The sequence below is a fragment of the Bradysia coprophila genome, assembly GCF_014529535.1.
Source record: "Bradysia coprophila strain Holo2 chromosome IV unlocalized genomic scaffold, BU_Bcop_v1 contig_106, whole genome shotgun sequence".
NCBI lineage: Eukaryota > Metazoa > Arthropoda > Insecta > Diptera > Sciaridae > Bradysia > Bradysia coprophila.
Genome location: NW_023503372.1, coordinates 4,697,115 through 4,937,458, shown reverse-complemented (window position 1 = coordinate 4,937,458; position 240,344 = coordinate 4,697,115). Strand labels below are relative to the sequence as shown.

At 36.6% G+C, this 240,344-nt stretch overlaps 30 protein-coding genes and 2 long non-coding RNA genes across 41 annotated transcripts; 19 read left to right on the top strand and 13 right to left on the bottom strand.

Moving 5' to 3' along the window:
- Nucleotides 1-14,642: 14,642 nt before the first annotated feature.
- On the bottom strand, nucleotides 14,643-30,453 carry LOC119071057 (spindle pole body component 110). Its single transcript, XM_037175677.1, has 5 exons — nucleotides 30,090-30,453; nucleotides 24,607-24,797; nucleotides 19,739-22,003; nucleotides 18,182-18,313; nucleotides 14,643-18,115 (listed from the first exon to the last, which is right to left on the bottom strand). Exons 1-5 carry the CDS (start codon nucleotides 30,133-30,135, stop codon nucleotides 17,873-17,875), a joined length of 2,877 nt encoding a protein of 958 aa, XP_037031572.1. The 5' UTR covers nucleotides 30,136-30,453; the 3' UTR covers nucleotides 14,643-17,872.
- Nucleotides 30,454-34,368: 3,915 nt separating this feature from the next.
- On the top strand, nucleotides 34,369-63,755 carry LOC119071054. Of its 3 annotated transcripts, none has more exons than XM_037175672.1 (10): nucleotides 34,370-35,635; nucleotides 35,697-35,998; nucleotides 57,743-58,099; nucleotides 58,170-58,421; nucleotides 58,483-58,643; nucleotides 58,709-58,855; nucleotides 59,490-59,577; nucleotides 59,639-59,748; nucleotides 59,828-59,950; nucleotides 60,010-63,755. In XM_037175672.1, exons 2-10 carry the CDS (start codon nucleotides 35,896-35,898, stop codon nucleotides 63,475-63,477), a joined length of 4,809 nt encoding a protein of 1,602 aa, XP_037031567.1. In that variant the 5' UTR covers nucleotides 34,370-35,635; nucleotides 35,697-35,895; the 3' UTR covers nucleotides 63,478-63,755. The 3 variants fall into 3 exon arrangements, with proteins under 3 accessions (XP_037031569.1, XP_037031567.1, XP_037031568.1); XM_037175673.1 differs by having other exon boundaries at nucleotides 34,371-34,490; XM_037175674.1 differs by having other exon boundaries at nucleotides 34,369-35,998; nucleotides 57,746-58,099.
- A 2,759-nt stretch (nucleotides 63,756-66,514) lies between these two features.
- On the top strand, nucleotides 66,515-67,890 carry LOC119071078. The gene is made up of 5 exons (XM_037175716.1): nucleotides 66,515-66,801; nucleotides 66,878-67,084; nucleotides 67,140-67,373; nucleotides 67,442-67,630; nucleotides 67,704-67,890. The coding sequence occupies exons 1-5, from the start codon at nucleotides 66,633-66,635 to the stop codon at nucleotides 67,823-67,825; spliced, it is 921 nt and encodes a 306-aa protein (XP_037031611.1). The 5' UTR covers nucleotides 66,515-66,632; the 3' UTR covers nucleotides 67,826-67,890.
- Nucleotides 67,891-68,667: 777 nt separating this feature from the next.
- On the top strand, nucleotides 68,668-69,609 carry LOC119070717. The gene is made up of 4 exons (XM_037175169.1): nucleotides 68,668-68,896; nucleotides 68,955-69,140; nucleotides 69,195-69,431; nucleotides 69,494-69,609. The coding sequence occupies exons 1-4, from the start codon at nucleotides 68,734-68,736 to the stop codon at nucleotides 69,607-69,609; spliced, it is 702 nt and encodes a 233-aa protein (XP_037031064.1). The 5' UTR covers nucleotides 68,668-68,733.
- A 3,980-nt stretch (nucleotides 69,610-73,589) lies between these two features.
- On the top strand, nucleotides 73,590-75,187 carry LOC119071096 (trafficking protein particle complex subunit 1). Of its 2 annotated transcripts, none has more exons than XM_037175739.1 (3): nucleotides 73,590-73,785; nucleotides 74,602-74,884; nucleotides 75,004-75,187. In XM_037175739.1, exons 2-3 carry the CDS (start codon nucleotides 74,643-74,645, stop codon nucleotides 75,182-75,184), a joined length of 423 nt encoding a protein of 140 aa, XP_037031634.1. In that variant the 5' UTR covers nucleotides 73,590-73,785; nucleotides 74,602-74,642; the 3' UTR covers nucleotides 75,185-75,187. The 2 variants fall into 2 exon arrangements, with proteins under 2 accessions (XP_037031634.1, XP_037031635.1); XM_037175740.1 differs by having other exon boundaries at nucleotides 73,590-73,793; nucleotides 74,604-74,884.
- An 844-nt stretch (nucleotides 75,188-76,031) lies between these two features.
- On the bottom strand, nucleotides 76,032-77,491 carry LOC119071070 (peroxisomal (S)-2-hydroxy-acid oxidase GLO3-like). 2 transcript variants are annotated; one of them, XM_037175706.1, is made up of 4 exons: nucleotides 77,109-77,491; nucleotides 76,544-77,049; nucleotides 76,294-76,473; nucleotides 76,032-76,235 (listed from the first exon to the last, which is right to left on the bottom strand). In XM_037175706.1, the coding sequence occupies exons 1-4, from the start codon at nucleotides 77,449-77,451 to the stop codon at nucleotides 76,107-76,109; spliced, it is 1,158 nt and encodes a 385-aa protein (XP_037031601.1). In that variant the 5' UTR covers nucleotides 77,452-77,491; the 3' UTR covers nucleotides 76,032-76,106. The 2 variants fall into 2 exon arrangements, with proteins under 2 accessions (XP_037031601.1, XP_037031602.1); XM_037175707.1 differs by having other exon boundaries at nucleotides 76,571-77,049.
- A 2,684-nt stretch (nucleotides 77,492-80,175) lies between these two features.
- Nucleotides 80,176-81,597, top strand: LOC119070716 (E3 ubiquitin-protein ligase ariadne-1-like). Its single transcript, XM_037175168.1, has one exon. The coding sequence runs from the start codon at nucleotides 80,176-80,178 to the stop codon at nucleotides 81,595-81,597; it is 1,422 nt and encodes a 473-aa protein (XP_037031063.1).
- A 1,438-nt stretch (nucleotides 81,598-83,035) lies between these two features.
- On the top strand, nucleotides 83,036-83,795 carry LOC119071094 (ORM1-like protein). Its single transcript, XM_037175737.1, has 3 exons — nucleotides 83,036-83,314; nucleotides 83,378-83,529; nucleotides 83,595-83,795. The coding sequence occupies exons 1-3, from the start codon at nucleotides 83,144-83,146 to the stop codon at nucleotides 83,728-83,730; spliced, it is 459 nt and encodes a 152-aa protein (XP_037031632.1). The 5' UTR covers nucleotides 83,036-83,143; the 3' UTR covers nucleotides 83,731-83,795.
- Nucleotides 83,796-84,500: 705 nt separating this feature from the next.
- Nucleotides 84,501-86,179, bottom strand: LOC119071067. The gene is made up of 2 exons (XM_037175702.1): nucleotides 85,866-86,179; nucleotides 84,501-85,800 (listed from the first exon to the last, which is right to left on the bottom strand). Exons 1-2 carry the CDS (start codon nucleotides 86,119-86,121, stop codon nucleotides 84,572-84,574), a joined length of 1,485 nt encoding a protein of 494 aa, XP_037031597.1. The 5' UTR covers nucleotides 86,122-86,179; the 3' UTR covers nucleotides 84,501-84,571.
- A 91-nt stretch (nucleotides 86,180-86,270) lies between these two features.
- On the top strand, nucleotides 86,271-88,609 carry LOC119071069. The gene is made up of 2 exons (XM_037175704.1): nucleotides 86,271-86,452; nucleotides 87,007-88,609. Exon 2 carries the CDS (start codon nucleotides 87,019-87,021, stop codon nucleotides 88,378-88,380), a length of 1,362 nt encoding a protein of 453 aa, XP_037031599.1. The 5' UTR covers nucleotides 86,271-86,452; nucleotides 87,007-87,018; the 3' UTR covers nucleotides 88,381-88,609.
- A 5,583-nt stretch (nucleotides 88,610-94,192) lies between these two features.
- On the bottom strand, nucleotides 94,193-96,131 carry LOC119071085. Its single transcript, XM_037175727.1, has 4 exons — nucleotides 95,824-96,131; nucleotides 95,334-95,750; nucleotides 95,173-95,265; nucleotides 94,193-94,486 (listed from the first exon to the last, which is right to left on the bottom strand). Exons 1-4 carry the CDS (start codon nucleotides 95,943-95,945, stop codon nucleotides 94,420-94,422), a joined length of 699 nt encoding a protein of 232 aa, XP_037031622.1. The 5' UTR covers nucleotides 95,946-96,131; the 3' UTR covers nucleotides 94,193-94,419.
- A 2,052-nt stretch (nucleotides 96,132-98,183) lies between these two features.
- LOC119071079 lies at nucleotides 98,184-99,699 on the bottom strand. Its single transcript, XM_037175717.1, has 4 exons — nucleotides 99,540-99,699; nucleotides 99,194-99,470; nucleotides 98,477-98,773; nucleotides 98,184-98,404 (listed from the first exon to the last, which is right to left on the bottom strand). Exons 1-4 carry the CDS (start codon nucleotides 99,628-99,630, stop codon nucleotides 98,242-98,244), a joined length of 828 nt encoding a protein of 275 aa, XP_037031612.1. The 5' UTR covers nucleotides 99,631-99,699; the 3' UTR covers nucleotides 98,184-98,241.
- A 1,879-nt stretch (nucleotides 99,700-101,578) lies between these two features.
- On the top strand, nucleotides 101,579-103,382 carry LOC119071089 (gonadal protein gdl). Its single transcript, XM_037175731.1, has 3 exons — nucleotides 101,579-101,803; nucleotides 102,806-102,966; nucleotides 103,084-103,382. The coding sequence occupies exons 1-3, from the start codon at nucleotides 101,670-101,672 to the stop codon at nucleotides 103,359-103,361; spliced, it is 573 nt and encodes a 190-aa protein (XP_037031626.1). The 5' UTR covers nucleotides 101,579-101,669; the 3' UTR covers nucleotides 103,362-103,382.
- LOC119071084 (peptide methionine sulfoxide reductase) lies at nucleotides 103,370-116,100 on the bottom strand. Of its 3 annotated transcripts, none has more exons than XM_037175724.1 (6): nucleotides 115,736-116,100; nucleotides 115,315-115,493; nucleotides 113,226-113,346; nucleotides 113,010-113,149; nucleotides 103,646-103,918; nucleotides 103,370-103,609 (listed from the first exon to the last, which is right to left on the bottom strand). In XM_037175724.1, the coding sequence occupies exons 1-5, from the start codon at nucleotides 115,790-115,792 to the stop codon at nucleotides 103,684-103,686; spliced, it is 732 nt and encodes a 243-aa protein (XP_037031619.1). In that variant the 5' UTR covers nucleotides 115,793-116,100; the 3' UTR covers nucleotides 103,370-103,609; nucleotides 103,646-103,683. The 3 variants fall into 3 exon arrangements, with proteins under 3 accessions (XP_037031619.1, XP_037031618.1, XP_037031620.1); XM_037175723.1 differs by having other exon boundaries at nucleotides 103,370-103,918; nucleotides 115,736-115,876; nucleotides 116,020-116,076; XM_037175725.1 differs by having other exon boundaries at nucleotides 103,370-103,918.
- LOC119071071 (choline kinase alpha-like) lies at nucleotides 106,497-107,891 on the top strand. Its single transcript, XM_037175708.1, has 3 exons — nucleotides 106,497-106,668; nucleotides 106,738-107,683; nucleotides 107,759-107,891. Exons 1-3 carry the CDS (start codon nucleotides 106,568-106,570, stop codon nucleotides 107,834-107,836), a joined length of 1,125 nt encoding a protein of 374 aa, XP_037031603.1. The 5' UTR covers nucleotides 106,497-106,567; the 3' UTR covers nucleotides 107,837-107,891.
- Nucleotides 116,101-118,990: 2,890 nt separating the features above from the next.
- Nucleotides 118,991-120,378, bottom strand: LOC119071090 (gastrula zinc finger protein XlCGF49.1-like). Its single transcript, XM_037175732.1, has 3 exons — nucleotides 120,172-120,378; nucleotides 119,895-120,092; nucleotides 118,991-119,508 (listed from the first exon to the last, which is right to left on the bottom strand). Exons 1-3 carry the CDS (start codon nucleotides 120,250-120,252, stop codon nucleotides 119,233-119,235), a joined length of 555 nt encoding a protein of 184 aa, XP_037031627.1. The 5' UTR covers nucleotides 120,253-120,378; the 3' UTR covers nucleotides 118,991-119,232.
- A 1,218-nt stretch (nucleotides 120,379-121,596) lies between these two features.
- Nucleotides 121,597-124,021, bottom strand: LOC119071063. Its single transcript, XM_037175695.1, has 3 exons — nucleotides 123,912-124,021; nucleotides 123,116-123,849; nucleotides 121,597-122,867 (listed from the first exon to the last, which is right to left on the bottom strand). The coding sequence occupies exons 1-3, from the start codon at nucleotides 123,921-123,923 to the stop codon at nucleotides 121,697-121,699; spliced, it is 1,917 nt and encodes a 638-aa protein (XP_037031590.1). The 5' UTR covers nucleotides 123,924-124,021; the 3' UTR covers nucleotides 121,597-121,696.
- A 2,083-nt stretch (nucleotides 124,022-126,104) lies between these two features.
- LOC119071064 (glycosyltransferase 25 family member) lies at nucleotides 126,105-131,261 on the top strand. Of its 2 annotated transcripts, none has more exons than XM_037175698.1 (7): nucleotides 126,105-126,450; nucleotides 128,939-129,167; nucleotides 129,231-129,346; nucleotides 129,410-130,240; nucleotides 130,295-130,428; nucleotides 130,490-130,645; nucleotides 130,760-131,261. In XM_037175698.1, exons 1-7 carry the CDS (start codon nucleotides 126,251-126,253, stop codon nucleotides 130,933-130,935), a joined length of 1,842 nt encoding a protein of 613 aa, XP_037031593.1. In that variant the 5' UTR covers nucleotides 126,105-126,250; the 3' UTR covers nucleotides 130,936-131,261. The 2 variants fall into 2 exon arrangements, with proteins under 2 accessions (XP_037031593.1, XP_037031591.1); XM_037175696.1 differs by having other exon boundaries at nucleotides 126,106-126,450; nucleotides 130,490-130,702.
- A 2,275-nt stretch (nucleotides 131,262-133,536) lies between these two features.
- Nucleotides 133,537-134,232, bottom strand: LOC119071095 (H/ACA ribonucleoprotein complex subunit 2-like protein). Its single transcript, XM_037175738.1, has 2 exons — nucleotides 133,978-134,232; nucleotides 133,537-133,914 (listed from the first exon to the last, which is right to left on the bottom strand). The coding sequence occupies exons 1-2, from the start codon at nucleotides 134,129-134,131 to the stop codon at nucleotides 133,610-133,612; spliced, it is 459 nt and encodes a 152-aa protein (XP_037031633.1). The 5' UTR covers nucleotides 134,132-134,232; the 3' UTR covers nucleotides 133,537-133,609.
- Nucleotides 134,233-138,478: 4,246 nt separating this feature from the next.
- Nucleotides 138,479-139,723, top strand: LOC119071092. Its single transcript, XM_037175735.1, has 5 exons — nucleotides 138,479-138,630; nucleotides 138,792-138,902; nucleotides 138,967-139,055; nucleotides 139,121-139,451; nucleotides 139,619-139,723. The coding sequence occupies exons 1-4, from the start codon at nucleotides 138,627-138,629 to the stop codon at nucleotides 139,424-139,426; spliced, it is 510 nt and encodes a 169-aa protein (XP_037031630.1). The 5' UTR covers nucleotides 138,479-138,626; the 3' UTR covers nucleotides 139,427-139,451; nucleotides 139,619-139,723.
- A 1,204-nt stretch (nucleotides 139,724-140,927) lies between these two features.
- Nucleotides 140,928-145,986, bottom strand: LOC119071102. The gene is made up of 3 exons (XR_005086594.1): nucleotides 145,972-145,986; nucleotides 143,794-143,796; nucleotides 140,928-141,072 (listed from the first exon to the last, which is right to left on the bottom strand). It is a non-coding gene; the product is annotated as an uncharacterized LOC119071102 (long non-coding RNA).
- On the top strand, nucleotides 144,611-163,063 carry LOC119071080 (methyltransferase-like protein 7A). Its single transcript, XM_037175719.1, has 5 exons — nucleotides 144,611-144,634; nucleotides 162,016-162,260; nucleotides 162,326-162,420; nucleotides 162,480-162,638; nucleotides 162,696-163,063. The coding sequence occupies exons 2-5, from the start codon at nucleotides 162,020-162,022 to the stop codon at nucleotides 162,975-162,977; spliced, it is 777 nt and encodes a 258-aa protein (XP_037031614.1). The 5' UTR covers nucleotides 144,611-144,634; nucleotides 162,016-162,019; the 3' UTR covers nucleotides 162,978-163,063.
- On the top strand, nucleotides 146,907-155,923 carry LOC119071053 (fatty acid synthase-like). Its single transcript, XM_037175671.1, has 7 exons — nucleotides 146,907-147,473; nucleotides 147,661-147,791; nucleotides 148,967-149,039; nucleotides 149,113-150,939; nucleotides 151,014-153,633; nucleotides 153,691-154,040; nucleotides 154,148-155,923. Exons 1-7 carry the CDS (start codon nucleotides 147,061-147,063, stop codon nucleotides 155,859-155,861), a joined length of 7,128 nt encoding a protein of 2,375 aa, XP_037031566.1. The 5' UTR covers nucleotides 146,907-147,060; the 3' UTR covers nucleotides 155,862-155,923.
- Nucleotides 163,064-166,483: 3,420 nt separating the features above from the next.
- LOC119071100 lies at nucleotides 166,484-184,183 on the top strand. The gene is made up of 3 exons (XR_005086592.1): nucleotides 166,484-166,621; nucleotides 167,409-167,410; nucleotides 184,169-184,183. It is a non-coding gene; the product is annotated as an uncharacterized LOC119071100 (long non-coding RNA).
- On the top strand, nucleotides 167,411-169,115 carry LOC119071082 (methyltransferase-like protein 7A). The gene is made up of 4 exons (XM_037175721.1): nucleotides 167,411-167,717; nucleotides 167,769-167,863; nucleotides 168,360-168,518; nucleotides 168,576-169,115. The coding sequence occupies exons 1-4, from the start codon at nucleotides 167,486-167,488 to the stop codon at nucleotides 168,837-168,839; spliced, it is 750 nt and encodes a 249-aa protein (XP_037031616.1). The 5' UTR covers nucleotides 167,411-167,485; the 3' UTR covers nucleotides 168,840-169,115.
- Nucleotides 169,195-170,330, top strand: LOC119071081 (methyltransferase-like protein 7A). The gene is made up of 5 exons (XM_037175720.1): nucleotides 169,195-169,536; nucleotides 169,602-169,696; nucleotides 169,756-169,914; nucleotides 169,972-170,245; nucleotides 170,289-170,330. Exons 1-4 carry the CDS (start codon nucleotides 169,305-169,307, stop codon nucleotides 170,233-170,235), a joined length of 750 nt encoding a protein of 249 aa, XP_037031615.1. The 5' UTR covers nucleotides 169,195-169,304; the 3' UTR covers nucleotides 170,236-170,245; nucleotides 170,289-170,330.
- LOC119071088 lies at nucleotides 177,373-178,135 on the top strand. Its single transcript, XM_037175730.1, has 3 exons — nucleotides 177,373-177,434; nucleotides 177,497-177,754; nucleotides 177,815-178,135. Exons 1-3 carry the CDS (start codon nucleotides 177,383-177,385, stop codon nucleotides 178,111-178,113), a joined length of 609 nt encoding a protein of 202 aa, XP_037031625.1. The 5' UTR covers nucleotides 177,373-177,382; the 3' UTR covers nucleotides 178,114-178,135.
- LOC119071058 (nardilysin-like) lies at nucleotides 178,962-183,006 on the bottom strand. The gene is made up of 3 exons (XM_037175678.1): nucleotides 181,499-183,006; nucleotides 179,966-180,509; nucleotides 178,962-179,897 (listed from the first exon to the last, which is right to left on the bottom strand). The coding sequence occupies exons 1-3, from the start codon at nucleotides 182,910-182,912 to the stop codon at nucleotides 179,015-179,017; spliced, it is 2,841 nt and encodes a 946-aa protein (XP_037031573.1). The 5' UTR covers nucleotides 182,913-183,006; the 3' UTR covers nucleotides 178,962-179,014.
- An 871-nt stretch (nucleotides 184,184-185,054) lies between the features above and the next one.
- On the bottom strand, nucleotides 185,055-186,057 carry LOC119071093 (uncharacterized protein C16orf52 homolog A). Its single transcript, XM_037175736.1, has 3 exons — nucleotides 185,846-186,057; nucleotides 185,555-185,767; nucleotides 185,055-185,414 (listed from the first exon to the last, which is right to left on the bottom strand). Exons 1-3 carry the CDS (start codon nucleotides 185,946-185,948, stop codon nucleotides 185,227-185,229), a joined length of 504 nt encoding a protein of 167 aa, XP_037031631.1. The 5' UTR covers nucleotides 185,949-186,057; the 3' UTR covers nucleotides 185,055-185,226.
- Nucleotides 186,058-186,303: 246 nt separating this feature from the next.
- On the top strand, nucleotides 186,304-187,051 carry LOC119071091 (uncharacterized protein DDB_G0280315). Its single transcript, XM_037175734.1, has 2 exons — nucleotides 186,304-186,718; nucleotides 186,778-187,051. Exons 1-2 carry the CDS (start codon nucleotides 186,410-186,412, stop codon nucleotides 186,988-186,990), a joined length of 522 nt encoding a protein of 173 aa, XP_037031629.1. The 5' UTR covers nucleotides 186,304-186,409; the 3' UTR covers nucleotides 186,991-187,051.
- A 4,830-nt stretch (nucleotides 187,052-191,881) lies between these two features.
- LOC119071087 (protein spaetzle-like) lies at nucleotides 191,882-200,853 on the top strand. Of its 2 annotated transcripts, XR_005086590.1 has the most exons (4): nucleotides 191,882-192,095; nucleotides 192,301-192,725; nucleotides 192,792-193,279; nucleotides 200,842-200,853. XR_005086590.1 is itself a non-coding variant. In XM_037175729.1 (3 exons), the coding sequence occupies exons 1-3, from the start codon at nucleotides 192,039-192,041 to the stop codon at nucleotides 192,970-192,972; spliced, it is 663 nt and encodes a 220-aa protein (XP_037031624.1). In that variant the 5' UTR covers nucleotides 191,882-192,038; the 3' UTR covers nucleotides 192,973-193,312. The 2 variants fall into 2 exon arrangements, 1 of the variants encoding a protein (XP_037031624.1); XM_037175729.1 differs by lacking the exon at nucleotides 200,842-200,853 and having other exon boundaries at nucleotides 192,792-193,312.
- On the bottom strand, nucleotides 197,535-235,932 carry LOC119071056 (formin-like protein). 2 transcript variants are annotated; one of them, XR_005086588.1, is made up of 11 exons: nucleotides 235,108-235,932; nucleotides 215,406-215,489; nucleotides 206,938-207,024; nucleotides 203,716-204,588; nucleotides 203,054-203,656; nucleotides 202,790-202,994; nucleotides 202,436-202,728; nucleotides 201,816-202,370; nucleotides 201,613-201,735; nucleotides 201,203-201,348; nucleotides 198,042-198,176 (listed from the first exon to the last, which is right to left on the bottom strand). XR_005086588.1 is itself a non-coding variant. In XM_037175676.1 (10 exons), exons 1-10 carry the CDS (start codon nucleotides 235,303-235,305, stop codon nucleotides 197,964-197,966), a joined length of 3,234 nt encoding a protein of 1,077 aa, XP_037031571.1. In that variant the 5' UTR covers nucleotides 235,306-235,932; the 3' UTR covers nucleotides 197,535-197,963. The 2 variants fall into 2 exon arrangements, 1 of the variants encoding a protein (XP_037031571.1); XM_037175676.1 differs by lacking the exon at nucleotides 201,203-201,348 and having other exon boundaries at nucleotides 197,535-198,176.
- Between the last annotated feature and the right edge of the window lie 4,412 nt (nucleotides 235,933-240,344).

Below are 240,344 nucleotides of genomic sequence, written 5' to 3'. Positions count from 1 at the left end.
AAATCACATCATTCCGACTCCTCTGATTATTTGATCGATGTAGAAGTGACTAACGAACCACTACCGACACCAATTGCATCGCGTTATGTGATTTGTTGGCGTAGTGGTCAGCATGTTTGGTTGATATGCTGCTGGTCCTGTGTTCGCTTCCGCCGTTCGGCGATTTTTTTTTTCAAATATTTAGATGGAAAGTAAATTTACCCTAGGTGGGTTATGTGTGAATTATCCAATCGTATAGGCTGTGGTTATGTATGGGTTTGTGTTTAAATGCAGAAACGCGTAATGTATGAAATATCAGCTTGCAGGAGATAAATAACATTACGGTCGGTGATGTTTCAACCAAAATTTGGTTGATTTAAAATTGGTCAATTCTTCAAAGTGATTTCTGTTAACAGCTTTGATAACGATTTACATCAAATGCCCTAGAGAGTACGAAAATATGTTAACGAAACAATTAACATTTGAATTCGCACAAACATCAAAAGAATAATGCTGTGTTTTGTGTAGTACGAATATATGCGTGCGCATACGATCTGCTTGCTCACAAAACCTGATAAAATCGTACGAATGTTATATAAACGTTCGAATGAACCTGATTAAAGCTTATAATTTCTTAAGTCAACCAATCTTCTTCTAAGTTAATTTTATTAAATTGAAACAAGACTAAGACTCTCATGTCATAGTTCAGGCCCGTGTTTCAGAAAAAATGGCTCAGTTCGTAAAAAATGTACTGAAAAAGTCGATTTTCAAAAAAGAAAATTTGTTCCTTTACTTTTCATAATAACGTTGAGCGAGCAGGTTGACACTAGGGATCCGACTATAATAGAATATGCTTAGAATATTTTTATATCACTTTTCTTATTCTCTTGAAATCAACGTTATAATTCTAATTTTTGTTGATTCAAAAAATTCTAAAAAAGGTAATCCAAAAATATTTTGACCTCAACCTAAAATATCAAACTCCTGGAATAGGGGCGAGTCTTTCATCAGGTAATACTTGATCATTTCTAAAGTGGCGACATCTGTTTGACGATGCGAAAGTTCTGCCAAGTTTAAAAATGAGTTTTCACAGCTCAGGCAAAAAATAGTTATTTTCTCCCCTCACTTGAAACTGCGGAAGCGTTTGTTGTGAAAAACGTTGTGTTTAACTCGAGAAAAAGTCGGAAATTGCATTTTCTCGGGTGAATTAGTCAGGAAACCATTTTAATGATCTTGCATCACTTTCTATTAAATATTCAAAAAGGCTGTCAAGAGACTGTCAGTTTCTTAGAACAGTTTAGAACTTTCATTTACTAACTCATATAAACAATAACAAAGACACATCGGAGCCATGTCATAACATAGCCAATCGGCTGTTGTTGCTACGTTAAATTTGATTTAAATTACGGGTGAGAGTACCTAATGTAAAGATCTGAGTTTTGTGGATTTTCATTTCAATTTAAAAAAAATATAAAATTGCGTTTTTTCCATATGTTGTTGAAGTATAATCTTCCTAAAATAGCTTTATTCATCAAAATAAATTATAAAAATTGGCTGTTTCCTGACTAATCGTGGCCTTCCTACGCTCTGGTCAGAAACAACACCTTAGAAATGCAATTTACAACTTTTCTTCCCTCGTTGAACCAATAAATATCTAATTTTGCGATATATACATAAATAATGATCTTTCCGAAACTCACAGAATTTTAAGAACCGACAGATTTTCTGTGTACTTTACTTTTGATTTCTCCTTATTAAAAATTCAGAGTCAACGTTTTGGCTTCATTTTTTGTCTTTTTTATTTAACACGGAAATACGTAGAATCAGACTGGTTGACTTTAGAAATTATAAGTTTTAATCAGGTCTATTCGAACGTTTATATAACATTCGTAGAATGTAAATTATTCTTTACACATTTGAACATTTGCAAGGGTTTATCGGGTTTATCGTACGCAAACAACGCAAATGACTCGATTGTTCTACGAATATACCACATTTAATCGAAAATCGATCAAAATTAAATGCGTCGAGACTTTAATAGTTTTGCGGTAATTGATACCAAGCTGTAATCATTTTGGACCTACTTTACTTTCCTCGAACTAAATTAGAAGCTCATAATGATAAAAAATTGTAACGTAATGGACGGTGAACTTGCATATAGTAGAGAGGCATTCCGTCAAAAAGAAGTGATTTGCGTTCCTGTTGAGCTCATCAAAAAAAGGGTGTTAGGAAATCTCGTGCCGCGTCATTCACAATAACTCACAAAGTGACATCTTCCTTATACAAAATGTGTCAAAATGTGAATTATTGTGAATGGCGTGGCGCGAGATTCCTAGCAACCCCCATAAATTTTTTTGACGAACTCAAAGGATCGCTAGAAACGAAATGTCCCCTACTAGTATATGAAGAAGTGTTATATGCTATGATGCTGATGCACACTGTATATCTGTTATGATAACAATTTAAAATTTGGCTGAGAAACGAAGGTCAACGGGTAATCAAAAGAAAAACAATTTATTTAAAAAAAAATTGCAAAATTGCAACATTCCGTGAGAGTTGTGGGAAATGTACCATTTGTCTTTGATTTGACAAATTCAAATCAATTTCTTGTGTAGCAATCGGCAATCGGCGTTTACACTTGCCCCGAATATATCAACTTCAAACAAGATTTCAAGCAGATTCAATAGTCTTGCGTGGGAGATGGGTAGGTCAAAACGTTTTGAGAAATATACCGTCTTTCCCGTTGCATACTTAATTCACGTTCCCTCTGTTGTAGCCTTTCACTGGCGTTTGACCATCCCAGCAGTATACAACATTGAAGAAATGAAAGTCGAAAGTCGTATCACGAGGAATAAAAGTACCTCGGATTGACGCCCTCTCAAATTGGCTATAACAGATTGTTTATTCATTTTGTACTGTAATATGAATATGTATTCTGAAGCTGTGTAAAGCTCACTGAAATTTCACATTTCCTGCAACTTCCCTGCTGTTTTTTGTTAGTATTACGTATACGAAAATTAGAACTTGATTTCTTTATCAACTTATATTCAAGTCTGCGCTGTTTAGCAGTTTCACGGTTCACGTTGCAACAAGATTACATCAGGCAATCAAATGCGTAGTGAAGTTCTATAAATTGTTGTTGCCGTTCCATTTCCAGCCAGTATACAAGTAAAACTTAAAGCAAAATGAAGTTGCATTTCTTGTTATTATTGTTCAGTGTTTTAATTTACTGCCTAATTTCCTGTCCAAATGTTGCTGCATCGGACGAGTCTAGTAGTAGTGAGGAGGTCGATCAATTTCAAGAATGTGCAGCCCACTATCTAAAAGACAAAGGAAAATTGAATGGCGAAATAACTGCCATACACGATGAACAGTGGTGCTATTTCGGTATAGGAATCGCTATTTCGAATTTGCGGGACACTTACGGAAGAAAAGTGAGAAGGGACCATCCCTATGGGGAGACGTGTATTATTAATCAATTCGAAAGAGATTTATTCGATTGGGTGATAAAATTGAGATACATTAAAGGAAACGAAAAAATATCTAAAAATGAACAGACAACTGCGTTAGAGGACACAAAAAAAATTATCTACGAGATTATGAAAAAAGCTGCAGATTTATGCGGAGGTGACGAGGACGAGCTTCACAAACTTATTGAAAATGAATTTGAGTCTTCAGAGGAATAAACTGATTCTGGAATAAGTGCCTAATGTACTGTAGTAATATAGTATACTGGATTCGTGTAATACTTGATTAAGGTAGAATATTTTGTTTGACTAGTGTTATCCTTCATTAGTACATTACTGTATCGCTGTAACATTTTTTTTTTGTTGAGGCGTGTGAAATGGAATATATCCCACACTCCTCAACAAAAAATGTCCCAGCGAGACAGTAGACACTACGGTTCTTTGTTGTCTTGCGGCCAGAAAAAGCTAAAAATTGATTTTTGTTCACACGGTAATAACGCATTTTCCGGACGCAAGACAACAAATTACTTTCCTCCAAGGTATTGTACAAAACATCACATTCTAAAATCTGAGAAAAATTGGTTTTGCGTTTGAATTTGAAGGCATGTAAAATAAAAAGAAAGTTCTCAACTCATTATTAATGTTGTTTTCTTACTTATTTGTGTAACATCGTCCACTTCACTGAAAAATTCAAGGTGCTTTTGCCGAAATGTTTTGTTTTCCTTTTCTGAAAGCGAATTTTCGAAACTTGTACATGTTCAAGGGGATCAATGCATTTGTTGTCGACCGATTTTCCACTGAATTTCCTCTAATAATTTCCCTATCCTCCAATTCTATATTGTCGACGAATTCCTTGAAATGATCTAATGATATTTCGACTTTGTTATTGCCTATTCGAATTGAACTGTGTTCACCAGGCAATAAGAGATAAAGCGTATCATCATCATTTTTTCTGTATGTCAGGAATTAATAAATCGACCGTCGTGATCACTTGAATTTTAATTAATAAGGAACATGTTTGTATTAAGCTTTGAGATTAGGAATCCAGTTTTTAAGAGTCAATTTGCGGAAACTTCAAACAAGATGTATGAAACATCAAAATGATTCAGGGGACGTTTCTGAGTAAGTAACAGGACACATTTTTTATTGAAATAATTTCGGTTTTATGCTGGAACTGGTCAAAAATTTGTCTACACTAGTCAAAATCGTTTTTGATTGATATATCTCACAAAAAGAAACGTTTTTTTTTTTAAAAATCGCCGATGGCTTGTTTTGATGTTTCATACAACTTGTTCGAAGTTTTCACAAATTGACTCTTAAATTTTCACAAATACATTTCATTACCGAAGTTGAGAAAATTAGGCGTCATTTATATAGCACGTAACCAACTTTAAGTAAAAATGCTTCGAGTGATAGCTGTCAAATAGAGTACTATTTTGTATGAAACATTTTTACAGTGCCAAAATTGGTTTGATCCAGTTTCAGTACTCTACTTAGATTACCACTCATGCCTGAAGAGTAGGGGTGTGCGGTGGATAAAAGATCGAGACTGGCGTTGTCCACAAAAAATTGTTATCGTCCCTAGATGTCAAAAGTCGATTTTAAAAATTTTGAAAAAATTCGATTTTCACAGTTTTGAAGCATTTTGCCCCAATTTTAGGCCAAACAAACACTCACGTCACAAACGCTTCTCAGAAGATTTTTAAAAACGGAATTTAAGCCACTTGAGCAAAAATTGAATCATTTTCCAGATGAATTTAAGAATTTTCAACTCAATTTTTCATAGTCGGCGAACTTTGACGACTCACGAAGAAGACTTTTCCGACAAACTTCTTCCGGATTTTATTTGTTTCTGTTGCATTGGACTCCAATTAGTAGAATAAGACTGATATAGCCAGCAAAAGTCTCAAAGAAGTTTTTTGGTAGAGGTCGAAATATGTGGGAAGCCGAAAACTCGAAATTTTAGCTTCTATGATTTGTCGCAAGTTGTAAATGATTTTTTCAAAATTTTTAAAATCGATTTTTGACATCTAGGGACGATCACAATTTTTTGTGGACTACGCCAGTCCCGATCCTTTATCCACCGCATACCCCTACTGAAGAGTGTTGATGTAAAGGAAAAAACATATTTTCAATGGATCCAGGTCCGTACTGGCCATATTTGGCGGTCAGGCAGGTCCAATTGGATTTTTGGCTTGATTTTTGGCTCTTTTTGTATAGCTAGGACCGGTAAAAATGTTTTGACCGCCCGATGAAACGCCAGTATTCCCATTTTCCTGATTATTCGACGACATGAGTATTGACGACTTTCTTAAGACACAGCTAGTTTTTGAAGAATAGTCCTGCCGCTTCTTAAAGAACTCACCGCTTCTTGATAAAGTCGTCAGTTCCTCTCCTCGTTTCTTTATCTTTTTAACGCTTCGTAAAAGGAAGGAATATGCCTTTTACAAAATGTTAAACGATGGCTTACTGAAGAAGCTGTTTCTTCTGAAAGTCGTACATACTCATGTGTTCGATGGTGGACCACACGCGTATGTTCTTGTCAAGATAATATATTTCATCGTTGAATATACTTGTAAGTATGGTATACTATTGACTTCTTCAATCGTTTTTTCGAATAGTTGCCATACGTTCATACCACCAATAGCAGAAATTGGTTGATCACCAGCACCACCAGCTGCAGTGTCACACCGGATTTGTGGGCGACGTAAAAATTAAAAAAAGACAATGATATGTCGCATACGGCTATTCATCTGTTGTCGATAACGACGACAAAAATAATGACAAACTCTGGATAATATAGTCATTTTTGTAGTAAAATGCATGTTAAGAAAATTGAAGTACAAGATTTGAAATCAACATATTAAAAATACTTTGATCGATGGAAGTAATAGACCTGATAATAATACTGGTCATGTAAGCTTGCCGTCTGTAACGGATTAAAAAATCCTAGTACTTGACCTCCACTCCAACCACACCATAAGCTAAACCAAACATAATCAATTGATCATTCTCATCAATTTTTTAACTCTGAGTAAAAAATTTATTCTACTGCACCGCTTAATATAAAAATGTGCTACTGATTTTACACGATTTCTTGAGAATGTAAAACCAAACATCATTTATAAAACAACGAACCATTTTCGAGGCATGTCGTAGAGAGGGAATTTTAAAACCACCTACTGAAATCGGACCCATTTCGTCTGGGCCTGAGTCATCACTACCTGTCGTAGATTTTGGCTCCTCTCACCGTCCTTTCATTTTATCATTTTTTCTGGCATATATTAGTAGATGTTTATCAAACTAGGCATGTCCTGGAAGTACCAGCTTTCCACTCATTTTACGACCTTTGAAGACCTGCTTCCAGCAATCAGTGGTGGGTAGAGACTCTCTGAGGCATGTTTTGAATTCGTCTGGCCAAAAACCTTTTAAACGCTATATAATATCCATCCCAGACGAAATGGGTCCGATTTCGGTAGATTGTTTTTCAAAAGAATCTCTCAGAACAATTTTTTACTCAGAATTATATTCTGCATCGATAAAAAAACGTGAAAAAGTTTTTGAGAATGATCAATTGTCTATAAATAATTGGAAATGATAAGGAAAAGGTCAGATTTTCGATGTTATTATGCAATCTCGGCAGGCACTCACTTTGGACCTTCGGCAGTTTTATAGAGTTTTCAATGTTGTACATTTTCTTTGAACAACTTTTTCAAAAATACTCTCAACTTTCCGAGATCACCATCGGTAACACAAAGTCATCTTCCTCGACACCTTCGGAATACTTTAACTCATGCCTGGACACAGTTTTCGATGATCCACATCTTCCGCACACAGGCTATCGCTGACCTAACAAGTCTTTTGCCCCTACAATTTTTTTTCGGAGTGACTAATTGCATCCGAGTGCGAATAGCCACACAACGCAGAGCTTGCTATTTGTACCCGGTACAAATAGCCAAACAACACGGCAGTTGCTATTTGTACCCAAATCAGGAAAACCTGCGCTAGAAAAAGGTGAAAAGAAAGGAATTTCTTAGAAATGAATTAAAATCGCTTCAGCAAAAATAAATGAAATTGATTTTGGGAGGCATCGATGCCTAACTAAAATTGTAGCCTACAATTGCGTGTCTCGTATTTCATTTTTGATGATAACTTTTCGTCAAAATTCTTTTTAAAATCTACGACCGGTGTTACTTTAATTAAAAATTAATTTTAGTTGTAGTCGTTTGACCAGCTCCGAGAACAGTCAGCAGTTTAACGAAATTTTCATTAACTGCTCAGTTTTTTCAGAGCTGGTCAAACTGTTGCAAGCGAATCTAGTTTTTGTTGAAAACTAAGACATTCGTGGTCGTGGTCATTATTGTGGTCTATATTCTTGAAGAAATTACTATTCAAAACGTATTGCACACGACACTTTCTGTCAACCGGCAGGGCATATTATTGGGAATTTTTAAAGAATTTTTAAGAATTTTTGAGAATTTTAGGAATTTTTAAGAATTTTTAGGAATTTTTCAGAATTTTTAGGAATTTTTCAGAATTTTTAAAGAATTTTGTAAGAATTTTTTTGTTTTTGCTGTAAACAAAATTCATTTGCTAATTACGGTTATAAAATCGAACAATTCAAAATTTAATTTTATCGGATGAAGTTGTGTCTGATACGACCATTAATTTATGTGAAGACTCTTAGGTGGGTAAGGTCGCTTGACTGAAGACTGAATAAGTTTTCCAATAATTGCAGTCCCAGTTTTCTTACCATTTTTAAATAAGCTGGAACACAAAATTAAAGACAGATGAAAAAGCGATACAAGAATGGTATTTTTGCTACATCATTAATTGTGTATCTCTTTTATTTCCACTGGCCGTTTAGAAAACTCAAAATTAATTTAATTTTCTGAAGAAACAAAGAGAGCTGTGAGTTGAAGGTTCAGAATGATATCAGAATGTATCACCTTACATGTGAACTTCATTAAATGAGTCCATAACCACCTTATTTGATATTGGATATTGGACTGGATAAACTTTATTTCCGTTAAAATTGGAAACAAAAAAACTGCCTCAAAAATCTTTCGAGTAAGTCGACTTACTCACATATTTGACTCGTAAAGAATACAAGCCAGATAGCGAATAGGGCAAGTATGGTATTTTTTGGAAAGGTGCGGTCTCAGACTATGAGATGTAGTAGCAACTGAAGCTTTTCCCATCAGTGGATGAGCTAGACATGACCAGAAAGCTTCCCGATTGTGAAAAAATTAGTGAAAGTTGTCCACATTCACAACTTTCCATACATTTCCATTAAAAAATCTGAGAAATGTGGGCACCTAGAGGAAAGTTTTTTAAGATTTTTTGAAAAAATTGAAAAACCCACTCTCAGTTTTTTGATATGTTAAATGGGATGTGCTAGCCTTCATTTTAAGCCAATAAAATGAAAAATCGGTTGGGGTGCTCATTGACCATAAAATTGGACTTTGATGCCTCACACTTACTCACAGCTACAACCTTTCGACCCGACGATACTTTTATTAGAATCGTCTGTCAATTCTCTACAAACTACCATTAGATAAGCCATCGGGGTAAAATTTTCTGAAATAGTCATGATTTTGAAATTTTGAAATTTTCTTAGAGTCGCCCCGAGCCGGAGAGGTTGTTTAAAAAAAAACATCTTCAACGAAATGATCACTTTGAAATTCCCTATCGATAGCACCATAAACGTCCGGAAACAAAAATGGTGTGTTTGATTCCAAAAAATTTTCACCATATACCAACCTAACCTCATGATTTCATTCTCCATCGATTAAAACCAAAATTTTGAAAATCAGTAGGTAAAGAATTACTTGAGTTATCGCGGTAACAAGTGTACGGATGTTTTCTGTATTTAACGTTTTAAGCCAATGTAGAACATTTTCAAAATACCATATTGAACTTGTCGTTACGGACATTTAAGGTTATTTTGCATAAACACTGACTTTCAGTCAAGGGAGTAAACGAAAAATTTAATCATATTACAGTCGAAGAAATATAAGAAACTGGCAATACAATCCAATCAATGCTATTTATCCCACATTCATTACCAATGTTACGATATTTATGTATGTATATGTATTATAACTTGTAAATCGCATGTGGATTAAATAATATCGTTGAAAAAACCGAAATCTATTTTTCTTCGACTATAAATGCAAAATATTTTTTAAGAATTTGTAAGAACTTTTTAAGAATTTTTAAGAATTTTTAAGAATTTTTAGAATTTTTGAGAATTTTTGAGAAATTTTAGAATTTTTTAAGAATTTTTAGAATTTTGAGAACTGAAATTCCCAATAATAAGCCCTGCAACCGAGAGACCAAGAGTTTAAATAGACAAAAGCCAAGATTCTCATAATTTCCCTTGAAAACAATTACTCTTTAAATTTGATCGAGCACAGCTTTATGGTAATTGCTTGTGTTGTTTGGATATTTGTACCCGTGTACCAATAGCATTGGTCATTTTTTTACATTTTTGTAGTAGAGGACTTGCGTCACGTCCGCTTTCTAACGTGTGGACATTATTACAATAAAGAAAAACGTGAAAATTCGTCGAATAATTTATTTAATTTTACTGAATCTATTCAGTCCAGTTAATTAGAAATTTAAATTAAATAATTTAAGTTAGCAAGCTTATAGGAATCTACTTTGTCTTTAAACAAAATTAATCACAGCTTCAGTCAAGTATACGTATAACGTACACGTATTCACTATTCAGTTCCTATTAATTACAATATTGCACTGTCCAATTTTAACAACATTTCCTAAGTCCATCTTTGGTATTGCTATGTTCAGATTATTCAAGCTAAAACTATTAGCAAATTTATTAAATTTCCTATCGAATAAATTACTACAATCGTCTCCATCTGCATGGTTCGTCTGAAGTGGCAGCGATGATGACAGTGTTGATGATGCCATCAGTTTACTCTGTTTTTGCACTGCCAATAATTTCTCACCGGAAACAACTTTTACCGTTCCATTGCAGCCAACATATTTTATCGATTTTACCATCGAATCGTTGCCTAAGATAATCGTTCCATCGTTTCCGGTGAACACTACTGATCCATTGTTATATATAATCCGCAGGTTTGTTGAATTTCCAATAATTTCCACTGTTCCTGTATTGGTCGTTAGGTAGATTTTATTGCCATTTCCAATGATTCGGATGTGGTTACTGTTTTCGGTTATCGAATATTTTTTATTGTTTCCGATATATTCTTCCGTTCGACGACTGGTCTTTGTCTTAACACTTGTACAATCACTCAAAATCATTTTGCTTTGTAAAAATTAACTTAATTCACAGTGCTATCAACTTTATAAGTTTGTCTCTATATGGCGAGTGTAGTTTTTTAGCTGTAATCACTATACAGTGCGCACATTCGATTTAAGCTTCGCAATCGTTGATTTTGTACTGACTGACTGGTGTTTCTGATCGACGTTGATATATACTCTCGTAGCATACCTCAGACTGTAATATACTGTAGGCTATCTCATTTCAGCACGTATATGCTCGCATATGGAGAGCATTTTTTGGGGGCTTCCCTGTGGTAATATACATTTTTTGAGACACTGAAAATTTGCTTTATGATTTCAATCGTATTCTAGCGTTTTTATTAATGTGATTAGTGTGTCATTTAAGCGACGGTTATTATTGTTCAATAATTTCAGAAGGGGGAATTTTCCATATGTGTTAGTTGAGGTAGGTCCGTATTGTTTGTTGTGGACAAGTTTTCGATTCGTTCGATAACTTGTAACTTAGAAAATAGACATACGATTGTAAGATAGACACTTGAGCTTCCTTCTCAAAACCAAGGTTTTTTTTGTGATTTTTTTTCTGAAAATTCGGAAAAAGTCCTAATTACTCCGAAAAAGTTCCGAAATTTTTTAGGGGTATCTCCGAACTTTTACTGAATTTTTCGGAATTTTCATTCCCAAAAATAGTCCCTGCTTAAAACTCACCCACTTAAGAACTCGATGTTGAGTCACATGGAATACGATAATTTTCGAAAAGTTAACTCATTTCGACTGGATTGAAAAAAAACAATGACCGATCAACTTTACGTCGCATTTTGTTATGTCTACAAATTGGTATAGGTCTTATTGTAATTGTAGTTATTAAGCTACGTTGTTTATCCAAATATATCTGAAGAATTCAATAAGTATTCAACTCACATTAAAAATTGAAATTGCCGCCTAATGTTCAAGGTATGACTGGAGATATAATTTGTAGGTAGATGCAATCGGGTGAACATTTTGTTTTTTATTGAAATTTCATGTTGAATAATGAACTGAAGCATCTTAGGGTTCATTCACAAAGTGCGTATGATCATCAGGTGGAAGGAGAAGAGCATGAGAGGAGAAGAGAGAAGAAGGGCATGCACTTCATAAATTTTCAAAAAAGTTGACAAATTGTCCACACATTTTTACGTGCAACAGAAGATGGTCTAAAATTCGTCTTTTTTGGCGTGTGTACTTTGTGAACTGCCCCTTACATGGAACAGCGGATGCCCTTTTACACTTCATTCAGTTTTAGTCCATTCTTATTTGCTCGTATTTTTTCAATGGGATTTTTTTCGTTCTGATAAAACAATCGCCGACATTTTTAATCGCACCGGTCTTCAGATTAGGTGCAAAATGGTGATAAGCTTTCAAGGGGAAAAACAATTTCGACAACACGTTACCATCGTGCTGAACCTCGACGTAGAAAGAAGTGTAACCATCAGTAATCATTGCAACATGCTGTGCCATTTAGGAAAAAGATTCTGGTTTATAATTAGTGATGGTTGCACGATTGTATTGGGCAAGTGATGCAAGCATTATTTCGTAAAGATTTTAAAGAAAATTGTCCAAGATGTTGCCTGCAGTGTAATTGTTTATGATCTTTAAATCCAATGAATCCGATCTGCTACTTCTTTTGTTTAAAATTTGCAACCGAAATATTCCTCCTATTTGAAACTTAAAAATGGAAAGAACAATTCAAAGGTGAAATCCGTGATGCTTGTTTTTGATGAAATGTTTTGCAGACAAAATCTACAAATTTTACCTTCAACGTTATCAATTGTTTTGAATGAATGATAAAGACTTGCGACACATCGGCACTTTGAATGAGGCTTTGTTGGCATATTAACTATAATTATCAAAGAATGATCAGCGAAAATTTGATGTTTATTTTAATGGGAACATTTTTGAAAACTCTTTAATTGTTGAGCTCTTAGCATGAGAATAAAGTATGACAGACAGTCGAAAAACGAGTTTTGCAAGTTCAATGCTAACACACCCAATAATGATTGAATCTAATTCTTTGTGGACTCTAAATAGCTTTCAAGTTTTCAATTTTACGATAAAAAACCATTGGTCTGCGTTCGTTTTTCTTCTTCCTCTTTATTTAGCATTCATAACACGAACCCATCATTCACGTTCATTCTACGCAAAATACTGTTTCGAACAAAACTCAAATTCTCAGAATTTGTTTCATATTTTCAAGAATTTATTCACAAATTCACGTTAAATACAATAGAGTTGTGTAGCGTACAATTCATATCTATACACAAACACGATAGGTAAATGATAATGTGGTTATTAAATAATGATAAAATATTTTTGGTTGATAAATGTTTTTGTTTTCCTTATTCTTAATTGAGTGAAATGTTCAACTTAAATAAATTAATTGGTTCACGCCAGATGTCGGAGCTCAACAAACTTATAATATTATTGTAATGAACATTAATATTTGGTCATAATTTATTCAACTTTGGTATAGCGTATGAAGAGACCGTACGAACATAGCTGGATATAAAAAGAACGAATCGAATAATAAAAACAAGGCATCAGAACAGTCGGAGCGTTTGCTGCGACTTAGCCCCGTACGACCCGTAATCCTATTTCGTCCGTAACCTTAATACGTCCGTAGCCGTAATACGCCCGGAACCCTAATACGTCTACAACCCTCTAATGCGTCTGTTACCAAAATGCAAGTCAAGTTGGGCACGGTCAAATTTACTGAAAGTGTTCATTTTTAAAATTGCGCATAGCGCAATTACTAAAGCCCGTACGAAGTACCTCTCAAACAAAACCAACAATTTACGACATTATTTTAGAAACCCAATATTTTTTGCCAACTTTCCATTGGGTATTCAATTACCTCTCAAATGAAACAAAAACTAGCAAAATCGGTTGAGATTTACTCGATTTATGTGCAAAAAGCACTAGGGCCGAGTAGCGGCCCTAGTCCAAGGACCCAAATTTGAAACTTTTTTGCCATCATTCTATTCGGCATTCAATTGTCTCTCAAATGAAACAAAAACTAGCAAAATCGGATGAGATTTACTCGATTTATGTGCAAAAAACACTTAGGGCCGAGTAGCGGCCTTGGTCCAGGGGCCCAAATTTGAAACTTTTTTTGCCATCATTCTATTCGGCATTCAATTATCTCTCAAATGAAACAAAAACTAGCAAAATCGGATGAGATTTACTCGATTTATGTGCAAAAAACACTTAGGGCCGAGTAGCGGCCTTAGTCCAAGGGCCCAAATTTGAAACTTTTTTCGACACGTTCTTTTCGGTATTCAGTTACCTTCCATAAAAAACTAAATCTAGCAAAATCGGATGAGATTTACTCGATTTATGTGCAAAAAACACTTAGGGCCGAGTAGCGGCCTTAGTCCAAGAGCCCAAATTTGAAACTTTTTTTGCCATCATTCTATTCGGCATTCAATTATCTCTCAAATGAAACAAAAACTAGCAAAATCGGATGAGATTTACTCGATTTATGTGCAAAAAACACTTAGGGCCGAGTAACGACCTTTGAGCCCTCCCAACAAGCCCACGTTGCATCTTACCCAAAAACAATGTTCAGCAACTTTGTTCTACTCGTCAATACCTTTCATTTGATATATCACAAGCAGCCCTTGCGTGCGTATTTCGGTAGATATCGTCGAAAGACTGAAAAACACCTATAGGGCCCTAGCTCTGGAAGGGCCGACCCTACCATGCCCATTTTCGAACTTGACCTTACTTTTGTCGATACCAATCGGGGAAAAAAAGAATTTTGAAAAAAGGTTGTGATTTACTCTAGCTAGAGGGGTCACGGACGGACGGACGGACGGACATTTTTTTTATTGCGGATTCGTCATCTATTAACATAACCAAATGCTTTGCCCTTACTGTCTGCTTCCAATTCGACGTGTTACAAACGGCATATTAATCTTATAAGCCCCCAGTACTTCGTACGGGGCTAAAAACAGTCATAGCATGTACAAAAAGCAAATCCAATGGGTACTTTCCATGATCTACGATCAATAACATTCAAAAGATTATATGTTCATTGCATATGTTCAAAATGTATAATCGTAAATAAGCGTATAAGCGTAAATATCCCACCGGAAATATTCCAATGGAAATATTCCAATGGAAATATTCCAATGGAAATATTCCAATGGAAATATTCCAATGGAAATATTCCAATGGAAATATTCCAATGGAAATATTCCAATGGAAATATTCCAATGGAAATATTCCAATGGAAATATTCCAATGGAAATATTCCAATGGAAATATTCCAATGGAAATATTCCAATGGAAATATTCCAATGGAAATATTCCAATGGAAATATTGCAATGGAAATAATCCACACGGAAACATTTCATCGGCGCCTTGTATATGAATTTTAATAAATGAAAAAGTGAGACTGTGAAATTGTCTGCTAGCGAAATGCGACTAATTTGAAAGAATTTGCAGTCATCAGTTCGTACGAGTCTGTCTTATTGTTCTATCTGGTGATACCATTAACGAATGCTACAAGTTCTAACCTGATATCTGCTTTCCGTTTGCTGGGTATCATTTTCAATATAATAATTATCTCTAATGTATGATAAACATTCCTTTAAATTGATCTGTGCGAATACTCTCTTATAATCATCCTGCACCTAAATGAAGGTGCATTAATTTCATTGAGAAATTTCAAATATATTTTAATTGTTAATTTTGTTAACTCATTTTTAAATTTTTAATTAAACTCAGGAAGTAACCTAAACCGAGAAATATAAATAAATTATCTGCTTTGATCGTATATAACTTAAAATAATTGTCATTTTAGTCAATAAATATTTTTTCACAATTTAAAAATATAAAATTTTATTTGAACATTATAGAGAAAGAAAATGAAATCTGTCAAACATTTGCTGGTAGAAAATATGTGTTATCCATTGACACAGAACGAAAAGACTTCGAAATCGATTTGGCTGGAAAAAGAAGAAGAAACTTTTGGGCATATAAATGAATATGTAGTATAGGACTTGCGACATGCCCACTTACTAACGTATGACGTTCTAAAACTTTAAATTAATTCAATTGTCGATTTAATGGCTTGTCTATAATTTGTCTGGTGTAACATTTCAGAAATGGAACTCGTATCGTAAATTCGTATTCGTTAAATCTATTACTTCTTTTATCTAAAGTGCCGTGTATTTGACATAAAATCTTTTACTTCATTTGTTACAACAATTTTACTGTAAAAGATACGACAAAATAGAACTCATCGTTTATATTATTGTCATCGTTATCGGCTTATCATCGTTTCTTATAGGTTCACAAACACTTAAACTGAAAGGCTCAACCAAAAAAAAACGGTAACTACGCCACTGAAACTACCCATCCATACCACTTTTCTAAGCATTTGACCAAAAAAACCTGCTAAATCTGCTTAAATTAAGGATTATTTTTGCATGTGTTATCCAGATACACCAGCTTGTCGTGGAAAAAGGCAACTGATCCCAACCCTAAAAGGTACACCACCTACACCACAAACGATGGAAAATCTATTACTTCATTTGTTTAAATGTAAATTTTTCTATAAAATATTGTTTTTTGTCGTCACTGCCGATAATAGATGATAACGCCGTCCGTAAGAGGTTAAAAAAAATGAAGAAAAAAAATTGTTGACAATGCAGTTCCATAAAAGCAAAAGATTTAATCAAACGAGCCTTCAATATAGTAGTTTTAACTAAAAATAACTAAAAACGCAAGCCCGGTCTCACCATATGACCAATCTAGCCCTGATTACTTTATGTGGCAGGAATTATTTCTGAGAATTTTAAGATTATTTTTAGAAACCGATTTTTCAATTTTTTTGTCAGTTTACAGGCTTTTCTCAACTTCAACACGATTTCAAAAATCGATTTTCTCAATTGAACCATTTTGCCGCAATTTTAGACCAAACAAACACTCACGACACAAACATTTTTCAGAGGATTTCCTGGTCTGAATAGCCCACAACATCCCCAGGAATTTAAGTCCATTTGAGCAAAAATCGAATCATTTTCTAGATGAATTTCCGAATTTTCAAGTTTAAGATCCGCTAAATTTTTCCTAGCCGGCGAATTTTGACAACTCACGAAGAAGATTTTTCCGACAAACTTCTTCCGGATTTAATTTTTTCTGTTGCATTGGACTCCAATTTGTAGAATAGGACTGATACAGCTAGCGAAAATCTAAAAAAAAAAAAATTGGTGGAGGTCGAAATAGTTGGGAGGCTGAAAACTCAAAAATTTAGCTTCCATGATCGCAAGTTGTAAATGAATTTTTCAAAATTTTTAAAATCAATTTTTGACATCTAGGAATGATAACAATTTCTTGTGGACTACGTCAGTCTCGATCCTTTATCCATCGCACACCCCTAAAGTGTATGCATGACAATGCAAGCATTCAAATTTCAAATACCTATACGTGACCGGAGACGGAAAGATGAATGAATATAATCGGAAATCTGATAAAAGTATGAGGAAAGAACACTAATTCGAATGTAAAATTGCATAGAAACATTAATTAATTAAGTAATTTTGAAAGATAAGCGCCCCATATACACTCATGTGTGATAAAATGTTCCACTCAAAAAAGTATCTCGTGTAAACCACTCAAATCAAGTTTTCTGTTTGCTTTTCGGATTTTGTTAGGTGCTTCACCCAGTGAGTAACAATTACGACGAATTTTCGTAATTGTTTTTTCTGTTTTAACACAAACAACATATTTTATGTCTTCTTCATACGGTGACTTGTTCGATGTGCATAATACTCTACACTACATTATAACAGTGTCGAATCTACAGATTGACCTTTCGGGCAAAGCATATTTGTTAACCGATAATGCGGTAATCTATTACATCAATTGTTTTAACATAGATTAGACTAGATGTGAGTGCCAATTTTGCTGTCGATCAGGACTAGTCTTGAGAAACCTTTTCGGAAATTTAAAAAAAAACTTTCAGAAATTTAAGAAATAAACAGATAAACAGATGTACATATACTAGCCCTCTGTGGCCGGATAACACATGGAGTCTAATATTTAGATTCGAAACGCTTTACGCTTTATAACTAATGCTACGTACAAGACACAAAAAACCGACTTATAAAACTTAATTATTTCGTGTTCGAAAAGCACTGGGATTCGGACTGCTATGTCCAACGGAAACAACGACCGGCGATTGATTTTCTTTTCCGCAGAACGATTTCGGCGTTTTAGGTGTTTTCGGCGTACCCAAATTGGCCGCACTGAGCGAAATATTCATTTTTCGCGGTGTCACATTGACCACTTGCTCCTTCAATTCATTGATCTTGCTCTCCTGTTCCTTGTTCACGATTTGGAGTTGGGTGATTTTCTGGAAATGAAATGACAAATTGAAATCAGGCAGCTGAATGAGGTTGATTGAGTGTAAAAGTGTTACATCTTTCAGTTGAGTATTCGATTCCTTCAATTGATCGATTTGTTTGGATCGTTTAGATGCGCTGCGTTTGTTGGAAATTTCAGCATATTTTCCGGGTGTTTCCTTGCTCATTTTTTCGGTAACCTCGCAAAGCTGAAATGGAGATCAAATTTTTAGTTTAATTTCAAATAAACTACAAGCGAATAAGTCGTGACGAATAGGGTTTTACGACATGTATTAAATTATGGGAAAATATTTTTAATTTCTTATCAGCATCCTGTTAAAGAGTGCTAACAATGAGACTTTTCTGCACAAATTTTGGTTTTTCATCAATGTAAGTATGAATTGTGCCTCTTACAGCACGCTAAATCTGGTTTTTCATTACACTGGATGTGAAACTGCCAATACAACTCTGAAGTGATTTTCGCGAGAAATCTCCCCGGAGGGTTTCTTTTGAAGAAAAACCTATTTGGTATGTACTTGAAGGCCCTGATGTTTGGACTTCAAAACCAGCGTCAAAACCATATATCCAAATATTTAAAGAGAACAAAGCCACTGAAAAATGGAAACGCTGTCTGCCCTTGTCCCAGCTTTCCAATGATACCAATTATTCATGACTAATGAGATGGGTGAAGTACTTCGCAAGTGAAAATATGCCACTGTATTACTCTACTCGAAGAATCTGGTATGGAGGGCAAATTTGATTCAAAAATTCTATTTTGTATGCCATGCCGTAAACAAATTCTTGTTCCTAAGTTGTACGATGTGCTGTCAACCTCTCGGCTCCGCCTCGGTTTGGCAATTTTCACATCTTTTGCTCAAATTTTCATTGGACCATGTTTGTGATACAGATTATAAGTGTATTCAACAAGAGTGGCAAAACGATGGGGTACTGTAGGTACTTCATAAGAGAAAAGGTTCTGGTATCAAAATATCAAATCTTCATAGGAACTACGACTTCACAGCACCCTTGACACACACAAAGCGCAAATGAATTATTCATTCGAGGAATTAATTCCAAATGTTTGCTTGTTGCTAAATTCGTATCAACCTACAAACATTGGGGACTTTCCCTCGGCAAGGCAAAACGATAAATTAATTCGAAAAATAAGAAATACATTTTTCAGAGAAAAACAACATTTTTTGTGTTGGTTACACACAGTGCCGTGTTCAGCTTCTTGCCGCCAAGAGTAATTTTTAAATGGGTGTCAAATGTATGTATATGTTAAGGCGAATCAAAAAACCTATTTTGTGGACTCGGAAGCCAGATTTTTAGACTGAGACGTTGAATGTCTCTGGGCGCCAAGTGCAATTGCCCTTTTTGCCCATATGGAAAGAGAGGCACTGGTTATATATGACTATGTAAATTGCTTACTACAGCGGCAACTGGTGTTGAATTAACAAGAAAACATTTGTGGATAACAGTAACAGAAATTTCACTTTAAGGTCAATTAATCTTTCGCAGAATAATTTATTGAATCTTTCAAGCTGGTCTCATAGTTGCACATAACGAATTTTTCAAAAAATTGACTCAAAAATTGCAAGCAGTCAAGGCTGTTAAATAAAGCGAAAAATTACCTTCTGTTTCAGCTCCAAATTTTCCAGTGCTTGCTCGTTCTCCATTTTCACCATATCCTGCAAAATTTCGATCTGTCTGGTCTTCTCCATCAGTTTCTCCTTCAATAAACTATTCTCTGCGCTGATTTTTTCCTCGTCCGAAAACATGAGACTTTTCTTCTCACTCTTCTCGTTCGCCTCCAATTCCAGTTGACTGATAATGTTCGCAATTAACGCATTGGACACCATCGAATCTTCTTCGGTCAGCAGCTTTTCCTCGGGCGTCGGATTCGGAGGTTTGATCAATTCGGAATCGTATTTTTCGAACTGTTCGCATCGGAACTTGTAGGTCATATTCTCCAGTTTGATGGTCTTGTTCTCCTGTTGCAGATCTAACAGTTGCTTGTCTTTCAAGTCAAGTTCCATGCGGGCCAATTCAATGCCATTCGCGAACTCTTCCAGCAAAGATTTCATGTCGCAAATGTACGTCTCACGTGCTTCGTACCTGCGCTTGATGTCGCTGTACATTTCGAAGTATTTTCCGATATTCTCTTCCAGTTTGTCGTTGAACAATTTGTTGACCGTTTCGAGAGTTTCCTCTTCCGTTGCCATAAACTTCTCGAAAACGGAATCCCGTTCCTTTACTTCTCGTTCCAAAGCCAACGACGAATTTCGTAGAGCAGTCAGCACGGTTTTGTATTCCTCTATGTCATCTTTCAGCAACGATACTTCGGCAGACAATTCCAGATTTTGCGCTTCAAGAATAGATTTTGACTCGCTCAACACTTTCAGTTCGTCTTTCAATAATTCAACGTCGGTATCGGATTTCTTAAGTCTTTCCATTAAAATGTTGACGGTCGACCGAGTGTTGTTCAACGTTATTTGGTAGTGGTATTTTTCGGTCATCACTCTGGAACAATCTTTCCTTGCGTCATTGACCTCGGTCTCAAAGTCTTCACGAATTTTGTTGATATTTTCGATTTCTTGTTTGAGTTTATTGTTCAGCTCCTGGATGACGTCGTCTTTCTCCTTCATCATTTCGTTGGCTGACGATAGTAGCGTCTTCAGATCCTGTTTCTCGAATTCGCACTGCATTATCTCAGTTTCAGCGATCTTTTGGCACTTATCCAGTTCGGATTTCCACAATTGTCTCTCTTGTTCGACGGACTGTTCGGCGGATGTTTCTATGCTCCTCAGTTTCTGCTCGAACTGGACCTCTGAGATGCGAATTTTCTCTTCAATGATCTCATTATTCCGTTCCACTCTGCTGTCGTACTCTTTCTTCAAATTGATAACATTTTCAGTGTGATCCTTGACCAGCTGAGACTTTTCCAACGTTGCCACTGATTCGATTTCCTTTATTTTCATTGAATGCATTTCTTTGAGTGTAGCGATCTGTTGCTCATATTTCTTGGACAAAGACTTCAAGTCATCGTTGAAAGAAACTCGTACTTCGTCTCGAAGTGAATCCATTTCGATGTCCTTTCCAGCGAGTTCTTCCTGTAGTCCTTTGTTGGAATCTTTCAGAAATGTTAGTTCGCTCATTATGCGCGACATTTCTTTCTTGGTGGCTTCGAAGTCACTTATCAGCTTTCGATTCTCTTCAGCATACGCGACCATATCGTCCTCAGCGTGTTTCTTTATTTCAGCTATTTCAGCCAACAAGTTCATATTTTCCACCAAATGACCTTGATATTCATTCTCCAGTTCCAAAAGCTTTGAACTCTTATCCTGCACCTTCATCCTCAGCTTCTGCGTTTCGTCATCCAAAGTTTTTCGTTCGGTTTTCAACTCCTGTATCTCCTCCATCAATAACAGATTGTTGTTTCGGAAATTCTCACATTTCCTTTCCAGGTCACTGTTCGTCGCAATCAAAAAATCGATTTCATTGTCATGGGTTCGAAATATGGTCTTTATTTCCTCTTCTAGACCTTCCACCTTTTCAACCGACTTTTCTGTTATATTTTTAAGTAATTCGTTTGCCTGCACCTCCTCGGCAATTTCTTTTTCCAGTTCACCGATTCGTACATCTTTTGTCTTTAACAGTTCCAAATTCAGACTGTTCAAAATGCCAAGCTCATGGGACTTTTGCTTCAGTTCTTCAATCAGCTGCTCGTATTCGATCAGCACTTCGGTTTTGTTTTTGATTTCCACATTGGCTGCGTCCAGAGCTTCCTTGTCTCGTTTCTCCTGGTCGTTGAATAGACTTTTAGCTGCCGAAGATTTCTCCTTTGGTGTTAAATCTGAGTGTTGTCGGTTGAAGCGTAGACGACGGGGTAATGATGGCTGTAAAGTGAGAGAAAATGACGACATTAGAAATGTAGCTAGACGTGGAGTAGAAGATCTACAAAATTAATCTTTATTAGTCTGTCCAAGGAAAATGTTCTTCAAAATTGTGAATAATATGGTTTCCCATTTTTAATCAATGCAACTCCTCAAAGTCTAGTCCTTCAACATAAAAATATTCTCTAATTTTCAATTTTAAATTTTCATCGATGTAAAACGTTGCTGTCTTACTTTACATCTGACAAAAACGACAAATGCCTGCAACATTGCATGCAGCTGTGTAGGAGGGTTAATTCACTTTAAAAAAAAAATTTCGACCAATATCGCAGAATAATTCTTTGCTCAAAATTACTTTTACATGACTAGGGATAAAAAGATTAAAAGTAGAGTTTTCGTGTGAATTTTGTCGATCCGAGGCGAAGCCGAGGTCAATAAACACACGAAAACGAGACTTTTAACTTTTATCCCGAGTTATGTAAAGCACCCGTTTGATGTGATATTACAACACTCAAAGCAGTGTTGATTGGTTATTTGTGTACCTGTTTTGGACGATTGATTTTAGGCAATTTCGCGGATTGTAGGCCGAACGAAGTGGTTACAAACAGGTGCACATGTAAGTTTTCATGCAGAGGGCCGGAAACCCGAGAAAATTCGAAAAATTGCCCTCATTTTCGGCCCGAAGCATGAAAATGGAATTTGTATGAGTTGTTACAGCTTTCGTTTGAGAAAATGTAAGCAATGTGATCGATCAAATTTGAAGAGTGATTGTTTACAATGAAAATTATGATTTTTTGTGCTCTTGTCTATTTCAATTCTCGGTTGGCACAAAGCATGATGTGTTACACGTATTGTAATGAGATTTTTTCAGCACACGACCCAAGTTTTCCTTACGAGCGGAGCGAAAAAAAAGTGCTAAAAAAATCGACTTGTAACACAACATACATGCTGAGGGCGTCGAAAGACGTGCTTTAAATATGAAAAGTACGGTTTTCGACGCATGTAGCACTGTTACGTCGAATATTTAAATATATTTTTAAAAAAATGTTTTACAAGCCATTCGACAGCAAAGATTAAAATCTGAAAAATTTCGTGGAAAAATATTTTTAGTGAAAAATTCAGTGAATCCAAAACTTAAAATAATATATTTCGTACCTAGGACTAAAAGCCTTTTTTAGCGTGTGAGAGGTTTCCAGACAGAGCCGAAGGCGAGGTCATGAATCGAATACGCTAAAAAAGGCTTTTAGTCCTAGGTACGAATAGTATTTTTCATATTAGACGGGTCCTAGGTATGAAAAATTCTTTAATCGATGCAGCAAAGCAATCGATTGGTGCTAGAATGTGCTGAAATTTTAAGAGTGGTTGTGTCACTCGAAAAAAGAAAAGTGTTTGAAAAATAGTAAAAAAAAACCCAGGACTATTTTTGGGTAAACGTTTTCCCGAGGAGGGCAACCACTTAGATGATTAGCATGAGTAACCAAATGTTAATCAAGTGATTAACAACTGATGAACGATGTGATTCATCGGAAGTTAGTTGCTAATCATAATAAGTTAATGTTAAAATAGCGATTAACCAATGTTAATAATCACCGAAGAATTCACTGATTTATCGAGATCAATTCTTTGGTTAATTAAAGTGGTTTCCTACTCGTATTTTTTGATATTTTCTTGAAATTTACAATATTTTCCTTAATTCTCCTAAAATTTACTAAAATATCGGGAAATGTTTCCCCAAAAATAAAACCTTGAGAAAACCCAACGAGTTAAATGTTTAGTGTTCAAAGTAGCTTAATCCAATTTATGCAAACATAATCGCAAATAAGGAATAGCGCTCCAACGAACGTACGTACGAGTAGAATTTCAATTAATCTTGCAATTAATTGCAATATCGAATCTACGAGTGCTACGAACTAAATACGTACTGACTGGGGTGAAACTTTGCATTAGGTTATCATCACGAGGTTGAGGTCAAGACGTACTGATACGCATTCAAGATTTCAATAACGAATTTTAATTAAAATTGAACCTCATGAAAACGGAAAACAGATTAGAAATTTTCTTCATCATCGACAAGTAAACGTATTTATCTCATTACACAGTGTGGGTCAAAACGACAAACAGTTGGAACTTAAGTCGCTTGAAATGCATCGAAAAATTATTTTTTTAGAGGTAAGGTGGAGCCTCTTTCCTTATGTTATAGTATGTGACCGTAGCTAGCATAGAATCGGTTTTTTATAGTGCGTTTCATTCAACTTATAGGTCGTTTGCTACTTACACTATTAGCCAAGACCTTCCTTCGGAATAGCGAATATTCGAAGGAGTGATAAATGAAAATTTTCATTCGAGATTCGAACTGATTGCAGTGGAAACAAATTCATGCCTAAATTTCACTGACGTCCCCCACTGACGTTGAAGCACGGCAGAGTTCATTTTCATACTATGCCTAGGTGCCTTATTTTGACATTCGGAAAATGAGGAGCTACTGCCTGGGTTAGAGCTTCTCCGTGGTCGAAGAAAATGGCTTTGTTTTTTTAGTAATGATATGCCTTGTGTCTTTAACGCATTTCTTGAAAGACTAAACATGTAAAATTGTTCCTAATTCTTACCGTTCGAAATAACCGCAACGCGCTGTGCTTTGTTTTCTCCGCAGTCGTTTTGTGCTTTTCACTCTCCGTTGAAGCAACTGATTCCTTCGACGGCTGCGTCCGCTTAATTTCAGCATCTTTAGACAATTCTTTCATCAATTTTTTGATGGACTCCTTGCGGTCGACTCGATCAGAGTATGGTGAATCTGTGACTGAAAATGAAGAAAGATTATGGTTAATTGAATTGCAAGGTGATTTATGACGTGTTAGAAGAGTTAGATATGCAGTTGCAGCTCGCACGTAGTGCACACTTTTCTGGAACAATGACTTCTTCAAGTTTTTGTTCTCAGATATACAAAAACATTTTGTGTAGGATCGTGCCCAACATAAATTACATTTTAGTGAGAGGCACATGCCTCTACGTGTAATAAACAGTATTCCATTATTCACGTTACCCCCTGGAGCAAGAGATCTTTTTTTGCAAATGAAAACAGTTCTAACAAAATGTTCAAAGGTATTCGATGACCAAGAACTTCAATTACAATGGACAGTGAGCACATTGTTTACACAAGATGCGTAAATCATGCTGAGACATTGGTCATAATTTTCGAATAATAATCTTTTGCGGATGCACATGTATAACAATCGGGCTACTAACTAAGCTGCAACAACAATAAATTATAATTAATGATTATCGTATGAACAATATACGTTTCAAGAAAACCATTCTTATAGACTTTACGAGCAGATGGTGTGAACAGACGTCAACTGTACTTTTAAATGAAGTGAAAAAGAAGAAAAAAAAATTAATAAGAAAGAAGGTTCGTGCTCGGATCGTATGTGATATACAAGTCAACTCTTTTGATCCAAATGGTAATTGGAAGAACTTATTGTTTACGGATAATCATCGTCAGTTGTTTTCAAAAAAATTTTTTCTTAGAACCTGGAACTAGTATTACCGATGAGTTAATACACGGAAAAAACACAAAATGTCGATGTACGTTTGAGTCGATCACGTTTTACGTGTGGGTCGCAAATGCTACGTCTCGTACGTAGTATGTATATCGAAGTCGTAAAATTCTACGTCTACATCGTACAATAAACGGCTGAGTGAACCATTGGTTTCGTCCTCACTCAACTACAATGTACAAAACCAATGGTTCACTCAGTCGTTTATTGTACGATTTAGACGTAAAATTTCACGACTTCGATGTACATACTGCGTAGGAGATGTAGTATTTGCGACTCACACGTAAATCGTGATCGAATCAGACGTACATTGACATTTTCCGTTTTTTCCGTGTAGGAGCGATTTTCTTTAGACATTGAATTTACGTGTGATAGTTCGGGTTCTTATGCAATACCGTTGATAGAGTGGTCAAAGTTGTGGAACTAATTGTTTTTTTCGTGAAACGGTTTTATCGGTAAGAAAGCCGGTAAATGAATATGGACTTTTTCGTTCTGACTCATTGACGACATTCTGTGGAAAAGTTTTTTTCCGAGACTGGTAAAATGCCCTAGGTATCTGGGTTTCCCAAAAAAGTGAAACTAGAAAACTCAATTTTGTGGCTAAATCGGAAAATACATCAATAATGGGGCTTCCAGATCTAGCCGTCCGGAAAAAATACTTTTTGGAGGAACCTTAGACCTGACCCTAGAAACTAAAAGTAGCCATAACTGCATTTCTTGCGTCAGAGTTTCAATGTTTTGGTAAACTTTTATAGGGTTCCTTCGGATGTTTTACTTAGAGAATGTGGTAAAAGTGCAAATATAAGCTTTTCTAACTAGAAACTACAATTTTATTTAATGGGAAGGGCCCAATCTAACTAGAAATACTTCTTGTGGATTTACAACTCCTTCCCGATTCAAGAAATCGAAGATTCCAATCACTTCATCATGTTTTTTTTTTATTATTTACTGAATTTACAGCATTTTCCTTTGTTCCAAAGACTCCAAGTCGCTCCAAATTCTAGAACTCATGGATTCCGTGCACTTCCACTGTAACATTTTAAGGTGAATAAGGGTCAGTTCCTAAAATTTTATTATTCTTCAGTACTCTTCCTCACTCCTTAACTCGATGTTATCTCTTCTATCAAGATTTTCTACTTATTTAATTAAATTGTACAGTTCCACTTGGTGGACGAGTAATCTGAGCAGCTCCTACGTAACGATATCACTACTTACGAAACTATTGTAATGGCATAAGATTGATTACAGATACGAGTGGCCTAAATCTCTTCACCATCAATAATGTTAAGGAGAATTTGTTACTCTAGAAGCTAGACAGGTATCAACCGTCAAGGATGTTTCTGATTCTCGATTTGCCATTGTGGAATTGGTGGCTATGGAAAAGTGTTGCTATGGAACGCAGACTGATGAAAGAAAACTCTATTGGTTCCTTAAACTACTGCGGCTTCTTCAAAAAAGGTTAGCAATTGTTGTGGTTCAACGCTAAATCGGTGCGAAACCGGATTTATCTTTGGAATAGAGTGTTCGAGATAGGTGGAATAACCGAATTACTTGTTCAAACGAATTAAGTAAATCTTGTGTGGTAAATAAGTTTTTTTTTGTATTTCCTCTTTTTTCTGTTTAAAATTCTAAGAAGCATTCACATAACACGTTCGGTCAGATTTATCTATCGGTGCGACGAAATGTAATTATTTCGTTTCCATTCTTCTCTTTAAAATCTCACCCCTTTAGCTGGGAGAATAATGTTTGTGCATAAATTTAAAAGATTTTTCTTTAATACAAACTGGTTATTACATGTCTGACAAAAGAGGGTCTTAAATCTTAAAGCAATTTACATGTTAGAGGTGGAGTTTTAGCAAATTCAATTGAAAAAAACAGTTCAAATTTCTATGCAGCTGGGTAGGAAAATAATAGTAATTTCTGTGATTTTAAAACCCTAAAATTGATCGACAGTGAGAGAGAGAAAAAGAAAACATCTTACTACGTTCTTCAAGCATAAATAAATTGCGCAATGTTTGTACACAATACAAAACTGCCACGAGCAATGCGTATACCAAATCGTAGGACGAAACAATTTTTTGTCCACCGATTTTTATCGCGTTTCATGAACAATTTCAATACACAGAATTCTACAATCAAAATCGAACATCTGCCACGTCTTAGATAAAATTTATTGAACAATTTTTTTTATAGCAATAAGTACACAAAAGTTTTAAGTCTGAATGGCATCGCAATTTCATATGTATACCTATGCGATGACGCACGTGTGTATATTATCCTTGTTTTGTTAGTTTTCTTGGTTTGAGAAAGCGAATGCCTTTGAACACATTTACTACGGTCGTAAGTCTGCAACAGAAAAAAATTACCTCAATGCAGAGTTGTTTCCCTTTCAATGTTCTTACGGCGTGTATTTCCCATTTATTTTTTTCTCTCGACATTTTCGTTTTTATTGTTTGATAAAAATGGGGTCTTTTCATTCTGGGTCTCTGAACTCAGCGAAGGGTAACGAAAATTGGAAGGACGACTTCTTCATTTTTCGAATTGGTAGTTTGGTTGTCGTTTTATACAACAGTGAGAATAGGTAAATTCTGTATGATGTGATGGAATGGTGAAGAAGCATGAATGTTACGCTATGTTATACATACAAATTCAATCTTAATTAAAATTTCCTGTTGCATATAATACAACACACACATGGTTATGTGCCACATCATAATCGCGCCATCGCTGAACATTATTATTAGGCGTAAAGTATTTGAAGCATAACCGAATTATGAAACTAGAATTTGGTGTAGAAATAGAAAAATTTTCAGTTGGATATTTCTCATTCATTTAAAACCGGAAAGACCATATTCTGAGGTCGTATTTGACCATATCATTTGGTCATAAAGAGGTATTATCGACAACGACGGCACGAGTGAGCAATATACAACTAAACGAAACTTTAAACAAAAGAAGTAGTAGACTGAAGTCTCACTTTATTGAAAGGTAGGTTGAAAGGATAGAAATCTGAAACAATCACGCAAGAAGTAGTCCCTATTCCAAAGTGTGTGAATTTTAGGAAGGTTCCTCGATCCTGCCCGGAACAAGACTCATTTTTGGGAATCTTATTTCGGAATAATCTGAAAATTCTAAAATATTCTAATTTCTAAAAGTGTTCCAGTCCACTTACGGATTTTCAATTGTAGGCTTGCATAGTTTACGTTGTTGGCAGTGAAAACAAAATTTTATGTTTCTTTTCTAAATTTGTAATTTCTGGACCGATCTGACTATCACCCAACGGATATATCATCTGTTATCGACAACGATGACAAAAATAAGCAATGATCTCGAGTCAACGTCTCCTCATATAGGAAAATGTATGGCAAAACAAATGAGGTAAAAGATTTTCATTTATTCAAAAATATTTCGATCAAATCAAGTAATAGATTCAGTAGCCAACTTAATGATATGCTTACAATTACAACAGTCAGTCAAACATTCACATGTGTGGTAATCAGGGTCTTCTTTAGGGAGTTAAATTCACGAACGTTCCAACAATTCCTTAACCTGTCACATACGGCTATTCATCTGTTATTGATAACGACGACAAAAATAATGACAAGCTCTGCGTAATATGGTCATTTATATAGTAAAATCCATGTTAACGAAATTGAAGTGCAAGATTTGAATTCAACCAATTAAAAATACTTTGATACAAAATACAAAATAATAATACTTGTCATATGCTTGCCGAAATAAAAACCAACTCAAAATGAAGACTGTAAATTTGATGAATTTGTTTGTATGGAAAAGGTGTGTTCACGTGTATCGAATGAAATGGTAATCTACGTGACCTCTCCAAAGTTTCGGCCTTGCTGAAAAGGCCATAAAGACAACGGAGACACTTCGATATATTATTTTAGAGCAACAGATAAAAGAAGATGAAAGAAAGTGATAAGGTTGATCTGAAATTTAAACTACATGACTATCGACGCCTTTCTGAAGAAACAGCGAATTCCAGATGAAAGGGTAAGTAGTCGACATTTCTTCATGAACTCATTTCTTCAACCAGTCGTTGTTTTTTCACCTCTTCAACATTTTGTAAAAAGAAGGACGACTTTGTACAGAAACGATGATCACGTCATTTCTTTAGAATGTTGTCGACACTCGAATTTTAGCTTCAATATATTTAAGAATGTACACAGCAGCGTAACGTCTACTATAGCTGTTGATCTGAAGGTTTTAAAAAATATTTTATGTTTCTGACAAAAATGGTGAACAACTTAACCTGGATGTGCTCACCATTTTGTGAAACAGACCTCTCAAAAAATTCAAATTTTAACGAACTAAAAAAATTGAATGGCGAAAAACATATACGTAGATGGAGTTGCAATGTGAAAATTTAAGTTTTTCTTAGCACCCTAATATTATGTCACATTTAAATCGAACGATATGATGCGGGCTAAATTAACCTATTCCCTTTAAAGCTGTTATCGTGGTAAAAACCGGGTCACCCCATTAAAACATTGGGACGGAAAACGAACATTTCTTACCTCCAATTTCGTTAAATCTCTTTAGTTTAGCCTTAGAAAACGACATTTTAAACACTTTGTATGGTGCAACAGTTTATCAATTTAAATAAAAAGTATTTTAAAAAAACATTTAACGTCAACCAATTTAAAGTTTTTCTCTTCTTTCACTCCAATCAAACAATTTCTAATATTTGTCTTATTCCATAATTGAATAACGATTAGAAATAGGAAACAATTAGAAAACTTAAGCAAACAAAAAAAAACGAAATACAAAAACGACAAAAAACAATAAAAAAAAATTACAAAAAAAAACTATTTAATCAACGCGCGCGCGGAATATACGATTTAAATTCTACGGACCCGTAGTGGTCGACCATCTAACTTACGAGGGATACAAAACTATAATGTTGAACGAAATTGGAGGGATGCTTTAAAGACCCTCCGATTTGAGTTGAAAAGACCGTTACACAAATGTAAATTTTAACTATATCGTAACCATACATATACAAACACACATTGTAGCTCTCTATGTTTAAATTACACAACCCGTATATTGATACGATGTATGCCATATACCTTAACCATGTAACCATAAATCCAGCTGCAATTTTTTTTTACTTTAAAAACTCAGTTATACATAAATGAAGGGGAAATGTATGGGGAAATGTCTTACCGGTGGTTTCAGACGTTATTTTACATAACATTTCTATATATTGATTGTCTAGTCCATATACAGCTATGTATTTTGAAGGGTTGCCTTACCGTATACATGACAATGTAGTAAACAGTTCATTTCCCCTTATCGACCCTTTAAAAGTAATCAGCTGTTTACTTCTGTTATATAAGAGGAATTTTGTTATTTGTTTGGTGTAACCGGCAGTGGTCATACTACAACCAACTGTCTGAGCGTTCTTTGAACTGTTTTAGCGTTAATTTTTGGAAATTTTGTTACTGTTTTCATTTTCAGATTATTCGTGTTGTAAAGCGGACAGAAATTCAAAAATTATCGAATACTAATCTGAAATCTTGACGAATAGTTGCGTTCTGCGACAACACTTTGAAAAAGTATTTCGAATCGAGGAGGAGACCTATATGAAAGGCAATGATCTAGTTTACCACTACATGGTATACACAGATAGAAGTATGGACTTAGATTTAAATCTTTTAGAGATTTAGGCGACCGAATATTTTTTGGAATTAAAATTTAATCCCCCAGGACTTAGTTTCATTACATTGCAAACTGGTAAATTATTTTTATAGATGTGTCGACAACTAGTTGTACACCAGGTGTAAAAAGGCATTTATTTATCTGAAATGAGACACGTTAGAACGTTTCGTGCACTGACGAGATTTGAACCCGGAACATACAGCACAACAGCCGATAACCTTTGAACTGAGTCTTAATGTTTCTATTCCCGCCGGAGTTTATTTCGACGAGAAAAAATCACCGTGCGATTAAAATACGTTCTTCAATGGTCTGTCCATACAAGCCGGAGGAAACAGCGATTTCATACGTATAAACAAACTCACCTTTCAATGAAAATCATTGAGAGGTGAGTTTCGTTATATGAAATCACTATTTCCTCCGCTACATAAACAGTTTGACATTAGACCAAAAGCCCCCAACAAATCAAAAGTAATCCCACACGGACCTAAAATTTTAATCGCAAATTTTTATCTGTGTAAACGCTCGGTATCTTTTGAAAATTTCTCTGGAGTTTTTAAATAAATCCAAGCCATGCCACACTCGTATGAGTCTAAAATAAATGATTTTCATCGTCGAAAAATTTAAAGATTTTTATCGAATTAACAAAAGAATAATTGCAAAGAATAAAGTAAGGAAGGGCAATAGAAAATGTTCGCAGGTTGGTTAACCTGTGCAAATTTCAATGCTTAAATGGAACTCGATTATTAATCCATCCGAGCTTTTATTTTAGTTTCAATTAAATACTGTTACATTTACTTAAATAACAACAACATTTGTATTATACCAATACCCTTCCGCTCGTGTACTCCCTCAACTACTTCCGACATATAAACAGTTCGGAATGTGACGCTGACATGATTAATGGTATTACAACTCTCATCCAAAAGATTCACATATCATGATGACTATCGTTGCTACGATTTTGTTGTGTATTTTGTGTGTAAAATCATCAATGTAGTGTTTCACCGCGCATCTAATAAAAAAGGTTGGTCTTTTCCAACATCAACAACCATGCTTCACATAACATTCGAGTGCTTTAAAATTGTCAATCCTGCGAAAACATTATCTATCGAAATAGTTATTTGCATAAATTGGATTGAAACCACGAAATTACAGGATACGAGTGAATTCGTATACCGAGAGAATAATTTTTGCATGAGTATGTCACACATTCGTATGCAAAAATTATTCTCTCGGTATACGAATTCACACATATACTGTGATTGAGTGGTTTTAATCTTGTGATGCACAAAATTTTACACTTGCCACCAATGAAAGTAAATAGATTGGTATGGCCAAACGTTCAAATTTGTTCTAGACGGAGCACATACGGATTTGCATGGCGCCACCTCAAACGAACTCGTACACGCAAGTTTATTGCTGCAAATGCTTTTTAGCCATGTCATCGGCTTAATGACTCCTTTTACAAAATTTTGGTATCGAAAAATCGTGTGCGAGTTCACCTTTTACGTAGTTGAAAAATACGTTGTTTTAACATCGTGTGCCAAATTACCCCACGCCCATGAAATACACAAACAACAAAAACAAATACAAAGAATTTCTATCGCATTTGTATACATCGTGCAAGGTTAAACTTAAATGTATAGAAGAAGAATAAGAATAAAAACGAAACCGAAATTACGCGATACAAAGCCGAACGCGTCGATCGTTCGATGTTCATCATAATACGGAGAGTAAGCTCCACCTTCGTTTTTATTTAAAATCAAATTTGAATCTTTGGCGAATAACGTAAATAACCACAGGAAATGCCATTATTAAGTAAAACATTGCTCACATCCCTAGACCTGTTTACAAGGTCTGCTGGGAGAGAACTAAAAAAGTGTGGTTTCCGATAACTTTTGGCGCGTGATATTCAGTGTTTTCATGGTGAGGCGAGTGTAAAAGCTATTTTCATACCTAGGACCCGAAAAGTGCGACTTCGTCGCTCTTTTTCTCCGTCCAATATGAGAAAAGTCTTTTTTTGCGAACTCGATTCGATACCTCGCCTTCGGCTCTGTCTGGAAACCTCTCACACGCTAAAAAAGACTTTTAGTCCTAGATACGAAATGTACTATTTCATGACATGTGCCTAGATGGAAATTTTGCGCAATAGATGTGAAAATGTTAACCCGAGGCGATGCCGAGGTTGACAACACACCCACTTGATTGGACATGTGAAAAACATTTATCTTTTTCAGTTTCATTCATTATTAACAAGGCTTTAAACTTTGAACCCTAAAGTTTATAGCCTTGATTGTGGGCGGATTGATTTATGACAATCAATTATTTTACTTGTCAAAAGTTTTTTTGATTGGTGCACGGTTCATTGCAAATCCTTATCCGACCCTGTGGTAACAAAACTTTAGCTCCAGTTTTTTAGTGAAATACCTAGCTTGGTGGTTATTTATTCAAAAGCTTTCCGTGTGCTTAATGACCTCGGCTCCGCCTCATTTCCAAAAATTAATCGTTTCCTATTGTTACATCACACACAGTTCATTTTCGTTTATCACTCAAATGTAGCAACTACAACAACTCGTGTCCTAAAATTTATTCCTCCAATTGTAGCTTGTACGTAGGGAAGTCAAGAGAGTGTCACGTGAATAAAATTGTACTTTTCTGTGTGAGTATTTCCCAACCATTTGTCAACGACTTTTAATCTTTTTCCAAATCGAATTATCGCATGTTCAAAATAGTCGTTTGGTCTGCCAAACCTTCATGCGAACTTATTCCATTTCACACTTGAACAATCTCTTTTCGTCGCCACTCAACATATTGTTGTATAACGTAAAATAGCTGCACACAGAGTCTATTTCACAATTTATGGTACAGTTAAATCATATGGCAACAGTATTGCATCAAAAAAAACAAACATGAGAAAGAAGCATATAATGTGGCGCATGTGAGAGATGTGAGACCGGTACAATAGGAACAAAAACATTGAACAAAATGAGAGAGTTCCCTTCTTTTAAAACAGATGACTCTGCGCACTTCCCCACACACATTATCATTCTCATACCGAAAATATTCTCCTGAATGTATTTCTTTTCCAATTTGATATTTTTGTATTCGTATCGTTACACGATAAAGAGTCGCTCTTTTTTCCGGTCAATTGCTATTCTTCACGTTGCTACTAGTTTAGTTCTCATCTAGTCGGTAATATAAATAGTTAACATTAAAAGTAGTGAAGAAATTTAACCGTTTTTTTTAAAAGGAAGGTATAGTTGTTCGATGAAGATAAATACCGTCGAATGAAATACTCCTTTTTCTCTCTCAACAAAATTAAATATAACACAAAAAAGTGGCGAACGTTTTTCAATTGTTTCCTTTTGATTTGATTAAATAATCGACTTGCGTATGTGTGTAAATTTCAGTTGAAAATCGTAAAAGTTTGCACCTTGAAATTGATTGTTTAGTGACATTTATGTAATAACATTGAATGGTGCAACGGTTTGAAATCGCTGCTGTACGAGGATATATTTGACCAAAAATATATCCACCCGCACGAAGAACCTTTCATACACGGTGCACACATATACAAAACGGAAACACCACCCCGGCTTAATCGATACCTTCGTTGAATTTTTCCTTTGCTTCCTTATATCAAGAGAATTCTTTTTACGCGAAATTAATTTACGAACTTTTATGTCATTTATGTGAATTGTGTGCAGTTTTTTTGGAGAACAATAACAACAACAAGAAACATTGAAAATAATTTTGATTTCTAGAAAATTTTGCTGGTGTTCAAAAGCCGAAAAGTGTGTGACCCTTCCCAACAAAAAAATTTGAAAAAAAAAATCGAATTAATATCGACCCAAACGACCAAAAGAACAGTCAATCAATCCTGAACCACTAAAATCGATTATATCACAAAATAATTATAAATCTCAGGACCGACCAGAAAGTACGGTTTATAAGTGAGCTTTTTGAATGAAAAGGTTAAACTCATGATTATATAAGAATTTGTCGAAAGAGAAGAACACTGCAAAATCGACTGTGGTAATAAGCAATTCAGCTCTATGATGCAATACAATTGAATGACATTGTAATCGGTTAATGATACCAACGAACTCTGGTGGTTTCATTTCAGCTGGATGTCACAGTCAATTCAATGTGCAAAGCAAAAAGTTTTCATAAAAATATTTTTTTTACGTAAGTTTTCCGCCGACATTCTGTTCAATATAAAAAAGCACGTGAATTGTGTTATGCAATAGTTTTAATACTATGAACTGAAACATTTAGCTCTGTCGGAAAAGCGATTTTTTTTGTGTTGTTTTGGTGTGTATATGTGCATTTGGCGGTGTTTCATCGAACCAACAACATATAATACAATATTGTTGTGTATATGCGTGCGTGCTAAGAGGTAAAGTTACGCGAAAAAAAAAATCAAATCAAACCAGCAGTTCAATTTATTTCGAATTTAGTTTCGAATCAATCAATTTGGCGAGTTAAATGCGATTTGTGTTAAATCTACGATCAACATACCTGCTGGGCACGTCTATGTAAATTTCAGTTTTTCACCATTTGCTGTCATTGGCGGTGACACAAAAAATAAAACGGTTCAAAGACTGGTGCATTCTCGGTTGTTTGGTGTTGAAAAATCTATAAGTCAATTGTCTACACATGGTTAAGAAAGCGACTAAGAGAAAAACGAGATGGCGTACACTTTCCATTGGCGATGGAGGAGCGGACACTTCGGACACCGGCACAACAGAAATCAAACAAGGTAATGGAGAGATATATTTTGTTCGTTAAACTTTATCGTTTTGTCTATTTACATCCGTTATCAGTACACCGTTAACGGTGGAATGGGACTTCGTCGGTGTTGAATCTCAGATAGAATTCGCTCTGAAATTCTCTTTTTAAAAAAACTCACTGCAAAATCTCAAACGTTATCAATTCACGCGGATTCTTTATTATCAAAATTCAGTGACATTTTATCAAATATTGGGCGCTATGTCATAGCAGTGTTCATTCGTTTTATATACTCTCAGATGTATACATCAAGCATGGCAAATTAGGTGAAATTTTTATAAATTAATCGTTCGATGTCTTGTGATAGCACCTCACAAGACTAATTTGTTTAACACGAGGAAACTAGATATTTTTAGACAATTTCAGCAATATTTATGTAAAATATCAGCCTACACCTTCGAAACGTCTCTCTGGTTGTACTCTTTTTTTTAGTTTCGCTAAGTAGTCCATTTTCGGCATATCGGTGGGGAGAGTTGAAATTGCATACTGCTGTGGGATCATTCATAGATAATGTCACTCTCAGACTCCCCGATTAAGGGGGACGAAGTCTCGTGGGACATTTCATACAATATTAATTTGTAAGTTTTACCATATTTTTATGTGACAAGGAAAACGTGCGAAAAAATGTCGATTATAAAGAGACATACGTTGTCAACGGCCTCTTCTGGGTACTACAATTCAATGCGAAAAGACCTTCATTCAAATAAGAATTTTATGACCAATTCGAGGTTTTAAATTTCACTTGCAGTGCTTTCGCTGCACGCATGTCATGTATCATCAATCGACCGGTATTATTGGAAAAATTACAATTAAATTATGCAAAATTCACCCATAATTTAGTCATCATAATTCTCGTCCCATAAATAGACGTTAAGGCAAACAATGTAGGTACTGTTTGCTTGACGTTCAAATGGTTAAACCAATTTTTCAACCATTAGATTGATGTTCTGTTGACTTTTCGTGTTAAAAAAGAAGCAAGAAAATTTCGTGATCATGGCATTATCCCAGCAGTGGAATAAAGCAATTTTCAACCAAACTATTAAATGAATGAATTGAATTGTTTGCTGAGAAATATTTATTTTTTTCCTCTAATTTATGTGTGACAAATGTTCGGATGGGATACCATTTATCATAGGTACCTACAGCTAACTTCTTTTCATTTCTTTTATTTTTCAACAATAAAATAGAAATGAAAAATTGAGTACATCGGTATCGGTATGCTACTGAATTTTGAACTAGAATAAGTGTATGTTTAAGCAGTTAGCTATGCGTGCTGGGTGCGTGTATTGTATATATACCTACATAGCCCGTAATGTTGAAGAGGAGTTCACTCACATTGAACTTTTAAGTTTACTTTTAAATTTAGATCAAATTAGATGCATTGAGTGCAATGGTAACGCTTTGCTTTTATTTTAGTTTCAAGATGTCTATAACTAGACGGAACAAAGTTTTATTTTCAATTCTCTCTTTTGTTTCTCACTTCGGTCAGAGATGTACAATGTACAGGGTCCATCTTTAGACTGATGGCTATTCGGGAAATAGCGAGTAATGATGGAGGATATGTACCGATGGAGGTATGGATATCAAAGGATTTCTTGCGTTCATCTGGCCCTCGAGGCCATGAAGGACAAAAGGCGTCCACCCAATGCAGACTCAATTTTCACAATAAGTCTGCATACATCGACGGATGTCCAAAAATTGTAATTTGTAGCCTAATTAATGGATGGTCTCTTCGAGTTCGCAAAACTTTTGGAGCTTTGAAGCTAAAAATCTTTTTAAAAATTTTGGAATCAATTTCGAATATTATAGAGCCTATGTAGCCTGACCTCATCCATTTGTCTTCCGCTATCATGTACATTGTACATCGTAAGTACGTAATACTCATCCCTTATCTATCTTAAAATGTGGTATTCGTTTTACTTGTATTTGCGGAAGTTGCTTCTACACAGGGCAAACTGTTAAAATAAAATTTTGTTCCACAAACTAGGAGTGGAAAAGGTTTCTAACGATTTTGTATCATCAAGTTCATATCTAGGAATGGGCTCGTTTTAATTCACTATCGCTTGGATACGCTGTGAATCAGGTTCGCGATATAAACGTTATATTGCTTTGTTTGCTTAATGTTCAGAGCCTCATCTCAAGTTCTTGAACCAAAATCTTTTACTTCACTCGTTTTAACATCCATCACTTTTTTTCCGTTGAAGTCGATAAAAAATGCAACTGGTTCTAATATCCGATCTGCAATTAATTTATTGGTGCTCGCTGCGCTCCTGTCTTATTAAATAAATGCATACTTTTCTAACTGTAACGACAGCAACGCGAACAAGATCTAATTCAAATTTTTCTTTTGTTATAGTGTCAAACGTGACAAAAGATCAAAAGAAAAATTTGAATTAGGTCTCCTTCGCGAGGTCAGAACCTAAGTAAACTCAGCTCAAAATAAGGTTTAGATTATTGTGGATTCTGTTTCTTTTCATCGTTGTATTCGTTTCTCATGGATTCACACACGAAAAGCGTCTCTCTTTTCATAAGTTTGTTCTAAGAAACTGTAAACAAGAAATTTGACTGGCCGAACGATCACGATTTCATCCACAGAAATCTGGGTGTCATAAATCATTTTCATTATACGGTACTCGTCAACGTAACCCCACTTAATTTTTTGTCAAGTAGTCCTTAACTTCAATCAATTGACGGTAACTGTGTTCAATTTACTGGTTTTTACATGAAAATCGTTCGTTCAATTCATTCGATATTTTTCGACATGTCTGACAGTTGGGATCGTGTCTGACGTTTACAAGGTCACGAAAATGATCTATACAAATATTGATGAGGTTATGTCTCTATGGATGAAATTTGACAGTAATTTTGACAATTCGAACATACCTATATCTTTCAGTACAAATGGGTGAATGAGAGCAACGACTCTCTTTACGATTCTCCTGTTGAAAGAAAATAAACGGCTACTCAGTTCCACATGCTATTCGTGAACTATTTTCTCTTTGCATCTAAATTTGAGACTTCCCATTTTCAAGCATGGTTCTTTCAGAAACCGCCAGACATTAAATGTTATCAAGAACTGCGATAAAAATCAGCTTCGAGTGTTGTAAATTATTACATCGAGATACGCTCTCCGCACCGTTTGTTAAAGACCTATGTTACCAAATCAATTTAATCGCTAATTCAAAATGAATTGGTAACGATTCATATTTATGTCATTACCCCTCCATCTGAAGCATTACAGTGGCATAGGTGAAAATACGTGAGCAAAGTGTTATGCAGATACCAAAAGAAAGAAAGAAAATATTTTTATTTCTCGTCGTACCAATGGTACTTAATGCTTAATTATCGTAAATCGTAACGACAAAATTTACGGTCGCAGACTAAAAATAGTTTCTCGAAATCTATTTGTGACTCGAATGAGTGTGTAACCAAGAAAAAAAAACCCGAAGAGTCGTTGTTCTACCGCACACACAAATCTAAAACAAACGAACCATCTCCCTCGTTTTAATTTTTTTTAATTTCACTGGTTAATTTAAAACCAAATTTATGGCACACCAAAAACTCATCCGTTTCCAGCATTTTCTTATCACAATGATGATGACAACCCAAAAAATGTTTAACGCATTTTTCTTATCGACCTGAGTAAATACGAGCAACGATGACTACCTGTGTGAATTACATACACCATTCATATCAACGAGAAATCATACACGAAAAAGTATAAAATAACATGGCCCAACGATAAGAACTAATATCACTTTCGGTTGAAATGTAAATGGTACGTAATCTTGTCTTACGAGTCGAAAAGAAGACCTCAGGTTGTGTGTCTGACAAGTTGGAATTATAAATTTACACCTTGTAAGCAACAATTTCCGTTAAATATGTTTGTAAACCTAACATTTTTTTTTATCAAACAATTTAACCATCAACGCTTGTAAATTCTCAAAGATATACGGCACCAATTGGGATTATTCGATAGACCATCTATTTGTAAAGGATTTTGTACGATAAAAGTGTGGTGTGGAACTATATCTACGTGAATGCCCGTTCCATTTCTATGAATTTCGAAGATTAAAAAAAGTAAATTTAAAGTTTACAGGTAGCTACAAATGGGGATTTAGCACATACGTGCGAAATAAATAAAAAAAAACTTTTTAGATTTTTATACCAGAAAAAGAGAGCGTTCATATATGATGCCCACATTTTCGTACCCGTTTCTAGACTCTTCCTCCGTCCTTGTCTGCATTTCTTTTTAAATATAAACGAAGTTTTTTTTGTATTGAGAGTCTGTTTTCTCCTCCGAAACGTGTTCGTCATTTATGAACGCTCACTAGGACAGTGTTCTTCCTTCAATTTATTCCGGTTTTTTGTTTTGGTTTTTTCCTTCTAGGATACAATTTTGTTTAACAAACCCCGCAGGAATGAATAATGAAGAGGAACGACATTAGGTCATTTCTCCATATTACTTTTGTTCCTCCTAGAGTCTGTTTCTATTTCTCATTGCTTTCCAAGTTGAAACCTTACCAATTTTAGGCATCATCAGTTTCGAACTTGTGGAAAAGGCATCACGACCTCAATCACTACATACAGTTTTACGTGTTAAAGAAGGATTGAATAGTTCTGTATCTCGTACATAGTTTTCACATTCTGGTGAAGAGTATTACAAATCTTGAATATCTAAAACATCAAAGGATTGTTACGCTGAGGCAACGTGTGAACCATAGTATCGAAAGAAATACATTTCGGGAGAGAATAGGACTAATGATTGGTGAAAAATCTTTCACTTCATTACTTCGGTCGAAAGTAATCTACCGATGGAAGATTGTTGTTTATGATTTAAAATCAGTTTAGGGAAGAATATAATAAGTTTCTTCACTGTCCATTAAATTCCTTGGATGTTTAAGGCAAGTGACAAATAGGTAATATTCAAATGGAAGTATAGAATTACCGTAAGGAAAAGCATCAGAAATAGTAATCTCAGAGACCATTCATAAGTTACACACACTTAAGAGGGTGAGGGGTCAAAAGTAACTATTTCATGTATGTGGTGTGATTAACCTCATTTTCTTCCTTCAATAGGCCATGAGAAAATTGCGTTTTGTTGACGTTTGGTCTAATGACATTTAAAATGAGAAAAGTGCAACACTTTCTGTCACTCCCACGTGAGGAGTGACAGTTCAAATGAGCAACGTTCTATTTAATAGAACGTTGCTCATTTGAACTGTCACTTTGTTTATGTTTTAAAAATTGGTGTGGTGAATTGATGTTTTCGTTTCGGGGTACACGCCTTATGATCATCTCTGGGAGAAATAGGAAATTGCAATATTAGCGAAACAACCTCGGAAACAACAACCTTTGTTGGAATTTTCTATTTTCTACCCTCAGTAAACTATTTTATAATAACTATTTTTTATGGAAAAACGCGTGCAAAGGAGGGGAGGGAGTCAAAATCGACTATACTATGCGAGTTTGTGGTTTGAGGTGTGGTTTAGACACAAAAGATTTTTGAAAGATACTTTCACTTCACTCTTAGGTTACGACCTACAACCTTTCAGAATTGCTGCATCGCATCTGAAAGTGTTGTTCCAGTTTTTTTTAACAACTAAAGTTATACCCAAAATCATTTCGTTTGAAAAATATCAAAATCATCCGAAACTATTTTAATATATTTAGAAATGGATATACAATAGCAATTTAGTCAGCAGTCTTTCAAACTTGTTATACATTTTTTATGTACGTGCTAATTGAAAAATTTCATTATCACACATGAAGATTTTATTTTTTATTTGTTAGAGACCGCGTTTTCCGTGTCTTGTTAACTCGAACATAATTGTTCGGTTTTTAAGCCTCTAATATTGCATGTGGTCTTTGCCTGCGTTGTTATAGTATACGTTGTGTATTTTCACTTTGAACTCATTTATCATCTTCTACACTTTTATCTTGACACAATATGCGTTATAATATGGCTAACGGAAAGTTACAATTAGTATGGAGAGAAGAAAAATGTTGGTTTTTTACATGTCTATAAGAAATATTTTCGGTTTTCTTCTTCTTCTTTTTCTCCGTTGCACTAATTGTTTTTGTTTGAAATGAAAAAAGGATCCTCAAGATCTTCTTCAGTTCACATACCAATTTTTGTTTGTTCGTTCTTTTTTCGACTTTTTTTTTTCGTTCAACTCTCACTCGATGCGTCCAGATGTTAATTGCGGCTATTTTTTTGTGTTTCTACAAAAATAAATTTTAATTTTATTTTTGCATGTGTGATACCGTGCACTCATAGGGAGGTTCGACTTTTAATTTTGATATTTATTTTAAACATTTGACCCCTGGTTGAACGCAGACTGGCCCATAGATTTTATTAACATTAAAAACATTATTTTAAACCCATTTTTTCCATGCGCTAATCGCACATAACGCTGAATCATTTCTCTGGGAGCCGCGGGATAACATCATTTAGACCATTATTCTAATATTTTCGTAATTTCTTATAATTCCTTAGACTTGAAGTCTGCTGGAGAATCTCCAGTGGATATGTACGTGTAAGTTATTTCATTTGTATGTGGTGCTCCTCTTTCATCTAAAAGAATGTTTAACATTCAAAGACTATTCTTATACCAGAGCTATTTTTGAATGTCTTATGTAGACTTTCACTGACTTAACTGACTTAAAATAATACAAATTTCATCTATTGTCGATTTAGCTGCGCTTCAATGAAATGTAGATTTAAGGAAATTTTCCTTCCCAACTTCCTACACCCAACTTCCATTTCCTCGAAGAACGAGTGGTCAAGGTGGCACCGAATTTAGATTAGATACTCGATTTAAACCAGGAAATAGAAAGAAATTTGACACATGTAGGCTGCCTGATGGCATCGAAAATTTTCCATTTCCCTCACAATGTGTGAGGTCTGGAAAGTAAGCAGAGGTAACCCTGCTAGAGTGGAGATCTCGATCTCCAGCTACATTGTTAGGCTATTAACTTTGGGACAATTTTTCTACTATACTCAATAGTAACGGTTACACATGCCAGAGAAATGGTTCAGCGCTATATGCAATCGTGATAGTACAGTCACAAAAATCAATAAGCACTTGAGGCAGGGAAAGAACGATTTTTTTAAGAAACATTTCTACTCTAATAAAGTCTCTGGGCCATTTTGGGTTCAACCAGAGATCAGGCGCTCAAAAAAAATTCAAAGTTAAAAATTGATCCACCCTAGATTCAGCTAATAATAGGAGCGACTTTTAAATGATTTTATGCCGGAGACAGCATGGATCAGACATCATTTAGACATAGTAAATTTAACGCCAACATTGAATGGAAATGTTAAAAATTATTTTCATATTTACCACCTCATTTAACACATCAAATCAAGCGTCAAAGAATTTTTCGAATATCTTACAGATGGATTATGTCTCGTTTCGCAGCGACACAAATTATTTTTAACCAAAGCTGTGACCGCACTGCCGATGTAATTTTGAGTCACATGATTGTTAAATGCAATCGGCATATTAAATAATATTTTATCGCCTCACATCGCAACACACATTTTCGACGATTTATTGGAATGGGTAGAAAGTCTCTTCGAAAATATAATTTATTTTGTTCCCAGCCATTTTACGAATGTCCTTTACAGCAACAAATGTATTCTATAATTATATTTATACATTTCGTTACATGTGTACACAAAAACAGTTTGTGACAACCATCATATGTATCATCTCATGTGATCTTTTCCGAGTGAAACACACGTGTTTTCTCCAACCAAGTTTTTTTTTCTTGAACCTGTGCCCATTATTCAAATTCATGGCAAAAAAAAAAGAAAACGAAGTGTCGGTAATGGAGGGGGACGACAAAATTAACAAAATTTTTGTTTGATTTTTCTTTTCTTTTTTTGTTATTTTCTGATAATGTGATGTCTGGAATCGCTGTCTGACTATTACAGAAATAGAACTAAAGTTTTGATCTCAAGAAACACATTAATCTGCCAATATTATCCGCATGCCGCATTCATTCGGCGGGCAGCATGATTAAATCCATCAAATTTTATTATGAGGTCATTAACAGTGTAGTAGTCGTCTGCGGAAATGGTTAGGTTGACTCATCTGTTCCGCATACTTTAGACATTTTTTTTCTGGTCGTTAATTAATGTCAAAAACTAGACCTCAAGAACCGAGTATGATAAACGATTTTTTTACGCATTTTAAACGCTAGGCGTTCTATATTTCACTCTTTGTCCGAATACCAATCAATATGCCTGTTAGATTTGATTGAACTGACACTAATCAATCATTCCGTTTCAAATATAAACGAATGTGAGAAGAATTTATGACGATAAGAGTTATCAAAATGCTGGCCATTCCATAATTATAGCCATCGAATAGTGAAAATAGAGTATTGGGTTGCTGCTAATCTACACATCTATGTTCCAATTTGATGGAAGTGGACGTTTCGTTTAAAAAACATGATACAGTAAACATTTAAGTCAAGTCAGAGTCGGATTAAGATTTTCCATTTTTCTAAACTAGGTAAATGTTCTGTTGAAATTCCGACATTAGACAATTGGCGAAAACTTCGAGCAACTTCAAAGCCAATTTTTAAAAGCTATGATTCGAAGAACTTTTTTGAGTCATTTAAGGCTAGGTTAAAGCGGCTACCATCTCAATGTTTACATGCGATGTAAGGCGCTTATATCTGACCTTAAAGGAAAAGTTTTATCTCATCCTGGTCTCTCTCAAAAATTGATCTGGACTGGGGAGGTCAACATTGTTTTTGATTCATATCTATAACAATAAGAAATGGGTTTTTCTGAAATTATAGTCGTTTGTAGGCAGGGCTTACTTTAGAGAATTTTAACTATGAAAATTCTGAAAAAATTCCGAAAAAGTTTTTTTCGGAATTTTTCAGAACTTTTTCGGAATTTTTTCTGAATTTTCGGAATTATCAGAATTAAAATTCTCTAAAGTAAGCCCTGTTTGTAGGTATTATAGAGACGCACACGTTGGTCTTTTAAAAAATTTGAAAATCTTCATGTGAGGTATAGGAGGCATTCTAAGAAGAAAAAATTACAAACTTCTCGAAGTGTTTACAGTTCTTGGACTCGGAAGATATTGATGCTGTTGAACAAGTAATTACCTCTACTACTACTCTAAATATCGAAATGTTACGAAACAAAAATCCCAACCCCAAGCCTGCTCCAAAGCATAAAACGAATATCAACATCGAATCGACTCTATTACTTCGTTTAGTTTAAGAAGTAATCAAACAAATCCATATGAAATCTTTTACTTCAATTTAAATTGTAGTAAATAAATTGTTCTATATAATGTCAGGTTAAGGCGACTTAAACGCTTATTTTTGCCATTGCTGTCGATAACAGATGATCTAGCGGTAGGCTTTCGTCGAACCTAGCGTTCCCATCAGAGAATTCGTTTATTTAAATTTTGCCTATTGTCTCGAAAAGAATTTGGTAAGAAGGTTGGGAAAAAAAACGGGATGTCGTTTTTCTAAAAATAATTCCTGATTCCTTGTTCTGACTATGGGGTAAATCTAGTATTAACAGAACTAAATGTATGCTATACCTTACCTTTTCGACTTTTATATCACGTTGGTATACGACGAGCTTCTGTAGACATGCTGGCTCTGTAAACATCTTTCAACAAATCCACTGTCCATTAATCTCCAAGACGGTTGTTGTTATTTTCCATAACAATGCATTCCCTCGCATAATGTTGAGACGGTCATTATTCTCATTTTGTCGTTGACAAAGCGTAAGAAACGATCTACAGCGTCGCATGTGTTATTATTACAAACATTAACTAGTAGGAAGTAAATAATGGCTAAGCATATAAACATAGCATATAAACGTATAACTATGGTTAGTTTGTACGAATGATTGATGTATGTCTAATCTTTTCATTCATTTTTTTTTCGTTCATTGAGTAAATTTCTGTAATTTAATTTTTACTTTTCCATTCTCTACACCGAAAAATCCGAATTCTTATGAAACCAACCGAAATAGTAGTTACAGTTCATTCAATTTTAATTCATAAATATATCTAACGAAATACATAAATTTAACGAAAAACACCAACAGCCAAATGAAACTAATTGCTGCATACAACTCAGCATATACATAACCTATCTACGTACATATTGTGTAATGATTTTGAACCTTATATCATTATGTATGAACAAGAGTTCATTCATTTAAAATTTCGCAAAAATGTTTTTATTTTGCAAATGTCTCTCAAAACATATGCCACCTTTAAATTCGTTTCAAGCCGAATTGCATTATTTTTGTTCAAAATTCAACAGTGAAGGAATGATGAGAGCATGTGCAATGTTATTCTACGCTGAGGATAAGTAAATTCGACGTTGTTCTCGTCTAATTAATGAAACCGCATTTGCGTACGATACACTTGTCTTCTAATTTTTTACAAATTTTTTTCTTGCATTGTGGTTGGGTTTGTCGACGGTTGTTCGCAACTGATCAATGTTTTTTTTTGTACAATGCAAAGTACGATGCTTTAACGCGATATAAATAAAATAGAAAAGATCTGTTGCGAAATACGATTTTGGCAGACGATCAGAAATGTACACATACACACACGGTACATGATGCACAAATAATAATGTACTTATGCAATTGTTAGTGGATGGTTGCATTTTTATTGCAATACAAAATGTAAAAATGTTTGCACATAAATTTATCATGTGATGAATCGAGAGAAGTAGAAAAAAATCCAAGAAATTTTTATCCGATTGAAAAACGACAAAATGTATTTTTACTTCGAAATAGTAATAAATTTGACTGGAAGTTGTGTTGTTGTTGAGTTGTTTTTTCATCGTTCAATTTTTATTGTAATTATTACCTCGGATGTTACGGCATCTACGAATGAGTTTAAATGCAGAGGACTGAATGAGAAATTGTGAAATTCTAATAAACAATTTTTCTTTTATTTACAAAGATGTACACAAAGAATCAGAAGCTATTAATTAGTAAATATGTTCGACGAAAGAGTGTATGCACCAGCACCACATTGTTTGATTTTCATGTGAATGTCGTTTACCAGTAAAAGTTTTCTTAGATTAAGAGTAAAGAGCAGCTGCTGGCATAGGGAACAGCTGGTGAAGTGGAAATAAAAACATGTAGAGGATATGAGAAAAAGCTATGAGAAACATATGACTTTGCAGGAGACATTCCATCCCTATAATTTAAGCCTACAGACTAGAATGGATCGATACTTGTCAAATTTAAAGTTTTGGACTTTGAAGCAGCCGCGACTATTTTTCTGCATCGTCACTTTATAATGTCAGTTTACCTTTGAGCACAGCACCAGGACCTATTATCTGGGTTTTTTTTATCTAAACTATTGGAAATGGTCGAAATTTATCGAAAATTCGCTAAAATTTACCGAAAAACTGAAATTTACATAAAATTCGCTGAAATTTACCGAAAATTTACTGAAATCTACAGAAAAACTGAACTTTACATGAAACATTTACTGAATTTGACCGAAAATTTGCAGTAACTTATTGACAATTTATCGAAAACTTACTGACATTTACCGAAAAACTTAATTTTACCGCAAAATTACTGATTTTTACCGAAAAACTGACATTTACCGAAATTTCGGCAAATCTACTTCGTACATACCAATTTTGCTTAACCTGAGACGAAAAGCTCAGGGGCGCAAATTGCAAGAACCGAACTTCCGTACACAGAAAACCAAAACAAGACTTCTTTTCACATTTATTGAACTTCAAGGAAACATCCTTTGGAACGACAAACAGAGCTATAGCTTTTCCATTTCCTGCACATAACGTAAAGAGGCAAAAAAGAAAAAAGAAAAGCTGTTTCGACCTCGAGAACTAGAAGCGGTCACAGGTCAGAGTGGACTGACCAGTTGCTTCAGTTGCTTCCGCTAGTCTCTTACACAAAAAAGAAAAGCTGTTTCGACCTCGAGAACTAGCAGCGGTCACAGGTCAGAGTGGACTGACCATCTTCAGTTGCTTCCGCTAGTCTCTTACACAAGACAGCAGCAAGACTTTCTATGAACAAGTGTAGGATAGTTTGCATTGAGACATTGCCATCTGCTGATGGAAAATTTGGGGAAATCGTGAAAAGCTGCTGAGAAATCACCAAAAATATGCAGTAATAAATGAAATTCCCAACAATATGCTCTACACCGCACAGATGTTTGAATAACTCTTCGGTGTATGCCGGACTACAATGACATTGGATGTGGTTTTCCAAGTTTTCAAAATCAAACCACCCTACTACATATACCTTAGGTTCTCTTCAAGAATGCCAAAAATGCCTTAGGAAACTATTTTTTTTCTTTTCAAAGAAGTTTCGTTATCAATTTCTTCGTTAAAACCAACTTTAATAGTACCTATGCTACAACTGTAGCTTTAGTTCACTGTCTTTTACAATGTAAGAAAGTGAGACAAGCAAACAGAACATATACAACACATGAAGCAGTAGGAACACTTTTAAGAATCTTTATCAAAGTACTTAACTCTTAACCTACCAACACTGCATGAAGCACTGAAGCAACTCTAATTTAATTGATAAGATCGTCCAACAGTAATATGAACTGAATCTTTCGTCGCTCGAAAATGTAAGAGAATATTGTCGGCATGAAGGATACATATGCCTAATTATTTTTTTAATATTTAAGATAAATTTTGTTAACCAGAATAACTCATCGCATCTCAGTCTTTTGGAACGATTTACTTTTATATTTAGTGTGATAATCAGAGACGGCACTGTAAACACAATATTTTGTAAATTGATGTGTTTTAAGTGCCTTTGCGCTTTGCCAACATAAACCTGGGAAAGACAACCGTTTTCAATTTTTACAAATCAATTGGTGGTAGCAGAGGATCAAAGTTTTGTGGTACTGAGATGACATTTGCATTACTTTTACCATTGTACAAATAACAGCCAAAAAATTGATGAGGTATCAAGCGATGCTGTGTGGATGCTTACTGCAGTGTGAACTTAATTTTCTGACGAATTGTCTGGTAATTTTCCATTAACATTGAAATGCATCAGTGAAGTGAAATTTTCTCTAATTAATCCGTGGCGACGTTTTTCGTTCACTTAAAATAAAATTCGAATTTCTTTTCCCTTCAATAAAAAGATATTACCGTTCACTGTCCATATTCTACATACGTAGATTGGTGTGTGTATTGTACATGTTTAAATTGTCGTAAATTATTTTTCAACTCAGTCACAATAAAAACAGTTTAAATATCTTCGATGTTTAAGATCTTCGTTTATATACATACATATTGAACATCGAAATTCGTAGATATTGTATGCGCAATGCGTGCACATAAATAGCTGTGGAAATAGTTTTTTTTCTGTCTTTCCTTTGTAAATAGAAAATGTACCCGTGGTATAGCTTAGACGATTTAAATTTTTTAAATAATACTTGAATGACACTGATATACCAAAATAAACGTATAATGCTTTCGAAAATAATGGATTGCGAGTGAGTCTTCTTATGTTTTGTGGATTTTTATTTTCCGATTTTCGATCTCATGTTTTTCTTTTACATATTTTCCATTGCTAAAATAGTTTTTCTCGATTAATGTTCGGAAATTTCAATAGAAATTTAGTTCAGTGGCTAGAAGAGATAGGAATGGATAAAACTTGGGAAATGTTTATCTCATTCCCGCCTGAACTTCTTTTAACTTTCCCCATTCGTCCTATTTAAGCATTTGCGAGTAGGTATTTAATATCTACTAAAAAAGGCAGATTACTTTAGGGAGGTTTCTCGCTCCGCTGGTCTTGTGGTGAGAAATAAATTGAAGACATTCTTTCTCTGAATTATTTTGTGAACTTCAAAAAAAAGTGTAAGCAATGACTGCCGACTGCTGTTCGTACATATGATTTCTCACTCATAGTCTACAAACTATCTGCCTCGTAACATATTACTTCCATTCGTATCTCTTCTGCTAACTTTACTGGCAATAATTTGGTTACTTGTGGGGCTAGAATTTGAGCTTTAAAACTAATATGCAATTCAGTGATGATATGTACAACTTACGCAGCCTGTGTGCAATGTTATATGAACGTATTTTATCGCACTAGAACGATAAAGGATTTGCAAGGGACTTTATCGCACTAGTGCGAAAAAATCCACGTGTTGCTGATGTCAAACTATGAATATCTCCAATATTTATTCGATTATTTCTTCATTGCATAAAACGTTGTATGCAACACGAATCGTGTGCTGGTATATTATCGCACACGATGTCTTGCCAACCTCGGCATCGCCTCGGATTAGTAATCTGACATCTAGTGCGATAATATACCTTCATACGATTCTTGTTACGTAAATAACTATTATTGATCTTCACAATCAACTATCGCCTTGAAAATTTATAAATGTGTTGTTCTCTCCAAGCAACGCACGTCATATTATTTGTATCATTTTTATAACGAAGAATAAATCACAGTGGGCGTCAGTGGAATTTAGGCATGAATTTACTTCAGCTATTTTTAACAAATTCGTGCCTAAATTTCACTGACGTTCACTATAAGCCATGAATGTTCTGTATCTTCTGTTACTAGAAGTTGCGGGAAATGACAATTTTTTTTAAACAAAAGTATAAGCTTCACATAGTGTAAAAAACACCTTCAACCCAAACCTCTACACCCTGACACACTGTGGAATGCAAAAAATATCAATATCTCGAGTGAATTCTGTCGGGTTTCGATTTTTTTTGCTTGGGTTGGAAGGTAGATGGAAAACTTAGGATTCAGCTGTGAAAAGTTTTTGAAATAGGAATCATTAGACAATAAAGTCTATTAAAAGTTTCGGGTTTTGTTGAGTTTAGCATGCTGAAATTTGGTATGTAGAGTAGAATATATTAAGCTGCCAAAGATTTCATGTGAAATAGGTATTGTGTAACTGTAACAAAATTGGACATTTGATTAGCTTAGCGCTTTAAGCTATTCGAATCTTTTCAACATTGAAATCATAGTTGGAGATCACTTTGAATGTATTAATATTTGTGGTTTTGAGTACTATGAAGCAACTATTGACATTTCCCGCAACTACTTGTCTTACACATGCTGTCTTTCGCATCGTCTGCGATCATAATAATGGGCAAATGTCTTTTCCCGGTGTCGGACGTTTAAATGCTTAATAATCCATTCCACACAATATTCGACTTTATAATGGCCTTAATGAAAATTGTTTACATAATCTGTACAACTTTACGTACGCTAACTCGCACAAATAAACTGCCAACAAATTAATTGTAGAACATAAATCTTATTGGATCATGTGGTCGGAAGCTATAAACCGAAATCTAATAAACTTCTAAGTATACCTGAACAAGCGTATGTTAATTAGTCGTACATACACGCTTGATGCTGTTTTAAAAATACGATACGAGCAATCAAAATTTCATCTCCGAACATTGATTTGTGTACTGAAAGATAATAATAAGACTGAAAAACCAAACAATTTTTTTTCACCTTTGTCATCTCGGCAAACGACAAAAATAGCTCGTTGAAACCGCGCAGTACTAAACAGATATCAATTATGCACGAGGTCCGATTTTTTTCTTGCGTACGCGGAGATTACATTTTTGTATTGATAAGCAAAAGAAAATTGTCTCATTCATCACATTTGTGACGGATAGATGTTCGTGTTAGAACAGGTGAGACTCCATTATATTTGTTGATTAAAAAATCTGTTATCCATCTCCCATTATTACTGAATCCGCAAACAATGATTAATGAATGAAATGGAATCGAAAATATAGTAGCAAACACTCCACAATCTACGGATGAATTTGAATTATTTAATGAGAAGCGTGCCAAAAATTTAGTTGAATTGCTGTTGTTAGATCAAAGAAACAACATAAATGAACACATATCTTCTCTCTCTCTTTCATGTACACTCAGTGACAACTCACATCTCTAGCATTAGAATTGTGTTATTGAGTCGTTCGAAACACATGATTTTTGTTTTATTTTTATTTTGCTTTTCCCTTAACATTCAAATAAATTTCTATAAACGTTTTTCATGTGATCCAGTGATCTTACGGTAAATGTGTTAGGTGACAAGATATAAATCTTTCAGTAATTATTTACCAAACTAATTTTATAAACTTCGAGTTAAGCTTTTGTTGAATTCGTGACAAAAAAAAAAGAAGAAGAAATAGAACACAGAAATAGCTAAATCACATAGAAAATGAATGTATAGCTCGAGATGTATACGATGTATATAAATTTAAAGTTAAACATTGTTTGATAAAATAATTAAAAGAAAAAACTGAGAGAAATTTCTTTTATATATAAGTGCTACGCACACGTCCCAATTGAATGGGGAACATCCAGGGGCTATTTTCGACACCGATGAAGTAGTTGCAAAAAAAAACGGAGTCTGACAACACTGCAGTCAAGGATTTGAGAGACGTATATTTACTACTACTTCAGGATTTGGGCTAAAGGCTGAAGTAGTGGTTAAAAGATTGTTTTTCCACTAATTTTGCTACTTTAGCTGGAGTAGTAGCAATTGGCAAAAGCAGTTCTCAAAGTCTTACCACTACTTTTGCAGAAGTAGAGGCAAAAGCAGTTCTTAAAGTATGCACCTACTTTTGCTGAAGTTGGGGAAAATCAGTTCACAAAGTTTTACTATTACTTTTGCCACTACTTTAACTTAAACAGTCTTTTGACCATTACTTCAGCTTTTTCTGCCGAGTCACAAAGTAGTGGCAACGAACGTATCTACCCTACAATCTAGCTTTGACTACAAAGTTGTCGGATTCTGTTTTATCCGTGCAACTACGTCAAACTACGTCAACTCTGTTTCTGAAAAGTTCTGAAATTTCACCAATTTTCCCACAATTTTTTTTTTTGCGAAAATGTTTTCCTGAAAATAGTCCCTGGGAACATCCATACATTTTGCAAGAAACATTTTTTGGTGAAATTTATATTTTTGTGAGAAAATTTAAAAGATTTATTTTAAAGTTGGTTGTATTTTTAGGAATCGAGTCGACCAATCTACCGTTTTATTATTGTATGAGTCATTTAGTTTCGGAAGCTATGCATTTTTTACGTAAAATACGTCTCACGTGAAAAAAAAAGTATCCGGTCTCTCCACCACACTACACTAATTTCAACTAATTTGTCCAAAAGACTATAAATACTACCTTTCTATTTTGGTCGTCCTTAGCAACGAACTCTGTATATAATTCTTGGATGAAGAATAAACTATAGAAACAAAGCATTACAAATTCTCACTTCTATTAGCTGATTACTTCGGTTATCTCCACGTCTATCTAATACAAAAATTGGAATTACTTGACGACATATGAATTGTCATCGTAACCGTTGCGAGTGCAGCTGATGAATATTTTATTTCTTTTGAATTGATTTAATACGATCTAATGAGATGTGCATGTTTGTTATTGTGGTGCAATGGGTATATTGTAACATTGAAGCGATTTTACAATAAGAAGACAACAATTTTGCTTCTATAATAAGAAGACAACAATTTTCCTACGATAAAAAATTGCGTGTAAATACAAAAGATTCTCCGGTTCAAGAGTTCATTGTGATTATACGAGTTGTTTATATCAAATAGAGTTACGAGAAGAGAATTTTTGTTGTTGTTTTCATTCTCGTTAAAATATAATTATAGTGTTTCAGGTTGCAGGGTGACGCGGTTATAGTATGTTACAAACATGTTGTTATGTAGACCTATTGTAGTGTCATACTAATTAGGAATCGTATATAAAAAAATTTATGTCGAACGGAGGTTCGAATGGATTTGCAAGAGGGTGTCAGTCAATGTTTTTTTTAAGAAAGTAGACGAGGAAACATGGGTACGGGCGTTCAAGGGCGCAACTATGAAATTAAAGAAGTTGTCGCTGAGGTCTCTTGAGGACCTAAAGTAATCCGTTAAAGATTATACCGAAAGCCAAGTGTGATAATACACATTGCGCACCTAATATAGCATTTCGCACCGAGTGTCATAAAACATTTTACGCAACAGTGGCATCTAAAGTGGGACAATTTTGCACATTATGATGCTGATTTGTATCCACTTCGCGCTATTCTGATAGTTTGATGTCCTTTTTAAGCATACGAAAGCTCAAAACGTTCAGTGGGGATCAACTCTTGATTGCAAGTTCAAATACTAAGGGACCGTTCATAAATTGCGCAACACAAAAGGAAGAAGGGGTGTAAGGATTGAATCCATACAATTATTTGAAAAGTTGCATACATTTGCGTGACAGGTGGAATAGAAGAGGTCTTGGAAAATGAAGATTTTAGCGTTATGCAATTTATGAACAGCCCCTAAGAACAACGGCACCAATTTGTCTTCACCTTAGACGAACTATTCGTTAATATATAATTCGTCTAAGTTTTCTACTGCATCTTTCTTCCAGCCGTTAAGCATTTACTGCAAGTGGCAGGGCCAGAATGGCTACACAATTCGGTTCAGCCATGAGAGCGCTGACTGACCGAAATCTAAAAAAATAATTCAAAAGCCCATAGGGCCAGTTCGGGCCTGGCAAGAACAAAGTATCAACTCGAGTATCACGGAACTGTAATAATAATTTTATTCGTTTAGAACAATGCCGGTTGAGGCATTAACGTGTGAGTGTACTTAAAAGAAACACCGAGAAAGAAACGCATCTTAGATTACTTTATGAGATGTGCATTGTGCAATCACTCATGATTAAAAATAATCATAAAAAAATGACATGAATGCCGATAACATAGAGATTTTTTACAGCCAAACTACAAACAACATAATCTGCTCAACTGAAGGCAACATAAAATTTTTTCATTTGATTTATTTTTATTGACCTCTTGGCGCTTAGTTAAAGTTGTTTGAATAACAAACAACAATAAAAATTAAGTTTCATTCTGATTAAATTAAAAATTAAACCGTTTGTCAGATGCTACAGCCTCCAGGCGAAGTTGTATTGGTCGATGCGACTCCGATTTGCATTGAAAAAATCTTGACAACTTTAAAAATTCCGATCGGAGGAACTTCGGTGACTTTCTTTTCGTTGGAATATTGAGTAGGTTTCCGTAAAACTTTAAAAAGAAAATTGTGAAAATTGTACTCGACGAAACGCCATAGCATGAAATACTTTTGGAGACTGTCTAGTCTAACCAGATGTTTGTATTTATTGTGTACATGCCTTGAATATTAGTTTTACGATGGAGGTGATGAACGATGATAAACACACAATTTAATTATTATTATACAATCGTGTCGAATAAATGTTTATGTTACACTTGCGCAGTTTCATAAAAAAAAGAATCTGGGAATAATAACTTTATGTGGGTTATCAATGTCTTACATGGAAATTTTTCTACTCTCATTTCATAATTAAGATTGTTGTACAAGTTGTAACTAGGGAAATATGTATGTCACCTTGCGCCGAGAAACGTCAAGGTGAAAAAAAATTAAATTAAACTGCCCTTAACGTACCAGGTTGAAGCCTTAAGTCATGCAGTTAGTTTTTTTTTGCCTGGAGGTACGCGTAAGACCATTGAATAGTCTTACCTTAGGCAGTACAAAATTAGTCAATTGAATCTCCATGACCACTAAGTCACTGAAAACATTTGCCATTTTTTCTGATTAGTTTCACCAATTCTAGTTTTATGACTAGACCCGTGCGAAAGTTGTCCATTACATACCAGTGTTACCTTGCGAAAATGATCCATTACATGAAGAATATTTTCGGTTGATTTTACGTGATATCGTTGGTTATAGACAACTTTCGCATGGGGAAAGCAATAAACCAGAATGTAGTTCACGACAGAGTAAAGTTAAACAGGCAGGAGCGCTGATTTGACTAGGTACCTGAAAAATCTAGTAGCCCTATATTTTTTGCGAATAAAATTTTTCAATTTATGTCAACGTTCATTTGAGTTCATTTTCATAGAGTGAATTAGGTCACTTATTTGACGTTTCGAAAATGAACCACTACTGCCTGGTTTATTTTACTCTGCCGTGATGTAGCTACGTAATTCATTAAATCGAAAACAACTTTGTGATACTCGCAAAGTCACTCGTGTGTTTTTGAGCAACCTACTTCGGTAACTATGTTTCGCTAAATGTAGTCGTCTACCTAATGCAATGAATTACTTTAGCATCCAACGAAATAAACTGTTCCCTTTATTCTGGCATTCGAATACGCAATGTTATCCATATCCATCACAGACCTAACAGTCTGACACTGTACTTCGTACGGAGCCAACAATTTTTATTTTATTTTTTTTTCCCTGTGTCCGATAATAATTTTTTGGCATAACAAAGATCTCCCTAATAAGTAGAATATGATTTCAGGTTGATGGTAGTGTCCGAAATAAACGTTGGTACCTGGCCAACTACAATTTCTTAGCCATCTTTCATCGGATAGCGTTAAGTTAGTGGCTCCTAATTGTTTTAAAAATAATTATTTTTTTGAATTTTCTGCTTAATATAACTATCGGTGAATCGGTGTATTGTATTCTGGTCCAAGCTGAATGACTGCTTCCTCGCATGTTTCAGTTATTTAATGTTATTCTTTCGTAACATTTTACACAAAAAAATTAAGATTTTTAAGGTTACTGCCCGAAATTTCATTTTCTGGATTATCTAACGCTCACACAGTGAATTTTAGGTGTGAATTTGTTGGCTCACTAATTCGGTAATTATCTCTAAATTTTAATTGGTTTAGCAATCAGCTATAACTCAAACAGATTTTCCGTGAAGTGTGGCAAAGCAATTTCCTATCGATTAGAGAGTAGCAATGTACTCAAGACCAGGTGTTCATTTTTTGGTGAACTTTGCTTCAGAAACATGTTCAGCACACATTGAAGAATGGAATTGAAAAAAAAAATTCTGGTTGGTGGGTTGAGTGTGCCTAACGAGTTGAAAATTCGAAAATTTGACTTCACAGTCGCACCCGATTCGCCGACAATTTTTTCTTCTTCTATTCCATTCTTCATTTGTCCAATACCTTTCTTCATTTTGACACCAAATTGGATTTTCTTCGATGTATTAATGTTGAGATATACACTAGGGCTACCCTCGTTTTACCCCGTCTAGCGCTAGATCATAACAGTCGGAGAACAAATGTTTTCGTATCGGGTAATAAAACAATTTGACATAGGTCGCTTTATGACTTATGAGGAACTGAATCAGGGCCGTGGGGCACTGGACTATGTATAATATACCACATTACCACATTAAGCGATGACTGGTGAAAATGGTTCCATAAAATGAATGTTGAAAGCCATAATCTATACTGGTATCGCAATCATATGACTGTTTAACATAATAACGCACCCGCAATGATTAAGCGACTGAAACCAAATTAATTCAAGCGAAAAAAATTGCAATACTTGTGCCAGACATTGCGTCATTACTACTGACGAAATATAATCGATTTACCAAATGCGAAAAGGTCAACATACAAGTACGCTAAATAATTACAAGTCATGTGTTTACACAAATACTTTATTTTCGAGCCTCTAAGTCTGTTATCTGTTTACTAAATTTGTCCATTATCTACGTGACTTACGCTCAATTTTTTATTTTTACGATTTTATTATCTCTCTCGCGTAAAATTAGGTCGACTCCTGCTTAGTAACTACATTCGCAAATTGCGAAAAAAAGCACGAAAATATTACCAACCACAAACTCATGACATAATTTCCTTTCCATCTTCATTACAGCAGAGCAAAGCGAGTGTTTGACATCCACATCAAATACAAGCCTCAGCACGTACAACAGAAAGTCTTCGTTACACACGACCCCATTTCATCAGCGTAATGGTGATCGAAACCACTACTATAGGAATAGCGATAAGTATCCATCTCAGTCACATACTCGTACGCAATCCCATGAAGAAAATTTGCACCGAAACACATCCTATCCGTACAGACGACGACCATTTTACCAATCGTCGGCGTCTCGGTATTATGGCAACATCAACAATCGAATTAATCCCAGTACCAATAATCGAACATACCGATCACCTGATACGCTCGAAAACAAGGAGAACAACACCACAAAGCCTTTATTTAACGAAGGTAACGGTCGATGAACTTTAATTGTTATTGTAGGTGGGAATTACATTTCAATTCTTTAAAAATCCATCAGACGATTACACACGAATATCAACACCACGACAGGATGTTTTATTTAAGAAGGGATACCTATCGCGTCCAAAGAAGACAATCACACCGACTGAAACGACCGTGTCGACAACAGTCAGTGTCGTATCGACGGAAGACTCAGGCACCCAATCACTTAGCCCCGAACATTGCTCATCGACGCCGGAAATATTCGATCCCGATCAACCGTTGATGTATCCCGGATTTTATGACGAGAATGGAGTATTCTTCTTTAGCCGTGAGTGGCAGCAACAGAATTTTTCTAACTTTCCAGAGTTTACATTCTGTCCATTTTCCAGCGTTCATGCCGAACGGATTTGACCCATATGATGATCAATTTATTATGATGCCTTACGATGGTTCGCCTTTTAGTATTAATCCATCAGAGTATTGTAACGGTGATTCAACGGCGGCCAAACCCCAAAAACTTTATCAAAAGCGAAATTCAGTTGACTCCGAGGTAATAAACCGACCGAATTCCGTGCAACGTTAAACAGTTGCAATCAAAAACCGTTCAAATTACAGAATTCTCCGGAATCGCCAAGCTCTCAGAATGAAAGTGCTAGCAGTACCCCAGCAATTGATGATACGAGCAATGAACCATCGCAAAATGATGAAACACCAACTGAATCCCAAAGTGAAAGTGATGGTCCGAAGGTGATGGAAGGAGAGGTAAGGAAATTTTACAATAATGAGTGTGTTTCATGAACGAAAATAGATTAGTATGAAATGTGTGACCTCGGTAAATGTGACTACATTCGGTAAAAGTCGATTACACTGCATGCTGCGAAAGTAATTCATTATATGAGGTAACAGTTCTGTGATAAAGGCAAACTCACAAGTGAGTTTTTTAAGCAACAAAGGGATCAGTAGCTGTCTCTTCGACAAGTGTAGAGTTTGGGTATGCGAGCCTAGGGCGAAGTGCACAACTACACATGTCGGAAACAGTTGTCAAAGTTAGTTGTTAAAAAATGCAACGAGTCAATATCCAAGTTTCTGAATTAATGAATTACGTAGCAACTGCAGCTGCCAGTGTGTTCTAGTTTATTGCTTACCACATGCGAAAGTTGATCACAAAGGAATTTGCTTTAAGTAATGGATCATTTTCACATGAAGCAAACTGGTATATAATGCTCAACTTTCGCGTGGGGCATGCAATAAAATATTTTCATGAATTTTCGCAAAAATCGTAAAATTGACAAAAATATTTGCACCCACACTATCTTGATTGCCAGACTTTTTCAGGGAACTTTACTCCATTAAAAGAGTTGAATAAGAGTAAAGAAGTTGACAATCCAATTTACAGATAACACCGAACGAGTGCAATCACAACATGCCCATGCAATTCTACTATCCATTTATGTACGGACCTCCACCCTTTTCGCCCATTGACGGTAACATTTTGTAAATATCAACGATGTGTTCCACAGTAATTCACTTCGTAAAACCATTTAGAATACAATGGCAACATGGCACAATATGGCAATTCTTATGGCGTCAAGTACAACCGATTCAAGAAGCGCAAGAGGAGACCATTCAAGTATGGAAACTCGACAGGTGTCAGTGTAAGTTTAGTTAGCCTTGCAAAATATGCACCGAGTGTCTTCATTGGCTTTGAATTTTATGAGAAAAATCGATTCTTAGGCCACAACAACCGACTACTCTGAAGATGAGGATTCAATCGAAGAAAATAATCACTTAGCTGGCTTAGCTGTCCAATCGAACAACGTTGAGGGAAATCCTGGTCTGACGATTGCTCAGTGTGATGTAAGCGAAACTTTGTCTCTTTCTTTGATTAGTCGATTCTGAGTCCCGTTCGTCCACAGGAAATTATTTCTCGCACCAACTTGAACACAAACGTATCCGAATTTGTTCCACGGCATTTGCAATCGTCACCTCAAACAACACTGAACGTTGAAGTGGAAGAATTTCATCCTCGTAACTACACACCGATTGATCAACCGAAGCCCGCTGTTGACGCTCTCGATGCTTCACCCAATGACACAATGACGAAGAAAATGTCTTCTGAGTCAAGAAAGGTGACAATCTTGCCACGAAACACCACTGAGACAACCACCCATCAGCCGACGGCCAGCAAGACAAGCAAAGACGATGCGAAGCAGTTAGAAGTCCAAGTTTCTCCAGCAATTGATAAAAGCAGCACGCTTATTAGTAGTATTAGTTCACGTGATAAAACTGACGATAATGTCAACGGAGTTGATAATAATAAGAAAATTGAAACGCAAGTTGATCCAGTAAATATTAAGGCTGATTTAGATGTTAAGGCTGTTATGCATCCAAAGCAACAAGAAAATATTTTAGAAAATGTTAAAAAGACTAAGTTCAAATCTACGAAATCTAACAAATCGAGTCCACGCAAACAAACAAACGGCGGACCGAAAAAGGACGGTAAAATTGGTAAAAGCGCCATCACAAACGGCAAACGTGAAAATGTTCCAGTAGCGACGAACGAGCCACCGCTACCAGTGGAACCGAAGGCGAATGAAGTCGAAGATCGGAAAATGATCATTGAGAAATCGAACCAACCACCAACGTACGCACAAATGCTGGGTCCGGTGCCTAAGCCGAAAACGAATATTGCAAAGAAGGAAGTGTTGGTGGGTCCCATCCAGGAGAATGTGAAGCCAGTTTCTGTTGGTGGAGAATCAAAAATGGTCGAAGTGGTCGATGAAACGAAACCAGTTCCAAAAGTTGAAACGATTTGGCAAACAGTTCGACCGAAAGGAAAGAAGAAACTGTTCTCGGCTTTGTGTGAAGAACCGAACGATGAGTGGAACGACGTGGAAGAAGAGCAGCCGGTTCAAGTGAAGGAAATTAATAAAATAACTGAAACGCCAGTTGACGAGCCGATACCGATCGTCGATGAAACGATGACGGAATCATCATCCGTACCAGCCAAAGTCAAGCCACCGAAGACTGAAAAAGTTAAACTTAAAGTGAAACCGAAGAAAAGCCAAAAGAAAATCAAAGAAAAATCGATTAAATCGAATGCAATCGAAGCCACTCCACAACCGCAGAATGGAACGTCGACTCCGAAGAGCGATAAAATGAGATCGGAATCTGTCAACCAGATAATGGACGATCTGTTCGCTGACGGTGGACATGAATTCTTGGACGACATAGACATATCAAATTTCAGCTTCGAAACGAGTCCGACAATGTTTTTGAACGCCATTACCAACAGCGGCATTTATACGGACAATTCACTGACCGGTAAATCAGGTGCCGGATTTTCGTTAAACAATAGCCTGAAATTGTTGAACTCGTTCGACTTTTGCAAGACAAAAGAGAACGTACTGTTGAAAGAGGAAGAGGAAATGGTGATCCGCGTGTTGCAGAGTTTAAACCAAACGGATAGCCAAGTTGTTGAAGACGATGTTAAGCGTCACGTTAATGTTGTTGACGATGTTAAGTCGAATAATAGTTGCGACGATGTTGAAACTATTTTCGATGTTGTTAATGGTCACAGTGGTGACGACGACGACGATGATAATAGCGTTAAGAAGATGGAAACTATTGGTGCTGAAACATTAGATGTTGAATGTGAAATGAATGGAAACGAAGACGCATTGAACGAGGATGCGAAAGAAATGAATGGACATCGAATTGAAGAAACTTCTGGTAACCAGGAGGATGAAGTCGACGGTGAACATCCAAGCGACACAAATCCGGAAATCGAACCAGTTACGAACGGAAATCACTTAAATGGTGATGAGAACAGTGGGGACGAAATGGATGTCAACGAATCTAAAGAAACGAACGGATATCAAATTGAAGATATTGGCGAGGTCGACCTCATGCTGGACATAGGTCTAATTGAGACAAAACCGACAGTTGAACCAATTACCAACGGACATCACTTGAATGGCGACTTGGAAAACGGAGAGGAAATCGATGTCAGTGCTCAACCGATACCCACTGAAATTGGGATGCCAATTGACGAAATAAATGATCTCGATGTCACGAACGTTGCTGATAAAATTGAGACTGAACAGATGGAGATGGTCAAGCAAATATTGGTTGACGAAAACGAAGATGGTGTCCGTGAGGACTGCAATACGAATATTAAATCCGATGATGAAACACATAGCGATTTGTCGGAACTGTCCGATGAAAATGATGAAACGGTTGTGTCGCAAAGCAATGACTTCGAATACGATGAAATTGAGACCATACGGGAAATCGACGTAGCCGAATTCGTTGATGATCTTCAATTTGATGAGGATGCAGATGGCTTTGCCGTTGGCAATGATGACGAAATGAATATACGTAACGAAGAAAAAGGACTGAAACCACTAGAGGATATCAAGATACAGGAATCATCCGGCGATAATGAGCCGTTACCGCCGCCATCCTCACAGAATATTTTTATCGAAAACGAAGCAGCTCTTTCGAACACAGAGATTACATTGAATGACATTGAGGACACTAAAAACCAGGATCGCATTCAATCGCCCCGCAACAGCGAAGATTCCGGTATTTTAGAGTACCAAGACGACGGAAAATATTTCTCCGAATCGGACAACGACAAAACGGAGCAAATTTCCGTCCAAAATTTCCCCCTAACCGAAGCCGTTTCTCGTTGGCTGGAAGAAAAGCAAAAGGAAAAGAGTCCAGAACCGGTCATCCGTCTTCCCGACGATCCACGGCTATCGGAACGCATCGAAAAATCCATAATGAGTCGCCAGCATATAACCCAATTCTACGACGATTATGAGGACGAAACGTCCGAGGAATCGGATACGGAATTCGAACTACCGACGGCTTCAAAAAACTTGCTAAGCAACCCCTTACGTGTGCTATTTCGTAAACGAAACGATACCGCCAACCATTCATCGAATGGGATACGTAAGAGGGTTGCCAAATTTAATCCAGAGTCGGATAAGTCAGCGCTAACGGTCGACGAGCCGGATATTTTAGAATACTGGGAAAATGATCCCATGCTACAATCGCAAAATGCAAATGTACTTAATAATGCGCAATGTGGCAGCAACAGCACCGATACGGATTTGGATGCCTACGAGAGCGTTTACGGTAAAACCATTGATTATGCAAAATTATCGGCCAATATTCACAATGATGATCATGTATTCCTAAGCAATAATATTCTTAATAACGATAAATTAAGTAAATTACCCATTAATCCGATCAACAGCGATAGCGATAGTTCATTGCCTCATGCGAGTTCAATTAGTGGTAAGAATGATACAAATTCTATTGATAAAAATCTAAATTGTTTTAAGCCACCTGAAATCTGTTGCATGTTAATGTAAGACTAGAGGTTGTTGCAAAAGATTCTTCTTCTTTTTTTGTTTCATCATTTTCTTTCGTTCGTTTCATAATTTTTCTTTTCTTTTTTTTATAAATATAGAAAATCTAACTTTAAACAAAAACTTGCAATAAAGTTTTATTGTTATGCTTTGCGAGAACTTAAAGGAAAAACTGAAAATTTATAACAACAACAAAACAGAAGATAAAATTTGAATTAAAATATCTTAATATCGATATTATTGTTAAAATATTTCGTAAAATAAATTGCAAAAAATTATAAAAAAAATTGTCGGCCTGTCTTTTGCACTTTCGTGTCTACTCAACTGTGTTTGTGAGGAAACGGTGATTTTTACTGCGATCTGGAGATCAGGAAAGTGAGGAAATGAGGACAGAAGTGTATTGGGTGACCTCTGGACAATACTGTCTTTTATATGGCAAAACAAATCAGAGGCTAACATTTAAGAATGTTTGGGAATTTAGAGAATTAATTCCCAAATATTTTGCTCTGGATGACATCAACAGTAGGGGTGTGCGATGGATAAAGGATCGAGACTGGTGTAGTCCACAAAAAATTGTTATCGTCCCTAGATGTCAAAAATCGATTTTAAAAATTTTTAAAAATTGATTTTCAACTTGCGACAAAGCATAGAAGCTTAAATTTCGAGTTTTCGGCCTCCCACATATTTCGACATCTACCAAAAAACTTCTTTGAGATTTTTCCTGGCTATATCAGTCTTATTCTACTAATTGGAGTCCAATGCGACAGAAAAAAATAAAATCCGGATTGAAATGTCCAAAATTACAACACCCGTTTTCATGGCTTATTACAACACTCAAACCAGTGTTGAAATGAAATTCGTATGAGTTATTACAGCATTCGTTTTAAAAAATGCAAAGCAACGTGATCGATCAAATTCGAAGAGTGATTGTTTACAATGAAAATTCTGAATTTTTGTGCATTTGTCTATTTCAATTCTCGGTTGGCACAAAGCATGATGTGTTACACGTATTGTAATGAGATTTTTTCAGCACACGACCCAATTTTCCTTACTCGCTCCGCTCGTAAGGAAAACTTGGGTCTAGTGCTGAAAAAATCAACATTACAATACTTGTAACACAACATACTATTACAATGTAGTCTGTACTCTGGGTCCTGTAGTCAGGGTGGTTTTACAAGACGGGCTGTGTGCAATATTATGAAACTACATGAGTTTTCAAAAGCAAAGACATTTTCGTTTCAACTTACACAAATGTTAAGTCTAACATTGCTAATTATTAGATTTTCTTTGATTAGTAACTTATGCAAGATAAATGAAAAGTTAGAAATATGCCAGTGAGGAAAGTAAAGAATTTTTTGAATTTAAAAATTTTTTTGGCCTATTAGTATAAAATTTTTATTTTCTTTCTAAATCCCAAAAGGATCACAGCAAATTTCCTCCTAACTACGGACTTGACAAATTCTTAAATTTAACGTACAAACCTTAATATACTCATTTCTAATGACATTAGCAACGTCAATTTTCTCTCTGAAAAACGCTCAAAGAAAGCACAAGTGTTGCAGCGTCTCACCGTTAAATCTTGAACGACACAAATAACCGCAATCAGAAAAAGCCATCTCTACTCTACTTTACTCAACTCTATGCTAGTCGGTTTGATGAGTAGTTTACACTCATGAATATGTATGAACATTAAATCATGTACATTAAGACCATTTCATGATGCGACTTTTTTAAAAAGTGATCCAGTATCTCTGGACTTTATTCCGATGTTTGTATAAGATTCTCAGGACAGAAGGCGTGAATCAATCCTTGTGTAGGCAAATACCTGGAACCTTATCTATTGATATGTACAACATCTGCTCGCTTAAATGTATGTAGCCATGTCAAATCAAAGCTCAGGCACCTTATGATGCGTTGTAAACGCGTAGTTAACACGTTGTCATTTTGTCATATGCTTTTGATCACTAGATTCTCACCATTTTCGATAAAATTCAACTCCTGTCTAATCATCAAAAGCTGTTGCCATACGAAATCGCTTTGTAAATGCTAAAAATCCGACTAAAAATTTTCAATTTATTTAATTTTAATCTTTCGGGATAAATCCCGGTATTTTTTGGTGAAAACCGGTTTTCGGTACTGGAGTTTTCCGGGATTAGTACCGGGATTAATCCCGAGATTGCATTGGTGTCGGGGAATCTCGCACACGCGATCATAGTATGCGTCCTTTTACGACATGTAACGAAAAGTCATGACTGTGCGAGATTCACCACTTAGAGGTGAATCTCGCACACCATGAATTTGTGTGGTGTGCGAGATTACCCTACCCCATGTCCCCTATATATAGTTAGGGAAAAACTGACATTTCTTAATGAAAAATCATGGCAAAATAGGTCGTATTTCAGTTGTGGGATGCACAAACGTTATTTTTGATTCATTTAAATGAATTTAATATCTGTGGTCACTTTTCGATCAGAAAATTTAAAATCGAAGATTTTTTTACAATTTTTGCCCCAATTTTAGGCCAAACAAACACTCACGACGCAAACTTTTCTCAGAAGATTTTCAAAAACGGTTCTGTTCTGGATAGCCTACAACATTCCCAAGAATTTAATCCCACTTGAGCAAAAATTGAATCATTTTCCTGATGAATTAACGAATTTTCAAGTTCAAGATCCACTCAATTTTTCATAGTCGGCGAACTTTGACGACTCACGAAGAAGACTTTTCCGACAAACTTCTTCGGGATTTTATTTTTTTCTGTTGCACTGGACTCCAATTAGTATAATAAGACTGATATAGCCAGCAAAAATCTCAAAGAAGTTTTTTGATAGAGGTCGAAATATGTGGGAGGCCGAAAACTCGAAATTTTAGCTTCTATGATTTGTCGGGCCTAAGACAGGCAGGAGCTATTATCTCCATACCTGTGGCTAAACGCAATGAAAGTATACTTTCATTGGCTAAACGGACGGCAAAATGAATTCTATACATGTTTTTGGAGTGACCGCTGAGATCTAGTGGTCTAAGTTATTTTTGTGAAGTTAATCGATTCACAAAATAATAGTAATCATAATCAAGCAAGCCAGCCCAGTTCAGCTTTTATCTACATTTTTAAAACCTTTAGATTACTCTCTGCTAACAAATTTTAAAGTTACTTAAACATGTTGGATAGCTACGCAATAAGAGGCAGCCAATCGAACAGAATCAAATCTATTCAAGCAATAGCTGCAGTGGAAAAGGCAATGAAAAAATACGGCATTCCGAAGCCTCCCAAAGGACAACGTAGCAGATTACATCATGATCTGCCTAAGGATCCCGAAGAGAAAGAGGGTAACGACCGTGAAATTTATGGAATCTGTGGATTGTTAAGTGATTTCCTCCTCGATTTTGCTTTTCACAAAAACAGCCGAAGTATTGAAGAGGTTCAAATACTCGAATCTGCATTCCAAGGCTGGTAATGAAATAGCTCAAAAATTGAACGACCTGCTTGTGTACGCTGAAACCGGAAAATCTTTGAAGTCAGATTTAATTGCACTAGCGGTATTGTCACGACTAGAATCGTTCGAGAAGGAAGTCAAAGAGTCCCAACGGACTGTACTTGCGACACAGAAAGGTTGTCCCATTGAATTGAAGAGTTTCGCTAAGTTTGACAATTTCACTTCTCTCAGATCTATTGTCAAGGAGAAATTTCTCGTCCGAATTTGGGAAGCAGCTCCTCAAGAAACGTAAATCGGTCACGAAAAGAGATCGCAGACTCGTTGAAGATTTGAAAATCCACGAAGAAAGGGGATTTCTTCGTCGTATGGCCGTGCCGTTAGAACATGGAAATTTGTACTCAAATTCACCTCTGCCCATAAAGCGACCACGCCAAACGATAAAGTCATCGTTATGGAGAAACATAAGTAGCTTTTGTTTCACACCACGCCCGATCATTGATTTAATCTTAACCGGAAATCGGTTCTCCGTTTAGATTTATATTCCGCAAAAGTCAACGCTAAGGTTCGTGAAGACATCGACAAGTACAAGCAATTCGGATCGGCCAAAAAGCAACTGTATTCGATGCCGCAGTATTTTGCATACCGAGAACAGAAGGGTATAAAATTGCCGGCAAACCAAATCAACGGACAACCGAAGAACAAAGACGGAATCAAAGTTCGAGGTGAGGTGTGACTGCCTTGCGGTATGTCTGTTTGTTGAAAGAAATCGTTTGACCTGGTCTCCATTTGCTGTAGATAACGAAACGAGAATGGGACGTGTCGTTGCACGAGAAATGGCGGAAATAAAAAAGATGGAAAAATTAAACCAGAGACTGATTCAACTGAATCCACTGCGTTATAGACCCAATTCCGTATAAAAAACGAAACACAAAAAATTTATGTCTGTGGTTACGTAAAAATTCGTCTTAAAAGTAAAAATTGCGCAAAAATTTTTCGTTTTTCTTTATTACCTACTGCACTGGGATAGTTGCCTCTAATTCGTTCAAGACCACGGATATTCACCGAATTTATTAGTCTAATCGACTGGTAAGAAATTGGATGTCACCATCTAAAATGAAGCCTTTTGATGATGTGTAACCTCTCAACCACTACGTGCTACTATTCAAGATTTTAAGTCTGATCATTCGCTGAATTCGTGTCAATCGGCGGTATAAACCAAAACTACTTAAATATAAAATTGTTAGTTGGTCTTCCAACAGCGTCTATCACGGTTGACTTAGTTCGAATAGGGGTTTGTCATGACGTGACTTTAAGTTTGGTGCGAGGGGAAACTACTTCGAAAAATGCTGTAAAATGACTTTGTGACTTTTAATGAACCTGAGAGTCAAGCTGAGCCAATGACCTTTACGTGTTACGGCATGTTTCATTTTCATTTTCATTGCCTAATCACGTAAAGCATTGTACTTATGAGGTTCCAAGTTGTTATTTGACACGTGGGGAATACAGCCCTCCCCTTCGGGTCAGGCACCCCACTTATCAAATACATAACTTGGAACCTCGGAAGTAATATACTATGACTTTAAGTATATTTTTAAAGTGTCTTTTCTATGCCCTGTACATGACTTTCGGCAGCAGATTTCCACTCTAACTTCATATCATCCATCCACTAAGTAATAAGATATTTTCAGAGTGGTATAAACCATCAACACATACGAGCCACACGATTATAGAGTAAATCAGAGTGCGTTACGACTTTGGTCGTCATTGTTTCATTCAAATTTTGAGTACAAACAACATTCACCTAAACAGCAAAAATATTGTTACAATGAATGATATTGTGGACGATGATCGACTGCGAAACAGTACACTCAATCGAACTGTTCGTGCCGTTGAAAAGAGCATGGGCCAATATGGCGTTACAAGACCGTTGACTATTGAATACAAGACTTATTTGAACAATCTTCCAAGGACACCCGAAAGGCGGAAAGGTGTGATCAAACATGCTGTTAACATTAAACCATTTGACTATTTGTTATTGCATGTTAGACGAAATTCTCCGAATAAATTGTTCAAAATTCCCGAAGAGTGTCCACGAAATACCACATAAATTGAACGACTTGTATGTTTTTTCACATATGGGAAGGTCATTGGAATCTGTCCCGATTGCACTTGCAGTTACGAAATCTTTGAAAGCGTTAGAGAATGAATTCCCTCCTCCTGGCATACGGAAAGGTATGCAATAGAGGATAAGATTGTTAAGAAAACTGACTGACTGAATCTTTCCAGCTACCATTACTACCACGACAAATGATTCTTCACGAAGAAAACCATCAAAAACATTGGAAATCGATGAACGAATTCGTAAAGATTTACAGAAATACAGCCAAATTGGAGAAATCAGAAAAAAATTGTTTTCCATGCCAGACTATGTACAGAATCGGGATCGAAGTGGCGTTAAGCTACCCGAAAGTAAGCTTAAATCTCCGCCACACCATTTCAATTTAAACATAAGTAAAGTAAAGGGTAAGTGTTCCTGTATAAATTAAGAGAAGGCGTCGCCGACCTAATTATTTTACTTAACAAAGCGTTGAAAACGAAGGTGGGAAAAGGCGTTGTGAAGCAGGAGGTAAAACGGAAAAAAATTGACGATCTGAAGCGCATGTTGAATCCATCTGGGAAAAAATTAAAGAAAATTTTATGAGAAAACACGATTTTCAATTAGTTACGGAGAATGATACGAGCAAAAGTTTGAATTTCATAACTTAGGTTTTCAAATTAAGCAGCCCCCATCACCTACAATGTAGGTCCTACATTCACGATTTAGTTCAAATTGTTTAGTTCAAATAAGAAACTGTCCGCTAATGAACCCCGTTTAAAATAGTGTCAATTTTTGTGTTGACAATTTTTGTGCTATCACAAAATTTTTTAAATTCGTTCAGTTTTTCGGTGTAACAAAAATATTTGTGCCATCACGAATATTTAGGCTGACACAATTTTTTTAGTTCGGTTCAGTTTCATCCAAGATCTCAACTCAACAGGACCAAATTATAGACGGCAACTGAATTCGCCCTTCAAAAAATTTAATTGGGTAGGTGTTTGGTTTGCCATAGAATATATATAGATATAAAACAAGTAAAACAGTTGAGATCGTTTAACTTTGATGGATGTTCATCCTGCTTTGTGTGTTTTTAGGATGTCTCTCGGTAGTTGTAGGTTTAATTATTTGTTGCGTTCCTCGAAGGCGTTTTTGTTAGGTGATCGCTTGAGAGCTGTTGCCGAGATTTTCCGTTCAACTCTCGAAGCCATTGCGAATGTGAAGATGTCTGATTTTTCTTGGGACCAGGCTTCTCTTCCTTTAAGCTTTGGAGGTATAGGTGTTAGGAAAGTTGAGGATATTGCGATGCCAGCTTATCTGTCGTCTGTTTATTCTACTTTAGAACTGTCGAGTGAGATATTGAGAAAGTTTAGTTTTCAGGTGATCGAAACTAGTGTTTTGGAATTAATTGAGGAAATACCTCGAGATTTTGTTCCAGAAGGTGACGAGAAGAAGAAGAAGCGATGATTAAGAGTAAATTCGATGAGATGTTTGACTCCAGCGAACCTGTTGCTCGTGCAAGACTACTTGCATCATCAACCAAAGAATCTTCAAAGTGGTTGCAAGTAGTTCCATCGAGCCAATTGGGTTTGCTATTGGATAACAACTCTGCTAGAATTGCTGTTGGTCTTCGTTTAGGTTCTGGTTTATGCGAGGAACATAAGTGTGTTTGTGGTGGAATGGTTCAAAAGGATGGCTTACACGGCTTATCATGCAAAATGAAAATTAAAAAAATTGCTGCGCATGATGAAGTCAACAAAGTTTTTTCTCATGCATTTTCTTCAGCAGGATTTCCAACCATGTTACAACCGCCAGGTATGTCTAGAGATGATGGTAAAAGACCTGATGGAATGACCCTGATTCCATGGAGTCATGGAAAATCTCTTATTTGGGATGTAACCATAAGAGATACATTGGCGCCTTCATACATTTATGAATCTAGCAAGAAACAGCGGTCGATTGCGGATAACGCAGAAAGATTTAAACACAATCATTATAAGCGTTTAAAAGAAAATTATTTGTTTACTCCTCTAGCTTTCGAGACTTTAGGCTGTATGGGACCTGAAACAAAGAAATTCATTGAGAAATTAGGAAAAATTATGAAGGCCACTTCAGGGGAACCGCGATCAATGGATTATTTATTGCAGAAAATTTCAATTGCGATACAAAGAGGCAACGCTGCGTGTATTTTGGGGACTTTGGGACCGGATAGAGTAGATGATTTTTATGTTTTGTAACCTTTGATTTTTGAAAAGATCGTTTTTTTACGGGCTGCATCATTGTGAGCAGCCTTTTTTTCGCATATTTAAATAAAAAGAACGTAATGTTTTTTAGATACTCAAAAAAAAAAAGTTGAGATAATAATTTCAGGAAATGAGATAACATAAGAGATTATCATGATTCTTTATGGTTCGAGTGCAGATTTAGCTGCTTTAAGTGACTTTCCTGTAAGTGACATGAAAGTCGTCGAATTATTCGCAAATCAACTTTCAAATTGAGTGAACACAGATTTTTCCGACCCCCCTGAAATAAGAAATTTACAGCACTCGAAATACATGCACAAGTCGAAAATTTTGTAATAAAATGTTGGTCGACTTTCATGTGACAAAAAAAAAGTTTATGGAAATCGGATCACCGACTCGTGAGTTAGAACCCTTGGTGTGAGCCAGGTACTTCGACTACGTTCGCTTTATTAGATAGGTATTGATCGTACCAATCAGGGAAAAAAAAGTTCATGAAATTCGGTTTACCATAGCGCAAGCTAGGTATCTGGAGTGAGCTCATATCCGGCTACACTCGTCAGTACAGTGAACGTGGAGTGTTTTTTGTCAATATATCGAGTAAACTTTGACCGAATTTCATGATTTTTTTTTTGTTTGAAAGGTATTAATAAATGTGAATCGTCAGTACTATTTCCGACCTCCTAACAAAATGGCTGCCGGCGGCCATATTGGATTGTAGTAAAAGTAGAAAAATGGTACTTAGACAGTTTCTGTTAACAGAGAAGTAAATTTTAGTTGGTAGCTAAGATGAGGTAGGATCGGGTTGGCTCATTGGGAACAAACTGCCTTTCCATCTAGAAAACCCAGAATCCTGCTGAAGGAAAGTAACGTTCCTAAGCGTACCCAAGTTTCTTCATAATTGAGTAGTTATCTGCAACAGAGGCATACTTATGTATTTTCGAGTTTCGACACCGTTTTTGTTATCAGCTTAGTAGTTTATACCTTGGGAAAATGATTTTAAACACTTACATAACGTAAATTTGAGAGTGGTCTAACGAGGAAATATTTTTTGAAACCGAAAAATTTGATTTCTTTTCATGAAACATTTATCAAATTACTTCAGGTATAACAATCATCAAAGATTTTTAAGATTTTCATTTTCATACCGAACCGATTTCAGGTTATCAGGTCAACCTGAAAATTATCAGGTTTGGTTATCAGGTCATTTCAGGTTGTCAGGTCAGTTTTGACCTGACCTGAAATTTTCAGGTTGACCTGACCCGATAGTAAGCCTTAAATGTAAGTGATTTTAGGGCTCATGGCTTTTCAGCAGAGAAAAGAATGAAGTGAGAGAGATGATGAGTTTCACATTAAAGGGTTTTGATACGAATAGGTGTTTCGTACGGGTCGGCGTTAGCTATGTTGTATTATAATTTTCTTCCTAAAATTTTTCTGGTAAGATTTTTGTTGATAAAACTTTCGCGTACTTTCCTCATCAGCTGCCATTTGTAACGCATATCTTTTTGCGTGTCGAATCTGTAAGCGTCACCTACACCGATATCAGTTCTTTTGTAAGTGGATAACAGGACTTGCGTCACACCTCCACTGTAAGTGGTTTTGGGCGATGCATGCATATGTTGTTTGCACTTTGCACGTTTTCAGATAAACTGAAACCAGATTCTTCCGGATCTCATATCATATCAATACAGTAGACAGTAAAAAAACAGAGTGCAATTAAAATGTTAACGATGTACGCCTCACGTCCGGCTGCGTCCATGCCGCATCAAACGCTATCGAATCAATTTCGATAAACCACAGCCATTCGATAAACACATTTTCGATCATCGGCTACAAATTGCACGAACAGATGAGAACATTGATCATTGCTCGTCCGGGTCTGTTTGAAAGTCTGTAGAAGTCTACTTCTTCGTGTAACATTCTTGGGAACATGTAGATTACCTGTCACATACGGCTATTCATCTTATATCGATAATGACGACAAAAATAATGACAAGCTCTGGGTAATGTGGTCTTTTATATAGCAAAAAGCATGTTAAAAAATTGAAGTACAAGATTTGAAATCAATAAATTAAAAATACTTTGATCGATGGAAGTAATAGACCCGATAATAACACTTGTCATAGGCTTGCCGTCTGTAACAGGTTAAAGAAGACCGAGTTAATATTAAACCTATGAACAGTATCAGCAATCCATTCATCAATGTTTAGTATTCCAAAGGAACTAAAACCGATTTATCGTCAAAACACTAACAATTTGTGGCAACGTTTCATCGAAACTGATGATACAACGGAAATTCACCACATCTGACAACACTGATATGGTGTGTGGTAGCAGCGGTAGCAGAGCTGCGTGGTAGCCGATATGTCAAATGAAACTATTATAATAACAAGAGGTGTAATAGCAACACAAAACATTGATAGAATAAAAACAAGAACGAAAGGAGGCCAGTGAAGAACCATTTGCATCATATTAGTTTACGGCCGAGTAATATTTTTGAAGAAAAACTGAACAGCATTACGATAGAGTCAACACACTTGGAGGAAAAAGGTACGGTTTTTTCATTTATTACAATTTGAGTCTGTAAACTTGAGTGCTAGACGTGTAAGCTCTACGGCATTTTATTTCTTTTCTTCGATAGTGAGATTAAATCATGTTATCGCTTTCCTGTAGCATCTAATATTTCACTCGAAACTGTCGATTGAACCAAACATTGCCACGAATGTTTCAGCTCCACAGGCGTAAATGTTTGTTCAGTTTAGCTGTTTAGCACTGAATAGTTGTCACACATACTATTAAACCAATTTCACTTTATTAAACTAGGGTGGTAGTTACAGAGACCATTGCTTTTTTTCTCTTCCTTTCGTTGCAATCGTTTTTCCACAATCGCTCGCAGTCATGTGTCTCAGAGTCAGGTCGCAAGCCTCGGCTCAAACCCCCTCTTCATCGGAGGACCAATTTGTTTTTGATGGTAATCCAACTGACTAGGATTGTGTATGCTGCCGTTGTCTCTTGCTGTTGAGATCATCCGCCACCATACTAGGCCGCTATCCCATCTTGATAGTGCCCAGCTGTCTCCGGCCCTCTCTATACGTAGCGTTAAGATACTACCCGAAGACAGCCCCCCTCATCCTTATGCTAAGTGACCCACACTACTACATCAGGGTTGGTTACCTGATCGTTCATGGGGTTGCTCACTATAACAGGTGTCACCACGAGTAGGATAGGATGTAGGAGTTGGTGAACAGAGGCTATGGTACATAAGGAGTACTACGATGCGCGTGAAACACCCTTTGACACCCAAAACACAGAGACCATTGACCAGACTCTAATTTTCACGACCACTCACTGTTTTTCCAGTTAATCAACGTATTCAAGGAAACATTGTTACGCCCCAAAATGACCATTCACAACTTGTACATTTTCGATAAATACGGAACGTTACTTCACTACGGCGAATGGAATCGAATCAAACAGTCCGGAATAACCAAAGAAGAGGAAGCCAAACTGATGTACGGAATGTTGTTCTCGATAAAGTCGTTTGTCAACAAAATCTCACCGACCGATTCGAAAGAGGGCTTCTTGTACTACAAAACGAACAAATACGCGCTGCATTACTACGAAACACCGTCTGGACTCAGGTAAGGCGTTCAAAGAAACAAATGCTCTAAAATGCATCCTCTGAAAGTGATTAGCTTCCTTCCTAATCCTTCGGAGGGGACTGATGATATGCCTGGTGCTGATTTTTTGTAATTTTTAGATTCGTTATTAATACCGACACAGCATCAACATCAGTCAAAGAATTCCTTCAGCAGTACTACTCTAAGGTGTGGGTGGAATACGTAGTGAAAAATCCACTGTGGAACGGCGCACCCGTTACATCCGATTTATTTAAGCAAAAATCTGATGAATTTATTAAACAATCGGTTATGTTTGCGTAAAAATTACAACTAGTATTCAATTGCATCAACGTTAGCCCTTTACTGTGTACTGTGGACCGAAATGGGGTTCCGGACTTGATTCAATAAGTAATTCAAACATGGAAAGGAGCCAGAGACAGAACAAGAACTGCACACATACTGTGTATTGGTTATTTTGCGCGAGGTAAGACTATTTAATTGTAAACACTTCTGGCTTTTGTGAATAAGTCAAGTGCAGAAAGCCGTTGTCATTGTATTTCCATTGTTTCATCGATACCACAAACCAAACATGCTCTACAAATGAAAATTTCCTCTTTCAAGAGCGTTTCCTTAAGACACAGATCGAAATTAAATCGCTGCATCGTCGCTGGTTTTTCTGGTACGTATTTTTTGCACTTTTGCAAGGCTAATGTGTCTCCATCAGCAAAACTTAATAAACTAAATTTATGTTTAGCGGGCCATCAGGCACTGATGATGCCCGAAACTTACCATTTAAAAAAGATCAACTTTGTCTTCTCACAAGCAATTAGTTTCAGAACCACTCATTTCAAGCTCAAAGTTTTTGATAAATTATAAGAACCGGTATGTTGACCTTGGGTTCGCCTCGGTCCAACTTTCACACTAAAATTGAATCTTTCGAGTTCTAATCCCAAGTTATGCAAACAATCAAAAGAAAAGACATTTTACGTCATCAGTTACGTTCTCGCATGAAGTCCGAGGCGAGCCCGAGGTCAATAACCACTCGGAAACGTGACTCTTTATTTTTCATCCGAGTTACGTGCAAAATTGAATAATTTTATTCGCAAAAAATTGGGCTACTTCGTAATTCAGGTCCCTTGTCAAATCAAGTGCTCCTACCTGGTTTACTTTACTCTGTCGTGGAAATATCTATTTTTTACCGCTTTTTATTAGTTTAAAGAGCACAGCTGACATGACCATTTAACTAAAACGGAAACTGGTATCTCACATGTCTCGTTCCAATATCTTCAATCGAATTACAACCGGTCTGTCCGAGTAAGGTGTCTAGTTCTCTTCGAAATATTTCTAAAACATTCTCTACTCCTTGTTGTCCCTTTAATGATATATTACGTGCTCAACATACCAAAGCAAAGTATTTATTGCATGCTTACCGAGTGTACGAGGCCATATAGCGGCGCTCTACCAACAAATACGAATTTCGCTCCAATAGCCAAGGCACGAAACACATCTATGCCGGAGCGTATGCCACCATCTAAATAAATTTCAAATTCATTTCGGGAAGCCGGAAATTGAGCTCGGAAATTGGAGATAATGTCTGATAGTGCCTCAATCTGTAAGACATAGTGAAGGAGAGTAAGCTCAGCTGGGTATGTCAGATCAGAAATGATAATTTAACCTGACCAGTGAAAGTAGAACCTTCAAACTTACACTGGATATTGTACCGTCAATTTGACGACCGCCATGATTTGAGACAATTATTCCTTTAGCACCGTACTGATAGCATAGTATGGCATCTTCTAAAGTAACAACTCCCTTAACAATTACCGGTAAGTTTGTTGAATTGATCAATTTTTGCAGTTGTATCCATGTAGCTTGATGAAACTTGAACTGTAACGGCCTACCATCTTCATCGATATATCTGGCAAAATTTGCCATTGCGTGTACGTCTTTCCACATATTCCTTTTGTTAAAATATCTTAAGGGTGGCACCGACATATCAATAGTTACGACGATGGCTCCAAAACGCATATGTTCAGCTTGTTTCACAAAGTCTTGGGTAATCGAGTCATTTTCGAACAGAAACATCTGCATCCATTTTTCGGCATCAGGAGCTTCCTTGACTACATCTTCAAAGCTGACGGACGATGCGCTTGATACGATCATTATTGTGTTGGCGGCATTCGATGCTTATATAAATTGAATACAGACATCAACAGCTTCGACAAAAGAATATATTTAATGTTACCTCGAATTGTCGCAAGCTCTCCATCTGGATGCCATCTTTTCTGTAATCCCGACGGTGCAATACCCACTGGAAGCTTAAAAGATTTCCCTAATGCTTCTGCTTTTGTGCTTCGGTTGGAAACATCTAGCAAATACCGTGGAATTACTTTGATCCTAGAAAAGGCTTCACAGTTTCTCTTCAGCGTATAGTCCTTGTCCGCACCGCGTTGTAAATATTCAAGTGATGCCAATGGAAGTCTTTGCTTTGCGTAGTCTTCGTAGTCTTCAACGGTGATTGGTTCACAGGCTAGTATTAATTGGAAAAGCCCGCCCACACAGCACGAGTAAAAGATGAAATGATACATCTCGGATCGAGAGTCTGGGTATGACAAACAAACCTCCGAAAGTACGTTTTGGATAGTTCATAATGTGATTATGTCTCGTAATGGTGTTTTAACCAATCAAACCGGCAATTGAAAAGGTCAATTAATAATTTCGAAAAGAAATCAAATAAAAACGTGCAGTGCTGTAGTTTTTAGAACATATTCTTTGCGCCCATTAGAAACGCGCAGACCCGTAGCTAGGACATAATCTCAGAAAAGTGCGGTTTTCGACAGATGTAAATGATTGCAGTGCAAGGAATATTAATTTCAAAATCATTGAATCTTGTACCAAATGATATCTTCATCGCGTCCTCCTAAGTATGACAAGTAAGCGAGTTGTTCCACGTGTTATACGATCATTGTTCGTTATTTTACCGCTAAAGATGAGAGTGGACGGACATGTACGTACATGAGGAATTTTCCCTTTCATTCCTTCCCAAACCAACACACTCTCATTGTATACAGTAATGTCAGATTACGCCCTGGTTTGCTTTTTTTTTTAATTTGGCAAGGGCAGCAATCATACACGACAAAATACAAAGTTCCAAACAAGCACGTAACTGGTTTGAATTAATGAGAGCAGTGAGCACTGAGCAGGAACTATTTTTGGAAACTTGACTCACTAAATTGGTTACAATTTGTATAGGTTCTAATGAGAACGTTACTTGTGTGATAACAGCCCTTTGCTTCGGCTTGGGCCTCACACTTGGAAAAACAAAAAGTTCTAGTTCTAAACTAGTAAATACGTAATCAACAATTTATGTTCTTGAGATATATGAACGTGTAATTACTGTTGTGAAAATTGGAAATCGGGTCGCGTTACAAACCCTCTGACTTCACTATACCCAGCCAGCAATATATTTCATTCGCTGTGCCTTCTCCTAGATTACGCAAGGCTAACCAGGAAAGCGGTTAAGCATAAACTCGCAGACCCACAGTTCGTACACTATGGCATTTATCTATCTTCTTTATTTCATATCAAGCTTCTGATCTCTCTGAGAGATTCTCCTTCTGCCATGATGGGTATCGCACGCATGTAAACGGCTCGTATCTTATGACATTTTCAAAAGATTTCGTTGTGAGATTCATCTTTCTTGAACTGACTGGCTTAGCTGTTGATACATTACTGTTATGTCAAGTCCTATAAGAACTTGAAATAACATTAGTCCTCCTCATCTTATCGTTTTTCGAGGAAAAAAATTGCGTTACAGTACCGACAGAAAAGCAATTGTCATCACTGCAAGCATGCGTATCATTACTGTACTCTATTTAACTTTTATTTCTCTTATTTTCTTAACTTTTTTCAAATTTTTCAGGCAAGGGTCACGCACACGCACTGTCATTTGAGACAGTATTGACACCTGCCAAATAGAGTATTTCTTTTGTATGAAAAATTCTTTCACATTTTTTACAGTGCAAAAATTTGTATGATACACTGTCCACTTTCAGTACTCTATTTAGAGTACCACTTACGCTTGAAGTGCGTTGGTCAAGTGCAATATCAGTAGAGATTTTTTCGGTCATGTGGATGTAACTGTGAATAAGTAATTTATTTTTAGAATATTCAATTCTAGGATGATGCATAACATCAATAGTTAATTGTGTGATATGATTCTCCGAAAGTGATACGATGTGTTATTTATGTTCTTTGATAGTATAGACAAAATGCAGAAATACTAGTGAAATGTGGATAAACAAAGAACAAGAGATTATATAGTTAAATTGCCCTATTAAATATTTCTAAGGAAAAACAAGGAGTTTCACGAAATCAATGAAATAAATGGAACGGCGCACTGATAAACTGATGAAGCAATGTTGAATGTTATCAGTTGAGTGATTAAATTCAAGATTTCAAGCAAATATTACAGCTGTGTACATGCCTTGGTTCAATCACGTATTTCAGTCACTAAAATCTCGTCAAAGATATTGGCATAGCCAGACCTATCGTAATATTACAACATCGTATTAGTGTAATAAATAAGCTTAGAGTGTATTTATGTGCCTGAGTGGTGTTGTAAACTGTAGTGGTAGCCATCTATGCATTCAGATATCAAAAGTAAAATTACTACTGGAGCCAGAACATCTTTTCCACATCAACCTCAACCACCTATCACATTTTGTAAAGTTAAAATCAAACAGAGAAAATGACTTTATATCTTATCTTATATCTTAATGCCTCATTTATTATACGAACAGTTAAATATAGAGATGGGACATGCTACATTAGCGACTTATAACAAAAATGAAATTTCGCTGATTTAGCTTCGAGGCCGCTTTAAATTGACTATGTCAATAGAAGTTTTTTTCGATAATTTATTACAAAAAATTTGTAAGCCAAGCGGATTTAAACGAATGAATTTCATTTTTCTTATAATTCGCTAATGTCACGTGTCCCGTTTCATCATTTAATATTAATATGACTCACAAGAAGGTGGAACGCTGAGTGGTTGGTGTCATTTATTGTGCTGTTACTTTAAACGAGTTATTTAAATTCAAAATCGAAAAGTATCGGAAGGGCAGCAATACGCATGTGAACACAGCTTAAAAGCGACAAATGAGACATCTTGTGTTGTATATTGAAACTCTCGTGACACATGCGCAAACAGTGTCCTAATCGTTCTAATCGGGCCGAAGAAGCACATCAACACAAATCTAACTGTAGAGGCGAAAAAAGTAGAGCGCGCCATTGTTTCCACCAATCTTAAAATGTCCACAAACTCAAGCGATATTGACGACGATTTTGGACAGATACCCAACGATTATAGCGAAGAATCTGATGAGGCAACGAGTGAAGGTGTCAACAGCAACCTGGAATATGAGTTTCTCACAAAGAGCGACCTAATTTGTGAGATGAGAACCGACGTTGCCAAGGTAGCGGCTGTTCTGAATTTAAGTGAAGCGATTGCGAAATCTTTGCTAAATGAATTTGAATGGAACGTTGAGCAGTTAATTACCAGATATTACGATGCTGTCAGTTTAGATATGTTGACCATTGACGATCTGAGTTCAGACATTTCTGATTCGGGTGAACAACAGCCAGACACCGAATGTGAGATATGCCTCACACCTTTTGCAGACGTAACTGTTGTAGACTTCCAGTGTGGTCATCGGTTTTGCGAAGATTGTTGTGGTGAATATTTTAAGGCAAAAGTACTGAACGATGGCGTAGGCGACAACATTAAATGTCCACATACTCACTGCGAAATGGTGATCGACGATGCAACCATACTCAGATTGATTCCTGCCAATGTTTTACATGTACTTCACACATTGATAACACGCGCTTTCGTTGAAGCTAATCCGCTGCTTCGGTACTGTCGATCAGAAGTCTGTGAATATACAATGAAAGCCAACACACTGGAACCAGTCCGAGCTCGAGTGATCTGCAAATGCGGCGCCGAATCTTGCCTTCAGTGTGGCGAGATATGGCATGATGCAATCCCATGTGCATTGCTCCAGAAATGGAAACGGATTTGTGTCGACGACTTCGAAAACGCCGAATGGCTGTATGAGAACACGCAAAAATGTCCAAAGTGTACGTTTAACATTGAAAAGGACGGAGGGTGTAATCATATGCAATGCAAATCGTGTGCTTACCAATTTTGTTGGATATGCAGAAGTGAGTGGCATCATCATAAAACTTGTAATAAGTTTGTACAGCATGGTGACGATATCACAGCTAGGTTGATTCACTACAGCACGCGATACACAAATCACATAGAATCGCTGAAGCTCGAACGTGGAATTTACGATTCCGTTGTAAAGAAAATGCCCTTTTTAACGGTGGAAGAGGTAGCCGAGGCAACAAGCACAGACATGATCGTCTTAAAACGAGCCGTTCAGAGCCTCCAACGATCCAGACAAATCTTAATATCCACCTATGTCTTTGCCTACTACACGATGCGCTGCAATCAACTGACCATTTTCGAAGATAATCAAAGCGATTTGGAACGGGCAACAGAGAATTTATCGTGGCTTTTGGAGCGAGGCATCAGCAGTGAACGTTGGGTCGATGTGAAACAGAAGCTGGAAACGCGGTACGAATATTGCAATAAACGGCGATGTGTTTTGTTGGAGCACATCAGGGAAGGGTATCAAAACGACTATTGGAAACTGAATGACGATTAACTGGAAAAGTTCTTGTCTTGTCTTGTTTGTGTTCAAAAGTGTTAAATGTCAATTGGAAAATAAAAATTTAGAAAAGTAACCGGAACGACGAAAGTTTATAATTCACTCGATGAGATCCTGGCAAGTTGTAAGGGAAACTTACATTCAGTAGCATATTCACCACCGAAAGTTGTCTCCCATTTTCCGCTCAGTTGATTGTTCACAATTTTTGGTATAAGCCAGCTTGAAAATCCACACCAGCCCTATTTTCTATTTTTAGCTTTTCGAGACCAATCATTCCCTTTTTGAACCCGAATCCTTTCGAGTATCACACAGGTGTTTCAACAGAATCTCAGTCTATTGGTCTACTGTCTCTTTACCTTCATCTATCCAATTTTATACCTGAGGTGTGATACCCGTCCTTACTATTTGTAGATGTTCCCCTGTCTTGAATGGATCTTTTGTCCTCAAATATTGGTCACGTGGTTTGAGGTTTTGACTTTGATCTGATTATCTTCTTGTGACGGTGTACTGGTGTCGGGGAATCTCCCACACGCGATCATAGTATGCGTCCTTTTACGACATGTAACGAAAAGTCATGACTGTGCGAGATTCACCACTTAGAGGTGAATCTCGCACACCATGAATTTGTGTGGTGTGCGAGATTACCCTACCCCGGTATACTCCAGAATTTTTTTTGAATAGAACGAGGACGAGGGTGGTTTTTTCTGTGGTTTTGTTTGGCGAAGGTTTGTTTTCCCAGTAGTTAACTAAATTTCCAAATTTTTATCGAGGTCCGACACAAAAGAAGGAATTTCCATCTGTTGTCCTAAATGTATTTTAGTACCATAGCACTACTTCTAGCATTAACACTCATTTGTCAGATGTCAAAAAACATCCAAACTCTGATACAAGTATGCGTCTTCACTTGTATGTGTTGTGTGCTTTTACTCACACCTAGAAAGCATAATGCTGTCTGAAAGTATAGTTTCCACTTAAAAAGAGCACTCCGTTCAGCCTCCGTCTACATGACAGTTGTAAAATAGAACAAAAGAACTGTCACGCAAACGGAGTGGAAATTGGATTTATTTCAATTTTTTACTCCGTTTACGTGACAGTTCCTTTGTTCTATTTTACAACTGTCATGTAGACGGAGGCTAAACGGAGTGCTCTTTTTAAGTGGAACTATACTTAAAGAAAGAAATGCAAAGCTTATACTGATACCATCAGCAGTCTCCAAATATTTTCTGTGTTAATGCTAGGAGTAGTGATACGACGTTACCCATCAATGGATAATTTAAGGACGAATGATAGAAACGGTGCTTGGTATGTGAAATTTTTTGATGCGAGCCGAAGGCGAGATCCATAAACACATTTGAAGCAATTTTCCTCATTTGTCTGGACGAGTTTGCAGACTATGTGATTTCGTACAGTGAGAGTTAATCAAACGGGAAAAGTAATAAGAACCAAAACGGTTGGAATTGTCATTAACCTTGATAGTGTTTTTGTTGTGACGAAGAACGAATCAAAAGTTTACCCTGTGAATGAAAAAACAAAATATTCAATAATGATAGCCGGTGGTCATGGTGAAGCAAACCCAAACACGTCTTGGCTAGATTCTCGTGGATTCTGGCTGGCCTACATTTTGGGAATGGTGTTCATTCACTTAGTCATTCTATCGATACCCTTCGTCGACATTCCCTTTGCCTGGACCATAACAAATGTCGCACATAACTTGGTACTGTGAACGAATTTGAATCAAAGCTCCATTTTGATGGTTACAGGGAAACTTATCTTTCAGGCTCATCTGTATTTTCTGCATGGAATCAAAGGTGCACCCTGGCTCAGTACAAATACGTCATCGGAAAGACGTTACACTCATTGGGAGCAGATAAATTACGGACAACAGTTCACTGAAACTCGGAAATTTTTGACTATTGCACCGATTGTAATGTGAGGAATTTTTGTCTTTCACCCAATACGAACTTGTTCTTATCGCAACTATTGACTTATCGCAGATTTCTTCTTGCCTGTATCTATACTAAGAATGATGTGAGTCATTTTACTGTAAATTTTCTGTCGCTGATGGTCGTACTGATTCCAAAACTACCGCAATTTCATGGAGTGCGTCTGTTTGGCATTAACAAATATTGATTGAAATCGGTTCGGTAGCACTTGGGTAAATGATGGCTGTTAAATAAATCGGTTTCGTATTTTGACAAATTGAGTTTTTCGAATGAGATTGTCTCGTCAGCTGGGTGTACGAAGCATATCTACTAGTAAATGGGTCAAGGTAACGTTTCCTTCAAAAGTTACAGTATTTTTGGCCAGGGATTTTCGATTGTCGAATGAGAGTTGTGATCAGATCAAGAGTGCTTGGATATAATTTCCAAGGAAAGTACGGTTAGTGAAGTTGATAGTAGAGATATTATGCGACGGAAAACTAGATCTCGGTGAGATGAATCACATTCAAAAATCAGCAAAGCTGATTACTCCAATTACTTTCTAAATTTTTTTTGGTGAAACGGCTGCAGCAGAACCACAGACATCATTTGAACCATTGGATGCGAATTTCATATTCAAGGGCATCGATATCCAACGCATTGGCCATTGTGGTACATAAATGGTGTACAAAGTAGGGTAAGACCGATCGTGGTTGTTGTTAGAGTTTTTAGTTACACTGCATATCGAGTGTTCATCGTTCATGGTAACACATCGAACTAGGGAGTAAAAAAATGTAATCCAAGTGGTCAATCCACTGTTAGAGGTACATCGATCAAAGCACTTCAATCAATATTAATCATAGTCAACAGCTGCCAAATAGAGTACTAGTTGTACGATCCACTGTCAAGTTTCAGAATGAGAGTTTCAGTTGAGAATGAGAGTGGCACTCACGTTTGAAATGCATTTCAAAAATCCAACACTTTTCGTTTCGATTCAAAGTTTAATGTTGACATTGCGCTACCGTATAATAATACAAATTACAAATAAAAAATCAGAATTCAAAATTAGCGAAATTGTAACATACAAATTGGAGGATATGCGGAGGAAGGTTGAGTGAATACAAAGCCTTTAGGGCATCGTAGTGTGAGAATTGTGTGAAAAAGTAATATCGAACTTGCAAACGACATAGCTTCTTCAACGTAGTCAATCCGTTAACTGGCTGATCCAGAATACCTGGAAAATGGCACCTATTACGAACATAGCCCTCCGGCAATATAGTGTTAACCAAAGCCACGAATGCAGCTAACATTTCTAGTGACATCACTGCAACTTGCCTGTCGCTCATAAACATTTTCAAATTGAAGCCGTGCGGAATGAGTGTCTTCAAAAATGTGAAAAATTTTTGTGGGTCGAATGATTTTGGTGATTTCTTTATGTATTGACAAAGAGGCTCAAACTGCGTGTAATGCTGGCATTGTTCCTCGAAATTCCATCCGGCGCTCATAAACTCCGAGACGTACTCCAGGTAGAATGACTCGTCGGCCAGAAACAATGTGTACAACTCCACAAGGAAATTCGACCAAATACTTTCCCTTTCGCCGTCTGATTCTACTGTCAAGGAAGCCAATCGCTCGAAATGCTCTATTTTGTTGACATCTTTTAGCAAGCCCAAGATTAAGCAATGATAACCGTAAGTACCCGATGCCAATATCTTATCGACGAAATACTGTTTCGATGGTGGCACGTAGAATGTCCTTGCAAGTGTCGTATACAATTTGCAATTCGGTTCGTTGTGATGATAACAGAAAAATACCATTTCGTGAATGCCGTCCATTTCCTCTTTCTCCTCCGCATATGTATTGAACGTAAGGTTTGCCAATTCCTCAATACAATCTAACTGGTCCTGTTGTAAAGGACCCCGACGTATTCGATTGAGCAACTTGACAAATAATAGATCGCAAGCGAATTGACCCATGTCATTCCGTAGTGTTGGATCACATTCCGTCTCGTACAGCAGAAATCGTATGATGTCTAATTGTGTTTCCATCGCAGCAATATGAAGCGCGGTATCACCATCCAAATCTCTATTGTTCACCGGACACCCATGAGCAACAAGGACCTTGACGATGTCAAGCCGTTTTTGATTGATTGCGCATTTTAGTGGGTCGACCTCTTCTTTGTTCACGAAGTTGACCAGATCTGGATTTGCTTCGAGCAGAGCGGTTACAATTTCTAACGATGTATCCGGAAATGAGCATGCGATCTGTAGAGCCGTTTCACCTTTAAATTAACGACTAGTTTGAATAGAAGCAAAAAAAAAATGCGGGCGAAAAATGCGGTGTCACCTTCAAACGTTTCGGCGATTGTCGATAACCCTTTCAATGTGAGCAGGTATTTGACACAATCGACATTGTCTGTTCTAACCGCATGATGTAAGCCAGTCCAGTAGTGATTATCCCGTGACTGCAGAATTTGCTGCCTTTCACGGCTGGTTTTAGCATTTTTCAGTACCGCCTTAATGCCATCGATATTTCCTTCGTAACAATAATTCAAGAAAGACATCGTGTAGCAGCAATCACTTCTGTAGAGTCTTTTATCCATATGATTATACAAAGCTCTGTTGTCCAAACCAAAGCATTATGCACACTGAGTGCTTATACTTTGGTCCAAACAATTATGCGAGGCTGGTTCACATGTTTTCAGATATGAGGAAACCGAAATCAGCTGGACATGAAAACATTGAACGGACTTTGACGTGCGATGCGGATTGTTTGTTTACATTTTATTTGCTCAACAAGTGAAATCGGTTTCTGAATACAATTAGCTACGCACAACATTTTCTTTGTTTCTCAAATTGATGTACATCGTGGACCATAACTAGGACTTTTCTGAAAATTCGATAATTCACCTGGTAGATCCAGGTCACATGAAGGTAATTTCAACTCGAACTAGGCAACACGATTTTTTTGCACGGATGGTGGAATAGTGTGTTGATGCCCTGAATGTGAAAGACGCATCCGTAGGTCCCAATGATGTCTGTGGTTCCGCTGCAGCCGCTTCACACAAAAAAAAAAATTAAAGTAAATGGGAATGGGACAGGTTTTTGGTCATTGGTGCAGCAGCAGTTTGATCAGTTTGCCGTGAGTTCAAATAACCACTACTCATTTTTAGTACTACATCGACGGTACATATTTACGAGTAATTTTCGTCTTGCTTCGCTATTGTACTAACTTGAAAAAGTGAAGTCTTTCGAGTAGTTATTTGAACTCAGTGCACCCTACATACCTGCTGCACCATGACCTGTCCTGTGCTTATTATTTTTTTTAATGTTTTTGCTGCGGAACCACAGGCGTCATTTTAACCAACGGATGCGTGTTCCGTATTCAGAGTACTCAGACATATCCTAAACAACTAAGCCGCCACCATCCGTGGACATTGTTGTGATATTGACATTCCGACTCATCGCACTTTCTCGATATGATTCAGATATAACCGGAAATGGGTAAATATGCACTGCGTAGCAAAAAACGTCAAACAGGCAATGAGGACGAAGAAAGCCGTCATCCCAAGAAATCAAAGGTTAACCGACCAACGGAACCATCCACCAAAATTCAAGATTTGAATGATGACTGCATTGACCATATATTTGGCTATTTACGCTACAACGATGTATTGTCAGTGTCGCAAGTGTGCCAGCGATTTGAGAGTCGGGCACGAGATGTATTCAGACGTAAACGGCACAATGTCCAAGTATTCACCGTGAAGGCAAACGAATCGAAATATTTGCTGCGTCGTATCGGTCCCGCATTATCGAAATTGGAAATATTTTTCGGCGAGGATGTGGTCAGAAATGCCCAGACCATCGACATTGCGACAAAATGTTGTGTGGATAGTTTGACGGAAATGACGCTGCATTGCCTTAGTAAGCGGAATAAACTGCGCAAGCCGTTTAACTGTGTCAGCAAGCTGACACTCAGTTTCTGTGATATGATCGGGCACTTCAAATTAATCAAATGGTTCCCCAATCTCACGTGTCTGACATATCACTACACAAAGAATTTGCGAAAATTTATGAACCAAAACATCCCAACGATGGACACGCTGAATATAAACTACGTTACGACGCACAAGGAAACGATAACCATGTTAACGTCGAATCCTCAAATCCGAAATTTGTCACTGACCTTCGTCTCGGAAGGTGGCTTAGGAATACAGCACAGTTTACTAGCGGCCATCGACAAGGCTCTGCCACACCTTGAAACACTGAATTTGGTCATCGATCGTGTACGGAATTTCCAGACTGAAAATTTACCGCCGTACTTTCAACAGTTGAAAACATTGAAAATCGAAAACTACTCAGACCATTCAAACACCAGCTTGGTCAACAATCTGTCGATAACGCCCACAAATTTGGAACAATTACAGTTACGGCTTAGCGATACAGCGATCGATTCGCATTCATACCATTGCATCACAAAGTTCAAAAATCTGCGTTTGCTACAAATGATGCCCGCCCAACGTTCGTTGAGCATGGCCGACACACTGATGTTAACTAATCAACTTCCTTTACTGGCAAAGATCGAACAAACTGTCGATTTTGCCGTAATTACACCATGGACAAGTGATGAAGTGGCCGACTTTCTTCGCAGTAGCAACCAATTGACGGAACTGGCTTTCGTTTTTGTCTATGAGGCGCAGGCAAAATTTAATCGAACCCTGTATTTCATCCAAATGAAATTCAGCGGAAGCAATTGGATGGTGAAGAGCGAAGAGAGACATGCACCGAAAATATTCGATTCGTACGGCGTAAGTAGTGTCATACAAAAGCAATTCGTTATCACTGTCGTTAAAAAATTGTGAAAAATCCAAATTCATTTAGTTCTTTGGACCATCAGGTATTTGTAGGCATTAAAGAACCATCAGGTATTTACCACACGAGTGTACATAAGCATAGTTCTGCTCCTAGCATTAGCATTGAAAATATTGGTATACAGTAGGCACTTTATTAACTTTATTTAACTTATCAATCGTGCATGCTAGAAGAAATGCTGTGGCATGACATAAGGTTTAAACAGGAAATAAATTGTTATCAAAGTTACGAAGTGTCTTTCTTCTTGTAAGTCGTGGGTAACTGTCGAACAGTCATCAATCATCATGGAATCAAGCTTAGTAACACATCCTCTCTTCTTCAACTAGCGAAACTCACACCTTTTCCGATTTATCCATTATCCTAAGGGAACTTTCCACAATTCTCACATGAAACTACTGGCGTTAATCCACACGGACTACTCATTGAAAATACTACTTATTCGGCTTACATAAATAGTAATTTGTTAACCGAGGGTAGAAAATAGAAAATTTCACCAAGAGCTTAAAGTGGAAGTTCCTATTTCTCCCCAAGGTGAACACAACGTTTTTAATGCTTGCGCATTTTTGTCCACTTTGAAGAAAATAAAATGAAAATCGAGTTTTTGTATTTAGCCATTTTAGGCTAGAAAATAATCATTTTCTCACCCGCCATTTTGGGGGAGAATGACAAAGTCAATTTCTTTCTAGACAGCAGGCTAAGCATATTGACTCTAGAAGTTGTCAAGAACAGGCTGCAGATTGTAGACCGTTTTATCAGCTTACATTTTTTCATGCATCTGGCATGTTTGGAACGGATATTAAGTTCATGCAAAAATGTGCCTAAATGGAAATTTCGCGAATTAGATGAGACAGTTGAAAATCGAGGCGAAGCCGAGGTTGGCAACGTTCCGTGAGCGCCTAATTCGATAATACGATTTTTTGTTTACAGGTTTGTGAACCTCATTTTTAGAAACTTTAGAAGCTTTAAAGCACTAGCGGGTAAATATTAAAACGTAAATCCATTAACGAACTACTTTGATCGCACTACCGTTTATTTACGTATCTGTTGTGCAGTACTCTATTAAGAGTACCACTTGGCTTCCACTCATGCTTCAACTGCGTCGGGATGTTCTATGATTTTCCGTTTTTTCTTGAAGATTTTCGATGGATTTTTGATTCTTTTATTTTGAGGAAATTTTCATATTTTGAAGGATCACAAAGGATTCTCTATGAATATTTCTCCCTCGATCTACGTTCCACAATAGATTTGTATGTAAAACTTTTTACGCAAAGAGACCAACAAATAGGCTACCTGCACGGAGTTGTCAAAACTATTTTATTCGGATTATTCAGGTCCTAAAACCCATGAATACAAATTTTGTTCGATCAATTACGTTAATTAGTATTTTAAATCAGCAGTTCAGATTTTCTGTCGACGTCATAATTTTCATTTTCTAGTAGTTGTTTACATCAGAAGGCATACGAAGAATAATTGCTGAAAAGGGGCACTCAATATTTCGGCGGCGACAGGCCAAACAATTTAAACTATGGAATCTGGCCATGGTTCGAGCGTTTCGGTGTACTTACTGTTGTGGTCGGAGATAAGTTCAAAATCGATGAGTCGACGTTTCCTAGTTTGGTAAGACGACGATATTATTTTCACCCTTGAAATGGCACTCATCGATAGAAAAAACGTCAGACAGCGATCCAACAAAAACAAGCAATTTATAGCTCCGAATCGCAAAGTTCCCTCTCCTCATCAGAGTCATCTCCATTTTTAGCACGCTTAGCGCGCGGACCATCCATGTCAGGAACTTCAAGTGTTGTGGAAGCTGACGTTTCTGGGTTGACATCGGAGAAGCCGTCTCCCTCCCATATATTGGATCGTAGCAATTCTTCAAATGCTTTGGTCACCTGCCGGGTCCTTAAAATAAATTAAAAAATATTTTAGCACACGTCGTAGTCTAATGATTTACGACTCCGTATCCGTACATGCTACGTTTGGCCCCTTTCTCGAGAATTGATGTTATAGTTTCAGCTATAAAATCATGGGTTGAGGCACCCATCTCATACCGGCAATATGACACTCCGCGAAGCTCTTCTGGAATTAGATTTTCGATGGTAGCAACCGCCGCGATAAATTGACTGAAATGCAATTGTGTCGAAATAAGTTAAGTTAATCAATTATCGTCCAATTATTGACCAACAAATCTGACAATTCATACCGTAAGTGTGCCTAAAATTTGAATTTTAAGTGAACGATTCGATGAAAAAGTGAACCGAAAAATACATTTCAAAGCTTCATTGGCTTCATTGTATGAAAATGACGCACCGTTACAAAGACGTCCGTACATTCCATTTTGAATTTCGACCGCACTTACGACGTGAATTGATGTGCTGCTCACACTTACGGTGGAATTAAATTTTCGAATTTTAATCTATTGAACTGCTTAATTAACGCAAGCAAATGCTTGAGACGTTGAATCTCCTTGGGAAACATTTTTTTCGTTATGGCAAGTCTTCTCAGGGAAATGTGTTTTTTACCCATTATTTATAAACGGAAAACAAAAGATTTACACCTTACACCCCTTACACCAAATTTTGACAGTCTCTGCTGTCATCGTAATATTATACCGCGTCTCTACTTTATCCGCAATAGAGAGCGTACTTTTCAAAATAATTGGTTTTAGACCTGTACGAAGGACGTTTACTACTCGGTTCCTAACAAGCCGAGTCGGTAGGATCAAAGTGATCCGTCTGTGGTAGAATAAGAAGGAAACCAATCTAATTCTGTAAGAGTCTGACACGGTGCGATAATTCGATGCATTCATTCAACGCACCATACTGAACATCCAAAAACATTTTTCTTAAATTGGTAATTTCCCAGAGCGGCATGTGATTTTTCTTCGGAAAATAGTGAAAAAGTGATCAAATTTTCCGAAAATAGTTGGCATTCTCACTATCAATTGATTTATAAAAAAGTGACCGAATATAGTGAATAAATCCAACTCTAAATCGTGAATTTGAAGCACACCCTTTCGGTTTCTACTAAGAAAAAGTAAAGTACACTTAAAGTTCACTTTATTATTGTCCCTTTTTCTAAGTGTGGAACACAATCACTGACTTGTTTTTGTCCCTTAATCTGAAACACCAAAATGAAATATTATTTTTACAGACTTTTTTAGAGCAAATATCTCTGCGATCAAAAGAACTCCATATGAAATATTTAAAACTCAACGGCGCATGTTTAAACTGACCTAGTAAAAAATCGCATCGCAGACACTGTAGTCGAGGATATCTGAATGTACTTTATAAAGGACAGTAAAGGAAGGTGTTCAAATATTTAGAATTGTTTATAGAGGTGGCAGCCCTTTAAGGGAAACAAAATACCGGAGTTACCTCATTGATTAAGGAAAAAATTGCTAAAAACAAGAGTGATTAATCCTCTAAGATTCTTTACCTTCGCTTGATTCAAATAGTATATTACTTACTAATGTAATAAATGCTGGAAATGCCACTTCTTGTGCGAAATTTTGCGATCGAGTCGTAACCGAGGTTCGGAAACACACAAGAATTGCCATTTCCACCATTTGTTCCATTGCCAAGTAAGGTATTGTACACAAAAACTTGAGGTAAAGTTTCGCCGTAGTGAAATAAAGTTATTTTAAAGATTTTTTTCTTCTTTCTTTTTTGAACATGATCGATTAGGTTTTTAAATTATGTTCATCGGTGTTCCACTTTTAGTTAGAATTTTTTTTAGTCAAAGCTTGCGCGGGCAAATATTTTGAAAATTTGCGAGTAGCCTCAGGTGGGTGGTTGTATTCTGGGACCAGTCTGGGAATCTTGTTGTATGTTTTTTGTACTTCACACGTACCCCCACAAAGAAGTGATAATAAATTGGGTTTAAAAAAAAAAAAAAACCAGTAGATAATAGCTGATTTGAAATTAAAATTATTTTAAGGTTTTGCATTGGCAAGGTCCAAAAATAAGGCGAACTTTCAAGAACTTTTGAAGCTCATTTTTGCTGTTCTTCGATTTTAGATGTGTTTTCGTTAACAATTGAAAAAATCGAAAATCGAAAAATCGTATCAACTGGAGGTTTTCCAGTAGATGATTTTTTCCATTCCAGAACAATCGTCCTATTTTTGGACCTTGAGAAAAGTAGAAAAAACCAATAAAAAGTTGGTCACTTTCGCTTCTTTAAAAAACAGTTGGAATAAGAGAAAAGTAAGTCACATGCCGCCCTGAATTTCCGCATATCCAACGGTAAGTACGGTAAGTATATTCACAGACATATCCGTGTAAGAAGGAGAAACGCAGACTTTCCATTTTCGATTTGTCGAATGTGCACATCACTCTGAAATCGTCTATGCCCACTTCGACGCTCTTCAGCCTGCAAACGAGCAAACCTTCGGAGTTTTATAGACCGAACTTTCTGTTGTAACAAATGAAGTAAAAGATGTCGAATCGAACGAAACGGAATACTTACAACGAAAGAAGTAACAGATTTGCCGAATATGATCACGATACGTCTGCTGTTTCTGAAAGGTTAACATTCCCCTTGAATTGAACCTTTGTGAATTATAGTGAGGGTATGGAAATCGACGAAAGACTTACTGAACCACTCGGGATGACGAGAATTGTGAATGAAAAGAAAACAAATCTGTCTTATGATTAGAATTGCTTCCTTTAAGCTTATTATTTAGATAACACGTTCAAAGCAAAAAGAAAATTTCGCTTTTCCAGCTGACAATACACAAAAACAGTTTTCATATTTTTATTTTTGTGTTTCTCAAATTTATTATTTTTGTTTTATTTTTCTTAAATTACTTTCTTGCACATAATTTTCTTTATAAATTTCCTTTTTTTTGCAGTTGATTTACTTTCCTTTTTCTTTTGCAATTATTTCATTTTTTTTATAAGCATCACGTCTGTCTTTCCGTCCACAAATTCTATTTTAATGAATTTTTTTAATTATATATTCCATTTTGTTGGTCTAAAAAATTGTTTCCTTATCACCGGTTGTAAGTTTCCACAAATATCAACACATTGATTATAGTTATTATAGCACACATGAGTGTAAAACAATATGAAAATTCGTAAAGAGACACTTTTCTATGTGACCTCACACTCTATTTACTGTCCGTTCTCTTTTAGTTATTTATTTGACTAATGGAATTCAAAATACGGAAACGGTTGGATATCTTCTATCTTTAGCAACTACAATAACAGGGAGCTCTAAATGTATTCCTTTGCTAAGCCAAAGGTGTTTTAAATCAATTGAAGGAGTAGATTTTGTACATCTGGAGCAATTGATTGGGTATTGGGTATTACAACAAAGGTAAAGTGGTAAGCGTGTCAGCCCTGCTGATGCCCAATGTCTTTTATGTCATGACGTTTATTTATGTCGGACTCGGCTGTGTCACAAAAACACACTGAATAAAAAAAAAACCGACTGAGCAGAACCAGTTCGCACTCAAAAGTGTTGAGTTGCCCACAAAATCGATCGCACTAGTCTGACGTCAGACTTTCCTCTTAAAATAATTTTCTTAATTAATTTAAAAAAAAACCGAAGGGATATTTTGATAATGGTAAATATTGTTTAGTTTTACATCAAATTTCATTCAAAAATGGTTTAAAGTGATTTCATGATTTTTCAGGTAGCCTATTACGAGACAGAATTCTGTAATTTCGTCCCAAGGCATGGAGACGAATTTTACATGAGATGGCATCGCTTTCCATTAAAGTTTCTACGACAGAATCTTTCGATGTTCGTCGATCTTGCAGGTTTATTCTCTTTAGAAAGTTTTTATTTTTTGTTTAGTTTAAATTTTATTTCTGCTTCAATTGGGTAGTATGGACCCGTCCATCTACTGACCAACTTTCACCAAAAAATAATACATCAATAATAATAGTCGTTCGGAAAATAAATTCAATTAAATAAAAATGACAACTCAAAGAATCGAAAAATTAATTTAAAAAAAAAACCACGAAAAAGAAAGAAAAATACAAAACATGATAAACTTCTCTTGCAATAATTATTGTGCGCAGCTAATTCTGACCACCTTTGTTTTTAATGCTCCTGGCTATAGCTATTTCGAGCTTGTCACGGGTATTTCTGAAAAGAGAAAATTTTTTCAGCTCAATGAAAATGTCTGAACGAAAGATTCCCAGCAATACGTTGAAGCGCTGATTTTCTGAGATCCCTATATCCGAAGGCAGTTTCATCGGTTTATCAACAACGACAGCTAAAAATGCACAATGTCCTCTGACGGTCGCGGTCTTTTGTAGTAAATTATAAATTGTTAAAACAAATGAAGTAAAAGATTTGGCAAAATTGATACAAAAGAAGACTCAATACAGGATCGGAAATCAGAGTGTAGTAGTTAGTCGTCGGATTTAGCTTGAGTCATAGAGAAAATTACAGAATCTTATAAACATAGTCAAGCCAATTCAGTTAGGCCGAGAACAAACGAGCAATTTGCAGTTTCTGATTTGGTCAATTATGCGGTTCGTTTTCTATCGTTTAGTCTGTGGTAAAAATCAGAATACAATGGAAAGCACAGCATAATTTTGTACGGATAAACTAACGAAATTCAATGAAGTCATTTCCCTTCAGTTGCTATCCATAAAAGACATCCGTATTTTTTGGGTAATTTTAGACGCCACTGCCCCACGTCCATGTTTTTCCTATACTTTTAAAATAGTTTATGCGGCTTTGACGACCTCGCCTTGAATCTGAACGTCTTTTATGGATAGCTCGGTTATTTCAAATCAATAGACTTTGTTGACGGTACCACGTACCTGTACTTGGCGGTAAGAATTTTATTATCCTTCTGCTCTTCACGCATCTTTAATCGCATTTCTGTTTTTTCGGCCTCAGTACGTTTTCTTTCCCTGCAATCGAAGAGGAAGTCGTTGAAAATAGTGCCTAAAGAAAGCGTTTTTCCACTGAAAACATTTACCTCTTCAACACAGCTACCATGGTCGCAAGTGTATCAGCTGGAAGTTTTTCGTTGATGACTTTCTCCACATCCTTTTGAGTGCCAATCATTGCTTTTTGTACGGAATGTGTTTTCTCCAATTTTTTGATTTTCTTCTGCAACTTCTCTTTCTCCTTGTTTAACGCTTTCAGTTTAGCCACTTTCTCGCCCTTTGATCTCAGAGCCTGGGTGTTCCGTACAACCAAACCATCGAGCTCAGATTGCACTTGTTGCTCGTATGCGTATTCCTTTTGAGCCTCTCTCAGTTCATGCTTCACCATTTTGTAGTTGCTAACCACACTTTCTGGCGTTGATGCATCCTGCTGAAATGGTAGAAAAATGCGCAGCAACTGGGATGGAAGGCATGGGATCTGACATTCTGGGCATTTTTTGGTGGTCCTGTGCAGATTACATTTGGTTCAATATGTCGCATTTTTCGGAGTTTTTGTTTTCTTCTATTCGTTTATCTTACCCGGAAATGATTCGATTCACACAAATCTCATGAAACAAGTGTCCACAAATTGTGGCTAATACGCTGTCTGATGCTATAAAAGATATTTTACATGATTCACAGGCCGGTATCGCGTCTTCCATGTTTGTTTTGTTTAATTTGGATGGCAAAATCACAAAAAAAAATCACGAAAAAAATTACAAAGTTTGTTCAAAGGGACACATACGAGATACTTGTTATGGCGCGACTCACTCAAAGCAGTTTACCCATCAGAGCAAATCTAAATGTTCGTATAGCGCCATCTCTTTAGTAGTTTTGTGTTTAAATCACTTGTTAAACCAGTCCGAATAGAAGCGGGTCATCACACTCAATTAAAAAAAAAATATTTTGACTGTAGATTCACGAATCGATTGTTCCTTAATTACTGAAACACTCCTTGTGTCGCTTAATTTTGCAAAAGTTCAGTGTTCAATGTCCATCGTAGTCCATAGTTCAATTTTTTGATTCGACGACAATAAACAATCAGCCCTAGGCGACGAGAAGGACCTATTCTGTGGAAGCAATTTTGAGTCGATGGGATCGATGATTATGCTGAGTTTTCCCTTATAGGTTTGCCCATGGTATCATTGGAAAACAGACCACTCAAACATGAGTCTGCCGTCGTTGCTACTTTACATGATACGTGTTAAATTCAGTGAAGAATCCAAAATCCTTCATGGGATTTATTAGGATCCTAGAGATATAGGGTCAGGTCAGGAGTGAGTCAGAGTACTCAGTAATCATAATATTTGAGGAACTTACCCTTGAAAATGTTGCATCCATAAAAATGTTATAAATTCAATAAATATTGAAAAAATCTTGATGAAAAAGATTGGAATCCTCAAGTTCTAGGATCGGGAATAACATTGAGTCAAGCACTAGAACAGATTTTTTAACGGAAAATCGGTCTTTCAATGGCAACGCAGCAGCATTATACAAACCTAACAAACTTATATAAGAAATTTTGACTGTTGCGTCAAGGAGACCCCTCTTGAAAATTCTGTTATCGTGCTTGGTTTAGTCAACGCCCTTCTAGAACAGGAGGCACGAGAACAGAATTAAATAAGCGGCCTCGACGGTACAGTTGTCTAAAATTCTCATATAAATTCAGGTTTTTTATGTTGGTAGAGCAGGGACTAACGTAAGGATTTTCCTGTGGGTGAGAATTCGACGAAAAGGCGCAGAAATGACTTACTAACTTTGCCTACGAGGCACCAAAAACAATTATTGAAAAAGTCGAATTTTTCCGGTGGAAATTTTAAACTCCTTTTTTTCCACTTCTGAGCCCTTCTTCTGGTGAAAAAGCTCGCCTTTGTTTTGTTGACATTTAACTTGATTTTCCATTTGTCAGAATAATTTGAGAACTGCTTATTAGCGGCATTCATTTTCTTGATAATTTTGCCGGGAGATTTGGCAAAAACATATATGCAGGAATCATCTGCGATCTTTTACGATGACTTACAATCAAGTCTGAAGTGGATATTTTATAATTGTAGGACTCAGCACACTTCCTTGTGGGACTACTGCAAGGATATGAGCTAGATATCCTAGATTCCTGTCGATTAATTGAAACGTGCAAAGAATGTTTTTGTGGAAATGATTAAACAATTTTATTAAGATAGAAAGGAAACTTTCGAAGGAACATTTTGTGTATTGGACCCTTATGCCATACCATAGCACTGAACGCTATGGCTATGGCCATACACTATCAAAGGCCTTCTCTATGTCAAATCCTGTGACTAATCCTGTAGAGTGTTTCTTGTTAAGACCTTGTTGGATATGATTAGCTACCCTGAGAAGTTGATGATTCGTCGAATGACCGGCTCGAAAACCGAATTGTTCATCAACAAAGATGTTGTTGGTTTTAATAAGCAGCCGTAATCGATTCAATATAATTTTTTCAAAGATTTTGCTAATGGAGCTTGGCAGGCTAATTGGTCTGTAGTTGCTAGCACCTGATGTATCCTTAAAGGAATGAAGATTGCTGTTGCGATTACTAAACAGCCTAGTAGCCTTCCACAGTTGATTAGAGTGCTTTTTCAACTGTGAAAGTCTGTCGTTCCAACGTTCATTATTGAAGGATTTAATTTGAGTTTTGATGAATTTGTTCAGGTGGTTAATTTTCATCTTAATGCTGGGGACATGGTTACGCTGTAACTTTTGTAATTTCTAACTAATATTAACTTTAATATCGTGTTGTCTAGAGTCGGCGAGTGGTCGACAGTCTTGTCCACGGGGACTAATATGACTGAAGGAACGTTAATGAAAGAAAAGAGCTAGCGCTATTTTCTTCTGAACGACAGTGCTACGCTTGCCTTCCGACGCCAATCAAAAACAGTAACTTTTTACAAATCGGCGAATTTATTTCTTTACGACCTACACCATAGACCTTACAATATTCTACACCAACGACAATTTCAAATTCATCGTGTCACCAACAGTGGAGCATACACCATTCTTTTTAATGTACGAACGCAACGAGTCCATGAGTTTTCCCGGAGATTGTGACAACGCACATTGCTGAAGAATGGTTGTGGTGCAGGTGAAAAAGTCATCGATGGATCTTAAAAATTGAAATGTGGTTTCCCAATTTAAGTATTGACATTGTAAAGAGCCCAACTAGTTGTATACTTACTTGCAATATGCATTTGTCGTCATTGAAACATTGTCAAGTACCATTTTCGGCGTTGCGAATAATGTTTTCAAACAGAAACGCATTTCCATTTGGCGAGGCATTACACATTCGATAAACTTTCCGGTGATCAAAGTAATCAACTCATCAGCATTATTTTCGCAGAAGTAGTTTATCAATTGATTGGTGGTGTCTCTCCTTATTGTCTTAGCCTGCACTTCGGCTGGTAGTAGACAATCCTTGTAAATTGATGAATATGTTTCTTCGCATTTCATTAGAGTGTTCAATTTCGGACAGTAACTGCAACACAAAAGCGGTTGTGACGTAACAGATGACGTAGTTAGCGTATAAAAGTTATCGCAAAGTTAAATACAGAGGGAATCCCAATACCAAATACAATTAAATTGGTATCAGTCGGATCTGTTATCGACAGTAACGAGCAACTGTAGTATATGTGAACTCTAGCTAACGAGGTCTTATATAGCCGTTAGTAAAAATGAATGTTGAAACAAATGAAGTAAAAGATTTTGGAAACTCCGCTTTTGAATTCTTATGAAAATTGAAACGTTTTCATTACGACGCTCAAAGCTCGCAAAAGCTCTAAGAAGACTCCATTCTTGTTTGGTATGGGAGACCAGGTGAATTGTGAGATTTATGATACGATGCGGTGTAATGAAATAAGGGAAAAATAATAAAAGTCTCAAACAACGCTATACAAACCTCTGCGAGTAGACACGTATTGACGATACGACCGTATCCGACAGCGTTGTTGTGAATTTCATCGATGTAATTATACTCCTCAGCATAAATCGAAGGTCTTGATTCATCATCTTAATATCAACCGTATTCTTAACACAATCGACGAATTCCTGATAGAGAGTTTCTTGTCTGGCTAGAACATCTGTCGAAGCATTTTTACAGTCCAATTTATCGACCATCTCGAAGAAACCAAATCTATCATTTTGTTCGGAACTATCTTGCGACACAATAGGAATGGCTGTTTGGAGAAGTTAGGAAATTATTTTTATTCGTTTTTGGTTCACAAAACTTTTATTTTTTTATTTACCGAATATAGCCACAATCACCAATAATTTCGACATGATTGCACAAGCCATTGTGGTGTGTTCGAGATACTTTGCGAAAATAACAACAGGCATGATTAGAAGTCTCGTTTTATATTTTTTCCATGTGGAGAGAAAGGTTAAAGATCATCGCCGGACGGTAAATATTTATTATTTACGAAATGTTCTGATGCACAAATTTTGCAATAAAAAATAATTGCTCCTAGTACCTCACATCGGAACGGAAATTTATTGCATTTGAAGTCGATAAGCGACCGTTTTGATGCTTTCCATAAACAATACGACGAATTATGAGTGATTAAACAAAAAAATTGGATGATACTTAGACATCTAATTAACCTTTTAGAAAAGTGGTCATTAGTCATCTGTTATCGACCACGGCACTATATAGCGCACTATCAAATTAATTATTTAATTAGAATCACGTGGAGCTTCGGCACCAAGCTCGAATCGTTTCTTTTGATCGTTTAGGGCTTTACGATATTCCTCCATTATGAGTCTTGCATTTGCTTGCATGCCGAACGAAGGCCCAAATTCACATTCGCGGTCCTCCCGCAGCATATTCTTTGAATAAAGTTAGATTTTTTTTTATTTGCTTGCATGTTCACAATACAAGTGCTACGAATTGTGGCTTTCACCAGATCATATTAGTGGAATTGTGGCTTTCTACAGATCAGATGAGTCTCTGAAATAGTACATTTTTAGATGTTGGTTTGGTCCTTCTTCGTGATTCTTTAACACTTCAGTGACTTCATTATGTTTATTTATTTCGTTTCATCACATTGAGAATTTAACGGCGGCTATGTATGTTCTGTGTTTAATGTAATTGAATTAAATTAAAGCTTATACTCAGCTGTGAATTAACGGACCAGTATTATTATCAGGTCTATTTGCCTAGTCGGTTGGCCTGTAGAGGCGCCACATTTTTTTCATAGTACTTCATTCGCACTGAATTATTTTCTTGTGTAACAACTACATATTGGTTCATTCCTATGAAATACCACAGCAGTGAAGTTTGTTCATGAAAAAATAATTCAGTGACACATGACAAAACGTTCTAAAATGTAATAGTTTAGGAGAAAATTCTACTACATTATAGTATAGGTTTCCAAACAACATTTTCCTATTACTTCCATCGATCAAAGCATTTTTAATCGGTTGATTTCAAATCTTGTACTTCAATTTTTTTAACATGCATTTTACTTTATAAAGGACCATATTACCCAGAGCTTATCATTATTTTTGTCGTCGTTATCGATAACAGATAACAGATAACTTTAATGTGGCTATTCCCTCACTAGTAAAAACCTTTTCCCCCGCTCGAAAAGTAAAACGTTATACTTTACACGTGAAATAATTTGATATCTCGTATCACGATGAATAAAAGTACCTCGGGCTGAAGCCCTCGGATACTTTTACTCATCTGGATACGAGGTATCAAAGTATTATTTCGACGTGTGGCTATTACATGTTGAGATGAATCATTGTTGTGTAAAATCCTAGTCAAAATTTATGAGGAAAACAAGTAAACTTTCGAAAATATTGAATTCGAGTAACATTTGGAAAAAAGAAAAAATTGCGTAGGAAGTATGTACGTTGCCAACGCACTTTAAGCATGAATAGCATGAATAGCATGAATAGCTCCTTTTTATGGCCAGCCTACTCACCTACTCCTAGATAATCAAAGATCCTTTAATCACTGATTACTAAACTGATTGGAATAATCTTGAATTTTCTGAACCATGAACTATCCACACCAAACCTTTCATTAAAAGGGTACTCAAAAATGTTTACTGAGTCTGTTCTCATGAATTTTAATTTATTTCTTTGATGTACCAGCGAAGCTAAGCATATCAATTTTATTGGATGAGCCGGATCTCCAAGAAACAGACATAAAATTTGTGTGGAATTTTCAAACAAAAATGCGCCTTCCCACAATTATTTGAAAAAGTGACCGTGCTCCCTTCTCTTCACACCGCAGCTGATGGAAGGCCGAAAGTATCTATTCGAAAGCAAGAGAATTTCAAGAAGAAGAAGAAATAATTTCGAACACAAATAAAAACAAAAACATTTTCTTTCGGCTTTTAATTTGCATCGTACTTGTACACGCAAAAATGAGTGAAGAAGATCAAGAAACAGAGTCCACGGATAATATGTTGAGTGAGGAGTATCAAAGTCCGGAATATTTACAAAGGAAACTCTATTTCTTATTGGAACAACTTAAAACAATGCACAACGAATTGCCAGAGTAAGTTTCTCTGTGATTTAACTTCATTTTCACTTCCACCAGTTTGTAAAATTCGATGGGACTACAACAATCTCTTAAATGTGTTGAAGATCCATTTCTAGACAATCTGTGCACTCATTTCTGATTGACTTGTTGTCGTTGTTGAATGTACTATCTCTACAAATGGTTGTCACATGAATAGCTTATTGCAACGTAGCGAAAGAAATTCGTTTTCGACCTTTTTTGCGCTGTAGTCTTAGGCCCTTATCGTGATTTTGACTTTCAGGCAAACCTCGACTCTAGATGTTCACGATTCGTTTTTGCTTGGAGGTTCGACTTGAATAAAGATTGAGTCTGTGGTATACTGTCTAGCCCTACTCTAATAGGACTGTGTTTCCTGTCCTTCTTTCTCTTTTCATAGGGTGGGGTTGCCAGTCCCAGTACATGTAACAGTAATCGTGTCACAAAATTGATCTCTGTAAAGTGGATCCAGTACCTAACAACGTATCTCTCACTTATTCTCAACTTGACAACAGGTTGTCACTGATGCCCAGACTATTTTCAAAGATAGCTCATTAAATCAGGCTAGCGTAGTTCGGAGGTGGTCACCCTGTTCCTGAATTCTAATGATTCGATCTTTAACCCGAGGATATCTCTGAATTGTCCGTTCTGTAATTAAAAGGCAGCAGCCCAGTTCCAAGTTGGAAAAATATGGGAATAGGTACTACTTGACACTTGGAGTAGCTGACTAAAATACAGATCTTCCCTAATTACAGTAATCCTGGAGCCGGATGTCAAGGTTTGATTCACTAGATTTAGGATCACTCTAATGCATGAAACACAGTTACAATTGGTGCCATGGCACCATTGAGTAGCAGCATTTCTGTTTTTGATTTAACAAAAATTGATTAGTTTGACCCACCGCAACCCAATGGCCTCAATCTTTTTTTTAATGCACTGCCTGATGAATCTGATGAGCCAGCCTAATTAAATCGTTTTTATGTATCCCATGATTTGTTTCAGAAAATATCAAATGCGAATACCATACGAACTGTTAACGGGACTGGCTAATTCACTGGCCAACGACACAATATTCGAAATTGTTAAACGATTAATGGAAATTCAACATGTGACCGAAAATCACCTCGAACAATTGCGCAAACAGGTGGAAAACGAACATCAAAGTAAGTTCTCATTAACATGTAAATTGGTGCCCAACTATGAAATGGCAAATTGAAAATTGGGCGATGAAGCATTGAAGTGTGAAAACTGTTTTAACATTTCCCAACCCTGTCCATCAGTTGAAATACAAGAATGGATTGCGAAAATAGCCGATGCCGAGGAATTGGAACACATTTTGGCGCTGATGAAAATAAAGCATGCGAAAAGGTTGAAAGAGACGGACATGAAATTGGTGTTGCATCTGGATCAGAAGGTGAAAGATCAACAGTCCACACTGGAGAAGGCTGGAGTGCCGGGATTTTATGTCACAGACAATCCGAAAGAGATAACCATTCAGATGCATCTGTTGGATTTCATTTTAAGACTGAGTCGGATCAAGTATGAGCCGACGAAATAAAAGCGTTGGGAGTTTTAAGCAGAATTTTTATTTCGTTTTTGGACAATCAATTTTGTTGATTCTGACTTCTCTTAGCCTAAATAGTTCTGTTTCTTTGGGCTCCCTCACAAGCCTTTGTAACTGATAGACAAAAAAAAATTTAACACCTAAAACAGAACGACGTAACAACAGTAAATCGACAAAGATTGTGCGCCATTAAATATACATTAGAAGAACATGTGGAATAGAGTTACAATTTTATAGCCATTCGGACTCGCCTGCCTTTTATTCAACCGGTGTACTTCTTCATTTTCATGTTAATACATTTCCTATTCGAAATCGGTCAGCAATACAGGCCACCGCCTTCATTCTCGGCAACATGGTGTCGAACATACTCCTTTTGCGATTCGTTTAGCCCGAGGCTATCGGCTTCAGCCAAAAATTGTTTTACACCACCGACACCGGCTACGTAACCGTTTAGCTTAGCTGCAACGTAAGATGTCTGCAGAAGTTCGGCTGTTAATCCCAAGGTTTGACATAGGGCCTTGTGCTGTTGCAAGCGATATTTTTGATGGTAACTGAAATGAACGGAAACAGGTTTTAGTATCACCAGTACTTGTTCAATGTAAGTTATCGGTCGAATATAATATCTCTTAATAAATAGGACACAGTAAAGGTTTGCAATATGCACACAATGTTTACCCAAAGAGAACATAAACTATTGCATTCAAATGCTCTCTAAACTGGAAATAGGGAGAAAGAGAGAGAGAGAGGTCGTTCAAAACGTACGTGAAAATCATGGAATCAAATCTCATCAATGGCACAGAATCGAGTGCGTTGGAGACCATTCCAAAGCAAAAGCTTATACCACCAACGAAAAGCTACTGCTTAGGATCCTCAATTCCTCCATATCAGTCCTAATTTTGTAACTCAAAAATGTTTGTTCTATATGACGCAGTCTATAGTCATACTGTGATGTACATAGCACAAAGAAAATTTCTCTCAATAGAGTGTTATGATCAGAGCGAGAAAACCGAAGACCATTTAATTATAACTTGCCTTGGGGTACTTGGCAAAGTATTTGCTTCTCTTTCAGCATGTTATGATGTGAGTGAGAAGACCGAAGACCAGTTTATTATAACTTGCCTTGTGGTACTTGTCAAAATATCTCTTTCTCTTTCATCATAACACTCTATACAGTACTTCCGTATACTTTTTCGTCGAATTTTGTTTTCTCTACATTACATGGATTTAATGTAATCAAATTAGACCCACGCTCAATGCACCAGCATTTGTACAGCACACCACTTGCCAATGACATTTATATGAAAATTTCAAACTTTTTCTTCACATGTGTAACTACAGTTAATCCTGTTTTAGCTATTTTACAGCTGGTCCACTCACACAACCCTAACTTATACGTGTTTATACACGCATTAAAGAGTGCGGTTGTATGAGTGGACTAACTGAAAAACAGCTGAAGATAATTGTGCCACAAATTTGGTAGGGATTAACTGTAACTGGAATGTATCATACACTGTCTAGTCTATATATGAAATCTAGATACGCTGATGTATGGTGCGTTGATTAGACACCAAGAACAGGTTTTTTTTTCAAATTGAGTGGGTAACATGAGAACTTGTCATTGAGAAGTCATATATGTCAACAGTCAACATAGCACTGCTCCTAACATGAAAACTCGTATGTCTGACGTCAAAAATTCTCCAAATTTTCATACATCTATGAATGTGCATGTGTGTTCAAACCAATAAAACATAACTACTGCAAAACTTTTCAATGTTAATGCTAGAAGCAGTTCTATGGCTACACGCATTTCTTGTAAAAAACAAAAAGCTCATACGCATCATCGCACATGATCTTTATCGAATTACTCGATGCCGTAATCAACGTGTTCTTTGCACATAATATAGGGTGTAGCGTTTTTCAAAAAGTACTTCATTTTTCAATCAATTATCAGGTTGATTCTGGATCGAATATATATCCTCTATTCGATCCAGAATTAACCTGATAATTACAGGTCGGACTTCCCGTGCGCACTCATAAGAAAGCGGCATAATTTTAGGTAATTTCTCTTAGACGTAAAATATTATTACATCTTTTAGGGAACAATTAGGAGTCGTTTTTCATCATTCTTATCAACCTTGAAAAATCGGTCGAGAAAGTTCGGAATTATATTGAAAAATGTGCCAAAATGTACCGAAAAAGAGATCTTGAAAATCAGTTTAAAGGACTATGGTTTATGGTTATGGTATGGTTTTTGCATGTAACTGAAGAAAAAATCGATTTTTATAAAACAAATTCAGGTTTCGTGATTATTGAGGTGGTACGCTGCTTTCCAAAGTTCCACCGCTTCTCATGGTCCACCCTCTCTGTTCTAAAGCTTGGAATTTTGATGGATTTCTGAGGTTTTTTGATGTTGAATCTCAAAATTCCAGAACTGCGGGTAGTCCATCATCATTTTGTCAGCTCTAGAATCCAAGAAATTTGAAGGATTTGTGAGGGTTTTTTTTGGTTCCCTTCTGGAATTTTGACATTATGAAGGTCATAATGAGCTTGTTTCCCAAATTCCAGCAGGCGTGGGGTAATTTGGCACACGGTCCTAAAACAACGAACTTTTCAACTACGTAAAACGTGAAATCGCACGCAATTTCTCGTTACAAACATTTTGTAAAAGGAAAAATTACTTTGATGACAAGGCTAACAAATATTTGTAGCATAAATGCGTCTGCGAGATTGTCAAAGATTCATTTTAAAAATGTCAATTTTTTGCTTCGTGTGCCAAATTACCCAATACCTTCCAGCACCCACAAGGTGCCATCTTCCCATTCTAGAATTCGGAAGGGTAATTTCTGGATGGAACATACCGCTAGGCCTTGAAAAATTACATTTTTTTGAAAGACGCTGCACCCTAATAATAAGCTTAAATTATTATGCGGATTTGGGCCAGGTATTCACATATAAAAAAGGTTGTAGCTTTCAGGATCTATCTGTTATGTAAAAATATTTCATTGTGAATCATCGTACTTGCTGCGGCCACATCCAATTTTTCCATCAGAGTTTTGTCGTCAATACATTAGCCAACACCAGATTGTATTTTCAATTCAATATTTTTGCTGATTAAAAGAATTTCAAAATTGTATTAGATTGCAGTGCAGTTGTAGCTTCTTTTGACGTTTTTTTGGAGTACCTTTAGTGAATTAATTGAAATGGACGTAGATAAAGTTCGCGCTTTGGAGTTGGCAGTTTCGTTTGTTTCCGATCAGTGGAAGACATTGAGTGAAGACGACATTACAGTCAATACTTTTGGGTAACTTACGAATTTGTAGCATAAAATTCAAGACGAAACATATCTGAAATTTAATACATTATTCACCAGCGGTGGTTACAGTGATCGACTGTTCATTGTTGAGGATGTATCGAAAGCATCCAACGGTAATCCAATCAAAAAATTCCTAATCAGACTCTATGGCGGTAAGTTGATTGAAAAAGATGACATCATTAAAGCCGGCAAATGCGAAGCAAGTGAAGGCATTGTGTTCTTCGTCAATGGTGTTAAAGGGCTCGGACCAAAACTGTTAGGAGTTTTCGATGGCGGACGAATTGAAGAATTTGTGCCATCACATCAACTTGTCGAGGCTGATTTAACCGACAAGAATATTTCATTGGAATTGGTGCGGAAACTTGCCCGTTTTCATGCTCTCGAAGTGCCAGTACCGAAACAAAATCGCGATCTACTCTCTATATCGGCGATCCATCAAGGCGAATACAACAAGACCATTACACTGAAATTGGCGAAACGTGTCGGTATCGATCAAGATGAATTAATGTATTTCGATGAGGACTATGTAGCTGAACATGCGTTCCTTCGTAGCTTTGAGACAAAGGTCGGTGGTCGACAGGTTCTTTGTCACGGGGATCCCAACAAGAACAATATTTTAGTTCGAGACACACCGGACACATTCAATGAGCGTGTCATGTTGATCGACTATGAAATGGCTGCTACAGATTACCGTGGCATCGATCTGGCCGCACTTTTCCTATGCAAAATGTTTGAAATGACAGACGATGGAGTTTTTCATTTAGTTTGCGAATGTCCCGATGAAGAGTACCGTCACATGATTTTGACGGAATATTTGAAGGAAACGAAGAAATTGAATTACTTTGAATTCGATGCGAATGGGCTGGACTCGGTTGATCATTTGATGATGGAAGTGGACTTCTTTGTAATGTACGTTCTAGAATTTTACAAGGGATTCTTCATGAAGATGCCGAATAGTGAATTCTTTCAGCAACTACCAGATGACGTGATTAGCAGCTGGCTTGTAAGTTGTACATTGCCTGTATGCAGGTCATTTTGATTGTAATCTAATTTCGAAAAATAATTTATTTTCGTTTAGAGATTTATTCCGATAATGGCAACCACATATGAAAGTCAAAAGAAATGCTTTATTGAGAGATACAGCAAAGTCATTTAGATCTGTAACGAAAGACTCTCGCAGGAAAATAAATTTTCCGGTCCGGGAACACGAAGAAACCAGTAGAGTGTAGCTTTAATGTTTGCAAATAAAGTTCTACCATTATAGTACTAGGGTGGTCCAAAATTTACTTTGTTTGATTTCCGAGGCTTTCCGAAGCCCGACAAAACACTACACGCGCTTATTGGGTCAGCGCAGCCTCAGAAAAGAGAAATGGTCCAGAAATTAGGTTGCACAAAATCAGTGCTAAATGGTGCTAATGGCTTTATCAATTCTAAAACGGTGCAATTCATGACTTGGTTTTTTCACTCTAACAAAACATTGGCAATTTTGGGCTTCGTGAACAGCGCTGCTGCAAGTTTTTAGCCCCGTACGAAGTACGAAGGGGCTTATAGGATTACGGTGCCGTGTGTAATTGATGGAATTCGAAGCAGACGGTAAGGGCAAACTGTTTGCCTATGTTCATAGATAACGAATCCGCAATAAAAATTTTGTCCGTCCGTCCGTCCGTCCGTCCGTCTGTCACGTCGATATCTTGAGTAAATCAAATCCGATTTCAAAAAATTTTTTTTCCCTGAAAGATAGTCAAAATAGTGAGGCTAAGTTCGAAGATGGGCGATTTTGGGTCGACCCTTCCGGAGCTGGGGCCCAATAAGTGCCTAACTGTTTTTCGACGATATCTCCAGACATTTAAGCACTACACTTGTAAGTGATACGTTAAATGAAAGGTATTTACAATACCGATCGACAAAAAAAAAGTTTATGAAAATTGGATGACCGACTCGTGAGTTAGACCCCTTGGTGTGAACTAGGTACAGGGCGGCAAGCCGTTTTTGCTTGTAGGTTGGCCAAATTTGAACGTATTTAGATGGATTTTGCTTTTACATTTGAAAGGAACGTCGTACGGGGCTTCGTAATTGCGCTATGCGCAATTTTTAAGACGTACACATTTCATAAGAATTTTACTTTACCGACGTTTACGGGCGCAGTAGGCTTACGGTAAGAGTAGGGCGACGGACGAACTAGGGTCACGTACGCAATAGATGTACGGGTTTGTACGGGGCTCAGTCGCAGCAAACGCTCCGACTGTTCTGACGGCTCGTTTAACTCGTTATCAAAAAACTTTTCCGCATTGGACTCTCTATGACATTACCTTGTTCGAACAAGACATTTTATGCCATTTTATGTCAATTTTATCTAGTAAATAAAGTTAAATTTTTTGGTCGAAAAGCCTTTGTCGAGAACACTGACAGAGTTACTGTAACCGAGTGAAAACGTAGATTATCAACGCTCTTAAGGTATTTTATAGCTGGGCTCCTCACTTATTAAATACAGTTCTGTTCCCAAATGCCCCGAGATATAAGTCAGCAATGTGTGCAACCTTAAGCTACGACCTCGATAATCATAAATCAGCCGAGGGAAAAATCAATTTTTGATTTTTTTTTTTGCTGTTACGGATTTCTTTTTTAATTCTAAGTACAGCTTAGAGTAAGGCTTCATAAAATAAAAACAAAGTGAAAATACGGCCCACCATTTGACAAGACCAGTTTAAACGTAATTGAACCGAAATATCTCTTCGATAACACTCTATTGAATTCATAAGTCAAGTCAAGTGCGGCTACTACAAAAACCTTTGCTGATTTCATTGCGTATAATGAACTATAAAAGGGATCCAATCTGACCAGTACGGTCTACAGAAATGTCTCTTAACAAAGCTTATTTGAAGTGTCCTTATGGTTGAACCATTATCTAATTGAAGCTTCTCACAAAAATATAACAAAATTCTACGACTCACTTTCGGTAATTGAGAGCTAGTATTTGTACAGTAATCTATTTATCAGCGGCGCGTCTATCGTCCAATTAATACTATTGACGTAACATTTCTTCAGTTTCGTATTGCGTACATCCTCAAGAAAAATCAATTCATTTTTTAACGAAGAGATAGCCAAGCACCGAACTAAAATTATGCCAAAATTTCTTTATCATTTTTTCATTGAACCTGACCCTATCCATAATATGGATGACCTTTATATACAGCTGAACTGATACGAAATATCATTTCATAATATAAGTTATACAAATCAACTTAATATGCACGAGCACTGTAGGTATGATTAAGAGCGAATAGAAAAACATATCGAACGAGCAATTAGCATTAATGATGGTCGAACAAATTATAGAGGTAAATAAAATCGATGAAAAATGAAACATTTCGTCGTTGAGTCTAGTCGAGAGGCGACGTTATCGAATAAATTTGGTATGACTTTCCAGGACGATTAGTGGTTTGTAAAAGTATTAATTATTGGGTTCAGTAGCTTATGAGTTTATCGACGTACCTTCCCGCACAAGTAAAACTCCAATTTAATTGTACATTTGAAGACACTTTTAACAAAAGACCTGCCACTCATATCAAGAACGGAACAAGTCTTAATATGTGCCTTTCTATATCCATCAATTCAAGTTAAACGTAATTTGCAGAGTTGTCATCTTTTTAACCATTTCAACAAAAATCAGTGACTGTTTCTGTGAAATTATTTTTTCTTAAATTTTCACACATTTTCCTGAATTTTCACGAAAATATTTTTTTGGGAAAATTACACTCGACGTCAGTGAAATTTAGACATGAATTTGCTTCAGCTGTTTTTCAGCTGGTCGACTCATACAAACAAAACTGCTCATTATACGGTAGTAGTGGTACGTCTGCGACTGTAACTATTTCACCCATATAAGCACTTTTGTTTGTATGTGTGGATCAGCTGAGAAACATCTGAAGCAAATTCTTTCCTAAGTTTTACTGACGTCGACTGTAAGGAAAATATGAGAAAACCCAAGAAAATATTTTCCCAAAAGTAGTCCCTGCCAAAAACCCAACTCACTGAATTCAATGGACAAATTGCTGTATTGACACAGAAAATCGATTTCGGAAAGGAAAACCAAATTGCATTGTCTATGTCTATTATATACTGAGTTATGTACTTCCAACAAAAAATAAACTATTCCGACGACCAAAAATATTTGCTGCGGCTCTAATTCATGAACACTATAAAGTGTGGAATGTGCTATCGTTGTCGGTATTTATACCCACCAAAATTACATATTCGATATGCCGTTTACATTATACAGGTGATGGTTTATATACATTAAAGTCTGGTTCAAGGCCTGACGCGAATCAATGTCCAGTTTAATGTGTAAATTTTGAACTTCAAACACAATTCCATGTTCGTAAGTACAAATTTACCGATACCTACCATTGAATTTTAACCACAGTTGATTTATATAACACTGTAACGTGGAAGTCAAGGTTGTTTCTAATTTAGCGAGTTTAGTTTTTGTATGGTGAAGTAAAGGATTACGTGACCGGAATTGGATAACTGGTATAGGAGAGTGTGTGAATGAAATACAAAGAACTGTTCGTGCAATACAGTTGGTGTCAAGTTTGATTATTTTTCAGATTAACAGAAGTGAAATTTGTTTACTGCTATGAGTGGCATGGTTTTTAAAATAACTTTAAAATTACGATACTGTGCATCCATTGAATAAAGTTCTCCAGTTATCATCATTCAAGAAGCCCTATGCTTTTACGTAGTTGGAAGTTCTGTTCACCGGGGGGAAAATGAAGGTCTTAAAATTTCGAAGCAAGTCGTCTTGCTCATAGATTCAAACTCAAAAGAGAATTCATTATTACTAGGGCAGGGGTATTCGGTGAACTAACTCAAATGTACAGGAACTTAAGGGTTTCCTTCCAAGCAAAACATAAGGAGTTGGTAGAGTAGATTGAAGTCACTTTAGAATAACCGTACCATACCGTCGTCTGCCAACTATCATGTCTACTGTCAGGATAAGATTAAGAATGAAATCTAATTTGTATCAAAAATGTGCCGACTATGACCATCTGCTCTTCCTGAGCCTGAATCGACAATCACTCCGCCAAGATGATTGATAAATAGTCTAACAAAGTACTGAATTCATATCAAAATCGCTTCGATTTCTGTGGATCGGTTTTTCTCCAATGTGCTGCGGATGGCATGCGACGCGTAGAAATAGTTTATTATCAATATAAATTGGTCAATTTGAGTCTATATCGTTGATACTCTGTGCAAAAACGTTCCAATTAAATTTAAATTTCTATTAAAAGCTCAATGAAGCGAATTCGAAATGGCTCACCAACTCCATGTAAATAGTTCATCAATTGTGAAATAACCGCTGCTGATGTGACGGTATAAATTTGAATGCCACAGCAAAGTGATTTGGTGTTTTTGTATTTATGTTCGCACATCAACATGTTTTTGGACTTAAGGTGTCTGTATATAAAACGCTAACTGCCATCGGAAGCGAAACATTAAAATTTCTATTTTTATAAAATTCGTCTAACGGACACGTTATCAATAAAATGTTTTGACTTCAATATATTTCTAAGAATTTCAGTTTTTCTTTTACTTCTTGCACAAAAAAATCCAAAAATAAATTCATTTGATGCAGATTGGAATCGTAAATCATAAAAAAAATTAAATAAGATTTTTGAAACAGATTTTCATCTGTTTATCGACAACGATGACACAAATGAACGATACTTTAAACATTAGAAGTAACAGATTTGAATAGTACCAACTTTGGCTGTTTTTGAAAGAAGAGCTTCATCTTCACCATCCTGTTCCGATTATTTTTTTGAAATATTGGATGTATTATCATTAATGCCACAGAAATGATTTTTGTTCAATATTAAGAGCTAATAAAAAGCAGTGAGTCCTCCGGCACCCCTGGCACTGCGCACAGTTTCAGGAGTGTATCCACAATTTATATCACATTCTCAATTACTTCAGAACTCATGAGCAACGTAGCAAGGATAGGTTAAAATCTTATTTACTTACCAGACTCATCAGATGAGCAAGGACAATATGGCGAATTCAATTTTTAGATTTTCGAATGATCGGTATGGGAAGGAATCCATTAGGCTTGTTATAGTATTTTCTATAGCTAGAACTATAAAGTGGTATCTCTGTTTGAGGTGGCATAAATGGTTTGAGACGAAGTCGAACAAAGATACCATTTCATATTTCATTGCCTATGCTAATAAAATTGTTTCATTGTCAAATATTGAAATCATTCCTCAGAATTACTCTGCGCGTATTGTTCAAAATGATTTTAAGGGAAGTCTAAGTAAAATTCTACTTACTCTTCAGCTGGATAATATTTTTGAGCGTCAGCAATTTCTGTAATTATCACTTCAGGCGCTCGCTTCACCTGTTCATCGTCACGGCTCTTACTGGCAATATCTCGTTGTTCAGCCGAATGTGTAAGAATTAACGACATGTACTGTACGAAGAAAATATCGAAGAAAAATATAATCAAAATTTGGAAAACTCATTCCACCTCTCAACGAAGAACTTACTTGTCTTTTCTGTCTCTTCGTCAAACCGTATTCGTGATTATTCCAGAACAGATCCAAGAGTTGTAAGTAGGAAATTTTCGTCGGATCATAATCAATAGAAATAACTTCTGTGTGATCACCGCTGGAAATAAAGAGATAAAACATTTTGCTACACTAATGGCGGTTGTGGTTTATTGGAACGCATTTTCTCGTGTTTTGTTTACAAAATAGAAAATTTAATGGAAAACCAAGCAGCGGGAAATCGTTTCCCATTAATGTAAATATTTTGATGGTAAAATCAATTAAGAGAAATCTGAAAACTTATTTTTCTTTGGGTTCTTTCAATTATTTCATTTTTGTTATCACACTTGCACTTGAGATTTGAGAGCCAACAAGGCTATACGATAAGAGGTTATTAATATAGTCAAGTTTATTATAATGAGATAACAACAATTTTTGGTCTGCACCTTTTTTCAATTTATCTGTTTGAAATGATTGATTAAAATCATTAAGTCTGGGTTTCATGTCATGCACTGCAATAAATTTGTTCCGTATATGAAAATGTAGTTTTTGAAATAACAATTGTTAGACTTTTCTTCTCTTGTCTTTTGACTTCTCAATTTAAAACTTTTACGCAGATTCAAACGGACTAGAAAACTCTGTCAATTCAATTTACATCTGTAGTCACTCTTTCAACTTTTGATCCCGACCTTTTAGCAGATAGGCAGCGTTTTAACCGTTCTGTTGATTCATTGTCAGATTTCTCATCAGGTTCGTCAACGGTTCTTCCACTAGAAACATGAAGTATGTGACCATTCAAAAGATTAAAACTTTCACGAAAGGCGTATTGTCATCTGTTGTCAAAAGCGACGACAAAACTAAGTGATGATGGATTTAGCTTATGTGGTATTATGAAGCTTTGTTCATGGTAGAACTAATAAAGTAATAGATTTTTCATACCCACATGTAATTACATGTACTACTGAGCCGAATAGGGACTTATTGGGTTTAAGATTCATCCACACTGAAATATGTGCAGTTAAAGTTTTCAACCAAAGACAATAGTACACCTTTCTAATGACACCCCACACGACCCTGTACGGCTCGCGTAACTGGAGAAATTTTTGTAAGAAAAGCGCAAGTTTTCAGTTTTTGATCACCTTCCCTTACCCTCACAAGCTTCGAAGAATTTTTTTAAAAGTGGTTTTGGCTTCTAGGGTCAAACTCCTGTCTACGTACATATAAAAAATTCCAAAAGAAAATGCGTCCGATTTCGGTAGGCTGTTTTTCAAAAGAATCCATCTCTTTGAAATCTAGTACCTCGGGTGTTACTTTGGTGGATCACTTTAGATGAAAAGTTGTATCTGTTGTGGATGTGCTTGGTGTGAAGGGTTGATTTTAGGCACATTCGTTTGTCTCACTAAAATTTCTTAAAATCTACCGACTGCCGTCTACAACAGATACGCAAATAACTAATAACTCTATTTTTGGAATGCAATTTACTGCTATATGACTTTTATTGCATATGTTATCAATAGCGACGATGAACTTTACGTCGTCTTTTATACAGCAAAATGTATGTTAAAACGGATGAAGTAACAGATTTTGTTTCAGTCTTTCAAATATACTTAGCTCAAATTAAGTAACAGATTCCATAAGATTGATATGCTTGTTGTCTCCCGGAGACAGTCTCCGTATGAAAAGTAAAATCGGATTTTATTAAAATGCAATCGAATCAACAAATTCATTCGAGTTCAAATGAATAAAATCAAAGGAAATTTATTTTCATATGTCCATCGTCTACGACTAATTAGCAAACCGAATAAATTGCGATGAAAACTCAGTCAAGGTCAGATAATTCAAACGATAATTCCCACATTACATTAATAAATGACTAAACACAATTTTGTGAATGAATTTATGCGATCAATGCATATTAATCGGTCTCAGTTAATAAACAAACAACTATTCGTATAATATAACGAATTAAAAATAAAGCTCTCTCCGTTTTCATGATCACACGAGCACACCGTGTCACATTGTCACACGTAAACACAAAAATGTTCACACACCACAAAACGATGTGATTATGCAACCAAAATTTACTTACAGATCACGGTACGTTGGATTCTCTTTGGTGCCACCTGAATATCCAACATTCGTTCTCAAAACACCTGTTGTCGCGCCGAATAAACAATCTGCACCCCAGAAACAACCCATGCCAAATGTAGCAGTTTCAAAGGGTGTAGCATTGTTGTGCACCACGGAATGATTAACCGAGTTGTTTGCCTGGGATGTGAATATAATAAGAAAAATAAGAAAAGCGAATCAGCAACACAGAGGTGTGTTTGTTATTCAATTTTTTTGTTGTTTATAATTTGTTTGTAAGAAATCGCGATATGACGAAAGAATGAATGAATGTGGCAATTCATTGAAACTTTTTATGTAACATTATTGAAAGGTATATAGCGAAGCGAAACAATGCGCGTATAATTGAGCAACAATGATGATTTACTTGAGAAAACACTTACAAGTCCAACCATATTTCGTGTTGTATTAACCAAATAACTACCGAATCTCTTTAACATCAACTCGACGGACCGTAAAAGATTTTCACAAAGTTATAATCGAGACTTTGATTCGATTAGACACGATCTGAGAAGGTGAACCACCCACAGGAACTTTGTTATAGAATCGCAATTTTTATCACAAATTTCGGCACACAAATGAATAATAACACCCAAATCACATGTGCAGAAATTCGGATGTCTTTTGCTGAATGTTGTACTTGAGATGTGTACACACAAATTTTTACTTGATATGTAAAACAGAAACAGATGTTTGCACAGAAAAATCCGATGTCTATCGGTGAAGTGACTTTGTAACACTGAATATCGCTGCTGTAGCGGTGTTATTTATTCGACCAGTTGTACGCGCGCGTAGATTGAGGAATTTGTTATCATTCAATTGGAGGGGATAAATTGTAATTTACGAGTAAGAATTCGCTGCTTGAAATGGGGAATAATAATTCACGTTCTTTTCTGTGGTATTTCTTGGTATTTTGGTACTTCGCTTTTATAATTTCACATTTTTTAATATTTAAGAAGAGAGAGAGAGAGAGACCGAAAAGAAAATTATTCGTAAGGTACACCATTCAGATGGTATACAAGAAAGTAGTGGTAACATAGAAGTTTCGAATTATTTGCTTCTTTAGAATATCTACTGACTTTGCACATTTGTTGATATTATAATCTGGTAATTTACGTCTTCGGGAAACGCAAGTGAGAAACTATCTTTATCTCACCGCAGCTTCGGACGACTTTTCCCATTTCCTATTTTCTCCCCTCTTTAAATAAAGGAATGACTTATTTTCTGGTGGAGTAATTTTTAATGAGAAAATAACGTTTTCTGATGACAGTTCGGAAACGAAATGTTTGTTTTATCATCTATTGCTTTGACAGGGGAGAAACGTTGTGTTTTCTTCACTAGGAGAAACAGAAAATTCCTACTTGAGCGAAAATAACTATTTTAAACCCTTGGTAAGTAAATAACTATTTCAGGTAAGGTGTGGTCCACCTGTTCCGGCTCTTTCATAGAAAAAAAACTTTATATTTTCCATTACTTTCATCTTTTATTCGAGAATGTTAACAGATTAAGTATATTTATCTTACAAAAAAAAGTTTTTAAAAAAATCGAATTTTCTTTCTACAAAGTGTCTAGATAATAAAATAATTTCATTTCATCAACAGGTTCTTTTATTATAAAAAATATTTTTGATAATTTGCACGTCTTAATAATCCATTGATAGCAAAAATATTGTAAGCAGAGGTTGAAACTTCTGTTCGCTGTAGTTTACATTTCGATTGCATTACAACATTGCGTGTCTACTTTCATCGATTTCTGGTTTCATTTTTGGTGTTTTTTTTTAATAAGAGGATGAAATAGTTATTTGTTAACCAAGGGGAGAGAATAGGAAATTTCACCAAGAGCCAAGAGCAATTCGCTCAAATTGGAATTTGCTATTTCTACCGAGGTGAGCACGACATTTTTCATGCTTGCGTTTTGCGAAAATCCGCATTTTTTCCACTTTCTTCAAAATAAAATAAATAGTGTGCCTTGGTATTCGGCCATTCAAGGTGAGAAAATGATGATTTGCTCGCCCAATACAGCTGAACCCGTCATTTTAAATGATTATTTTCTCACCTAAAACGTCGCCTCTCACAATAACACTAAAATGTCATTTTCAAAGCGGTTCATAGTGGGCAAAATAACGATTCGTAGATGCTACTGGCAGGCCATTTCACCTGCAAATAGTCTTTGTAAAAGGAAAAATACTATTGGCAAGTTTGCCTGCCAATAGCATTTTGTATGAGATGATATTGGCAGGCGCCTGCGAATAGTCACTACGATTAAGGATTTTTGCATCGCTAGCATGAAATAGTACATTACTATGCAAGGGAAGTAAAGTGATATCTCGTATCCAGATGAGAAAAAGTATCCGAGGGCGGCAGCCCGAGGTACTTTTACTCATCGTGATACGAGATATCACTTTATTTTCCGTGTGTAGTACGACGTTTTACTATGCGAGTGATGTAAAGGTTATTGCCTATACATGTAATAGCCTTATTACATGCACCAGCATAGTAAAGTTTTTTTTTTCACAACGCAGGCGAGAAAATTATGATTTTCTCAACTTAGCTGAAACTTCAAGGGAGTCTTTGTTGTGAAGAACGTTGTATTGACCTGGGAAAAAATTAAGGAAATTTCAAACTTTTATTCCCCTCGGTGAACAAATAACTATTAAATTCAATGTCCATGCCCATCCACTCATATCTCAACAACGATGCACTTCTGATGAGAACACAACCTTAAAATTTAATTGGCAAAAAAGTTCGTCCAGCATCACTGAATAGAATAATAATTTAGAGAACCCTTAAAGCTAAAACCTTTCAAAAACGGCAAGCAGTTTTACTGGCGGATCTATTACTTCATTTGATCAATTCGATCTAAGAATTTTTAAGAGATTGACTTCAAATCTTTACTTAATTTTTGTTGAACATTCCTTTTGGTTTTGCATAAAAGTGACTAAAAAATTATCTTCTCTCAATTTGAGAAGAAATTTACACAGGCTCTCTTTGGTCAGGTTTATCCGAAAAGACAGCATAGCTTGTCGGGAAGGCGTTTATCGATACAGTTTATAGCTGTCCGTAACAGGTTATACATTTACAACGAATAGACTAATTAATATGGTCGCTTGACAATTTTTTCATTGCCATACTGTCGATAGATACCTCAGAACTGCCCTGACCAAAAGAATTCTTTTGTTTCATTTTTCGATAGTTTTTTTTTCAAATTCGGGCTTTTTTAGAGAAAAAAAGTTGAATTAACCAACCGAATGGATATTTCTTGAACTTGAAAATGACAAAAAAAATCTTTCGACCAATTTCGCCGGCTCAAAAATTTCTGTCATTGAGCTACACCAAGAACAAATTCAGCGGATTGTTTCGAGAAAATCGAAATAATTCGCTCAGTGATCTTTTTATGAAAACCATAAGAATGGAGTTGATTTTATGAATGGGATCGATAAAGTCATAAGCTTGAACGTTCGTGTAATGCTTCGAAATAATGACATTTTTGGCTACCTCACTTTTAGTGAAAAGATTGGCAATGGAACTACCAGTGCCGGACTGGCTCAAAAAAGCCCTTCGGGCATTGTATGGAGAAATTTCTCAAAAAGCCCTTCGTCGTCATTTATCCATACAAAAATCAAAAGGCCCTTCGGGAATCGCCCGAACGCCCATAACGGCCAGTCCGGCACTGGGAACTACATTTTTATCAATTTCTTATATTTTAGCATTTAAGTGTAAATGAGAATGAATCTGTAAATTGTTGTTGCCAAATTGTTAATTAAGCCTCGTCGTAATACTTAAAATTTCAAAATTTTCTCTAAATTGAAATGTAGCTAGTTTACAGCTTAGCATCAAAAACTACGACAACCGTAACAAATCGATGCTAAAGCAAACAAATTTCAATTCTTACCAATAAGTTCGAAAACATGCATCTTCGCGTGTGCTTGCAACGAACTCTGATGTTTAAACGATCGTGTACAGTGCTGGCAAGTCAGCTCTTTGACGAATTGATGCGATTTCTGATGTATTTTCAAATTGGACATGATGCTAAACGATTTCGTACAATTGGGCTCTGTGCACAAAAACGGTCTGTAATTCGAGTGGACACTTTTCTTATGACTTTTCATGGTGGATGATTGATTGAATTCTCGGTCACACACATCGCATTTGAAGGGCTGAAAATGTTTGTCAAAAAAATATTTTAACAAAATATGGGCTTTAGAGGAACGGCGTGGGGGTAATTTGGCACACGGTGCTGAAACAACGCATTTTTCAACTACGTAAATGGTGAACTCGCACACAAATTTTCGATACCAAAATTTTGTAAAAGGAGTCATTGAGTCCATGACATGGCTAAAAAGCATTTGCAGCAATAAACTTGCGTGTGCGAGTTCACCTTTTACGTAGTTTAAAAGTGCATTCTTTCTGCACCGCGTGCCAGATTCCCCGATTCCAGAGGAACTCATCTCTATGAGGTGGGCCGACTTCTAAGGACAAGCGAGGCACGGACACCACTATTCATTAATACAAGTCGGCTCCTCTTAGGTTCATTTTAACAAACCTTCTCTTTGGTGTGGATAAGTATGTGTCGTTTGAGATGACTGTTCCGTTGAAAACTTTTGTCACACACCGGACATATCAGGCACAGGGTGTCTTTATCGAAACGTTGGCTTTTCATTGCTTTCAATTGCTCGATGCTGAACTCTTTGATTATAACTTCAGGCTCAATGAATCGAAATGATGTCACACTGTCCATTAGCTGTGAGTAAACATCGAACCGTGTTTGTGAGTAAACATACAAGTAAACACAACGTCGAAATAGTAGAAAAACATTTTACCTCGTCAGATCCTGCGTTGTTTTCACAGTGACTACTATCGCTACGATTGCACGAATCAAAAATATCGGACGCAAATTCCATTCCAATGTTGTGCTTGGTCAGAGGTCTTCGGATTGTTTGGTAATAAATGAGCAAAAATGCACGACGACAATGTTTGTTTACTGTTTTCAGCCGGCTATTATGACAGATCGAATTATAACCCCGACCAGCGTCTGTTCTGCAACTCAACGAAAAGTACGCAACAACAAGACAGATACGATAGAAAGAGGGATTGGATGAAAGTGTATTGACTCGACATGTATATCCAGTGCGTTGGTATATCCCCTCCAATGGATGCTTTTTCACATTCAGCACAGGACGGTGAAAACATTGTTGTGAAGTGATGAGGCTTGGGTTGAAGCCCTCAGATACTTTTTTATGCCAAATACTGCGAAAGTTTGTATTTTCGGTCCTCAAATGGTGACTGAAAGTAAAAAAATTCAGGCCTTGAGCCGAAAGTAAATGTCACTGTCATCATTTTACTTTCGTCCCGTGGGCGTGCGTATTTGCGGGCCGAAAGTAAATGTCACTGTCATCATTTTACTTTCGGTCCTCATATGTCTCGAAAACACATGTTCACTTGATTGAAAGTACGCATTGAGTGAAGTGTTGTGTTGACGATAGCCAAATGTTTTGTGAGCAAGTGAATGTATGTTTACAGTAATTTCATTTGTTAAATTGTTTTTATTTTTATACCAGGGGGCTGCCGCCCTTGGCCCCCGCCCTTTTCGGCATTTTGGTGTTTCTACAGCAAATTTTGTTGATAACTCAACAGTTTAATTAAAATTATGTTTTGTTTCGGACCGAAAATACAAATCTTCCGCAGTATTTGGCATAAAAAATAGTATGCATCACTCGGGGCAAAAGTAAAAAAATTCAAATCGTGTGATTGCCGCCCTTGCCTGCGGCGCGGGCTGCAAACTTCACACGTTTGAATTTTTTTACTTTCGCCCCTTGTTATGCAATAGTTATTTGTGTATCTGTTTTGGACGATTGTTTTTAGGCAATTTCGCGAGTTGTGGCCCGAACGAAGTGAGGGCTCCATGCGAAAGTGCCTAAAATCAATCGTCCAAAACAGATACTCAAAAAAATTTTCATGTAAGGGGTCGAAAACCCGAGAAAATCTCGAAACTCCCTCATTTTCGGCCCCGACACATGAAAAATACTATTACCCATCTGATAATCTACTATTCCCTTCTTTAGCCGAGAAGAATAGACTCAGTCTCAAGTAATGTTGATTTTCAACTGAAACTGATTTTGAAATTGCGAAACTTTAGTTATGTCGCTGCACAGAGTCAGAGTGTAAGAGATTTTTACGCGAAGCATAGAACCAAACAGAGCTCATGATGTGCTTCGGGACACTTAGATTGAATTCATAAACAACAATTTCCATTTCAGAGTACAAAAGACACTCGAATATATTCAAAAGTTCGTGATGTCTCTTTGTATGTAATCAAATAAATTGTTTCGCCGAACGACAACCGAATCAATTTATCCCAAATGCATTCAATTCAGATTTGCAACGATTGATGAAAGTATCGTCTGGATACCCATGACTCATAACTCCACCATTCTGCGCGGTCTTGTGGTGAATATTCCAAACCAACGCGTTTTCTTGGCCATTCGTTGCACTTGTGCCGATGGTGAAGCAGATGCGTCTGTCCCATGCAATTCGCAACAGGCGCAAGAGTTCGTTTCCTTCATCATTGTCGGGCAGGAAAGCCGTTCGGTTTAATTGATAACTGGGACATTCAATAGTATACTGAACTCTTATCGAATGATATTCTTCATAACCTTGACATGGTGTTGCCACTATAGATGTGGTCATCGCACCATTCGGACAGGTTCCGATTTCTGTGCCAGAGGTTTTCAAACAAAACGGACATTTGATGAATGTGTGTTGAATGCCTGACATTGTTGTACGTGTGGTTTCGATTTGTTCGTAACACTGCTCGCACAGCTCATGACCGCATAGTAAAACTTTCCAGAGGGGAGATGATTCATCAATTGATTCACTACAGATTTCGCATTCCTTAAATTTAGATTTTTGCGATTGATAGGGTCCAGCCCCATTGGTAGCATCTGCATCGTCAGCCCTTCCATCAGAAGCACCCTGTTCCAACAATTCGCACACACACCGGTTGAGATCGTACGAATTTTTCTTCAGAATTTCTGCATTCAATTCGGCATTGATGAAGCCCAAGTTCGATAACGTAGCCAGTTTATTGTTGATCAAAATTTCAGATTCATCAAGCATGGTACCAGCACTCTCTTCCAACAAAGCGTTAATTGTTGCATCAAGATCGTACGAATTCTTCTTCAATACATCCAAGGTCCGTTCAGTGTTTGGGAAGCCGAGGTTTGCCAAAACGGTCATTTTATCGTCAATGGCCTCGGCAGTCTCTTCAATTTTCACTTGAGGTGACATGTCTACGTCCATTTGTTGAATTTGTGGAGCTACTCCCATTTGGATGAAAATATTTTTCGCATACAAAGGCCAATCGCTGCTGATCGTCGATGGAGGCGTTGCAATCGCACCGTCTTTTGATGATTTCCATGCGAATGGTGGTAAAGAGTTTATCGATTGTGAGTAAATGCCAGCAGTACCAGTAGAGCTGGCTTTATAGCTGATCTTGTATAGTGGACAGCATTGGAATCTACAAATTGATAGAAAACAAGTTGTATCAGGTTCATCTAAATTCTGGCGAGGGGGAAACAGCTTCGGAAAGTCGAAAAGTCACAAATTATCCCGAAAAGTCATAAAATGATCCAGAAAGTCAATTCCCGGAAAATCACAGAAAGTGATGTCACGGTAAGTGAAGAAAAAGTCACGCCGTCATGAAAATTCGGCGATATCCGGTAAATCGGTAAATCGAATTCTGGTGAAATTAAATGCTGAAATTACCTATTGTAAACAACGTATTCGCAGCTACCATTAACACCTGGCTGACCAACGATTGAATCGAAATTAACGTCGTTGTAATTTCTTTGTTGACGTGACACCTTCAACGGTTCTCTAACAAATAGCTGCGCTTCCCGTTGACTGACAGACAAACAGTCACCTAAAAGCACCATGAAGAGAAATATGGTACCTCCACAGCCATCATAGAACACAGATTTGCGAGGATCCGATGCAAAATAGATTCCTTTTCCCAACAATCCTCCCGCTCCCAATCGCTCGTCCAGGCCTTGAATTAGAATGGTATTCACATTTGCCATACTTCTGGTGCAATGAAAAAGTAGAGCCAAATTGTCATTGTACGGATAGGCAGCTACTCGAGCGTCCGGTTCAAAAGACGATGCTATGTGCATCTGATGAAATATTTTCGTGTGATCTGACGACAGTTTTGGCAGAAGGGTGCAATCGTCACTTTTCGACAGCAACATTTGTTTTCTTGTATTGGTGAATCGCGACCACAGCATTGGATTGACAATCTGCTCGACAGCGTTGATTTCGAACGGATCCAATAGGGAGGCGATTGTGGCGTATTCCAATGTATCAGCGGCAATTGGAAATAGCTGATAAGGTTGGAGTGATAGTATAGTCTTTTCCATGTTGTCATTCCAATTCGGTGCCAATGGAGGGTCCGGTGACACTACGTCTACAGCATCAGTTGAAGTAATAGTTGACGGTGAACTCTGGAGTGAAAAAATTGATATGTAACGCGTACGAAGCAATCAAATGCTCAGTCAATTCTTACTGTGTCGCTCATGATATCGCTGATATAATTTTCGATTTATTGTCCCAGAATTTTATGTCCTTTAAATGGATAAACGTCAAGTTCAAAGAAGTGACTAACAAAGAACATAAATTGTCAGGGTTGGCTTGGATCAGTAGGATCAGTAGTGGATTGTCAATTGTTATTGTCAAATTCAATGAGTTTTGCCTCTGATGTAGTATTAGCCTACTCACTGTGTAAAATATTATTCATTCGCATTTGTGTGAAAGCATAGCACTCCAACTCCGAGCATGAACACAAATGAATAAAACGAATGGCTACACGATGGCAATCTGCATGACCTTCGTGGGTGTCTTAACCTGTTCTTTCAGAACCTTGGTTTTGCTATACTTGAGACTGCACGGTTTCCTGCTTTCCTTTTGTTGTCTCAATTGAAACAGGCCTTTCGGTCCATCAATTCAATTCAATTCAATTCTTTATTCATTTAAAGTCGGCTTAATACAAGTGGACTATTAGTATTAATTGTACAATAGAAAAGTTAAGTTCACGTTAACAAAATAAAAATTTTGAGTCAAAATTAGAAAAAATAAGAAACAAACAAGAAACAGATTATTGCAGAAAGCTCGTCAATAGAGGTAGAAATAGTTGATGTTAGGCTGGCACGATCATAGTTGAACGAATGAACCAAAAGTTGAGTCAGGTAGACGAAGCAGAGCGGTACGAAACTGAGCGTGTGGCAGAGTCGGATCGATCGAAGATGATGTGGCGTTGAACATTTTACAGGCGTTGTTGAATGGTGAATTAGTGACGCGACCATTCCGACAGCCTTTGATGTAAATAATTCCGTTGTTTTTGAGTGCTCTCGTTGTGAACGTTATTTGAGAACGAAGACTCGGCGAGTTGATTTTCCCGGTAAGCAGCGAATGAATAAACAAAACACATGCATTCACCCTTCGACAGATCAAAGTTTGCAGACCGAACTTCGTACATCTTTCGATGTAAGGGCTCAAGACGTAGTTGTTGTCAGCGCGGTCGCGGTAGTCACCATTAAGATGCATAACAAACTGCTTCTGCGTACTCTCAATTGTGGTTCGGTGACTTGCACAGACTGGTGACCAAACAGTGGCTGCAAATTCGAGGTTGGATCGTACCAAGGCTTTGTATAGAATTTTCATGGCATCCTCGTCAAAATATCGACATTGACGTAGAACAAAATTCAGCACAGATCTGCTTTTGTTTTTCACGTATTCGTAGTGAGAGTTAAAAGAAAACTTTGAGTCGCACAGAACACCCAAGTCAAGATTACTGCTTGTCCGTTCAATTAGTTGGTTATCTAAGTTGTAGTCGTAGATTATGAGATTCCTTTTGAGCGTATATGTGATGACTTTCGACTTGGCTCTATTAATTTCCATTCCATTGTCACAACACCATTTGAAGAATATATCAATTGCTGCTTGAAGATTTATCGCATCCTCCTCAGATTTTATTATTGAAGTCATTTTCTTGTCGTCAGCAAAGTTCAGATTGTGGATACCGGGTAGTTGAACGTCAGAGTCGTTGAAAAACATCAGCAACGCAATGACTCCTAGAATGGATCCTTGGCCCACACCGGAAAGAACTGTGAAAACGTCCGACTTTTCAGATCCCACAACGACATATTGCAGTCTTGAGACCAGGTACGACAAAAACCACAACAAAGCGGCGTTCGAAAGAGGAAATTTGGCCATTTTACGAATAAGTTTCGACTTATAAACTTTTTCGAAGGCTTTGCTGATGTCGACGATGAATTCATCTAGTTGAGCGTTTTCTTGGAAGGCATTATGTATGAGGACGCTCAGCTCCATCAGGTTCGATTCAATGTTTCTATCGGATACGAATCCGTGATGAGATGCGGATATGTTTCGAGGAATGATAAGCTTCAATTGTAAGAAGACCACTCGTTCAAAAACTTTTGCAAGGTTTGGCATCACATTGACTCCTCTGTAGTTCTTGACGTCCATTTTCCGTCCATTTTTGAAAATCGGCGTCAGTTGTCCGATTTTAAACAAATTCGGATAACATTTCTCAGTTAATGATTGATTGATCAAGAAGCTTCTTTTGAAATTTCAAAAATTATGCGCGTAAAGCCTTTGCTGCGTACTTACATTCATCTTTCAATCTCATAGGATATTTTGTAAACAAATCATCGGAATATTTCGGCAATAAACATGAGCAGATTTTAGTATAATACATGATACATGAACATGATGGCCATTTGGTCCAATTTACTTGCGACGAAGATGTTAATCTGTTTCAAGCGCGTATAAAGTAAAAGAAAAAAAAAACATTCGAAATCAGTGAAAATTGTTCGTCTGATCATCATGAAGTTACAATTATTGTGTCTCGTTATTTGCAGTGTTTGTTTAACACAATCGATCGCGAGTAGTGCCGATTCCAATGAAACCGAAAAATATCCAACATTTGTTATTGTGACTCTGTTCCGGAACAAGGCTCACGTTTTGCCGTATTTCTTTACGTATTTAGAACAGTTGGACTATCCCAAGGAAAGAATTACTTTGTGGTAAGATTTTCTATTTACGGATTTCATTGCTTTAATGCGGTCTGTGTATTATGTTTCATTCGCGCCCACTATACATTTTTGTTCATCCGGTGCAATTCTAATGAATTTTAGTTGGTTGAGTTAGCAGTAGTGTACTAAAAATTACACTTTCCTAGTATATGCTAAGTGAAAGCATGATTCTTTGTCTCATAGACTCTTCGCACTTATATTATGACGAAATAAAACTTTTCAGTTTCTCAAAATCGCTATCGCCAGAAATGTTAAAGAATTATTCGGTTCTGCCTCCTGTGTACTCATATTAGGATAATGTAAACATTTCTGATAAGATATTGACCTCCGTCGTTCAAATTATGTGATCGCTGATGATTCTTTGTGCTCGTTTTTTGTACGAAATAAAATCTTTAAGTAAACTAACCCACACCAAGCTATACGTACAGATACTTTTGATGATAAATGTACCAAGTATTTTTGACCCCAAGAACATTATTAAATCAGCTTGCATAAGTCTGGTAGGATTATGCTACTGTGACAAAAGTTATTGTTTGCACGATATATTAAGTAAAACGATCGCCTTCTAGAATTTGCTGGAATGAATTTGCTCTGAGACGTGGCCATGCATAACATCATGTTGATAGTTTATGTCTCAGGTCAAAATTTTTATGATGAAAATGAACTGCTACTGTTACTGTGTAGTGTATGTAGTGTTTTGTGTGTAGTTATGTATAGTGATATGAGTTGGAATATTAGCGTTCAGTTGAAATCATAGCATCGAACAATCGCTAATAATAGATTGCATAGGATGCAGCGGAAGTAATTATACTTAGGCGAGTGATACTAGCCGAACTCACAAGTGTTTTTTAACCTGTTACAGATGGCTGTCATCTGCTATCGACACGACAGCAATAAATAAACGACAAGCTTCAACAAATGAGGTCTTATAAAGCAAAAAGCGTGTTCAAAACAAATGCAGTAAAAGATTTCTGAAATCAATCTTTGAAAATATTTTATCAAATGAAGTAATAGATAAGATAGTAAAAGTGTTGATACGCTTGCCGTCTGTAATAACAAACTCTGGAAATGGTTATTTTGACAAGTTTGTACTTCCGAGCCGATACCGATACATTTGTCACATTATCATTGTCTAGAGCAAGTTGTATAAAAACACAGATGAGTTCGCCGGTTTTAAAATTTATTCCGAGTTAATGCTTTACGTTTCAGCATTCAATGAATACTGTTTTATTGACACTGCCAGGAAATTGGGCATATCATTAACTTCAAAACAATTTCTCATCGCATTCCAAACAAACCGGAAAGAGAAAAAAGGATATTTTCTATATAAATTTTTAGTACAGAGAAATTTAATTGCAAGTTCGCCACTCGTTTCTAATTGCCACTAGAAAATTTGTGTTTAGCGGTGTAGCCTTCCTGAAACTTAGTGGAGTTTCTCAGGCCTTAGGAAATGCAAAAATAAATTTAATTATCATCGTGCTGCTAGTTCCATTGCTTCCTACTTATAAACAAAGAAATGTTTCGCGCTGTCAATCACAAGTTATAGATTTTGTCCCAATTACAGAGAAGAAAATTCGGTTCCTATTAATTTGTGTGACTTTGAATAAACAACATTCAGGTGTAAGATTTTTCGATTTCTTAGAACCCTACAATTTAAATCTTTGCTGCTCTCTATATAATCATTGATTACCCGTGATGAAAGAAACTCTCGAGGTTGTGTGTTGCAGTTGGTCGAATGCTAGTCTAACATCAGTACTTTGTGTGATCTTCCATTGCCTGTTGTTTGGTTGACCTAGCTCTACTTAGAAGCACCGAGATTTTTTTTTGTATTTCGCAAATCAAGCGAAACACAAAGGATCGTAACACTACCTGCACCTACCATTAAGTTAGCAGTCGAAAAGCCTCAAATTTTTAACACCAAGAATGGTTAACTCCTGCCGTAACGAGGGAAATACGGCCTCTATTTTGATGTCATCAGACACCAAATAATTTTCTACGTTAATGCCAGGAAGGAGCCGGCGCCTTTCGAGCGTTGTATGAAGGACATTTTTAAATCTTCACTATTATAGCAGCGCTATGGTGGAAGAAATGGTATTTGATCTGCTGATGATTTTGTCGTAAACATTTATTTTAACGAGATATTTTAACCTGCTACACGTGCTACACATAGATAATCTGTTATCGACAGATAGGACACGTAAAATACTTTAGAGTAGCTCTTGGCGGTTGTTGATGAGATCCTTCTCGAAAATTACTCTAAAACATTTCGCTAATTTACTATGACTAAAGCTGAGGATCATTTATGAATTACGCACACACCTAAGAGGAACTCGATCGAAACGGAGGAGTGGAACAATTACGTGCGTAATTTATGAATGGCCTCTATGGACATTTATTCTTCTGCTAGTGTATTCCTAACATAAAAACTCGACTAATTCTATATTGATTATCATCTAACTTTGATCGAAAATACAAACAGGTTCCGCACAGATCACAACGAAGACAATACTGTTCAAATAATAGAGACATGGTTGCAAAAAGTTTCGAATTTATACCACAACGTCAACTTCAAATTTCAAGACGTGCCGAAAAGTCGAAGCACTGAAAAAACAGCCACCCATTGGCCGGCAGAACGACATGAACATGTAATTCGACTAAAGGAGGAAGGTTTGAATTATGCGCGGCAAGCATGGGCTGACTTCGTTTTCGTAAGTTCGTTAAAATGTTTAGTTGACAAAAAGTGGAAATTTTGTTTGGTTTTTCGTCCACAGTTCTTGGATGCTGATGTGTTTTTAACCGAGCCGCAGACACTGAAAGTGTTGATTGAAAAAAAGTTACCGATCGTGTCGCCGATGCTACTATCCGACGGTCTATACTCCAATTTTTGGTAACTGAAATTTATTGCATCACTTTTCCACTTTTTACACAAAAACTTTTAATTTCTGTACAGGGCCGGTATGTCGGACGAATTCTACTATCATCGAACGGACGAGTACAAGGAAATTTACAATCACGTCAAACGAGGTGATTTTCCCGTGCCAATGGTACACAGCGCCGTACTAATCGATCTGCGTTACGTTGCAACGGACTATCTAACTTTCAACAGAACCATTCTACACGAGCAGCTGGTGCTGCTGAACAAACCGGCTCTAACTAGCGAAGTGCCTGTCGACGATATAATTATTTTTTCCGTTTCGGCACGTTACTCCGACACCCAACTGTACGTTTCGAACACTCATGCGTTCGGTTACATAATGGTGCCGATGGAAGACACTGAAGATTTTCGTAAAGATATTGACCAAGTGGCGAACATAAAAATTTCGATACTCAACGACATTGACAACGGACTTGCTCTGCTACCAGAAATGGAAAAATTCGTTCAATTAGCGCCGAAAGATCGAATGACATTGAGCAAAATTTTCATGATAAATTTGGAGAGACGTCCGGAACGACGTGCTAAAATGAATCTAAGTTTCGATTTCTTGGGCCTGGATGTCGACTATGTTTCGGCCGTCGATGGACGGGAATTGAACTATGACGAGTTGAAAAAGATTGGAATTGAATTTTTGGAAGGTTACGCAGATCCGTACTTAAATCGTCCGATGACATTAGGTGAGATCGGGTGTTTTTTGAGTCATTTCCGTATATGGGAGAGAATTGTGGCTGAGAAACTGGAAGAAGTGCTGATATTAGAGGATGATATTCGCTTTGAACCGTACTTTAAGGAACGAGCTGTTAATATACTTAATGAAGCTAGATCGTTTGGTGGCTGGGATTTGATGTAATTGATGAATCCGGTCATTGTTGACATTGTTTTAACTCAACGATTTTGCAGATATCTCGGAAGAAAGCGGTTGGAGAGTCAGGACGAAAAATGGATACAAAATTCTGATTTTCTTGTCAAAGCTGGCTATTCCTATTGGACACTCGGCTACATTATAACATTACGTGGAGCTCAGAAGCTACTAGGTAAGTGATTTGACTTCTATTCAGTTCCCCTATGGATTTTGCATTTTTTTTTAAATTTCAGATGCTAAGCCACTAAAACGACTGCTTCCGGTCGATGAGTTCCTCCCTATTATGTTTGACCGCCATCAAAATGCAACGTGGAAAAAAGCGTTCGAAGTTAGAAATCTAGAAGCCTGGAGTACGGCTCCGCTGCTCCTGTTTCCGACTTATTACACAGGTGAAGAGGGCTACATTTCCGACACAGAAGACTCGGTTCTGATAAACCCTATCGAAGGTGCCAAATTTGTGTCCCCCAAGACGAGTATAACTAAAGCTTCTGTTCTAATTTCAGACTCGAATGGTACGACCGTTGAGAAGAAGGGGGATAAGGAATTTTTCAATGAGAACGTAGTCGACGACAAGGGTTCGTCGGTTGAAGAAGATGAGATCGTCAATTTGGATCCGAATGACATTCTGTTGAATACCGTCAAGGAATCGTTAGCGGAAGCGGTTAAAACAGAATTGTGAGCGACTGACTGTCTAGTGGAATGTACACATGTGTATACATGTTGGCCGACTGTGTACGTGTACATCCAGTGAATTTACTTAAAATTCAACATTATTTGTGCCTTAATCGAATCAAATTTACTGTAATCTCTTAGCTGTAAGCCATTTGAATTGTGTCATATTTTGTTGCGGCGTATTTTTACGTTTGTCATAAATCCATGCCAAAAATATTTTGAAAAACGGAGGCGATCCGTTTTATGTTCGAGTTGAACTTTTTTCTCTCTTTAGTTTTAGTCTTAATTTTGTACTGAACAGCAATTAAATTTGTTCAATTTCGATTTGCGAAAGGAATGGAGTTTTTACTGATGATGCAGTTGTTGGTAGAGATACTAAACAAGAGAAGACTCATCAAAATTATTGAAGAATTAGGACAATTATAGAATCGTTGGTCTATTAGGGTAATCGGGCATGAAAGGATGAGACGTTTGTTGCCGGTAATCGAGTCAACAAAATTTCCCGGTAATCAAAGACGTAGATTTTTCGGTCGATGCATTTCCCGGTGCCTTGACTTCCCGGTATCCAAATCCAGATCTTTTCTTGAAGGAGCAGAAGCCCCGATTAAAGATTGCATGTCTCCTGCTCCCTAGCCTTACTTTCTCTGAAAGGGAAACTTTCCGGTTTTCGATAATAAGTCGTTGAGCAGCTTAACATCTATGGATGGTAGATCCTCATTGGAGTTCCTTGGAGTTTACAATACCAGAAGCTGCAAAATCTGAGGTGGTGTAAAGCGAACAATCCCTAAATATACGTACACCAGTCTCAGGTGCCACACCACAAGGACAGACCGATCAATTCTGGGAGATGACTGTTTCCGCAGTGTTGAGGCTATAAGGATACCGCATTGTTTCCAGGGCCTATTTTTGGGAAATTGATTTCCTAAATTTCCTAAAATTTTCCGAAATTTTCCTACAGTGAACGACATCTCAAATGTCTCACTGTCAAATTTTTCTGAGAATTTTATTGTGTCATTGCAAATTCACAATGACATTCTCTGAAAAAAATGACAGCGAGACATTTGAGATGTCGTTCACTGTATATTTGCTAAAATTTGCTAGAATTTGCCATTAGCAAATTTAGCAAATTTCGGAAAATTTTGGAAAATCTTAGCAGATTGTGGAAAATCGATTTCCCTGAAAATAGGCCCTGATTGTTTCCCTGACCGATGGTAATCGTGCATTGCTGTACGTACAGTTTTCAATCCTCACTCAAACGACATGATTAGGAAAATCGGTTTTCGATCTATGCTCAACCCAACTCCATTCTCCATGGCATCGGGCCAGGCGTTTGCTCACTTAGTGGATTCCATTCCTAATTGGTGAGCATGGAAATAATGCGTGTCCTGGTAACTTCGTTACTGGGAAATGTTTTCACCAAACATTTCGTTATCGGGAAATCGATCCTTCGCCGAACACACCATTCAAAATTCCGGGAGTGTACATGCTTTTGAAACCTAAACCAACTTTCTTGATTTTCCGAACCATCGGAATTGTATGGATTGTACAATGAAGTCAGATCTAAGTTTTTGTTTACCGGGAAATGTTGACTTATTATTTGTTAACTTCAACATTTTGTCTTTAAGCCTGTTGCTGAGAATTAATGTCGATCGATTTATACGAGTAGGGATTTCAAAAACCTACTAAAACTACCCTAATCTGAGTGATCATTTGATCAGTTTTTCGTATCTCTGAATCTTAAAGCTTCACGTTGCCGGTTATTGTGACTTGTCAACTTTAGGCGCACTGGAAAGTGCTAAGTTAGTCGAGGAATACCTCCAAATAAATTTATAAAAATCAAAAACTTGACTTTTGATTTTTAGAAATTTATTTGGAGGTATTCCTCGACTCCGTTAGCACTTTCCGGTGTGCCTAAAGTGCCTGCTCGAGCATTATCCCCTTCGTGTTAAACATTTTCAAGACTTTACTCTGTTAGTCCTCTACATTATAGGTAGTCTCGATTATAACTTGGTTAGACTGATGGCATGGTAAGAGTTAACGGTAAAAGTAAACCATTTTGGGCTGAACAAAGTTAAATGTTAACGAAACCAATGGTGTAGAACATAGGATGGTATAATGGCCAGCAACAGTATGTTATCCAAATTACAAAATTTTGGCTGTTCCATTTGTGGTAGCTGAAAGACCACGCATGACAGAGTCGATATAAATATTATAAAGAATTGAGTCAAATGATATGACTCAATGACTGCAGAAGTGCAGAGCGCGCAGAGCGTAAAGAATCAACGGGAGAACATATAATATTTGGAATAATATTTTCGCTCTTGTCAGATCAACTGAGAGCCAGAAAATAAAATGTTCGGACAAGAATGATTCAGGATAGGGTGATAACTGTCCACTTTCAGACCGCTGGCAATACTTTTCAACACAACTCTTACCTTCGGACCGAATCGATTTCTTCATTTTAATGGATCGATGCAAAACGACACCGCAAGCGTATTTCTCCAAGCATCTCAAATTCCAGCTTCTTTTTCGTCAATCTCTCCAACGTCGATGACAGCTCGATTCACAATCAATTCACTCGCATTGCTGACAAATTCAAACATTTGAATGGAATTCGACTTATGATAAGTTTGTAATTCAAACAAAATGAATTTTCATATTTAAAAAAAAATGTCTTAACCCTACACTGGCGCAGCTAATGTGCTAATTTCCGCCTTAAGTTCATCAAACTGTTCTTGATAATCGGGATGTTCACGAATAAGCAGCGTGACGGTTCCACGCTTGACTCCCATTGCAGCTCCCAAATCGAGTCGACTCGGCGTGTACGCATATGGAATGCCTTTATCTTCACAGACGGCCGGCAAGTGACACATGATCTCAATGGGTGTTACATCGCCAGCAAATATTACGATTCCCTTTTCGCCCTTGTTCAGTCGGCTTTGGACGTCTTTCAACCCGTTGCGGAGAAATGTTTTCTGTTTGACCGCTGCAATGGAATTTGTTGAGTAAGTAAACGCCAAATTGATAATGAGTGGCATTTTCGACTTACCCTTCTTGATGAGTTTGTAGCACTTTTTGGTCAATTTCTTTGAAGCCATGGGAGAAGCAATTTTATTGGCGTTTTTCACTTTTTCATCGTACAGATCTTCTTCCTTCACTTTGCTTTCGTTAGCATCATCGTTTTCCTTCTTTACTTTACCCATTTCTTGTTATTTGTCGGTAAAATTTAAGGGAAAAAAATTGTAATGAACACAAGCACCGCAAGCAAGAAATAAAAACCACGTTTCTTTGACGTTTTCAATTTGTGTGGCTGCGTACACCCGAAATTGTCAATTTGATCGATGTCATTCGAATCAGCCATTCGAAAATTTGTCGTGTCTAACATTTACGGTGGCGCGAAATTCAAACATTCATTTGAATAGAACACGACGCTAAGCTGATGTTTATAAATTTTGTTGACAAAGGATTTTCATAAAGACAACAACATCATCTGAGAACCTTCATTGATTTTTGTGGATTTCTTCGATTTCAAACGATTTTTTTTCTGAGGGTTTCCTCCGATTCTGACGATTTTCTGATTTCTAGTTTTCAAAGATTTTTCCAAGGACTTTCTTGGGATTTTTGGGACGAAGGATTTATCGATAAATCTTTAAATTGATATCTGGAACATCTATGTTTTTTTTTTCAATTTACAGTGGATGCTGAAAATTTGAATGAAAAATGTTGAGTGTGAAAAACCGTATCCTTCTGCCCTGTTTGACAAACAATACTCGCTAAAAGAGGCAAATCTAAATAAAAATTGACTCTCTTCATAATATGTGTACAAATTCATGATAAGATCTCATCGAATGAATCACATAATATAATTCACAAGCTAGGTTTGATAACCAACATGAATCAGCTAAATGTTGTCTTATTTGTCGCTTTGTTAAAAGTTTTCTTAAATTAGATGAATCCCCAGAAATTCTAAAGAATTCCTGTATGATAAGAACAAATACTTGTACGTACTTTTCATCACTTCCGACATCTCTCGACATCATGTAGTTCACGCTGTAAGTACGCTTTAGAATTTTACATGTCAGCTCGCAGTAAAGTGCACTTGACATCACTGTTTATGACTGTGAAAAAAGGCCTACCGGACGCTAGCAACGAAAAAATAAATTTCAGTGGTTTCAATACTTCTTTATAATTAGAATAAACGATTTAACGCTGCATTAAAAAGACCTTATGATGTTCCTCTTTGAATTGTCAGAGCAGTTACAGCGTGAATCGTTTCTTATCATAGGTACATGTTCGTCTAAGCTTTTACGTAATAAATTGAAAAGTCAAAATTTCGGCTAAATTTTGTTTATCGAGCCGCAGCCGAGGTCAATCGACACACGACATAGCAATTCATACAATAAGTTGAGAAATGGGTTTGTTATTGTCACTATAACATCACAAACGAGCGAAGCGAAATGCAAAACACTGAATGAACCGAAAACTGTATGAATGAGAAAGTAGACTGCTGCTACGTAATCTTCAAAAATTAGTACACTGGAAAAGATCAAGTCCAAATAACTGTACATCCGAACACTGACAGTTGCACCGTCATCCATAGAGACTCGCTGAAAAAAATTGAAATTATTGAGATGCCGTTCAATTTTATGTCCTGATCTACAAAAACGTTTAATTTAATAGATTTCCAATGTATAAAAGGTGAAATTATGATATTACAAAGTGCCTGCTCATTTTCACTGCTCTGTAGATGATTTTTGACAGTTATAATAACCTTGGGCTTGATCTCAATAACATAATAGTGGTTTTGTTGTCGGCGTGTCGAGGGTTCGAAAATTCGTTAGGGCAGGATTTTTATTTACGGTTAATGGTTCAAAAGGAGTGACAAAATGTATATTGGAAACAGTAACACAAAGCAAAATGTTGAAAAACAGAGAAAAAAGGGTCTATCGAACGATACGAACGAATGACGCATGAAAAAAGTCCACTTATCGCAGCGCCGTTGCAGAAACGTTACGTTTCACTCTTATCCAGTGCACTTACCGTACCTAAGCATATAACATAACTTACGTAATTTCTTGTAAGTTATTGTTTTGGTTTGTGAATGCTCCACTCGCCTTCGGCTTGTTCCGCAAAACTCACACTTGACAAAACAACACACTTAAGAAAATTTAAGAAAATCGCGAAAATTTGAGAAAATTTGTAAAAATATTTTCGCTAATATAGGCACTGCTTACAAGCAAGGACGTAATATACTATCAGTCAAAAACACTCAAAAGAGTAAAAGTGACGCAAGTCCATGTGCATACTTCCAAAACAACTGATATCGCTGGAGGTGACGCATTCTCCGCTTGTACGCAAAAACTGTAACAGCAAAAATTTGACCAAAGAAATTCTAGAAACAAAATTTTACCAAAAAAAATTTTGCGTCACAAAGTGGCAGATGATTCGGACGTATTAGGACGTATTCTTGCCTATTTTAAAAAAATTCTTAAAAGTACTTTCCTCAACATCTGCCACTTGTGACGCAAAATTTTTTTTGGTAAAATTTTGTTTCTAGAATTTCTTAGGTCAAATTTTTGCTGTTACAGTTTTTGCGTACAAGCGGAGAATGCGTCACCTCCAGCGATATCAGTTGTTTTGGAAGTATGCACAGGGACTTGCGTCACTTTTACTCTTTTGAGTGTTTTTGACTGATATCAGTTCTTTTGGAAGAATTAGTAGATTGAAAAATTTGAAAATTTGATAAATTTAAAAAATTTGATAAATTTGAAAATTTTGAAAATTTTTGAAAAGTTTTGACAATTTTTGAAAAGTTTGAAAAAATTTTAAAATTTTGAAAATTTTAAAAAATTTTGAAAATTGTTTAAAATTTTGAAAATTTTTGAAAATTTTGAAAAATTTTGAAAATTTTGAAAAAAAAAATCAAATTTTGAAAAATTTTCAAAATTAAAAAAAAAAATATTTTAGCTATATACTAACTAAATAGGTCAATATAGCTATATACTAACTATATATAGGTCAATATAGCTATATATAGGTCAATATAGTCATCTACTAACTATATATAGGTCACATTAGCTATATACTAACTATATATAGGTCAATATAGCTATATATAGGTCAATATAGTTATATATATGTCACTATAGCCATATATATGTCAATATATTTATATATAGATTAATAAAGCTATATATAGATCAATATAGTTATATATATGTCACTATAGCCATATATATGTCAACATAGTTATATATAGATTAATATAGCTATATATAGGTAAATATAGCTATATATAGGTCAATATAGCTATATATAGGTCAATATAGCTATATATAGGTCAATATAGCTATATATAGGTCAACATAGCTATATATAGGTCAATATAGCTATATATAGGTCAATATAGCTATATATAGGTAAATATAGCTATATATGGGTCAATATAGCTATATATAGGTCAATATAGCTATATATATATGTCAATATAACTGTATATACGTCTCGTTGCCCAACATACACCAAAAGTGATCAAATTTTTCCCGCTGCCCAACATACATCAAAAGTGACCAAATTTTTCCCGCAGCCCAACATTCACCGAAAGAGATCAAATTTTTCCAGCTGCCCAACCATACCACACAATTTCCAACAAGAAACACATCCCAAAACAACACACATGGCCATCAATTTCATGTGCCAAAATATACAAAACACACACACATATACAAATTGGCTTTTATATGGCATTTGTATGGAGACTTTGGGGAGCTCCAGCTCCCAAGATATGGGTTTTTTCCAACTTTTGAAAATTCCATTCTTATTTTTGGGCCATTATTAGCCTATAACCAAAATTTCAGGAAAATCTATAGAAACGTTTAGGAGTTCCTGGATCCTGGAACTAACTAACTAACTAACGTAGGCGATTTCAGTTATCTGAAAATTCGAAATTTTGCTTATTTTCATACAAACATCAATATTTCGAAGTTCAATATCTCGGCCAATTTTGAAGCTGTAGTAACGTGTGATAGCTCGTTGAACTCGTATTGATGCCCAGATTCCAAATATCTAAGTTTGGGGGTCGTTGGAGTTAAGGGGGAGAAGTAAAAAAGTTGCTGTAAATATGCTCCGCCGTCCTCAAAAAAATTTTGTTAAAACATTTTTGGTAGTGGACTTGCGTCACGCCCGCTAACTAACGTGCGGGCATGATTATCTGCCTAGAACGATAATCTCGATCTGTTCTCGGCAGTTAAATATTGTACGCTTTCGGCTCGGTACATAAAACTTACAAATAGTAAAAAAAAAACATTTTGGACAGATGTACATTTTCAGAACTAGATATTAACCAGACTACTGAAGTGCATGTTAAAACTAATGAAGTAGAAGATTATGTTGCGAATGTTGAAAATACTTAAATCAAAAGAAGTTACACATTAGATTGATACTTGTGCTAATACTCGTGCTGATTCTCAATTTATGTTGTAGTGAACTCTATTTTGTGCTAGCTTTAAGTTCCCCCTTACCCAACAATGCCACTAATCTCCAATATCTTAGAAAGACTGATATGAACGAAAGACATTTCTGATAAAAACAATCATACTGTGACTCAAACGATATCAATTCTCACTCATTTGATTCAACTCGCTCGGTGTTCATTTCGAGTTTCATTGCAATTTTAATCGCTGAACGAAACACTGCAAAATGAGTAAGTAAATATTTTAAGAAAATTGGGTGTGTTGTGTGTACATAACATATAAGTAAGTACACTCTTTTTGATGTAAGACTTTGACAAAATATGCTTGCATGTCAACTCCTGTCCTTTCAGATATTTATTCCTTTCCTAAAATAAGTCAATTTTAACAACAGGCTATTCGTGGTCACCATCGAGCGTTCATTCGACATTGCCCCCGAACGCCCTTTATGCCGGTAGCGATACTGACGGTAGCCAAATATTTGTTGGAAGGTCATTTTTTCAAGGTAAATTGAAATAACTTCGGACAATATATGTGAGAGTTAACAAAATGACCCAATTCACTAAAAGGAGATCAACTGCCATGCAAGATTATACCCAACAAAAATGCTGCCTACGTCAGCTATGATGGTGGCGAACATTTCGTGGATTCCTATGAAGTACAGAAGAGTAAACTATCGCTTGATCTGTGAAAACTAATTCAATTATCTTCTTTGTCATTGAGGTTCTATGTGGACAAGGATTTCAATGGCTATTATCGAGTGATGGAAACATTCCAGACGATGCATTTGTGGCTGGATTTTGCAAAGGTGGCGAACCACTCCACGTGGGCCGTATGCATTTTCAAGGCAGTTTGACTCCTGGAAAAATCCGGCGTTCGCATGGATGTCTGTACATACCATTTAATGGTGTTGAACAGTCATTTCAATCGAATTTCGAAGTTCTGGTTGTGATCAGTGAACAAGTCAATCCACCGCAACCGGATCAACCTGATAAATCTGATCAAGGCTGTTGTTGTACGATGATGTAGAGAACATAATCACATAATATGCTTTGAGTCAACGCACTTCAAGCATGATTGGTACTCTAAATAGAGTACTGAAACGGGTCAGTTTATCAAACAAATTTTTGCACTGTAAAAAAGTGTGGAAAACGTTCTCGCACAAAATAGCACTCTATTTGGCAGGTGTCACTCGAAACACTTTTGCTTGAAGTGCGTTGTTTGAGTGCATAAGAACTTGAATTATTTGCAATTATTTCATTTCGTCTTGGATTTAAAATGTTGCCATAAAAAGCTGATTATTAAACTCTTCAACATTTTAAGACATTTTATTTAGATAAGAACATGGCACTACACTAAACTATCGATTTTTCTTTCGATTTTCAATATAGAAATGAGCTAGAAATTTTCCGTTTCACCCAAAAATCCCGTTTATTTTTGGATATTTTCTCACTTCCTGCGATTATCTCGTAATCTATGCATTCGATTGTAATGTCGTTTTTCATTGTAGCGTGTTTGGCTTATGCATTTCCCGTTTCACAGAGTGGCCCAAAATACCGATTACTTTTTGATTTAAAAGCTCCGATTATTTTCCCAATTATCAACAAGTTTTTTCGTTTGATCAAAGGGTAGCAGTATGGTGTAAGGTAACTTTAACTGCGGAGTGATTTCTGTTTAATATTTCGTTTTGAGTTTAAACTAAAAAAAACTTTGCTGCTAACCAGACACACATTGTAAGTAGTTATTTTTTGGGTAGCTTGAAAGCCTGAAGAAAGTTTTGAGTTCCGATTGAATTTAATTTTCATATTAGTGTCACTCTGACGACCTGTCCAGTTATCTACGAGGGAAAAGGTTGTATCTCGAGCCAACGGCCAGTAATACAATCCCTTAAGTCAAAATTTTGCAGAATTTATCTTCCTCAGAAGCACCTCTCTGATCTTCCTAGACGGAAACTGTGTTAATTTCTTAGTCTAGTGATAAAAAATGTGAAAGTTATAGCTTTCGTTGAAATTTTCGAATGAATTATGTTGATCCGAGGCGGAGTTGAGGTCAGCAAGCAGAAGAAAACGAAACTTTTCAGTTTTATACCCAATTATGTAATGGACGTTATATGCAGGGATTCCACGCACTCACTTTTCTCACTTTTTCCAACTATTTTCAGTCCATTCACTCACTTTTTTTAAAAACCACTTAAAACAGGTTGGAAACCATAAAATATTTTTGAAATTTCACCTGCGGCACTCGCAACTCCCTTATTTTTCTAGTCTTGCACATTAGCATTTAGTAATGTTACCTCTAGAGATAGTGAACGCAGAAACTTTGCGTCGATTCTAATCTTCTTTTTGATCCCAACCACGAGCTTGTACCATTACTTGAACCATTCAAACAGAATGCAAGCTAATTATGATTGAGGGATACGATCAGAGCTTCAAAGCTGTCAGGTGAGTTACAGGTAGCCTGTAACTTTCATACAAACTTTCCTGGTAACTCGCCAGGTTTCAAATCAGGTATGGATCAAGTCTCAATGAAACAAACATCAAATAAAAACGGCAGACACAAGAACAAGAGGAGCAAAAGTTTAAAAAAATGTTGAGCTCTAAAATGGTTAGTTTATCGAAATCCTGATGAAGGTGGATGAAAGTCTGTTTGATTGACCATAACAGTTACAGCAAAGTCTGTTCTATCAATTTCCAACAGAAGTGTTTATCTTCTATGCATATCGAATCGGGTCCCATAGTTTCAACAGAAATCGACGAAATGAGGTTCTGCTTTTCAGTCAATTCTATCTGTCTATTTCCCTTAAATGTTACTAACTTTCCTCAAGGTTTCCTGACTGAGTCACAGGAAATGGAAGATGGAGGTAACGGACTTCTCTAGCTCTCTCTCTGTTTCGTTAGCTAGAATCATTAAATTCTCAATGTTTTCCACATCTAAGTTTAAAACAACATACCAAAACCTGAATTCTTTCTGAATTTACAACAATTTTCGCACAAGGACATTCATGATGATTCGAAAAGTGCTATGACGCAAAAAAGTTCTATTTGAGTTTGACGATTTTTTATTTTTAGGAAATAACTCGCGGAATAACCTTTGGCTTTGCATAAAAATAGGGTACAAATATTCCCGAAAACTCACTTTTTTACCAACTTTTTGATCAGAAAATCAACTATTTCTAACAACTATTTTCGTGGCTTTTGCTCACTTTTCGACTAGGGATGGGAGACGTTCAAAACTATCGATAATATCAATCGAAAGAAATTATCGATAATCGATTAATCATATCTATTCGATATTTTGATATTTATCTGAAAATTCATTATAATATACCGATATATCGGAATATATCGATAAATATCGGATTTTCGGACCGAAATATCGATATATCGAATTATCGATATCTTGATAATTATCAAAATATCAATAATTATCGATTATCGATATTTTTTTTTCATAATTTTCGATAAAAAAGTCGATAATTATCGATTATCGATAATCGATAATCATTATCATTATCGCCCATGCCTATTATCGACTTTTTCACTTTAAATTCTCCGTGGAATCCCTGTATATGCTAAGTGCGTTGAAAGAAGTGTTCGAAACATGAAAAGTACGGTTTTAGAATTATTTTACGCACTAGGCCGCAGGAAAACGCGGCATCCCATTGTGTATAACTCTAAGAGTCATCCAAACAATCACCCACTATTGTTTATCACCAAAGACAATCTTAATCGCCCGCTATACAATGAAACATGACTATGATGAAAATGAATGTTTTTTTATGGATTGCACAACAATTTCCGATAAGTTTTTTTTTGCAGAAATCAACTAAGAGTGAAACTAAGAACACCAACTCAGGTGTGAATACGTAATGTTTGATCCATTAATAGCATCTTTTGGCACAAAAATACGCTGAATCATTTTATTTTCATCACTTTATTAGAAAAAAAAACAGAATATTTCATCGCATTTCATCATATTCATTCAAGATTGAGTCTCTCACAGTAATATTTGAGTTGTAGTAGTAATAGTAAGCTAATCCCTAATAAATTTGCATATCGTATAGCAACATAAATCAAACGCACCTATGCGAACACCACATTTATTGTTGGTGTTAATTCAATTTAACCGATACACGTGCCAATTATTACTACACACAAGTTCATTCGTCTATGAGGATCGTTGTTATTCAAATTCGATAGCATTCAAAACAAATAGCCAAAAACCGAAATTTATTGCATTGAATAAAGGAGTCGAGCTAACAACCAATCACATTTCATTGTCTTCATTCTGTGTAGATATATTCTTAATCGGGCACAGATCGACAAAAACCCGAACCTAAATTTGATTTAGTCATCGTGACTAAGTATATGACTCTGACATTGAATATGTAAAATGATATTCAAAAACGTACAGATCGCATTCAAAAAAAGACGAACAAAAAATCTATTTGAACGAATGTCCACTCTACTAATCGCATCGATTTTTGTTTCTTTTCGCTTCCAAGATTGGTTTTATACACTTTACCTCATCATGAGTTTCTCGTGCGTCAATGTTAGATACTTTCTTGTTTAACAAACAAGAATTGTGCTATTATTAGGACATTGTGACGTAATTAGGACATCGTGATGAGGATGTGTTCATTAATTTGCTAAGTTTCCGATTCATAATAAAAAACCATTTAAATTCGCATAAATTGTATGACTGGTAGATACACTGCCGTAATTTGTATAAGGGACTCAGTGACGTTATCGTCCCATTTATTATACACGTAGCGATGACGTCACTAAGTCCCTTATGCAAATTAAGGCAGTACAACTCCAATCAAAGATTTGACGGAAGGGTTAACCGATGCGGGATTTGTTGATACTTCGTGATATCTTCAGCTGCATCTTGTAACTGTTAGGGTCCACGGAGTATATTATGACAACGAGCCTGAGTAATCAGCTCTTATCGCAACCATTCTTTGTGTTGCACTCTCATTGATTTTCAACAAATTTAAGAAATATTCCAAGCCATTCCGAATGGCTACGAACACATCTCGACGAACATTGAAACAGTTTGCTTCCATGAACTTCACTGTTACCCATTTCAATCGTATGGCTGTAGCGTATCCTTCCACTATTGTAATAATTTGTATATTACACCAGTCAATGTCATTCTTCTCAGTCACAAACGCTTCCATCCATGACGCGGAACCTTGGGCACTTAGAAGATTACGAAGTTGATTGTGAATGTAGACGTGGATGTTACGTTTCGCAGTGAAGAAAAATAAAACTTTTGTGAAACCCAGAATGCGGATGAAGCTGAGCGTACATGTGATTTTGCTTTATTCATCGTCTATATGCACCACGTAATACATGTTGCAGTTTAATACGGTACTTTCGATCTTGATGTACTTCCTTTGCTGGCTCGAAATCAATGAGTCTTGTGCAGGGCTTACTTTAGAGAATTTTAATTCCAAAAATTCAGAAAATTCGGCATTCGGACATCAGTTCGGCACTGTGGCCTGACGAAGTGTTGTCTCGAATTCACCATTTGCATTGAGCAGGATTATGTTAACTGTTCTAAGTGGGTGTAGTGAGTCCAAACTTCACGAACGACACATTTACCCCGTTGAAGCCATTGCAGATTTCGTCAAAGAGATGCTGTTTTGTGACGAGTTTACTTTGTGCTCTCAGATCGTCGATTGCATCCAAGACAATTTTCGTGAAGTTTGTGCCTCTCATTGCAGTAATCGATCTGCTCACCAAACGTACAAATGTTGTTCGTATTTGGTGTATTTGGTATACGATCGGGGAGGTCGTATTTCGACCAATGCGTCCCGTGCACCACATACTGCTGAAACAGGAACGATTCTTCGTTGTCAGTCCATTTAGCACGGCTGTGGCTCGTCGAAGAACGTGTGTAATTTTTCGACATTTTGTTTGCAGTCGTGTGCCGTGGCAAACTTGGAAATTCAGCTAACATTTTGCTTCGGGTGCTCCTACGTATCGTTTGGATTCTGTCAATGCTCGCTTCATTTCATCTGTGATGAGAGTGATGGGGTTTGTTCCATTAGAACGTCTTTTTGAGTTGTTGAACCAACGTGATAGCTGTGCGCTCGTCACGTCAATGTTGAAGTCGTCCCAAATTTTATGCTAATTCATTTCAGGTGTTTCTCATAATTTAAATACTTTTCTTGGGTGCAATTCACTGCTTCTGTGAAAATTAATTGAGTCTTCTACTTCTTTTGATCAACAGGGTGATACTTTTACTTCCATTGTTTAAACAAACATTTTTCTTTATAAAACTACATTGCTCGGAGTACGGCGTTTATTTTAACCGTGACAGTCGATAACAAATGACATAGCCGTGATGTTTCACAAATTAATGCAGTTTTTAGGTTCTTAAATTTTGGCATGACCGTAGACTCTTTTTTTATTAAGTTTGTACCACAACAAACCTTCCTCCAATGATTTTCTACGAAACGTTCCATATTCTCGAGAGCTATGGTTTTGATTACCCTAACCACTATAACACTTTCTGAGCAAAGAAATTTTCGTTTTCACGGTTTTCACTATTATTGTAGTGACGTGAAAGAGACCTAATTCAAAGTTTTCCTTTGTTTTACTGTCACATAAGACAGCAGAACAAAAGAAAAATTTAAATTGGGTCTCTTTCGTGTTGCTATTATGTAGCTACAGTAAGTTCAGCTACATTTCAGGCTCTAGAGCTAGCTCTGCTACATTTTTGACAAGGTACGTGAAAGGTTAATGTTCGAGCTCGACCTAAGCATTCCTACAAACCGTCTTAGATTTCAAGAAGAAATTGGAATTTGAAACGATTTTTATAGTTAGTGAAAAGGGTGTTTCGGCCACCACCGAGCCTATTACTGACTTCAAAATATTTACACCATTTTCAATCATTGCAACCGAGCCGATGCCAATTGACTATTATGATAACACCTTTAAAGGTCGTACTCAATTCAACTATAACCAAACGGTCACGTTTTTTTCATGCGCGTGCATTGATAAGAGTTAATTCTCACAAACTAATAACTTGTTGTCAAGGCAATTACACTCATCAATGGCGGTAAATCCATAAGACATCGGCAACAAGATTTGTTTTCTTAGACTAGCGAATGAACTAAAGTTCAACTGTTTTTTTCCGTATATTGATAACAAGTTACAGTTCATACGCACCTATAATGCGTTCAAGGTCATCACATTTGTGGTAAATCCAAACAACAATCATGAACAGCATTGATAGGTAGATCAAGCAAATATCTTTACATTGAAGTTGAATTTATTCTTCTAATTATCGTTATGTCACACAAAACAATCCAAAAACAACATCGGATTGTTGGATAAACGTATCAATGAATCACTGTGTAACCCTGAGGAAAATCATTCATCGAAAGCTTGATGGAAACTAAACCATGTGTCCATATTGTTAAAATGAATATTATCGAAAATAAATCAATTTTGATTAGCATTTTGCATTAGCGCTTGAAATTTCGAAATTCGAGTTGTTGAATGTATCTATCGCTTCTATTCGGTTCATAATAGAACATATCAGCAACATTGGTCACACACTCACACATACACACACACAACATGATCACAACAATCTCGCAGAAAATGTAATCGCCGAAATTTTGTTTTCCTCATAAAGCTTGAGCGCCTATAATGTCGCTCATTCAATATTCTCTTCGGATCGTTACACGAAACTCTTTCACCTCGAACTTACCATTGCTTACACACTGTCTCTCCGGCATTTTCATTCTTCTTTCCGTGCTTCTCCTAGGTCATGTGTGTAAACTTGAAATGTTTATTAATTGGCTATTCTTTTGTTATCTTACTTTTGATTTGAAAAAGCTTCGACGATTTGTATAAAATTCAAGTTTTTTAACGTATAAACAAACATTCTTGCTTGTTATGTCGTGATGGTATTCACTCTTGGGTGCGAAGAGCATGTGGACGAACGATACTTTAAACAATTTTAAAAGATATTGCCAAATCATTTCATCACCTGAAATGAGTCCTGAGTAGAGCTTCTCGATAAGATTTTCCAACGGTCGTATAAAACAAAGGACGCGGTGTCCAGAAGGTCTTTGGGAGTAATCGTGTCATTTGACCCATTTGACGTTCAAGTAAATGATATTTAAAAATCACTTTCTTCTCCTTCAGCTGCTTTGAGAATGATTTATTGTGTACTTTGCATGAATAGTTGTTATTATACAGAAACATAACATATAACATTAGCGAATTGTAAGAAAAATGAAATTTCATCAATTTAGCTCCGTCAGCTCATTTGAAACGGAGATAAATCAATGGAATTAAATTTTTCTTATAATTCGCTAATTGGTACCGAGTAGCAAACACCATCTCCGCAGCATTTTATGTTTTCCTTTACATTTTTTCACACCTCTATTCTGCTAGCTTCTGTGATTTTTTTTTAAATTTTATTTATTTCGGTAACGACACGACGATAAAGCATATAAAGCCTAGCGCGACGTTCGATCTGGCTCAATTGCTAATCCTACTCGCGCTGTATACGTTGTGATATGATAAAGTGACAAAAAGTGAATCGTGAATCGTGAGGACATAAAAAACGAACATTTCCTGCAAGTGCTAATATAAGGAAATTTGTGTAAAAAAAACTGAAAAACCGAAAAAAAAATTATGAATTTAAATGACGATAGCATTGTCATATCGGGAATATCGGGACGTTTCCCAAATTCCAACAATGTTCGCGACTTTTCACACAATTTGTACAATAAAATTGATATGACCGATGAGGATGAAAGTCGATGGAAACACTTTCATTCGGAGGTGCCGCGTCGTTTCGGAAAAATTCGCAATCTGGAAAAATTTGACGCGCCCTTCTTTTCGACCCTGAATAAACATGCTAATTGGACGGACCCGCAAATGAGAATTCTGCTCGAACATGCGTATGAGGCTATATTGGATGCTGGGATAAGTCCTCAATCGTTGGTTGGAAGCCGAACGGGAGTATTTATTGGATGCAGTATATCGGATTCAAAGGATTCGTTTGTTCATCGAAATCCACCGAAGGATGGATACGTTGTTTTAGGGTAAGTTAGTGTGTGATATGGGATGAAGTCAACGCCTATACGTACTAGATATTAAAGAGTGCGGATGTGTTGTGTACGTAATATGACGACGTGTAAAATGTAGTGTCCTTCAATATTTCGAATAGTTTGTTTACGAGAAATTGATTTTTTTGTTCAAATTTTTTTAAAATTGTATTTCTTTGTCCAGAAATGCTAATTTTTATCTATCAAATCGAATATCGTATGCACTCGGTTTGTGCGGTCCGTCGTTCACCGTGGATACAGCATGCTCAAGTTCGGCATACGCGCTCGATTGTGCTTTTCGATATCTTGAATCAGGTAATTATTGACCATCGTGTAGAATGTTGATGGAAAAAGAATCTGATCGATCGATCGTAATCTGATAGTTTCGTTTTGTGTACGTTATTACGGATAATCAATAGTCGTGTTTCAGTAATAAATTGTAGATTGAAATAAAAAACGAGGAAAAAAATCAATTCAAACTTATCGAATTGCTGAAATTCTTATCAGTAAAATGCAAATTTTCGCACGAAAGTTTTTGAATTTTTTTTTTGTTCGAACATTTTAACGACTTTTTTTGTACAACTTTTAAGTAGTTGAAGGGTAGAAGAACACAAGAATGATAGAAATTCTTTGAGCATAGGGATGAAATGAAATGTAGTCGTTCTCACTGTCTCGATGAAAACCGGTTTCTCGCATTTTCTGGTCGTATTTTCTTGCTGTGACATTTTTTTGTGAAGACATGTGGATGCAGTCCTCGCCTTCGGCTCTGAAACAACCTTCTCACACGCCTCCACAAAAAATGTCCCAACAAAACAGTGATGTACTATTACGTGCTTTTGTTTTTCCTAGAGTCGAAAGTGGCTCATTATACACCTAGAAAAAACAAGAGAATTCGTTTGAGTTTCAAACGCATGTGAATTCGGAATTAAAATGGAAAGTCACGTTTAGTGTGATTGTTTTGATTTCGGCTTCGCCTCACACATAAAAACTGGACTCTTCAACTGTTGTACCTTGTCATGTAAATAAATAATCCTTTATTATAAGAGTCGATAGAAGCCATAGAACATTGTGTATCCAGGTCCGAAGCACCTGGAAACGTTTTTATGGTAGAGTTAGACTCCCAGATAAAGAATAGCTCGGGTGTCAATTTTAAGAAATGCCAGCTCAGACCCAAAAGTCCACGTTTTCCAGACATTCTATTTAATTAGTGAGAAGCAGGAAATAAATATTGAAAAAGAAATTTTCTTCTTAAAACTCTCAGAACAGTGAATTCTGAAGAGAAAGAATACCGAAGGAACAATTGTGTAGTAAATACAGGGTGGACTGAAAAATTGTGTCAATTAAAGTTGTAAATTTGTTTTGTTCAGAAAATGGTATGTAGCTCCTTTTTTCGAGCCAGCCCAACTCTAGGTCAGATTCTAGATCATCGCAATATTCGTATACGTCCCGTATTTCCGATCTTTTTCATTTAATTTAATTCTTAAAAATAGGTGTCTGCGATGCTGCACTCGTGGGTGGATCTCAACTGATTTTAAATTGTGGACTGGCTACCGAATATACCAAGTGAGTTAATCTTCTGTGAATAAGAGTTTGATATTATTTTGAATCATTCGTTCTTCCCGTGTTACACATACAGATTGGGAATTCTGGCAAGCGATGGAGTATGTCGTCCATTCGATGAAAACGCAACAGGCTTTAGTCGTGCCGACACGATCTGTGTTATATTCCTACAGAAGCAGAAAGACTCGAAACGAGTCTACGCGAATCTCGTGTACAGCAGTTCAAATAACGATGGTTTCAAGAAGGAAGGAGCATCGTTCCCATCGAAAATAATGCAACAGAGACTTATTGAAGACTTCTACAAAACATTGAAATTCGATCCGGGTCAAGTCAATTTCGTTGAAGCTCACTCAACTGGAACGAAACTTGGAGATCCCGAAGAGGTGGCGGCAATTGACGAAGTGTTTTGCAAGAATAACAACCGGACGGGTGAATTGATCATTGGCAGCGTTAAATCAAATATGGGACATGCTGAGGCTGCATCGGGGATGGCGTCGATTGCAAAGGTTTTGATTTCGCTTGAGAATAAGAAATTTCCGCCAAACATAAATTTGACGTCGCCACGATCCGATGTTTCAGCGTTTTCCGAAGGACGGATAAAGGTTGCCACGGATGTTGTGGATCTGAAAGGTCAATTCATTGCTATGAATTCTTTCGGACTTGGTGGAGGTAATGCCCATGCTTTGTTCTTGGGCAATGCGAAAGAGAAGGTCAATTGTGGATTACCAGATGACGATTTGGGACGAATCGTTTTGTGGTCCGGAAGAACAGAAGCTGCAATAAATGCAATTTTTGATGATATAACACAACGGCCGTTAGACACAGAGCATATTGCCCTTCTGCAGAACTCTCAGATACAAACGACCAGTGCAAATACTTATCGCGGTTTCGGAATGTTTGAAAATGATCCAGTCACTGAACGGGCGAAGTGTACCCAACGTGATATTCAATATTTTAACGGTACTCGACGTCCGATTGTCTTTGTGTACAGTGGAATTGGTTCACAGTGGCCGGAAATGGGAAAACATTTAATGGAAATTCCATTGTTCGCAAAGTCGATCAACTATTGCCACAATGTGTTGATGAAGAAAGGTATCGATTTGAAGCAGATACTTACGTCGACGGATCCGGATACCTTTAACGATGTCATGAATTCTTATGTTGGAATAGTTGCAATTGAAATTGCGTTAACGGATGTGCTGCACTCATTGCATATTTCACCTGATTACATAATTGGACATTCGGTGGGTGAAATCGGATGCTCTTATGCGGATGGTTGTTTTACAGCTGAGGAAGCAATACTAACGGCACACGCAAGAGGGGAATCAAGTAATGAATCAGCAACTATTAATGGTGGAATGGCTGCAATTGGAATGCATCACACAGATCTGTTGGAAATACTTCCAGACGACATTGATATCGCCTGCCACAACGCTGCTGATTCAACCACAATAAGTGGTCCGCTAGAGAGTGTACGTTCATTCATTGAGCAGCTAAAAGAAAAGACAGTTTTTGCTAAAGAAGTCGCATGCTCAGGAGTACCATTGCACAGTCGATATATCAGCGAAATCGGTGAAAAACTGCACGACAAATTGCGAACAATCATTGAGAGCCCAAAACGCCGATCCAAAAAGTGGTTGAGTTCGACTTTCGCGGAAAGTTTGTGGAACAAAGACGAAACTCTGTTTTCGTCTGCTGAATATCATACGCAGAATCTGCTCAATCCGGTTTACTTCGAAGAAGTAACGGACATGTTGCCAAGGAATGCGTTAACAGTTGAAGTTGCTCCACACGGATTGCTGAAAGCAATTCTGAAAAGGTCATTTAGCGAAGGGCTGCACATCAGCCTAACACAACGAGACAACAAAGATGGCATGAGATATTTCGTGGAAGCGTTGGGAAGGTAAGAACTTCTTTCGTAACCAGCGAATCCGTAATTTATGAGTCGATCCTAACATCCCCATTTTCAATTTCCAGACTCTTTCAACACGGTGTCGACATGGATGTATCCAAACTCTACCCACGAATTGAATTTCCTGTATCGCGTGGAACGCCAATGATATCCCCGACGATTAAATGGAACCACGAAGAAAACCATTACGTCCCGCACTTTGATACATACAACACATTCGAGCGTCGTAACTTCGTCATAAACATCAGCGACAAAAAGTTCGAGTACATTCAGGGTCACATGATTGACGGTCGAGTACTATTCCCAGCAACTGGTTGGATTGTTCTGGTCTGGGAAACATTCTCCATGATGATCGGTATACCGTACGAGAAAGTTAAAGTAGTTTTTGATGAGGTTCGGTTTTTGCGCGCCACATCACTCAATAAAAACCAGGACGTCCTCATCACTGTTTCCATACATCGCGGAACCGGCAGCTTTGAAGTGATCGAGGGAAGTGCTGCCGTTTGCCTTGGGTTTATTAAACAAGTGGACGAAATTACGATGTCGGAAATCACCGTACTCAGCGATGAGAATACGGTGACGCTGCCTGAGGACGATTTCTACAAAGAGATGCGACTGCACGGTTTCTTGCATCTGGGCGCGTTTAAGGGAGTTAAAGAAATTCGTCACGATGGTTTAAAGGGCAAAATCAAATGGAACAGCAATTGGATCACGTTCATTGATAGTATGACACACTTCGAGGAATTGGAGACGAACGCTAGAACATTGGCATTGCCTACAAACATACGAAGGATTGTCATCGATCCATTCTTACAGTATAAAATGCTGGAAGAGAAAAACAGGGCTCTTCGAAACGAAAACAATCAAAATCAACCGGAAGGCGTTACAGATCCGGAAATACTTTATGACGTCGCAATATCACCCTATCTGCGAATCATTCAAGCTGGAGGCGTTGAAATTCATGACAAAAGAAATCGTGTGGTAAATCGCCGCAGACCCAGGGAACCGTTACTCGAAACCCACCAATTCATTCCGTTTTTCCCCGATACCAAATTTACTGTGAAGAATGCAGTGAAAATCGTTGTGCACTTGGCGCTGGAAAATTATATCCAAAGAAAATTCACAGCCCTTGAGATTGACCCAGCTGCCGATGGCACAGAAGCTACCGAACCATTAAGTGAACTCTTATCGAAAGCGTTGCGTGAAACTCCACTGGTCATATCCGACATTACGTTGCTTACTTCCAGAGAGGAGGTACGACTCGAAAATGTTGCAATTAGCACTGAGGAAGCATCGTCATTCACTGGTGTCGATATTATAATTAGATGCCAGTGCCTGGGTGACAGCGAATTCATTGAAAATGCCAAGAATATTTTGTCAGAAAATGGTTACATTTTGTCACGAGAATCATCGGAATGGGCTGGAGAACCCACGGATCGTCTTCGATTGATAGCAAAACTAAAAACCGACGGTGGAGAATGTCTGCATTTACTTCAATTCGAAAAGGATTCGAAAGTAGTTGTGCCACAAAATATCGTAGAAATTACATCGAGTGTAGAAGATTGGCTCGATGTGTTAAAGGAGTCGCTGAAAAGTGGTCCAACGGTTATTTATGCACAAAACACTGAACCATCCGGAATCCTTGGCTTTGTCAATTGCATTCGTCGTGAATTCTTGACTGAAAGTTTGAAATGCTTTTTGATCATCGATTCAGATGCACCACCATTTGACGTCAACGATTCCTTCTACCACAAACAACTGCTCCTCAACTATCCAATTAATGTGTTGAAAGGAGGTGAATGGGGAAGTTACCGTTACCTTGATATGGTGCCAGAGTTGGACAGTCCTACAGCTCGTGAGAATCACTTTTTTGCAAATTGTTTGATTAAAGGAGATCTATCAACACTTACGTGGCTCAACGGTCCATTGGAAGTTAATGGTAGCAGTCCCGATATAATTAGGGTTCAGTACGCATCGCTTAACTTCAAAGACATAATGTTAGCACTGGGAAGAATACCTGATAACACTTATGACCGCGTCGGTATGCAATGTGTTCTGGGTCTCGAATTTTCCGGAATTAAAGTCGATGGAAGAAGAGTCATGGGCATTGGACTAAATGCTGGAGCACTTGCAACACACTACGATGCGAAACAGGCAATGCTGTGGGACGTGCCAGAATTTTGGAGTTTGGAGCAGGCAGCCACAGTTCCTCTCGTGTATTTTACCGTCTACTTTGCATTTTTCGTCACAACAAAGATCCAAAAGGGAAAATCAATTTTAATTCATTCTGGGAGTGGTGGCGTTGGACAGGCGGCCATCGAAGTTGCATTCAACTACGGGCTAGAAGTGTTCACCACAGTCAGTACAGCCGAGAAGAAGAATTTTCTGTTAGCCAAATTTCCGCAATTAAAAGCCGAAAACATTGGAAACTCGCGGAACACAACGTTTGAGAAACTGATCTTGGAAAATACGAAGGGCAAAGGTGTCGACTATGTGCTGAATTCGTTGGCAGACGAAAAGTTACAGGCGTCAATCCGGGTACTGGGTATTGGTGGAACTTTACTCGAAATTGGAAAGTATGACATGCTAAACGGGACCCAGCTGGACATGAGATATCTCACGAAACGTATTAGTCTGAAGGCTGTCATTTTTGACGACCTTCAACATGATTCAGAGGAAATGAAGGTACATTTTACAAACGTTGTGCCGATGATGAGTTCAGGCAATTTCCGTTCGTTTCAGATCGTTTACAACTTAGTCAATGATGATATTGCGGCGGGCATTATTAAGCCATTAAATACAACGATTTTTGATGCCAATGACGTCGAAGAAGCATTTCGGTTTATGGCGAATGGAAAGCATATCGGAAAAGTTCTGCTTAAGGTTCGACAACGTGAAACCGAAACATTGTCGTTGCCATTGGCTACAATCAATCGAATTTATTGTGACCCGAATAACTCGGTCGTGATCGTGGGTGGACTGGGTGGGTTTGGACTTGAATTGGCTGAATGGTTGGTATACAGAGGATGCAAGAAATTGGTGTTGAGTTCCAGTAGAGGCATCACCAACACCAACCAATATATAAGAACCGAGTAAGTAGAACTTTGTAGCCGTTGATTGAGGACAAATGTCCCTGATTCACAGTGGTGCACGTAATCCAATCAAAAATCAATTAACGGAATCGTATGTCTGTTCGCAGGCTACTGAAAATCTATGGAGCAACCATCGAAATCAGCACCGCAAATATTGCTACCGAAGAAGGATGCGAAGAATTGTTACAGACAGCCCTGAAGCTAGGACCCGTGGAGGGAATTTTCAATCTTGCTGTTGCCTTACGCGATTCAATCTTAGAAAATTCGGATGCAAAAATGTTCAACGAATCATTGGTTCCAAAAGCCTTGGCTACAATAAATCTTGACAAAGTCTCTCGCAAATTCTGCCCCAATCTGCGGCACTTCGTTGTATTTTCCAGCATGTCTTGTGGTCGTGGCAATGCGGGTCAAAGCAGTTATGGACTGGCCAATTCAGTGATGGAACGTATCATTGAGCAAAGACACGAATTGGGACTACCAGCGAAAGCGATCCAATGGGGAGCTATCGGTGATGTTGGATTGCTGGCTGAGTTTCAACTGAGTAATCTGGACAAGGATATTAGTGGAACACTACCACAGGCCATTTCGTCGTGCCTTGAAGTACTCGACCGATTGCTCGACTCAACTGATGCTATTGTTTCGAGCATGGTCGTCGCCGATAAGGATGTCAGTGAGGCGGGAAAACGCAACATCATCGATACAATTCTGAAGATAATGGGAGTGCGAGACAAAAAATCAATTTCCATGGACTCAACGCTAACACAGCTGGGTATCGATTCATTGATGGGTGTGGAAATACAACAGGTTGTCGAACGGGACTATGACATTACATTCACGTCTCAAGAGCTTCGATCGCTAACGCTTAGTCAACTTGAAAAGCGAGCAATGTCGAGAAATTCAAGCGACGGCGGTAACAATGCTGAAGATCTGGCTGCTGATGGAATTTCATGGATGCGCCTGTTAATGGAGGGAGTGGTGGATAGTGACACAATGGAACTATTTTCGACCGAAACAATTTTGAAAGCAAATGATGTGCCGGTTAGCGATACGAAAATTCTGATCATACCCGGCTTTTATGGCGTCGCCGCAGATCTGTATCGAAATCTTGGACAAGAGTTGAATCAACCAGCATTTGTGCTACAACTTCTGGAGACCTCAACCTGCACTGAACTTGATGAAATTGTTGAAGCGATTACACCGAACGTTCTCAAACTGTACGATGATGTGGACAATTTCATTTTGATCGGCCATTCATTCGGCTGCAGTCTAACATTGAAGCTGGCTGCGATACTGGAAAACGTCGGTAAATTCGGTCAAATCGTTCAACTGGACGGATCGCCTCAATACAACAATCGTTTTGCGCAGAAATTGTCGCCCGAACGAAACGACGATGGTATCCGCGAAGCGATCGCAATGATTGTGTTCGATTCGTTTATGCCATATGCGGATCCGGATGTTGTTAAGCGGTCGTTTGATAGCCACAAAAAATGGGAAGATAAGGTCGACGCGATGCTGTTGGAGTCGGCCGACAAAATTCCGTACAATTACGAATTCATTAAGCTGAACATTTTCACAGCCGTCCGGAATCGTTTCAATATCGTTCTGAACGCGAACGAGAATTCATTCACGACACTGATCCACACCAAAATATCGCTAGTCAAGGCAGGCAGTTCATCGTTGAATGGATTGCATAAAGACTTCGGACTGTCGAAGTACTGCAGCGGTCAGCTTAAAGTTAGGACTATTGACGGAGATCATGTGACTTTGTTGAAACATGTCGACTTGCCCAAATTAATTGAGGAATTGACTGCTGTAAAGTAAGTCCATCCAAACCATGTACAGTAATCTTTACCAACGAAATACATTAATAAAGTAAAAGAAAACAAAAAGACGGCGCAGGCAGAACTTAATTGTTTACATATTTCATCGTCAGCACAACTTTAGAGTACGTCAGCTAATTTATCTCTATAGGGGCTGTTCGCAAATGACCTCACGCTTACAGGGCCTATTTTTGGGAAATTGATTTCCTAAATTTGCTAATAATTTCCGAAATTTGCCAAGGTTTTCCAAAATTTGCTAGAATTTGCCATTAGCAAATTTGGAAAATTTTGGAAATTTTAGTAAATTGTGGAAAATCAATTTCCCAAAAGTAGGCCCTGTCATCACGCTATTTTACGCAATTTTCGGCACCCTTTCCCCATCGTCAAGAATAGGCAAAATTAACCCAAATTTGTTATTTCGAACTTTGACAGTGAAGTTCGCCAGTTCTCAACCGAATAGGGTTCGGTCAAGAATTGCATCTCTTATTGTTAGCAACGACAGAAATAGGCGATGATTACTGGCTCTGATAGGAGGAAGTGTATGTCAAGACATATGAAGTCTCGTTTTGGTAATGCTGGACCAAGTTTGACTTTAAGATTGTCTTACAAGTAGAACTGCATAATATTCACTACAACCACGATATCGATCAATCAAATGCTTGATCTAGACTGTTCGCAATTCACTTTACGCTTTTTCATCACCTGCCTATATCAGGTCCTATTCAATATAAGAATAATAGTCATTACTTCAGTCCATTATTACACAGAGGACCGTTTTACATGTAGAAGTAAGTGGATAACGCATCACTTTGTTCTCTGAAATCTCTCACATCTAAAGGAGTAACTCACCTTTTTCATGTCTGTCGGTCTGACCAGTGAACCCCTTTTTTAAGTTTTCTGTTTTTATTCAAGATTTCATATCCCATTCACAATTGTCCTGATATCTACATTTCCGGGCGCATTTTCAATGGATCGTATTGCAATGTTGATTCCCCACTCGAACATCCCGCTTGATTTTTGTAGAATTGGCCTGAAATTGATCGGTTTGGTAGAAATAAAATACGTTCCACCAGACGCATGTTTTACAATTTCTATTTCTGTTCGAGATTTGGACAGTCGTTTTCGTGGACGTCTTCGTTGGCGAAGAATAGAATCTTCAGTTGGAACGGCAATATTCGAGTCTTGTTCTGCTGTGTCGCTTGCCAACCGTTCACCAATACTCATCTTTGCAGGTTCCAATTCTGAAGATTCCTTTACTGCTGTTTGAGACGTGCGAGGTCGTTTTCGTGGGCGAAAACTCTTTTAGCCTCTTTAGCCTCTGCTTTCCTCTTTTAGCAGAATTAAAATCGGCTCCACCAATCGCTTTACAGTTTCTATTTCTGTTCGAGATCCCTCTTTTCGTGGACGCCTTTTATTTGTTTGGTGCGATTAAAATCTTCAGACATTTTAGCTTCATCAATAACATCAATGAGATGAAGTTCCTGTTCCATTTTCACAGGAGGACATTCGATAAACTGAATCTCCTCCAAAAATTCGTCTTCTCTTTCCTTTTTAACCGAGCAGGCGTTTACATTTACTAACTCCTGCGAAATTCTGACCGATTCATCCGTCATATACAATGACTCGTCCCAGTCGCTGATATTTTCTTCTTTAACATAAATTTTGCATTTGACTTTAGGAGTAACTCCATTAAGTAATGAGTCCCCTCTGTTCTGCCGCAAACCACAATGAAGCTTGGGTGGTTTGGCGGTTTCAATTTGCTCTGTTGACTATTTTTCCATCTCTACAAATAAATTTGCAATGCCGTTGGTGCTTTCAGTTGATACGAAAGTCGTTCACCACGTCTCTTGTCTTCTATTTTGGCTCCTAATTTTCCTTCTGTTCAGCTGATTCTGTTTGGTAAGAAATAACTAAATAAAGCTTTGATCTCTGTGAATACGCTGTAAGATCCTCAGTTATTTTAAATTTGGTACTTCGTGGATAAGGATAAATGTACAACCGAATTATATACGTTTCACACCGAACGTCAAATTCGATTCTCTAAGTAGAGGAAACTTATTTCAGGAGCTCATCCAGAGAAGCAAAATCAGACACTAAATAAAACGAAACCAATTTTGATAAATATTTTCCTTTACTACGGAAAAGTCTTTCCCTACTTCGTAAAGGAAAACGTTATACTACACTCGGATAAATAATTTTATATTTCGTATTACGATGAGTAAAAGTACCTTGGGCTAAAGCCCTCCGACACTTCCACTTATCTGGATACGAAATATCAAATTCCTTCCCTTGTATAGTAATAAACTATTTTTCTCTGTTGGTTAATGTAATGTCAATATGAAGCTTGCTAAGCCAAAAGGTTTATCCACGGCAGAGTAAAAGTAACCCAGGCAGGAGCGCTTGTTTGACTAGGGACCTGAATAATCTAGTAGCCCTATGTTTTTCGCGAATTAAATTTTTCAACTTATGTCAGTGTTCATTTGAGTTCATTTTCATACAGTGTATTAGGTCTACATTTGACAATGAACCGCTCCTGCCAGGTTTACTTTTACTCTGCCGTGGTTTATCTTAAAGATGAGCTATATTGCGGTTGAGAAGGTCCAGAGATAGGAGTGCTATTTTAGAGCGCTAGTAAAAATTTTTCGCATATATTTGCGGCATTTATACCACCAAAAACAGAGTTAAACGTGTAATATGAAATTTTCTTGTCAAAATCTAATCACGAGATCGGAACTGGACTTACAAAGGTTTTGTTGCCAATATATTGAGTAAATTTAATGGATGATGATATAGGTTGAAATGAAGAGATTTGAAGGTGCAAGTGTTGCAGTGTAGTGCCGATACATGTATACATGACTTTTATAGACAAATCGCTGTATGACTTACTCAAATTGTACGGGTCTCTTCTTATGTTTTTTGAATTACAAAGACGATAATGGGAGTAAGTCGACAGCTGTATAAACGAATGAAGCAATAATAAGTTTGATAAAAACAAAGCAAAAATGTTTCAGACCGATACTAAATATGTTACGAAAAATTCGTTTAATTACCCACATTAGGGAGATTTTGTCGATTTTCAACTATAACAAGTTGCAGTAAAACTTAAAAATTATATGTTCACCAGGTGCGAATCCACCTATGAGCGGTCATCGCGACTGCCCAGGAATAGCAGCATTCTAACAAACCCATACATATTGTTTACAAAATTAGGAAGCCTAAAATCAAACAAATTTCATTACACTGTATTCCTACACTTCTAACATTGCGTAATTTGCAAGTGGACACTGTACGCCTTTAGGCCTCCATCATCAAATACTCATCATCGATTAAGTCAACGCACTTCAAGCAAAAGTACTATTAATGACAGCTGCCAAATAGAGTACTATTTTGCATGAAATTTTATCCCCACTCTTTTCGCTGTCAAGTTTCAGTACCCTATTTAGAGTACCACTTTTGCTTGAAGTGCGTTGATTAAGTGCTTCACCAACAAATACTGTTGATGTGGTCCTCCATCAAACAGTGTTGATGTGAGTAAATTTAGTTGAATTTCGGATCAAACTTTGAACTTACTTACCTTGTTTTACGTGTCAGTGTGATCATCATTTCTTTTAGACAAAATATGATCACTGGCAATTATTCGTTACCAAAGTTCGTGGGAAGAAGTTGGCATTGGATCTTACCAATTATACATGGAGGGAGGCGTTACTTTGTGAAAAACCGCTACCATCTTATTGTGTAAAGAAAATAAGGACTAAATTGTAGTTCAGGGGACAGGCTGGGATTCCCAGCTAGTTCCTTAAACTGCAGTTAGTTAAAAAAAATCCTAAAGGGTGCAAGTGACGCAAGTCCCTGTGTCTACGTTACAAAACAACGGATAACGCTGGGAGTGACGCATTCTGCGTTCGTCTGAACGCAAAGGTTATATAAAAAAATACAAAAAAAAGTTTGCGTCACAAAGTGTCAGATGATTCTGGTCACCAATTTTTGAATCACATATTTTTTCCTATTTTAAGAATTTTCTTAACAGTAGTTTCCTCCACTTGTGACGTTATAAACGTATATTCCAAATTTTAAGGAGATTAATAGAAACGTTTGGGAGTAAGTGGTATTCGGAAACTAATTAACTAATTGAACGCGAACATAGAAAATTGCAGGTCTCTCGACGGCCTCTACGGGCTGTTTCTGGTCCCCCTTCAATTTCGTTAGGAAACAATAGGGAAACGTTCGTAATGACTTTTTATTCATGATTTCACTATTTTAAATCCTAAAATAAGTCATTGAAGTTGTACAGCGCTATCACGAGTAACATACAGATAGCAGGAGATCTACACTGAATTCTTGGTATAAGTTTCGTATATCTGAACCAGTTTGTCTGAAAAAATTTTTTCAGATGAGTTTTAATGATCGGAATTGTGGTTTATCTGTGAAGATAAGAAAAGTAAGGCTGAGTGGTCCGGCGATATTGCAAAAAAACTGTCTTTTTCGACGATTTCTATAAGCTGCTCGCACTAATCAACGAAGATATAAAAAAAAATAATAAATAATAGAAGGCAATAACGATGAAATTCAGTAATATCGAATACTGTGTACAACGTTATTGCAGATTTTTGTGGTAATTGTCAACTAATTGTGTAAAAAAAACTAGACTTCAATGTTCCTTTAGACATGTTCGATAATTCCTTCGATTGATAAAATATCGATTATTTCCTTAAAATCGATTATCAATATTTTCAAAAAGTCAATATCAATCGAATATTTTATCGATAATCAATGAGTGATAAAATCGGTAAGATATTGTCTGTTAATTTGCTGTTTATAATTTTTAAGAGTTTGATTGTTAATCGTTGTAATCGTTCATCATCAGTTGGCAAACATGCTGCCGATGATTATTCCGAATTAAATCAATAAAAGTCTATTTTTTTACACAATTAAATTCCGATCATTAAAACTCATCTGAAAAAAAAAGTTCAGACAAGCTGTTCAGATATACGAAACTTATACCAAGACTTCAGTGTAGATCTCCTGCTATCTGTATATTACTATATTACTCGTGATAGCGCTATACAACTTCAATGACTTATTTAGACTTTAAAATAGTTCAATCATGAATAAAAAGTCATTACAAACGTTTCCCTATCGATTCCTAACGAAATTGAAGGGGGCCAGAAACAACCCTTAGAGGCCGTCCGTCCTTTGCATTTTTCATACAAAAAACCAAATTTTGAAATCCATCCAAATCTTAACCGATTTTAGTCCCGAATTTCTTTTATCTTTGTATTAAAGGACTTGCGCTGACTAACTTGCGGACATGATTTCGCCACTGCATGCGTAAGTTGTTTTACACGCGTAGTATCGCGGAAATAAAAATCGATTCCGAAAATAAATATCCAAAATTAATATTTTCAACTAAAACGACTAAAGCGACAGCAACAGGAGTATGTATTTAGACAACTGCTTTAACGCAAGGTGCAAACATTATAATAGAACCATATCGAATGATTTTGACTTTATTTAGTAATTAGAGTGATTGCGAATATGATTAATAATGAGAAGCTGACGTAAAACGTTTCCATGCAAAAATGTGGGAGCTATGTGGGAGTCTTGTAATAGTTATTTACATGACAAGGGATTAAAAGTTGAAAAGTCTAGTTTTCGTGTGAAGTTTGTTGATCCAAGGCGAAGCCGAGGTCAACAACCACACGAAAACGAGACTTTTCATGTTTATACCGAGTTTTGTAATGGATTGGAACTCTAATGATATAAGTCTGACGTTAACTTATATAAGTGAAAATCGAAATATTCATAGCACTGTTCCTAGCATTAATATAGGAAATATTTTTCTGCACTTTTACCCTCTTATCAGTATGAAAAGTTGCTTTTTGACGTCTGAAATACGGGTGTAAATGCAGTACTATGTAATCTCTTTATTATAGACTGACTCCTCCACAGATTTCGTATGAAGAAGTTACATAAAATTTTCTTGTTCGCACTTACAGTTTTATAAGTCTTGAACGCAATCTTTCTATTCAACTGTTTCAAAGCAAGGGCTATAGATACGTTTCGCGAAATATTCCAGCTTTAATAAATTAGTAAAAAAATTTTGTAAAGTAAAATCTGTTGATGGTGACACTTCGCATATTTAATTTAGTTTATGGAAAAATGGAAATTTTTTTCACGAAATCTATCTATTGGAGGGTGTTTGATTTGTTTGCTTTCCTGAAGTCAATCCTGTTGACAGCGAGATCAATATTTTTCGCATTTTCTTATCCGAAAGCCGTCGAACTTATTTACAATAAAAGTCTAATCCCGTTCAAACGAGAATTATTTGCAGACATCAGCTCAATTATTCCATTCAAGAAAAATGGACCAATTAGAATTTTGGAGGTAGGAATTGGACCGGGTAAGTGATGCAGAGTAATGCTTAGAAACAAGTTTCAATTTAGAGAATGGCTACCTCAATTTCAGGATATAACTTGGAATTTTATCCCAAAAAATGTCAACTCATTGGTCTGGACAAGAATCCATATTTCGAAAACGTGCTGCTGGGAAACTTACAGAAGGTTAACACTGAGTCTTAAGGAATATGAACAATCAACCAAGTATTTTGTACCATTAACAGCACCCAGAAATTACTTTAGAAAAGTTTGTCAATGAACGTGCCGAGAATATGGCCTCGATACCATCAAATAGTATCGATGTGGTCGTCACTTCCAATGTACATTGCAGTGTGGATAACAGTCAAAGTGTTTTGAAAGAAATTCGAAGAGTTCTGGTGCCCGTAAGTAGATTTAGTACAATTTTCGGTGAAATTATCTTTCAAACCTTTCGATATCAGGGCGGTCGATATTACTTCCTCGAACATTGCCTTGATGAACCTGGAACTACTCGATTCAAATGGCAAATGTTCGTTAATAAAATTCGACTCTGGCAGTTGACATGGCACGGATGCATTTTCGATGAGTTTGAACCGAAAATTTCGAAATTTGGTCGGTTCAATTACAAAGGGAAACGTTACACAGCAGAACACCAGCCTTTCATTTATTATGTATTACTGATAGGATTAGCAGCTTATCTAACGTCGTCTCATTACGGTGGATGTGCTATAAAAGAAAAATAAATGGCTCGGCGGAAAGTGGTTTATATTAGGTTTGGTTCAGAGTAGAGTTTAATTTGTGCCAACAGTTTTTACTTCATTAAAGCAAATAAAAAATTCTCCAATAAATTGAGTTGGGTTATCATGTCGGACAACAATAGACAAAATAGAAACATTTTGCAAAAAGTGAAAATCTGTCCAATTTTGTCAATATGCCCCTCTGTCCTGCCAAGAGGCTCAAGTAAGTAATTCCCTCATGTAAATATATCACACAGAACGTCGTTGTAGGTCGAGCAGGTCGGTTAAGTAGCTTCAACAGCGAGATCATATTTTTCCGCCCTTTCCTATCTGAAAACCGTCGAGCTTGTTTACAATAAAACCATAATCCCGTTCAAGCAAGAATTATTTGCTGCCATCGGCTCAACTCGTCATCGTCTCTCAATTTGTCGTTACCTCCCACGTACATTGTAGTGTGGATACCTGTCGACGTGTTTTTAAAGAAATTAGAAGAGTTCTGGCGCCCGCAAAATTTAGTTCTGGTTAAAATTTGGAAATCATTCTTTGCATGTCTAGGGAGGTGGATGTTACTTCTTCGAACATTGTCTTTTGTTGCACTTGCAACTACTCGCTTCAAATGGCAAAAGTTCGTAAATAAAATTCGACTCTGGGCATACCATGTATTACTAACGTATCTAATCGCGTCTCATTATGGGGGATGTGCTGTGAAGGAAAAGTGAACACTGTCAAAGCAAATAATTTTTACTACCTGTCCTATGCGAAACTTGACTATTGCATAGCAATTTGCGCCCTACGAACACGTATTTTTTTTTTAGGATGTTCTGTGCAGAAATTATTTACAAGACAGCTGAATGTTACGTATGTACATTTCTGACCACACTAAGTGCAGCTAAGATGTACATTGTACTTCTGTGTTAGATTTTAGATTTCATCAGTTATGGCGATCATTTCTGATCAATGCACACAGATCACTCATGGGATCCTTTGTACAACCCTGTTGTCATTAAAATATTGAAGCCTTCTTCAGGACCTCATCTCCTTCTCAACCTATTGCTTTACGCTGTACACTCCGGGCGAGCAAACTGATCCCTACGATTAGTTACCAAAATGATCACCTAATCTTTAGGGCTATGTTAACAGTTGTACTTGTCCCGAATTTGTACAGTATACATTTTTCGTGGTACTATTGTACTATTGTACTGTTGAACAGAACTATTGTCTATTGAGCTATACTATGTACACTATAGAAGGGAATGATGCTGTGCTCAGCTGAATTTTTAATGAATTTTAGTTGTAAGTATATACGGACTTCCGAAGCAACTTTGTGATACGCGCAAACTCATTCGTGTGTTTTTGAGCAACTTGGACATCTGTCTTGTGACAAGTGTAGGTGTATACTTCAACCTCACCTTCGACAGGTATTGAAATCTGTTGCACAAAAGCACACTTGTTTTTTTTATAACATTGTTACCTCATGTAATGAATTACTTCCGCAGCATCCAATGATGTGTCTTAATTTTAATTAGCAATGGTGTTCACTTGTAATGAACTATACTGGATACTTACTAAGGATTCCTTAGTCGACAACTGTTATAACAAATGAAAATGTTATCACGCACGTGAAAAGAATATGAATATATTAAAACTGAAACTAAATTTATTGTGTACAGTTGACAAAAAAGTAAACAGCCGACACAGATAATGTATGTCTGTAGGTAATGTTTTTTTTCGAGAATCTGCGTCAGTTTTTTTCTGAAGATTATTTGCGACTCTAGTGGCTGGTAATAATGTGCCAAAACAGACTCGATCATAGCACTGCTCCCAGCATTGACATAGAAAATGTTTGAAGGCTGATGGTATCAGAATAGGCTTTGCATTCCTTTCGTAGACAAGAGTCATGCTTTACCGTCCTAAAAACAGATAGGTAATATAGTAGAAAAAATACCCTTCGTTCCAATGGAACAAATGATTGAAATGGATTCAAGTGTGTGTTTCGGATTCGTGTCGGATCGGTAAATTTAAAACAAGAAGTACCAGATTTCCGTCATTTGTCCCATTGGTAAGTAATGTACTATTATCACATACGCGCGGTGTTCGGATGTCAAAATTACTTAACTAGAAGAATAATTCAAAAATTACAATACATGTCTATGTTGTTGTCTCGTTTTCGCTTATGTAATAATATAGAGTACACACTTGTCACTATCAGTCTCGGCAAGCCTCGAGGCTCTTCGTCAATCGTTTCAACCTTAGACGAATTATATATAGACTGGAAATTACGAACAAAATTACGTAAAAATTGTGTCCCCGACATAAAAAACGAAAATTTGCTAGTGTGAGAATTGGTGGGCAAATTAGTGCGAAGGTTTCGAAATTTTTTGTTACAAAAATATTTTGAATTAAAAAAACAATAAAATATTGGAACGATTACCTTGGGGATGAGGTTGGAACCTTTCAGAGATGTGTACTCTAAGAAGAGTGATTTATTTCAATGGATTAAAATATTTGCAAAAATATTTTCGAATTAGCACAATTTTGACACAATTCATAAGAAACACTTGAAAGTTGATAATTTTTTTCTGCTCCTAATATAAGCCACACTCGAAAAAATGCGTCTACACAATGTTTTCACAGTAAATTAAAGATAAATTGTTGTCCCGAATATTAAATAAAAACAAAAATGTACAGTCTTCGACATTTCAAAATGTCTCACTGTCAAATTTTTCTGAGAATTTCATTGTGTCATTGCGAATTCACAGTGACATTCTTTGAAAAAAAATGACAGTGAGACATTTGAAATGTTAAAGCCTGTACATTCGCGATACTGGATATTCAAAATACTAAACTGACAACCGAGGGGTGAACCACTCTTTTTTTTCGAAGGATTATTTGGTGATTATTTGACGATTATTTGTACCCAAATAATCACCAAATAATCTCAAAATAATATTTAAAAATTTACGTAACAAGTGATAAAAAGTCTAAAAGTCCTGTTTTCGTGTAAAGTTTGTTGATAAGAGGCGAAGCTCAGGTCAATAATGACACGAAACTTGATATTTCAATTTTTTGACGTATTTTACACGCTGTAGGCTCCAAATAACTTCTTTGGTTACCCTAGTGGTGTAATACGTTAATTTAGACTTTGAGGAAAAACTTGAAGCAAAAAAGAAAATATATTTCGTGATTATTTCGAGGATTATTTGGTGATTAGCTAGTGATTATTTGAGCTTTTTTTTAGGACGTTTGAGTCACTCTTGAGGCTACTGCACGCTTGAAAACTTGTCATTATTCATTTGTTCGTCATATTATGGAAGTGGCCTCGAAACTGAACATTTTGGATGGTATTTGCAAAATGACAAGTTGATTATTTTGATTATTTGAATTATCTGATAATTTGGATTACTTGGAGATTATTTGGATTATTTGGTGATATTTGGATTATTTGGTGATTATTTAGGATTATTTTGTGATTTTTTGGTGATTATTTCAGAGTGGTTCACCCCTCGCTGACAACTAACAAAAATGTCATCGCCTACATGTGTTGGTGTAAAATTCTACGTAAAATCGTACGAAATATTCATCTTATACAAACTGATGTTGGGGACATAATTTACCGTACGAAATACCACTCTAGGTATGGTTACTCTAAGGTTTCAACAGTAAGATCATTCTTATTCGCTTTCCTGCATCCCAAATTATTCGAATTTGTTTACAATGAAAGGCAATTCGGCAATTCCATAAAAAATATTGAGACTTTTAACCAGAAATTCCACTCGGGTTTCACGTTATTTGATAAGAATACAAGATTGATGCGAACTTAATCTAAATTTATTTTCTGCAATTGCGCTGCGAAAAGTGAACTGTTTCATGCCTACTTTGATGAGCGTAATGGGGGTCTTTCTTTCACTTGTTTCGATCCACCTGAACATTCACTTGTGTTATTTTGAATTCAAATCAACCGAAATTAATATAAATACAATCGCTAAATCAAACTGGTGTGCATACGTTATTTTGCACTAGCTGGTCCCATTTGGAATTGTATGTGACCAGCTGGTGCAAAATACCGTATGCACACCAGTTCGTTTTAGCGATTGTAGTTATTTATACAAACGAGTGATACATGCTTTTTGACACTAGTTTTGTAGATTGATTTTCACTCGAGTACGTAGGCCGAGTGTGACAATGAACATCGTGTGTTTAAAAAAGAATTCATCATCGAGTTGTATACAACGTTTTTCGCAGTAAAGGTAATGGAAAGTATTACTTTTCGTCACTTGTTGCGTGGTTGTTTTTTTTTGTCACTAGATTAGAGTTTTTCAAATCAGACGAAGCCGACAACCATTTTTCGCAACTTGTTGCATAAATAACTATTACGCATTAATATCGGTCACATATGTTATAAGCAGAAGAACCTTTTTTCGAGCAGCTAAATAGCAGATGTGTGTGTGCCACGAGTTGAATATTTCTGAAAATAATTAAAATTGAATTTAAATTGGTCCTATAAGGAGGAAAGGATGTCTAAGAAGTCGATCAGCTGGAAGTCTTTTGACTTGTTAAACTTCTTAAAAGCAATCGTGTCAACAGTAAGATCATTCTTGTTCGCATTTACGTACCCTAAGTTCGTCGAACTTGTTTATAATGAAAATGTTATTGAGTTCAAACAAGAAGTATTTGCCGATATCGGATTAGTTATTCCGTCCAAAAAAACTGGACAAATCACCATTTTGGAGGTAGGAGTTGGACCCGGTAAGTGATAAAAGTGATGTCATAAGCTTCAATCTAGAGAATGGTTTCCAGGATTTAACCTGGACTATTATCCCAAAAAATGTCGATTAATTGCTCTGGACAAGAATCCACATTTCAAAAAGGTGCTACTGCAAAACTTACACAAGGTTAGCGTTTCACAGTGCGGTTGAATGGAGCTTTAATAAAGTGTGAATGCAATTTTGATATTTTTGGATACAGTGAAAAACGACCACTGTAGTATGAATCAGCTCGCAGCCCCGAACAAGGTTCTGCAAAAAATTTTGATTTCCGCTAGCATCATTCGGTGCAGTAAGAGTCAGGGCACCTAGGTTGCGGAGTGAGTCCTTGAGAACTGATTGGGGATGTAATCGGTAAAGATTATAATTCTAATAGTAATGGTACAACCAGTTGATCTCATGGGTGTTAAGGAATCCGGTGTAGACTCGCCCAAGTTTAACGATTACAATGTTCGTAAAATCCTCGTCTCGCAGGCTCAAGGGAGGTAGCATTCGGTAATTAGTCATGCTGATAGAGAGCTCAGCAAAAACACCCAAAAAAAATTTCAATTTTATTAAAAGTCCATTCAACAGCAGTCTTCAAACATGAACTTTGTGCCAATCAAGTATATTGTTCCGTCAACAGCACCCAGAAATTACTTTAGAAAAGTTTGTCCATGAACGTGCCGAGAATATGGCCTCGATACCATCAAACAGTATTGATGTGGTCGTCACTTCCAATGTACATTGCAGTGTGGATAACAGTCAAAAAGTTTTGAAAGAAATTCGAAGAGTTTTGGTGCCCGTAAGTAGATTCAGTACAATTTTCAGTCAAACTTTCTTGTACGTCTTTCTATGCCAGGGCGGTCGATACTACTTCTTTGAACATTGCCTTGACGAGCCCGGTACCACTCGATTTAAATGGCAAAAGTTCGTTAATAAAATTCGACTCTGGCAGTTCATAGGACATGGATGTGTTTTCTCTGACTTTGAATCGATATTTTCGAAATTTGGTCTTTTCAATTTCAAAGGGAAACGTTACACTATTGACACACAGTCTTGGACTTACTACGCATCTTATCTAGTTGCGAGTAATTATGGTGGTTATGCTGTTAAAGAAAAGTAATTTGTTAACGCTTAGCTTAACCGAAGTGGTAGCACTGGCTACCGATTCATTATTGTAGCTTTCTAGCCTTATAAATAAATTTAGAGTACCACTCATGCTCGAAGTGCATTGATGAAAAATTATTTCAAATTGGATGTCTTTTCCCGTCACTGAAGCGATATAAGAGTATCGACAGCAATCCTTGCGATCTATCGTTCAACGTGACTGATGTGTATAGCTGAGGAAAGGGCAATATTTATTCTTCAACAACTGTAAAAACAAATGATGAAAGATGTTATCACGTTCACGGAAATGAGAATAGTATAAAAATAATGGAAACTAAAGCTAAATTTGTTATACGTAGCATTCATAGTGGTCGCATCTGTTAAAAGCAACAGTTCCTTGTTTTCGTATCAAGTAAAATAGTTGCTGTGTGTGCGCGACGAGTTACATTTCCGGAAGGAATTGAACAATTAAAAGGAAATTATGTCTACGAGGCCGATAGATTGGAAGTTGTTAGACTTGGTAAACTTACTAAAATCAATCGTGTTAACAGTAAGAGCATCCTTCTTCGCATTCTTGTACCCTAAGTTCGTCGAACTTATTTACAATGAAAATGTTACTGTGTTCAAACGAGAAGTATTTGCCGATATCGGCTCCATTATTCCATCAAAGAAAAATGGACCAATTAGAATTTTGGAGGTAGGAATTGGACCTGGTAAGTGATACTATGTAATCTTTAGCCACAAGCTTCAATTTAGAGAATGGCTACCGCAATTTCAGGATATAATTTGGAATTCTATCCCAAAAAATGTCAACTCATTGCACTGGACAAGAACCCATATTTCGAAAAGGTGCTGCTGCAAAACTTACAGAAGGTTAGCACTTAGTCTTAAGGAATATGAACAACCAACTAAGTATATTGTATCGTCAATAGCACCCAGAAATTACTTTAGAAAAGTTTGTCAATGAACGTGCCGAGAATATGGCCTCGATACCATCAAACAGTATTGACGTGGTCGTTACTTCGAGTATACATTGCAGTGTGGATAACAGTCAACGTGTTTTGAAGGAAATTCGAAGAGTTTTGGTGCCCGTAAGTAGATTTAGTTTTGGTTAAAATTTTGAAATTTCCTAAGTCTTTACATGTCAGGGTGGTCGATATTACTTCTTTGAACATTGCATCGATGAACCTGGTACTACTCGATTTAAATGGCAAAAATTCGTAAATAAGATTCGACTCTGGCAGTTGACGTGGCATGGATGTGTTTTCTCTGATTTTGAATCGAAAATTTCAAAATTTGGTCTTTTCAATTACAAAGGGAAACGTTACACTATGCAAAAACAGTCTTGGACTTGCTATGTATCTTATCTAATTGCGTCTCATTATGGTGGATGTGCTGTAAAAGAAAAATAATTTATCAGTGGTGAAGGGGTTGTACTGGCCAGGCCAAGAATATATTTTTCTAGCTGTCTTATGAATAAATGGATTTAGATCAACAGACGACCACTCTCATTTATGAGACTTTTTTTTTAGAAATTCGCAAACATTTTCTTTTAAGAGGCCACCGACACCACCGAGAATAATGGGCCGTATTACGCACTTATCGTATGTGACAGTTCCGAGAAGATCTGTAGCAAATCTTGTTTGGCCATTTTTATTTTACTCACATAGCCCTGCGGAAACTACCGCCCATGTCACCAGGCAATGAATCTGAGTCATTTCCGTAGAGTGTGTGTATAAATATTGCGAGAAAACGTTACCGATAAATTTGCGCACACGTTTTAACTGATCTGTGGTTAAACAGGTGTTGTATTTTTCCATAAAATGTTGTCTATAACATTCTGGCTCAGAGTGGAAAAGAAGGTGGAAATATATTATATTGGACTGTGGAGACCTTTTATTTAGCATTATTCTATTCTTCTGCCTGTTCTTGGAGTGCGTTGGTTTGCTTATTGCTTTTGTTATTTTTGACATTTCAAAATGGTGAAGTAATTCCAAAGTTAAGTTAGCCCGACAAAAAGTGGAGGCAAAGCTTTGGTGGAGGTCAAGGTTATATATGAGAAAGTTATGCCGATCGCCATTTTTTCCCTGAGGCCGTATCGCAAAAAACTGAACTGAAGTTGCGCTACAATTTTGTCTGAAAATTATAGCCCACCAGGCCATTGTGTCAGAAAACATGACTCCGTTCGCCAAAAATGTACTGAAAAATTCGATTTTCGAAAATGAAAAAATGTTCCACAACTTTATAAATTCCAATCGGTATGATAACTGAAAAGCTCGAAACACGTAAAGCGGGCGGATTGACACAGACTATTACAGCAGACCCGGGCGAGAGAAAAAAATCACCAAGCGTATACAATGCATACTATGCATATCCTATTTTCGCCTCTTTCCCACGCAAAATACGTGTATGAGAAATTCCAGTATTTGTCCATTTTTCTGTCGCATACGCATACGTATTTTCAGTATATGAATGCATTGTCATCATATATCGGAATTTTCAACATTGCAACTTTTCATATTTCATCGTAGATGCTTCCAAATCCTCATAAACCTTATTTTCCCTAAAACAATATAAAATTACCTTTCTAATGACACTCCACACGACTATGTACGGCTCGTGTAACTGGAGATATACAATGTATTTCATATGAAGGAATTTTCAATCGATAAGTTCAGTGGATTTTTGCGATCACGGCCACGGCGGCCCCGATTCTTATCAATTCGATACCAAAGGAGGACGGTGTCCACGTCCAATGCTCTGATTCAACATGCGCAGATTGGCTACATAAGACAATGACTGGACTGATTCCATGGACTGGCTGCCACTCGAAATTGGATGTCATTCCCCAAGAACCACCACCGAAATTGATTCGAACGATCATTTGTGTTCCTTCTACGAGAGGAAATGAGTGGATTCAGGACTGTCTGACGCAACTTAATCCTAATCTTAATGTTGGACACTGGATTATCAAATCTCGGCAACCAGTGCGCAATAATGAGAATGTCAGATCGTTTAAATCAACACTTTTCATACGGATGGACGAAGAATCGTTAAATCGTCTCAAGGTACAAAACTACAGAGTCAACTGGATAGGAGGCACCCTACAAGTCAACCTGGAAAATTCCAGAGCAAACACTAAATCTGGGGGAAACACCGCTAAGAAACCCGTGACCTCGGCTACCAACCCGAATAGGGCATCATCCACTGAAACTTCTACTTCGGAAGTTTCGGAGGCTCATCCAGTGGAGGCTGGGCTCACCTAAAATGGAGGGTCCACTCCGACTGGGACAAACTAATAGTTCAATATGTATAATCACAACAAACAGAGAAAAAGACTCGCTACTAGAGATCGTCCAGTAACGTACTGTAACGACTTAAAGATAGCGCAAATAAATCTGCATCACTCTAAAATGGCCACGAACGCTCTGTGTCGTGACCTAAGAGCGGAGCAAACAAATATAACCTTTATCCAGGAACCCTGGATAAGAGGAAACAAAGTCCATGGTTTTGGGCAGTTGCATGACAGGCTTTTCTATTTTAGGAAAGGAGAAAGGCCGAGGGCGGCACTCCACGTTTCGAAGGACATGGAGGCGATGATTTTGAATCAGTTCTCAGAAGACGATTTATCTGCGGTGAGAATTTGCAGAGAGGCAAGTATGGGAGGAGATTTTATTGTTGCGTCGGTCTATCTACCGTACGACTCGCCGCATAGTCCGCCAGGCCAGGCTTTCGTTAGATTAGTAGACTACTGTAGAGACAATAAATTAGAACTCTTGGTGGGAATGGACTCAAATTCACATCACGTTGTTTGGGGTAGTTCTAATGTTAACCCCAGAGGGGAGCAACTCCTGCAGTATATGATGACGACTGATATGCTAGTTTTGAATAAAGGTAGGAGGCCCACGTTTGTTAATGCAGTCAGGGAAGAAGTTTTAGACGTCTCACTGGCAACGTTTGGTTTAGCTAGCAAAGTACATTCGTGGAGGGTCACTGAGCAAGATACGTTTTCTGACCATAGATTGATCAAGTTTAGAGTTGCTGGATATGCACCACAGAGACAACCATATAGAAATCCAAGGAAGACAGACTGGAGTGTCTTTAAAGTGGAACTGGAAACAAGGTTGTCTGCTCTGGAGATGAGAGAGAGAATGCTCACGGCTGAGGAGGTTGATATGGCGAACGAACGGTTGACATCGTCTCTAATGGCGGCGTATGAAGTGGCATGCCCTTTAATAAGACCAAAACCGTTGTACTCAAAATCCCTGTGGAGTGATGACCTGGAAGATAGGAAAAGGGGTGTCAGGAAGGCGTGGAATGTGGCGAGAAGGACAGGTAAAGAGGAAGATTTCGCTACCTTCAGAGCTCTGCAGAAAGAGTATAAGAAGGAACAAGAAGCTCTTGAGAAGAAGGCCAGGAAGAAATTCTATAAAGAGATCGATTCCATTCCTGCCTATGCTAGGATTCACAAGATTCTGGCAAAAGATCCAGGTGCTCAAGTGGGCTCACTGGTTAAACAGGATGGAAGCTTCACTGTGAATGGTAAGGAAACTGCGGAAATTCTACTTCAGACTCACTTCCCTGGATGTCTACAGGTGCCAAGCGTTCAACCCGTAATACCTGACTATCAACCCTCTCGCAGGGATTGGAAATTTGCGGAACGTTTGGTCAAAAGAGGAAAAGTGAAGTTGGCGGTGCATAAGTTCTTCTCGTTTAAATCGCCCGGGCCTGATGGCATTTTTCCGGCATTGCTAAAACAGGGACTAGATATCAGTATTCGCCCACTTGTAAGTATATTTACTAGCTCCGTAGCACTGGGGTATATTCCCAAACTGTGGCAAAAAGTAAGAGTTGCATTCATCCCGAAACCGGGCAGAACCGCTCATAGTGACGTAAAAGACTTTAGACCCATCAGTCTAGCCTCGTTCTTACTGAAGGCACTAGAAAGGCTTTTCGATTTCTATCTAAGGGCTGACGTTCTGAAGAGATTTCCCTTGCACGCGAATCAACATGCCTATCAGTCTGGTAAGTCAACGGACACGGCCCTACACCAACTGACGTACAAGATAGAGAATATGCTGGGAAATGGCAAAATCGCTTTGGGATGCTTCATGGATGTAGAGGGTGCGTTCGACAATACAGGTTTCAGCGTGATCGAGGAGGCCTTGAGGGACAGACAGACTGAAGAAGTAGCCACCCGATGGATTGTTGCTATGTTGAAAAATAGGATAGTAGAGGCCTCAGTGTGCGGTCAAAAAGTTGAAATGGGTGTGACCAAAGGCTGTCCACAGGGTGGTATTCTGTCACCTATCCTATGGTGCATGGTGATAGATTCTTTACTGTGCAAACTGAATAGTGCTGGGCTGTATACTCAAGGTTATTCGGACGATATTTCAACCCTTATATGCGGGGATTTTGAAGACACGGTAGGAAATTTGTTGAGGACAGCCATAGGGATAGTAGAGAAGTGGTGCATTGAGCATAGACTGAAAGTGAACCCCATTAAAACCAGGATTATACTCTTTAGTAAGAGAAACGGTGATAAAAGGCAGCTAGTTGGTGAATTCCGAGTCTTTGGGAAATATGGAATATGGTATTAAGTTTTTTTCCAAATAGACAAAAAAGATATGGAGATTCGTAATTACTTGAAACATAAATTAGTCGGTCTCATTGACGACAATATATTTGTTTCTGTAAATTAAGTTTTTTAATGTGAAAATTTTTCTACGGCAATTGTTTTTATAAACCAATTTAAACTTCAAAATTCAAATGATTTGCGCGAATATTAGTTCACATCATAATGATGTTTTGCAGAGAAAGGATAACATAGGACGTTTTGCTACGGGAGGATTTTTGTTAGCAAATTGGACACCGCAACGCAAACAGACAAGGTGTGACTGAGGTGCGATTAAGCTGTCACAGCAAGATAGCATCAGTAAACTATAGATGTGAGTGACTAATTGGATTGAATGTGAACAAAACACAAGCTAATAAAAAATCAGGCTCAGATTGGTCTTCGGCTATTCCAAAGCTTGTACTCAGTTGTACTACCATTGAGCATGATTATGAGGTGAAAGATCTTGGCATGTTGATTGATGGCATATTGAATTGGCTGACTATCTACCTCGAGCGGGGACAGGGTAGTCTCGCACACCACACAAATTCATAGTGTGCGAGACTGACCTCTAAGTTGTGAATCTCGCACAATCATGACATTTCGTTACATGTCGTAAAAGGACGCATACGATGATTCGCGTTGGCGAGATTCCCCGACACCCCTGCTAGTCAGGTCAGATTCCTCCAATTACCAAATTTTAACTACTGTTCTCAGGTTGGGTAGACTTCAAATTTCGGCTAGGGACATTCTGACCGATTCTGACAAAAGCAATTAAAGATTGCGGGAGGGTTTATCTGTGGTTTGAATCGTTATGAATTTACTTCCCGAGATATTAATGTATTACATGGTTGTGACCTGTTTTCCCAGTACGATTACCTAGCCTACGTGCCCATTCATAATCATTTCATTTTTCACCTCAGAGATCACTCACGAATCGTAAGCAAGTAGCAGAGTTTCACACACGTCTTTACCACCTTAATAAAAGTAGCTTGTTTGCGAGAGAGGGAATTGTTTAGTTATTAACGTATCTGTTGTGGACGGTATACCTTAGGCAATTTACACATTATGTAAATTGGTATGATCGTAATCGTTTACGTTTCCGAAAAGTGGAACCAGAGGAAAAAATTTGAGTTAAGAAAGCTTTGTTGGAGTTGCACAGTTGTTTTTCTTCAAACAACATTTTCTGAGATAAGAAGATAAGATAAAAATTCTATAATGGCTTTCCCATGGCTTAATGTAGTAGATAAACTTTTCATAAATAAGAAATGTACCCGATGTCCCGATTAAAAAAAATACAGCTGAGCGAATCAAAATATCGTGTGGGGTCTCGTTGTAAAGGGGAAGATTCGGGCTATCACATAAAATTATATTTAGAACAGCAATTGTCAACGTTTCAATTTCATACTGGACCAAAGTTCTGTCACATAGTGCCACTACGCAAGGGCTAAATTTTTAGACCCGTACGAAGTACTGGGGTCTTATAGGTTTACGCATACGTTTGTAACACGTCGAATTGGACTCCCTGAGTAAGGGGAAACCTATTGTGGTTGTCTAGAGATGCCAAATCAGTGAAAAAAAATGTCCGTCTGTCCGTCTGTCTGTCTGCACGATAACTTGAGTAAAACGCATCCGATTTTGAAAATTCTTTTTTTCCCGTTTGGTAATGTCAAAAGACAGGCTAAGTTCGAAGATGAGTGATTTTGGATCGACCCCTCCCGAGCTGTGGCCCAATAAGTGCTTTACGGTTTTTCGAAGATATCTCCGGACATTTAAACGTTAAACTTGTAAGTGATACGTCAAATAAAAGGTATTTACAATACCGATCGACAAAAAAAAAGTTTATGGAAATCGGATGACCGACTCGTGAGTTAGACCCCTTGGTGTGGAACAGGCACAGGGCGGCAAGCAGTTTTTGCTTGTAGGTCGGCCAAATTTGAACATATTTCGTTCGTTTTAGCTTTAGATAGGTATTGACCGTACCAATCAGGGAAAAAAAAGTTTATGAAATTATGTTCTCCGGAGCGTGAGCGTGAGCTCACTCTTGGAGTGAGCTCTTATCTGGCTACTCGGCCGTACAGTGAACGTGGAGTATTTTGACAATATCTCGAGTAAATTTTGACCGAATTTCATGAATTTTTTTTTGTTTGAAAGGTATTAACGAATGTAAAGCGTCGGTACTATTTCCGGTCTCCTAACAAAATGGCTGCCGGCGGCCATATTGGATTTTAAAAGTGATATAAAGTGGGAAAAATGATGCTTAGAGAGTTTCTGTTAACATGGAAATAATGTGTTAAGTGTGAGGGGTTTCAGGGATTCCATATATGGACATCTAAATATACCTATATTGAGCTATATACAGGCATATAGAGCTATATAATAGCATATTCCTCTGTGAAATGTTTATTTACAGTGAAATATAGGTAAATATAGCGGTATATAGCTGTTTAAATAGGAATTTATGAAATTTGACTTCGTACGGGGCTGTCTATATTGCCTAAGAATATATAAGAAAATGAAGTAAGAGAAATGAAGAGTTTCACATTAAAGGCTTTTGATACGAATAGGTGTTTCGTACGGGTCGGCGTTAGCTATGTTTTTTATAGTATATGATGCACCTCTGTCTAAAATGTTTAATTTGACGATTTGGACGAGCCGAAGGCGTGATTAGGTATAGGAAAAGGTATAATTATGTTCACTGATTTTCCCCAATTGTATATGTACTGATGGACTGACTCATTTTGGTCGATAATTTTTCGCCCGGGGATAACTTAAAAAGTATTATATTACATTATCATAAACCTGTCCGACACAATTTGAAGGAATAAAATTGCACATTTGTACAGTTGATCTTCGAAAATTTATTCATCAAATAACGTTTTTTTTCGATATAAAGGCGGTAACAATGTTCTCAGTCGTTTCATTTAAATTCATTATCTTTAGCAATGAATACCGTGCTCGGTTTAATTTTGACTGTGCTTTTTTTCGAGGCCAAAGGCATTATATAACTGGACATAAAAATTTATAAAACAACTTACTGTTCTAATTTGTTTTGCCAGCTATATCGGTTGAAACTTATGCAGATTTGGGATGTATAAACGGCGGAACCCAATTAAAACATTTGGCCTATGTAAGAATCGTACCTCGATCGAAAAATCAAGACGTTTCTTGTAGTACCGTTATCGTTAACGGATTCACTGACACGTATACATTCTACTATTATGATGATCCGTACGTTCCTGGTGAATCATGCAGTAACATTAAAAGTGTTAATGCTTCAGTTACCTTTGGCACAGTTTTGAATACCAGAGAGCTTGGTAAGTATTCAATCAACCGAAATTAAATTTGGTTTCGAATGAATGTCTAATATATAATAGGCTCAACGATTGGAGTTGATGTTAATGGAACATTTACTTCAGGACCTTATACTGGCCTTCCTGTTGTCACTACTCTAACTTACCTAACTTTGAATTTGGATCAATGTAACAGTGAAGTTGGAATGGAATTACTTACTGGAAATATTGTTATTGCCATTGTTGGTGGTCCCACTTGCAATGGTGTTGCTGTTAAAAAATATTGTCCTGGAATTAAGTACGGCGATGAACAGAATGTAAGTGTTCAATTGCCAGTGGTTGGTGAATTACTGCCAAAAATCACACTACCGATATTTGGTTAGCGAAGTGAGTGAAAATATCAGATAAATTTTCTTGTTTTCATGTGAATCCTTTGACTTCATTAAAAAGATATGTCTGCCTTTCGATTTGTTTCACTTTTTTTTTGCAAAACAAGTACAAAATCCTCTTAAATTCTCTTTCTGCTCACAAAAAATGGGATATAAGAGATGGTGGACCTTAGAGAGTCGCAAATATTTTTCTTCACTGATCTCAGATTTCCAAAAATTTCAACCTAATTTCCTAGAGCTAGTCTAGTCCTTTCCAAAGAACCCCTATTTGTTGAAATTGGACCACTTTCAGAGGAAGTTTGAGGAAATATTCGTTCAAATTTTTCACTTTTGTAGCATTTTATGGCGCTCTGCAGCGTAATTTGAATAGTCATAACTTAACTATTTCATCCTAATTCCCTAGTACTCAGTTAGAATTAGAAAACTGGTAGGTTGTAAGTTGCGTGATGTTCTCTCAATGAACTATAAGAAGTTGAAGAGTTTAAATGATCAGATTTTATCGTAGATGCTTTTAAACACCCAAAAGACCCCATTTGCCCTGAAAGTACATGCAATTACCTTTTTAATGACACCTCACACGACCTTGTACGTTTAGTGTATCTGGAGAAATTTCTGTAAGAAAAGTGCATGTTTTCGGTTTCTGATAATATCCCACTAGCGAAGTGACTATTTGGCTTGCACATAGTCATTTCACATCGCAACTGGCTCTTTTATAGCACTCAACTGCCATAGCACTGAACTACCATAGCACTGCAGATGTTATGACTCTATTTACCCGCGATAGCAAAAAGTCAATTCACAGCTTTTGTGTAAGCAAAAGATAAGAGAAAGAACCACGACTACGATATCAAAACCATATTCTTTTGTATTTCAAACATTTTTCGATTTACCACACTTACAGTATTCTCAAGTGTAAGAAATCCTGTTCCTTATCGCTACCAGCATTCGATAACACTTGCACGGATAATTTCCTCACACTTTCCGACCGAACGAAATGCTCTGCATAGAACTCTATCACATCCATTTTGCTAACCAATTCCATTTTCCGAGTTTCCAATTTACTTCGCTCGAACTTATTTCTACCTCTCATCACTTCCTTCCAATTCCGATCGACCTCGCTCATCAAATCGTTGTCGTCCGACTGTTTCAATGCAATAATGGAATTTTTAGTGGTCTCGAAATCTTCATCGCTCATCGCTTGAAGAGTTTTGATGAAATTTTGCAAGAAAAAGTCAATCTTCTCGTCGACCAACCATGCTGGATTTTTCATTTCCTGCGATTCAATGGTAATGACGAAGCCAAGCATTTTATAGTCCCTTTTCACGCTACAGGAAACCGAATAGCCTAGCTGCTCCTGTGTTCGAAGCGTATTGAACAAAGGTTCGCGGATAAATTTCTGTAAAATGTCCAATTTAGTTTCCAACACCAGAGACGCGTCACCGATTTGATAATAATTCTTTATCACTGAGTTCGCGTCGTTCGGAAGCATTGACATCACTTTAAAATAAGTTGTGCCAATCGATACATCGCTGGCTTGTGGTGGTTGGTTATTTTTACAGTCTTTACTATCAAGGCATCGGAATGTTCTGCAAATGCTGTCTGCGATGAATAGTGCTTGTTCTCTGTTGATATTTCCCTGAATTAGCATTCTAGGCTGCAAGGAGACCAGAAACCCTTTTACGAACGCTTTGAAACCTTCAACGGTAAGCTTATCGATATTGCGGAAGCGATCGTAATAAAATTTGTGATTCGGTTTGACGATATGCTGTCGACAGTCCCTGAAAAAGAGGACACAAATTTTGGTCTTAGCCACAAAATGAATCGTAAAGAACAATGTGCAATGTACTCATTAAGCAGATGGGTATTCATTAAGATGTTGTAGTACTGTTTCCTCAGATTCTTTCGGCACGATTCAAACATGAATTTCGTTGTCGTCTCACCCACACTTAGCATACATTCCATGATTTCGTTTAACAACGTTGGTAATTTCTCGTTGAATCCACTAAGCAGCAGAATCAAACCCGAATCAATCGATGTAATCTTGTAACGGTAACCAACTACTCTGGCCGGATAAAGATATTCCAGGAGGAAATTTTTGACACACATGGAGAAAATGGTCGTCATGTTGATATTCGTCACAGATTGTTTCGTCAACGACGATATGAACTTAATGTTGATGATGCCGTGCGGAAGTTGATATTTCCGATCGAGTTTATGGAAGCATTTACAGTGCTCTGTTTTCGTAATTAATATCGGAACGTCGAGAGCACTGTCAGTTGGCTCAGGATAAATTTCGAAAACTCTGCAAATAAATTTATTCGCTGAGGGGAGTAACAGCTCAGTGTTCAGCCATCTTTCGTTCCATAAGTGGGTGTATTTTACTGGGAGAGCTGAAAGGCAAAACAAGGAATATTTTTTACTTTACTAGTGAGGTAATGTGGCCATTCTCTTACTAGTGAAGACCCTTTCCCTCGCTCGTAAAGTAAAACGCCATACTTTACACGTGAAATAATTTGATATCTCGTATCAAGATGAGTAAAAGTACCTCGGGCTAAAGCCCTCGGATACTTTTACTCATCTGGATACGAGATATCAAATTACTTCACTGGTATAGTAATGTACTATAATCTAATTGCGTCAGATGTTTCTTGATGATAATTTTTGTTGGCGAATCGTAGAGAGTAGGAAAGGGTTGCTCTCCACAAAAAATTCCACTGAAAGGTAATCGAGGTTATGGATACGGAAGCAGAAGGATTTCACTCTTTCGCACATGGTCTATACCAGGGAAGTAATTCGGGCTGAAGCTCTCGGATACTTTTACTCATCGTGATCGAGATATCAAATTATTTCCCGTGTGCAGTATGCTATTTTATATGCTACATGCGTCGAAAACCGTACCTTTTATGTTTCAAGGACGTCTTTCGACGCCCTCAGCATGTAAAATTCATTACAAAACTTGGTATAAAAAAGAAAAGTCTCGTTTGCGTGTGTTTATTGACCTCGGCTTCGCCTCGGATCAACAAAATTCACACGAAAACTCTACTTTTCATCTTTTTATCCCTAGTCATGTAAAATACTATTACATTACGAGCGAGGTAAAGGATTTTCCCTAGGTAGGAAATGGTTCTGAAAGAACAGGCTAAGACATCCCTTGACATTTTCTAGCGACGTCTCCACGAACTTAGTACAGAATGTTCTGTGCATTTCAAAAATTTATAAGCAAGATATCCGGTGCACCATTTAAATTTGGGTATCAGCTACCTGCAAAGTGTCTTCACCTGTTCCTTCAGAAACAAATTTTTTCAGGGCTATTGAGTCGAGAAAATAGGGTTCACGTGAAAAAAAAAACTTTTAAAAAGAGGAGCATGGAGCAACTTACTAACTTCTGCATATTCAGTTTGGAACCACGGTTCAATTTTGTTGAATTCCTTGTAGCTGTCCGATAGAATCAGCAAATTGAATCTACCATCGTTAATGCGATCGATCATATAACTGACCACTGTCTCATTAAAATCCGGACATAATTTGTGACCAACGACAACGTCTCGGTCGGCGAAATATTTCATGTTTGTAGCTAAAATCTGGACATTTTCGGTGGAAGATTGCTCCTTGGAATAATTGAAATTATTGATTTTGATTTGCTTGAATTCGTCGAAAATCTCTTTGTGCTTCGCCAGACTGGTCATTTTAATCAGATAGAGATAGGAGAAAATTGCTTTCAAAATAGTTGCCACATTTTCCTGTCCGTCCTTCGATAAACCAACTTCGATAGTGAAAAATGTAAACATTGAATTGCCCTCGAAGCTCCGGTTACCAATTTTTGCAGACAGATTTACAGCGAGTCCTTGTCGTTTCAGATATGAAATCAAACTGTTTCGACCTTCGTAATCAACGAGGTATGCTAAATACTCCACCGATCGATCAAGATAATTTTTCTCGAGTGAAGGCAGTAGAAATGTGAGGAAGAGTTTTCGTTTTTGAGCCGTCGATTTTACAAAGTACATTTTCTTGTAAAATTCTGGCTTGAAGACGTCAGCAAACGCATCAACGGACATCGGTTTTATTATCGTTCCGTATTCCGGTTTAATGTCTGCAAAATACTCCACGATCATACGTTGTAAAACATCGTGCTCAATACTCGACTGAATGCAAATGTTCATCAGATTCGATCTGTAGAACTTGCGACGGAATTCGTGAACAATTCTGTAAAGTTTCTCCCGTTCAATTCCCGTTTTCAGGGTTTTCAAATTTCCCCATGTAAAATTCGACGCAGGATGTTGTTCCCGTACCATCGACGCGTAAATCTGATTTATCCGGTAGACATCCTCATTAATGTTGTTTTGAAATTCCGAGTCAACGGCTTCCATTTCCCGCTCCATGCTATCCGTTGTCATTAATGGAGATATGAAAAATTGCGAGAATCTGTCCAATGCACCGCTTAAGTGATGTTCAACGATGGAAAAATAGAAATTTGTAAATTCCACCTCCGTTACAGCGTTATCGAATCCACATCGCATCTTAATAAATTGATCAAAATCGTTTTCTTTGGCATGCTTTTGCGAACCCATAAACACAAGATGCTCCAAATAGTGTGCCAAACCTTGAACTTCCGGTGGATCTTTAAAGCTTCCGATATCAACCGTTAGGGCAACGGCAGCCAATCCAGTTTCATTTGGCTCCTTGACCATCAAAACTTTCAATCCATTCTCTAGTCGAATCAATTTGTACGATTTTTTATCACTTGCTGACTGTAATGGAGTCGGTAGTTCCTCCACCACCTCAGACAAAAACATTATCACTCGGTTGTAAATAAAAAATTTTGTTTTCAAAAAGTAAAATTAACAATTACACCAGTGGAATGGATACATTTCAAGCGATTCGAACCGATTAACTCAACAATTCAATTGAAAATGAATTAAAAATAGCTGAGCGAGATCGACAGTGTTCATAATTTCTTTTTGGCACAAAGCATTGTGCCTTGAACTTCGATTGTTTGCAGCAATTTTTTTTAAATCGAGGACGGAAGTAAATATAATGCGTTATGTCGATGACAAGCTCAATCTTATTGCATATAAAATTGATATTAAGATATCAATGATTGGATTGAACTTTTAGAAACTTTAATCAACTGTTAGCGACAATGAGTAATCAAATAATAAGCTAGGGTTTGAATTCATGTAGCAAAAAGTGTGTTGAAAATGATAAAGTAGAAGACAGATTTACAGCGAGTCCTTGGCGTTTCAAATATGAAATCAAACTGTTTCGACCTTCGTAATCAACGAGGTATGCTAAATACTCCACCGATCGATCGAGATAATTTTTCTCGAGTGAAGGTAGTAGAAATGTGAGGAAGAGTTTTGAACAAATAGTAAAAAATAATTGTTGAACAATTGAAGTAACAGATTTATTGACTATACTGTCGTGCTTAGCAGTATAGAAGCGACATATTCTTTGTCTGACTAAGAATTATGTTCAAAATGGAACGTTTACAAGTAGTCACTAAGTGTTTTCTGAGTTGGGATTCAGATTCTGATTACATTTTAATAGTAGTGTAGCTTACGCACTTCTTTGGAGATTCTAATTTTGTAAAGTGCGGCTTTCGCAGCTCGGACAGAAGACGAGGGTTGCAACCACACAAGTCAAAATAGCAATCTCCAGACCATTTCAACTACAACATAAGTAATTCGGTCAATGAGTTAATCACAACTTTTCAGTAAGTGTTAGATAAGATTTTAAATATATCAACTCACGACCGTGCTTCGATGTTCTATTTAATGATTCTAGATCTTAACATTGATATTTGACGATTGCTTATTCAAGTCTTAGTCTACTTAACGCATTAACCTTTTACAGACTGTAAGAATATCGAATCTATTACTTCTCTTGATAGAATACAATTCTCTACTGATTTGGACTCGGGAAATGTTTGAAAGATTTCAGAGAAGCTGATTTTTAAATTCTTGTAAGCCCTTTTTATGTCGCTTCACCCTCGAACTATGGATTTTTCGACAATATTCTTCATATTAGACTTGAATCACAAATAATTCAGTTTTTCACGAAAAAAAGTTTATCGAATTCGGTTCGATAGTCTTTCAGATACTGCAGTTAGTAATGCCCTTAGGAATAGATTTCAAACTCCGACCTTGTTGGTTGGTTTAAGTGATGAAGAACTCCCGCAACTATGCCTCTAACGGGCATACCAACGATCAATTACAATCTAACAATCTAGCTGTGCGATTGAGATAATCTAATATGTTCCTGGGCAGGAGGCTCCAGATGATTTGCGGTAGAATGTACGTTAAGTGTCAAGCTATAGCTGTGTAAGACAATCGCCACGCAAAGCTCCCTATTTTTAAGGCCCAACGAGTTTAAATGTTTGGTGAGACAGCAGTGCCCCATGAGGATGTCGGTCATTCTACTAATGTTTCTCCTGCTAAGTGAGAGTAAAAGCCTAGAATTTTTGATGTTGCTGTTAATACAATTTTTGGAATGTCCAGCGTGGGTTACAGAGCTACAGTGGTTTTTGAATTTTTCGCTTTTCCACTTAATATTTAATGATTTAAAAAAAGGTGGTGCCTTGATGCGAGATTCTGGGCCGATTAGTTGTTCAGTAGCTCCTAATTAACCTTGGTTACTGCTGTGACCACGAATGCAGATTAAAGAAATTGAATTGTTCAGCGCGAAGAGGGAAGAGCTTCACCCTATTCCTATATTCAGGTACGGTTGCTTCAACTGTGACCTTATACTTACCATTCTAAGGCTTCCTGCGAATACGCAGATTATACATGACAGAGCAATTGGAAATTAAATGGAAATCAAGCGGAAATGTATTAATGATGCACCAAGGTCAATTCAGAAATGTGGCACAATTAACTACCGGGTAAAAGAGCTTCACCCCAATGTAGTTCGATTTTACAACGATTAAAACAGTGCAATGGACTGATACACTTCTCACGATTTATTATTCACATTCATTTCCATAAAAAAGAATATTTTTACAATTTGTAAACTAGAGTTAACTCGATGCGTAATACCTAATTCTTAAAATGATAAAGAGATTCAATTGGATCAACAAAAGAAAAACCAGAAACAAAAACAAAAATTAATTTAAAAATGAGGTAGACAAACCTTTCCGGCAAACAGCTCCGAAACAACGGTTATCCACAGAGCTAATACAAACATGATGTACGACAGACCAACTTGATGGCTATTTGGTAACTGGTAGGGCTGGCCGCCGATCTCGTCTATGTGAAATCCGAGTGGGAATATTACGGCCGCCGTACAGAATAGTACCACTGAAAATATCGTTCACAAATATTAGCACTATCACCTCAGGACAGGTGAGGTCAGATGAAAATCTTCTGAGTCCACTGTCTCGGTAAATCCGTATACCGATAGTCTGTTCACGTCAGAATCGAATGTCTTTAGTACTTACTTGCTGTGAATCCTACCCATCTTGCATAGGGTATAACATCCCGGTCCCAGTTACTGCTCGCCAGTAAAATAATCGTTGTCGTAATACAAATACAGCCGACAAATATACAAATCAATGCCAGTAGCCATTCTGGTTGTAGTTCGGGTGTGAAGCAAACTTGGGGTCTATTATGCAGTGTCATGCATGTCCACATCAGGCCGAGTCTGGTTTCTCCTGTAAAAATGGAGTGAAATGATTCGAGAGTAGACGGGCGAAACCTTGGTAAAAGACTGGTCTTTTGTTAATATTTACCCCCTACGTCTGTAACGATCCAATCTGGCATAGACAAGCTAATTATAGCGAAAACGTCTGCTGCCATGAAAAGAGTGGCACTGATTGTCGTCAATTTGTCCATTGTTTTGGTAACTAATTTGGTTTCTTGTTTTTATTTACGAGATTCATTTACAATTTACTGAATACAAAAATGTTAATTTGACAGAGTCGATATTTAGGCTAGTATTCAGAAGTTGGTCATCCTGTCTGTAAGCCCCAACAGAAATATTTGTTGGTGGAGCGATCGGAGCGATTGAATAAGTGATGCTTGAGATGTTGCATATTCAAATGTTAGAAAGAGCTCAGAAGGAGTCCTTTCGGTCCTATGTTGACCTTCGGAAAGGTTGTCTATTTACTGCCAAAGTGGAATCTTTCAATCTACTGATCAAAAGAAAATATTGACTGGGATTGATTTAATTGACTTTCATATGATTGTCAAAACTGTCAAACGTCAAAATCTTTTCAAATAAAAACATTTTTCTGTTTTGAATTTTGGAACAATTTATTTGTTTTTGCATCGCAAGACAACTTTCCTTTAAAGTCATGAGCACAGACCAAACGGCAAATACACCGACAGACGGTGGATTCATCGCATTTTCTAACGATAACCCACCGTCAAATTGGCGCAAAACACCATTCAAATCAACACAAAATAATTCTCCCCACCAAAACCGTCACGACCAATTCAGTCCGTTTCACGGCAGCCCGCAGGGATTCAGCAGTCCGATCTATCATCAACGAAATTTCAATGGAAATCGCCGGCAAAGTGGAAATTCGTATGGAGATCGGTTTAGAGGAAATCAGAGTCATAGCAGAGGGAATAATTGGAGAAATCGCAATGACAACAGACGGGTGAGTCACGATGAAATTTTCTCCTAGTTTTCGGGTTGTATTAATCTCCAGTTTTGCAGCCCAACAACAATCGAAGCTTCAACAGAAATGAATCGGTTGACATATCGGAGTACTTCCATCCGTCGATGATACAAGATCCTTGGAGACATCTGCTACCAAAACCGTTCGAAACGAGCACAGTGATTGACAAAAATTGTGAAGACACTGGTTCCGAGACAAAGGAAGAAGATGAACCGGGTGGTGGTAGTAGCAGTAGTAGTCCATCTACGTAAAATACTTATACTGAAAATATCGGTAAAATGTACAAACGTGAGGCTGTAATGAAATAAATAAACGAGTGGAGCAAGTCCCTGTAGCTTGTTCATTCCTGATATCATTTCTTGGTTCCTGATTTTAAAGATTCCAGATTATGAGGCTTCCGGATTTTTTTGTTTGGATTTTAGAATTCCGGATTTTAGCTCTCCGGAATTTGTACGATAACCAATTTCCGTCTATACAAAGAAAATTTCACACCAAAAATTTGATCCACAATGTCTGCCACTTTGTGACGCAAAAAAATGTCGTTTCGGTCGATGTTAGAAAATACCTCTTAACTCACTTCCCAGCAGGGACTATTTTGAGGAAATTTTTTCCTATTTTTATATTTTTCCCAATTTTTCCTATTTTTCTTAATTTTCCTAATTTTTCCTATTTTCCTTAATTTTGCAGCTATGCTAGTTGGCTTCACAACAAGCAAACACGTTCGATAAAAGCAGTCCACGATTCCCTCCATTTTCGAACGAAACTGATAGCTGAGTGGTCCATCAATTTTTATGCTTTTTCGAAAAGTAAAGGTTGAAGGAATTTTCCGTTTTAATGATTTTTGGTTGTCAACAATTTGATTTGATGTGATGGAGTCATGGTCAACTTCACTGTTGCATTTTTTGTCAACTTAATTTTGATTTTCCTTTCGAAAACTGTTAGGTTCTTCACCCCATCGAAAATATTTTGTTTTGTTGTATTTTGAATATCGTAAAAACGACAAAGAAATACAGTGGTCGCTTTCAAAAATTGTGCAGTTTTAAACTACTGTACACTTTCATTGCAACTACTGGTGATGAGTTAAACGGTTTCCGTGATGAAAATCTATAGTCGAAATCAAATAAAAAACAACAGAGAATGTGACCACGACAACACATTGAATAAAATCAACCTTACTTTTCGTTAAAATCATAAAAATTGATGGAACAATTAACCGGCATCGGGGAATCTGTCACACACGATCATAGTATGGGCACACCATCAATTTGTATGAAGTGCCAGATTACCCTACGTCCAATGTCTCACAAAGTAGTTTTTTTTACATAGAATTGTTTATTTCGACTTAAGGTCAGAAACTAATTTGGAAAAAAAAGAAAATTTTGAAAATTAAAGAAAATTGGGAAAATATGGAAAATAGGAAAAATTAAGAAAAACAGAAAAATTTGGAAAATAAAAAAAATAGGAAAATAGGAAAAATAAGGAAAACAGGGAAAATTTTCCTCAATCTTTTTCCAATTTTCACTATTTTTTTCCCTGTTTTCCTTAATTTTCCCGATTTTCCCTATTTTCTCTATTTTCCTTATTTTTCCAATAATTTTCCCCAAAATAGTCACTGCTTCCCAGGCATCCCATGTAATCTGCTATAACGCATGTGTCTTGGACGATTGATTAGCTACAATCGAAAGTGCCTATCGTCAATCGTCCTCGACAGGTACGTGTGTAATTTGTCATGGAAAGGGAAGAAAACTCAAGTAGAATCCAAAATTTACCTAATTTTCATCATGCATTTGCATAATGGTGTTCTTAAATGGGTTTACATCCATGGTAACTTCAAGAATCCCTAGTTACCAAAGAAGAACAGATTTCCAGAAGTTTTGTTCGTCTTCAAAACGCAACTAGCAAGTTTACAAAAAAAAAAATCAGAAGTGCACAATGCAATTTTTCATAGATATAATGCATCAATTGTCCATTTCTACCAAAAACACTTATGTATTCCAAAATCTAGAGGCAGAATAACCAAGTCTTATCATGGGCCTCTATCTTGTCAGATGCATTGAAAAGTGTTTTTAGCCTGTCACAGACGGCAAGCATATTAAAAGTTTACTATCTGATCTATTACTTCATTTGATCGAAGATTTTCAGAGATTGGTTTCAGAAATCTTTTACTTCATTTGTTTTGAACACGATTGTTGCTATATAAGACCTCATTTGGCAGAGTTTGTCGTTTATTATTGCTGTCGTTGTCGATAACAGATGACAGCCGTCTGTAACAGGTAAGCCGCTGAAGCAGTACGTGCCTTGTAAAGATTCTCTATGGATGTCATGTTAGTTGGGCCAGTAAAAATTCGTGTTTACACTTAATTGAAACAAATCTATCATACTAGAAGGATTTTGCCAAGGTAAATATAACACTATATCTGGTGGACTCACGCCCTATCCTATCCATGTGAATTATCTATTAGAACATAGATGTCGCTAGTGGTTGAAATTTTTTTAGAATCACGATTGTGACTTACGCATGTGACGTATGAGAACTGTGTTATAACACCATATCTACCTCAGATTTAGCATATCATTCAGTCGACTCGTACGAAAATTCGCAAGCCGACCACCAATTTAGTATTTAGACGTGTGACAGGTCGTCTGAACTGAACTGAAAAATGGGAAATTGTTTTGCATTTTTTCACAATGCGTCTTGTGGGATTACGCATTTTATAAAGAAAGTCCGATATTTTTGAACCTAAATTCTGCGCTACGCATCAGAAATAAAACTTTTCCCGAAATCGGATGTCGTTATTCCCGTGCGGCTATACCCTACACAAAATATTATTTTGACTTAGAACCACTGGAAAAAATTTGTTTACATTTTTCGATACAAAATTCGAAAACCTCATTTTTGGGCCATTGTAAAGCTGTTTTCATCAACCTGACTCACCCACCTCCCCTTATTAGCCTGAAAATGTTTTTGTCATGAGGCCACATGTTTTTATTTTTGATGTAATGAATTACTTCCAAAGCTGTTTAACTGCCTACCTATCACATGCAAAAGTTGAATTTCGCATAAAAATTCACAAAAAAACACCGAAAATACTCTTGAAGTAATCGATCATTTTCGCATGGGGGAAATTGATGTGTAATGTTTAATTTTCGCATGGAGCAGGCAGTAAACTCTTATACTGAACGAAAGAAGTAACAGGCTCGATGGAATGGTAAGATGGCAATATATTTTCTGTTTGTACAAGATTACCCACTTCTCCCTTTTCTTTTCATAATTTGTTTAAAGAAAAACCTTGTCCTGCTCTCATGAAAATATGTATACCTTGTTGAGCGACTGATGAGATCAGAAGGTAATCTTTTTAAATATTCCACCTGCATGGATATAAGCCGCAATAAAAATGGGTATGAAATGTGTACATAGACAAGGTAATACATTTTTTCACCAGCTATTTGTTTAAAGTTTATTAAATCCTTTGTACCCGTTATACCTGTCGCAAACGACAAAAGGATTAAAATTGTCTGTTCCTTCAACGTTTTAGAAAATAACAGGTTTTTCACTAATTGAAAGAGACGACACAAAACCTCTAAACGTATATGCACGTATAACATTTACAATTATGAATGCTGCCAAATACATCTAATGACAAAGAGTGATACACAACAATATGAAGCGCAGTGAAGGCACCAATAGAACCGTAATTACATTTTCAGTTGTAAAGACAATAATTAAATATAATAGAAGTCAAATATGGCTATAACGATTTCACACCCGCTGAAAATGAAAGTCTCAAAAATCGAAGAAGTTAATAGAAATTATTACCATGAGATTATGTTTTCCACTCTTTGGAGACTTTCATTTTACATTTAGGAACTTCTATAAACCATTTCTTTTAAATCTGAAATTCACCTCTCGCTCACTTCACATTTTGTCGATTGGTACATAGGAAATAGGATTACCCAATACAGTCGAATGCGCAATGAGTTCTAACATATTAATTGGTCAAAAAGTCTATAAATAAGTGCGACAGAAACTGAAAATTTTCCGACATTCAGTATCGAATTTGCGATTCGCACTCATTTCCAATTTTTAGTTTCTATGAAAACACCCATTTCCAGAATCGTAAGCCTTAGTGACTTATTATTGACCAGGATATTCTTTAAATCACCGTGAAACCATGTCACATTTTTGGTCAAATTAATTGGAATGTAGGTCATGTCGTCTGCTACATTTTTCTTCATTCGGCCAAAAATGTGCCATCAAGGCTTTACGGTGAGAAATCTATTTAAAGAATGTATGGGACCGAGATTAATCGAAAAGGTCCGGTAATTTCCATTAGACTGATTTTCATTTTATTATTCAAAGAGATTCTGTTACTTCTTTGGATCAGTTTTGATTAGTTTCATTATGCCAGATATTATAAGGATGGAGCTGAACGATTATTGCATTTGAGTAAGACTTTCGACCTAGAACCTAAGAAGTTCTTTCAAATAAGCAGATTTATCGATGCATACATTCCGATGGCTCTACTGTGTTCAACCCTTTCGTAAATGAGAGATTGATCACCGATCATTCTTTTGGTGAGAATCAAGAGTTAACATAAATAGTTAAGTGCGTCTATTCCACTCAACAAAAAGTACTTCGTGAGAGAGCAAACTGTCAAATAAACAAAGAAAAAATTGAAAAAATTCAATTTTGTCTCTCACACGGAGTCCTTTTTTGGTAAGAGGAAACTATGCATTAGATACATTAGATACTCTTGATCAACGAGCACGCTCGCTATCTCAATTTATAACTCAGGAAATTTTAAGAGAACGAAAAGCAGAAGTAAAAAATCGTATACGAAAACAAGGCAGCATCAATAATCGCAATTGAAACACTCATTTACGATGTGAAACATGTGACTCAGAATCTTTTTACATAATTGGTTTTTTGCATAAATTAATGTAGAATGTGTGGTCGTTAACGTTAACTTCAAATATTCTTTTAAGAAATGAAATGTTTGTATGACTGAAAAACACCACCGTTCAAATACGCACACAGTCAAAAAAAAGGTAAAATATACACCACTAACTCCCTGTCTAAAGTGCACTTGCTGTATAGTACATACTCATCTCTATATCCATCCCTACCAAGATTTTTTTTTACCTGTTGCTTTATGAGAATTTTTCGACAGGTCAGTTTGTTGACAGAGCTTCACGTGAATGGACAACCACTGGCGATTGTGTTTATTTACCACACGTTTTCAAATAATTCTGTTTATACTGTGAAACAAGGTGAAAATTAAAAGTGACAAAAATCAACATGAACTGGAATATTTGGACCATATGGATGTTAACATCGTCACTGCTACTCATGAAGGTGAGTAGTTTATGTAATTTCGGTCTGGATTTCAGTGTTTTATCGTGACTTTTTGGGAAAACTGTTTGAAACGGCATAATGGTGCATCCAGAGGCCTAAGTGCATAATATATTAGAATAGGCGTTTAAACACCCTGCTTCAGTAATAATACTGTGCAACTTCAGCCACATCAAAAATGCTAAAATTTGGATTCAATTTTTCGTAGGAAACAACTGCCACGCCGTTAATGAATTTTGCCGGTAACAAAATTGGTGGAAACAATAAAGTGCAAGCCTACACCGGCGTCCGATTTCGTGACGAGGACTACGATGCCTCCGGATTCGATCCATCTGAAGACGTGCACAAATGCGCTAAAGGATCAACATTCTGTGAAAAAATCGAAAATTATCCGTCCACGGAGGTTACGTCAATATTGAGCGAGACGAACAAATATTCGGAATTGTTCGGTAGCGATTCGGTAAATACGATGACGATCAGCAACCGATTCGGTGAAGAAGACGACGAGGAACAATTGTGTGAGAGTCAAATAAGATTGGTGTATCCACAAGCGGGACTGACTCGGGACAACACATGGAGGTATATCGTCAATCAACAGAACTACACCCAAGGCATAAGGGTTGATGAGTGTGTGTAAGTACATTGATTTCGCTCAGTTGCATTTGCGCAATCAATTACCCATTTTTTGCTTTGTTTCAGGCATACACGACAGTGTAACATGATGCATCAATTACCGTTCGGACTTAAGTCACATTGCAAACAGAAATACGTTTACCGTCAATTGGTAGCGATAGATGAGGATGGTTACACCGTCAAAGATCTGTTCAAGATACCTTCCTGTTGTCAATGCGTTCTAATTCGTACGCACGGAAGATTCTGAACGTTTTCATAGACAATATGCGAGCAGGGACATCGTCAATTGGTAAAGACTGACGAGTACTATGGAAATCTCCATCAAGGACCTGACCTGTTGTCAACACGCGTTTCGATGCGATTACCTCCGAGGATTTTAATAGTTTTCATCGACAGCAAATAGAAATTTTTATTTATTTTTCAAAAATAATTAATCCTTTTGAACGATCGAAATTATTGGGTCGTTTACTCAATCACCGTTCTCAGTGCTCCGATATTTGGAGTCACTTTAAATAGCCAATTTACATTGATGAAATCGATTAGGCAGAAAATATGTTTTGTGGAATTTAGAAATTAAATTTCTTTGCAACAGAATTGTCGTTTATCGTTTTTATTTACTGCACAAAAATCAACAAGGTCAAGGTTGCGACTTTTTTCACTTTTCCCGCTCTAATTATGAAAATGGCTATTAGGAATTATTTGTCCTTTATTGCGTATTTTACCTTGGATTTACTATTTAATTCGATTCAACCATTAAACTTTCTACTTAAGAACTCTGAATCTGAGCGGATACACATGTTACATTGACATAACAAAACTAGTACAAAGCGGACCATTCGGTAGAGATGTATTAGCCGAGGTTTTTTTGAAGCCCGGTTGGAACGAAGCCCGGCCGAAAATGCGTTCTACGGATTTTTAGCAGTAAAACTTCTTTATCAACGGGTTTCACTTATTTATCAGAAATTGCTTCATTTGCAGTACAACAGTATATGCAAGTCGATTTTTAAAAGAAAAATAAAATTCGGGTTGCCCAAATCTTGTTTCATAAAATTCGATCTGAACCGGCCCGAACACACATCTCTAACATTCGATACTAGTGACGAGTTTTGCTTCTATGAATTTACGAGAGCCAAAGGGTAGTAAAATGAAAAAATCCTCTCTGTATCCAAATACAATTTTCCCGGTAGCCAAAAACGTAGATATGACTTCCAGCCGTTTTCCCGGATTTCCGTGGATACACATTTTTTGCAACATCGGAGCGTTTTTTATTAGTTTTGAAAACTTAGTTTTCTAATAGGTTCAATGTGTATGTCTTACTTACTTACTTAACAGCCATTTTTAACCTAAGCGGGTTTTGGCTGATTCCACAACAGCATTTCGCCATCTTTGACGATCCTCAGCAATAACTTTCCAATTGCGAATACCCAGCTCACGTAGGTCCTCTTCCACGCAGTCAATCCACCTTTTCTTCGGGCGGCGTCTGGGCCTAGTGCCGTCAAATTAGCTCACAAAAACTTTCTTTGCCACTCTATCATCGTTCATGCGGATCACGTGACCCACCCATCTTAGTCGCGCCGCTTTGATGACACTAACAATGTTTTCGGCACCAAAAATTTCCATAAGCTCGCTATTTGTTCTGATTCGCCACGTATCGTCCACTTTGACTGGTCCACAGAGAGAGCGTTGAATTTTTCTTTCGATACACCTCAGCCTGTTTTCTTGATTTACTGTTAAAGTCCAGGTTTCGCAGGCATAAGTGGCAACACCACTAACCAGAGTTTTGTATAGCCGATACTTCGTGGTAATGTTTAGTAGATTGCTTCTGAAGAGTTGTTGCATAAAAACACCTACTAGATTGCACCATTCGGGTTTTCAGTTCTAGATCGAGCAACGTTGTGACCAAGATATTGGAAAGATTGGACGACCTCAAAAGTATACTCATTCATAGTCATGTTTTGTCCAATTCTGGATCCCTGACTCCTGTCTAGTACGAGGTTTTTGGTTTTGTCTTCGTTAATCACCAATCCAACTTTCTTTGCCTACTCGTCCATTTCCACCAGACTTTCTTTCACCTTGATTGTGCCTCTACCCAAGAAGTCCGTGTCATCCGCAAAAGCCGTCAATTGTTTGGATGTGTTAAAAATTGCTCCAGTCCAGTTAATTGACAGTGCTCTAGCTACTTTTTCTAATGCCAAGTTGAAGAAAAGAGTAGATAAGTAATGTGTACGTCTGGAAGCTCCTAACTGAAATGAATTACCTCACCTTATATCTGTCTTTTGACCCAAGCTTGACTCAATAAAATTTACTGACTAGAATTAACCCATCTAATCAGGTCTGTCTGACCGAAAATGGAACCTGATTTTGACCGGAGCCCGAATTAGGATTCCAGGTTCAATCTGGCCTGAACCACAATTTTCAATCTCGGATTCGATCTGAACCTGAAATGGTTCAACCTTAACCAGATATTCAGGCTAAGGTCAGGTTGAACCCGAAATTGAAAATCGAGCTTGTTCCGAAGCTGATTCAAAAGTTTCTTAATTACCTCAAAAATTTAGCTGTTGAACAAGCCAAAAGTCTGAATAATTGAAAGGAATGATTCCCTATGAATCTGAAAGGATCAACTCAGGCTGTAATTGAATGAACCTATGAGAAATCCGTAAATTAGCGTAGAACTAACACACTGCAAAACACACAGAAAATAAACATGAAATCACAGAACAAGCGAGACCATTACGTAGTGCGTAGACTGCTTCCATGGTTTTGTGATAATGGATGTGCTCCACATTGTGTACCGACCAAAAATATTGGAATGAACAAACGCTTCTTTAAAAAAATGATTCAGGAAACTTGGGCCAAAAAATGTTGTTCCAATGTCTTGGTCCTTCTACAATTTGTAGATAAGTCATAACTGAAAGAATTGGCTCGGATCAATAAATTTCAGATTTGTGTTCAATCGACAGATACAGTCGACTTTCCACACGTTACACTGTTGTGGTTTGTATCATATGCAGTCTTTATTCAATCTATTGCCGGAGTAAATAAACGTTCTAATGTTTAAGCACCAAAATATATATTTTTCTTCTAAGTAAAAACTGAACAAATATACAAAGTCGTAATACATTATGTAACAAATTAAAAAATTAAAATTATCAAATAGATTGGCTTAAGTAAACCACTTACTACAATATTCCATTTTTAATTAAAAACCAAATCATCAGCTACTGCTTCACTATAATGGGATCCTTTATTGAAAAATGAATCGTCCACAAGTTATAAAATCGAATAATCGGTAATCGGTTTAGAAAAGTCGAGAGAAACAATAGGACTAGAAGGTGCAGGAGATGTTCTCTATGAAATTGTCTGGAGTTTATGATGTTGGAGCATAATCGTGATCCGTTCTCTGATAAAATAGATTTGAATGAGAAACAATTTTCTGGAAAAATCCTTGGACGATTTTCCGGGGATTTTCTTGGCAGAGGATTTCCTTTGCTGAGTTTAAATAATTTTGAACTTGCATGGGTCTTCTGGCATTTTCTAGAAATTTGGAACTGAAGGATTTTTACGAGTCACTACGTTTATCAGTCCTTCGGCCGTGGTGCTGATATGATAAAATGCCGTTACGTCGGTCTCGTTCTCCTACTCATGTCTCCTATTTTTGTTTTTAAGTTTAATTGCTATTTCACTTTTAAATTTTCAACGTAGATCCCGATATTCATCAATGGGTTCGAATTACACTTAGTTAAGAACGCGCTGCAAGCGTGAGTGATCGTAGTGACAGCTGTTTTGTATGAAAATTCCATTTTTTTTACAGTGCCAACTTCCAGTTTCACTACTCTATTTAGAGTACCAGTCAAGCTTGAAGTGCGTTGTTAGAACGCCTTCATATCTGTAATGTAATTACGCAACGGGGTTCAAAGAGTTCAACGACTGCAAAGACAAGGCACTGAACCGATTCGACAATTCAGAATTTGAATTTTGATTGAATGTGTGGGTGAACAAATGAATCGAAAAACTAACTTTAGCGCTTACTTATATGAGAATATTGTGAATGGGAGTGATTCAAAACTGCGTCAGTTACACCCTTCTCAATTTTCATCACCACACTAATCGATGCCCGGTGAGAGTAGCCATTAACCTTTGCGGCTAGTTGAGTGATCTCGACATAACATCATAGAAGTTGAAAGTAGATGCCCAGCAAAATTATTAAGGTCAAGGATTGATTCTTAAGAGAAACGTTGAATTCTCATCACAAAGATATTGTCAATTTCAACAAAAGATTTTCATTTATTTCCCTTCAAAATTCGTGTGATTTTTGCGTTTCTAAATATGGATAGCAAAATGACAATGACTTAAACAGGATTAAGTGAAATAAACGATTTTTATGACTAACATACCACATGGTTCCAAGCTCGATAGGTTCTCTGTCTCTCCTCTCACTTAAAATACGTTAAAACGAAATTTGTACAAAAATTTTCTTTATAAAAAAATTAATTTTCTGGTGGACATTGCATTTCGTTGCTTTTTTTGGTTCCATAAGCAAAGTTTTCCTATTGCGGTGTGCATCTTGTGCTCAATGTTAATGTAAGGCTGTGTGTAAACCATGCAATTTTTGATGCAGGGAATAAGTTTCTTTCTGTGTCTGTGTCGTGAATTTCGTTTTATTTTATTTTTTAAATTTATTTTACAATCCGAAACGGTTCACAGTTTGTGTGTTGGTTTATTCCACCAAATGTTAATATTGCGACTTTCAGTTCTTTAACGAGATTTTTTTTTTGGTTTTTTTGTTTTGTTTAAATTTGTTTTTTTTATATATAAAAATGCAAAAAAGTTTTGTGCGCTTGGGTCAAGCATTAAATTCATTTCTTCATTTTATTTACTTTTCAATTGCCTTCAACAAGAACTTGTAAAGAGGAATTGAATTTTTAATAAGAAATGTTGTCATGGAATGCGTAAATTTACCTAATAGTCCTTCGATCATTCATTTTTTTTGTTCTCATTAAATTTCATTTGATTACTTTAAAAACAGATATCACATTCGGTATAAAAATTCTTATCGATTAATTGTTTCAATAAAAAAGAAAAATTTTTAGATTTCCTTAATTCAGGACCATTCATTGTGTGAGACCCTGCAGAAAATTATTTTTTTTGTTCCATATGTTGAATCCATTTCCATATGGATGGACTTAAGAGATATAATACATTTTCGATCAACATAATCACTGGAATTCATTTCAAATGCTACATCTCAATTTCCTCCATTGTCCGCGACAATCGATTATTATCGATGCGACGGCGTTGACTCCGGCGAACGGCATCGGCACGCCGGTATGGTTCACTTTTCAGTCCCAACAATATGTCCTCTAATGCACCGTTGTACACTTCGTCCTGTTGCAAGAGTTTCTTTTCACGGACTGCGTTCGTTTTGTTCTTCAATTCATTTATGACGGCGTCCTGAATGCGTGATGGTGATGGAAAGAATGAAAATAGAGAAAAGAGAGAAAAAAAAAGTTGAAGGGTGATTTGTATCGGATTGATTTGAATTTTGGCTCAAAATTGACGGTAAAAATTTTTGTGATTTTTTCCATTTTGCGTCAAGATGTTCGAGTTTCAAAATTTTGAAGAAATTGAAGAATTTTTAAGATTTCTGTTTTGAATCAAGAGTCCAACAGATTCCAAGAATCAGTGACGTTTTTGGGAAAACATTTTCCAGTATTTTCCTAAATTTTCTCTAATTTCACAAAAACATTTTTTTTGTAAAATTGAAGAAAATATGGAAAAAGCTTTCCTAAAAATAGTCCCTGCTAAGCATACAGTCGACGTCAGTGAGTTTGCTTGAACTGTTGCTTGAACTCATACAACAAAAATGCTTTATAGTGCTAGAAACAGCTGAAGCAAATTCATGTCTAAATTTCACTGACGTTGACTGTACTACGTTTACGATTGGTCGAATGACATTTCTAGTGAGAAAAGTGCAGCACTTTCTCTTCTGTGTGGAGAAAATATAGCTTTTCTCAATTGAACTGTCACTTTGCTTCAAAAATGGTATGGCGAACTGATGTTTTCGTTTCTTGTAGAAAGACGGTTTTTGCACATCATGAAAATCGTTGTGCTCTCCTCTGGGGAAAATGAGAAATTCCAACTCGAGCGAAACATCACTTTTCTTGAAATTTCCTATTTTCTCGTCGAAAAATGTTGTCTAAACGTTCAATCTCGTTCAATTTTTCTATGGTTTCCTATTACTATGAAAGCTGTCACGCAAACTGATTGAAAACGGAGACAAAACGAAGTGGCTGCGATTCAATCTTTAATTCCACGAATGTAAAGGAACGTTTTAACACTTTTCCTCTCCTGCATAGTTTTCTCTTTGAAGTGTTTTAGAGATAAAGTGACACTTTTTCGAGAGAGACGAATTTTACGAGTCAGAAAGGAGGATTGGAATTTACTTCAAATTTCTGGTAAAATCGAAAAATCACAAAAACTTTCCCATTCAATCATAATATCGATGTTACGAAAAAATAATTTTGTTTATTAAAAAAATGTTATACACAAAACCACAACCAATCGAAGCACTTAAAAACCTTAATAGTTCTTTGAATGATAAGTCTAATTCGGAGTTTCATTGCAACATCAAAATTGAATCAAATGACGTCGATCATCTCACTACCGGAGTCGGTTGTTATAGAAAATTTAACAAATTTATTACTTTATTGCTTGGAAACAAACATTGTCGAGGACTCATTAAGGAAATTATTAATTTTACTCTGTGTTACTACCGAAAAACGTACTACAGAAACTGAATTCGAAACTAGCTTCGTGTTTAAACATGAGAACTCTTCACTGTACAACATGCAGCCTAAAGTAAATGGTTAGTGTAAGATATCTAAATATACAAAATTTTATTATAAGTGGGTGGGTAAGTGGAGTCATGCTTTTGAAAACTACTTAATTATTGCTAATGTTAATGACTCATTCATGGGGAAAATTACTTTGGTATAAAATAGTATGTTCGGTCCGGAAAGAACAAATCTAGCACCGGAACTAATTCTCCTTAATTTTAAAATTGGACTCTTTAGAAATCGAGCTTGATTAGTTTTTTATGTAAATTTATACAAATGACCAGATAACACGCAGTGATTGAATACATTGAATAATACGTAATTCTACGTGTCAACCGCGCAAATACGATGAACGAAGAAAATTCAAGAGAATTCAGAAATTTTTCAGACAATTATAGGGCAAGTCTGGTGAGTTTTTTTTACCATTTTCTCTATGGCGACATCTATGCATTTTCATAATTGAATTTACGATTCAACATAGAATTAGCACCCTTTTTCTAGTGGCGCCACTCATGCTTTCATAGCTGAATACGGATCGACATAAACTAACGGCCTGCTCCATCTTTCTATTTTTGTGGGCATGGGTAAAAACTCACCTCATATTATTACCGGAAATCAGGGAAATTAGGGATATTTTTGGAAAAGCACTTCCTCAGCTTTTCCTGATTTTTCCCATTTCTTAAAATATTTTCTTGATTTTCTCAAAAAGTTTTTGGGAATTACTTGAAAAAATGAGGGAAAATTCGGGAAAATGTTTTCCCAGAAACAGATGTCGCCGAAAATACAACAGGCAACCCCAACAAGCGAATCCTTGTCTACTGTTGATTACATGAATTCAGGTTGATTTTTAAACAAACTACTCAAGTGATGCATTATGTTTCCGACTGCGGATAACATCAAATAGTTCAATTAGAGTCGTAAGAATCATAGACCGGGTGCCAACGTGCATATCTGTCCCTCATAAGGCCAAGGGTTGAAATCTTTGTCGAATTATTACGAAGAACATTTGTTCGATTAAATCTGGGGCCTAGTGTGTATTGCTGTCACACCTTAGTAGAAAATGCAAATTGGTCTTTATAATTTCTTTGAAAAAATGAAAGGCATAATCGAGCATGTCCGAGTTTACCATATGGCCGGTTCAGCCCTGCCGAAATATGTAGGGCTCAAAATTAAAAGTCATAGAACAAATTGTTTCTCATATTGGATATTGCAACAGTTTGACGAAGGTTTCCAATAGCGGTCTCATGAAGGACTGATAAGCCACCAGGGCCAACTTTAAGGGAATTAAATTCGTAAAAATTCTTATATTGTTCCAGCGATTGTAGCTAAGATTGCTTATTGAAATAGCTGTGCTCGTTTTATGACTTTTTCAGCTAATGTACTCGAGCCAACGAACCACTTATCACCTTTTTTATAGCAAAGAATAAAATTTATGATTTTTTTTGGGAATTTTTAAGATTTTTTTAAAACTTTTCTTTTAGAACTTTTAAGAATTTAATTCCTTTGCTTCCGATCTATCAATATTTCTGATAATCAACCACCTAAATAAGAAAAGCTACACCTGAACCTCGCTCAACGCAAGCATAAACAGTTAAAAATAATTAAAAAAATAAAAACAAAAAGAAAAATGAAAAAACTTACACAAAAAATGAAAGCAAAAATAAAAATTGGCAAAATTTTCAAGACTTAAAAGGAATACGAAACAGAAATCATTGGCACAATTGAGTGTGTTATGCCAAATTATCTAGCTGCTTTCGTACCAATTCCATAGGCACACACGAAAATTTCTGATTGCACAAAATATATAAATTAAAAAAAAGTTATTTTAATTAAACAAAAAATCGTATGTACAAAATTGCGATGTGGGGGTGATTAGATGGGCGTAAATGGGAGGGTGATCAATGTGAAAACACAAAAACATTAAAAACAAAAAATGAAAAAAAAAACCAAAAAAATTATCAAAATTTCTGCACTTTATGCTGAAGCTCCTTGTTTAGTTGGGTTAAATTTTGTAAAAATGACGAAGACAAACGAAGATCGTACGATCCTACCTGTTGTTTCTTCTGATTCAGTTTGTTATTACGCAGTATCACTTCGTCGGATTCCTTTTTGCTAGCAGCTAACAGAGCTGCCTGTTCCAATCGTCGACGTTGTTCATTCTCATGATCAGTTGTCTGAAATGAATTTGCCCAAATTTAAACCGATCAATCACAACACTCCATCAAAAACCCCGATAAATTTCACTTCGATTTACCTTGACAGCCTTTGTGAATCTAACCAGCAGAGAGAAGAAAGCGTTTGCGTCAGCGTTCCGTGACGATTCACCGAAATATTCGACGCATTCCTTGAAAACCGTCTGTGCAATTTTAGCATCCTGTTTGATTTTCTTCAATTTTTCCTCCGAATTGTTCAAAAAGTCTTTGAGCACATGTGTCGGCTGGCCCTTGCCACGCAATTCGGCCTCCTTCCGGACGATATCCATGCCTTTCTCCAGTTCATGCACATCGGTCACAACATTTTCCAGCGATACTTGAGCGGCCTTGTCGATGAAAAATAGCTCGGTGTCGAACGTCAACAGTTCGGGGAATTTTTGGCGAATCGTTCCGACGATGTAATGCAGCAGACACATTCGCTTGTCGGTCGATTTTGTGTCTAGCAGAGTGTCCAAACTTTGCAATTTGAAACCGTAGGCCGGTCCGCGTTTGCTGCTGTTCAAGTAGTTACCGAATGCCAGCACCACTTCTAAGACATCTTTGAATTTTTGTGACGATTTCACCGAAGAGCTAGCGTTAATGATCGCATAGATTTGCTGAAAATGAGGATGGAGTTCAGTGAAGCGAAACAATCGACCGTAAACTGATTGTTCAGTCTTACCGGACTTATTAGATGTAAACTGTCGAAGAAGTTGCCCATGTAATTCATGATGGATAGTTTCGATGATATCCTTTCCACTTTGGTCAATTGCAGCATAAACTTGTCCTCCTCGGTCAACAGATTACAATCTTTCTTCTCGGCTATGTATTCCTTAAACGCCTTGATTTCCTGCTCAGTGGGCACCATTTTCTGTAGAATTTCCACATTCTCCAGTGACAGCTGCTTTAAGTCTAAATTGTTGATCGCCTTGATAACTTGGTCCATTGGCATGTCCAATTTTCGTCGAGAGATTGCTGTTGAATGAGTAGAGTGTTAGTTGAGCATGAAGTCCGCACAAAAAAACGATGAACTTACCTATGTTCCGTAATCTCGTGTGCTCGAGAATTGAAACGTTTTCTGGCTTTTTGAATCGTTTGCTGGAATTCAATCCGTCCACTTCAGATATACCATTGACTAACGGCCCGCCAATACCGATTTTGAATTTTTCTTCGAAATCGGCAAAGTCAATTTGCTTGTGTAATTTTTCGTCGTCCAATTCGTTAAATATTGTGCCACGAACCTGGATAAAAATTGCTTGTAATGCCTTCGGAGGACAGACTTAATGCGATCGTTCATTACCTGATTGGGCTTCAGTGCTATCCAATTAAGCGTTGGCAGTTTATATTTCGTTTGAACTTTTCGTTTAATAGTCATAGCTCCATCTGGTGCCAGCATAAAACCGGCAGCTGGAGGTGGCGGAATAAACGATGGCGGTTGTTTTGTCGCATTGATTGAGTTATTGTTTAAAGCTGGTGGAGGTGGAGGAGGACATGGAGGCGGTGGTGCTGGTGGTGCTAATGCAGCTGCTGGTGGTGGCGGTGGAATCGGAGGAACAACTTCTTCCTTGTCATAGCCATTTGTGTGTGAACTAATTTCGTTGAGTTTATCTGTTATGGAAGCACCTCTTGGCAGCGATTTTGTTAAGGTTTGAAGCTCTTGAGTTTTGCTTTCCAACATGTTCTGTTGACTCATGAGCTTCTTCTCGTTTTGTTTCAATGTTCGTTTCAGTGTCTGAACTTCTTCTTCGTTCTGTCGTTTCGCTTGATAGAGTTCGTCGCGCTCCATTCGAATTTGATTCAGTTCACTCTCCAAGTCCGACAATTTTCGCATCATATCACGTTCGGCTTCCAATAAGCGGCCTAAGTCCTCTTCTAAATCTTGAACTTTTTCCAGGGCGGCAGTCTGTGGAGCATAAAATTAGTTGTAAGCTTAAAGCAACTCGAATTGTGTCTCAATCTTACCTTTGTTTCACTGTCTTCCATGAGCGCAGCAACATCGAAGACATTGTCCAAATACGCCGAGATTTGTATTTGCAACTCTTCCGATTCTGTTAAGCTTAGTTTCTCCAGATATGCGTCTAAACGCAGAGCTGTGAATTCATATTGCAGATGAACGCGATAGTTCATATCTTCCACCGAATGGACCACTATGTTTACGAATTGCATGCACGCTACCATGAAGTCAATGTTGAAAATGTCATAATTTATAAAATACTCCATCAGGGTCTGGAATCGTCTCGTTTCCGAACAAACTTCTTTGAAATTATCGAACGAAGACAGAATGATTTCATGTCCTCCCTTTACCAGACAAATTGCAGCCAACAGTTCCAATACAAGCGCTTTAGTACGTAACGATTTGTGTATCAAACTCAGAGCGATACAATTGATGGCCTCACGATGCTGGATCACCATATTGAAGCCATACTTATTGTTCATTATAGCACGCAGACACATAATGCAAACATGTATATCATCGGTGGATGCGCCCATATTCAGTTTGGCTATATGTCGTGATCGTCGTTTCAAATTCGGACTGTCGGCTAACAGTTCACCAAGGCCTGGCCTCAGAAATCCATTAGATTTTGTGTCACTACTACTACCCGACGAAGTGATTGTGCCGTTCAGTCGTTCCTCAGATTCCGATCGGGCTTCTTGAATGCGTCGTTCGTGTCGCATCATCGTCAATCGGAAACTTAAGTAATCGACTAGAGCGTCCAGACCTTGATTTTCATCGTCGAGAAATTCTTTGACCCATTCGATGTGGTTAGTACGGAGGGAGATTTCTAGGTCGCGAAGTACTTGTGTCGATGTTGATTCGCCGACAATTTTTCGTTTCTGTGGAAATAGATTGGAATTTAGATACTAGGAGACGAACAATCATTTTTCGAAGAAATTATTGCTCAACCAACTTCTAATCATGGTAATGAGATAATGGACAACGGTTATCTTTGGCATGCACAAATTTGCTATTTTGAAATAATTCGGTTGATCAATAATAAATAAGCAAGCAAGAGCATGCTTCCTGCCCCTGCGCATTACTAATCTTATCATTAAAGTGAGAGGCTCTTCGTAAAATACATTTTTATTGAGTGTGGTCACAAAGTTCAACGGATGTTTCGAAACGGTAATGATTCACTAACTCAACACACATTGATTAATATGAATTCATCAAGATGCGAAATTTCATAAATTAAACGAACAATTTCGAATCCCTCCCCGGGCAATGTTTGCATTTATAATATCGAAACCAGTACAAACTTTGATTGAACTAATCTACCAAGTGCGCGTATGGAAAAAAATGTATAATGCTTTCTGTGGCTCATAAAAACAATATCACTCACTATTGAATCGGCGAAAACATTTATAAGCCTGACCTTTTTTACAGACGAGGTCAACATGAAACTAGTTCTAGCAAATTGTTTCCATCCATTCATTCATAGATTCATTTAAATGAATGGAAAATGTTCTGCTCATAAAATAAAATGTTCAAAGTGGCATTATATGAACAGAGATGCAATAATACGAAAACTGAAATGGTGTTACGAGTAATTGTGTTGTGATATCTGCACAATATTTCATCATTGGGCAGGTATCCTGCCATCAATTTCAACTTTTTAATATCTAACGATGGTTAGATTATCGCATTATCATAAAAATTGCAACACCGGTTTCAACAATCGACTAGTCATCTGTTGTTAACAGAGCAAAAACAATTATAAGCGATGAGCTTCAGTTAGTCCTCTTTTATTTAGAAAATTTATTTTTTAACAATTGAAGTAGAAGATTTTGTATCGAATATTTTGAAAACTCTTTAAATAGAAGAAGTAATAGATTCGAATAGATTTAGTTATGCAAATCTGGATATTCGATTCCTGCAATTCTTCTTTTGCTTTCTCACATCGCTCACATAAATAATCCTGATTTGATAAATAAGGTCTCGAATGGAAAGTAGGACAACGGGGGACGGGTAATCTGGCACACCATACAAATTGATGGTGTGCCAGATTCACCTATAGGCGGCGAATTTGGCACAATCATGACTTCTCATTACATGTCGTAAAAGGACGCATACTATGATGCGTGTGCCAGATTCCCCGATGCCCTATTAAATCCTGAAAAGTATGAAGATGTTCGCATGCTACTTTACATTTCGCTACTGTTTGCGTCGCTGAGAGTTGAGCTGTAGTTACTACACCAAAGTGTCTCTCAAAGATCACAATCTATCTGTTTGTGTACTTTATGAGATTGAGTGTATTGGAAGTAGTAGATTACATTGGATGCTGCGAAAATAATTCATTACGAGAGGTAGCAGATTTGTGATAAAATCAAACTCACAAGGTTGTTTTTTTGAGCAACAAGCTTCGATAACTGTCTTTTCGACAAGAGAGTCTGAGCGTGATCTTAGAGTCTGAGCCGAATATACAATATACATCTACACTTGTCGGAAGACAGTTACCGAAGCAAGTGGCTCACAACACACGAATGAGTTTACGAATATCACAAAATTGTGCCCCAATTAATGAATTTAGTCAGCACCATCCAATGTATTCTGGTTTATTGCCTACCCCATGCAATAGTTGATTATCACAAAGGAATTCAATTGAAATTAACCGAAAATATTCTTCTTGTGTTGGATCATTTTCGCTGGGGGCAAACTATTATGTAGTGGTATGGGAAAAACAATAAAACAAAACTGAACCCTTCGCATACGGACAGATTGTCACTGACCTCAGACCTCATACTTTCTTTCGCTCATTAGGATTACTCAATATTTTCAAAATGAAGATAGTGAAAACGACCCCAAATCCAGTTATCGATACCGTTTCTGTTAATTCGTTGTTGTCCAGTTTGCTCTTTTCACTTAAATGTAGACAGTGCACACATTATTTGATAGTAATTCTGGTGGCACCAGCGGAAGTATTATATTTGCCGACAATATGTCTCGTCGAAAAGAACTAAATTTGCAAATTCCATCGACTGAACACCTGACTAATAACATATATTTTACGGGCTATACGAAAATGGTCGGACCAGGTCAGAAGCATAAAAATTGCTGATAAATTAAAAATAAATTCGCCGGCTGAACGTAATACATTTAGGTGATTGCAAAGCAATAATTTTACGAAACAATAATTCTGTTAACCGTCGTAATGCACATGCCAATAAACACAGTTGATTACTTACCCTATGACTTCTAGATGCCTTTGGATCTAAATACGTTCTTAATTTCGCTAAATAATGTGAAGGAGGGTCTTTTGCCTGAACCATTTCCTGTAATTTGAAGAAGAAAAAAATATAATTTTGTTAATATTATCGTTGAGCACAGCACATTTCTCTTTCATTGCATTACAGCTTCGAAATGCATAAACAAATTTATATATTCAATTACTGTACTTATCCCTAAACATATGCGCCTTTTATAAAAAGTACGCGTTATTCAAATTTCATTTCATGCATTTTGTACATTATGACTCCATGATTTATTTATAAATCGGTTCTTTGTACGATGTGTTAAATTTTATAAGTAGAGACGGAAGTCGTATTCGGTTTACGAAACGTTTTCAATTTTTTTTTATTAATTTTTTTTTGTCTCTTCGATTGTGTTTTTTTTATATTAAACAAACGATGATTTGTGGTCGTACAAATTAATATTTAGGGGCTTTCTGGTTTTGTTATATCAACAGTCCTTGGCATTACCGCAACGATAGAATCAAAAAAAATTGTTCCTGCTTCGTATGTCTTGCACGATTTTATTGCGTATTTGTTTGGTGAAATGTATATTACCGTGCAGCAACTTTGCTTATCTTGAAATTGTACAAATATTAAACGGCTTGTTTGTTTAGCACTCACATTCGCAAAGACATCAAAAAGGAAGTTCGAGGATGAAGGTGGATGTAAATGTATTTACAAAACGATTCCACGAACCGGAAGTAAATAGACGAAAGTTGTAGTTAGGGGAAATGTAAGACGCAAAGATCAGTGCCGCACGGTGCTTCGAGTTCCCCATAAGGCCACGGTTTGAACCTATGACAAATTGTTACAAACTCGATACGAAATAAATTGGTTCTACGACTTTTGAGCCTTTTGAGCATTTGAGCCCTAGAAGTGTATAAGTATATCGGTCGTTAATCAGTGCCTAACAAGTAAAAAAAATGGAAAATTTGACTTATCAATCACGCCCACTCCTGATTTGGCACCAATATCTTCATTTTGACACCAATTTACATTTTTTTTGTTATGTTACCCTCGTTCAAGCCCTAGATAATGATAGTCATAGAACAAACATTTTTCGTCTCACCTACTCTGCACTTTGAGTCTCCCATTAGTTCACGGTTTGATCCATACGCCAAGTTTAAAACCGTGGTAACGAGGGACTCAAAGTGCCATGCCGCACTGGTCTAGTAGATTGAAAATTAATTAGAAGTTCCAGTCAATCATTTTCAAATTTCTGGGCGGTACGGTACGTACAAAGAAGAAGAAAAAAATTTGCCGACTCTCTGATTTAGTCACAGATTACGCGCCATTTGGTTGAATGAAATACAAAGGTCATGAACTCTAAATTTCATATTTACTTTCTAACCAACTATTTAGCGGTTAGGTGCTTTGAGCCGTTTTTTTATTTGCGCAAAAACAAAACATAATCAATCACATATGTCGGACAAGGCAACAATTAAAAACAACATCTGAACAATATAATAGAATTTATGTATCGGTTTACCAACACTCAGATTTGCGATATTATATTGGATTATTGGATTAGATACAGAAAGGTCTTATCGTTAATAGAATTTCCAGTGAAGCGGTCGTGACTCTGATTTGCAAGAGAAAATGAAATAAACGAAATTGCTATGTAAACAATACGAAAAACAGTTCAAATTACACAAATTTATTGAGAGTTCACAAAAATTGACGTTGATGATTAATACAAATTTTTTCTTCAGAATTTCCCTGTGCTCACATGGGCTCACGTATTTTGTATATCTATACAACATCATGCCATACAGTAGTTCACATTTGAAACAGAAATAAAAAGCCGGATGCAAATAATTTAACGAACAGCAAAACGTTTGGAACAGTATAATGTACTCCTTCGCCTCTGAATTGGTTTTCTTTTTTTGTTTTTGCAATATTTTGATATATGATGGATGTCTAATTGAATCAATTGGTTGAAATGTTCTGGCTTGTTTTTTTGGGTATTGTATTTAGTCATCCGTCAGAAAATATCTAAATTGGTGTACGCAGTTAACTAATTTGAATTCGTTACCGATTTGAAATGTTAAATTCGATTTTTTTAAATAAGAATCGGTTGTCTCGTCTCTACAGGCGAAAGAATGAGCTATGCCTCTTGTACATTTCAAATGGTATTCTGTGTCGATACGTTAAACAAAATGAAGTAACAGATTTAATGGTGATATGCAAAGTAAAACCTTTATTTAAAAAAAAAGTTTAGTTTCGTCATAAAAGCAAATGATAAGTGCCAATATTGCAGCTGCTAGTCATCTGCTATCGGCAAAGACAAGAGTAAACGATGAACTCTGGCTAGTGTTCTCTTTTATATAATGATATATAGAGAAATGTATTATAAATGATATTAGAGGTGAGAGGTGATAGATTTTGTATAAAAAAACTAGGAGATAATTTAAGCACATATGAAGTAGTAGATTTAACGACTTTGTTTGAGATACGCTTGCTGTTTATAAAAGGTTAACAAATCTATTAAGTGGATCGGTCTCACATGTTCAAACCAATTTTCGAAGCATGATCATAAGAACTTGGCAGTTCCAATTTCGTGTATATTGATTTTTGACCGTATCTCATTTGCGTCTTCGTTTTTGAAAGCTTTGAACTTCTTTTGGATTCCAATGAAAAGATGGAATCAAAGACATGAATGAGATACGGTATTTTGGCGAAACACGGTAATATATGAGAAGGAAAGAAAGATTGAGAGACCTTTCGAACTTAATTCGACCGAAACAAAGCTTTGGTGTAATTTTGGTTTCAACATTGTTCTAAGGATGGGCATGGAATTTGAAGACATTTAAAACCTTTTCTCCTTTACAGCAAAACAGGGCTCATCAGGGCTCTAATTAAATCGCGTTAAGCCTTGACGATATGCAGACAAGTGCAAAAAGCCGAATTTGTTCGACGAATTTAATATCAAAATTTGAAGAACGACAAAGAACGCCTCGCTATCTTTGCCAATAAAATTAATAATCTCTAATGTGTTTGTCATTCAACCTTCAGACATGGATGACGTGTGCTGAGACAATGATGTTGTTGATGACTAAATCGTTGTTGCATCGCTAATTTGCATTCGTACACAGCATTTTATTGTAATTTAGCCATTTGCATATAAAACCTGTAACTGACGACAACGGTTTATGCAGACGAATGATTTATTGGAGTGGTTTGAAAGTAATTTCGTTATGCCCATATGGTAAAAATTTCGTATTGTCAATCCTGGGGAATTATCAAGATTATTGCCGCAATTCAATGTTACCGTTCCGTCATGATTATCTTTATTCGCTGCGCACTCCTAAACCAATAATGCACACAAAAAGGTCATCGTCTCCAGTTCACGCCATTTTGTATCTGTTTATATATCGAATCGTATAATATTCCCATGTGTTCGATCCGGAACATTTTCACAGTTGTGTCGCACAAAAAAAAGAAGAAGACGAGAAAAACGCCACTATTGTTACAAAAACGGAACGGTGGGTGATAGTTTTGGCGAAACAACAGCACCATAAATAAAAGAAAATATTTTCAGTTTTAAAAGTTTCGTGGCATTCCTTTATGTTATGTACGCCTTCGACATTAGTTTGCATGCTATCATTCATGTTAATCGTGTATGCTCTTCTCAGTTGTATAAAATGGAATGACTCACATATAAATTGTGTATTGAATGATCCGTACACTGGGCGAGGCCCTCTAAGACTTTCGGTAACATTTTTTTTTTTTTTGTTTCAAAGTTAAAAGATGCAATTCGTGCATCAGATTGATGCAAAAAGGGAGAAGAAACGAAACGAGCGACGATATGAGATCAACAGTGAACTGAATTAAATGGCAAAAAGTGTTTGCATTTTGAAGCTATCGGTGTGATCTTATTAACATTTACCCTCTGCCTCCCAGCGCTCAATTGGAACCGAAGATTATCTCTGTTTTTTTCGAATGAATATGCAACTGAAATTACATATTGGCCTAACCAAATATGTGTACCTTCTCGTCAGCTAACAGTGTTTTTCTCTGTTGTCGTTTCAATGAAAGAAGTCGGTACTTCAATTTTCAACCAGACTTTCGTTTACACACAGAAAAAAAAGAGAATCATCACTAGCATGGTACTCATTAAGAACAACAAACATGCACTTTCCCAATGGAATGAATAAAAACTCAGCTCCTATTTTGTTGTACAAGCACTAAAACCACTTAAATATTGTGTTGATTCAGCTAGAAAGATCTACATAATTCTAATGAAAATGGTTTTTTTCCCTTCATATTTATGTTGTCGCGCTCACGTTACATCGCTTTTGTATACTAAGTAGAACAGTATATACGCAAACGCATCATATCACCAAAAACGAGATTTTTGTAATGAAAATATAGCCGCCTGTGTTTGACGAAAAGTAATTAGCGTATGCTTAAGAACATGTCAAAAGAAAATAAAGTAATTTTAAGTTTATGGGTGCGGCTGTTCTGGATGCAAGACTGGCAGTGGTCCAACGGATTGAACAAATTATTGGATGCTGTACGAGAGAGAACATTTTATAATTTATGAATTTATTACATTGTAATTTAGATTAATTTCCCGTTGGTGTTTGACGGTCGTCCGTAATAGACATGTTTCTCTTGTGCATCAACAAACGGTTGAAGATTTTTCAATCATTTTGTCAATCAAATCATAACATTTTTATTAATTTACGACCAGTTTTGATATTTTCTAGCAACCTACACGTTTTACGTAAACGACGAGAAACACATCGCTTTTTCAAGTCTTTTCTTTTGTGTACGAGGCAGAAATCACAATTTCTGACACGAAAAAAAAAACTTCAGAAATTACAATAAGAAAACCGTGATTTCAATGTGATTTCTATAATTAAGCGAATGGGAGGCTGATTAGATTGTAATTTAGCTGAAAAAAAAAACTTTTTTTAAATTTGATAACACAAACCGCATCACATAAGCAGAAGAGATATATTTTGTGTGAGAAATGTTTTCCTAATATGAGTCATCATCATTTTTACTAATCATTGTTGCAAACAATTGAAATGCTATAAATAATAAGCTGGAGATTTAAGAAGTGATTGGCTGGTAGATGCATAATTGCATGAATCAAACGAATAAAACACAAGACAAAATAAACATTCCTTTCGCGCTCTCAGCTGGGGACACAATTTGTAAAAATCTTCCGAACATTCGAATGTACTTTAGATCAAATTTATGTAATTCGGTATACCGTCCATCACCTACAGAATTGCGGCAATTTATTTTGCACAACTAAGAAATTAGTTTATAATTACAGTCAGTGAAATTTAAACATTAATTTGCTTTGTATGAGCGAATTCATTTGTATAGAGTGGATCAGCTGAAAGACAGCTAAAGCAAATTCATTGACGTCCCCTGTGCTTCAACCGACAATTATATTTTTAACATAACAAGGGATAAGAAGATGACAAGGTGAGTTTTCCTGTGTATTTTGTTGATCCGATGCGAAGCCGAGGTCTATTAACGAGACCTCCGAATTTCCCCGCAGAAACGCTTAAAGTCAGTTTACTTTTCATCCCTAAGGTTGTAATAAGCCACTTTCGACCCTATGGAAAATAAAGGCATGGACAAGTAATGTACTGTACATTATTGTGCGTACATTATTGTGCATACATTGAATAACGTACTTTTCGGGTTTCAAGCACTACTTTATACGCCCTCAGTAAAATCTATTACATAACTGCGAAGTCTCTCGTTTTCGTGTGTTTAATGTCATCGGATTCTCCTCGCATCAACAAAATTCACATGAAAACTTATTATAACCCTTGGGTAGGGTTTGCGACTACGACATTTGTTTTCATCTACTATACCATATCAGCTGGACAACGTCAACAAAAATCTCCACAGCAATCTATTCTACACACTATCACAACAAAATTAATGTTAAGACAAATGAAGTAAAAGATTTAGAATCAAGCATATGGTTAAAATAACATAAGAGAGATAGAGAGAGATGTATACTGTTTATACATCATCGTGATGCGTGTGCTGTTTATAAACGGTTAGATAACTTAAATGAATATTAATTCAATTTAACATGCTAACACATCACTTCATTGTTCATTGTTCTACACTAATAGTTCAACAAAAGTTCAATTTTCCTAACAAAATATTTGACGACGCTGTAAATAGTTTACAACTGCTGGAATATTTAAATAAAAGCAACAGTAAAACGATGATCACTTACGCTTATCGGAAGATAACGAGACGCAGAAAAATAAAACTTAATTGCATCCATCACCCAAACAAATCATTACAGCTGTATTAGAGGCTTAAGACCTTTTACAAATTTGATGTGATTAACATTGTCCTTGTACACAAAGCTCGTAAAGTGTAAAACGTGCTAATCACCGACATGAACAATTTACAGAAAAATGTAATAATTTGCAATGAGGCTAATATGTACCTTCCGAAAGTAAAACTGATGAAAAACTATAATTGTTATTGCTATATTCGTATGCAATAGCAGGAAGTGACAAATACTGCGCAAATTGTTCAAAATGCGATCCAAATTTTTAATAGTTTCTTGTTACACGTAAATATGCGTGTTGGTTGCAGCACTAATAATCATCAGTCAATCGTTGAAGTGTGCTTGGTAATATTATGAATCCGAAATGTTGCAAAAGTCGCAACAGTAAACATCGTGCTTGAATCAAAAGGTTTGTTATTATAAATAATTAAGAAATGAAAATTTTCAATTAATTAATTGAAGATTACATAAAATTATTAAATAATTATGATATTACGGACAGCAAAAGCTTGAAAAAAAACCGACTTAAAAAATTTCTTTCTTTTTTCAAACTTTTATCTGTAAACAATACGGGTTTATGTTCTGCGTTATATACTGAGTGTTTACAATTAAATGTACTCTCAAAGGTCTCCGTTCCATGTGAATGAACAAGAATTGAATAGAGAAAAAAATGAACTGAGAAATAAAGTTACTCTGTCAATCATATAAGAGACATCCGATCGAATCAAAGATCTTTAACACTAACTAGCCATTGACTTTCGACAGCAACGACACAGACGAGTGATCTGGTTAAAGCGATTTAGACTTTTAAACGACTATCTCTTTGGAACCATTGGTAGATTAGACGTAATATATGGCTAAAAATCTGACAAATGTTGACAGCTTTCAGGAAAAAACAGTTTAGCTCCGATCAATGGTTCCAAAGATATTGTCATTTAAAAAAATGGTAGGACGCCCTTCAGTTATGTTGCCCTCGATATTATATTAAAATGTTTGTTTAACGAATGAAGTAAAAGATTTTTTGTTGAAGATTAAAAGTGAGGAATTCTTTTCAAAAATGCTTACCGAAATCGGAAGCATTTTTCATTGGACTTTTTCATATGTGCCTAGAAAGGTATTCGACCCTAGAAGCAAAAACTTGTTTCAAAAATTTCCTTGACGCTTCTGTGGCTAATGGGAGGTGATCGAAAACCGAAAACAAGCGCTTTTCGGACAGGAATATCTTCAGGTACATAAAAAAAAATTGTTGGTCGTACAAGGTCTTGTGAGGTGTCAAAAGACAGGTAATTACATATACTTTCGGGGTAAGGTTTCATAGTGGTTTAGACGCACCTACGATGAAAAGAATAACTTCATTTAAACAAGAGAAGTCACAGATTACATGGCAATTTCAACTCACAAAAACGGCTAGTCATTTGTTATCGACAGCAATGATCCAAACAAGCGATCCGGGTAATGTAGACTTATACAGTGAAAAGTATGTTGACAGAATGAAGTAAAAGATTTTGCAACATTAGGACATTACTAACATACGAAGTCACAGATTTACGTGTTATAGGGCGCTGATTGGATACGCTTGGCGTTGGCGTTATTTAATGGATTAAATAACTTAATAAAACTGGGCTTGGACAGACTTATGTTTTAACAAAATTGTATTCCCACTCAATGTGCAATGACAACATTTCTCCGCAGATTTTATCGGCACAAGCAATAAATGTCGATTCTAGTTTATCACCTCGTTCATTTCAACAAAACAAAGACCATCGACAAACCATAATGTTGTACAAGCTTAGCTGTGTATGTCTAAATAAAAAATAAATATCGCGCGGTGAATTGTTTATAACAAAATGAAATTAAAACACAGCAAAGAAATGCGAACAATTAGCAATAATAACGAGCTGGTAACATTTCAATGTAATTATATCATTCATGCGCGTGTTTATGACATCATAGATTTTAATCTAAATCACCAACGGAATCCAGAGTTGTATACAACAGACATAAATACATTCGAATGGCATTACGTCACGAACGTTCTCTCTGTTTTTTTAAATTATTTGTCGCGTATCACAAGTGAAGAGTAACTACTGGATCATCATGATCATTACGGTGAAGAAGAAATGTCTGAAAACTATGTTACCTGGTCACAAATGATATCCCACTTCTTTTCGTCATCGTAATTTTTCAGTAATTTCGCTTTGTCGGGCGGCAAGTCCATGGAAGCCTGAAAATAGAAATTTATGGTTTATTATTTAATACACTTCGTTTAAACTTAATTAAGTACATCGTTCCAAAAATATAACTGTTTATGCACAGCACATCAATCCTCGATCTTCAAAATGAAAATATGGTTTGTAAAGAAGTGAACTCATCTGAGTAGAAATAAGAACATTATACTGTGTAATGCAACGAGTCAAGTTCAAGATCCGCTAACAGATTTTTGTTCTCTTCGAAATGTAAAAATAAAATTCATTTCAAATAAAACGACATCATGGTGCTGTATGGTTTGTTGATTTATTTATGCGTAGCACATGTCGTCGAAGTGGATGGGAGACAGAGAACGGTTTTAATTTTAGTTAACTGTAATTCTTAGCTGAAATAAAACGCAATTTAATTTCGCCAAAATGAAATTGAAAGTGGTTCTACAAAGTGTCACTTCAAGTTACACATATATACTGTACATCCAAAATTAGATTTGAATGGTATGAAGTCCAGATTGAAGATCCCTTGTTTTCTAGTCCCCAGCCTTGCTCCTTCTATCACTGATGTCTTACAGTTATCAGTAAGAAGTTAAGGCGCTTTCCATCTAACGATGTTAGGTTAGGTCGGTGTAGATAGTCTCCCACAAGTCTCAGGCAAAAGACCAAAAGAACAGATAGGATCGATTGACCGATCGTTTCTGTGGACATGATTCTTAAACTTACAGTGGTTCGTTATTGCCCGAACTACTCGCCTTAGTTAGATCTAGTCAGATACAGAAGATTTTCGCGTCTCCATCGCAACACATGGTCGAAAAACCCAGTGCATCTCGCTCCCTGCCACTACCTGATGAAGTCACTACCAATAATTTCCTCGTCTCTTTCGAGAATTAACCCTTGGCTCTGGTCACATGAACTCTTCATCAAATCCCAGGTTAGCAACCTCAGTAGCCTCCTAATTACCATGAATACCACTATATCCCGATACTTAGACTACAATCACTTGGTTACGGGCTCCTAGTTCGTTAAGCCTATCCTTACAATCCTTAATTAGAGGCAGTCAACATAGGTAAGAGCGTTGACAGATGATTCACTATCCGTGTAAATACAGATTTCGGATTGATTGAGGCTATTTACCTTATCTAAAGAGCATTACTACAGAATCGCTAGGATATCCTGTACTGTACGTTAAGACAACAGTGCTCACTGTGCAGTCTAAGAATTTCTGTATTGAATTATTTGAATTTGACCAGAATTCTTACTATAAGCAATAAGATTGTTGGGCAGACTTCTTCACATAAAAAAAGTTCCAACTGCGTCTGATTCTCTTATTCCGACAAGTTAGGCTCCTTCTAGACTTAATTTATGCTCGAGATCTGTTTGTACTCTATGTTACCCCTTATCTTTTTACATCAACTAAATAAGCCCTTCAAAAACACCTCTTACTAATTACATTTCACCGAAACCGTCGCACATCCCAATCGAAAAATTTCGTGACTGTAAAATTGAATTTATTGAATTCATTAAAAAGTAAACACAATGTTGTGTAGCCAACCTGTAAACTCTTTGTTGCAGTGAATTAATAAACAAAAAAAAGTACAGAAAAACGCGACCTATACCGTGTTCATAATGCGTTCATTGAAAGTGAATGAATTATTGTGTGTACCTATATATTACACACATGAATACCAACCGGGCATAATAACCAACATCATAACACCAGACGAGACTCCGATACAATATTATATTGGAAAATAATAATGCGGAGGGTTCGTTGATTAGGCTGCACCCTTGTTTACGTCAAGCAGAAAAGAATGGATTTAAAAAAATAAATCCTAATTCCTTGAAACGACGTTTCCATTATTCTGCGAACTGCATGCTGTCATTTGGCCATAACATGGATACCGATATTAAAACGCTGTGTATTTGTTTAACAATTCTTTTTGTTCTGGTTGTTGTTGTGTAAATGGTGGTGTGGTTAATATTTCATAGAGCGTTTCGAATTACATTTCAAGGGCGCATATTTTACAACATATGTAACGGAGAGGATTTTTTACTTAAACTGATTCAGTAATTAGGTGGGAGTGTTGTATCATTGACATGCTGGTTTGACGAAATGTTGATGTGAGCTTTCGTTGAAGAGCGAAATGCAAATTATGGGTCCAATCAATTCTAGCCCATCTTCGGTTTGACGGTGTTAGAATCCAAATCAGCAAGGAAACTGAAAATTGCTTCACCTCTGTTTGCTGCAGACAAATTGTCATTGTTGTCAACGTAAGAATTCTAATACTCTCCCACCTAACAAACACTTTAACATGGTAGTCTGACTAGCCTTCCACCAATATGATCCGGGTTCGATTCCCGTGTCAGACAATTCTAGTGGTTATATCGCATTGGTAACTTCCTAAAGTCCACTCAAGGCTCATAATTTGGGTAATTTCTGTGTGTTTGGAGGATGACTCTAAACAAACAAATTAACCTTAGAAGCGGCTAGTCATCTGTTATCTATAGCGGAATGTATGATAGAAATATCGAAGCGATAGATTTTGTGCCGTAACAAATGAAGTAATAGATTTACTGGTCTAGCTGCGATGCGCTGATAAAATGTTAAAATCAATCGACACTGTTCGCCCATGGGAATTCCATTAGAATGTGGTTTCAGCTTGTAACTCATGTACATTCTTTGGGTGAACGTGAACATGTGATTTGTCAGTTTAAAAAAAATATGCTCAGTTCCTCATACCATCAAACTATACAATGACAAGCGTTTTTTATCAAAATGGTTACACAAAAGTATTTGAAGGAAAAAAAGTGTTCTTGATATCTCGATTGTGTACGATCATGTATAGACGAATTCATTGAAATGTTGCAAAGAACAAGCAAGTTATGCAGCCGGTTATGTGAGATTACGAGTTTACCAAGACATTGAGTATTATAAGTAAAAATTGAAAACAAAAATAGCATAACATGACGATAGGTATACTTGTTACACACTGCACTGGTGTACAATTATTATATCTTTTCTTTTTTTGTGTTATGTGTACCCGATGGTATTAAATGTCTTGCCATTTTTATGCTGAGTCAATTTGACGGAATCATATTGGTGGGAAATCGTATTCGATATAAAAATTTGTCGCATGAGAATACTATGTGCATCGAAACAGAATTCTTTTTTTGTTTAATTTGAAACATAAATAATTCTTGATATGATTCCATTGGAAATTGAATATGAACCAACATGAATGGATTTGGAAAGTTTTCAATCTAAAACAACCGGTTGGGCTTTGATAAAAAGAACACACAACATACTTTATCTTGAACGCCTACAATCTTTTTAACCATAAAAAATGACTTTGAACTCATTCAGAATATATGAGAGAAAAATAAAAAGAATTTTATTCTGGTTTCTTAAGCGTCCAGCCAAGTTCATATATATATGTAACACCATCATCACCATACATAACATTCATTAAAAAAAACGAAGAAAAGAAAGAATCTCTTGATGTTCTAATGCATTGACGAAGGCGAAAACTGGATTTAAATCCCTCAGAGTAGGTTTTACAACAATAAAAAAAATTCCTTATGAATACCAATGAACGGAGAACACAAAAATGCCAATGGAATTCGTATATGGGTGAATTTTAAAGTTAAAAAAAATTGTGCAGCAAAAAACAGACACAGCCGTACGTCTACTGAATTCTGAAATCAATAAAACGATCAATTTGAGTCAAAATTCGTATAAATAGCTCATTGTGAATGCATCAGCGTTAAATTAATTCAAACGATGGCATTTGCAATGGTCTTGACATTTTAGGTAAAATAAATTGTGTTTCAATATGGCCTAGTGTTTGAATCAACAATGCCTAGTATTGGAAACTATTTTCGATAAAAAATTCGCTAAATACGAGAATTTCGGGGAAACATTTTCCAAATGTTAGTTTTGTTTTGTTTGCAATGGGAGGGACGAACGCAGTGACTATGCCTCTAATGGGTCTGTTGTGGACTCGTCCAAGTCACTCAATCAGTTGGATTACGATAACCCAGCGAATGAGTGAAGGTCTGTTGTGGACTCGTCCAAGTCACTTAATCAGTTGGATTGGATTACGATAACCCAGCGAATGAGTGATACATCAGAATCATAAGCCTTGCACCTTTCTAATGAATTCAGAATTGAATCCACCAACCTTACATTGTGCATTATTGACAATGAGTCAATAGAGCAATTGGTTGAGGAGAAATCTAATTGAAATTTCTTGAATTATTTGCAACTTTGTTACAGTAGAATAACTGTTAGGTGCCTAATGGTGAGTGCTGAATACTCTTGGACCTCTTGGGTATAAGTCCATTGCTGTACCAATTGAGCTACCTGGGATATCCAAGTGTTAAGCCATGGTTTGAATTGAATCACAAAATGAAATGTCGGCTTTCTAGTTCTACAATACCTCAGGTGTTCTCATTAACAAGTATTCACGCTCATTAAGAGGAAGATGTATTGAGAAGAAAGCGTGCATGCTCTTCCTTATAACATTGAAATCAGTTTTTTGGTTGACAGAAAATTTCGTTTGATATCAGGTACAGATGACATCAACTGGATGTAAACATACGCAAAAATGCACTATTGCTTTAATGTAGACTCGTTGACTGATACTAACAGTTGTATCTGATTGAAAATTGTGTGTATGATCTGATCAGTTATCCACAGAAATGACCTGTGATTCCCAGCTCATCCCAATTCAAAATTACCTAAAATTTTGAATACAGTCGACATCAGTGAAATTTAGACTTGAATTTGCTTTAGCTGTTTTTCAGCTGGTCCACACATGCAAACAAAAGTTCTGATGCACTGACAAAAGAGAGTTGAAAATCTCACCTGTCACAAGCAAATTTTATTCTCCAAGTACAAAAATTACAACTGCAGCAGGTAATGATGATTACCTGGAGACAAATTTACCCGTTACAGATGAAATTTTCAATCTTTTTTGTCATTAGTGAAGTATGATCAGTTTTGTCTGTATGAGTGGATCAGCTGAAAAACAGCTGAAGCAAATCCATGTATACAATTCACTGACGTCGACTGTGGAACATCTAAAATTCGTTCATGAGGAAACTTCTTTTTATCATATATTAACAGCCTCACAATCATAAACAGAGTGATGAGTCTAATTCACGAAATCTGATGCATATACCATGCCCTTTACTACAGAGAACCCCTCCCTGGTTATATCATCATTTGTCTTAATTTATACGAATATACTTTAGCCCGCATTGCGTGCAGACAAAGTTTCATGCCAGAATTAGACATTATTAAATGCAATGGTTCAACAATTGAAAGTAGAACTAGAACAAGGTACAGCATGCCTATACCAAATACATGTTAAGCAAACGCAAACAAACTGGGTCGAAACTATGACTACCATACGTGGAAAACACTTATCAGAGAAAAAAAGGCACTGACGATTTTAGTGATTTTATATTTAAATTTTCGACTGTATATTCCATTCCAAGCACATAAGGTCTTTGAACATAGAAAGTGCCACAATCAAAATGAATTTCATTGAACGAATATGCTTCAAAAAAATATATTTCATTTTGACAGATAATTGCTGAGGTCATTTCCATTTAATTGATGTTCTATGAGTGTGTGTCCAATGTTCACTGTTCTTGAACCGAAAACACAATTTGTTTAATGAAATTTATTTACTTTATGATACATCGAGCAAGCATCGGACGAACTATGGAATCATAAAATGTAACGAATCGGTCGAATATAATTCTGTGTAATTTGAATGGCTAAAAACGTTTCGAATTCGATTTATCGCAGTCACGAATTAACGTGGACCTACCTGAAATGGAACATCAATAAATTGATGAGATGAAATAAAAGAAACTTAACACAGCCGTTTATTCTTCTTTAGCGCGATTAATGAATTATAATGTACGCAATTAACGAAAAAAATGATGATGATGATTCACCTTGTGTTTACATTTTTTTTTATTGATTTTAAAACAAAAACCAACCAGTTTGATATGATGGCATGAATACTTACAAGAAAATAAAATCGTTAAGACCATATTAATATATGACTCACTATTGCCGTTCACTCAATCGAATCTTGAATTGCGGAATGCTTATACGAATGATATATAAGTCATTTTTGCATGAAAAACTGTAAAATTTATTGAAAACAAACAACGTAATAGTCTTGGCTGAAGAATACGAATTAAGGCTAGAAATTTAAATGGAAATCACTTTTATTTGCCGATATATCGATTATGTCAGCGATTTGGTTTTGAAAGAAAGAAAACAAAACATTTTCGTTGTATTGTTCATGTTTGCGAGATCAGAATTTCGATCGTCATGCAATAAGCCAATTTTTACAGCGCAATAAATATCGAAAATGAAAACATATCGAAAGAAAAATAAGAGTTAACAAGCACAGAAAATTTATTCATACGGATTTGGGAGTCAGATTCAAGCAAAAAAAAAGAGTAAGAAAATTTAAACAACAAGTCATTTGCAATTAGAGTTTTCCGACATCGAAGGCCATAACTTTGAGTAAAAGATGCGATTTAAACTAATCCAATAATCAATTAAATGCTATATAGGTCGAAAGCCTTCTATTTCTCGGGTGTTTATTGTTCTCGGCTTTGCCTCGGATCTTGTAATCTCTAGTCCTGTAAATTACAATTACCGTCCTAAGGATAAAAAGTACATTTCATTTGGGAAGATGACGACGACGTCAATAAGCAAACGTGATTTATCCATTGAATACCTGATTAATCAACGCGTTCAAACCCCCACAGTAAATAGAACAATATCTCAAGGCTCCAAAGAGATGAATATTTCCATTCAATATATTCCACAGAGCAGATTCTTTCAAATGTACTGGTCAATTAAAGTCTTGTTTCAACGGATAATCCGAACGGTACAAGAAAGTGTCTGTAACACATTGGACAACCGTATTCCACGATTACGCACGATAACCGAACTAGAGATCGCATTTACACATTTTTGCAAATCTTCGGTAAAATAGCCTCTGCATGTTAACGCACCCAATGTGCACTCTCATATATAGATCATTATATCATTATACGGTACTTGTCAACGTAATCCCACTTAATTTTTCGCCAAGTAGTCCTTAACCTCAATCAATTGACGTTAACTGCGTTCAATTTACTGATTTTTATATGAAAATCGTTCGTTCAATTCATTCGATATTTTTCGACATGTCTGACAGTTGGGATCGTGTCTGACGTTTACAAGGTCATGAAAATGATCTATAGTGGGAAAATGCGATTGCGGCCAATTTGTAGTCATCTGCTAATGACAACGACGACAAAAATATGCGATGAGTTCTGGTTAGTGCTCTCTTATATATAGTGAAGTGTTCGGTAAAAATATTGAAGTAATAGATTTTGAATTAAGCCGTAAGTGATACTGTAAACAAATGAATTAATAGATTTAATCAAATTGTTGTAATCAAAGGTTAATATGGCTAAGAGAAATTTGTACCTAGAGCACTGAAATTTAGTTGAATATCTTTTAAATATCACGGTCAAGGTCATAACTCTGACATTTTATATAAATGAGGGATTGAAGGATGCTTAAAATCAAATGACTTGACAAGAATGAATCATCGAAACTCTAAGTGGTATTCATACAAAAAGCCACTATTATCCTAATTGACTAATCACTAACCATACATACATTCCACTTATCAAGCGTGTCAAGAAATTGCGAATTAGTCGAATTAGCGAACTAATTGTAATTTCAATTTGCAATTGATTACGACGTCGATAAGTAATTCCTATATGTTAAAACAAAGCTCATTTCGAACAACGTAAAGTTTTTGTGTGTTATCATAAACAAACATCAGTTTTAAAACCAAACACTTAGAACCAAAATGTATTCTGAAATATTGACAGGGGACGTCAACGAAATTTAGACACAAATTGGCTTTAGCTGTTTTTCACGCGCATGCGTGTTACTGTTTTACTCAAATAAAGAAGTGTAAGCAGTTTTGTTCGCATGAGTGCACCGGCTGAAAATATGTTGAAGCAATCCCTGTCTAAATTTCACTGAAGTACCCTGTAGTAAGGGATACGATGGAAATATTATCTGATGACCTGACCTCAAAAAACTATGACTAATGGTAAAATTTCAAGTTAATCATTCGTCAAATCAGCTAGGTAGTCGAATATTAAATGAATGATTTATTGTTTTTGAATAGAAAATGTAAGAGATTGTTCGACTCAGACACATAAGTTATTACAAAGGGATGGAATAGTTTATCGAGACGTTAGGGGAACATTTCGGATGATCATGATTAAATGTTAATCTAAGAAATGCTCGCGACAAGGCGTGTCTTAAAAGCCCACCCAAATGGCCCCACAGCTCGATTTACGAATCAAATCAAGTATTCCATGCGATTGCATTCCATAAACATTCAAAATTAGAAATCGAGAGATTTATTCCGAAAGAATTCCACAATCTGATGATTTTTTCTTTTATTTTGTCAAAGTAGATTGTGATCATTTTACATGGGTTTGTTTTTTAAATATTTATAACTTGAAAATTTCGTCAAACTTATTGCTTGTTGGGTGGGTACCTAGAATGCTGGCTGCGTTGCCTTGTTGAATAGCCAAAGATAAACGGTTGTATAAGAATTGTTTCGCTCGAATGTCACCAGTTTCTTCAATTAACATTTTGCCAATTGAATCTACGAATAATTTTGTTTCCTTGCACCACGGGCCTAATGTTTCGAATGCTAAACCAGCCAACAGAAAACCTGACGCTTTGAGTTTCGTTTAATGACTGTGCTTCTGTTGGCATGCTCGTTCAGCCGCTGAACCTGTTACCTTGCTTGTAAGGTGAAGATATGATGCTGCCAAAGTGTCGACACAGGTAACGTCCCAAATTAATCGTTTCCCTTTGGACCATGGTGCGAGTGTGACGCCATCTGGGCGTTTACCATCATCACGTGAAAGGCCTATCGGTTCCAATGTATTGCCACGACGTGCAGATGTCAAAGACCTATTGAAGATCTGATTGAGGATAACATGTCTTGGATATGTTCCCTTAGCGTTCGGGCAGCTAAGGCCAGCAACACGGAGAGCAACACAAACTTGAAAATCTTGATCGTTCATCGCCATACCAATGTTGCTAGACGGAATAACGCGTAACCAGCCACCTGACTCTGGTGCTTGTACAGCTTTAAAACGGGCGATATCCTTGACGTTTTCGTAGTTAATTTCTTCCGCAATGATTCTTTCTACATTGATTAAATCCCACTGTTTTTGTATTGACTTGTTTTCCGGAACTTCGCCATGGTTAACTGTATTCCAGTAGTCCAAAGATTCGTTATAATGATGTAATGTAATTTGGTTGTCCATGTTGTGTAATATGCGAGACACCAAACTACGCACTCCATGCAACGAACTAAGAAAAGCTGGAAGGCAGACATCGGATATTTTCCTGATTCCTAAGCCACCTTTTGAAATGGGTAACCCCGCCTGGGCCCATTGGATTTCGTCAATTGTGATGTTGATAATTGATTCCAAACATACTTTTAAGAAATTATCCATGTCCAATGTTAGGCTCTTGTACTTCCAAAATGCACACGTTCTCAACATGTAGGTCAATTTCGGGATAAACAAAAGTTCTTTAGTAGACAGTAAGCGGTTTGTGCATTCACTCCTTCAAGTCTTGATGCCAAAAGTTTCAGAGTTTCGAATTTTTTTCCAAAAGCAATCGGATAGCCTTCCTCAAAGATAGGTGCGCCTAATATTTCGAATTCATGTTTTTCGGTTATCCGAATACGAGGAGCAACTTGTTCGAATGCATCAACAATTTTTGGGTCCTTGAAACCAGATACAAAGAAAAGCTCGCACTTATCCGAGTTAATTGTCAATCCCAACTTCCCAGCTTCTTCAATAATCAATTTAAAATCGTCGAGAACGACTTGGTAGTTGTCTCCAATTGAACCATCATCAAGGTACCAAGAATTTAATTCTGATTTAATGTCTTGTATCACCGGTTGTATTGTTATGCTGAAAGACAACGGTCCACAGGGGTCACCTTGTTGACAACCTGTTTCCGATGAGATCACGTCCGTCCCAAAGAAAAGCAACGATGGGGCGGAATAGCTCGATGATAACAAGTGATAAATTGACGGGAATTCTTTGGCAATTCTTGACAACATTGTGCTCCTATCGATCGAGTTGAACGCATTTTTGAAATCAATTTTTAAAATAACTTTACCAGCGTTTAATGGATTGTGAACGTAATTGCGGACGGCGTGAATTACGCTTTCACCACCCAGTGGCGTTGCAACTCCAACTTGATTTGGATTCAGACGATTATGAGCATCTTCTTGGACGTGTGAACAAGCGAGTTTTCCACATAGTCTTCTCATTGCATTTCCCACAGCTATTGGCCGAATACCATTATCTTTTTTCCATAACGCGCAGAGTGAAGCGCCAAAGAAGATGGGTCTAATGTCAAGCGGAACCTCACCACCTGATACAAAATTGACGAATCTTGTTATTGCCTTCAATGCTCGTTCACCTGCTTCTCCAGCGGTATTTGAAATCATATCCTTAAAAAATTGAGGTCTAGCGCCATCAATGCCTGGACCTGATCCATGTTTAAAGGAATTGATTTTCTTTTTGACTTGCTGCTCGTTAACAATGAATGAGCATGAATTCAATGGCGTTTCGACTTCTATTTTCGTTTTTGAATTTGCTGGTGGATGCTTTGACTGTAACTTTGATAACGTCGCTTCGTTAAACGGTGCTAATTTGTCACTCGAACTCAGGATCTGAATAGCTCCTTTAATATCAAAGTCGTTTACCTTCGCTTCAATTCTTTTAGCCAACGATAATGGAGTTCTCGGAGTTGGTTTTACAATATCAATACCACAATCGAAATCGATTTGTTTCTAGAAATTCGGCATCGGATTTCTCATTCATTTTTCTCGAGAAAACCAATGCGTAAATATCTTCGAAATTCAAATAAACAAAACTTGCTTGTCGATGATACACTTGGATTTGTATAGCTATAACATCGTACGATTAGCATTTATACTTGGAATATTACAATAATTGAATGGTTAATTCTACGATAATTAGCTCATATTGCTGATGTCAATTAACAGACACGCACTACAGAATTACAATTCAAATTGAAAACGATGGATGGTTTATTTACCGAGCAATTTCTGAGAGTGCAATTTAAAGCTAATAAAACCGTCGACCTTACGACAAATTTATTTACTCAGCTTGAATTGAAGCCGAACGTATCGGAAAATTTTCCGACAAACATAATCAAACATATCGAAAGGTTGAATATGTTTCGCTAAAATTACAATAGCAAAATAATTCGCTGTATAAACACCTTTTTCGCATGTAAATTTCGTATACGCTGCGTACTTGGGCTTTGATTTTATTTGCTGATGAGCGCTATAAATACATAAAAAAAAACTTGAAGCAAAATTCTTCAAATGTGAACACTTTGACTTTCAGCTGTTGAGACGATGAAGACAAATATGTACAAGATGATAAGCAAACTAAATTTGTTTGCTTGACTTGAACGGCGATAATGGTGCGGACAATTTCAGTTAATTAGATTAATCACGAGAAACTTGTAGTGTTCCACAGAAATCACATTCAACATCCGTCATCTCGGTGATGAGTAATTGTACGCATTTTCATTGTTTACTCGATTTCGGAAACATGTTGTTCCCACACAATTATAGTTATACGGAGATTAGTTATTCATAACTGCTAGCCATTTAGATTTGCATTACATTGCTTTATTGTTTACTTTACATATTTCGGCATTACTATTCTCAATACTGATTCAGAAAATGGTAAACATTTCTTTAAGAGAGAAAGAAAAAAAAACGACTTTGATTTATACTTTCTGATGGTCATTGCAGTGAGTTGAATGCTAAAACGTGCCGTCGTGAATGAATATTCTTTCACTACTGTGTGTAGAATATTCAAATTAGTCGTAAAATTGGAAAGCTGAACACATTTCTTGGAAAGATGAGAATGATTTATTTTTTCTCAAATTGCACCTTCACACCCTACTTATGAATTCAAAATTGTTCATTTTCAAGGTGACAAACCGACCATAATTCAACAATTTGAATTGTTGCTAGTATATCATGCACTATGATGGTTCAAAATATCCTTCATTGAATAATACTTCAGTCGATCAAGTCTGGAAAGGCAAGGCCATTAAAAAATTGAAGACAATAATCAACCCAAAAAGGAAATCATGTGAAAATGTAGAAGGAGGGAGCAACCGAGGCTTATTATTCAGAATTGCAATTCTTACAAACTCTAAAAAATTCTTAAATTTGAGAATTTTATAAATTTTCAAGAATTAATTCCCAAAAAATCTTTTAAAAATTATAAAAAATCTCCAAAGTTCTTAAAGTTCTTAAGAATTCCAGGAAAAATTCCGAATATGATGCCCTGAGACGAATTTGATTCAGAAACTTCAAAACTAGATTCCATCCACTGGTTCACTGGTTGAACCAGGTGAAATTTCTGAGTAACTTCACTACTCAGTGAAGCATATTCTCGGGTATATAAACAATACTTCATTTCTGTGGGTTCGACAGCAGGCCCATTATAAATCAAGGTGTTCGGACCATCTGTCTCACCCACGTATCTTAATCCTACGCCGAATTAAAGCTTCATCAGAGTTAATGCCAACATTTGGAAAGACCGTAGCTGTTGATGTTACATCGTAGTAAATTTATTGTCTAAGTCTTTAGTCTATACTCTTCCCTAAAAAGGGGAAATGAATCCTGCGTAACGGTCAATACTTTTGTTTTAAAATTCTGATACATTTTGGGTGGCAGGTGGAATTGGAACTCATAAATCCCGATTTTTCGTTGCGTAATTTATGAACGACTGCTAAGGTGAGTCCTTTAATTGTTCTTTTCAGTTTTGATTGGACAATCAAACTGACGATCGTCTCTTTTAAAGTAACATTCACTGCCGATTATTATCCAATCATTATTTTACAGCAACAATTCTAACCAATTCGTCACTAAACATTTCCATAAAACATCACCAATTCCATAAAATAAAGGAAAACTCAAGAAATCGTAAAACAAAAAATTGTTAAATAGCAAGACGAAGAAAGAAAGAAAAAAAACGACATAAACGAGTGGTGTTATCTTTTAACAGAGTTAATTTCTGGTTATTGAGTCATGGCATATTAAATAAATGGCATTAAGAAATTAGTTTTTCTATTTATAGCTTTTCTTTATTATTTTCGTATTCCTTATCGGAAGTAATAAAAAAAAAACGTCGAGAACGAAGAATTTCAGAATAACATTTTTTCGTTGTATCGCTAGTATGGGGCTCTCTTGCATTTTATTTAGTTATTCTTTTTCCTATGTTGATTTGTTTAACTTCAAGTTGTTCTACGGAGTATAATATATAAGGTTACCATTCGACTGCACATAAATATCATCGTAAATTAAATGTTACGAGATGAGAACTATTAGAGTGCTGTAGTTTTTCAAAGGGCAACATAAAGTGCTTATTGCTTATCCAGATCGTTTCACATAGAAATTATATAAATTTATGAATTAAGTGAGAGAATTAATGGTATGCTTCAAAATATAGTTAGAAAAACAAAACATGTTCTTGCCAACCTTCAATCATACAATTCAGTTCACCGAGAACAGTTTAAGAATCGAATGCATTGCTCAGACCGATTGGAAAGAACATCAAGGCTGACAGGCAACACGTCAACTCGTAACTGCTTCAACATATTTTTCTATATATTATATACAAAATTACGAAACTGTGTGGCGTACTGATGGTTGCGACATTTAATATTTGTTACAATTGATGGAAAGCCATTATTTCTATTGACGAGACATAACTGTTATAGCCAATCAATAGTTTGAGATATTTTGTGTGTTTTATGACATTTTTATGAAGAAGAAACGTTACTTGAAAATATCTGTAATGACTGCAGACAATGTTCTCTAGACATGTAAGTGAACCATTTAATGCACCGAACGTCAGTGAAATTTTGATGGGAACTTACTTCAGCTGTTTCTCAGCTGGTCCACCTATGCAAACAAATCAGCTTATATGTCTTGATACGGTTACTATCTCACGCACATGTGTGACTATTCCACCCGTATAAACAAGTATGAGCAGTTATGCTTTTATGAGTGGACCAGTTGAGAAACAGCTGAAGCAAATTCCCATCTAAATTTTACTGACGTCCACTGTAATTTTCGTGTCGTCAGTGTTAGTAGAATTTTCTGCCATTTTGTGATAAATGCATAGCACAATACTGTGATGATATATTGATGTTATTTCCGACTTTTCGCATTACAGCTACCGATTCACCGCCATGTATGGACATTGATAAGAAAATCGGAAAAACCTGCAGACATCAGAAACTACGAAACATTCCACGCCGTGGAATCCACGGTCGACGGCAGCATTATCAAAATAGTAACTTAAAAAGTCCATTTAATATGGTTGTCTATATCAGAACCATTCTTCTCAATGAAAGTGTAAAACAGGTATGGTCTATTGTTCGCCCGGAGGACATAAAAATTTGATTTTCGTACTTAAACGCACTCATTTTCATATTATTTTGACATAAAATGTGAGTGTGTTTAAGACGAATTCGCCGATCGACCATACCTGTTCTAGATTTTCATTGATTATTCTTGTTTCAGTCTGTTTAGTTTGTCTCACGACCATTAAGTAGAATTAGCGACTGTCGACTTGTTCCTTACAAAATCTATAAGTGTGGCGGAACATGTCTACCAAAATCGAATGATTTTGTACATTCAACCCTGTAGAAAGGCCTAGTCATCTGATATCGTCAACGTTGACGAAAATAAGCGATGAGCTCTGCTTGGTGCTTTATCTATCAAAATGTATGCTATAACTAATGAAGTAATAGATTTTACGGACATTGTATCATGTACTGAGACATAGTTTAAACAAAAGACGAAACAGATTAATGAATACAATGCCATACGTTTGCCGTTTCTCCTAGTTTGAACAATTTTATCGAAAGACATTAGCAGGTACTTAATGATAAGAATCTCATCGGAAATATTAAAAACAAAAACAAACAAACCTTTTTTGATTTAAACCCTTCAATTAAGTATAAAAGCATAACAACGCCCCTGATTGCTTCTAAATGACAAGTGACAAGTGTTCCAGTGATTGGTATACCCGAAAAAAATATCCAAGGGTGAATCTATCATTTCCTTTCATTCCCAAAAAGAAAACGTTAAAATTAAAAATGACTTCAAACGGGATAAGTTTAAAACTCTGTCATTACGATGATATAAATGGTAGACACATAATGTTTACTTCATACACACAGTCCGCACTCGGCAGCAATATAGCAAAGAAAAAAAGCATATTATATGTTTCGGTCGTTCGTCTATATATATTTGATTCAACTATTTAATGATATAGGCTTTGTATAAGCCAGACACACCCATTCATATATATACAATGTATGATTAGATCGCAGTTCATTTGAAACTGTATTATAGAGAGAATAAATAGTAGTGATGTTTGCTTAATAAAAGTAAATTGATTTAGTTGATTGTAATCTGTTTAATTTCTCATTTAAAGCACTTCTTTCAGCCGAGAAGTGGAAAAAAAATTTCCAGGAATATTGTGAAAGTCTGGAGAAAGAATGCGATTTGAATGATGTAACAACAATATGATGGTATGATGGCTTTGCGATTATTTTCAATCTTTAAAAGTAGGGATTTTGTTGACGAAAGTTTTGAAATTTCAGAAAAATGTTATTCTTCTGCATGCAAATTTTTACATCACGTAAGAAACGGCTAATCATCTGTTATCCGCAGAACCGATAAAAGTATGCGATGACCTGTGGATTATGTGGTCTTATATAATAATGTATGAATGGTTAAACAAATGAAGTACTGGGCGGTACTTTAAACAAAAGAAGTAATAGATTCAAGGATTATACAGCGGTGCGTTTGCCGTTTTTTAATGCAATGCAATAAATCATGAAGTAAAAGACGAGTAACTTATTGAACTATGGGCATATTTTTATGGACACTCTTGGATCGAGTCTTGGATGTATCCGGTATCGGATAGAGCAATCAAAATCGAATCAAAGTCAACTCGTTTTATGTAGTCGATCGAGCAACGACAAAATGTCAGTTGCAGCTGACAAACCAGCTTGCATAGTAATAAGATACAAATTCCCTAAGTAAAAGATTGATCTTTAAAATGTCTCGGTTCATTACGATTTATTAAGTGATCGACTAATCCCATCTAACAAAAAGAATTTCCCTTTCCAAATGTGCAGCACGCCTGCATATTTACAACTAAACGAAACACCCAAAACTAATGTCTGCACATTCGGATGCAAGATAAAGCAATTGAAGAACAGTTGTTAAAAATTTTATGCGCCGCTATTTACACAGGATGCAAAGAAAGGAAATTGAGTTGAACATTTCTGTTTTACCCATTTTCAATTCACGAATCTCTTCGTACATTTCAAATTTAAGGAAAAGAATTCTTTTTTTTTTTTGTTATTATACACATTGTGCTGTTTCGGCCTCGCAATGATTTCATTTTGTAAAAAAAATCACGACTGCGGCGACAGAACTTTCTATACTGTCTGGTGCTCATAAGATATTTGCGTCGGATTAATTTAATACTTGAAATTAGCTTCAATTTCCGATCATAATGCGTGTTTGATAAGCAACTACAAACAACACATCATCGCTCTTTCTCTACCGCAAATTCATAAACTACACACAGGGAGTTAATGCAGAAATGCTAGACCGCATAAGCATTTCTTTTCCAGAGAGCCATATGTTCGCGAATTACATTCTTTCACATGAAATTGATATGTCGCTTATGGGTTAGTGATTTATACTCTTAATTCACACTGATGTTAATCGTGGTCTACGTGGTCTACCCACTTCAAATTAATAAAAATAAAAATAAAGTTGACAGAAACGGCTATCGTGTCAGGAAGGATACCGCAACTTTATGAAATAATTTAAAGGCAAAAATATAATACCGGATTAACGATCTCTAATCAATTTTCGGTTTGATTATTTTTACCTCTACCTATAGACCATGACTGCGAAACGTAGAATAATCCGATTCAAAGAACATTGTATGGTAGTAACATGCATGTGACTGGTAAAACGATTAATTTTTTTGTCTGCTATAATGATAGGAATCATTAATTTATTATTACAATGTATCGCAAAGTAATCAAAATAATAATTCGTGGAACTTAGCACATCTAATGTGTCACTTCAGAAAGAAAATGTTTTCAATCACCTTTTATGGGACATGGGACACATATGTATATAAATGATGAAATATGGCTGGTGTCCATTACAAAATATTGTAATTAATGAATCAATTCGATTCAGTGAACATACGGAACTAAAGGTTCATTGTAACGTTCGTTGGTATGTGATGAGAGATATTTATATATTCTATTCTAACCCATCCTTGCTTTAAAAGCGAAAACGAAAGAGTCGCAATAATGTTAATTTATACGAATTTGCATTTCAAAATAGTTGAGTGGACACGTTAACTACAGTTTTCAAACCTTAATCGGCCCTATTCGATCGGCATTTTAGCCGAAAACATGTTACTGTCTCTCCTTCAAATTACGAATGAAAATATTTGCAATAAAAACGCGGATTAAATGTACAGGAACAGTGAAATATTTAATGTATTCAGAAAAAAAGGAAACACGCGGACACACCTCACTAACAGGGTCTATTTTGCAGAAATTGATTGTCGTGAAAAAATCGAAAAGACTTCAAGCGGTAGGAGATGAAGTTTAAAAAAGGGATAATATTTTTGACTCGGCTTGAAAGGTTTCGTGCGGGTGAATCATGGTTTTGTTTAACAAGGGTCGACACTGTTTTATTATACCGGTAGGGAAAACGAGAAATTTTGTTTAGAAGCTAACAGCACTACATATCATGTGATAAATAGTTTAAAAAATCTCGTTTCCATGTGATTATTGAACTCGTCCTCGCCTCGTATTAACAAATTTCACACAAAAACTGGAAAAAGTGTGATTATTTTGATATGTGTGGTGGGATTATCCTTATAACCACCCAAAATGTCATAAAAAAAGGATTTTTTTACACTTCGTCTGATGACAGTTAAGGGAAGAAAATGACAATTTTCTCCCCTCTTGTTTTGACCTTTGTTTTTGGTTTCGTGTAAGAGAAAAACGATTAATCATACCGCACACATACGAAAACCTTAGGGCCGAAAAACTTCACTCCTGTTGGAATTTCCCCTTTCCCTCAGTAAACTACTGTTACGTAAATGCTTATTATGTCTTGATCTGGCGACCCTGTGGATTCGGCTCGATCCACAAACTTCACACATCAAAACATATTTTTCTTCCTTGCCATTTAAATGAGTGAATCTACGGGTATGGTCGAGTCATTCAGAGGCGTAAAATGTTAAGCTAAAATACAAGAAAAAGCTCCTCGGAGGCAACAAACAACTTATTTGTAAAAAGCAAACAAAAAAAAATCATACAAACACCCAAAAGGCCCTTCGGAAATGGTCCGAATTTACAGTATAGCCTATTCGGACCTGGGGGGAAGTCATAGAAATTGGTACAAATTGATAAAATAGAGCGTTTGCTTGAAATAACCCCTGGGACGGAACACACTTATTTTTTTTCTCTATGTAAATTTCAGAATAATCTTGTGGTGTTAGGGTAGTTCTTGATGAAACAATAAAAAAAAAATGCTGCTATGAAATTAATGCCAATAACACTCTCCAGGAGAAACTCCTAACGACTTTATTCGACATTCTTGTTTTACGAAGAAATGTCTTTTGCGGTTTAAGGTCTGTGGTTTCAATTGATACACCCTGTATCATCGTAACAGATTTTTTTTTTATAAAATAAACAAAATACAAAATCCAGTCTCTCTATATTTATAGTTCAACTGAAATGATTTTTATCTTTTGTTATGCATTTTCCTCTCAAACGTGTTTACTTTAAAAATCGTTTTGGATATTGAATGGTGTTAAATTCCCAGAAGTGAACCATATGATTGAACGTACAATGATTTCGTATATGCAATGCATACGTATCACAATGTAGTGGCTATTTAATTTGAGACTTTCAATGAATGTTAATGCGTCTGTCTATTGGTTTTCGAGTGTTAGCTATGTTGTGGGTGATATGATGTTAGATTGAACGCACAGCAAGCATTTGTTAAGATATCTGGTTTCTCTGGGAGTGTTAGAAGTGGAACGCAATGATGGGATTTCAAGAATTATAAAAGAAACTGACGGCAAAGGCTTTCGTGATTTATGTAAAAAGAATTTTTGGGTCAACGAACCAATTGAGCCAGAGCGATTTTTACAGCCTTCTTTTAAATGAAATTGTCCCCCTTCATTCCAATAGTGTTCGGACAATTTTATAGATAGAAATACGGGGAAATCTATGACAAATACTATAAGTTCGTGAGTTGCCTCTGCAGTCACATCACGAATAATGGAAAATATTCACCACAACTGAAGCTTTTTCAAGCGACAGCCTAATTGGTGAATCAGTTGCACTAAGCGCCTTGTATTTCATCTACTTACCAAAACTTTAGCGAATCGCTTATCCAATTCATTTTGATCGGGAATCGGTTGTGACGCTCTGCTTCTCACACTGGCTTGCCGAAAATGATGATTCGGCTGTTTATTATTGAAATGACTAATGACACCGGTCGGTGACGGTGTCATAATTGATATAACTTCATCGATTGGTTGTACTTCCCTCGAAGTGGTTAATCCCATTTTGATTGGCTTTACACTGATTACACACACAAAATATTGCAAATTTCATCACCCAAACGGCGGATTTTTTTGATAAACGCTAGCACATATGTGCAGCATGCATAATATTTTGACGAACAAGGATAGAAATTTACCGATTCCGTGTTGTTAGAAACGAACGCACTGTATGCATTTTTTTTTGTATGTTGGATCAATGCACTCATCGATTGAACATTTTTTTTTCTCGTCTTCTTCTCGTTTTATTTCAATATATCTTGTTTACACAAGTCAATTGAACAAAAGTTCTAGTTTTATTTGTACAAACCGAAAATTAAACATTTCTTGCATTGGAGTAACGATCAACATTTGTTTAATTGCACATTAGTTTACTCGGCTTTGTGGACGAAACATAAAAAAATAGTGGAACTACACTGCGGCTTTTCGGTGCAACAGGTCGGCAAACTTGTAAATGACTAACTTTTATGATATTTTTGATTATTTAACTTTCATTTATTCGACTAACCGCTTCCAATAACTTTAACAGAAAATAACACGAATCACAAAACAAAAATTAATTTCTTTTTAAACAGTTTAGAGCGTATTATCAAAATACAAACATTGTACGACACACTCAACATCCAACACTCGACTGACAATGAAAAGTTTGATTTTTTGTTATTTCGTTTTGTTTTCAAACAATCCGTCAGATGTCTCTTAGAATCGGATGTGTCAGAGTCGTGAGTATAAGTGCAGAGAAATGAGTAGATACCAACTTTATTATTGTATCTCTGGCATCTGATTTAAAAGAAATAAATTTACTTCCGAAATAGAATTTTGAAGACGATTCAGACGTGAATCAAAGTGAAAAAAAACCCTAGTTACACGGATCTAGATGAAACAGATTCTGTTTAGATGAAAATAATAGGTTAAGTGGATCGAAAAGTCAGCAAAATCCATTGACTTGAACGAGAACATTTTGTGATATGGAAAAAATCCACCGAAAATGAGCCATTTAAACTTTGGTACCAGCCAGCTTCATGAGTATGAGTACCTTAACCTATCACAGGCGGCAAGCATATTAACAGTCTGGGTGCCACATTAATGCCAAATTGATCAACGCATGTCTACGGAAAGCAAAGCGACTCAATGAAGACTGTGTAATAACATTTCTCGACGTTTCAAAGGCGTTCGATCGAGTAGGTCATCTTCACATCTCAGAAGCACTTAAGGCACAAGGTATTTCATCGAATTTACATGACCTAATCATGAATCTTCTTACAAAAAACGAAGTATCAATACAAACGAGCGAAGGAAAATCAAAGCCTATCAATGTACAATGTGGTGTTCCACAAGGTGGTCCACTATCGCCCATACTGTTTAACATTGCCATTGATTTCATTTACAAAGAAATTTGCGATTCACAATTCTCCAATGCGAACGGATATCAATTCAGCTGCATTTTGCAGCAACCATGTTTAAAGACATTTTTTAAGAGTGATATCGCCAAAACTTGAACCAATTTGAAAACAAGGGTTCGGCGATCCGGGCGAGCTATAGCGCGTTAGATTCGTCTTTCAATTCTAGACAATACGTATCTTTTCCTTTTTTTTATTAATTGTGTACTTTTGGTGTAAATTGGTAAAATGCAGGCACATGTCATAGGGTAGGGAAAACACTTTTTTAGTATTAACTCGAGGTAGACGATTTTTTAAAAGTTGAAATGTTGTGCGAATGTGCGCCTCTAAAAGACCTATCATTAGAGTATAGGCACGAGTCGGTGCCACTGTACGTTCGGGAGTAAAAAATGAAAGTATGGTCGATTTTCGCACAGTACTGCTGGCCTGTAACAGAAAGTTTCCGTGAAACCGACTATGGGGTGTTGTAGCTGGACACACTCACTATTATCCCACGTAAACTAATACTCAGAAAAATTGTGTTGCAGGCCAGGAAGTTGCACGAAGTAAAAAGTTGCCCAAATTTAACCAATTTTTTCATAATTTCGAGTTCAACGAACGGCGTTAAGGTCTGATTGTGATCAAAAATTATCCTAAAGTTATGTTATTTGCATTTAGTGATCATATCATGAGTCCAGGAACGAACAATGCCATTAATCTTTGTCTATATTAATGTGAGTGGTTTTTTTCAGTATGTCTGAAAATTTCAATTTTAAACCGCCTCAAAATATGGTATTAACTAGCCGATTCCAAAAATATTTTCTTTTCTTTTTTTAAAATCATTTTAGTGGGCCGGAAAAATCATCAAAGTTTGTATGGGAATATATGGGAAAAAAATTTTCCCACACAAACTTTGATGATTTTTCCGGCCCACTAAAATGATTTTAAAAAAAGAAAAGAAAATATTTTTGGAATCGGCTAGTTAATACCATATTTTGAGGCGGTTTAAAATTGAAATTTTCAGACATACTGAAAAAAACCACTCACATTAATATAGACAAAGATTAATGGCATTGTTCGTTCCTGGACTCATGATATGATCACTAAATGCAAATAACATAACTTTAGGATAATTTTTGATCACAATCAGACCTTAACGCCGTTCGTTGAACTCGAAATTATGAAAAAATTGGTTAAATTTGGGCAACTTTTTACTTCGTGCAACTTCCTGGCCTGCAACACAATTTTTCTGAGTATTAGTTTACGTGGGATAATAGTGAGTGTGTCCAGCTACAACACCCCATAGTCGGTTTCACGGAAACTTTCTGTTGCAGGCCAGCAGTACTGTGCGAAAATCGACCATACTTTCATTTTTTACTCCCGAACGTACAGTGGCACCGACTCGTGCCTATACTCTAATGATAGGTCTTTTAGAGGCGCACATTCGCACAACATTTCAACTTCTAAAAAATCGTCTACCTCGAGTTAATACTAAAAAAGTGTTTTCCCTACCCTATGACATGTGCCTGCATTTTACCAATTTACACCAAAAGTACACAATTAATAAAAAAAAGGAAAAGATACGTATTGTCTAGAATTGAAAGACGAATCTAACGCGCTATGGTTCGCCCGGATCGCCGAACCCAAGTATTGATTTTCCCCAAAATTGGTTCAAGTTTTGGCGATATCACTCTTAAATGGTAGAAACTTGGTTATTACAAAATGGTGTCCAATTATCAAACGAATACGATGCACTTTGCTTGACCGGCTTTGCCGACGACCAGGCAGTTTCAACAAAATCGAAAGAAAGTGCAACACGTTCCATCGATTTGGTTCAAGATCTGTTCCGAAAAATTGGTCTTGAGATCAATCCAAAGAAAAGCCAAGCAATTGTCATCGCAAAAGGTAAACTTGCGGAAGATAAAGAGGGATTCTTTTGAAAAACAGCCTACCGAAATCGGACGCATTTTCTATTGGAATTTTTTATATGTGCCTAGAAAGGACTTCGACCCTAGTGGCCAAAACCACTTTCAAAAAAATTCTTCGAAGTTTGTGTGGCTGGTCAAAGGTGAGCAAAAACCGAAAAATTGCAATTTTCTTACAAAAATTGCTCCAGTTACACGAGCCGTACAGGGTCGTGTGGGGTGTCATTAGAAAGGTAATCACATGTACTATTGAGCCGAATAGGGTCTTGTTGGGTTTAAAATTCATCCACACTGAAATATGTGCAGATAAAGTTTTTAACCGAAGACGTACACTGTTCTTACTGAAATTTCTCGAGGTACACAAAATGTACATGGTCGTGTGGGGTATCATTTGAAAGGTAATTTTATGAGCTTTTGAGCCAAATAGAGTTTTATGTGGTTTGGATACATATGCGATGAAAAAGAAGTGGAAATGTTTAAGTGTCCATATTTCATCATAGATGCATCCAAACCACATTAGTCTCTATTTGGCTCAAAAGCACATAAAATTACCTTTCAAATGATACCCCACACGACCATGTACATTTTGTGTACCTCGAGAAATTTCAGTAAGAACAGTGTACGTCTTCGGTTAAAAACTTTATCTGCACATATTTCAGTGTGGATGAATTTTAAACCCAACAAGACCCTATTCGGCTCAATAGTACATGTGATTACCTTTCTAATGACACCCCACACGACCCTGTACGGCTCGTGTAACTGGAGCAATTTTTGTAAGAAAATTGCAATTTTTCGGTTTTTGCTCACCTTTGACCAGCCACACAAACTTCGAAGAATTTTTTTGAAAGTGGTTTTGGATTCTAGGGTCGAAGTCCGTTCTAGGCGCATATAAAAAATTCCAATAGAAAATGCGTCCGATTTCGGTAGGCTGTTTTTCAAAAGAATCCCTCAAAATTATTTTGTCAGACGGCAGTGAAATCATGAGCATCAAAGCAGACGAAAAAGTTAAATACCTCGGTTGTTCGTTTACCTCAGAATTAATTTTTGACGATTCCACTATGCTATCCAAAAGCTGAACAAAAATTTAAACAATTTGTCTACGTCACCATTGTTAAAGCCAGATCAGAAGTTAAACATCGTCAATCAATACATATTTCCAACATTGATATTCCCATTACAAACGGCTCCAATAAACAAAATTCCATCGTATGTCACGGAGGGTCTTGATGTAATGATTAGACGAACAACAAAAGAAATTATTGGACTTCCGATGCGAACCAATGATAATTTGTTCTATGCACCACGAAGATTGAGAGGCTTGGGACTCTTGAAATCAAGTTGGGAAGTTCATCTCCAACATTTTGCCATTGCAAAGAAATTGTCGAATATTGACGACGGTCTGTTCCACGAAGTATACGATTGCTCAAACGAAATGTCGAATTGCATCACATCGCTTGGTGTCGAAGGTGACTCAACAAAAACGTTACGTCAAGCTCTGCGGCTGAAATGTTATGAAAATTGGTGTAATTTAAAATACCAAGGATCAGGAGTTATCCATTTTCAAACATACACTCCTAGCAACGACTTCATCTATAACAAAAACTCATTATCATCATCAGAATGGGTTGCAGCCATCAAACTGAATTCAAACTATGCCAATTTGAATGGTGTGCCTGGTAATGTCTGTTCTTCCGCCCTCTGTCGCAAATGTGGTAGAGAGATTGAAACTATTGCTCATGTA

Excerpts from the sequence above, each read along its gene's own strand:
- LOC119071080 (XM_037175719.1), top strand. The coding sequence starts at position 162,020 with ATGGAAATTTTTTTCACGAAATCTATCTATTGGAGGGTGTTTGATTTG. Across the intron at positions 162,261-162,325 it reads GGAGGTAGGAATTGGACCGG|GATATAACTTGGAATTTTAT; the intron begins GTAAGTGATGCA and ends CCTCAATTTCAG. Across the intron at positions 162,421-162,479 it reads TGCTGGGAAACTTACAGAAG|CACCCAGAAATTACTTTAGA; the intron begins GTTAACACTGAG and ends TACCATTAACAG.
- LOC119071067 (XM_037175702.1), bottom strand. The coding sequence starts at position 86,121 with ATGGATAAAAGACTCTACAGAAGTGATTGCTGCTACACGATGTCTTTC. Across the intron at positions 85,801-85,865 it reads AATCGCCGAAACGTTTGAAG|GTGAAACGGCTCTACAGATC; the intron begins GTGACACCGCAT and ends GTTAATTTAAAG.
- LOC119071093 (XM_037175736.1), bottom strand. The coding sequence starts at position 185,948 with ATGGACAAATTGACGACAATCAGTGCCACTCTTTTCATGGCAGCAGAC. Across the intron at positions 185,768-185,845 it reads GATCGTTACAGACGTAGGGG|GAGAAACCAGACTCGGCCTG; the intron begins GTAAATATTAAC and ends CCATTTTTACAG. Across the intron at positions 185,415-185,554 it reads ATGGGTAGGATTCACAGCAA|TGGTACTATTCTGTACGGCG; the intron begins GTAAGTACTAAA and ends CGATATTTTCAG.
- LOC119071084 (XM_037175725.1), bottom strand. The coding sequence starts at position 115,792 with ATGTTAAAGAGATTCGGTAGTTATTTGGTTAATACAACACGAAATATG. Across the intron at positions 113,347-115,314 it reads AATCCAACGTACCGTGATCT|CGGTGATCACACAGAAGTTA; the intron begins GTAAGTAAATTT and ends CTTTATTTCCAG. Across the intron at positions 103,919-113,009 it reads AAATATTATCCAGCTGAAGA|TTACCATCAAAAATATCGCT; the intron begins GTAAGTAGAATT and ends CGTTCATTTCAG.
- LOC119071091 (XM_037175734.1), top strand. The coding sequence starts at position 186,410 with ATGAGCACAGACCAAACGGCAAATACACCGACAGACGGTGGATTCATC. Across the intron at positions 186,719-186,777 it reads ATCGCAATGACAACAGACGG|CCCAACAACAATCGAAGCTT; the intron begins GTGAGTCACGAT and ends CCAGTTTTGCAG.
- LOC119071090 (XM_037175732.1), bottom strand. The coding sequence starts at position 120,252 with ATGGAATTTGCGTCCGATATTTTTGATTCGTGCAATCGTAGCGATAGT. Across the intron at positions 120,093-120,171 it reads ACAACGCAGGATCTGACGAG|CTAATGGACAGTGTGACATC; the intron begins GTAAAATGTTTT and ends GTTTACTCACAG. Across the intron at positions 119,509-119,894 it reads TTATCCACACCAAAGAGAAG|CCCTTCAAATGCGATGTGTG; the intron begins GTTTGTTAAAAT and ends AAACATTTTCAG.
- LOC119071085 (XM_037175727.1), bottom strand. The coding sequence starts at position 95,945 with ATGGAAGACGCGATACCGGCCTGTGAATCATGTAAAATATCTTTTATA. Across the intron at positions 95,751-95,823 it reads GTGAATCGAATCATTTCCGG|GACCACCAAAAAATGCCCAG; the intron begins GTAAGATAAACG and ends TAATCTGCACAG. Across the intron at positions 94,487-95,172 it reads ATTCTTACCGCCAAGTACAG|AAATACCCGTGACAAGCTCG; the intron begins GTACGTGGTACC and ends TTCTCTTTTCAG.
- LOC119071070 (XM_037175706.1), bottom strand. The coding sequence starts at position 77,451 with ATGTATCATTTCATCTTTTACTCGTGCTGTGTGGGCGGGCTTTTCCAA. Across the intron at positions 76,474-76,543 it reads TGAAGGTTCTACTTTCACTG|ATTGAGGCACTATCAGACAT; the intron begins GTCAGGTTAAAT and ends TATGTCTTACAG. Across the intron at positions 76,236-76,293 it reads TATATGGCCTCGTACACTCG|GGACAACAAGGAGTAGAGAA; the intron begins GTAAGCATGCAA and ends ATATCATTAAAG.
- LOC119071087 (XM_037175729.1), top strand. The coding sequence starts at position 192,039 with ATGAACTGGAATATTTGGACCATATGGATGTTAACATCGTCACTGCTA. Across the intron at positions 192,096-192,300 it reads CGTCACTGCTACTCATGAAG|GAAACAACTGCCACGCCGTT; the intron begins GTGAGTAGTTTA and ends AATTTTTCGTAG. Across the intron at positions 192,726-192,791 it reads ATAAGGGTTGATGAGTGTGT|GCATACACGACAGTGTAACA; the intron begins GTAAGTACATTG and ends GCTTTGTTTCAG.
- LOC119071063 (XM_037175695.1), bottom strand. Across the intron at positions 122,868-123,115 it reads GAATACGTTGTTTACAATAG|ATTCCAATGCTGTCCACTAT; the intron begins GTAATTTCAGCA and ends ATCAATTTGTAG.
- LOC119071082 (XM_037175721.1), top strand. The coding sequence starts at position 167,486 with ATGTCTAAGAAGTCGATCAGCTGGAAGTCTTTTGACTTGTTAAACTTC. Across the intron at positions 167,718-167,768 it reads GGAGGTAGGAGTTGGACCCG|GATTTAACCTGGACTATTAT; the intron begins GTAAGTGATAAA and ends AATGGTTTCCAG. Across the intron at positions 168,519-168,575 it reads TTCGAAGAGTTTTGGTGCCC|GGCGGTCGATACTACTTCTT; the intron begins GTAAGTAGATTC and ends TTTCTATGCCAG.
- LOC119071092 (XM_037175735.1), top strand. Across the intron at positions 138,903-138,966 it reads TGGAAGGTCATTTTTTCAAG|GAGATCAACTGCCATGCAAG; the intron begins GTAAATTGAAAT and ends ATTCACTAAAAG. Across the intron at positions 139,056-139,120 it reads ATTTCGTGGATTCCTATGAA|GTTCTATGTGGACAAGGATT; the intron begins GTACAGAAGAGT and ends TTTGTCATTGAG.
- LOC119071056 (XM_037175676.1), bottom strand. The coding sequence starts at position 235,305 with ATGGGATTAACCACTTCGAGGGAAGTACAACCAATCGATGAAGTTATA. Across the intron at positions 203,657-203,715 it reads TGGAAGACAGTGAAACAAAG|ACTGCCGCCCTGGAAAAAGT; the intron begins GTAAGATTGAGA and ends TATGCTCCACAG. Across the intron at positions 202,995-203,053 it reads TAGCACTGAAGCCCAATCAG|GTTCGTGGCACAATATTTAA; the intron begins GTAATGAACGAT and ends ATTTTTATCCAG.
- LOC119071078 (XM_037175716.1), top strand. The coding sequence starts at position 66,633 with ATGTTGGATAGCTACGCAATAAGAGGCAGCCAATCGAACAGAATCAAA. Across the intron at positions 67,085-67,139 it reads TGTACTTGCGACACAGAAAG|ATCTATTGTCAAGGAGAAAT; the intron begins GTTGTCCCATTG and ends CACTTCTCTCAG. Across the intron at positions 67,631-67,703 it reads AGACGGAATCAAAGTTCGAG|ATAACGAAACGAGAATGGGA; the intron begins GTGAGGTGTGAC and ends CATTTGCTGTAG.
- LOC119071095 (XM_037175738.1), bottom strand. The coding sequence starts at position 134,131 with ATGGGTAAAGTAAAGAAGGAAAACGATGATGCTAACGAAAGCAAAGTG. Across the intron at positions 133,915-133,977 it reads CTACAAACTCATCAAGAAGG|CGGTCAAACAGAAAACATTT; the intron begins GTAAGTCGAAAA and ends ATTCCATTGCAG.
- LOC119071081 (XM_037175720.1), top strand. The coding sequence starts at position 169,305 with ATGTCTACGAGGCCGATAGATTGGAAGTTGTTAGACTTGGTAAACTTA. Across the intron at positions 169,697-169,755 it reads TGCTGCAAAACTTACAGAAG|CACCCAGAAATTACTTTAGA; the intron begins GTTAGCACTTAG and ends TATCGTCAATAG. Across the intron at positions 169,915-169,971 it reads TTCGAAGAGTTTTGGTGCCC|GGTGGTCGATATTACTTCTT; the intron begins GTAAGTAGATTT and ends TTTACATGTCAG.
- LOC119070717 (XM_037175169.1), top strand. The coding sequence starts at position 68,734 with ATGAATGATATTGTGGACGATGATCGACTGCGAAACAGTACACTCAAT. Across the intron at positions 69,141-69,194 it reads TCCTCCTGGCATACGGAAAG|CTACCATTACTACCACGACA; the intron begins GTATGCAATAGA and ends GAATCTTTCCAG. Across the intron at positions 69,432-69,493 it reads AAACATAAGTAAAGTAAAGG|CGTTGAAAACGAAGGTGGGA; the intron begins GTAAGTGTTCCT and ends TACTTAACAAAG.
- LOC119071054 (XM_037175672.1), top strand. The coding sequence starts at position 35,896 with ATGGTTAAGAAAGCGACTAAGAGAAAAACGAGATGGCGTACACTTTCC. Across the intron at positions 35,999-57,742 it reads CACAACAGAAATCAAACAAG|CAGAGCAAAGCGAGTGTTTG; the intron begins GTAATGGAGAGA and ends TCTTCATTACAG. Across the intron at positions 59,749-59,827 it reads GAAACTCGACAGGTGTCAGT|GCCACAACAACCGACTACTC; the intron begins GTAAGTTTAGTT and ends ATCGATTCTTAG.
- LOC119070716 (XM_037175168.1), top strand. The coding sequence starts at position 80,176 with ATGTCCACAAACTCAAGCGATATTGACGACGATTTTGGACAGATACCC.
- LOC119071053 (XM_037175671.1), top strand. The coding sequence starts at position 147,061 with ATGAATTTAAATGACGATAGCATTGTCATATCGGGAATATCGGGACGT. Across the intron at positions 149,040-149,112 it reads CTGGCTACCGAATATACCAA|ATTGGGAATTCTGGCAAGCG; the intron begins GTGAGTTAATCT and ends TTACACATACAG. Across the intron at positions 153,634-153,690 it reads ATGATTCAGAGGAAATGAAG|ATCGTTTACAACTTAGTCAA; the intron begins GTACATTTTACA and ends CGTTCGTTTCAG.
- LOC119071071 (XM_037175708.1), top strand. The coding sequence starts at position 106,568 with ATGGACGTAGATAAAGTTCGCGCTTTGGAGTTGGCAGTTTCGTTTGTT. Across the intron at positions 106,669-106,737 it reads ATTACAGTCAATACTTTTGG|CGGTGGTTACAGTGATCGAC; the intron begins GTAACTTACGAA and ends ATTATTCACCAG. Across the intron at positions 107,684-107,758 it reads ACGTGATTAGCAGCTGGCTT|AGATTTATTCCGATAATGGC; the intron begins GTAAGTTGTACA and ends ATTTTCGTTTAG.
- LOC119071057 (XM_037175677.1), bottom strand. The coding sequence starts at position 30,135 with ATGTCGTTTTCTAAGGCTAAACTAAAGAGATTTAACGAAATTGGAG. Across the intron at positions 22,004-24,606 it reads CGTTGCGGTTATTTCGAACG|CCATCATTACCCCGTCGTCT; the intron begins GTAAGAATTAGG and ends CTCACTTTACAG. Across the intron at positions 18,314-19,738 it reads ATTTGGAGCTGAAACAGAAG|CTTTGCGAGGTTACCGAAAA; the intron begins GTAATTTTTCGC and ends TCTCCATTTCAG.
- LOC119071094 (XM_037175737.1), top strand. The coding sequence starts at position 83,144 with ATGATAGCCGGTGGTCATGGTGAAGCAAACCCAAACACGTCTTGGCTA. Across the intron at positions 83,315-83,377 it reads CAAATGTCGCACATAACTTG|GCTCATCTGTATTTTCTGCA; the intron begins GTACTGTGAACG and ends CTTATCTTTCAG. Across the intron at positions 83,530-83,594 it reads ACTATTGCACCGATTGTAAT|ATTTCTTCTTGCCTGTATCT; the intron begins GTGAGGAATTTT and ends GACTTATCGCAG.
- LOC119071058 (XM_037175678.1), bottom strand. The coding sequence starts at position 182,912 with ATGTTTTTGTCTGAGGTGGTGGAGGAACTACCGACTCCATTACAGTCA. Across the intron at positions 180,510-181,498 it reads AACTGAATATGCAGAAGTTA|CTCTCCCAGTAAAATACACC; the intron begins GTAAGTTGCTCC and ends TTTGCCTTTCAG. Across the intron at positions 179,898-179,965 it reads AATACCCATCTGCTTAATGA|GGACTGTCGACAGCATATCG; the intron begins GTACATTGCACA and ends CCTCTTTTTCAG.
- LOC119071069 (XM_037175704.1), top strand. The coding sequence starts at position 87,019 with ATGGGTAAATATGCACTGCGTAGCAAAAAACGTCAAACAGGCAATGAG.
- LOC119071064 (XM_037175696.1), top strand. The coding sequence starts at position 126,251 with ATGAAGTTACAATTATTGTGTCTCGTTATTTGCAGTGTTTGTTTAACA. Across the intron at positions 129,347-129,409 it reads GGTCTATACTCCAATTTTTG|GGCCGGTATGTCGGACGAAT; the intron begins GTAACTGAAATT and ends ATTTCTGTACAG. Across the intron at positions 130,703-130,759 it reads TCTGATAAACCCTATCGAAG|ACTCGAATGGTACGACCGTT; the intron begins GTGCCAAATTTG and ends TTCTAATTTCAG.
- LOC119071079 (XM_037175717.1), bottom strand. The coding sequence starts at position 99,630 with ATGCCTGTTGTTATTTTCGCAAAGTATCTCGAACACACCACAATGGCT. Across the intron at positions 99,471-99,539 it reads GGTGATTGTGGCTATATTCG|CCATTCCTATTGTGTCGCAA; the intron begins GTAAATAAAAAA and ends TTCTCCAAACAG. Across the intron at positions 98,405-98,476 it reads ACGACAAATGCATATTGCAA|ATCCATCGATGACTTTTTCA; the intron begins GTAAGTATACAA and ends TCAATTTTTAAG.
- LOC119071089 (XM_037175731.1), top strand. The coding sequence starts at position 101,670 with ATGAGTGAAGAAGATCAAGAAACAGAGTCCACGGATAATATGTTGAGT. Across the intron at positions 101,804-102,805 it reads ATGCACAACGAATTGCCAGA|AAAATATCAAATGCGAATAC; the intron begins GTAAGTTTCTCT and ends GATTTGTTTCAG. Across the intron at positions 102,967-103,083 it reads GGTGGAAAACGAACATCAAA|TTGAAATACAAGAATGGATT; the intron begins GTAAGTTCTCAT and ends CCTGTCCATCAG.
- LOC119071088 (XM_037175730.1), top strand. The coding sequence starts at position 177,383 with ATGAATACCGTGCTCGGTTTAATTTTGACTGTGCTTTTTTTCGAGGCC. Across the intron at positions 177,435-177,496 it reads GCTTTTTTTCGAGGCCAAAG|CTATATCGGTTGAAACTTAT; the intron begins GCATTATATAAC and ends TTGTTTTGCCAG. Across the intron at positions 177,755-177,814 it reads TTTGAATACCAGAGAGCTTG|GCTCAACGATTGGAGTTGAT; the intron begins GTAAGTATTCAA and ends AATATATAATAG.
- LOC119071096 (XM_037175739.1), top strand. The coding sequence starts at position 74,643 with ATGACCATTCACAACTTGTACATTTTCGATAAATACGGAACGTTACTT. Across the intron at positions 74,885-75,003 it reads GAAACACCGTCTGGACTCAG|ATTCGTTATTAATACCGACA; the intron begins GTAAGGCGTTCA and ends TGTAATTTTTAG.